At 43.8% G+C, this 288,358-nt stretch overlaps 1 protein-coding gene across 1 annotated transcript; it reads right to left on the reverse strand.

Moving 5' to 3' along the window:
• Nucleotides 1-5,626: 5,626 nt before the first annotated feature.
• Nucleotides 5,627-142,895, reverse strand: GRIK5 (glutamate ionotropic receptor kainate type subunit 5). Its single transcript, XM_069948870.1, has 19 exons — nt 142,805-142,895; nt 119,603-119,767; nt 95,260-95,357; nt 78,833-78,998; nt 65,087-65,265; nt 64,946-64,999; nt 64,143-64,304; nt 63,403-63,555; nt 60,773-60,877; nt 60,436-60,543; nt 59,910-60,113; nt 53,534-53,647; nt 39,787-39,896; nt 29,080-29,253; nt 28,748-28,913; nt 26,605-26,830; nt 16,272-16,400; nt 7,159-7,280; nt 5,627-6,764 (listed from the first exon to the last, which is right to left on the reverse strand). The coding sequence occupies exons 1-19, from the start codon at nt 142,893-142,895 to the stop codon at nt 6,309-6,311; spliced, it is 2,982 nt and encodes a 993-aa protein (XP_069804971.1). The 3' UTR covers nt 5,627-6,308.
• Nucleotides 142,896-288,358: the final 145,463 nt, after the last annotated feature.

Below are 288,358 nucleotides of genomic sequence, written 5' to 3' on the forward strand. Positions count from 1 at the left end.
TTCCTCTTCCGGCAAACCTTCCTCTTTAGAAGAGCTGAAAGTCTCCTTCTCTAGCCCAAGTCCTTATATTACATCTCCATGACCATATTAAAGGGGTATTATTAAAGGGGTTTTCCATCCGCAGACATTAAACACCTACGCTCTGGATAGATGATATTAGAAAAGTGGTGGTCAGACCCCTAGGAACTTTATTGACCATTAGATCTTCCCCAACCAGTGGCGATCCAGCAGTTTCTATGGAAGTGAAGGGGAGAGCCCATCATAGCTTATGCGCTTATATAGCTCTTATTCCTTTTACTGTTTGCCCTCCACCTCATTTATTCCCGATAGGGTGTCAGCAAAACTTTCCGTTTCCATGGAGAAAGCCATGATTGCGTATTACCAGCTGATATAACGTGATGATTCATTGTGCGATGATTCACAGAGTATATCCGTCAGGTGTGACTTTCCTTGGGAATATTCTATTCAGGGACACTATCGATTGGCTTAGGGCTTGGTAAATGTGAAGTGTAGGGTATTACTGTGAGGGCAGGAGGAATTGCTTCAAATTACATCCTAAACACAGATAGATATGGCTTTTATGCCTTCAGTATACTGTAAAAATAAGTAATTTTGGTTGCTGGTTTGGTAGATGTTGGGCATGCATTCATACATAGTAAGCAATGGCATCAGTAGGTATGGAGTGAATAAAGGAGTTACATGAAAATAAAAACAGTGCCAGTCTTCTCTAGTGGCTGTGAATTGTATTGCAGCCTAATTTTCTATTTGTTATTTGGTGCCCTTCTGGGATGAAAATACAAGATATTGTCCATGTACCAGTGGCTCTACTTACCTGGCAAAAATAATGTGAATTCAGACCAGAAACAAAATTGAGGTTTCTCCTTCCTTTGACTCCTGATGTTCTGGATGCTATACAGGTGTTGACCTTTCCTTGTCAGGCCCCATACAACATACAACCTCTTTTGTTGGCCGTTTGATATTTTTTTTGATCATCTGTCATTTTGTGGCCAAATAATGGCCATTATTTTAAAATAACAGGCATTATTTGGCTGCAAAATGACGTTTGTCCAAAAAACAGCCGTCAAATGACCAAAAAAAAGACATTGGGGATTTAGAAAACCTGGTGTAAAGTGAAACTGGCTCAGTTGCCCCTAGCAACCAATCAGATTCCACCTTTCATTTTCCAAAGAGTCTATAAGGAATGAAAGGTGGAATCTGATTGGTTGCCAGGGGCAACTGAGCCAGTTTCACTTTACACCATGTTTGATAAATCTCCCCCATTGTGTGGTTGTGGCCTTATAGCGACCTTTGCATTTCAGTCACTGGTCCATTGCACTGTATGATGTTTATGGGCTTTTATAGGAGTGCTCATTCCTGATAATCGGCCCATGTAATATGGTCAGCGATCATATTACATGGGGCGATTATCAGGAATGAGCACTCCTATAAAAGCCCATGTAATATGGTCAGCGATCAGCTGACTAACCAAACAATAACCCCTGTTTGTCAGCTGATCACATGTTTTTGTGCGGCTATCTAAATTTTTATGATAAGCCGCACATTTCCCTGTATAAACAGGCGATGTGTATCTGATAATGATGAAATTAATAGGCCACATAAATGATCAAGTGAAGGTTTATGAGGCCCGGCCTCCACCTGATTGAGCCATGTAAAGAGTCATTAATATATAGCTAATCGGCAAGACTGGCACTCGGCCCACGGCCCATGCAAAAGGGCACAAGATCCATCCTCTGCCACCCTTTACCCACCTGGCCCTCTATCAGAGCCATATGATGAAGAAGTGGACATGCATGCATAGGACCTTATTTATGGACGTTATGGAGATACCCAATCCAGGATTCAATGCATCTCTTCGTGTCTGAATAGGGTCACAAAACTCCTATCAACGGACTACTCTTTTTCCTGGTAGCTTGGGCACCCAGGTGTCAACAATATATACACTACCCATATAAACAGTAACTATCAGAGTCATAGCTAGAAAGTACAGGACACAATGGGTCAAAAGACCCTATAACCTAGATCCTTCAGGGAATGGGCCCCTAGAGCATATGTAGGAGTTAAACATGTACTAAGACTAACGTTCTGCCATACACTCTGATAAATGGAATTGTAAGACGGACATACACTTTACACATCCGTTAGCTGAAAGTTATCCCCACCCCTTCATACACTTGCACAACCAGCTTGGCCACGTATGCATGCATTCTGAATGGGGAGAAGAGAATAAGCCATTGTCCAAGATGATTGAAATCTACCTGCTGGAGTTGGGAGTTGTATAGATCCAGTTTAAAGGGTTACTCTAGGCAACAGTGAAAAATCCAGGAGGGGGTGTGGAAACATAATTAAAAATATCCCTACTTACCTGTGCCGTCGCAGCACAGCATCACCATTCTCAGTCCCCCGTCAAGCTTCCAAACTTCCCTAGTTCTGTTACGTCACAGTCCCAGCTCGGAAATGCCCGCTCAACCAATCAGTGACGGAGGCGGGACTCTGCTGCAGTCACTGACTGGCTGAGCAGGGATTCCTGTGGGTGAAAAAGCCAGGAGATTCAGAGGCCCAGATGGTGAAAAAGAGCTGCTGACTCTGCCTTATGGGGGCATGGGGATGGGTAAGTAGAACTTTTTTATTATGTTCCAACCCCCCCCCTCCCCCCCCCCTGGATTTTTCACTGTATACACTCAGTAATGCACTGAACATTATAACTAGTTGACTAAATTTGGTCTATTGAAATCAATAGATCGGGCAGGCATATGCTGCGGTAAATGTTGACTTAAAGTCCTCATACACCTTCAATAACTGATGGCGGAATGATCATTCATGTTGGTTATCTGTCCCGCCCAGACCTCGTCCTCTCCATATGCAGAGATGTTCAGCACGGCTGAACGTTCCTGTGTTCCCTATGGGGAGGATTAAGTGGTTTGTCTCTCCCAGAACAAGGGGGTTAGGTAGTGATTTTCCATGATGCCCGACCCCTGTCTCTGCTGACATCATCTGTCGGAGGTGTATGGGGAGCTCTAGTGTCTGGCTGTGTAGGTCACAATCTTAGACAATATATAAATGTGAATCTATCATCTAGGCCTTAGCACCATAGCAGTAATAGCTTTGGAACATACTAAATGCTTTATATATTTGGGACTGGGCAGTCTATTTCAGGGGCTTGATCTGAGCATTAATACCCTCTATGTCCATTATATCCCCAAAACAGGTTAAAAATAATCTCATTTAGACCAGTCAATCAGATACCTATTTCTTAGGTGTTTGCCATCAAAAATTTTCTTATCCATGCCCACAGTTCTAGGGTATGTGCACACTATGGAATCCGGGCAGATGACCCGCCATAGATTCCGCTGCTCAATCCTGTTTTCACACATCTCCGTCCGTCCCATAGACTCCATTCTATGGTCAGGCAGATTCCGCTGTCCGCCCGAAGAATGAACAGGTTCACTCTTTGGGCAGACGGCGGAATCTGCTTTACTATAGAATGGAGTCTATGGGACAGATGGACAGTGAAGCGGGAGCAAGCAGGGACAAGTGGCGGAATGGAAGTTCTCTGTGTGATTTCCTTAGTGTGGACAAACCTGTACAGTCCTTACAATCTTTTTTCCTAAACTTTTGTTTGGTTTAAAGTGACTCGGTATCCATCCACCCACCAAACCACTAGTACCATCCGTTTGATGAGAGTACTTACCTGCTGTGTCTTTTAAAATATACTCTGTGCCTTGGTTAGAACAAAAATTGATCTGTTAAACTTGCAGCGCTGCGTTATACTGGCGTGGTCTATAGTGTCTGTGCCCCAGGTCTGTGATGCCTCTCCTTCCTTCTTTCCTACCCTCCTCTTTATTAGGAAATGCCCCCAGGCAGGATTTCTTTTTATCGCTTGTCTAAACTGCATGTGTGTTGCTACAGCCCAGGTACAGTTTAGACAAGTTGTGAATAGGTAAAATCCTGCCGCAACAGTATGACGCAGCGCTGCAGATTAAAAGATCATTTTTTGCTCTAACCAAGGCACCAGACACAACCAATAGGGATTTTCTCTTATCAAACGGATGGTACTAGCAGTTTTGTGGAATGGGTTGGTGGATACAGCGTCGCTGTAAGGCACGTGGGCCAAAAAAGTCCCCCTCTAGCTGGGCAGCCAAAATTTTGCCTTTGGCTGTCAAGAAATGATGGGAGTTGTGGTTTACCAACAGCTGGAGGGCAGTAGGGTTGACACACGGGATACTCGGGTCATCTAGTTTTGGCTGCATCTGTTACCTTACTGTACACAAATATGCAAAATAATAAAATAAAAGGTAAGCATGACGCCAGAAGGCATGAAGACGCCTGGTTAACTCCTGTATGTCGGGGCCCAACAGACTAGATCTAGGGCCATAAGGTTTTTTTTTTTTAATGTCAGTTCTTGGAAATTGTGTGCACCCTATCATATAAAAAGTGGAAGCCCAGCACTCCTTGTACCTATGCCTGGTCTTATCTTTAAGTTATGTATATACTTTACAACCTTCTATCTTTATTTCTCCAATGCATCTAAAAGAAAAAGAAAAACAAAGGGTCTGGGTAAAGGTCTGAATATGAAAGGTCAAAAATATGTAAGTTAAGGCCATATTCCACGGAATGATTGGAATAGAAGGCAACGATCAGCTGACATCAGTCATGTCGACTGATCGTTGCAGTCGTTTGTGTTTCAACCATGTTGAAAGACAAGCAACTGTGATAGCAGCGATCTGCTGCCGTCACTCCGTGGAATAGGAGCGGTGACAGCAGACTGCCACTATCCTCTATGGGCTGCCCGGATCACCCGGGCAGCCCCCCCCCCCCCCCCCCCCGCAGCTCCCCACGGCCCCTCCCGCACTCACCTGCTCGCTGTTGCCGCGTGTAATGGCGGTGGCAGCAAGCGGGAAACAAGGAGCAACAGGAGCTGACAGCACTCGTTTGCTCCTTATAGTCGGCCCGTGGAATAGGGCCTTAAGCCGAGTTCTAACCGAGTAACTACCAAATTGTTCAATGGCCTAATAATTTTCCTGGTGAAACTGCAGTAGTACCAGAAAAATTGTGCGGCCATCGGCAGCTGTACGTGTACACAATTTTATCAAGTGTTTGATTATGCAGTCATGTTTTTGGTCAGGTTCTCAGACTACAAACAGGGGTTGGTCCACTAACAACCACTAACATTTATCCATGAGCTAGGTAATAAATGTAGGATCTTTAGGGATCTGAACGTTCAGACGCCATTGATCAAGAGAATGAAGGTCCCCAATAGCTTTTTGTAAACGGAGCAGTAGTGCACCTGCATGACAACTCATCCATTTGATTTCCACAGGACTAACATCGATAGCCAAGACTCTCCACTGATGGTGTATGGAGTGGTGCACTTCCGCCCCCTGCCAAATAGAAGAGCTGTATACAAAATTGTGGGATTTTTTTTAGTTGCATTGGAGTCATGTTATGGTTGCAAAACAAAAAAAAAATTCTCTAGGCAGAATTAGAAAAAAAAACGTGTAGTCACATAAAATAAGGCCTTTTCCAGGTTTGTGGTGGATCTTACCACTGTAATCATTTTAGAGGGAGCGATATAATAAGACAGACGCCAATGTACTCTCCACTCAATTCATTTGTATCAAAGCTGTACGTTGTATCAATCAATTTCCCAAACACTTATAATATCCCATGTCCTCTCACAGATTTGTGCATATAAAAATGGATAGACAGCAATACCTATATATTGCTGACATGTATATCAACAAATAAACACAACGCCCAGGTTAAGTACCTAAACCAGGCTCTGCATTCTAGATATGAGATTTTTTTTTCTCTCTTTTTGATTAAGTCAGCAATCTTGATGGTGGTTTGCCCCATCTGGTGACATATCGCTCTCCTCACCATGGCGCAAGTTGTCAAGTTAATGCATGTGGTGAAAACTTAGACCCTGAGCTGGGACAGACTACTCCAGTTTATCCCATCTACACATTCTGATCAATGCCAGGTCACCTTGAGAGGACAGGGCAGTAACAAATGGTCTAGTCGAAAACAGCACGTGGAGTGTTGGGAGGGGACAGTTTATTTCGCACGCACAGCGTACATTGTAAAAGACTGAGGCATCGCAGTGTTTCTGATGAATACAGAGGAGGCTTCATAAAGACCCCCCCCCACCCCAAAACAGATGTTGGGAAGAACAGGGGAAAGGACAGATGTCCAGGGTCCCGATACCCCCAATGTTCTCTGTCTTTAACACCTCTTCCTCTCCTCCACACTAAAGGTCCATACAAGCAGTCTTTGTATTAACCCCAACATCACTCTGGGGCACTGGCATCTAGAGGGTCTGCCAGTCTCCGGTGATGTGAGAGGGGTGTGAGGTCCTCTGGAGCAGGAGGCGGTGGAGGTTTCGGAGACTGCGGTGGTCTAGGTAGTGGTGGTGGGCCTCGTAGAGTCTGTATCCGCCGACATTCCTGGCAGATTCTGAAATGGGCACACCCTCCACGACCAGAGGAAGATGGCGCTTCCTCATGGAGCCGCTGGGCACCTGGGGCAGGGGGAGGGTGAGGAGGAGCCGGAGGGTGCTGGTGGGTCTGGTAAAGGCGGCCATTGCAGAGTCGTGTCTCTCTGGTAGCTCGAGGCGGTCGACTGAGAGAAAGCAGAGTCCTCCCATGAAGGTGACGCGGTGGTCGACGACGGTGACGAGAACGAGAAGTCTTTTTACAGGACACAGCGCTGCGGAGCTCACTCAACATCTCTTGACATACTGAAATCTGCTGAGAAGAGATGAGACAAAGCAAAATGAAAAATGAACATAAAAAATAAAGTCTTGGAAAGCAGGACACGGAAGCATAAAGAGGGAAAGCAATAATAGTTGTGTGGGATGAGGAGAGAGCAGAACAGCAGAACAAACAAGAGCAGCAGGGGAGAGGAGAGTGGGCGAAAAACTGTGCACCAACCCCTGGGGGACAACAAAGAAATGTAATGCAAAACTAGGGCAAAAACAGAAGAGGGGTGTCAAATAATAACGGACCCCTTAGGTGGGCAGCCGGCAGGGAGGAGGAGAAGGAAACATTTCATTTTATGTGGTAGAAGAACTACAAAGACTACAATAAAATACAGTAGTGCTTTTTAGCGATCAGACATTGTGCATGCAGCTTTCCTCACCTCCTCATTGTCCACTGAACGTCTCGTAGACCAGACGAACTCCATGATGGCCACAAACACTGCAATTATTAAGCCGCAGATGAGAACGACAAAGATACCGCCAATGTTCTCCATGCCCAGTCCTGTAAGTACATAGAAAGTTAAGGAAAGGTCATGAATAGTGTTGAGAGAACTTGCCAAACTGTTTGGGTTCGGCAACGTTTTTCGAACCCAAACATTGGCCTTTCATTCCTCGCTGCTAGAGAAGTTGGGTGCTGTCCTAGGGCTGCCTATGGCTGCATGTTTTCCAGGACTCCTTAGGGTGGCATCCAACTTCTCCAGCCGCGGGGAGTCAAATGCCAAGCATTCGGATTCAGAGAACGTTGCCGGACCTGAAAAGTTTGGCAGGTTTGCTCAACACTAGTCATGAAGGTCATTACAAAGTCATAGCTAGTTCGGCTACGACATGCCTTGTGTGGGGTAGGCATGCCAAATACACCATATTATACACTTAACAATTATTTCTAAACATTAGAAGCCACAAGTGGGGTCCTTTAACGTGTTTAGGTCAACCTGTCCCATTGGGCACTAGGCCTAATTACAAAACTACAAGTAGTATGTTTTGTTGTAGGGTGCAACGCAAAGTAGGTTCCAGTTCTGCTTTGTGTTCCTTACCTGAAGGGATAGCAGTAAAATTAAGGGGCATATTCCATGGAGCGATAATAATCGCTCCGTGGAATAGAGTCAACGATAAGCCGATGATCATGTCATCGTTTGATCGTTTATTTAGGTCCAAACCTAAAGTCATCGGGCACCCACCGCGGCCAGTGATTGGCTAAGTGGTCTGTCAGCTCAGACAGGCTGTTCCGAAGCTGCTTCTGCACGCGGGACCCGGGGAGAAGGAGCGCAGGAGAAGCCCTGCAGCATGGTTAGGTAAAGTATGCTGCTTAAACAAGGGCTGCAAGGACATCAGTAACGATGTCCCTGCAGCCCTCGCTAAACAATTATTGGGCCGTGGAATAGGCCCAGTAAACAAGCGCTGATCTAGCAAATCGGTGCTTGTTTACATTATCGATCGGGCCCCCATCGGCCCGTGGAATAGGACCCTAAGGAAATGAAAGGCCTCTGCTCATTCTGGGTCATACCTCATACCATTTGAAGGTAGAGAGGGCAGGTAGCATGGTATTAACACACTTCACTGCTACCCGAGCACCCACAGACCAATTTCTGCTCTATCATGTTATACTGGGTCCATGAAAAATAGGGATGATCTTCTGTCTGCGAGGGCCCAGGGTGTGTCCGTATGGCTAAATACTGTATGATTCTTCAGAAGCAACAAGTAATACTGAGTGGGTCCACTATTTCTCCTTTATTATTGGGAAAAAAAATGAAAAACTATATGTAATCTAAATCACAGTGTCTGTACTAGGTGAACCAATGGAAACCACACGTCATCCTGCAAAAAACAAACCCTCCCACTGCTCTATCGATGGAATTATAAATAATAAAAATGTTAATGGTTCGAAACAAAACTCAGCAGGTCATGGTGGATTAGATGTTGTTTTCCACCCCCTTAAATAAGAGTTAATAATTACATTATGTGTCCATAACTGATCCCGCAAAAAACAAGTCCCATACAGTTCATGTGAATGGAAGAATTAAAATTTGACAATGCAGAGATAAAAAACAAAAAAACAAAACACTGCTTCGAGCACAAAACTAAGCAGTATCTTTAAGGGGTTAAGCGCTTACCCGCAGCTCCGCTTGTAGTGATATAATTGCGGGTTGCTTGTGTTGGTGTAATTGCTGCCTGCTTTTGTGAGAGCACAATGTTAAGAAAATAGCGCCTGCAGATTTCACTATATTACAGCTCTGCCGCTTGCTGCTATGTGCGGGGATTAGGGGAGCATTGCTGAAAGTGTCAGCTCGCTGCAACCTTACCACATCAATGCACCTGCTCCAGCACTTATCTCCTCGCAACGCCCAACGAGCTGTCAGTATACAGGGGGAGAGACAAGCAGCCATGCAAAACCGCATTGTAATCTAGGGAGATGATTCCCATATATATATAGGCATATTAGTCTGTCCTGGGAATGTATATAATAACATAGCAGAGGTATAAACCCCCACTTACTCCATTTACAGCTATTCCTAAATACAGGGTTTACAGGGAAGTCATATAGAATATCCCATCTCATCTGTGGGTTGACTCCTGCTTGCATATGGATTTTGCGCTATGGTGCATTGGATGAATTCAATATAATTATAGACACTGTAAAAGCCCAGATTGGGAAATTAAAAGGGTTGTGGCGCTAAGCAAACTGGGTCTAAACTGATAAGTAAACAAATTTCCAAAGTACAAGTATTTCTGAAAATACTCTTTGAGAGATTCAGACTTACTAATCCCCCATGTGTCTGCATTGTTTTAATAACCTGCTGCCTTTGTTTCCAAGTTTGCAATCTCCAGAAGTACTGGCAGTTAGTCTCCACTGAGCCTGAGCAAGGAGGATTATGGGAAAGTGTTTGTACTGTTGCATGGCAACAGCAAGGTCACAGTTCACAGAGAAAACCAGGAAGTGATTAGACCCATGAGGGAGAAAAACAGTATATAAGTTATTGTATTGACTAGATTTTTTTACTAATTTTTTTTAATGTTTTCATTTTCTAGTTGAATTTTTTTTAATTTCACGTTTAATACAAGATTATGGAGACAGCCATCTTAAGCTGATGTAGAAGTATGTGTGGAGGACTCATCTATTTAAAGCAAGGGGGTGGGGGCACAGACCCAAAGGAGGGGGTCAGCTTTTCCTCAGGAAGGGGGGTCTTAAAATGTGAAACTATGTAAATTGGACTTGGCCTCCATGAATGGGTCTGTAATTCCATAGAAAACACACGTTAGGGTTTCAAGATTTTTTTGCCGCATGATGAGCCCAGCTATACATAAGGATTTGCATATTTGCTATAATGATGTGATATTCACTGTAGGACCTGTTTCTGGGAATCATTAGAACTCACAGGTTGATGAGGAAAGCCATTTGTGTGTCCAGCCATGTATATATAATATGTGCTTGGACCATCTGCAGTTGACGTCACTGAGCAATCACAGAACATAAAGCGAAATACATGAAACCCTATCAAGGACTAGACATCCTGCCTCTATATTTCTGCCTTTCTTTCATCACGGAAGCTTTCAACCAGACACACCACCTGGTTCCATCTGTACTACTCTATCAGAGTGCTGTATATAGCGCACAACTGCCGGTCGTATCATGAAACAGACAAGTACAGGCCGACCTCAGCCAAGGCTGCACAATCTGTAGCTGCATGTACCAAGCGTTTAGTCACTTTTATAATATCTCTATGCAGGCACATGTAGCAGAGCTGAGGTTGGAACAATTCATCGTAATGTGTTTTGTGTGATTTTATATAGGATGGTGGGTAAACTGCAGGGTTACTCAAGCCCCGGGCTCATCACTGGTATATGTGCATGCAGCACTAGTAATACTGATCCTCCCCCAATGTCTATTGTAATGCATTTAGGGAAGCTGTGTGTGTCAGTAATGTACAGTAACATATCTATCAGAAGTACTGTATGGCTCAGGAGATGACTTCTACTTTTGACGGAAGACTCAAATGACTTTTGAACAAAGCCTAAGGCTATGTTCCCATCACAACTGTGATGTCTGCTTATCGTGCCAAGTGTGTCCACAGGGTTTCACCCTGATATATGTTAGAATGCTACAAAAAATAAAGTAATGGAATAGCACAGTGTTTTACTCTGATCCATACAATAGCATCCAGTGGATGAGATATACCGGTGAAGCAGGCCAAATTACCCCCCACCCAGATTATACCCGGTATAGTTTGGCCTAGGCTAGAGTATACCCCGATGTGTAAAATAGCCGAGGCCAAATTATACCCCGGTGTGTAATATAGCCGAGGCCAAACTATTCCCATCCAGGCCAGAATATAGCCATCTAATATCAAATCTGGGTATAGTCTGGCCCAGACCATACTATACCTTGGGGGATAAATCTATACTTGGTGGTATAAAACTGCCTAGGCCAGACTATATCCCTCCGAGAGATATTTTTATCACTTCACTGGTTTTCTCACCTCTGGCCCAGGATACAGTATACCCCAGGGGATATATTTTCATACCCAGGGGTGTAGAATAGCGTAGGCCACAAAGTCATAAAGTTATCACTTCACTGGCTTTCTCACACTGTCTGCTCTGTCTCCTTTCTCTGCTCGGTTTATGACACATCATGTGCTGATCGGTGTATGACACGTCATGTGCCGGTTGGTGTAGGACACATCATGTACCGGTCGGTGTAGGACACATCATGTGCCGGTCGGTGTAGGATACATCATGTGCCGGTCGGTGTAGGACACGTCATGTGCCGGTCGGTGTAGGACACATCATGTGCTGATCGGTGTAGGACACGTCATGTGCCTGTCGGTATAGGACACGTCATGTGCCTGTCGGTGTAGGATACGTCATGTGCTGATCGGTGTAGGACACGTCATGTGCTGGTCGGTGTAGGACACATCATGTGCTGATCGGTGTAGGACACGTCATGTGCCGGTCGGTGTAGGACACATCATGTGCTGATCAGTGTAGGACACATCATGTGCCTGTCGGTGTAGGACACGTCATGTGCCTGTCGGTGTAGGACACGTCATGTGCTGATCGGTGTAGGACACGTCATGGGCCAGTCGGGGTAGGACACATCATGTGCCAGTCGGTGTAGGACACGTCATGTGCCAGTCGGTGTAGGACATATCATGTGCCGGTCGGTGTAGGACACGTCATGTTCCAGTCGGTGTAGGACACGTCATGTGCCAGTCGGTGTAGGACACGTCATGTGCTTGTTGGTGTAGGACACGTCATGTGCCTGTCGGTGTAGGACACGTCATGTGCTGATCGGTGTAGGACACGTCATGTGCCAGTCGGGGTAGGACACATCATGTGCCAGTCGGTGTAGGACACGTCATGTGCCAGTCGGTGTAGGACACATCATGTGCCGGTCGGTGTAGGACACGTCATGTTCCAGACGGTATAGGACACATCATGTGCCAGTCGGTGTAGGACACGTCATGTGCTTGTCGGTGTAGGACACGTCATGTGCTGATCGGTGTAGGACACGTCATGTGCTGATCGGTGAAGGACACGTCATGTGCTGATCGGTGTAGGACACATCATGTGCTCATCAGGTTTGCACATGACTTATTTGCAGCCCCTTTGGCAGTGATCACAGCCTCCAGTCATCTCAGGTATGATGCCACAAGGTTTATACACCTGGATTTGGGTTTCTGTCATTCTTCTCTTCAGATCCTCTCAAGCTCTGTCAGATTGGATGGAGACTATTGGTGGGGCCATTGTCAGGTTCAGAGATGTTGCATTAGATTCAGGTCAGGGCTCTAGTTGGGCCACTTAAGGTCATTCACAGGGTTGTGCCTAAACTGCTCTTGTGTTGTCTTGGCTGTGAACTTAGTGTTATTGTCATGTTGAAAGGTGAAGCTTCTGCTTGGTCTGAGGTCCCGAGCACTCTGGATCAGGTTTTCATTAAGAATATCTCTGCTTTGCTCCATGAAGGAAAGCCCCTGTAAAACATCCCTACAGAAAGATGCTAACACCACCAGCAGTGGATTATAATAGGTCCACTTTGGGCGGAAGCCTGGGGCCATGAGCTTCTGGGGGGCCCATGGCCTCCCAAACAGACTAATACTTTCAGTGGTGTATTTTCTCCTGACTAAAGTTCTGCCATGATTGGCAAAAACATCTATTCCGTATCTATGAGCACCATGCTAAAGGGCCTATTACACGGGTCGTGAGAGGAGCAGACGAGCGCGAATACGGACGATAATCGTTCCGTGGAATAGGGCCTTAATGCTGCCATAGTTACAGTTGGGGGCGCCCTGGCTTGGTGAACAGCCTAGGGCCTGTGGTAAAGTTAATCCACCCCTAACCACCACTATTCTTCACTGTAGGAATGGTATTAGGAAGGTAATGAGCAGGGCCTTGTTTCCTCCAGATATCACATTTAGAATTGAAGCCAAAGGGGGACATTTAGTAAGATTCACCCCTGGCGTACGCCACGGAAAATAAGCAGATGCGCCCCTTCTCCCTGGCGTACACCAGCTGTAACCCCCACTTGCCTGATGGGTGGGCAGGGGGAGCCCGGAAAGGCTGGGAGGAAGTGTGGCCTCTTCCCGCACCTCAATTATCTACCCCTGCTGAAAGATTTATTGCGCAAAGTCTGTGCCATGTGCAGGGCCGTCCAGCTTTGCTAAGAGGTGTATGCCTCTTATAAAATCTGGCCAGGAAACAGGGGCATGGCTTTATAAATGCCCCCCAAAAAGTTCAGTCTTGGTTTCTTACAGACTCATTAAGAAGCTTTTTGCCAAATTCCAGGCAGCTTTTGTGTGTATTTTACAGAGGAGAGGCTTCTTTCAGGTCTCTCTAAAGTAAAGCCTAGATTGGTGGGGGCTGCAGTGATGGTTGAACTTCTGGAAGTTTCTCCCACTTGCATACAGTATCTTTGGGGCTCAGCCAGAGTTCTTGGACACTTCTCACAAAGCTTGTTCCAAACTTTTTCCATTTAAGAATTATTTCAGTTCATCAGGTTTCTTGTCTTCTCCAGATCTGTTCCTCCACACAATCCCGTCTCTAAACTCTACAGGCAGTTCTTTCCTCCTCATGGCTTGCAAAACACAACAATCACTGAGCTCAAGGAAATAAGCAAAATGATCCAATGGGGTTCTCAATCAAGAGTCTCCATTGATAAATTTCCCCCTAAAAAATTAAATAAGCAAAAACAGGGTCCATGGAGCCTCATGGCTTGGTGTTTGCCTTGATACAAATTGTCAGCCATGACACCTTATATCCATAGGGGCGTGTCTTACAAAATTCTGTCCAATCAGCTGAATTTACTACAGGTGACTCCAATAAAGATGCAGAAACATCTCAGAGATGATCAAGAGAAATGGGAGGAGCCAGAGCTTTCATGTGTCATAGCAAGGGATGGGATGTGAATACTATCCATGTGAAATTTCAGTTTTTCTTGTTTAAAGGTTTTCTAAATAAAAAAAGAATATTCTGTACTCACTTTATAATTAAGCGTATAATGACAGGGGGTGGAGGGGATTTTTTTTATTTAACAAAATGTTAAAAATATGAAAGGGTGTTAAGACTTTTTGAACGCACTGTATACACTGTAAGCTTTTCCTGATAGATATATATATAGATATATATATATATATATATATATATATATATATATGGCTAAGAATTAGGTGAAGACAGCCTTACTTGTACTGACATATTCTATCAGGACAGAGAAGGGAGATGTGCTGCTAGGATTGCCCAGACTGGATGGGACTGTAATAAACCCTGCTGTGAGACGTATTAAGCCTGTACTGGGTTTTAGCATCTGGATATAAACAACAATGTTCCCATGCTCTGACAGTATACAGAAAGCGTGAAAATGGTGAGGAACACAAAGCATGTTAAAACGATGCAGCATGGCTCCGCTGCTCTGCTAAGCCCTAAAACATATCTGGAGTATTTCACAAAAGGTTTATAGAGGGAAATACCATTATTTGTTAGATTAGTTAGGCACAGGAGACAATTTGGCCAGAAAAGCATCGTTCTGCATGTTTTACAGGCCCAGGCAGATGCCAGGACCCAATAGACTTGGGGGTGCCCATGGAGATCTGCACTGATATACTGTATTATTGGGAAGCTGAGATTAGGGTGGACAAGGGGTTAAGTTCCCAATGGTCTATATATGCCTGGAACGGATCCTGAATAGCAAGTAGAATTCATCTGTACTTTCATGTGAAATATTTTGCTATCTTAAGTAGCGTTGAGCAGAGAGGCCAAATTGTTCAGGTTTTAAAACATTCTCAGAATATTATCCAGCATTTGGCTCCCCGCAGCTGGAGAACACAAGAAAGATGCAGCCCAAGGGAGTCCTGGAAAACATAGGTGCAGCCATAGGGGAGTCAAATGCTCCAAGCTCGGGTTTGGAGAACATTGCCAAGCCCAAACTGTTCAGCCTCTCCACTCAACACTTATCTCAAGGCATACATACCACATTGACAGCCCTTGCAGCTGCTATGGGTTCCTTGGAGAAAAGGGATCCAGCTCCGGTTGGCTCTATTCTAAAGACCCTATTACACAAAGTGATTACCTGTCGCACTTATTTGCTATTACCGACGATAAGCGCTTTGTGTAAATGAAAGGCAACGATCAGCCAACATGCGCAATGTCAGCTAATCGTTGTCTTTCAGTGTTTTCAAAATGTTAAAAGACCAACGATCCAAATAGCAATGATCTGCTGCCGACACTCCGTGTAATAGGAGCGGTGTCAGCAGGACTGCCGCTATCTTCTATGGGCTGCCCGAAAGACGTGTCGGCGTGTGTTATAGCACCAGCAGCGAGCGGGAAACGAGGAGCAAGTGAGCGCTGACCTAACAGGTCACCGCTGGCTTGCTCCTGCTGATCGCCACATGTAATAGGGGGCTTTTGAAACTACCCTCCGGAGGTACAATTACATTGCTTACAAACAAAAAGTTGGAGAAGGGCCAAAAAAATGGCATGGAGGTGAAGCAAAGACCTGGTCCCTCTGTTTTGGGTGATAAAATTCAGCATTGCAAGCAAGAGGACATTATGGAGACTCTTCTCAGCTACTTTTGAATATTTTTTCCACCTTCAAATCATAACCAAGCCATAAAAATGTACAAACATGACCCCCAATATCTCTATTGTGTCTCGTAACAATAGTAGTGATCAATTGCCTATTAAATGAGATGTAAGACATAGCAGAAAACATGAAGAATGTAGGTGGGAGATGTAACCCTCTAGATGGAGACATGGCAGATATATCAATGGAGATCATGGAAGGCACAATAAAAAGGAACAGTAAAGTACCAGACAATGGAAGGTGAGTTACCAGAATGAGACCGGATGAGATTGACAGATGTTCCCGATGTCTGCCTAGTCCACTCTTAGACAATGATATGAGAATGGAACCCAAGAGGATGTAAAGAGAGAACAGAAGATCACAAGGTGAGAAATCCATGGGTCATTGTGCAACGTGTTTTGATACGACCAAAGTAAAACTGACCTTTTGCACGGTGGTCTTCCTCCTTGGGACATTTTCCACCTTCCCACCATTTTCGTTTCAGAATTTCCAAGCGATTATTTTCTTGAAGTTGGAGAATGGCAAGAGTGATCTCATCTCTGTATGGAGATTCTAGGGAGAATAATGGTGAGATCAAATACAGGTATGATATTCTTTCTATTTCTTACAAGACTTATTGGATTTCGTAAAAAAAAAATGGGGTCATGAGGAGGCTGTTTAGAAAAAGACTCGCATGCGTTCTTCCAAAAGTGGATTTGTATAAATTGCAATATAAATGGACCTAAGCGACACTAGACGTGTGTCTCTTGGTGAGTGCCAAAACCCAACCGATCTCGCGCCCACCTCATTACACTGGGATTAAACCATTATTCCTATGTGAACATTTTCTCAACTGTGCCATGTGATGGCTCATAAAGAACCCAACAAGGTTGGAGGTCAGCAGCATGATCTTGACAGGTCAAATACCACAAGTGCAAATTTAGAACCTCCCAACATGAACAGGAGAACCCACAATGGGACAAAGAACGGCTGCATCTAGATCATTGTCATTAGGAAGGGGCTCAAAGCAATAAAGAACTCCATGGACATGGTGAGGAAAGGAGGCTCGGATGTATTTGGGGGTCTGTGAAGATGAGGGTGGGTGATTTTTCCTCGATTAACGACAAACAATCTCAAACGACCGCTATGACAAACAATCTTAAATTGTTCACCCTATTACACAGGCCGATGATCGTTACTTTCAGTGGTTCTTGCGCTCGTCCTTTCCTGGCTGATAGACCAGGAAATAACCAAACGATGTGTTATTACACCGAATGATGTGTTATTACACCAAACGATGTTTGAACAATTTGTGAACGATTATCGATGAGAATAGGTCCAGATTCTATCAAAAGATCAACGATTTTTTGTTGTTTAATTGTTGCCTGCTATTACATAACATGATTATAAAAATGATTATCATTTAAATCCGAACAATCTACCATTTTTTCGAACGATAATCATTCCTTGTAATATGGCCCTAAGTGTCTAAACTGACTTTTGTACAGTGTGAGGAGTTTTGGTAAATTCTTGAGGGAGAAGACCACTCAGACTGGTCTTTAGGATCTCCCTTTAGGGTCACTCACAGCAAAAATTTTGCATTGAAGGGATTGTCTGGTAGATGTAGGGTTTCAACTAGATCATGCATCATCAAGAAACTGAAAAGAGAACCAATACTACCCTATAAACACTTTTGTACCCCTTGCCTCGCCATGATCTTTAACATCTACTAAGGCAAAAATGATAAAAATGGCCTAGTCATTGGCCAATAAATGGCCGATGGAATACACTGGGCAAGTAGGTCTGCTGTGTTGTCCTTCTGATGTGTCTTTGTTTTTAATTTACTCATCTCTAGTCATCTCTACCCCACCAGAGTACTAAGGGATCTTCCAATGGGCCGAGCATCCCACACCATTTTGGCCCTCAAAGACTAGAGATGATCGAACATTGGGAAATCAAACTCGAACATTTTCAAACGTGCAACATTTGATTCCCAATGCCTTTCCGATCCGTGAGGAAGGAGGAGACAGCCAAAGTACCGCCTGAAATTCCGGGATATAGCCTAGGTAATAGGCTGTATCCCGGAATTCAAGGTGGTACTCGGGCTGTCTCCTCCTTCCCCACGGACCAGGAAGGCATCGGGAATCAAATGCTGCACGTTCGAAAATGTTCGAGTTCGATCGAACCTGAGATATCCCGATGTTCCATCATCTCTATTAAAGACGACAACCCCATTTGGAGGTGACTTTGTAGCCAATTGCTTATATGGGTCTATTTTGTTTTTCAAAAATAACGTATCAGATTTTAGTTATTATGTGTCCAGTGTGTATGATGGAAACAACACATGAGATGTAATGTGGATCCTGGAATTATCTCCTCTGGTTGTTCATGAAACCCGAGTCCAACACTCCAAAACAGTACATTCCTATGGTACAAGTCATCACGCGGCACCTCCTATAACTCTGCACAATTTTCTGTAATCTTACTGTTTTCTCAAGTTCTATGAAGTATATCTCAATTTATCAAATGACACAATGTGCCCTTCCTGTTTTTGAAGCCTTTAATGCAATAATGACATTAACCAGTTTCACAACAAGTCCTTCTATTAAGGATTGAAGTCTTCTTTCCACAAAGTAACTTCCAGGCTATTGGCATTCAACGCAATGTACTACCACCGGCTACTATTATACTTCTGTGCCGTGGACTTGGTCTACTCTCCATAGCGTCCCTGCTTGTGCTATTAATTACTGTATTTGATGGGGACATTGATGCGATATCAACCCAGATGGTCGAAAAAAGTTCCCAGTGAGGGTGGCCATCTGCCAGAAAGCAATTAAATCAAACAGTTTGGAAAGAACAGAGAAAAGAATTAATAAGCATCGGTAATAGACAATAACAAAGTACCCCTTACATTCCCCAAGTGGAAGAAAAAACAAAAACAACTTAAGCCTGCAAAAAGTTTCTAATCTTCAGTTTCTTCATCTACTTTAGAAGTCAACAGAGCTGATGTACTAGCGAAAAAGATCTTGAGATGCAATAAAGATCTTGAGAGGTCACCGAAACTCTTGAAGGGACATGGAGCCTCTTGAGGGGTCGTCTTCCATCAAGCTGTTAGAAAGTTGTTGTTTTTTTTTAAGTCAATTAGGTCTAGGTTATCTCAGGGTGACAACCAAATACTGTAGTTGTCCGTGCTTGGAACGTAGTTGGAATGACCATCAGTATAGCATGTGTAGGGCTCTCACAACTGTCCACTGACAGATTACGTAGAAGTAGTGCATGATGGAAAATCACCCTCCAACCCCTTTGTTCTGGGAGAGATAAGCTGCAGCCAGAAAAGTCTCAACCCTCCCCTAGGAGGAACAGGGGCAGGAAAGGAGAGATGACTGAATTATTATTTGGCCGTCAGTTATTGAAAGTGCATGGGCATCAGATTACTTCAGATGGCCATCAGATTACTGGGACCAAAGGGGTTATTATTCTCCTTGAGGAGGGGGGGGGGTCATAAAGACATACTGTATAGAGACTTACAGGCCATACATACTTCATTGGGAATCCTGAGATGGTAAGCTTCAGAACAAGACTGGGGACATATCCCAAGCCAGAGATCTCTTCCGAAGGAAAGAATACTAGACATGAGCAAACCTAAGAAAGGTTTGGGTTCGCACGAACCTGAACAAGTGCCATTTGAATCCTGATGCCTAAAGAAGGTCGATGCAGTCCGAGGACTTTGCCTTTGGCCTATTGCTATATCCATGTTTTCCAGGCGGTCCTTGGGCTGCATCCACCTTCTGGGATTCTAATGCGGATCGTTCAAGTTCATGCAACTTTCGGCAAGTTTGCTCGTCTCTAAAGAATACCCATCTGTAGACAGTTGTTTTCCGCCTCATTAGTACAGAGCAGGGTGCTGGAGGACTACGAGAGGCCTATCACTGTGGGACCAACGTGATAATAATTCTCCTTAAGCAGTTTAGCATCTCCATATGGCTTAGTGTCGCTCCCCTCAACAACAACAAAAAAATGATTCCCCCTTTGGTCCCATGACGATAGGCCTCTCGACAGCCGACACACAGCTCTGTACTGGCAAGAGGTAATAGTTCTGAAACAGCTGTCTGCAGATGGGTATTCTTCTCTTTTGAAGAGGCTTCTGACTTGCTATATATCCCCAGTCTTGTAGTTGGCATGTAACAGTAACTTGAAGGGAAAGCTATCTTGAGAAGGCGGTGTGAGAGCTGCTTTGCATATCCTTTCTATTGGAGCCGAGCTGAACTCCCGCCATCTGTTCCACCAGAGGGAGCTCGAGCTCTGCACACAAAAGCTGGCCGTACATTGCAGCAACTCCAATATTGTTTGTCGCCTCTCCTCTTGGCAGCCAGCTTTCCTATCACAAGGGTGGTAGGGTGGTGATTTGATTGAAAAGCCTGCCAAGCTCCGAAGAATAGCACTAGACAAAACGCATGGGTCATTTATCACCACCAAACTTGGGAAAATTTAATGCACAGGCCCAGAGTAAAGAAAGCAGCAAAGCATAGAGCAGGGGCTGAAGGGAAGCGTATTTCTGCACAGTGTGAGTCCAGGTGCATGGTGGTTATGCAGTGTCACAGTGCATTATGGGAGTGCAGCATTTCTGCAAAGGGATACCGATGACTGGTTCAGATCTATCACTATAGACTCTCCCATTAGACACAATGGTGTCTGAGCACGGCAGGCGACCCTGGTCAGATCTGCTTTTTGGAACTTTTTGTGCCCATGGCAGATGAGGAAGAATCCCGACCCCCTCCCTTCACTTAATGCAGCAGTCGGCTCCCGCGGGTTAATGCAAATTGTGACTCGATCAGACAGATGTACATCAAAATTAGAGAGAATGTCTCAGGAATAATTTAGACATTAACCCTGAGGAATTGCTTGATTTAAGCTATTGACAACGCAGATGTAGTCAATGCTTGAAATGGGTATACGGCTTAACCCCCAGCATGCCACAGCATGAGCTCTACTGCTCCGAGTACATGCAATGCAGTCACAAGCCAACCATTTGTGTAGAGCAGTAAAGCTGCAAGAAGGGAATATTTATTGATACACACATACGGTCTCGTGGGTTTAGGTGCAATGGCAGGGTAGGTTAGATATATAGAGAGTGTCTATTGAGAACTTCCTATGTTGTACAGTATAATGCTTTATACAAGGTACAATAACCATTCAGTGCCCAAATGACACTGCCAGAAACTAAAAAGTTACCCAATAAACTGTATCACAGGGTTCAAACTCTGGTTCGCGGACCTTCAGACCCAGTGGTGCTCTTAGGCCAACCCTAAGTATGATTGAAATTAAACAACCTTTATGGCAACTAGCCATATGGCTGATTTGGTTTAGATCTCTCTCTCCCAATCCCCATATTCACATGCACATGTGCCATGTGTTATTAGGGGAGAGGGGAGAATGCTGCTGCCAGAAACCTATGCTCCCAAGAACAAAAAGATCGGGCATGCTGGGCAAGATTGACCCTTTTACTTTCAAAAATCTAAGATCGAGGGCGAACAGGCCAGGTTGGTAGATCTGACAATATCATTTGGTTTTCTCAGGCTTTTACATTGATGACTTTTCCCCAGGATCCTCCATATACACAATGAACAATGCCAGAAGCAATCAGCCCCATTCATTGTGTATTGGTGGTGCTGGGTTAATGCAGCTCAGCTCCCGTTAACTTCAACAGGAGCTAGGCTGCAACATCCCGGAACAACCGCTCCACAATGGATTGAGCTGCTGTATTTTCTTCCAGTCTTGTTCACTGTATATATATATGCTTGATCGGCAGGGTGTTAGCAGTAAGCAGCACCCGACTGATCAGACATTGATGGCCTATCCTGCCAATAAGCCATCAACAGAAAAAATCCTGGAAAACTTCCTATTCTGAGGTGTATGGTCAGCATCACAGGCTTAAACAGTTCCAATTAACCAGCACAAGTCAGCAAAACATGATGCAGTAGGCATCATATAATACATATGTATAATATTGAATCCTCTACGTCTGCAGAAACACTATTGGAAGAACTACATCTAAAGCACAGCATATGATCTAAGGCTCAGTCAAGCGACACTGATTGACTCATCCTGGCTGACTTACCCCCTAGACACTGCGCTCGTGACAGCGGAGAGTCTACTTTATATGGATGTGGCACCCTTGATACGTCTTGATCTGTTTGTTACACTTAATCGCTGGCTGCATTAGAACTGAGGGTTTTTTATTTTATTTTACATATTATGAAATGTTCTGTTTTAAAGTGATACTGTCAGCTCCCCCACCCTATGTGCTGTTCTCTGCACCATCCACAAGCTTAGATGCTGCATGTTCTATATATACCCGTATAAAACTGTCTTTCATCGGTGGACAATGTCGCCTAGGCGGGGCCACAGTGCCAACCGATGGATTTCATTGGTGGACAGCTTCACAACAGTTGAGCCCCCTCTCCCAATCGGGGGCCAAATGCTGTGAAGCCCCAGCTAGGTGACACTGTCCACCGCATAGAATCGCACATAGAGTACGGGGGTGACAGTATCACTTTAAGGCTTAACATGCCTGTAAATAGTGTACTTATTGGTATAGAATGTATTGATCATATTACGTTCCTTTAATTTTGGAATAATAATAATTTGGGTAACGTTTACTATAAATGAGGCTGAGCTATAGTACCAGACATAGCCTACGGACATCAGAGGCGCTGTGTGATAGGTTCAAACATCGCCATGACAAGAAAAAAAGTTTAAACAAATCAATCAAAGGTCACAGGCTAGAACACTATAGTAGTCCAGTTGGGCCCTGGCCCTCCGCCAGGTCCCCAGTCTCAGTGTGCAGTCTAGAAGCAGACACAGGCACATGAAGCTAACCTTTTCTTCTCAAGTAACTCCACTCAACACTATGCAGTGTTAAACCCTTCACAAGAGAGGACTAGTCAGAGATCATCTCAACCCCCGCCGTGGACAAGGAGCGTCACAGTGCAGGAGAGTATCCACAAAGCAAGGCTAAGAACTGATCTGGATAGAGCAAAGCTGCTAGAAGCCTATGAACTCTATCTCGCAGCGCGAGTGTCAGCAGGGAACCCTCAGCATTCTGCTTATCCCAGGTAACAAGGTCTGGGGCTTGTGTCACCCACTAGGATTGGTCCCCTGACACTGGTAGGGCAATAGGTGGTGCGAAGACCCAAGAGTCAAAACACAGGCACAAGTATTCTCTCTCTCTTCTCAAGTATTCTCCTATTTCTTCCTCCAACATCCCGGCAGACCACAGTGCTACTTTGGTTGGTACTCTCACAATATCCTCCTCTCTGCTCTTCTGATTCTCTACTCTTAGAACGCAACTCAGTCCACACGACTGTACTACTCCCTATCCGTCTCACTACAGATCTGGATCACAAGGACAACAGCCCAAGGGACCCTGCAACAACCCGGCAGGTCACTGTCAACAGGAGAACAGGGTACAGCCGGCCCTTTAAACTAAAAGCAGGTGTGCCACCATACCTGTGTGCCCAACCGACACCGGCGTCACGACACAACATCATTGGGCCTGGCTGTGTCTTTACCAACCACCATAGAACTGGTGTCACACTTCACCACCTGGCAAGTGACCGGCCGTGCCGCCTCCACACCGGAGGTGTACCAGCACCAGCGCACCCGCAGTTGCCACACTACTCTCCGCAGTACATAGTGTCCCCATGGTAGGCCACTCCCTTGGTAGTATGATGACAGCTCAGCGGGCCCAGTGTACTACAGTGATGTGCCCCCTGATGCCGTGGGCCCTGGAGTAGCTGCTGTGGTGGTAGTTACGTTCCCCCATGTTGTCCAGCATGGTACTAGAGCCTCCTTTCTACTGTACAGTTTTCCCCCAATAAATGTATCCTTTTTCTCTAATGTTGGGATATATATATATATATATATATATATATATATATATATCTATCTTATTACATTCACACATAGAAAGTTTCATTCAATTCCAACAAATCCTTCTTGGTGCATTGATTGTTTTTTTTCTATGAATGAGTGTATTTTACTGTCTAGAATCACTGGGGAGAAAATCCACAGAGGAATACAGAAGCAGCAAAGTGGATGAGATATTAAGAAATTTCCTCCACATGCCGAGGAAAGTGACCTGCCGTGCCGTTTAGATCAGCAGTATGTGAATTTATATTGCCGAATCTTCACGGATTTGTTGAGGGTTGTCAGTGGGGAAGAGAGAATCAGAAGCAAAACCCATCTGTGTATTACATTCAGTAAGAATTTTATATATATATTTGTGTGTTTCTCCCAAAATAAGACAGGTCCTTATATTATTTTTCATCGAAAGAAAAGGGCTAGAGATTATTTTGGGGGATAGATCTTATTTTTTCCATGAAAAACAATCACACGTTATGTTCAATTCAGTTTTTGTACTCCGCAGAGTAGCTTTTCCTTTTTGAACTCATGTTGTCTGGGGGCAAAATGTACTGTTATCTATACAGTATACCAGTTTGAGATGAGCGAATCTATACAGAGATTCACCCCGAATGTGTGGACTCCAAAGTGGGACTCGGACACAGGTTAGGGCTTATTTTTGGAGTAGGGCTTATATTGTAAAGAAGTCCAGCCCTGTCAAAAATATTGCTTACCTCTCCCTGTGACTGCAATGAGCAGTATGGCCGGCCTCAGGACCCCGCCAGAAAAGAAGGCATTTTCCTCCGAGTTGTGATGTCACAACTCGGGGGAAAATGGCCATCCCAGCCAATCGGTGACTGGAGCCGCGTCCCGCCTTAGTCGCTGATTGGCTGAGCAGCCAGTCCATCAGCCGGATGGTAATGTTGACTCTCCTGGAGATTCCAGAACCAAGCGGTGGTTCCAGAGTGGCGATCCAGCACTGGAGAGGCACAGGGGGAGGTAAGTGAGTGTAGTTTTTATGTTCCCCCTGCCCCTATCCCCGAGGTAGGAAAATTTTTTCCCGTGGCTGGATTTAAGCCTACTTCAAAATCCCTGCAAAATCAAGCTAGGCCTTATTTTGCGGGTAGGGTTTATTTTTGAAGATACAGGGTACATTAACCCCTTAGCGACCCATGACGTATCTGATACGTCATGGTGGCGCGCGGGGTGTTCAGAGCACGGTCCCGCCGGGACCCCGCTCTGAACGGCGCTGATCCCGGCTGACATGTGCAGCCGGGCAGTGCCTCTATTAGCCTACGCGGGTCCCGTTGCTGTGCTGGCTAATTAAGCCTCTAAGTGCAGCTGTCAAACCTGACAGCTGCACTTAGAGGCTTTCCTCCGTGCATCCCTGGTGTCTAGTGGGACGGATCTCCCCGGGGGGGGGGGAACCGTTCTTCTGCCCGTGCCTCAGCGTCGGAATGACGCTGATCCCGGCTCGGCAATAGATTGCTATGGCCTGCAGCAGGCCAAAGCAATCTATGACCGATGTAATCGATCTTTGCTGTGTATATACACAGCATTGATCTCTATGAGAGATCAGTGCTGTCTATATACAAGTCCCCCAGGGGGGCTTCTAGTTAAAGTAAAAATAAAAGTAAAAATTTTTTTTATTAATAAAAAATCCCCTCCCCTAATAAAAGTCCAAATCACCCCCCTTTTCCCATTTTATAAATATAAATAAATAAATAAACAAATAAATAAACATATTTAGTATCGCCGCACGCGTAATCGCCCGAACTATTAATTAATCACATTCCTGATCTCGCACGGTAAACGGCGTAAGTGCAAAAAAATTCCAAAGTGCAAAATTGCGCATTTTTGGTTGCATCAAATCCAGAAAAAAATGTAATAAAAAGTGATCAAAAAGTCGCATATGCGCAATCAAGGTACCGATAGAAAGAACACATCATGGCGCAAAAAATGACACCTGACACAGCCCCATAGACCAAAGCATAAAAGCGCTGTAAGCCTGGGAATAGACCGATTTTAAGGAACATATATCTGTTAACAATAGTTTGAATTTTTTACAGGCCATCAGATACAATGAAAGTTATACATGTTATATGTGAGGAACATGCATAACCAGTCAGTTTTACCATAGGGCGAACGGCGTAAATGCAAAACTCCCCGAAATCAAAACAAATTCCCTTTTTTTTTTCAATTTGACAGCGCAAATGATTTTTTTCCGGTTTCGTCATTGCAAAGTACAATTGGTTTCGCAAAAAATAGGTGCTCATATTTACGTCTCTAGGTGAAAAAATGCAAGCGCTATGGACTTTTAAACATAAAGTGGAAAAAGCAAAAGTGCAAAAATGAAAATTGGCTTTGACCTTAAGGGGTTAGTCCTATACAACTATATCTCACTATCATAAGGAAATGAATATGCGCCTGCGATTAAGAGCTTATTTCTATCTTACAGACTCAGAGGTGTTAAATGATGCTCATAGAAGTCTATGGGGTCTTAGCGCACCTTCACCTCTTATGACCCTCCTCCTTTTCCATCAATCCCAAGTTGGAAGAAGAGGTATGGAGGGTGATCAAGTATGCATGCTGAAGATGGTATAGCAAAAGCCAATGAGAGCAATGGTGGTCCCAATGGTCGGATATATTACTCACATCTCACAACTCCATGGTTAGATAAAGAATGTTTATAGCTGGAATAACCCTTAAGGCTTGTAACCAATGAACATTGGTGAGCTATGAGGTGGATTATAACCTAGTTCTACCAGACAGGCCATAATTTCACCTGGTATCAAGTGGAAACAAAAGATGTCCTTACTTGCAGCCAAATGACAGATAGTCCCTGTGCACCTGGTATAGTGTCATGTTATCTTACCTAGCGGCATCCCAATGCCATAGCCCTTGGTATCGAGTAGGCCTCCTATTTGGGTGAGGTTGCAGTTGAGTCTGCGGTGGTACTCGTTCATGGTGGACTCCAGCAGGAAAGCATACCGGGAGTTCAGCACACGAGCTATCCCCTCCTCTGTGCTCTTCACAAACACACTAGGCTGCTTCGAGTTCATGTAATTCCACATGCGCTGATATGTCTGATACCGTGAGTTCTGTAGGAATAGAAGATGAAGCCTGAAATCCATGGTGGAATTAAATATAACTAGCAGTCTGCAAACAATCTACAGGAAAATCCACAAGATGGCAGATTTTGGTCTGGATTTGGTACAGATTTGCTGCTGCAGAATATCTTATGGGATTTGAAAAACTCTGAAATCTGCAGCAAAACCTACATCATTAAAGGGGTTATCCAGCGCTACGAAAACATGGTTATTTTCTTCCAGAGACGGCACCGCTCTTGTCTCCAGGTCAGATGGGGTTTGCAATTAAGCTCCATTCACTACAATGGAACTGAGTTACCAAAATTGCACCCAAACTGGAGAAAAGAGTGGTGCTGTCTCTGGAGGAAAGTGGCCATGTTTTTGTAGCGCTGGATAAACCCTTTAAATAGTAGCAGACTTGATGAACTGTTCAGGTTTAGCATTGTTCTCAGAATGGGAGCACTCGACATTAGACTGCCGGCATTTGGAGAAATTGAATGCCCTAGGCTGTATCCATGTTTTCCTGGTAACTCCATGGCAGCATTCGGGGTCAGAGACCCCAAGTCAAACAGTTCAGCAAGTCCACTCAACACTATTGGGGTATATGTACACTGAGTAATCCCTCACGGAATTCTCAGCTCGTGCCTGCTCCCGGACCGCGGAGGGTGCCTGCTTCTCCGCTCGTGTCATAGACTCCATTTTATGCATGGGTGGATTCTTTCATCCGTCCAAAGAATGATCAAGTTCAGTCTTTGGACTGAGGGCGGAATCCACCTGTGCATAGAATGAAGTCTATGACAAAGGCGGAGACGCGCGCACCACAGTCCGCAAGTGGGCGCGAGCTAAGAATTAGGCAACGGAGTTTCCGTCATAATTACTTACAGAGGTATTTCGTACAGTAACAATGGTTTGTATATTGCTGGGGCTGCAAATAAAGCTTTAGGGAATCCAAACCCTCACGATGGACTCATCTTGGCAGTGACACTTGTTCAGCCAATCACGAGCTGAGGCAGTGTCCCATCAGATTAGGCGAGTTGGCCATCAGTGCAAGGATGGGTGGAAAGTGCCAACCAGAGCATTTAGTTGGGGTCTAGAAGACAGTACAGGGGCACCTTAAGGGGGGGGGGGAGTGGTGGGTAAGTATGTATTTCTTTAAACTTTCTTTCATGTAACTTACTTACTTACTTTCTCTGCTTCAAAAAGTTTCCACAGTGGGTGGAAGACATTTGTATATTGACACAAAGTTTAGATAAAAATACAGCCGTATTTTTATAATTTCCCTTAAGCTATGTTCCCACAACATACTAAAGATCGCAAACAATGGTCATTGTTGTCAAACAACATCTGGAATTAGTGCTCATGAATATTGGCCGTTCTCTGTTATCATTAGTACGTGTGGGAACATAGCCTTGAATACTTGTAATGTGAAGGTGCCTATACAACTTTGATTAAAGTTGATGAAAGTGAACGATTTCCATGAACGATAGTTTTAGCCAACCAATGACAGATTGTTATGGTCTGAAAAGATGTCGGCCGTTTGGAAATTTTTACACAGTATTTGGACCGAAGATTGTTTGTTTAAGAAAGAATATTCTCAGAATGATCCCAGAAAGATGGTTGGTGCTTCATCCGATTTCATCGATCATGTATCAGCAGTTTGAACAACTTTTATGATCAATATAGACTAAAATGTGTATGGCTGTGTCTTTGAGAAGAACGTTCATCAGAGGATTGTTTGTTCAACCAGCAACCTACTTTTAACAAATGTGTATGGCGACCTTTACTCTCCAAGTCCCACCGTTTTTTCAGATCAAAGGTGGATATCATGAAAGTCCATGCATTCCAGATGCAATCATATGGACTTCACTGCAGACCTGATCTGTAAGGGGACACTTTACTGTAATAGCAAGTCCAGACTGGTATACCCACCTGGAAGAAGGTCATGGTTGATCCACCATGAATGGTTCCATATTCAATATTGGTCTGATCTGCAAGGTCATCGGCCGACTCAATCGGGACTTCCATTCTCTGCACAGTCAGAAAAGCAGCAAGGTTGGCAGTATAGGAAGAGATGATGATAAGAGTGAAGGCCCACCTAGAAAATAGAGAATATATGACCTCCTGGAAAGGGCATAGCTAGGGGCCTGTGCCCTGATTTCTGGTGCCAACATTGAACGGAATATTGAAATATCGGGCACAAGTAATTAACAGAATGTTTGTCCAGGGTACACCAACTCACTAGTCACTATGAATATACTTACCACACTCCACTAACACATCTTGTAGACAGTGCCCTGGGCATGACTTCTGACCCCTGTTGCATAAACCCTCCTACAGGAAACCATAGGCTGTTCCCCAGTGTGTACTGGTTCTCCAGGATATGATGCCTCTCCCGTAGACATGGGTGTGGGTTATACCATTCATATGGGCTCAATCTGAGGATACAAGAACACAACATTGAGGATTATCCCCCCAATGGGGATTGGCAATCATACTGTAAAAAATTGGGTACATGGTACAATATGTGTATAAAAGTGGCAAATATCAACCAGAAGGCCTATAGCGGTATGGACCTTGTTTGCAAATCATTGCTTACCTGTCCATCCTCCTTCGGTGTCACCAGTGTCCCCAGTGACTGCAGCGTCTCCAATTCCAAGATTAACTAGTATCAGGAGTAATAGTTAACTCAGCCAATCACTGGAGGCGGTGCTGTCCTGTCTTATTCAGTGACTGGAGGACACCAGGAGAACGCAGACAGGTAAGCACAGGCTCTTTTCTGTTTTCTTTATAATAGCAGCAATATATTAAACGTTGCCTAACGCCGGACAACCCCTTTAAAGATTCAGCTTTAAAGCGAATGTACCATCACCTATATCGCTGTGCATTTTTTACCTTGATGGATCAGTGCCGGCGTGGGGATGTGCTTTTTTGAATTGCCTGCTGCTTCCCGCACTTATCATCTGTCTTTTTCGGAGCACCATCCTCTCTGGAGCACTAGGGGCAGGTCCGCCTGCCCCCAGTGTGACAAAACCCCCTCCATTCTGTGAAGCCGCTCCATTAGACTCAATAGTGCTGCTTTACAGAGAGGAGGGGATATCGCCAAACTGGGGGCCAGCGGGCCTGTTCCCAGTGCTCCGGGGGTGGGACGGTGCTCCCAAAAAGACTGATGACAAGCTTTAAGGGACCTGACATTTTTCCAGAGGTTATCACTGTGTGTGACAGGGCATCGGCATGTAGCAGCGGTGTGTGTATTGATCCACCGATACAAACGCTGACCCTCTCACAGTGATCCTTTGCACACACCAGAGGGGGCCAAAGAGAGCAAGTGGTAGAAGCCTCTGCGTACAGAGATTTTTAAAAAAATGCATTAAAAAAATGAATTAAATTAAATAAACATCAATTTTAAATCAATTCTCAGGATTTAATTCTATAAATGTATTTATAGGATATATTTCCTATAAAATAACAATTGAAGCCTCCTTTCTATTGTTCCTCTCTTATTCTTCCTGGTAATGTATGAATAAAGTGGAACTGCTTCTCCCATCTCCCAAGATGTGTTCTTAGAAATTCTGAAACTGTCCACTCAATGCTTAGACGAGGGATGGAAAACCTTTGGCCCTCTAGCTGTTGGAAAACTACAATTCCCATCATGCCTAGACAGCCGAAGCGTCAGCTTTGGCTGTCCAGGCATGATGGGAATCAGTAGCGTAGCTACCATAGAGGCAGGGTAGGCAGTTGCTATGGGGCCCGTGCAGGAGGGGGGCCCGGGGGAGAAAGTAAGAGCTTGTGTCCTTCTGCTTAACCCCTTAGGTACTGCAGTGTGTAAGTAGCCCAATGTTTACTTACATGCTGCAACTCAAAAAAAATGGTTAACAAGCAGAAGACAGAGATCTCTGCTTCACTGCACTGATAACCTCTGACCTCTGTTCTCCAGCTGCTGCAATCAAGTATGAAAGGAAAATGTGCAGAGCTCTGTGCAGAGGTCCGGGGTCATCAGCAACAAAGTGCTTTGTGTTGTGCGTAGGGGAGGGGGGCCCCTTAAAACTTTTTGCTATGGGGCCCCGTGAATCCTAGCTACACCCTTGATGGGAGTTTTGCAATAGCTGGAGGGTTGAAGGTTCCTCATCCTTGGTTTAGGCAGCCCTACTGTGTAAGGTCAAAGCTTATTGGTACTGGTAACACCCAGCTCTCATGCATTTCCAGGAGGAATAACAGAGGGGCAGAGTTCAGGGAAGATATTCTCCTGCATTTGTAATATTATGGGGAATACAAGTGTTTTTATAAAACAGACTTTTCTGAATCGCTGACGGATGATCTTTAAATGTTACTGTGGTTTTTAGTATCTATCAGGAAATAGCTTAATCTGTGGCTAAAAGCTGTAAAACAGCAGCGGCATCCCTGACAACAGTACAATTGGATAAAAAGCTTCTGTAATAGAAAGAAGCACACACGAGCGCCTGTCTATATTTATCTGCACTATAACTATATAATCTAGTCCCTACAAAATCAGTAAAACCTGGAAATCTGTAATTTGCGCTATTTTGTCACCGCGCCGTAACTTGATTCCACACTGTATGAGGAATTCACTAAATGTCATCACGGCTTATGAAGGGGTTTATGCAAGTGATGTTTTCCTACAAATGTCACTGTTTTATCCTTTTGAATGTTACCCAAGAAAGGGCGCCACCCTTGGCCGTGTCTGGTACTGCTGTTTTGGCTTGAATCGGCTGAAGTGCAGACACAGCACATGATCATTTAGGCGATCTTCCCACATGGTATTTTTGCTCAGTATTTTTCAACTGGATTGAAAACACAGAAAGGCTATGTTCACACACTGTTGAAATTGAGTGGATGGCCGCCATTTAATGGCAAATAATTACCATCATTTTAAAACAACACTCATTGTTTTGAAATAATGGCCGTTATTTGATGTTAAATGGCAGCCATCAACTCAATTTTAATAGTGTGTGAACAGATCCTTTCTGTGTTTTCAATCCACTCCTGGCTTTGGTTGAAAAATACTGACCAAAATACTGTGTGTGAACATAGCCTTATCCTGCACCACCGTGTCTGGCAGCCTCTAAGCCAAGTATAAATTTTGAATTAATACGGTAGGGCTGACCCTAGGAGTCTGCAACCTGTGCGACAGCAAGAGACGTATCACACATCAAACAAAAGGGGGCTTCGGCACCCATCACACCCAGTCAAGTGCCGGGGATGCTGCCAGGTACTGTACCATCCCCTTTAACTACTGTATATTGATGTCTAATTGCAGTATCCCAGAGCAGGTGTGCCACTGCTGTATTTTGGATGTGTAGATCGGTGGGCACTGAAAAGAGCTATTATTAAATGCTGTGGGCCGAAGGTGTCATTCTGCACTCCCACCACTAGATGTCTCACTATATTATATGCACTGTATAGCACAGCTGAGGGAAAAGCTGCTAGAGGGTTCAATGTAAACATGTCCGATTGCATAGGTTTTTCTATGTTTATGCTGCTATCTGTAAGCTGACTGAGAAGCAATCCCTTACATGAGTACCTTCCAGTAGTCTCTCCTCTATTCTTCTAACCTATCAGAGGTTAGACAGAGAGTTTCTTTGTATCATTTACCCCAATCAGAAAGCTCCCTGAGACGTATATATAGTGTGGTAGAACAGATGGGGTGAGTTCTGGTTTAGTCACAGTGAGAGAAAGAACAAGACAGATGTGTTATTACTAAAAGTACTTCCCAGGGCCTGGCGGCCAGGATTCATCTGTGGGGATGCAAATAGATGCTTTATTATTTTCTAAAAGAGTTCCAAGGCTAGCCCTGCTGGGCTAGTAACACCTGCGGTGAGGCTACTAGGGACGGGGAGTAAGTCATCTACCCTGAGGGGCTATCGTTTCCTATTTCAAGAGCATCCTGATAACTTAGACAGGAGCCCAACAGTCAGCAGTCAGGAATGTGTAAATAAAGCTGAGAACTCTGCTGCAAATGTGCTGGGTCTTAAAGGAGAACTCCATCAGCTAGCTTTACCCACGTGGTGGGGCCTGTACTCCTTGATTTTGTGTCACTCAGTTCCCTTGACCAGCATTAGGCAGATCTTTATAGCTGTGAATACAAGTACTGTTTATAGGTGGTTAGAGCCCCTCCTGCTGAGAACCTAAGGGTCTAGAAAGGTCCACCCTTACTACAAGTAGCCTACTGTCTGCCAGGTCAAGCTTATTTCAAGTAACCAGAGACATTATCCAAACGTCTTAAAAGTATTCTCCTACAGCATACTTGGGTAAGGCAGGGATTTCAAGTATTACACATATCTTAAGTGTCAAGTATTATTTTCCAGTATACCTGTTAGAATAAGTGATCCAGAGTATTGCAAAGTATTGCAAGGGATCTCAGCCAGCAACCCTCAAACTACTGTATTCTTGCACCTTGACTAAAAGTACTGTGTACCGTGCCTTAAGAAGTTTTGTGGTAAACATTTTGCCTGTTTAAGTCCATTCAGGGCTGTGTTTCCTCTGCACAACTATAATGGGCGTGTCTGGGACCCGGGAAGGGCACACGCCACTCAGGCCCCAAGAGCTGATGAGGTACACCAACATCTGGCCTAGCTAATACCACCTGGCTGCCCTGGGTTACCACATATTGAATAGGGTGCCCTGATTGACAGCGCAAGAAACCATTGGCTCCTTGCACAGTCACTCTTATGACCACAGGGAGCATTATGCCTGCGGTCTCTGTACTTCTACGCTCAGCACACTCTGACTAACATCACTGTGCAAAGCAGCAGAGGGTCACAGAGTGAGGAAGACGATAAAACACCAGAGAAGCCAGCAGAAGCTAAGTGAGTATGTGTTTTTCTTATTTTACACGGGGGAGCTGATACCATATAGGGGCTGCAGGGGGCTAATATTAAATGGGGACTGTATGGGGGACTGATACTATTAGGGGGCTGCAGAGGGGGGGTCATTATGTGGGGTCAACGGGGGGGACTAATACTTAAAGGGGGTTGCACGGAGGGTCTTATACCATATGGGTGTTGCACAGGGGGGCTGATACTAGATGGGGATGCAGAGGGGTAGACTGATACTATATTAGGGCTACAAAGGGGCTGAATGATACTATATATAGGGACCGCACAATGAGGACTAATACTATATAGGGACCTTACTACTATATAAGGGCACATAGCTAATCCCACACAGGGTGCCATCTACCCATTGGACAGACCTCAATAACACATCCTGTTTTTCTGGTCACTGTGCTATTAATAGTAGACAATCAGATACTTCGGGACAGTAAACTTCTTTCCTGTTCCCCTTGAAGGCAGACGGTTGAAGTGGACACCTTCATAAATGCCATTTATTTTTCTAAATAAAACCCTCCCGAAGATCATCAACATGCAAATCCTCCGCTTTGCTCTCAAGACTTTGACGAATGGCTGTACATATACAAAATTTTACCGTATAGAGCATTTTTTAAAGGGACGTTTATTTAACAAAGCCGTACATAAAACATTACATGTCAAGAAAGAACGGTAATTACCAGATCTTATTACCATATAGAGCATTTTACATTTCGCTGACTTTCCAGTTTACAGCAATATTTTTCCAATCAAAAGTACTGGAACCTGTCAATGGGGTCTTCATAATTCACCACACCGGAAACTCATACCGACCAGCCGTAACATTAAAAATCACTAAGAGGTGAAGTGAATAATATGGTTTAACTAGTGACAATGGTGCCCATCAGAGTGACCCGTCAGTTCTTTAAAGGGGTACTCCAGCGAAAAGCTTTTTCCCTGTAATTGAAACACATTACAAAAGGTATATAACTTTGTAATATGTTTCAATCACCTATCTGCCCCCCTTCCCTATCTTTTGCCCCCCTAACCCCCCCACCAGGAAGTGAAGTAAACTCATTCTTACCTAATGACTGGTGACCCCAGGCTTTTCTGCGGCAGCCATTATGTGACAATGACATCATCAAGAGGGAGTTGGGTCTAAGCCCTGTTAAGCCCGCATCCCTTTGTCTGAACAAGATTTAAGCCATCTAACAGTTTTACAGAGTCAGTTAGACGTCACACAAGTGCATCATGGGAAAGCCCAAACCAGGAAGTAAAGAAAAAATGAAGCCACTAACTGGAGCTTCAGGGACCTGCAAACAGCGGGAAATTCAAACGGAGAATCTGGTCAAGTGTGACCTATTTGACTAGGTCAGTGTGTATCTCCATTACAGCAGGTCTTGTTGGGTGTTCCTGATGCACAGTGGTTACTACCTACTGAAAAGTTATCCAAGGAAGGATAACCAGTGACCAGCAACATGGTTATAGGTGCCCAAGGGTCATTGATGTTCATGAGGATTGAAGGCTAGCTTATCTGGTCTGATGACAAGGATGAGCTAATGTAGTACAAGGTGTTAGAAAAAGTTACTATTGGGTATGATAGAAGGATGTCGCAGCTTGTCATATATGGGACTCTTAGCTGTAGACTGCTGAGAGTGTCCATGCTGATCACTGTGGACCATGGAGCAATTTTTTTACATCATGTTTGTGATTTACCCTGGGAAGAGATGGCACCAGGATGCCAAGATGATGGGGGCAGACAAGATGGTGAAGGCAGTGTGATGGGCAATGTTCTGCTGGAAACCTTGTGTTCTGGAATCATGTGGATGTTATTGTGACATGTAACACCTATCTAACCATTGTACAGATCAAGTCGCCCCCTTTATGGCAGCGAGACCACCTAAGAGCCTCCATATTCCCCAGATCTGAATTTGATTGATCATCTCTGAGATGTTCTGGAAAAACAAGTCTGATCCATGGAGCGTACACCTCACAACTTCCAGGGTCTACTGCTAAAGCCTTAAAGTCCCCCGTTTATTTTTATTTTAAGATCCAGCAGGGGTAGGAGGGAACATCTTAAACAAGAACTACTTACCTCTCCCAGTGCTCAGGAATCGCCATGCCAGAAGGTCCGGGACCCCCGCTGGAAGGCATTTTTCTGATGATGTCATGACTCGGGGGAAATGCCTGACACGGCTGATGCACTGGCCGCTCAGCCAATCAGTGACTGGAGTGGCGTCCTGCCCCAATCATTGACTGGATGAGCGGGGCATCCATTAACCAGGTCGTGACGTGGAAGAGAGTAGACCTGGAGAGTGCCAATGGGTACTCCTGGGGCGGGACATGGTCCAACACGGGCACGGGGAGCGGTAAATATACTTTCTTTATTATGTTCCCCCAACCCTCTGCCCTAACTGAATATTTGTTGCCCCGCCGGACTTCCTTAATGCCCCCTACCACAGGACTCCTTCACAGGTCTTGTGCAGTCCATGCCTTCATAGAGTAGTTTTTACTTGTGAAATATTAAATCTATATTCCTTGTATTTTCTCAACGATCGACAACCTTTTGCAGTCTAGACTATATGTCCGTTGAAGCCTCCAGCTATATGAGTTATAAGGAAATACACAGGCGTCTAATTTACCTTCTTATTAGTGGTCTTTGTGTTTGTATGTATGGTTATAATGCATTCTGTGAAACTCCCCGCATCTAAATTCCAAAACTAACAACTGTGAAATGTAAAGGGAAATTAGCTGTGTTCTACGCCTCCGGGTTCTGCCATCCTGGCCACCTAACAAGTTTTAATTTAACAGATATGAATCGGAATAGGTCAAATATATTGTAAATCTGAAGAGAGATTCCATAAGCTGGAGCGCAATTTATACTTACACCTTCCCTTTACCAAACAGAACTCTCTGTCACCCCTCCAAGAGATTGCAAATTATATAGCAAAAGAAGTTCTAAATGAGGCGTCCTACGGCGGTGCAACTAACATAGACAAGAAACCACACCGCCAAAAAGGCTACAAAGATTGTCTTCTGATCAAACTTGATGAAACTTGCTGATCAGTCTGGGTCCCAGCAACAGGGCGACCTATGGTCATCTTAAAGGGGTATTCAACTGAAACATAACTTTTCATATCCATGGTGAGACTAACAATTCCTTCCATTCTTGTTATTATCTATTCAGTCTCCTTCTCCCAGTTCTGAGTTGCTGCTTTCTGCTGAAGACACAGAAAACTGTGGGTGAGCTTTTCTCTCTGTCTCCCCTCCCTTCTGAGACAGATGATGTAAACAAGTTCCTGGCAAGCTTCATCTGCAACTTTGTAGCTTCTTTGTTATGCTGGGGGGGTTACTCTGAGGTCAAGTTGCTAATTATTAATCCTTCCAGCATTACAAAGAAGCTACAACGTTGCAGATAAAGCCAGTCATAGACATGTTAACATCAGCTGCCTGGGAAGGGAGGGGGGGGGAGACAGAGAGAAAAGCTCACACACAGATTTTTGTTTCTTTAGCAGAAAACAGCAGCTGAGAACTGGGGGAAGGAGACTAAATAGATAAGAACAAGTATGGAATGAATTGTTAGTCTCACCATGGACAGCAACAAGTTACGTTTGAGTGGAAACTCCTTTTATACTTATAAATAAAGAACAATTGTCCAACACATGTGGTATTATAGATTGTAGACTATCCTGAGAGGTCATATACTGAGATATAATACTGTTTCTTATACACAGTGAATTGACCATGTCTAGACAAGTGAGGTAACAAGGTGTTCTTCAGAGAATCTATGTAAATAGAGGGAATGTAATCCATTGTGTCTGCTCTTCTCACAACAATTAACATTTTTTTCTCTAGGATATTTTTTTTGTGTGTCCTTGGTTTTACAGAGATTAAATTTCAGCATTGTGTTACTTTCAGTCACTCGATATAATGACAAATCACCGGTTCTTTTAGGTGTTAGTAGAGCAATTATTGCCTTCAGTCAGACAAAAGCAATCGATTTGCTGAATTTCTGTGTTTCCAGAGAAAAGGTCAATTGTATCCTTAAAAACCAGACTGTGAGATAATCAGGACAGATGGAAAAGAGAACAATCCCCGGGTACTATGGATAGGAAAACTGCAGCTCCTGTCTGCACACTGCAATACAATGGAGAAACCTCACAAACACTATAGCTGTGCAATACAGACAGAAGATCTGCAGGATATTACTATAAACCACACTCAGAAATATCTATTTCATCTATCCATCATCTATCTATCTATGATCTATCTATCTATCTATCTATCTATCTATCTACTATCTATCTATCTATCTATCTCCTATCTATCTATCTATCTATCTATCTATCTATCTATCTATCTATCTATCTCCTATCTATCTATCTATCTATCTATCTATCTATCTATCTATCTATCTATTATCTATCTATCTCCTATCTATCTATCTCCTATCTATCTATCTATCTCCTATCTATCTATCTATCTATCTATCTATCTATCTATCTATCTATCTATCTATTATCTATCTATCTATCTATCTCCTATCTATCTATCTATCTATCTATCTATCTATTATCTATCTATCTATCTATCTATTATCTATCTATCTATCTATCTATCTATCTATCTATCTATCTATCTATCTATCTCCTATCTATTATCTATCTATCTATCTATCTATCTATCTCCTATCTATCTATCTATCTATCTATCTATCTATCTATCTCCTATCTATTATCTATCTATCTATCATCTATCTATCTATCTATCTATCTATCTATCTCCTATCTATCTATCTATCTATCTATCTATCTATCTATTATCTATCTATCTATCTATCTATCTATCTATCTATCTATCTATTATCTATCTATCTATCTCCTATCTATCTATCTATCTATCTATCTATCTATTATCTATCTATCTATCTATCTATCATCTATCTATCTATCTATCTATCTCCTATCTATCTATCTATCTATCTATCTATCTCCTATCTATTATCTATCTATCTATCTATCTATCATCTATCTATCTATCTATCTATCTCCTATCTATCTATCTATCTATCTATCTATCTATCTATCTATCTCCTATCTATTATCTATCTATCTATCTATCATCTATCTATCTATCTATCTATCTATCTATCTATCTATCTATCTATCTATCTCCTATCTATCTATCTATCTATCTATCTATCTATCATCTATCTATCTATCTATCTATCTATCTATCTATCTATCTCTCTATCTAGCTCCTATCTATCTATCTATCTATCTATCTATCTATCTACCTATCTTATATCTAGCTGTCTACCCTCCCTCCCCCTTCCTCTCTACCATTTGCCGTCGCTCCCTGCGTCTTCAAGTTACAGTGGACATATATACTGTAATTCACATTCACTTCTGCTCTAGAGATTCAGCCCTGCAGTAATGTCTGGTGTATAATGACATCTGTGTATAAGGCATGCCACGTCAATGGGGTCTGCCGGGATCTCACTGTGTTCGTCATACAACAGATTCAGCGCTGCAGTTCCCATCATAAACAAAAATCACAACCGAGCCTAATAAAAGTTGCATGTGAAAACTGCAAGAACAACATCTCCACCAGCGAGGAATGAAAACTACAATTTGCACATCCAGAACTAAAATTTCATCATGAATTTTGGTTGCATTAACCATTGTAATTTCTATCCATGATGTGCACGCGTGACATGTACATACATTTGGTATACTGGTATATTCTACAATACAATAAATAACATTTTCTGCTATTTCTCCAAATTGCCTGATGATAGAATATTAAAGCTAATTATTTTTTTCAGGAACCGTAATGGGTGCGGCACCAAACCCTATACTTATAATGGTTATGATTTATCTGCATGATCTTCAGATTTGACAGAGGTTGGCAATTCTATAAATGTATAAGGATGCTCGGGGATCGGCACGTGCAATACTGTGCGGTGCTCAGCGTGAGAAGTATAACATCCAGGATGCAGATGGGTCATTCTCTACTTTGCAGGTGCACAAGGTTCAGTATTATGGAGCGGATTAGGTCCAACATTCGAGGCACACAGGGCTTATTACAGAGGATGTTATACAATTCAGTGCACAGGGAGGTCGGATAAACGGGGGTTATTACCTGGCTGCCAAGAACAGCACACAGCTGACTGCCAGATAAGCCAACAACATGAAGAGCCAGACAGCAGGAGAGAAAGGATCCAGAAAGGAGAAGTACCCAGGCTTCCGGCCCTGTGGGAGACATGGGAATATATACAGGAGGGAACATATGTATACAGGAGGTACAGTGAGCGGGTTCAGGTGCACAATACAGTGAAAATGGTGAACACAGCAATGGCAGTATTGGCGGGAAGTTAATAGCCGTCAGAAGAGATCACAGTATATCACATGCACCTATCATCAGTATTAATAATATTCTAAAAAGAGCACAAAATGGTATCTAATATAACGGGAAAAGGATACATTGTGAAATGGTGAGTATACAGAGATGAGCGGCATCACATAGGCGCCGCTTATCTATTCCTGGTACAATCCTTGGCTTCCTGGTGCAATCTAATGGCTGACTGATATATAGTAATATATAGGTTCTTTATCAGCTGTAGTATTATATTGGTTGTACAGTACTGCGTCCCAATGCTGCACACTTCAGCTGCTGCAGAACCTCCTAACCTAGCATTAATTGTGTGAGTGATGTGTGCCCTGAAAGTGAAGGAGGCGGGTCGTGGCAGTGTGCCCGGGCATAAGGAGGCAAAGACATGGTGGAGCAGAGGACAGGCCAATATACTCTTACAGAACATATGAGAGTCACGGCATGAATAAAGATGAGGAGGGGAAGTTAGAAGAGAGAGGACGCGTGTAGGACGGAGGACATGATGCGACGGAGAAGTGACAGCTCCTATTGATGGATGTGTCAATAAAGGACACAACATACAGCAGGGCCGCAGTTTGCTTTATAATAAAGGAGAAGCAATAATAAGAATGGACAATAAACCACATGGACATAATAGAAATCTAAGGGGTTTATGGGATTAGAAAATAGGGTCTGCCCCCCGCTTAGAAATAGCACCACCTTTGTCCTTAGGCTGTCTCTGGTATTGCAGCTCAGTCCAATTTCTTTTATTATTGATATAAAAGGCCATTATCAGGAGTTGTGCTAACTTGTATGACATCTTAGAAGAAATCTGTAAGTGCTACATCATGCTCTGGGCTGCAGACATAGACAGATAAAACAAATGTCGCCTATTAGCTGATGACTTTTTAAAAAGTTATATACCGTAAATCATTTTGTTAAAGGGGCCATGATGAGCTGCAGCATGCATGCCTCCTTCCTCCCCACCCATCCCTGCCCTCCATGATTTGTGTGCAGGGCTTGGCTGATAACAATGAGCCTTGTACAGTAATCTTACAGTGAAGGAAGAAGAGAGGAGGCCTGCATGCTGCAGTTCAACACCACTTCTTTGACACTTAAAGGGAATGTGTCATCAGAAAATGACTTTTTGGTGATGTTTTTTCTAATTGTTTTCAATTTTATTATATTTTAAAATAATCCTGAAATCTTGCAGTTTTAATTCTCACCATTGGGGCTAAAACTAAGCTGACACATCCTTCGAAGCTGCTGTAAATTATATCCAGTCAGTTTCCTTGTTGTCAGCTGTGCATGCTCTGCAGTCAGGAGGCTGCTCCAATGGGATTCTGGACCGGGCTCTGGTTCACTATAAGTCTTTCTCAGTATCCCAGATCATTGCTGGTTATTCAGTGTTGCTTCCCTGTCCTGCATTCCAGCTCTCCCTGCATCTATCTGTGTTACCTCTGGTTTCTGTCCCTTGCTTTGTATTCTGTCCATCCTTGCCTGCCGCCTGCCCTGACCATTTGCCTGACTTTTGACTTCTCTTCTGTTTGGTGATTCTGTACTTTGCTGCCCCGGACTGTCGACCCTGCAGTATTGTGTTTGTTTGTCTTGTTTTGTCTTTTTGTTTCACTAATATAGGCCAGGGACCGCCGCCCAGATGCCCGCTGCCACCTTAAGGGCAGATAGTGGCAAGTAGGCAGGGACAGTGGGCGGGGCCTAGCTTAGGGCTCACTGTCTCTGTGTGTTTGGTGCGACTGGTCCTGACAATAGACCTTCCCTTCCCCCTAGGTAGAAGCTTAAAGGGAATCTGTCACTAGGTTTATGTGGCATTAAATGAGGGCAGAATAAACTAGTGATAGAAATGCTGAACAGATCGGTGTATTACTTACATCATTCTGTTCATCCGTTCTCCTAATATGCAGGAGAATAAGATTGTTGCCACACCCCTCCCCCCCACCCTCCAGCTGCTGATTGACAGTTAACTGCCTATACACAGCATGGATAGATAACTGCCAATCAGCAGCTGGTGGGCGGGGTTTTCTGTGTCTCATGAATATCCAGGACTATTGGGCACACGCACATAATGGAAAGAACTACTTTATTAAGGGGGATATTGCTGAATCAGCTGCACAGAACAATGTAAGTGATACATCATTCTGTTCATCTTCTCTGTCACTAGTTTATGCTACCCTGAGATAGGACAGCATAACCCTACTGACAGAGTCTCTTTAAGAATATGGTGCATCCCCACCTATGCAAGACCAGGAGGCAAGGGAAGGGTGCAACACATGACTGTTAGATCAAACTATGGTGTTTGCTTGTAGCATGTAACTGTGTAGCTGCCTAGATCTGCATTGGAGCTGGGAAGAGTTTCAATCACGATTTATTTTAAAACGACTTATTATTACTGGATGTAATAGAATAATAAAAATCCAAGCTGCAATTTGCAAAATTCTATATACCCTTTAATTTGTTCTCTCTAAAAAAAAAAAAAGTGAGGTCAATGCAAAACTTTTAGCAGACGTCTTGGCCCGTTTCCTGAAATTCACGGCCCCATCGTCCTCTCTACAGAGCGGTGTCATGGTCCACCTATTTTCTGTATAAGTAAGTACTCCCTCGCCAGAGGATCATGACGCTGCTCTGGATAAATGATGAGGGAGTCATGACTTGAAGGAAGCCGGCGCATACAGTGAAAGGGTCATTACGAGTACAGGCCGTGTTTTATGACTTGTAAGTACAGCGCACGTCTCCGTCTATTCTCCAACCCTCAATAAAGGGAGTCTACAATTTGGAACGTGTGATCCTATAAAGCGGGAACTCTACGTACTTTATGTTCTAATAACACTAATTGGGTGCTTTATGTTTTTAGCAGTGCCATAGGTGACCATTGAAAGTGTAATACCCAAATGAACAAGTAGGCTAAAAAGTTTTTATTTTAAAAACTGTATACCCTTTCATCTTTGGACTAGGGCATATATTTCGTTGACTATGGTAATCTAGCAATAACCCGCCGTACTCACCCTGTAACTAGGAGGAAGCGAAAGAGTACTCTATCTTTTTTCTTTTAAATCAACTGGTGTCAGATATTTATACAGATTTCTAAATTACTTCTATTTAAAAAATCTCCCGTCTTCCAGTACTTATCAGCTACTGTATGCCCTGCAGGAAGTGGTGTATTCTTTCCAGTCTGACACAGTGCTCTCTGCTGCCACCTCTGTCCATGTCAGGAACTGTCCAGAGCAGCAGATGTTTTCTAAGGGGATTTGCAACTGGCAGCAGCAGACAGCACTGTGTCAGACTGGAAAGAATACACCACTTTTTGCAGCACATTCAGCAGTTAATAAGTAATGGAAGACTGCAGATTTTCAAATAGAAGTAAATTACAAATCTATATAACATTTTGACACCAGTTTCACTAAAGCACCACTTTAAGGCCAACCAAAGGCTCTCTCTTTTCAGAACACATGCACACTCACCCGAGCGGAGTGTGCATGTGTAGAGGGGACTGAGAAGAAATAGCTGTGGGCTTGGTTATCCAGACAACATGTATATAAATGGGAAACGGGTAAAGATGGTTACATAGGGTCGAGAAGCTACAGATAAATGGAAAGGGCAGGAATTATTGTGCTTATGGAGGTGAGGTTCTGTATGGAAATTATTAGGAAGTATGGCAGACTATACAAAGTGACGGTGCCATCTCACAGTAAGGTCCCTCTTTGTTGCCCATAGGAACCAGTGGCGGATTAAATGTACCATGGGCCCCGGGCTGTCCACCCAACCTGGCCCCCCCCCCCAGTCAATTCGCCCACATTATAATCTGCTATTGCGCCCCCCCCCCCCCGCCCCACTGTCCCCAATAAACACTGCCTGCCTCCCCTCCCTGCTGGCCCCAATAAACATAATGTTTGGTCCCTTGCTGCTACCCCCAGTAAGCATTGCCCACCCCACCTCCACTGCCCCCAATAAACATATTGCCACCTCACCTGGTCCCCTGATGTTGCCCCAAGGTTACAGCAGCACAGAGGATGTCAGGAGAGGAGGGTGCTGATCTTATAGGAGAGGTCACAGCAGCACAGAGGATGTCAGGAGAGGAGGGTGCTGATCTTATAGGAGAGGTCCGAGCAGCACAGAGGATGTCAGGGGAAGAGGGTGCTGATCTATAGGAGAGGTCCGAGCAGCACAAAGGATGTCAGGAGAGGAGGGTGCTGGTCTTATAGGGGAGGTTGCAGCGCCCAGCAGCACAGAGGATGTCAGGAGAGGAGGGTGCTGATCTATAGGGGAGGTCCCAGCAGCACAGAGGATGTCAGGAAAGGAGGGTGCTAATCCTATATCAGATTGTCCCCTTTATAGATGGTCTCCCTCTTTCCCCCTCTATAGATTGTCCCCCACTTTCGCCCCTTATAGATGGTCCCCCTCTTTCCCCCCTTATAGATGGTCCCCCTCTCCCCCCTCCCTTATAGATGGTCCCCCTCTCCCCACTCCCTTATAGATGGTCCCCCTCTCCCCCCTCCCTTATAGATGGTCCCCCTCTCCCCACTCCCTTATAGATGGTCCCCCTCTCCCCACTCCCTTATAGATGGTCCCCCTTTCCCCCCTCCATTATAGATGGTCCCCCTCTCCCCACTCCCTTATAGATGGTCCCCCTCTCCCCACTCCCTTATAGATGGTCCCCCTCTCCCCCCTCCCTTATAGATGGTCCCCCTCTCCCCCCTCCCTTATAGATGGTCCCCCTCTCCCCCCTCCCTTATTGATGGTCCCCCTCTGCCCCCCCTTATAGATGGTCGCCCTCTGCCCCCCCTTATAGATGGTCCCCCTCTGCCCCCCCTTATAGATGGTCGCCCTCTGCCCCCCCCTTATAGATGGTCCCCCTCTCCCCCCTCCCTTATAGATGGTCCCCCTCTCCCCCCTCCCTTATAGATGGTCCCCCTCTTTCCCCCCTTTATAGATGGTCCCCCTCTCCCCCCTCCCTTATAGATGGTCCCCCTCTCCCCCCTCCCTTATTGATGGTCCCCCTCTCCCCCCTCCCTTATTGATGGTCCCCCTCTCCCCCCTCCCTTATTGATGGTCCCCCTCTCCCCCCTTATTGATGGTCCCCCTCTGCCCCCCCTTATAGATTGTCCCTCTCTCCCCCCTCCCTTATTGATGGTCCCCCTCTGCCCCCCCTTATAGATGGTCCCCCTCTCCCCCCTCCCTTATAGATGGTCCCCCTCTCCCCCTCCCTTATTGATGGTCCCCCTCTGCCCCCCCTTATAGATGGTCGCCCTCTGCCCCCCCTTATAGATGGTCCCCCTCTGCCCCCCCTTATAGATGGTCGCCCTCTGCCCCCCCTTATAGATGGTCCCCCTCTCCCCCCTCCCTTATAGATGGTCCCCCTCTCCCCCCTCCCTTATAGATGGTCCCCCTCTTTCCCCCCTTTATAGATGGTCCCCCTCTCCCCCCTCCCTTATAGATGGTCCCCCTCTCCCCCCCTCCCTTATTGATGGTCCCCCTCTCCCCCCTCCCTTATTGATGGTCCCCCTCTCCCCCCTCCCTTATTGATGGTCCCCCTCTCCCCCCTTATTGATGGTCCCCCTCTGCCCCCCCTTATAGATTGTCCCTCTCTCCCCCCTCCCTTATTGATGGTCCCCCTCTGCCCCCCCTTATAGATTGTCCCCATCTCCCCCCTCCCTTATAGATGGTCCCCCTCTCCCCCCTCCCTTATAAATGGTCCCCCTCTCCCCCCTCCCTTGTAGATGGTCCCCATCTCCCCCCTCCCTTATAGATGGTCCCCCTCTCCCCCCTTCCTTATAGATGATCCCCCTCTTTCCCCCCTTTATAGATGGTCCCCCTCTTTCCCCCTCTTTATAGATGGTCCCCCTCTCCCCCCCTTCCTTATAGATGGTCCCCCTCTTTCCCCCCCTTTATAGATGGTCCCCCCAGTCAGTAAATAACACAAAAATAACAAAATACAACTGACCTACCCTGCGTTCCCCCGTCGATCCTCTCTCCTTCTGCAGTCTCCGGCTGAGCGCGGCTGCCGGGGGTGTCCCGTCCTCTCCCCGGCAGCGCGCGCATCACACAGCTCCTAGTGCCGCCTGGGCCCTGACTTCCGGTACGTGCGCTCCCAGTACCGGAAGTCAGGGCCCCAGGCGGCACTAGGAGCTGTGTGATGCGCGCGCTGCCGGGGAGAGGACAGGACACCCCCGGCAGCCGCGCATCAGCTGGAGGCAGCCGGAGACTCTTGTGACCGCAAGCGAAACAATGCTTGCGGTCACAAGAGTGCATTATAATGTGGGCGGCGTGGCATGGGCCCCCCCGGAGCCTCGGGCCCCGGGCGGCCGCCCAAACCTCCCACATTATAATCCGCCACTGATAGGAACCAATCACACCTCCCATAGCAACCAATCACAGCTCAGCTTTCATTTCTCACATTTCTCCTGTAAAATGAAAGCTAAGCTGTGATTGGCTGAAATGGGTAACACACAGGATCTCACTATAAAACATTGTTAGAAATCCCTCATTGTGTTGATGATTTAGGGGGGTCCTAACAAATCTGCTGAGACAAGCAGCAGGTATTTACTTAATAATGAAGTGATACTTACCCGTCCTGGTATGCCCGCAGCACTGCAGTCTCCTGTAACCCCATGATCCCATTCAGAAATGCCCGCTCAGCCAATCATTTACTGAGGCAAGACACCCCAGCGGTCACTGATTGTCTGAGTGGGTAGTTCCTGATGTGCCATGATGACACAAGAATGGGGAGACCAGCGGGTGACCATGAGCAGTGGCGCTGCAGCTGCCCGGGCACAGAGATGGGTAAGTATAACTTGATTATGTTCACATGCTGCCTGCCCTGTTTTATTTACATTTTGCTGGAGTTCCCCTTTAAGTTCTCACCCATTTGACTATTACCAGAAATGGCTTTAGAAGCAGCAGACTGACATTGGGCACTAAGAATAAAGGCCCTATTCCACGGAGCAATTATCGGCCGTTAATCGTCCCGTGGAATTGTTCATGTCGGCTGATTGTTGCAGTCGTTTGTTTTTCAACATGTTGAAAAACAAACTACTGATACAGCAACAATATTCTGCCGTCGCTCTGCGGAATAGGAGCGGCGGCAGCAGCTGCTGCTATATGCTAAGGGCTGCAGGACGATCTAGCAATCACTCGGGCAGCCCCCCGCAGCTCCCCCCGACCCTTCCCAGACTCACCCGGGGAGGGCTGGGGGGAGCTGCGGGGAGCTGCAGGGGGGATGCCCTGGTGATTGCTAGATCGTCCGGGCAGCCCTTAGCATACAGCAGCGTCTGCTGGCGCCGCTCCTATTCCGCAGAGCGACGGCAGAATATTGTTGCTGTATCAGTCGTTTGTTTTTCAACATGTTGAAAAACAAACGACTGCAACGTTCAGCCAACATGAACAGACGAATATGGCCTGGAGAAGTTTGATGCAGCGCTAGAGAGTTATGGATAATATATACACTGTATATATACTCCTAGGCCATGTTCACACATAGTAAGCTTCATATTAATCACAGCCGTTGTTGCCCATCTGTAACGGCCGTAATTAATATGAAACTTACATTGTGCTGCCGTCTATGGAATCACGGCTGGAGTGTATACACATAGTATACGCTCCGGCCGAGATCGCTAGCGGCCATGCAAAAAACTTACGTCAGTTTTGTGTGGCCGCTATTCATTGAATAGCGTCCGCAGAGAACCTCTCAGTTCACACAATGGAGCGTGCGGCTCCATTGCATCCGCATCCTAATTCAGCTGAAGTGAAGATCATCCAGCTGGTATTGCAGTACCGGCCGGGATGATCTTCAGTACCTGCCGGGTCACAGAACGGCCGGTTTTATATGATGTCTGAACATGACCATAGACTGTATCTTCGTTCTCCTATCAGCCCAAGGGCTGCATCCAACTTCTCCAGGCAGCAGATGCTAAATCCATAGCGTTTGGGTTTGACCAGACCCGAGTGTTCAGCATGCGCGCTCAACACTAGTATTCAGTAATGTGAAACAGGGGTCCTGAGGCAATCATTGCTTTTATGTATTAATGTATATAAGGTTGGTCTTTGTGGATCTGAAGGGACTTTTTATTCCTGCCATATCATGCCTCCCAACTTTTGCAAAGAGCAAAGAGGGACATGTGCGCCGCGGTCCCCATAGCCACGCCCCCATAGCAACCCTCCATAGCCACGCCCCCATAGCAACCCTCCATAGGCACTCCCCTACAGTCACCACATGCTGCAGACTGAATAGTACCCCATATAGTATCCAATCCCAATTATAGTGCCCTATACAGTATCCAATCCCCCATTATAGTGCCCCACATAGTATCCAATGCCAATTATAGTGCCCTTTACAGTATCCAATCCCCCCATTATAGTGCCCCACATAGTATCCAATCCCCCCATTATAGTGCCCCACATAGTATCCAATCCCCCATATAGTGTGCCTCACATAGTATCCAATCACCCCACATAGTGCCACACATAGTATCCAATGCCCCCATATAGTGCCCATATAGTATTCAATGCCCCCATATAGTGTGCCCCACATAGTAGCCAATGCCCCCATATAGTGCCCACACAGCATCCAATGCCCCCATATAGTGCCCACATAGTATCCAATGCCCCCATATAGTGCCCACATAGTATCCAATGCCCCCATATTGTGCCCACATAGCATCCAATGCCCCCATAAAGTGCCCACATAGTATCCAATGCCCCCATATAGTGCCAACATAGTATCCAATGCCCCCATATAGTGTGCCCCACATAGTAGCCAATGCCCCATATATGCCCCACATAGTAGCCAGTCCCCCATAAAGTGCCCCACATAGTATCCAATGCCCCTATATAGTGCCCACATAGTATCCAATGCCCCCATATAGTGCCCACATAGTAGCCAATTCCCCTCATATAGTGCCCGCATAGTAGCCAATGCCCCCATATATGCCCCACATAGTAGCCAATGCCCCCATATAGTGTGGTCCGACCAGAAAAACAAGAAACCAGCAACTCACCTGTCCGCCGGTCCCAGCAGCTCCTCTCCCGGCAGAACACGCACTCCCATCATCCTCCGGCACAGGCAGCGGGGTGCAGAGGCGCTGGAGGATGATGGGAGTGCGTGTTTTGCCGGGAGAGGAGCTGCTGGGACCAGCGGACAGGTGAGCCCCCCTGCCCCCCAGCCCAGCCCGCCACTGCTTTGGGGCCGGGCCCCACCAGAAGAGCAACAAAGCGGTAACTCACCTGTCCGCAGGTCCCAGCAGCTCCTCTCCGGGCAGAGCGCACACTCCTGTCATCCTCCGGCACAGGCAGCGGGGGACAGAGACGCAGCCTGCGCCAGATGTGTCCTGCAGCCTCTATCATGAACTATAGAGGCTGCAGGACACTTCCGGTACAGTCAGTATCTCTGTCCCCCGCTGCCTGTGCCGGAGGATGACGGGAGTGCGCGCTCTGCTGGGAGAGGAGCTGCTGGGACCGGCGGACAGGTGAGTTACCGCTTTGTTGTTTTTCTGATGGGGCCACATATAATGCGGGACACTGGGTGCCGTTCCGGGACCGCAGGACAGCACCCCGAAAACGGGACTGTCCCGCGGAATCCGGGACAGTTGGGAGCTATGCCATATCATACACCTAACACTCCCACTGATCAGCTGATCAAAGGGGCCACTGTGGCCATGTATTTTCAGCAGTCCCTTCACTTTCTACTTCCTGCATATGGTATCCTAGCTTTTCCCATTCATTTTAAAGGGGTTATCGAGCGCTATAAAAACATGGCCCCTTTTGCCCCGCTCTTGTCTTCAGTTCAATTAAGCTCCATTTACTTCAATGGAACTGAGTTTCAAACCCTACCCAATCTGGAGACAAGAGCGGCGCAAAAGTGTCCATGTTTTTGTATGCGCTGGATATCCCCTTTAATGAGATGAGCTTTAATGCGCAATACCAAGTACAACCACTACTGAGTGTATGGAGCTATGCTGGGTAGACAGTGAAGAGTCCTGTAGATTACAGAAATATTGTATGTTGCCCAGGGCCGTCTTACCCATTGGGCAGGGTAGGCGGCTGCCCGGGGGCCCTTGCGTCCTAGGGGGCCCCTGCCCTCTGGGACACACCTGTATTTTTTGCTTTATAAGACGCACTTATAAAACTAAGTGCGTCTTATAAAGCAAAGACGGCTCCCAAGCAGGGCTGAGCACCGCAAGGAAGCCGTCCCGCCCGCCCCCTCTATTGCCGCTCACTAAGCATATGCATAGTGAGCGGCCCTGAGCCACCCCCTCCGTCCGCCCCTTCTATCGCTTCTCAGCTGACAGCCGATCAGAAGCCCAGGAAAGTGCAATGAGCAGCACTTTCCTGGGCTTCTGATCGGCTCAGCTAAGTGGCGATAGAAGGGGCGGGCAGTCCAGGAACTCACCCGTCCGGCGGCCCCAGCAGCTGATGTCTCCCGGCAGCACGCTCCCGTCATCCTCCGGCACAGGCAGCGGGGTACAGAAACGCTGCCTGTGTCCTGGATGTGTCATGCAGCAGGTCACTTCCGGCACAGGCAGTCTCTCTGTACCCCGCCGCCTGTGCCGGAGGATGACGGGAGCGTGCTGCCGGGAGAGGAACTGCTGGGGCCGCCGGACAGGTGAGTAACTGGTTTGTTGTTTTGGGGGTCACTGGCTACTATGGGGGGCACTGGCTACTATGGGGGGCACTGGCTACTATGGGGGGCACTGGCTACGATGGGGGGCACTGGCTACGATGGGGGGCACTGGCTACTATGGGGGCACTGGCTACTATGGGGGGCACTGGCTACTATAGGGGTGCTGGCTACTATGGGGGGCACTGGCTACTATAGAGTACTGGCTACTATGGGGGGCACTGGGTACTATAGGGGTACTGGCTACTATGGGGGGCACTGGCTACTATAGGGGTACTGGCTACTATGGGGGGCACTGGCTACTATGGGGGGCACTGGCTACTATGGGGGGCACTGGGTACTATGGGGGGTACTGGCTACTATGGGGGGCACTGGCTACTATGGGGGGTACTGGCTACTATGGGGGGCACTATATGGGGGAATTGGCTACTATGGGGGGCACTATATGCAAAGATGGGGGGGGATTTGATGGCGGCGGTTGGGGGGGGCCCAATTCGCACCTCTGCCCAGGGGCCCATAATGCTGTTAAGACGGCCCTGATGTTGCCTCCTATTGACTACGAACAGATCTATACAAGACATTTCATGATCCTCGTAGGCTCAAAAACAATTCTGGCCAACACCAAGGCTTCTTTATTTCTGGGCCATTTGATGTTATAGGTTGGGGTATTGGTTCCCAGCACTATAACACCTTCACAGGCCAGACTATAAAGACTATAATTTCCCTTTCCATTACAGAAAAGGTAAATTCAGACAAAAGTTTTGCCAGACTTAAAAACTTTTTGAAATTTATGAAAAGTTCCTCCCTGATCATGAATTCTTATCCAAACCCCCAATCCATTCATTCCATACTTTTCACCTTTACTGGACCGTATTGCCCTGAGCTTTGTTTGTTCCCCAGAACCGAAAATGTGCCAGAAAGTAAGAATTGATGACATTTCAGGCATCCAAAGTAATGCTGAGGCCGAGCTAAGTCCCATCACTGTTGAAGACTTTTACCATTGCTTCCGAAAGTGGCAGGAACATTGGGACAAATGCATATCATCCGGGAGAGATTACTTTGAACGGGGACAGCACATAAAGATGATGCATGTCCGCCATTCTTTGCAATAAATGATGGGTCTTGGAATTTTTTGATCACATTTTGTACATTCGGAAGACTAGTTACACCGTTAGGGATCTACATATAAATAATGCAGGGCACCAAGTGGAATAAAAATGAAGCAGGACTCGGTGCAAAGCAAATATATCGTACAGAGGGGAGACAGGGCGCAGTGTATAAGCTGAGAATAGTGGACATGGAGGAGGACACGCCGTAATGTGTCATCTGAAGAGGGATGGGAAGGATGGAACGGCTCCGCGAACATATACCGCCTCTTTATCAAAAACATCTACGATTAAATAGGGGACGGCTGCATGACTAGGAGGTATAAAGTGAGGAAACCCTGCGCAATTAAATAGCACGATGTAAATGACATAATGTATAAATTGTATATAGGGTATACTGGCATGAGCAGGAAGAAGTGGGATCACATATACTGTATATAGCTAAGGCGTTTTTGCAATCCGTTTTTTTCGTCCGTTCTTTGCAAAAAACGGATGCATTGGTGTGCATCCGTTTTGATCCGTTTTTCCATTGAATGTAAAAAAAATTGTAAAAAAAAAGGGATCAAAACGGATCCTTTTTTTTTTTTTGACGGAAACAAAAACGTAGCTGACACTACTCTTGTGTCCGTTAAAAAAAACGGATCCATTTTGATCTGTTTTTTCTTTTTTTTTTACAATGGAAAAAGGGATCAAAACGGATGCACACAAATGCATCCGTTTTTTTCATCCGTTTTTTGCAAAAAACGGATGAAAAAAAACGGATTGCAAAAACGCAGTGTGAACCTAGCCTATGCTAATTGCTAATTTGGTCAGGGTACCATTACATGGCCCGATAAAGGCCCGATCAATAATATACAAGAGTGCTGATCTGCCAGATTGTTGCTCATTTACTGGGCCTATTAAACAACCCGATAATTATTTAGCAAGGGCTGCACGGACATTATTAGAGATGTCTGTGCAGCCCTTGCCCAAACAGTTAATACATTACCTGAGATTAGCTGAACGGCTTGTCGGAACAGACAGCGAGCTCTGAAGCTGCAGCCGCGGTGCCGGAACGCACAGGACAAGACCAGAAGCGTGGAGAGGTAATATATTAGCTGTTTGTTTAATCGTCAGCCATCGACCATGCATCACTATTACATGTAACGATGCGTGGTCGGTGACCGATTTTAGGTCCGGACCTAAAGAAACGATCAGCTGATGATCATTTCATCGGCTGAGCGTGTCTTTATTACATAAAAATTGACCGAATTGGCCCAATACGTCCGATTATCACTCTGTGTAATAGAATCCTAACTCTTCTGTGATCATCTATACAGTGATTCAGGAAAGTGGTAGATGCGGTACATGTGCATGATGTGGCGGGACGATCGGTTTAGTACTGTTGGCAGGAATGGCATTTTCCAGTACAGTTTAGAAAATCAAAGTTGCCATGTGCAACAAGAACCTTTTCTCGGCGACAGTTTTGATAGATGAGGCGTATGCATTTGCAGTACAGACGGGCAGATGCTTAATTCTTCCCTATAATAAGATTACGTTTCTCGGTGCGTTGGAGGGTTACACGCAGCGGGACCGTTTAGAGGGGCGCTCACTCATTATATTATACACCAGATGAGACAAGACATAGGTATATTAATAGGATGTGCTCTGTGGGGGGAAGTAATATTCCTGCGCTCTTCTGACTTCCTGTTCGGTGAAATGTGAGGTTCTTTCAGCACATGTAGCTACATGCAGAAAGGGGTGGGGGTGGTATGGCATTAGCACAGGGGTGCGGGTAGGTACCTACCATCTGAACCCGGTACAGAATACTGATCCCCAAGGTCATGAAGGGTTTGGAAAAGTCGATCACTTTCTCTCGCTCGGCTGTGATGGTGAAAGCCGCGACTGCCAGGTCTGCCTTCTGTAGGGAGAGATGTGAAGAAAAAAAATCTATGTTAATGAGAAATAATGGTTGTCATACTAAACTGGAGGCTATCCTCATTAGCTTTCATCCAAGATAGTCATCCTGCTCTTTGTAATATGCAACTGATGTCTTTGTCTGCGGTGACGGATACTGAAGCCGACTTAACTCCTCTCATCTTCCTGAAGCCACGGCCTGAATATGTGGGCAGGGGTGGGATGCCGTCTATTGATGGCAATGCAGATTACTCATCAGGTGTGAGCGTTTCATCATGGGTTGTATATGGGTAATGAGGCCTATGCCACAACTGACCGTATCATTTAACCCTCGCTCATTCCTCCACCCACCATCCTTATTACAGCTAACTCTATAAACCGCTATACCGTTAATCAGTTTAATGTTCCTCGCCCCCTTACCAACATGGCAACAAGAATAGACCTGATGATGTGCACGTCTACTGTTATACTAGCATTTAGTCACAGCGTGAGTCGTAAGAAGTTTCTTTCCTGTCTACAATGTCTATTCTGATTCTTTTTCTTCTATGATTGATGCGAAACTATTTCCTATCATGATGGGAGTTGTAGTTCTGCCACAGCTGGAAAGCCCTAAATTAGAGAATACTTTGAGGGCTTGTTCACACTTGAAGATGTGGAAAATCGGAATACCAATATATAATTTGTACGGATTTTAAAAGTTCCATTGATTTCAATGGGAGAATCTATTTAGAACATGGACTTACCCCTTTTTTCCACCCTACTGCACAGCTTTTCAGGGTGGTGTGAAATTTTTGTAGACAAAGTTTAATGTAAAACTGCATTGATATGGGTAAGGAAAATGACTGAATTTGCTCGAAAAGTTGTGCAGCCATTGGGCACTGCATATGGGTGAGGCTTTGCGAATGGCCACTGAGTTTTTCCTTAGGGCCCTATTCCACCGGACGATTATCGTTCAGATTATCGCTAAATCGTTCGAATCTAAACTATAATCGTTCGGTTGAAATGCAGTTAACGATTAACAACCGAACGAGAAATCGTTGATCGCTTTATAAGACCTGGACCTATTTTTATCATTGCTCGTTCACACAACGTTCGCAAATCGTTTGCATTGAATAAGACGTCGTTTGGTCGTTCCCAGTAGATACGAATGCAATAGCGAAGAAATAGCGAAGAAAAAGCGATCGCAAATACGATCATAAGTAACGATTATCGTTCCATGGAAATGAGTGAACGTTTTCAGGTCTTTCGCAATAGCGGTCGTTTGAGATCGTTAATCGTTAATGATTATGCGAACGATAATTGTCCGGTGGAATAGGGCCCTTATACTGTACTGTTATATACTGGGCACTGACAAAAGCAAAATGCCCTTCTACCTCATAGGGACTCAGCAAAGCCGTTAGGAATTTGTCAGCATGCTTGCTGACGGTTTCCATTGTCAGCAAACAGAACTGTCATGTGCTGGGAGTGGTAGTACTGAAACAGCTGGAAAACTAGTACGACCATGTTTCCCAGAAAATAAGACAGTGTCTTATATTCATTTTTGCTACCAAAGATGGGCTAGTTCTTATTATCAGGGGATGTCTTATTCACAATTCAGAATTCACATGTCACATGCACAGCAGGGACAGAGTGCACGGTATGGCGGTTTCCGGCCACCAGGGGGAGTTCACCACAGCACACTCGTACAGCACAGCAGGGACAGCGTACTGTATGGCAGCAAGCGACAGGATAATGGCAGACTGTGTGCAGCTCTACATCTGGAGGTAGGGGTGAGAGGGGATGGTGGCAGGCAACGGGCCTCTTGATGCCTTGTTACAGCTGCATGTCTGGTATTCTGTTTGGCGGGCATGCTTCCAAATAAAAACTTTACTAGGTCTTACTTTCAAGGGAGGCCTTATATTTAGCAATTCAGCAAAGCTTCTACTTAATCAAAAAGCTTATTGATTGTTTCTGTTGTGGTTGTTTGGGCATTCTGGGAGTTGTAGTTTGCACAACTGGAGAACTATAATTTAGAAACTACTACCCAAGTAACTACTATATATCGGAGACAACGGTAGAGTTGTTGGGGGAGATTTATCAAACATTGTGTAAAGTAGAACTGGCTCAGTTGCCCCTAGCAACCAATCAGATTCCACTTCTCATTCCTCACAGACTCTTTGGAAAATGAAAGGTGGAATCTGATTGGTTGCTAGGGGCAACTGAGCCAGTTTCACTTTACACCATGTTTGATAAATCTCCCCCAACAACTCTACAGCCCGGCTGCTTATATAGGGATTTATATACGAGAAATTTAGTCCTGTTTAATCCTTTTCAATTCAAGAGAAAATAAATTAGTGGCTTTAAATATTAAAAAAAAAAAAATTCTTCCAATTTTTAGTCATAAAAATATCCTTCAAATGTCTAATGACAAAAAGGCCAAAAGTGATTAAAGTGTTTGACTATATTAAAGTCAAGTGTCTCCATATTAACATTGCTCATTTTGCTCATTTCCTCATGCTGTCTATTATAGCTGAGTGGTTTGCCACCTGTGGCTCCCCAGCGGTATGTGAAACTCCAACTCCCAGAATGGGGCATGCTGGGAGTTGTAGTTCTAACTAGTCTATACAGTATTCCTATAAACAAATCTCCATCTAATGATTCCTATAGAACCTCACAAATCCTTCTCTGGCGAGGCGCTGTCTTTCATGACCGTCACCTTCCATCTCCGTCAGCACCGCTACACCAGCCATTTCCATCATTTGAGATAGATAATTTGATCCCAGTGCACCTCTGACAGATACAATTGTCCCTGTAATACCATCTATTAGTATAAAGACCTGAAAGAACCCTCAACAGCTTCATCATCCCCTCTATATTAAACTGCCTGGGCTCGAAATAAGCAAATCCCATTTTCCTCATGTTATAGCCAGCAGGCCTCAAGCCTTTCCAATCTCCGCTGCCACGGCCGGAGAGATGAGATCTCCACCTCCACCCACAGCAGGTTCATTAATAAAATCTTGTTTTCTGTCACCGTGCCAGGACGGACGGATATTAGCTGCTGATTAATGCCGGGAATTCTGATCGGATATCACCCTGCTCCGGAATGACCAAACTGCAAACATTGGAGTCTTTAATAAATAAGAATTACTCTGGATCCTCACAGTATGTTATAGAGGATATAAGCCACTCGTGCAACGCAAACAAAGGCTGGAGGGGATGCATGACATTACAACAGCGTGACAGCTTTCTTATGAGAACAGCACCACTTGTGCCTGTAGGCTGTGCCTGGTATTGCAGTATTGACTTGCATAGGGTGGTGCTGGAGTATTAAACAAAGCCAGAAGTCTTGCTGTTTCTGAAAAAAAAAAATTTATTCAAAGTCTTTAATAAAGCACATTAGATTGGAGAATCCGGGGTAGTCTTACGTGATTTTGATCGAGCAGATACTGTATTACTTCCAGCCTCTTACACTAAAGCCTTGTTCACACAAGGATGCTGGAGTTACATTCCGTCTTCCATAAATTGGAATGGATCTTGGACTTCTGAATAGGGTTACTAAGGCTCTTTTTCCACAATTTTTTTGGGTGAATTTTACCTAAAACATGTTGTAGTAACATAGCCTAGACTATATATAAGCTCCATACCAATTGCTCTCGTAAACCAACTGAAGATGAGGGCAGGTATAAAACACACCGTTTAACTCTTTGCTGGGTGATGGTCGGCCACAGCGTTTATCGATCAACCATAACTTGGAAACCAACTGGCACGAACTATGCTTACTCATACTCCTGAGGGTAGCCACGGTGTTCCGCCGGCAGACTCCTGCCGAGCACTTCCGACCTGCTCCCAAGAAAGAATACACTACTACGTATAGTCCCAGCACAGTGGTACATTCCAGCAGCTCTCATTGGCCAAAAACCCCAGGTGGGTCCTAGATGCTCTAGTTTTAACCCATTTCTGGTGGCACTGGGGCAATGATACTCCATGGAGACTACCATACATACAGTCATTGTGCGTGTGCACCCTGCTTATACAGACGGATGCCCTTTCAAAAGTTTCAATGTAATATACCCATCACATTTGGCTAGGCCAGTCAGGTTCCAACCAAGGTACGAAAAGATGACGACACCTACCACTGAAGAAGGCCAATAGAGTACCTACCACATGGAAATGCAAGTAGTGTACCTATCACAGAAGAAAGCAGGAATTGTACCTTCCATAGAGGATAGGCCAGGAAGGTACCTACCATAAGGACTGGTATACTGGGCTAGACAACTTGTTAGTCCATTGCCAAATCTGAATTGGTGTTTTGGTGAGGAGTTTGATGCTGTGATTGCCATCCTCCTCTTATGGGATTGGTATTGCTAGCGATTGGGTCCAGTGTTCAAAAGAAATAGGATGCAACCAGGGATGTAATGCACGTTGGGTCTACAAAGCCGCACATAGAGGAGAACTGGTTGTTCTGCTACAGGGGCTTGAATATATTCCCAATTTGAAATACATAAGCTATTACATCACTGCAGATCACTATGTGGAGATGACAGATGGGTGACTCTGCAACAAAGCACCTGCCAATCAAATAGGATCCAGATTTTACAAATGAAGAGATATCGATGAATAGTTTACTTGCTCCTGCCTCCAATTGGACGTGCTCACAATGGTGGTACCTTCATGCCCCATCGACAATTTGCCAGGACTGGAACATTTCAGGATCTGGGTATCTGTAGACACTTTAAGCTCACTATAAAATCATCCCACGAGTATACGGGAACCTTTCAAGCATATGTGCCAGTTCTTCCTTTGTTGAATATTCTATATACCGTATGTATAAACTTTAGAAGTGAAGCAAGTGATGTTTCCAGTCATTGAGCGGCTTCATGTAATCTCTGCTCATTTTCATCAATAATTATGGACCTTATGTGCATAACACTGATTGCATGATTAAACCAGCCAGCGATGCATGGACGCCAGCACATTCCTCACAACACCAAGGTTAACCTTATTACCTCCGCATTATAAAACACAAATCATTTATACAACGCTGCAGCCATGGAAGAAGATCCTATTTAAAGGGGGTGGTCTTATAAAGATAACCCCATTCCATATATCCTATTAGGACATGGGGATATCATAAGAGGAGCACTCTCTCTTGTAACCCCAATCCATCTACGAGCCAGAGAAGAGAGGCATGATGCAAGAGGTTCTTCCAGACTGGCGTGTCCATGTATTACATGGTTTTCTAGAAAGTTGAGCTACATTTCCATAGAATTTTTAACCCCTTGCCTCTGCCGCCTATTTTGGCCTTAATGACCAGACCATTTCTCATTTTTGCGTTTTTCTTTTTTCGTCCTCGCCTTTTAAGAGCCATAGCGGTTTTATTTTTTCCAGTTGGTTTTTAGTTTTTTCTGATAAATAATATGACAGAAAAAATTTGCAATCCTGGCTCTCTTTTTATCTTACGCAATTTACCGCACAGGAATAGTATTGTTATGTCTTAACGTATCGGAAAATTACACACGCTACCATGTATTATAGTTTTTTTGTTTCATTTGTGAAATGGGGGAAAGGGGGGGTATTTTAAACTTTTATTGGGGAGGGGCTATTTTCTTTTTTTTTTTCATTTAATTTTTTTTGTACACTTTTTATGTCTCCCTTGTAACCATTACAATGATTACACTGGTCAATGCAATGCCATTGCAAGGCATTGATCAGTGTAATCTGCAGTCTTCCCATAGAGTCTGTGGGAAGATTGCCGAGCTATTTGCATGGAGGTGAGTATTAGACCACTGGCACACAGGGAAGATGATCAGAGCCCTCTCAATCACACGGACGGCCAGTCTCTTACGCTCTGTGAACATAGCTTATAGCTGTATCCATGCTTTCCAGATAGCTTTAGGGCTGTATCCAACTTCGTCAGCTACTGGGTTGCTTGAGTTAACCTCATCTCTAGTAATAGAACATCCCTGTCCTAAAAAGGGGATTGTATTGATTTCATCCAGCACCAAACAGGTCCCACTCTGGGCAGGACCATTGCTGCAAGTAGGGCAAACCTTAGATTTATTAGTCCCCCATGCAGTACTCTCTCTCTTTATGCTCTACACCCATAGAGTATGTCAAGACCTACCAAATAATACAGTGATAAAGTGCACAAATAACTATAGTACTATATACAGTACCCAAATAAAATTGCCGTAAGGTTCCCCAAAAAATTCTAAATAACAATGCCCAAACAATAAAACGGAAAACATACAGTAGCTGAAAATTGGGTAATCCATGGAGTTACCTACCCGGTTAATAAGTTCCCCCACCATCCCTGTCCAAGATCCATTAGGCTCAGGAGCTCCATACAACCCGTCTTCAACAAGCTTTATTTTATAGTTGAACCTCAGGAGTGCAGCTAGCTCCATTAACATCTCAGCACAGAAGCCTTCATATTGGTCATTGCCAGATAGGGATCGGTAATTGGCTTTGCGCATCATGTATGGATTCTCCTGGAGGGAGATATAAGATAAAACAGTCAGGTGGATGGAGATGGAAAACTCGCCTGAATTTGTGATTACAGCAAGAGATGGGATAATAAGAACAAATCAAAATGCAGAGCTATAAAAAACACAAAGTAAATGAGCTGAAGAATGAGATTGTCAACTGTGTTATATAAACCTGCAAGTAGCCGAGACATAGCATCTAGAACAATCACGACAGATTTACAGAGCTGCTAAAATATTTATACAGACCCTGACCAAGATATACAAAGCATCATGAGGATTTGACATATGTAGGTGGATTTAGGAAGCTCCTCTATAAAGAACTTACGAGAATTGTGGTTACTACTAAAGTCTTGTTCTCCAACGTGTCTGAAATGTTTATATCCAGACTGGTGGCATTCATGGCCAAGGTACGGTTTGAATACCAAACACCAACCTGCAAAACAGAAATTCTATGGATAAACTGTGGTCTACATGGTTTAGAATTTTACCAAAATTTTCTCTGTAACATAAAGTGAACAGAAACAATACAAAGATGTCAACTACTGGGGTGTTCGCTGAAACATCATGACCACGACTTGTCCTAATAGCCACATAAGGACATATACAGCCAACGTCTAAGGAGTTTGCTGTCTGTAAACAACCTCAAAGTTGCCAATACTTGCCTCTCGGTGGCCATCTCCAGCCTTCTCCAGAATTCGTAGAGTGTAGTTTGTCCTTTGCCCTTTGCTGTTAAATTCTACTCGGCCAGTCAGTCCATCATACTCTACCTGGGAGGATTAAAAACAATAAGAGGAAAAATTATCCCAAGTGTTTAATGGTCATGGGGAACTTTATGGGTGAGGAACATCTATGGACAGCACCCTCTTTTATATAGAAAATAGGAATAACTAGTGATGTGGTAAGGTGAGAGGAGCCACCAATTTTTTTCCCTATAACTATAGAACTTTCTGCCACATGATATTGTCATGGCCCACTCAAAGTTCAAGGGAGGCCTGGATGCTATAAAAAAAATAAATATATATATAATATATATATTACAAGTTAAGGGCACTAGAGTTTTTTGCCTTCTTCTGGATCAACATAGTAGGGTATAGGTTAAACTTGTCTTTTTATCAACTATATTAAAGGGGTATTCTGAGAAACTTTAATTTTTCCCCTATCCATAGGAGATTGCGGGGGTCCAACCCCTGAAACCCCCAGCGATCTCCGTATCGAACACCGTTGGCTCTGTTATGAATAAAGACCGGGGTTGGCACTGCGGCTTTCACTGCTTCACTGCTATGGTGGTACTGAGGCTATCATTGTTTTAGGGTACTGTAGGCTTGTGCTATAACTGGGGCACCACTGTCTTATGGGTATGGTCAGGAATTGTGGGTATAAATAGTTTTTCAAGGGGAGGACCTTATATATAAAAAGTTAAGGCGGGCAGCAACATACAGTGCTGGGTAAGGGGCCATTGTGCCACCTCCCTGGTATAATATCTACCCTTTTTCTCTAATGCAATGATATGGAGGTGCAGTGTGTGACGGATAGCTCTCACTGACATTGCAATCATATATAGCAAGATGGTGATAATTGAAATGATTCCACTCAGGACACATTATCACAAGGGTCTATCTATGACTTGTATTTCTCCGAATGATCTCAAGTGCTTGGATATTATTGTATTCGGCAGTGTCAGCCTCATTATTCCGCACAGTAACTCTACATACTTATATATTCACATACATTACATCTCTAGAGCTGCACTTTACATAGCTCCGCGGATACATCTCCTCCTCCCTCCTTAGTAAATGCATTACCTACACCATCTATAGCAGACAGCCGCCATACACATAGACACTCACTAAATCTTTTCACATTTTTTTTTTAAATATATGGGAGAGCTTGAAGGGGTTTTCCAGGAATTTACATTGACAGCTGAAAGGTCGGATGGTTGTCACTCCTTTACTTTACATTCCTTAAAAGCTGCTAAAAGAACTCATCTGCCACCACAACAATAACTAGAACAGCCCTGAACTCTTCTTGACACATCGGCCATCACAAGTAACACCCCATTTTTTTCATGAAGCGTATGATGATAAATTTTATAACTTGTGCCATTCTAAAAAAAAAACTGTTTATTTGCTTTGGGGGTGTTGTAGAGTACTATAGGGGAATGGAAGTAGATTCAGGCTGGTAAGGGGGATCTGTGGCCTAAGTTGCTGAGTTGATGGGTATGTCATACCATCATACCATCTCAGAGGCCGACAAAACATCTGCAGACAGAAGTAGCCGCGATCGAAAGTCAAAGCTCGACGCAAGAGATAGAAGAGCATTTTTGTTTAATTGTGGACAAAGCTATGGCCCTCAGGTTACTGGAGAATTTAATGTAGATTTGGGGTATTAGTGAAAACCATGAAAACCTATCATACGATGATGTGCCCCTCTGTCCCTCAAGTCAAGCTTTTGACCACAGCTACTTCTATCTACAGATGTTTTTTTTTTTTTTTTTTTAGCAAACTGATGAGTGATCAAGGAAACAATAGACCTCAGTAAGGCCACCAACTGGGATAACAGACACCCCTACCAGGAACAGCACCATTCTTGTCCTCATTTACGTTGTGGTTTTACAAATCCGTTTCATTGAAGTGAATGTAACTAAATTGTAATATCACACTCAACCTGAGAACAGGGGTGGTGCTGTTTTTATAGGCTAACAATAAAAAAATGGGGGAGATTGTGTATGGAGATGGTGTAAAGGAGAATTGGCTCAGTTGCCCCTAGCAACCAATCAGATTCCACCTTTCACTTTCTAAAGAGTCTGTGAGGAATGAAAAGTGGAATCTGATTGGTTGCTAGGGGCAACTGGGACAATTCTTCTTTACACCATGTTTGATAAATCTCCCCCAATATGTTTAATTCTTGCTATATGGTAATAGTGAAGACTGCCTTTTCTCAAAATGTTGTCAAATGATTAACATGAACTAATTCAAAGAAGTTCCCTCCGTTTGGTTAACACAATGCTTCCACTTTAGGAAAACAATGACAAAAACATGGCCACTTTCTTCCAAAAACAGCAGCACCTCTATCCCCAGGTTGGTGTGAGTTGGGAATCTTCTCAGTCCCATTCACTCAAATGGAGCCAAAGCTGTAGCTGCACTACCTAACACACGCCATGGACAAGTGTCGCCCCCTTTTTGGAACCCCCCTACGCCTAGCACTCTCTGGTAGAAATGTGATGATTTTCCTCTTCTAACACATGTCCAACAACTATTTATTGTCATGTCTAGGTGAGATGGGTTCTCCATACCATTCGTAGATAGTTCATAAGGCTGGTCCCATGTTGCCAAATCTGTGACGTACTACAGGACAGCTGCTTTACACCAATTTCCTGACTCCGGTTCAACTCTCGTACGGCACTGACTACAACGTGTACAGCGTCAAACATAAGGGCTGCTGAGAGCTGAGGAGAAATATAAGCAAAATATAAGCAAACATAAATAGGCATAATACAAACATCATAATGGTATTACCATAAAACCAAACAGAGATGATATTCCATCTACTCCAACTGTGCCACATATTGTTCTTTAGAGTACAGTTGCTCCTCCTACTCCACTTGAACTAAAAAGTTATACAGTATACACTAAGCTCTTTATCTCCCCCTAGTGGTGGTTGCAGGTAGTCAGAGTTATACTATGTAACTCTGGGTTCATGCAGAAGTCATGGAGCTCTATCTATGATATAAAAAAACAAACATTCATTTTTAAGTTAAGTCTACATGGTAGAGCCTATGTGTCACGGTAAAATCATGGGATTACTACACTTTACGGGAGACACACAGGTGTTTTGCGCAAAAAAAAAAAACCTTGCTTGTTTTTTCCAATTGTTCTACCATGTTTATGACCTTCTTACCAATAGAAAATATTACATTTATCTTACTTTTTTTTTTTATCGCCTAGAACAGTAGCACTATCATTACTTTCTATGAACTGTAACCCTTTCAATGACTTGTGGGTCATGGTGCTCCATGATAATGGGTTGACTCACCGCCGGCCCCAGGTATGTGGTGAGCTCACAGTTTTCTCTCCAGGACATGTTGAGGCTTCGCAGGAACTCCAAATAAAAGGGATGGCTACTGTTATACATGGAAAATCCTAGGATATTGGAATGGTCACTTACTACCCCTTCCAAGGATAACAAGGGAAAATCCTGGAAAAAAAACAAATGTGGTCTAGTATATAGTATATACGCCCTTTACTGCTCCTACCTTTATCTACTGATGATATAGGCAAAAAGTAGGGGTTACTTAAAGACGCATTCCACTCCTCCCCCTCCTAGAAACTAACAATTCCTTCCATACTTGTCATTACCATTTCAGTCTCACTTCCCAAGTTCTGAGCTGCTGCTTTCTGCTGAAGACACAGAAAACTGTGAGCTGTTCTCTTCATCCCCCCCCCCTCCTCCCCCCTACCTTGACATGGCTCATATTAACAGTATCCCTGGATGGCTGTTTTTGCACTCTGTAATGCTGGGAGAGTTAATCTGAGATTAAGTTGCTGATGACCTGACTGTGATTAATCCTTCCTGTATTACATAGTGCAGAGATGGCCGGCCAGGGGTGCTACATAAGCCATCTCGGAAGGAAGGTGGAAGAAGGAGGACACATAGTTTTCAGTGTCTTCAGCAGAAAGCAGCAGCTCAGAACTGAGGGAAGGAGACAGAAAAGGTAATGACAAATATGGAACAGATTGTTAGTCTCCAGGAGGGGACATGATTGAGAGGAATACTCCTTTACCACATTCCTTTATCACTTCTATGCATGGTCCCCCCGCAATAACCACCGGTCTCACCATTGTTGTCAGAATATATTTGTAGTGAGCAGACGTCATCCCAAGCTCTGAAGCCTGTGAAGGAGAAAAGGAAATAAACTGATTGAAAACTGAAAAAAAAAGTCAAAAACATCCGTAAAGCAATAAAAAGAGAGGCCTGACCTTCTTAAGGATGAGATGGGACACCGTTGCGTTGGCATCGATAATAATGGTGGAAACCTTATCATCGCGGATTTCCTTTAATAAAGGTGTGGGATCATTCGTGTCATCTAACATCCGCACGGAAAGTGTATCTTTTGATATTAGGAACTGACGGACCAACTCCTCTAGCCGCAGTAAACCTGGAGAACAGATCAGAGGAGATGGCTGAGGAGTACAACGGGGAATTCACCGCTTAAGGCGGAATGAGAACATTGGAAGAGATTTAGAGAAGTCGAACATTAAAAAGTAACTCCTCCTGTGATGGATGCTGTAAATTACTAGAATAATCCTGTATTCTTCTGCATGAAACTGGTAGCCTAAAGCACATGCACACATTGGTGCCACTTGACATGTGAGCGCTCTAGCTGACGCTGAGCCTGTCCGTGACATGCGATTGTCTTCCCTAATAAAATAACAGCTCCGCAAGGTCGAGGAAACACATTTCGATTTTATTTGATGCTAAAAAGAGCTACTAGATTGTTAGTCTTGGGAAAAAAAACTGACATATAAGGATGGAAAATACACACAATCAGGTTGTGTTGCAGTTCGCGTTGTGGCTTGGACCTGCATCAGTCAGTTTCCGATAGTAAATATTGGAAAATTTTTATTGCAGCATTGGAAACTGCAACGTAACCTAGTCCAACCGAGGATTCTGCCAACCAGCAACTCAATTCTACTCTAAACTCTCCTTTACACGGGCCGATTATTGGGCAAAAACTGCTCATCAACTCTGTTAGGGGTGTCAGCAATCATCTAAGGACTGTGAAAACGCCCAATCATTGGCAAATTGTATCTTTTGTGCGGCAGAAAAATTTGTCGCTATTGGACGCACATCTTTGTTTGTAAACGGGATGTGCGGCCGATAGGAATATATTTAAATGGCCGCACAAACGATACAGTGATCGTTTGTGCTGCCTGGCCACATGGTTAGTTGCACCTTCTAAAGGCACTGCAAATGAGTGCCGATCTGGCTGTACAATGCTCGCTTGCATCCTTGCACAGCCCCATATTGGTTTGAATAAAAGAACCCTGAGTCTCATGTGACAAATACTGGGGTTAACTACACTCTTAAAGGGGTTATCCAGCACTACAAAAACATGGCCACTTTTTTCCAGAAACAGCACCACTATTGTCTCTCGTTTGGGTGTAGGTTTTGTAACTGCGTTCCATTGAAGTGAATAGATCGTAATGGTTAACCACACCTGAACTGGAGACAAAGAGTGGTGCTGTCTCTGGAAGAAAGTGGCCATATTTCTGTAGAGCTTGATAATCCCTTCAACTTTCCAGGTTTTGTGTGGAAGTAAACTTTGTGTGGTCAACATGCACCCAACCCATGACGATTGACCGGTTATGAGTTTGTATAAAGGTCCGATTATAATACATGGACTAGCCGTAAGGTCCTATTTCTAGAAGATCATATGAATGGGAGTTGTCTTCATGGAAAAATCCCTTTAAGGTCCAAGCTGAGACTTTTCACACTTGGATTGTATAGTTACTTAGGCTGAAAAAAGACACAACGTCCATCAAGTTAAACCTGTCTCAGATCAATTATACATCATTCAATGCTAAATTATTTATAACCCTCGGTGCCATTTGTCATTAGATCAGCATCTAGCACTTTTCTATGTACTTTTCCATCAGTTTTTTTTCTTCTCTCTTTCATAGACAGCCAGCTGCATGCCGCACTAATCAATCTAGTGAGAAAAATAACAGGAACCTGGCGGACGTATCAATCATCACGAGGAAAAGTGGAACATGATGGATCTATAAAATGGATTATGCTGGATCATTATGGATCTATATATCCATCCTGGATCTTGTAAAGGAGATCCAGTGCAAACAGAGCCTACCATTAGTCTTCTGGCTCTTCCATGCAGTGTCTGGTACTTGCAGCATATTGCGTTAACCCTATAGACCCTGGCCAATGGCATCAGTTGGGATCCATTAAAACAATCATAACACAACATAAAGGATCTATCATAAAGAGATAAACTTAGTTGGATTATACAAATATGTGTTCAATCACCCAAAAAGTGCACAAGGAGGCAGTCTCTTGCAGTTCTCTCTTTAAAATATGGGGCCCTACCAATAATTCCTATCCCCTCCAAGCCAGAAGGCCACTGAAAGGGCCCATGATTGATAACCTCCCTTCACCGAACATAACTTGTTCTTGGCTTCCACCAGGGTTGGAGAAGCAATCAGTAGGATTTTATAGGTTACACTTGATGGACCTATGCATTTTTTCAACCATATCAACTATATAACCATGCTATAATTGAGGTGGACAGGGAGGTACTAACTAATGTAGAGTTAGTGGTAAGAAGATTATCTATAGACAGCTGTTTCAAGGTCAGAGTCTCCTGCAATAGAAAGAGTCGAATATAATATATTTACAACTGTTTTTAGGTTCTTGATCCATTTTAGTACAGAGTAGCCAAAAAGCACTCTGCTGTGTACTGATGAGTAGCATGTGGGCTTGTTTTCAGTCCCAGTCCGGCCCTAGGCCTATGACCCCTGGCCCAGCCCAGCCCACTCCAGGCAGCATGACAGGCGGCCCACTGACTGGCCATCTGAGCGGCCCACTGGGCATTTGCCCGGTCTGCCAGATTGTCAGTCCAGGCCTTAGGGGCAAGAACCCTGAAAAAGCTGTCTACAGATAAGGATTTTGGAGGACATGCTGGTTTGACCAGTATGAGATCACTTCCTTCATTTTAAAGTAGAGCGGATTTGCTTAGCTATACTATACCAGATCATAAAAGATCCATTGTATTCAAAAATCACAATGCTAATTTGAACAGAGCTGTAGTAACGGGTTAATGCTACGAAATAATCCACATCTTCTTTGTATACCATCAGCACTGAGCGCTTCTCTAGATTCTTCCCAAAAACAATAAAAAGACTCTCAGACCATAAACAATACGATTCTATGCTGAATATAGCAATACAATTTACATGAATCAATAGATGTTGCAAAGAAAGATGTATTAGACTGAATAAGAAGTATGGGTGCGGGTAGAGAAGAAAGAGGCAATGTGCACATAACAGGCCGCCTCGGTATAACATCACTGTTCTATTTTAATTTCATTCTTAGCATCTGACTTAAATTTCACTTGACACGTAGCACACGCGGTTTGCAGCGGGAGCACTTCCTCAGCTCTCAACTGCTGAGAGAATGGAGGGGTTTTATACAATACAAAAGGAGCAGTTCCTACCGGGGCCCAAAATGTAGGTTAAAACTCACCATGTAAATGTTAGAATAGCACAAAGCCACATATTTAAAACAAACAATGCAAATGGGAATGGAGAAATTGTTTATAGCAACCAACCAATGGCCTGTAGGCCAGAACATCAAGTAAATGAGACTTGATTGGTTGGTACTGGCAACATTAGAGTTTTTTTTTTTTACACAACGTAACTCCATTGTCGTAAAGGAATGTTACACTTCCTTAAAGTGCCCGTAAATCTTAGACTGTACTTGAACGGATCTGCTGACTTTGCGGGTTCGACCAATTGTCTAAGGTATATGGCAGCCAGTGTTGAGCGGAGAGGCAGAAGTGTTCGAGTTCGGCAACACTGTTTGAACCCGATAGCTCGGTATTTGACTCCCCGCAGCTGCAGGGGTTGGCTGCTGCCCTAGGAAGTCCTGGAAAACAAGTTTTTCAGGACTTTTTAGGGCTCCATCTGCGGGGAGTCAAATACCAAGCATTGGGATTGGAGAACGTTGCCGAACCCAAACAGTTCAGCCTCTCTGCTCAGTACTAGCAGCCAGAGCAATTTGGCAGTGGTTTACGCCTCTCCATACAGAACACACAAATGTTTGGCTATGATGAACGCCCATGTGTATGGGGAGGACAGGAGAGATAACTGTCAGCCAAAATATTGCAGTTGCATAGTCAGTGATGCCAACCTCAAGGGCGCCATTTGTCCTAACTAAAGTGGACCCCAATACTCTCCAATGACTTCTTTTTAGAACTGTACATTTGTGCATATCAGATGCTAGAAATGAAAAGGTGGATGGTCTAGAAGTAAGAATTTGGAGGCCAAGTCGGCACCTTGAACTCTTTGCCATGTTCCACAACCTAGAACAATGTCTGCAGTTTGGTCAGGGCGTTATCCTGCTGAAAGAATCAAGGATTTCCAGCAGAACATTGACCAGAGCATCACACTGCCTCCACCTCCTTGTCTTTTTTCCCATTCGCCATCCTGGTGCCATCCTTCCCCAGGTAGGCATCATTGATCACATACCTTACATTACTCCATGGTTGAGTTTTGATGGTAATATAAGGGCTGTTACACAGCAAGCTGCAAAGCCCAATGTGATCTGACGCCTTCCATTCATACCAAGCAGTAACCTACAGTAACCCCCTCCGTGGGATCAGATCTAATGAATTAGTCTGCTCCACATGCACATTATTAAGCCTTGGGCATCCATGACCCCATTGCCAGTTCACTGGTTGTCTTCCCTTCGAGCACGTCTATCAGGCAGTAACCACTGCTCACAGTTACTGGATAGAAGAACCCGGCTCGTCTTATCCTCTTAGTTGATAAAACTGAAGCTTTTACTTTAATCCATTAAAAAGGACAACGTTAAGAACAAACACCCTGCAGGTATATGGTTGATCAGCGAGTTCTGTACCTGCAGGGTGTTAGTTTTTAACTTTGTCCTTTTAACGGATTCAAGTAAAAGCTTCAGTTTTATCAACTATCAAGATAACATGAGCCGTATTCTCCTACGTCTTACAGTCCCTTTTACACGGGCTGATTATCAGCAATGAGCATTCCTAGAGACGCTTTTGGCCCATATCGGCCTGTGTGCCAGCGATCACCCAACAGGCAGGAAAATGCTTGCTCATCAGCAGATTGGATTTTTAAAAATTTTTGACAGTAAAATTTATCGTTATTGTACCGATATCAATGTATGTTAATGGCCACTGTATTGTTCAAGGGGTCCGGCCACATAATTCATCGTGCCTTGTACAGACCCTGCAATCTTGCTGCAATCTTCTGTTGCTCAGCAGTGATAATAACTTAAAGGGATTGTATCACTAAGGGCCCTATTACACAGGGCGATTACTGGCGAAAAATCGTTATAGCGTTCAAATTTAACTGATAATCATTCTGTGTAATTGCAGGCAATGATCGAAAAAATTGTTCGTGTATCGTTGATCGTTGATTTAGATCTGAACCTAAAATCATCGTTAATCGTTCGCTGTAATCCCACATTCGCTCTAGTTCCGCATTTGTTCACTAATCGTTCAGTGTAATTGTGCATTGTTCATTGTTTTGCTGAGATCAGAAGGAATAAACGATCATAGTAACGATCGCAATAACGATCGTGGTAATGATCGTAACAAACGACTATCGTTCTGTGTAATATGGTGAACGATTTCAGGTTAACGATAAACAATCTCGTTTGCGATCGTTTATCGTTAGTCATTAACCGCTAAAAATCGCTCTGTGTAATAGGACCCTAAGTACATTGCTTTTTTAAAATTTAACATGAACAGAACGGCACCGTACCCCAGTGTGAAGATCTCACCTCCCCTCTGTGACACAGCTCCACTGATTCTAATAGAGCCTTGTCACAGAGGGGAGGGGGTTTGTCACATTGGGGGCCGGTGGGCCCACCCCCCATGCTTCATGCTGGGATGGTGCCCAGGAATAGACCAGTGATGTGCGCAGGAACCGGCGGCCGTTCAAAAAAAGTCCTGGTGCCGGCACCAGCCTACTGATGTATAAATCTTGCTGGTACATTCACTTTAAGCTGGTTTCACGTGAGAATGTCGCATCTGTTAGTACTGGTTATGAAATCTGCATTCAACCTGGGACTTGATCATGTACAACCAGTCTTGTTCTGTGTATTTACATCAAACCGATACACATTTTACATTAAACGTGCACCAGGCCGCAGTCAGCAGTACTACCACCCTGCAAGAATCCTAGGAAGGTAAGAGAAGGCTGCCATAGACATGGACTACTATACTGATAGCTGTTGAACATCATGGACTACTATACTGTAAGTTACTATACAAGGACTAGCTATCTAGGGTAACATTACACATATGGACAGTTACATCATCTGCAACATACAGTATCCCCCTGTATGCCTATACAGTGAGATGCTTTGTAACCTTTCACTGAAGATATAAGTTGGTAGCCCTTCCAATGTACACCTCTGATAGAAGGCTAAGTTACCCAATTTTTCCCAACCATATCATAGACAATAGGCACCAAGGGGGACATTTATTAAGACGGGTCTTAAATTAGGCCTCGCCCCCAATTACCCTTGCCACAGAAACTGTGCAAAAATTTACACCTGCCCCTGAGCAGGTGTAAATTTTTGGCTGGTTTACACCTATTTCCAGCCCTAAACCTTAATAAAAGAGGTGCAGGGAGAGGCCATGCCTCCTCCCTCCCTTACCACAGCGCCCATCAGGCGAGCGATATGGCTGACGTGGAGAATCTGCCAGGGGCGCATTTTGACTTACGCAACACTAAAGTGCTCATTACTTGAATAACGAACCCCATTAAAAACAACAGAAGACTTGAGCATTTAACCAGGTGCCCCCTGCTCGGTAGAGCGGCAAGGTGCCCGTTTCACCTTTAAGGGATGTGCAAATGAAATATACAAAAAAATAATAGTAAAGAAATGCAATATCTTACTGCAAGACACATTAGAACTCCAGCGGCTTTACCTGCCAGTGGTTTTCATGTTATGGCTGCCTGTGTTTTTTAGGATGACTTAGATGAGAGAACTGCTTTAACGTTACCTGTGGAATGAATAAAACAAAAAAAATTCCAAAACTCTAAAAAAAACAAAAAAAAAACCTTGTATGACATGACATTCGAAATTCTGAATTCCGTCTGAGGCTTCTTGGCAACAGACTCCAACGTGACAATGTTAATATCTCCTTACTACCAATGTGGCGGCATGCAGTCTGTTGCCAAGAAGCTTCTGACAGAATTTTTAAAGGCCCCTGTGGGAAATTTCTTGGAACAAAATAGGTTTCCATGTAGGAAACATAAAAGAGTCCTTAAATACTAGCCAAGGTAACACATAACCCCACTCCATTGTCTTGCCGTAAAAGACTGGGAGCTCCTACCATTGGCATATTGTATGAATGACTGTATTTCCATTAGGGCCGATGGCAGCACTAGGTCGGCCACATTCACTTTAAATCTCAATCTTTCTACTTATCTTGGTCATGCATTGGCTTTAATAGCAATTGGCGTGGCTTGGCTTGTTCTGTAAAATCCTTGGATTTACTTCAGTGTCCATAAAGACTATGAAAAAAACACTCGCGCTGTCAACTGAGATTATTCCGCTCATGCTTAACGTAAGTCAGCATTTCATAGCTACTGAGGTTATGAGGTTAAGAAAATAAGACATGTTCAACGAATTTCACAGATTTCATTTCAGCTGCTGTGTCTTGAGAAAAAGGCAAATAAAATCACACTTGAAGTACTACACAACTTTTATCTACAAGAATGCAAAAGCCGAGATAGCAAGGAAGTCATTCTCCGTTTCTATTTCGGGCATTAAAAGGTGTTTCTGAATGCAAAATTCCTTAACTGTGGGGAAAACTAGTGGCATATCATTCCCCTGCAGCGCCACCACAGGAGAAATAAGGTATTGCACAGTCCCCATCCAAGCTGATGGATTTTTGTAATGCAGGAGAGGAATGGTCCTCTAGAGCAGGCATGCTAAAGTCCCGCCCGCAGTGTCATTATTTTTGGCCCGCTGAGGACATCAATTGATTTCCTTGAACTGGCCATCCAATGTCACGGAGGATTATAATATGGGTAGTCCGATGGGCCGCTCAGACCACCTTTTTTTAAGACTGTGGACTAGAAGTGAGTGAGTTACATGCAGGCAGCATAGAGACCTCACCACACAGGTCCTGCCCAAGGTCTAACCCAATCTCCTGGTGGGGGAAGTAATTAACAACTATAGGGGGAACTACTGTTGGGGCTGGCTACTATGTGGAGCACTATTGTGGGGGCTGGCTACTATGTGGAGCAATATTGTGAGGGCTGGCTACTATGTGGAGCACGATTGTGAAGGCTGACTATCATATGGAGCACTATTGGGAGTGCTGATTAGTACATGGGGCACTATTAGAGGGTTTACTACTATATGGGGCACTATTAGAGGGTTTACTACTATATGGGGCACTATTGGAGGGTTTACTACTATATGGGCCACTATTGGAGGGTTTACTACTACATGGGGCACTATTGGAGGGTTTACTACTATATGGGGCACTATTGGAGGGTTTACTACTATATGGGGCTCTGTTGGAGGGTTTACTACTATAAGGGGCACTATCAGATGCTGACTACTATACAGGGCACTATTGGAGGCTGACTACTATATGGGGCACTATTGGAGACTGACTGGCTGGCTGGCTATGTGCGACACTATTGGGAAGGCTGCACTCCCCTCTGCATGCTCTTTAATAAATATCATGGTTGACCCTCAATTTTTGTCCAATTTTTCAATTTTGGCCCACTATGTATCTGAGTTTGACACCTCGGCTCTAGAGCAAGAAACCTTATTTGTTATTTGTCTCTGCCCTGGCCAAGAGATGAGGGTCCTGAATGAGTACTCCACCCCCCACCGCCCTAGTTTAACTTGAATTCCCTCATAGGGTATATGGAAAATGATTTACTAAACTACACAACCCCTTCAAAGGGATTATCCCAAAATTAAAGGGAGTCTTCAGCAGGTAGAGTTTACCTTACCTGCTGATAGATCCTTATAATATACATTCCACAGGAGCAGATGGTGCCTGTGTATGGTGCTCTGGTGAGTTGTTCTTAGTAACTTGCTATCCTTTAGCATTGATACAGCTGCCCACCTGCTCCTCTTACCACACCCCTAATGGAGTACGGAGCCACTCCGCCTAGACAGCAACTGTTACTGGAGAGGGGTGGCCTCCATATTAATTAGGGGTGTGGCCATAATAGTGCACCAAGGAGTAGAGATCCACATCGGTGCACCAAGCGACGTTATAACAGTACATTGATTAAAATTAAGCACTTTATTAATGGCACTATGTGGCTCTTTGTAGGGTATGCTAGAAAGATAAATTCCTTTTAAATGTTAAAGGGTACCTGTCTCTAACTGGTAATTATAGATACGCCCTCCCCCAGCGCATTCAGTGAATGAGCCCCCACTAGGGCTCATGCATAGAACTGACCAGGCAAAGGCAATTGCAAAGTTACCCAAACTTCCAGTGGCAGTAGTGACTAAACGCCAATTGGGTGAAGAAACATCACGACAGGTACCCTTTAACCTGCCTAATAAATGGAGCCATGGGTGAGCCTGTGCTCTGATGCTTCATTCACCCCAGTGACTATTGACCTCCACTCTCATGATCATACGTTGGACCCCTAAATATCAGGCCACTATCCCCTATCCTGTAAATAAAGGATAATTCTTGAGATATTTCCTTTAAGGTGTGCCTGGTTCTCATGGCGATGATTTATGAGACTATAGTGAATACTCTGAGGACAACTATGTCCTCACAACATTGTATGGAAGAAAGGTTTGACTATCCACAAATACAGTCAGTGGAACCCATTATATTGTCAGTACCAGGGGTCCCTCAACATACAATATTAATTGGTTCCAGGACAACCATTGTATGTTGAGACCATTGTATGTTAAGACCAAAACTCTATGGAAAACTGGTAATTGGTTCTGAAGCTCCCAAGATGCCATCCCGAAATGAGAAAAAATGGAAATGTATAGGAAAATAGGCAGCTGACTAATACGGATAACGCAAATCCTTATATACAAGTCAGAAAGAGCATCTGGAGACTGTAAGCTACTTTTTATGTAGCAGACTGGAGTGTTTTCAGGGCCCTGTAGAGATCACACAGAAAAGTACTGTAACATGAAGCCGCCCTCACCTGGTGCCCAAACAAGCAGCTCATCCTGGCCCAGGTAAATAGCAGTACAGGACATGTAGTATCACACTGTACTATAGAAAGGAGATACTAGAAACACACAGCAGTACAGGACGTGTAGTATCACACTGTACTATAGAGATGAGATACTAGAAACACATAGCAGTACAGGACATGTAGTATCACACTGTACTATAGAGAGGAGATACTAGAAACACACCGCAGTACAGGACATGTAGTATCACACTGTACTATAAGAAGGAGATACTAGAAACACATAGCAGTACAGGACATGTAGTATCACTGTACTATAAGAAGGAGATACTAGAAACACATAGCAGTACAGGACATGTAGTATCACTGTACTATAGAGAGGAGATACTACACACACAGCAGTACAGAACATGTAGTATCACACTATACTGTAGAGAGCAGATACTAGAAACACACAGCAGTACAGGACATGTAGTATCACACTGTACTATAGAAAGGAGATACTAGAAACACACAGCAGTACAGGACATGTAGTATCACACTGTACTATAGAAAGGAGATACTAGAAACACATAGCAGTACAGGACATGTAGTATCACACTGTACTATACAGAGGAGATACTAGACACACACAGCAGTACAGGCCATGTAGTATCACACTGTACTATAGAGAGGAGATACTAGAAACACATAGCAGTACAGGACATGTAGTATCACACTGTACTATAGAGAGGAGATACTAGAAACACACCGCAGTACAGGACATGTAGTATCACACTGTACTATAAGAAGGAGATACTAGAAACACATAGCAGTACAGGACATGTAGTATCACTGTACTATAAGAAGGAGATACTAGAAACACATAGCAGTACAGGACATGTAGTATCACTGTACTATAGAGAGGAGATACTACACACACAGCAGTACAGAACATGTAGTATCACACTATACTGTAGAGAGCACACAGCAGTACAGGACATGTAGTATCACACTGTACTATAGAGAGCAGATACTAGAAACACACAGCAGTACAGGACATGTAGTATCACACTATACCGTAGAGAGGAGATACTAGACACACACAGCAGTACAGGACATGTAGTATCACACTGTACTGTAGAGAGAAGATACTAGACACACAGCAGTACAGGACATGTAGTATCACACTGTATTATAGAGAGGAGATACTAGAAACACACCGCAGTACAGGACATGTAGTATCACACTATACTGTAGAGAGAAGATACTAGACACACACAGCAGTACAGGACATGTAGTATCACACTGTACTGTAGATAGGAGATACTAGACACACACAGCAGTACAGGACATGTAGTATCACACTGTACTGTAGAGAAACACTAGTAGAGAGCATGCACTTCAGTAACACTGGGATTTTATCAATAAAATGGCCACTTTCTTTGGTCGATCCTCTACTTTTTTACATGTTCCGCAGATCCTGACTGCCTGTAGCATTGTATGTTGAGTCTGGTCTCAAGTTACGATGGTCCAGAAAGGAACATTGTATGTTGAAAATATTGTATCAGGAGGCACTGTAAGTTGAGGGATCACTGTACATTGATTAATCATGTGAAACCATCTAGATACACACTTGTATATACATAACAAATGTATGTGTATCCCACAGGATTGGCTCATGGTATATAGAGGGTACCTTACTAGTACTAATAACAGTACTAGGCTATGTTCACACTGCGTATGAGTCCGGCCGCATTTCATACGCCGCCGTACATGTGCGGCTGAAACTACGGGTGTGGGAAAAGTAGACATGCGGCCGGATGCGTACGAACCGCGAACATACGCCCGTAGTACAGTTATGCTTCCCTAGCTTGTTTCGAAGCGATCTAAGGCAGGTCATTTACTTGGAAATCTTCGCCCAGCCCCGTAAACCACACAGAACCTTTTGGATCGAAAAATCAAGTTCAATTTGGCTGAAATAAGTACTCCGTACGGGACCGCATGGAAATCCACGGCCGTGAGTTTCAACATTTCCGTCCTCAAACAATGGTCTTGTTCATTTTTCACGGCGCTGTATACGATTCGGCCGTAAGCTCATACGTAGTGTGCATTGTGCAAGCGTATATCATATACTTTCTAGCGAACGCATCAACCTCAAAACTACGTGCGTATATTCGCGGTTCGCACTACGGCCAGAAACATACGCAGTGTGAACATAGCCCTATGCTGTATAGGGCCTAAATGAGAATGCAATATAGTGCCCTTATAATACACTGCCTAACCACCTAAATTATATATAGTTATATATATATATATATATATATATATATAATTTATTTATTTATTTACAGCTATGCATTTCTATGGTGACAGACTACAAACTGTGTAGTTTGGTGATGCTGCATTCCTATTCCCTCCTGTGTATGCCATATATATATATATATATATATATATATATATATATATATATATATATATATATTTAAATTACTTTAATCCAGTATTAACAGGACTTTCTAGGTGCTATTAGACATTTGGGATATTAGATAGACTTACATATGAAAATGTAAATAATTCTAAGAATACAAAAACTCTACATGGTATGAAGCCTGATATATTTGATGTATAACACAAGGAGACAAGGATGTGTGGATAACTTTTTTTTTTTTATCATTCTTCTATAAGGAGGTACAGACTTGGCTTAATGCAATCTCTCTAGTCACGACCTAAGGTGGCAACCAGAACTCAACAATAGGTAACTCAACAAGCTTCGGACTCAATTATCGAGAATATAGACGTGATTATAGACATTTCAATAGTTACAATTGCCTGTCTATCCAAAGCCGGCCTTAAGTAATTTTCAATACTGGCAGTCACAATACTTACAATATTCAATACTTACAGTCACTTAATTGACTCTTCCACCTTAGGTATTAATGTAAACTGTATGCCTGGACTATGAGCAGACCTCCCTAATGAGATGTGCTCGGATTTGTCTGATTTTACAAGCCGAGGTCAGTTCTTCCCGTGGATCAAATATTCATAAGTCGTCAATTAGTGAGATACTAGAGGCCTAAATCCTAAGGTACATCGTTATAAGACAGGTCGACATGTACTCACTTGTTGTCCTAAACACTTGAGTACGCTGTATACATAATTCAGTAACAGAAACTAAGGTACCATATGAAAAAATATTATCAAGTATTACTCTCAAATAATAGCTTTACAAGAAAATAATAAAGCTATACTTACCTCTCCACGCTCCCCAGTATCCTGGCTTTTCCGTGCTCACTGCAGCCCCCACACTTCTGAAGCAGTCTCTGAAGTGACAGGCTGCTCAGCCAATGACTGCCCGTGGCACAATCAGAGCCGTGTCAGAAGTGGCAGCGGCGGCTGTGTTAAGTGGGGAGAAGCCAGAGGGACACTGGGGAGTGTGGAGAGGTAAGTATTGCTATATTGTTTTCTACATATGCAGCAAGGGCTGCGCGGACATTGTTAACTATATATATATATATATATATATATATATATATATATATATACAGTATATACAGTATATAATTTTATTTTTTATCTTTTTTGCACAATCGTTGAGCCGTGTAATAGACTCTGAAAGGGAGCGCAGATCCCTACACAAACATGTATTTATATATCAACCAAATAAGTGTTCACCGGGTAGACTGATGGGATATATACATTCACAACATTTCAAGACCTTCGAGCTTCATCTGAATCCTGAAAACCAATGTGACCTCCAGCGCCCATTGTTACAGTACATGGTGTCATTATACACATGATATAAGGGGTCTAACTTACATTCGGCCTTGGCACAGATAAGGCTGGTGGAAGGGTTGTGAAAGGACTTCAGTATGTGTGACACGGCAAGACTTATGTCTTCATTACTTGGGTACAGGCTGACGGATGCAAACCGTAAATATTGTAGCTTGGGGGCTTCTTCTGGTCCCACCTTTATGTGAGGAATCTACAAGGGGAAAAATTATATAAAACATTAAAAAACAGTACAACCTATATTAGCAGGAATCAATTGCCTCTTGCTTTAGAGCATACTACAAATTCAAAAGATTGTCTATATTGCATGACCAAAGGGATTCTTTACTACTGAGAAGATGAAGGAGATGGAAGGGCAGAGTATGGAGAAAATGGAATGATGCACTTGTAGTGTCCCAGAGCAGGTGTGCCACTTGATCTTCTCCTGCACACCTGTCCTCAGGTACCATTGCTAAAGGTACACGCTGGGTGAAGGTCCTGTACTGCCAGTTTTCTGCCACTAGGTGTCACTGTGATGTATATTCGGTGTAGCACAACTGTATGTCAAAGGGTTAATAATGCACTTATTGATCTTATTAATGCCACTGCCTGATGATTTATGTCACTTACACCAATCCTTGAGCTAGGTACCTTAGAGGTCACTAACCTATCCTAGAGGGTCATCTTAGCCTTCTTAGAGACCCCCAGAAGAGTATATATTGGGGTTTAGAGAGCTCTCCTGAGATTGTGAGGATCCCTGATTCCAGAGACAGAGAGAAAGAGTTTTCCCGGGGAGGTTTATCCAGGGCCTGGCCTAGGGCCAGGACCCATCATTGAGACCATACATTGCAGTCTGTTTTCCACATATAAGCATGTTTCCTTTTTCTCCTCAAATATATATATATATATATATATATATATATATATATATATATATATATACACTGTATATACTACCATAGCTGGTAATAATATACCTTACATTGACGTTTCAATACCGTGAGAAAATCCCCCCTGATGTAGACAATTTTTTCCATTGATGGATTTTCAAGACCTTGATGATCATCTCTTTAGGAGGCCATTCTCTAAAACCTGGAGACTGTCAAGGATTACAAATATATAGCAGCTTTGTTTCAGAAATAAAGCCACTACTATCCAGAAATTGTGCTGGATAGTGTCGTTCAGCTCCATTATTGTAAATATAGCTGAGCTGCAATGCTACATACAACCTGCAGACCAGAATGGCACTTTTTTCATAAAAATCTTTTTTTTAATCCAGTGCAGTCCCTTTCAGGCTGTATTCACACAGTGCAGTTTTGCTACATTTTTTTCTGCAAATGCCACCTTTTTTTTTGTTTTCTTTTTTGCATTGATTCTAGAAAAAGTCTGCAAAACTGCATTTTGTAAACACAGCCTCAAGGAGTTCTCTTCAGCTAAAAAAGAAAAAAAAAAACCATAGCTGCTTTCTTTCAGAAACAGTGCCACACTTATTCTCAATTTGTGTGTGGTATTGCACCTCAGCTCCATTAAAGTGAAAGAAAAGGAGTTGTAATGCCACACACAGGACAGAGGTGGCGCTGTTTTTTTAAGTTTTTCTAATCCTGGATAACTCCTTTAACTTCACCCCTCACCCTGAGGTGGTTGGTACACCTTGATGTTCTGTAATGTTACAACATTCAGTAAACTCTAACAATCTGTATTGACTGTAAACGCCATGACGTAAAAGAGACTGCAAAAACCAATAGCAGAACCGCTCTATTTAAAAAGAATTTTCAAAAAATTTATAATTTATATGTACCCAAAACTGATCTAATAAAAAATTTGACTTGTTTTGTAAAATTTTTTTTTTTTAAAGTGCTACATCAATAAGAAAAAATAAAACAGTTATGTTTCTTGGAATGTAACGACGTCAGAATTTTTTTTCCTTCCATGAAATGTGCTGTTATTGTGCAAAAGTAGCAATGTAAAGCATAAAAAAAATTCTATATATATTTGGTATGACTGTAATCGTACCAACCCATATAATATAGTACACATGGTTTATTGCTGCTCAGTGAATGGTGTAAATGTACAACACAATGGTGGGGTTGAAAAGTTAAAAAAAAAAAAAAAAAAAAAAAAATGTCACATTCCAGCTCCTGGGATGTGACAATACAAAAAAAAATCCCGTCTCTGGGGGCTTCTTAGCAACATCTCGCACTATGATACACTTTAATCCATGCATATCTGACAACCCATCAGCTGGGACTCCACCTATCAGATCTGCTTGAATGCTTCTCTAACCCCTTCAGACCCGGCCTATTTTGGGTCTTAAAGGGAACCTGTGACATCGAAAAAGCTGTCCTAAGTGACCGTACCATATGTTATAGAGCAGGGGCAGTCGAGCAGATCTAGTTTTATGAAAAGATTATGTATAACTTGTAAATTATTGATCTAAACCTCAGCTCATTCTTAGATTTAGAGTCTTATTAGTAAATGACAGTCTTCCCCGTAAAAGTGTAAACACAGCGATAGCTGCCAATCATTGATTAGGACAGCCCAGAGGACATCTATGCCTATATATACAGGATCAATAAGTTTACAAGTGAATTATTTCCCATAACACTGTATATCAATATGCTCAGCATCTCCTGCTAGACAGGCTGCCTGGTGGCTTAGTGGGTAGCGCTGTAGTCTTGCAGTGTTGGGGTCCTGTGTTCAAATCCTTCCAAGGGCAAAGTGTTTGTATTTTCTCCCTCTGTGTTTGCTTGGGTTTCTGTCCACGCCCAAAAAAATACAGACAGGCCCTTAAACGGACAGGGACCAGGATTGATGAAACTATGTGAAGTGCTGCTGAATAAGTTGGCGCTATACAAAATAAAAAGCATAACATGGTGGGACCAGTTAGGGTTGCTTTTCAAGCGTCAAGGTAGGTTCCCTTTAAAGAAAATATATATTTTCTTTTTTTTTTATATATATGAGCTAAAACAAAAATCTATAAAAAGAATACTCACCTACCATGGTCCCCCACAGCTCCCACTGTGACATAATCCAGTCCCCTTCTCATCAGTCAGCACTGACTGAGGTGAGCACTGCTGTGGCCAGTGACTGGCTAAATGGGCGTCACTGCCCAGACAATTCCATCTCAGAAGTCGGAAGCAATGAGTGAGATACTGCATAATATCCCAGTGGGAGCTATGAGGGACCAAGAAGGGTAAGTATGCTTTTTTTTTTTTTTTGACCACAGCAACATATAACTATTTTATGCAGATAACCCATCAAGGTTCAAAACAGGCTGGGCCTCGAAATCCACAGGTCTGACCACTAGGTCCCCCACTGATTTTAAGACATAGGTCCTTATTATCCCTAAAGTAAATGGAGCAGCAGTATGCATGGGAGTCTCACTGCTGAGACCCCGACTGAACAGAAGAATAAGTGGGGAGCAGCACACCACATCACTCCCCTGCTGTCATTTATCTTCATCCAGGCCAGGCAGCCCCATAGACTTATATATAAGCAGCCTGGATGGACATTGCTGCGGATCGGGGAGTGAGATGTACTATCACACATTTCTCTGGTTCATTCTCCTGATCAGTGGGACTCCAACTGATCAAAGCTCTGACATGCTAAAAGTTTTTTTTATATGATAGCGCCCATTCAAGTCCCATAGACAATACGTTCAGTTGGGGGCCAAGCAAACACAGTACCGCTCCATTCTCTCCAGGGAAAAATTGATACAGTCTATGGCCTATGGCTGTATCCACATTTTCCAGGACTCCCTAGGGCTGCATCCAACCTCTTCAGCCACCAGTAATCAAATGCAGAGAGTTCAGATTCGGACAAACCAGAACATGCTCGACGTTCGCTCATCTCTAGTAGCTATATTTATGGTTGAGGAGCCCAACTGAGTTGCCCACCCGCCATATGTATGGTACTGGAGAAGAGAGTTGTGATTTCTATTTGTAGCAGCGGTGGAGTGGAAAAGGGATTTTGAGGCACTAGTCCAAATTTAGATTTGTTTGAGAGGGGAAAAAACTCCTCCATAGTTATGTAATGGTAGTGTGGGGGCTGGGGCGGAAACCAGCTTGAGTTAAAGTGTACCTGTCGTTATAACTTTAAAAATGTAAATCAACAGTAGATGTGATATAAAGTAAATTTGCATAGATTTACATAGATTTTTTTTTTTTTGTTATCAATGAAAACACGGCACTTCCTGTTTTCTGACTCTTTTTTTTTTTCTTAGAGTCAGAAAACAAGAAGTCCTGTGTATCCCAGGCCATCTAAGCGCTCACAGAGAGAAGGCAGTCATGTGACTGATGGACACATTGAGCCGTGAGTTAGTCTGGTTTTTTCCAACCAGCACAAGTCAGAAAATCTGCCTGCAGGAGACTGGACCTGGATTTCTGGTAAGTAAAGCTTTGTTTTACAGCATGATAAAAACAAGAAAATAATGAATGTATAGTGTAAACTTGCTGTATTTTACATCTACTCTTGATTTAGATTTTGAAAGTTAAGTACAGCGACACTTTAAGTTTCTGTGGCTAAGGTCACGGGGTGTAATGTCCCCAACAAGTGGTTCCCCTGGGTTAGGATCTTACATCTGGGGATCAAGTTGGGGGCCTTCTTATTATGGCAGATGGTGAGGTATTGAAGTAGCCTCCAGGTTCCCTTTCCATTGTTTTAGGAGAACTCAGTGATTTGTTACCATGGTTACGAGGTATTAAAAATGTTACTTGAATATTTATTGTTATAGATACTTGTGGCCGCTGTGGCCGTTGCACCAAACCCCATTGTGTCCTGGTTCTTCAAAGGGGCTGGGGATGGGGTGGTTGGTGGGGGAGGGGCCATAGCTATCTCTTAGTCATGTTCTTTTCCTGGGCCTAGTACTCCCCAAATCCGTCTTAAGTCCCTATTACACAGGGCAATGGAGAGGAGCACTGTCAGTGCTCACTTGCTCCTCATTTCCTGCCTGCTGCCGGTGCTATTACACGCGGCAGCAGCGAGAAGGTGAGTGGGGGGGGGGGGGGGAGGGGGGAGCGGGGAGCAGGGGGGGGCTGCCTGGGTGATTGAGAGATCGTTCGGGCAGCCCATAAAAGATAGTGGCAGTCTGCTGCTGCCACTCCTATTCCACCGAGCAACGACAGCACATCGTTGCTATCTTAGTCATTTGTCATACAGCGATCAGCCGACATCGTTCATGTTGGTTGATTGTTGTCTTCCATTACACCAGACGATTATCGGCCATAATGGCCAAATACGGCCGATTATTGCTTTGTATAATAGGGCCTTTAGTCCCCTTTAATAACATTTCTCTGTGTTCTCTCCCGGTTCCCGCATCCCCCTAGTCTGCCGCTGATCTGCCTGCGGAGTAATTATCTCCGGCGTGCCTGGAGAGACGGCGAGCTGATGGGTCCTCTCCGCTCTGTATGGGCGCACTGAATTTCCTCTGCCTCATTTCACTGCCTCTCTCTGCTGCTGTAAAGGAAAGCAATAATTACTTTTTAATAATCCTATTTACTTTTAAACGCTGCCTTAATTAATGTACTGTAGTGTATCTCTTTGTTCCATATGTGTGATGTCTCCATGAAATGGTAGTTTTGATCCTCAGAAAATCATGTCGCTTCTCCTCAATATGTTTTTGCCTAATGTAAGAAGGTGCCGGTCACATCCAGAGGGGTCTATTATAGAGACGCAGTGGCCAAGCCGGGGGTGTTATAACTTTTGTATGTGTAGCCGCTATAGCTGCCCCTCGCCCCTGGAGAATGATGGATCCCAAACTGTCCTTTTGTCCCATTTTAGAAAATTAGAATTTTAAATGATGTAGATACACAGGCCTGCTTATGATCTAGCCCAGGGGTATGATCTAGCCCAGGGGCTTTATTTATTTTTTATTTTTCGCAGAAATCAATAGCACAAGTGATTTTAAGACACTCTGTAATAGGTTTTATTAGACAAAGAAACTCTTTCTGTACTCAAAAAGTTGTTTTGCAGCCTCCCTCCACATCTGTTCATTATCAGGCAAAATCGTCTTCATTACAGAGAAGCAAAGTGAAGATGGATTCTGCTGTGTCCATTATATCCTATGGAGGGGGAGGGGATGAGTGAACAGGTAGAGGAGACAAACAGCCCTGCCGTTTGGAGACTGTCTGGGAGCATAAAATGCTGGATTCGGAGGTCAGAAAGGACAGTGCTAGGCTGGGAGCTTGGTGAGGGAAGATTGCAGGATGTAGTGTTTTGCAGGGCTGCCTTTTCTCCTCTCTGCGCTTCCTCATCTCTTTCAACCCCTCCCCTCTCCATAGAGCATAATGGACACAGAAATCCTGCTTCTTCTGGGGGAGGGGGGAGGCTGCTAAACAGCTCTTTGAGTACAGAAGGAAACGCTTTTGCCTTATAAAAACCTATTACACAGTTACTTACAATCGCTTAATCTATTGATACTTATTGATTTCTAAAAAATGGACATTTAAATGACAGTTACGCTTTAAGGGACACATCATCTAAAAAAATCCTATTTATAACCATTGTATTTGTTTCTATTTATTAATTAATTAATATTTTTATTAAAAACATTTTTTACATTATTATGGGGTCAGCCATCTTAGTTGAGTTTCTGCTTAGCTCTGTTCACAGCATTTAGAGGCAGAGACTGAACTGATTTCCATGGAATAGTTTTCTAGGTTGTCTATTGTCATCTATTGATCCCTGGTCATTGTAATCCTCTCTGTGAGAATAATGATGAAACTGCTGAAAAGTTTCCTCTGCAGCCTATTATTATTATTAGTGGCCAAAGTAAAAAAAAATCAAAATTTAAAGGGGTACTCCGGAGACTAAAAATACATTGCTTTAATAAAGATATATTATTATGTAACATGCAAATGTATAGCTTTTTATGTACTTTTGTTGACTGGCAGCAGTAAGGGGTGACACGGCCCCCTCTGCTGCCACCAATGTTTGTGTCGGGAACTACAAGCTTGTCTAAGCTCTGTAGTTCTGGATCCCCTGTTCTAATCATGAGCTGCTGCACTGCCCTATACAAGTCTTGTTTCCCACATGCACTGTATATTCTGAATCTGGCATTTTATCAGACATACTATTTTATGCAGTATTTTTAAAGGAACCAATGACTGAGGCGCCCAGTGGAGCATCTAAGACAAGTGTGAACCCTGCCTTAGAAGTAATGCATCTTTCTTCTACCACAAGTGAGTAATAATTGTCAGCGACTAGCTGTGTAGCAGTGTAGCCATGTGCCCTTTCCTTGTTTAATAATTTCTTTCCTTCGCTCGAGAGCAACTTGACCTCTAGTCTGACTGAAGACAAATATACATAATGTGTTCCCTACTGTGACTAATGTAGATGTGGTTTCATATGTTGTACAATAGAGAAATCAATGTGACTAATAAGTGATAGTTGGAATACATGTATAGCGCATATCTTCCAGTTGACTTCCTTCCTCCAACGCCTTCTCTCTCTGTTCCAGTTGTGCAGCCGAGGAATTAAAGGGTAGGTCGACTTTGCGATCGTCTCTTTTATGAAAAACAACTTTAAAGGGAAGCATCCATGTTGAAAATATCCAATTTGCAGGCAGCATGTTATACAGCAGGATGAGCCGAACAGATTGATATATAGTTTGATGGGAAAAGATTCAGCAGAACGTGTCATTTACTGTTCTAACCCTTTTCTTATTTTGGCTTTAGGAGTCCAGTGGGTGGTCCAATTGATTAGGACGGCCCACTGGACTCCTAGACTGAGGAAGGTTTAGATCTATAAATATGAGTTATACACTGAGTTTTTTCTCACAAAACTATATATCAATCTGCTCAGCTCCTCCTGCTCTATAACATGGTGCCTGTAGATTGGACTATTTTTGATACAACATTTTTTTTTAGGTTCTTAGCTACAGCTACAACTGGATCTGCAGCCAAAATCTCATCTGTTTATCCCATTTTTTTTTTTTGTGGATAAGCTCTAAAACGAAAGGGCCTGAGCCGCACTGTAAATGAGCACCGATAAAGTTTTGTTTATACGGCATAGGAGCTGTATACATAAAACGATAAGGTACCTTTTATGAAGAGTTTTGCTAAATTGCTTCATTTGTTATTTTTGATGCATAGAAGTAATATAACCATTGGTTGCAAACAGGACACGGCTTTTAAGCGTCTCTTGAGTATACTGATACCTTGTGTAAACTGCAATTATAATCTGGTTATAGTGCCATCCTTTTAAAGCTAATGGAATGTAATATATTAAATGATCACCCTGCTTACAGCTCTATTTAGTCATGCTCCGACTATGTTCATTTATAGAAAAATTAGGACACCTCCTCCCCCACGTGTCTTCTCTATCACTTGGCTTAATAGCCGTCGCTTGAAACATTCATGGCCCCAAACTAAACCCTATTCAGCTCCTTTCCTTTCATCAAATCAGAGAAAGATTTTGCACCTCTGAAGAACCCGCCAACCAAAAGCGTAAGATCTATAAAAAGAATCTAAAGACAAAGAGCTACAAAACAGCGAATGAATAATGGCGCAATAGAATCAGCCGTATGGCCCTAGAAGGCCAGGTGCGGGGAGCGTAATGAGCTCGTATGGTAAAGTCTACACATATGTAAATTGGCGAGCTGTAATGTGGCCTTGTTATAGGCTTCGATTGACCACCACAAGGGACGGGAGGCAATTACTGCGCTCCGAGAGAGGAAGACTTGGGAATTGTCGTGTTCATTTCATGTCTGCTCCCTTTCATTTTATAACCATGGTAGTTTTTATTAAACAATATATTACGTATTGTATTGCATTACATATGTATGAGATGGAAAAAAGGGTCTGCACCATTCCCGTCCTGTGTCTGCTATATCAAGTCCATCCCCATTCACTACCCAATAAAACTGTAATATTTGGGTGGTTTAAAAAATAACTATCATCTTTTTCTTGCTTGTGTGATTTTTGGGTCAGTTTTTTTTTTTTAATCATGATGGGGTTTTTTTTACCCAGTTTGTGGCTTTTTCTCCAATAGATTTGTCCTAATTAAAAATGGAGTTGCGTTTTTGAAGCATTTTTTCCTCTCGTTCTTCTTAAGAAATTTTAGAATTTTGCCAAAAAAAAAAAGGGGGGGGGGGGGGGAAGGGGCAACTAAAAAATACGCACACTTTTTTGGAAAAACTGCAAGATCTTTTTTTTTTTTATAAAAATCTTAAAGGGGTATTTAAGATTTTTTTTTTAAACTGACATCAATTATTAGACAAGGTGCAATAAACAGGTTGTAGTGGTACCACTAAAAGAAACACGACAAAGGCACCCCCACCTCACACTAGCAGGAGAGATTTTTTTCCCCTCCTTTCTACAATTTCCCAGAGCCTAAATAAGATATCTAGAAGTTGTCGTCCCATCCAGCATTAGCCAATGGATCCAGATTTGGTTAAATTTCTTGGGGCACTTCCAACTCTCTTTTAAAACTACATAAAGGGGAACGTACTTATAAACCATCTGTATCCAGTGAGAGAGCGATGGGATGAGTGATTGTAGATCACATGATAAGTAACCCCCGAAAGCAAAATGACAATTTTCTGGGCTATTTTAACAGCATTTAGATTCACAAGCCCCATGGACTATATGTGACAATAGACAGGATGCAGAGTAATGAGCAACAGCTATTGCATATGTTATCTCTGTTATCTATATACTGGTGTCATCTGTCACTGTACTCCTGTCTGTGTTATCTATATACTGGTGTCACCTGTCAATCTACTCCTGTTTGTGTTATCTATATACTGGTGTCACCTGTTACTGTACTACTGCCTGTGTTATGTATATACTGGTGCAACCTATCACAGTATTCCTGTCTGTGTTATCTATATACTGGTGTTACCTCTCACCGTACTCTTGTAGTGTCCCAGCACAGGGTGCTACCTAATGTACCTGTGTAAAGTTTTTGCTCAGGTTTTTGCACAGTGGGAGGTGTGGAAGTATATTATTGTGTTTTCCCCACTAGGTGTCACTACTGGTTTGTATGTAATTTCTTTGCACAGCTGAAGTCTGCCAATGGGTTAACTATTGTGTGTCACATGTTGTCTTCTGCCCACTAACAGGTGCAGGTGCTTTACCTCCTTTCTTCAGCCTATTCTCTACTTTCTTTCTCTCTGCACACACACACAGCCCCACCAATCACAGACAGGGCTGGATGGACTTAGCTCCTGGTGGGAGGAGTTAGTGGTTGTAGTCTGGATTTAGTGTGAGAGTAAGCAACACACACAAGTCTATGTTGACGCCAAGCCAGGTCCTATGACAGGGACACAACTAACCACTGTTCTTTTCCTTATAAGCAACAGAACCGCTATGTAGTGCTAGAACTCTACAGGGGGAGAGAAGCCGCACCAGGAACTTCCCTGCAAAGTGCAGGGCAGTTACCTCAACAGTCATAGGAAATGACCACAGTGGAACAAAGGTACGGAAAGTCTACGTATTCAACTGCACAGTGCCAGACAACCGGAAGTCGGCTTAGCCCAGATACCAAGGCCTGGGACTCATATTACCCACCTAGGACAGTTAGCCCGCAACTAAGGGGCAAAAAGCAGTCAGACTATAGGTCATACGTGAGTACGAGTATTCTCTGTGTTATCTATATACTGGTGTCACCTGTCACTGTACACCTGTCGGTGTTATCTATATGCTGGTGTCACCTCTCACTGTATTCCTGTGATGATAAGTAACTCTCAGCTTAGTTTTAAGCCTAGTGGTAAGAATGCAAACTACAAGATTTCAGTATTATTAATATTATTATTTGGGGAAAAAAAAAATCAAAAAAGTAAAAAAAATATATGTTTAACATAAAAACATATTAAAAAAAAAAAAAAAAAAAATATATATATATATATATATATATATATATATAAAAAAATTTAAACAATAGGTAATTTTCTATTAACACATTTCAAGTGTTATCATAGGGACAGCGATCTCATGGCAACCATTCCGAAAGAATCCAGCCTTCAATTCTTTACCACAAAATATATGGTATAATATATATTCCATTGGATAGCTATGACATCATAGGAGTGACGTAATGGGGGAGGTGAATACCACCTCGAGCTATCTTGGCCTCCATGTATAGATTTCATGTATTATAAGATGATGCCTTTCTGCAGTAGACTGACCCATAGTCCAATAAGACACCCCTTATAGCACCTATGGATTTCATAGCAAATGACAAACTCGTCCCTGCTACATCTGAGCGAGCCGTCGCTGTCCCTGCTGCATTTGCATTGTGTGGCATGCATCCAAATACCCACTTTTAAATGTAATGTAACCCTGATAGAAAATGATTGCAGATAAAACTCTGCCTGTTATGGAGACAAGGTCAGTGAACAGGAGCTCACCCTCCATCGGCTGCTCAGATAGACACATCTAATAGTGTCGCTTATTGCCGTAATCACATCTATCAAATGTCATGTGCAGGAACCACAGTGCACCGACACCCTCACAGAGACACCATCATCTCCACGTCTCAGGGTAAAATTATTGTTTTCAGGATTCGCAAATATTCACATCCAAAGTGCATGAAATGTGTTGGAATTACATAGGAAACAATGGTAAAGCAGACCCCCACCCACCTGTCACCCACCTCCATTCTCCTTGTTATTGTTCTCTGTCATTTTGTAAGGTGATTGACAGTCCTTACCAGCGTATATGGCTTATATACTATGTTTATTCACTCATCCTGATCGGGGTATTTTCTGCCATACTTAAAGGGATTGTCCAAGCTTAGAAAACATGTCTGCTTTCTTCTAGAAACAGCACCTCTCCTGTCCTCAGTTTGGGTGGGGGGTTTTGCAGCTCAGTTCCATTATAGTGAATGAAGCTGAATTGCAATACCACACACAACCTGAGGACAGGGGTGGCACTGGTTTTGCTGTGTTCTAAAAGGGTACGCTGGCAAAAAAATCTTCTTCTTTTTTTTTTTTTTAAATTAACTGGTTTCAGAAAGTTATATAGATTTGTAATTCACTTCTATTTAAAATCTTCCCATACTTATGAGCTGCTGTATACCCTGCAGGAAGTGGTGTTTTTTTCCGATCTGACACAGTGCTCTCTGCTGCCACCTCTGTCCAGAGCTGGAAAGGTTTTCTATGGTTATTTACTGCTGCTCTAAACAGTTCCTGACATGGACAGAGGTGGCAGCAGAGAGCACTGTGTCAGACTGGAAAGAATACACCATTTCCTGCAGGACATACAGCAGCTGATAAGTACAGGAAGACTGGATATATATTTTTTTATTTTTATTGAAGATGTAACATAAAACAGTTAAGAGCATGTCATAAATAATGAGGTCACGCATATATAACTTTCTGAACCCAGTTGATTGGGGGAGAAAAAAACAAACAAACAAAAAAAACACAGGCCCGTCACAATCTAACCACCAGTGCATAAAATAAACAGGAGGACAGAATTGTTATAAACTATTAATAGTTATGCTACCAAAGGAAAGCAAGCTGACCAGGCAGACATATACTGGAGGAAGTGATCCTGACTGAGGAGGACCCCTGGGATTTGCTGCAATTATCTGGTCACTGGTCTGACCTCTGCAGGTACTTGTACGGTTCATTTGCTGGGAACAGGAAAAAAAAGTCCCTTCATGTACAAAATTGTATCTGTGTCCTACAGATTTGTGAACCGGTCTGCAAAAGGGGTAAAAAGAGCACAACTCTGTAAATGTTTGGGGGCGTTCATGGGGCTTAAAGGGGAACTCTGGCAAAATTGTTTTTCCTTAAGCCAAATGGTGTCAGAAAGTTATATAGATTTGTAATTTACTTCTATTTTTAAAAATCTTAAGTCTTCCAGTACTTATCACCTGCTGTATGTCCTGCAGGAAGTGGTGTATTTTTTCCAATCTGACACAGTGCTCTAGAGAAGGAAAGGTTTTCCATGGGGATTTGCTACTGCTCTGGACAGTTCCTGTTATGGACAGAAGTGGCAGCAGAGAGCACTGTGTCTGGAAAGAATATACCCTTTACTGCAGGACATATGCCGTGGCCCAGGATGCTGGATATGGTGTGTAGGCAGCAGGTGGGCTCTGGTGTTTGTGGGGTTGGTACTTCTCTTGCCATAGTGGCCGCCTTCTACCTAACCAGCTCGGTGAACACCAGGTTAGGTAGCACAAGTCCCAAGTCTCTGTCTCTGGGTGTAGCTAACTTCTCAAGATTACCCAAGGTAATCGAGTGTTGTCAGTAGGATACTTCGGCCCTAGCAACTTTGCCCTACTGGGGATCAGTCCCTCTTTCTTTCTTTAGGGGTGACTTTCCTGACGATAAGAAGAACCCCAGATGTAGACAAGGGTTGCCCATGTCATGGTTACCCCACGTTTAGGGTTCTACCACTGGATACTAGTGGTCTCAGTCTCTACTCTGAAGTGAACTAAAACTAAAACTCTCAAACAGGAACCCCTCCCCTTTATGGTTATGGCAAAGGAAGGAACATAGAGAGGGGACCAGGGTAGAAAGTCTGCACCTGTGATTGGTCAACATAACACACATATAACCTTGTATGCACTGCAGCTGTGCACCTCACACAGGAAAGGAAAGTGGGACACCAAGTGGCAGGAGTGCTAAGTACAACGTCATCCCTGAGTGTCTGCCACCTGACAGAGAAACTTTACCTAGGTGGTATAAAACTTAGTGGACCACCAGTAGCGGGAAACTACACATACAGCAGATGATAAGTACTAGAAGAATTGAGATTTTTAAATAGAAGTAAATTACAATTCTATATAACTTTATGACACTCGATGATTTAAAAGGAAAAAAAATAGCCGGAGTTCTCCTTTAAATGTCCTAAACCTGCAATCACATCCTGATGACATATCCTTATGTTATGGCAGATATCTCAGGACGTGCGGAAGCAGAGAGCTCAGCATTAGCATCGATCTCCCATTTCTCATGGAGCTCTCTGTTTTCTGTTGTAATAGGCGGCTGAGGTTAATTTTTAAAGGGACAGTAACCTCATACATGAGAGCTGGATAGAATGGAGCCCACAAGCATTTCCTATCAGGGATAACTTTGCTGCTGAATTATAATATGAGAGCATGGCCATGTAATTGCTAGCTCCGAGGCCTAGCAGCACTGGGGTCATTGGTCTGGATCTGACTAGTTTCTATTTTCTCCTCTTCATTCCTGTGGGTTTCCTCCAGTTACTCCGCTTTTCTCCACAGGTTAAGTGGCTTCATATAAAATAGTCCCTGATGTGAGACTTTGAAATAGTGAAAATGAGATGGTGGCCCCACTGGGGACAAGAAGTGATGTGAGCACATTATCTGTACAACACATAACGGAGTAACACCATAAAACAACGACCTATGCCAGGCCTGTGCTCAGCTTCCCCATGTGATATATGTAACTCCGCTGACATAATATATGACTATATACCCCCTATAGTAAATGATTAGGTGCCCATGGCTATATAAAAGCCATATGAATAAGACTGTGTGCCAAGTGTATTCATACAAGTCAAGGAACTCCTTGGTGACTCATTCTTTTCTATATCTATAGTACGGGGGGATTATTCTTTATAATATATACCTTGGTTGTTGCAGAACCAGATTTTATCAAAGAAAGCTAATTTTATTAAAATAATTAAAAAAAATAAAGGCCTGCAGGAGCTGAAGTGTGTGTTATGATGTTCTGCAGCAGCTGGGGTGTGTGTTATGATGTTCTGCAGTAGCTGAGGTGTATTATGAGGATATTCAGCAGCTGAGGTGTGCATTATGATATTCTGCAGCAGCTGAGGTATGTATTATGATGCTCTTTAGAAGATGAGGTGTGTATTCTAATGTTCTGCAGCAGCCGAGGTGTATTCTAATGTTTCAAAGTAGCTGAGGTGCATTATGATGTTCTTTAGCAACTGAGGTGTGTATTATAATGTTCTTCAGTAGCTGAGGTGTATATTTTAATATTCTGCTGCAGCTGAGGTGTATATTATGAAGTTCTGCAGCAGCTGGGGTGTTTATTATAATGTTCTGCAGCAGCTGGGGTGTGTATTATGTTCTGTAGCAACTGGGGTGTGTATTATGTTCTGCTGCAGCTGGGGTGTGCATTATTTTCTGCTGCAGCTGGGGTGTGTATTATTTTCTGATGCAGCTGGGGGGGGGAATTATAATGTTCTGCAGCAGCTGGGGTGTGCATTATTTTCTGCTGCAGCTGGGGTGTGTATTATAATGTTCTGCAGCAGCTGGGGGGGAATTATAATGTTCTGCAGCAGCTGGGGTGTGTATTATAATGTTCTACAGCAGCTGGGGTGTGTATTATATAATGTTTTGCACCAGCTGGGGTGTGTATTATCATGTTCTTCAGCAGCTGGGGTGTCTATTATAATGTTCTGCAGCAGCTGGGGTGTATTATGTTCTGCTGCAGCTGGGTGTGTATTATAATGTTCTGCAGCAGCTGGGGTGTGTATTATAATGTTCTGCTGCAGCTGGGGTGTATTATGTTCTGCTGCAGCTGGGTGTGTATTATAATTTTCTGCAGCAGCTGGGGTGTGTATTATAATGTTCTGCAGCAGCTGGGGTGTGTAGTATAATGTTCTACAGCAGCTGGGGTGTATATTATATAATGTTTTGCAGCAGCTGGGGTGTGTATTATCATGTTCTTCAGCAGCTGGGGTGTGTATTATGTTCTGCAGCAGCTGGTGTGTGTATTATGTTCTGCTGCAGCTGCAGTAAGTATTATGTTCTGCAGCAGCTGGGGTGTGTATTATATTCTGCTGCAGCTGGGTGTGTATTATAATGTTCTGCAGCAGCTGGGGTGTGTATTATAATGTTCTGCAGCAGCTGGGGTGTGTATTATAATGTTCTGCAACAGCTGGGGTGTGTATTATAATGTTCTGCAACAGCTGGGGTGTGTATTATAATGCTCTACAGCAGCAGAGACGCAAATTTTAATCTTGTCAAGTAGATGCTCCACAGAACGGCAAAATACACGTTGATGAAGCTGCTGAAGAACCTGAAGATGCATTACTCGTCCCTAGGTGATAAAGAGAAGGAGCTTCCTGAAAGTGATCTGCCACTGACCCCTCCTGCACTCAGTAGTGCCTATGTAGCCCAGCTCACCTCCTTATAACGGCCAGGTTCTGACACCAGAAAGTAATGGTTATCTGTACATACTTTACAGATGGACAAGACGCCAAGATGTCCTGTTAAAGCTGTGGTGGAGCGCTCCATGTCATTGCATTGTATCTAATGATGACATTTTATATAACATCTACATACATCATATATTATACCCATTTCTCTAGAGCGGAAGGATAAAAACTACTTCTGGGTGGACCACGAATCTCCAGGCTGTAGGCGGCCATTGGTAATCTCTGCATTGGATAGAGGGAGACCAATCACTGGTTGGTGCCATCGCTTTGGGGGATCTGGCCCAGGGGTCATTGGGAAGAAAGTGTGACATAGAGGCCCACAGTTATATACTACATAGGAACACTCCAGTATACTACATAGGTCTGCATCCTTACCTCCTTCTCTCCACAGATATGGCTGACGGTAGATGCCGAGGCTGGGCTGGTCGAGGGTCCCAGTACAGAGACCACCCCTTTGGGTAAAATTTGACACACTGTAGAAACAAAAAACACATATATAAAATAAGCAAAATGAAGTCCAAAGCACGGTATCATTTGCCTCTTCTCCTTCCCTTTCTTCTTATGAGGTGGTACATAAACATCAATACAAGCGTCAATGACTCCTTCAGCATGTACATACAGATAGTGCCGGGAGAAGTCTCAGTCCTGGCGGTAATGTCTGTCTGTCGATTATATTCACCTCATTAAGTTCCTCTCGGTTTATAGTCCTTTCCCTCATAGGTTATTGAACATTCACTTCTAGCAGCCTTCGGGTTGACAATCTAGAGCGCGTTCCCTCTGATTAAATCCTGGGGTCCAGGTCAGGTTTGATAATTGCGTCCCATGCATTCTATCCTCGGCTCACCCATCTCCAACGTCTTATGTAACCCTTCAGGAACACAGACATTCGGCAAACACGGCTCAGGACAGAACACACTCATTAGGACTTAATTCACACAGTGAGGGACATTTACTTGGTCACTTATGAAAGGAGAAATGCTAATGATATATAAAAAAAAATGGAAAAAGTTGCTCCAGGCACCACACTTATAAATTCTGTAACCGCAGCATTTTAGAGAGGGTTTGGTTAGGGCAAACAGAGGGGAAAAAATTCTTGCCGCGGATCCCTTATTTCAGTATAATTGAATTGTTATAATAGTTAAATCGCTAATCGCTACCTTCCGAGTCAAGTCACGGCTCGGCACTCTATTGTTTCACACTGCAGATCATTCATGGGCTCGATAGCTCCTACAAGTAAGGGGAAGTTCCCGCGGGTCGGATTTACTGCGGATTTTCCATCTGGATATGCGGATGGGAAGGAGCAGCGACGGGGATGAGATTTGTAAAAATCTCATCTATAGGCTGCAGAAAATGTCTGTGTCATACGTGACCTGGGGTGCGGATTTTTTTTAAAAATATATATATATCTGTAGCATGTCAATTTATAGTGCAGAATAGTCAGGGGTTTGTTGCATATTTTCCCTATTTAGTTCGGGATGTCAAATGCACAACAAAGCCAATGTGCTGAGGATTTTAAAGTTTAAATTTAAAAAAATGATACTCACCAACCCTGGCGCCCCTGTGGGAGTGCTGCTCTAATCTCCAAACAGAGAAAAGCAGTGCAGTCTACAAAAAAATGCTGAACACTTCTTCCAACGCATTTTAGCAATTGGTGGATATGTCAGTAGATAGACCGCTTCCCTTGTTTCCGGGTGCTGGTATTAAGGTAAGGAAAACTTCTTTTACTGCGGCGGTGTGGTGTCAAAGAGGCAAAGCCTAGAGCATCTGCGCTCTAGGCCTGAAACACTTCTCTCTCTCTCTCTGCCTTTCTTCTTTGGAGGAACGCCCCTGGCCTGGATCTTCTTCTTCACCAGGTCTAGGGCATGGATGCTGTAGGCCCCGTCTCTTTGACACCACATTGACAGAATTAAAAGAAGTTTTTACATGAATACCGTCTGTTGAGCGATACAGATTCACTTTAATGCACATTGTTAGTGCCAATTTTTACTAGTTTACTGGTGGAGGTCTGGTTTTTGAGACGCCCCTTGATAGCTAAAACAAATGCAAATTCTGTTCGCACCTTTCAAGTCTGTTTGGCTCTGAATTGGGCTGAGCAGTGCAGATGAGAAGATGTACCGATTAGAAACAAATGTCAGCACTTCTTCCTACTTATTTTAGCAATTGATAGCGGGAGGTGTCTTTGGATCGCCATTGATGAAAAAATCATTCGGTCATGTCCTACATAACGTCATGTCCTACATCTAGCAAAGCGACAGGTACCCTTTAAGATCTCACTGCTCAGCCTCTCGGGTGCTCAATCACTTGTTTCTACCCTTTGCCCACTAAAAAACCTTGTGCCAGTACACTGCATACTCCCCCTATGGTGCCAATACACTCCCTTTTTAAGGACTCCTTTCTGCCCTTCTAGCAGTGTTGAGTTGCAGTGCTCAGTGCCACCATTAAATTTTTCCGAGACCCACGCTGATGCTGACACCTCCTCCTGCAAGCTGGCAGCCAGCAAACTATGTACTTTATATTTACTTTCCATTGACTTTTTGTATTCTATTCTATATATCATCCAATTCCCTCTTGCAGTCCAAAAAAACAAACCGGCGGGGAAGCTCGTCTTAGAATAAGGTAATGCACAATGAAAGGTGTTCTGTAAACACTGTTATATGGGAAATGTGGTAATAAAAAGACTGTCATCTATAATACATGGCTATCAGCAGGAACCAAAATGTGTGGAAGTGAACACAAAATGCATTTCTTTTATTTTCGAGAATTTGGGATTAGAAATTGCTTCTGGTCTGATCGAGATGTTTTACAGTATATAATGTACATTATTTAGCAGAACAAAAATAAGAAGCTTGTTTTATTCCGAGTTATAAAAAAAACAATAAACATAAAAAATTAAGCACACAGAGACATTTTGCTTAAATAAGCATTGTTGGCATTTTGCAAAATACAAATATCTGTTTATTTACAGGGAGAGTCAAATTTGTGGAATTTAAGCGTCCCCTCCCACTCCGCCCACCTTAACAATTTGTTGAGAGCGTAAAGTCTAAATACACACAAGAATCTGTGACCAATGGCACAAACTCTTTCATAAATACCCCCTTCCTCTCAGGAATCATAGAGTAATAGCAAGCCGAACCTGAGCATGCAGTATTTGATTATCGGTGGCTGAAGCAGTCGGATGCAGCCCTAGGGAGACCTGGAAACATGGATACAGCAAGGCTGCGTTCACACTATATATATTTCAGTCAGTATATTTCAGTCAGTATTGCAACCAAAACCAGGAGTGGATTAAAAACACAGAAAGGCTATGTTCACACAATGTTGAAATTGAGTGGATGGCCTCCATATAACAGTAAATAACGGCCATTATGTCAATATAACAGCCGTTGTTCTAAAATAACAGCAAATATTTGCCATTAAATGGCGGCCATCCACTCAATTTCAACATTGTGTGAACAGATCCTTTCTGTGTTTTTAATCCACTCCTGGTTTTGGTTGCAATACTGACTGAAATATACTGACTGAAATATACATATACTGACTGAAATATACGTAGTGTGAATGCAGCCATAGGCTGTATCTTTAAAAAGTTGTCGAGAGAAAATTAACTTGTCGATAGGGGACAAGTAAGAGATCACGGGGGGTTCTGACCTCCATATCCCCCACAATCTTCTTTGTTTTTAATAGAACCCCGGGTACGGCACGTGACCCGTGGCTCTATTCATTCCTATAAAGCTGCAGGCAAGAGCCGAGTTATCACTTTCCGGCTTACTCGTCTCTTTCCAGCTGCTCCATAAGAATGAATAGAGCCGCGGGTCAGATGCCATACCCCCACATCTATCCAAAACAAAGAAGCCGGGGGCCGATACAGAAATCACGGGGGGGGGGGGGGGGGGGTACGGAGGTCAGACCACCCTGCAATCTCTTATTTGTCCCCTATCCTGTGGATAGGGGACAAGTTAATTTTTCCTGGACAACCTCTTTAAAGTGACTGTACCACAAGGCCCAGGCTGAAGCACTGGAGGCGGGCCGACCCACCCTTAGTGGGAAGAAACCCCAGCCCCTCCATGCCATGACTCCATTAGAATCAATGGAACCCTATCATAGAGGGGCGGGGGTTTCCTCCCACTAAGGGTGGGTCGGCCCGCCTCCAGCGCTTCTGCCTGGGCCTCGTAGTACAGTCACTTTAAGGTGGCATCCAACTGCTTCAGCCCCCGGTAATCTAATGCTGCACACTTGGGTTTGGCGTGCTTGAGGATTGCTCATCTCTATACCCCACCACACTCCTGGCTAGACATCCCCTTACCAATGGCAATGATAATCCCTTACCCCTGTATTAGAATACCCTGACCAGAAGAAGAGTTGCTTTCTGTTTTCCTTTAACCATAAGGACCTGGTCCTTTCTTTTACACTAGTCCTGGTCACTTTTTAGTCTATAAACCACGTGGCTCACAATTTTAGAGTAGTTTCAGTCACAGGAGCGCTCAGAGGCAAGACAATACATTTACTAGTCTTTCCAGGACTGCAATTCCCAACAGCGGGGTGTAGCTCTATTCATTTTTTACTTGAAAGCCACACTGCCCCAGGCCTGGTTTGAAGCCCACCTCAGCCCTAGCCTGAAGCTATATGGCCCCTGCTCAACTGCTTCCCACAGGTGGAACTTCTCCTCTCTTCTCTCCACCTTCACACAGATTTTAGGGCAAGGCTTGGACTGTGTCCTGGACTGACTTTAGCAGAAGCGTCTTGCTTCCAGTTGTCCTCGACTACACTCCAGAGAAGCTGCTCTAAGATTTTCCTTCTCTCACTAGAGCTCAGTGAGCTCCCACTCGCCTTCTGGAAGGCTCCATGACAAGTGTAGGTTAAGCTCACAGCTGTGTCTAGTACATAAGATCACTATTTCAAGTGCATAAAAAATTATAAATCACATATAACATTAGTTATGTAAGAAACAACACCTAACCGTAGGCCATGAGGGGTCCCAGTGGGACACTGCATCTATTGATCCCGCATCAAGCACCACATGTTCTTAAAGGAAATTTTCTATTTGTTTACTATTATTCATGATTTACCACTAGTAAGATGAATACGCTTTGCTTTGTGAACAGAAACTAAACAGTTCAGTCATCTCTACACCTGAAATTTTCATTGATTGTCCGACAAGCGGCTGATAATGAAACCGCGAACTGCAGACGGCTGATCCCGGGACTGCTTATTGTTAATGGAAATTAATAGAAAATAGAAAAAGACAGAAGAGATTTATAATACCGTCCCATGTTTTTCTTTCCGTTTGTAATGTGGTGACAATATTTGCGGTAATCTGTAACAAGTGGCGGGCCGGCAATGCATAGACTCAGCACTTTTTAGTAATGTGAATTTGAGCTGCTATTCATCACATTATGGAGCGATGCGGCACCTGTAACCCGGCAAGCTATATAATCGTTAAGCGATAATCATAAAATCAATTTGACAAGATATTCCATTTAAATTTCTTATGCGGAGTCCATTCATCAGCTGATTTACTTTTCATCATGGTTAAATTGTGATCTACGCTCCGCTCCGACAAAGTATATATAGCTCTTGTGCACATACAGAATACGGCATTAGGCCTTGTGCCTGCAGCATAGCTGAGAATATACAGCCATTAAACGGAATTTGTAACACGAAAGAAAGCTGTTAGGACTGTAGAAGTCTATGGGCACAGCATACAGCATCCATACAACATGGGCATAACCTCTTACCATCTTTCAGTTAATAAACCCTATACAAATACCTGCTCCTCCTAATTTATCCCTACAACCCCCAAAACAAAGGCATAACTAGAGATGAGCGAACCGGTTCGGCCGGTATGAAAACCGGGTTGGATTTTCCCAAAGGTCTGAGTCCGGTCGGATTCGGATTTTTGGACGTCCGCTCCGAATTTTTTTTCTTTTCTTGCTTTCTAAAATGGCAGCCGCCATTATAGAAAGCAGGAAGTGTTCCAGGCGGGAAAAGCGCTTTCCCATGATGCCCGGAGCACTTCCAACCAGCAGGGATGTTGCACTAGCCCACCCCCTGTGTCACGTCGGTATAGCTTTAAGAGAAGCGGCCTCCTCCTGTACTGGCCTCAAATGACTATTGCTGGACCTCCACTGGCCTCCTCCTGCTGCTCCTTCACTGCATTTGTGAGCTTTTTCCTGCATAGACCCAGTAATGGTGAATTTCCTGCATAGACCCTGTAATGGTGAGTTTCCTGCATAGACCCTGTAATGGTGAGTTTCCTGCATAGACCCTGTAATGGTGAGTTTCCTGCATAGACCCTGTAATGGTGAGTTTCCTGCATAAACCCTGTAATGGTGAGTTTCCTGCATAGACCCTGTAATGGTGAATTTCCTGCATAGACCCTGTAATGGTGAATTTCCTGCATAGACCCTGTAATGGTGAGTTTCCTGCATAGACCCTGTAATGGTGAGTTTCCTGCATAGACCCTGTAATGGTGAATTTCCTGCATAGACCCTGTAATGGTGAATTTCCTGCATAGACCCTGTAATGGTGAGTTTCCTGCATAGACCCTGTAATGGTGAGTTTCCTGCATAGACCCTGTAATGGTGAGTTTCCTGTATAGACCCTGTAATGGTGAATTTCCTGCATAGACCCTGTAATGGTGAATTTCCTGCATAGACCCTGTAATGGTGAGTTTCCTGCATAGACCCTGTAATGGTGAGTTTCCTGCATAGACCCTGTAATGGTGAGTTTCCTGCATAGACCCTGTAATGGTGAGTTTCCTGCATAAACCCTGTAATGGTGAGTTTCCTGCATAGACCCTGTAATGGTGAGTTTCCTGCATAGACCCTGTAATGGTGAGTTTCCTGCATAGACCCTGTAATGATGAGTTTCCTGCATAGACCCTGTAATGGTGAGTTTCCTGCATAGACCCTGTAATGGTGAATTTCCTGCATAGACCCTGTAATGGTGAATTTCCTGCATAGACCCTGTAATGGTGAGTTTCCTGCATAGACCCTGTAATGGTGAGTTTCCTGCATAGACCCTGTAATGGTGAGTTTCCTGCATAGACCCTGTAATGGTGAGTTTCCTGCATAGACCCTGTAATGGTGAGTTTCCTGCATAGACCCTGTAATGGTGAATATTGTCTATATAAGTCTAAAAAAAAATTGACTTTGAGATACTGAAAAGATAACAAGATGTTACTGACATGTAAAGCCCTAAATTCAACCAAATACACTACCCCGTATCATATAGATGCTTTAAATTATGAAATCCGAAGAAATCCGAAATCCGGTCGAACCGAACTTTTAGAAAAAAATCTGGAAGTCCGGTCGGAACAAACTTTTGAAAAGTTTGCTCGTCTCTAGGCATAACTTGGCAGAAAGTATCCCACCTTTCTGACTAAATGAATCATCTATCTCATAAGATTAAGGCTGCGTTCACACTACGTATATTTCAGTCAGTATTGTGGTCCTCATATTGCAACCAAAACCAGGAGTGGGTTAAAAACACAGAAAGGCTCTGTTCACACAATGAACAATGAACACAATGAAATTGAGTTGATGGCCGCCGTATAACAGTAAATAACGGCCATTATTTCAATACAACAGCCGTTGTTTTAAAATAACAGCAAATATTTGCTGTTAAATGGCGGCCATCCACTCAATTTCAACATTGTGTGAACAGTGTTCACACAACACTGTGTTTTTAATCCACTCCTGGTTTTGGTTGCAATATGAGGACCACAATACTGACTGAAATATACGTAGTGTGAACCCAGATTGTACTAAATCGCTGTATGGAGGTCACCAATACTGTTAAAGGGGTATTCCACTCAAACATAATTTTCTTGCTGCCCATGATGAGACTAACAATTCCTTCCATCTTTGTTATTACCTATTCAGTCTCCTTCTCCCAGTTCTGAGCTGTTGCTTTCTTCTGAAAGCACAAAAATCTGTGTGTGAGCTTTTCTCTCTGTCTCCCCCTCCGGAGACAGCTGATGTAAACAAGTCATTGGCAGGCTTTATCTGCAACTTCGTAGCTTCTTTGTAATGCTGGGAGGGTTATTCTGAGGTCAAGTTTCAAAGCTACAAAGTTGCAGATAAAGTCAATGGATAGATGTAAATGAAGGCATTCAGAACATACCTTTGTTGCCTGAGTCTGTTTTTATTTTTATAAAAAAAAACAAAAAAAAACCCTTTGTTTGGGCTGTGAATGGTGTCAAAGAGGCGGGGCCTATTATTCTTTGGGACCTAGTGTCATTTTGCTTTACCGTGCTCTATGTCTGCCCCTTGCATAACACTACCTAACAATTTTACAGACAAAAAAAATGTTCCCAGGTGTTAAGTGTATTTTCCTAATTTGTGTCTAAAATAAATAGAAAATGGCTATTATTCCCCATAAACTTTGCTTTTGAGGTCAGCGCGGTGATGTATGTGTAGATTATGTATTTTTAACAATATTCACAAAATATTCAGTGCTGAGTATAGACTGTGAGAACTATGAAGACTCTTCCAGAATTTTCTAGAACCTTTAAGAACTGTCTGAGACTGCCCCACAAGTGCACATAGCAATATAAATACAGTTACCTCGAACCAAGAAATTAATTTGATATTCTGCAAAGTATACGTGAACTAGTGTACACACCTTAAGTTAAAGGGGAACTCCACATAAGAAATTTTTTCTATTAAAAGTACATTAAAAGTTATATAGATGTGTCTATACAATGTATTACCGTATCTGTGCGGTTCTGCCACACTGGTAGCTGATAGAAATCCAGGAAGTGAAAAAACTGGCCTCTGTGCCAATTCACATTGTCTCCTGCTCCTTCTACTCTCCAACCTTAGGAGACAAATCTTCCATGCCTCTGTCTCACATTGTGTGTGTTTGCTAAGGACAGGCTGATGATGCAGACAGGGGGCAGGGTGTGATGCCACAGGATGCTTGGCTGGATCCCCCAATCCCCTGAGTGATTCACCATCTTTGACCGGCCAGAAGCAGGTGCAGCACTAATTTTACTGATTGTGATGATCAGCTGAGGGAAAGCATTGCATTCTGGGAACTGCTCAACCAGGAAGTACATAAAGAACTATGCTGTCATGCAAAGTCCATATCCTAATGCCCATCTTAATAAATTCAAAGAGAACATGGGAGCTTATTCAGAGGAGCAAGGCGAGCGATTTCACCAGGACCCAACGAAATTTGACTAAGGCCGGTATAAGGAGAACATGATGGGAGACTATATTTGGGGGCTGATTCATAACAGTGATTTGCAGTATAGTCCTAAATCTAGGAAATTTACTAATTTTTGAGCCGTTCTACACAGCATTTATCGAATTCCATAATAGTTTTTAGTGAACTATTGATTGTTTCTGTGATAAATATTGGTGTTTTTTTAAATATAGAAGCAGTTGAAATATAACAGAACTTGGAAACAAAAATTGTGTTACATAGTTATCAGCCATGTATACTCTGCATACAGCACAGTGTGGCGGTTCGAAATAATAGGCCCCGCCTCTTTGACACCATTTACAGCCCAAATAAAGTTTTTTTTCATGAAATTAAAAACAGACACAGGCAACATAGGTATGTCCTGATTGTTTTCATTTACATCTATCCAGTGGTTCAACCAACTTGGTTAACGGTCAGATTCCCTTTAAGGTGTCACTGTCAATTACAAAAACTTATGATTGGTCAGGGTCTCGCTCCTCACTGCATAAGACAGACAGAGAGAAGTGCTTAGTTGAGTGCTTCTCCTGCCTTGTTCTAGTAGCCATTTAAAAGGAACCCTTAAAAAAAAACTCTCTTAGGCCACTTTTAGACAACCCTATTTTGGTCAATAATTTGCATAGAAAATTTTTTCACCTATTCCATGTTTTAAACCCCACTCCTAGTTCTTGTGATTGTAATACTTATGCTCAGTAAAAGGCCTGAGGGGCATGACTCAGGGATTCTCTCGTTGGTATTCTTCGAATCCTTGTGCCCCTCAGGCAAAGTAATAGAATTAAGAAGTGAATAATTTTTCGACTGTTTCCTTAAAGGGATTTTCTAAGATCATAAAAAAAATTGAGCAAAAGCAGGAAGTGTGATAAAATAATAAAACACTCATTAGACACCTGTTCAATCCCCCACCATCCCCGAGCCGCCACTCTAGTCATCCTGGTTTGTCTTTATTCGCCTGTCAGCAGTGGTGAAGTGCCTGTATATGATTGCTGTAGCCAATCATTAGTCTCAGAGAGTATGACGCAAGACCATTGAGGCCACTGATTGGCTGTGGTGTTCATATGTTACACAGCCATTGCAGCCAGGTAAACACCCAGCAGCAGGGATCACCAAAGTGGCGGCTGCACCGGGCAGTGGGTGATTACCAGCAACTTTTATCACCATTGGACACTTTGACAGGAAAAACAGATTCTGAGTTAAAAAGGTTGCTCTACATATTATTAGTGATAAACGAATAGTGAAATATTCGAATATTCGATATTCATTCAAATATCTCCCCGATATTCGAATATTCGATATTCATTCAAATATCTCCCCGATATTCGAATATTCAATCCCATTAAAGTCTATGGAAACAAGTATTCGTTTATTGAAAAACATCTATTCGACCACTTGGAGGAAAAAAACGGAAGTAGGGGGATTTGAACGCTTATCATTTATCGAATATTTGGCAAACTATTCGATAATATTCAATAGATCGAATACCTTACTATTCGCAAATCTGCCATTATCTGCATTCAAAAAGACTTTCCCCAGGTCTCCCCCTTCCTGCTCCCTCTCATTCACTGCTCATTATCAGGAAATCTCCAGTCTTTGTGTAACCTATGGAGAGGGGAGGGGGGAGGAGGGAGATTAGTCGGCAGCAGAGAGCAGAGAACAAAGGATTACACAGCGGGAGCTGTGTGAAAGCTGGTATTCAGAGGTCAGAGGGGTCAGTGCTGACTTCAGAGGAGATAGCCTGGTGATGTAGCTGTAAATTAACTTTTTGTTGTAGTCTTTTGGTGCCTCATCTCAGGGCCCCAGGCTACCGCCCAAAACGCACCTATTATGATCCGCTACTGTACCTTGAGCTATACAAGACTGTATGGATGTTGGATTTTTGCTTAGTTATGTTTACATTTATTTCACAGCATCCTAGTGTCAAAAGTCACTCGCTCACACTCTTTGTCACTGACACCGCTCATTGAAATAGAGTGTGTGTGGTTCACAGGACACGCTACACTAGCATTGCCTCCCTGCCATGTGACATAAACAACGCACTACTGCACCCAGCTAGCACAGCACTGCACCATCTGTTGCAATATTCTTTTCCATCCTGCTATCATTTCTGGCATAGGACCAGAAGCAACAGGACACTCTGCTAAGTGAAAGAGTTGCACAGACTCCACAGTATAAAAGTGGTAAGAAATTGTTAATAGAAAATTGCTTTATTTTGTATTTAGGGACAAATAAACAATAAAAAATCCAGAGCATCAATCTGGAATCTTGACCATGGCCAAACAATCTCCTCCTATGTGTGATGCTATGTGTAGAGGATAGAGATGAGCAAACTTTGAGTACTTTTGGGTTCATCTGAACCAGAACTATCGGCATTTGATCACCAGTGGCTGAAGAAGGTGGATGCAGCCCTGGGAGTCTGGGAAAACATGGATTTAGCCTATGGCTATCTATGTTCTCCAGGCAGCCTTAGGGCTGCATCCAACTTCTTTAGCCACTCGTGATCAAATGCAGAGAGTTCTGGCTCCAATAAACCCAAATTTATTCAAAGTTCGCTAAACTCTAGTAGGGCAAACAGATCACTGATCTCAGGGAGACCAGCCAAAGAAAACACGAGCTAAAGAGCTCAATACAGTGAAATCCTAGGTGCATTGCCCCCTGGGAAACATATATGCAAAAAAAGGAACTAGCCAGATATCCCTCCAGGGAAGGACTAAGCAAAGAGTTGGCTCCTGTACGAAGACCACCAAAACCACCATCATAAGTGTTCCTTTTAGTCAATATCCAACTCAATTATGACATGACAAGGGAAAATCAAGGCCAGGTATCCATCCACAGACAGCTGTTTCAGTCAGCTGATATTAACTGAAAGGACTACTTAAAGGGGTACTCCAGCAATTTTTTTTTTCTTCTTTCAAATCAACTGGTTTCAGAAAGTTATATAGATTTGTAATTTACCTCTATTTAAAAATCTCATGTCTTACTGGGAAAATACTGGGAGACTAAAGATTTTTTAAATAGACATAAATTACAAATCTATATAACTTTCTGAAACTAGCTGATTTGAAAGAAAAATATTTTTGCTGGAGTACCCCTTTAATATGGAGGTTTTGATGATCTCCGTACAGGAGCCACCCCCTGGCTAGGTCCTTCACTGGAGGGATATTTGGCTAGTCTTGTGTTTTGAAACTCATAACTGAAGCTCTGCAAACCTTTTTGCATATTGAAGTTTCCCAGGGAGCAATGCACCTAGGATTACACTGTATTGAAAGCTAACAGCCGACTGTATCTTCTTTGGCTGGTCTCCCTGAGATCAGTAATCTGACTATTGACTTATTATGGTGGTTTTGGTGGTCTCCATACAGGAGCCACCCCTTTGCTGGGTCCTTACCTGGAGGAATGTCTGGCTAGTCCCATGTTTTGAAACTCATAACTGAGGCTCCACTGACTATTTTCTATATTAATCTCTAGTAGAGAATAGAGCAGGGGTGGTATGGGTAGAGGACAGAGTAGGGATGTTACGGGTAGAGGGGTGGTACGGGTAGAGGACAGAGCAGGGGGGGGGACGGGTAGAGGACAGAGCAGGGGGGGTACGGGTAAAGGACAGAGCAGGAGTGTTACAGGTAGAGGAAAGAGCAGGGTTGGTACGGGTAGAAGACAGAGCAAGGATGGTGCGGGTAGAGGACAATGCAAGGATGGTATGGGTAGAGAACAGAGCAAGGATGGTACGGGTAGAGGACAATGCAAGGATGGTATGGGTAGAGAACAGAGCAAGGATGGTGCGGGTAGAGGACAATGCAAGGATGGTATGGGTAGAGAACAGAGCAAGGATGGTGCGGGTAGAGGACAATGCAAGGATGGTATGGGTAGAGAACAGAGCAAGGATGGTACGGGTAGAGGACAGAGCAAGGATGGTATGGGTAGAGAACAGAGCAAGGATGGTACGGGTAGAGGACAGAGCATGGTTGGTACGGGTAGAGGACAGAGCAGGGGTGGTACAGGTAGAAGACAGAGCAAGGATGGTACGGGTAGAGGACAGAGCAAGGATGGTACGGGTAGAGGACAGAGCAAGGATGGTACGGGTAGAGGACAGAGAAAGGATGGTATGGGTAGAAGACAGGGCAGGGGTAGTATGGGTAGAGGACAGAGCAAGGATAGTACAGGTAGAGGACAGAGCAGGGGTGGTATGGGTAGAGGACAGAGCAGGGGTGGTATGGGTAGAGGACAGAGCAGGGGTGGTATGGGTAGAGGACAGGGCAGGGGTGGTATGGGTAGAGGACAGGGCAGGGGTGGTATGGGTAGAGGACAGAGCAGGGGTGGTATGGATAGAGGGGTGGTATGGGTAGAGGACAGGGCAGGGGTGGTATGGGTAGAGGACAGAGTAGAGGTGATTTGGGTAGAGGACAGAGTAGAGGTGATATGGGTAGAGGACAGAGTAGAGGTGATATGGGTAGAGGACAGGGAAGAGGTGATATGGGTAGAGGACAGGGCAGGGGTGGTATGGGTAGAGGACAGAGTAGAGGTGATATGGGTAGAGGACAGAGTAGAGGTGATATGGGTAGAGGACAGAGTAGAGGTGATGTGGGTAGAGGACAGAGTAGAGGTGATATGGGTAGAGGACAGGGAAGAGGTGATATGGGTAGAGGACAGGGCAGGGGTGGTATGGGTAGAGGACAGAGTAGAGGTGATATGGGTAGAGGACAGGGCAGGGGTGGTATGGGTAGAGGACAGAGTAGAGGTGATATGGGTAGAGGACAGAGTAGAGGTGATATGGGTAGAGGACAGGGCAGAGGTGATATGGGTAGAGGACAGGGCAGGGGTGGTATGGGTAGGGGACCCATTATCTAGACATCAACCCCCACCAATCTAATAATTTTTTACCTATTCAGTGGATAGGTGGTCTGCTAGAATCCCCCTTTAAGTTGATAATTATTATCAGCAGTAAGCATTGCTGCCTCTGTGGCGGTTCCCATAATCAGAGTTATATTCGCCAGGAAGGGTTAACAGCAGCGTTGCCCTATATCATGCATTTTTCATCAGGGCCCTCGGTGACAGTCATCCTTGCATACACAGATGATCGTTCTCTTTTTCATTGCAATAAAGCATATTTGCCCATGGGAGGCTTTCCAGCAAATATTATAGAGCCTAACTCACGGCTTGGTCAGGCTGGGCTGCAATCCCCACATGAGGAATAAAATCACTATGTCACAGTGTCTGATTTCACAGCTGTTAACAAGCAGCCCCGAGCCCGTACCACCGATGTCACTATGGAAACCATTGGCGGATCTTAATAAGAGACTCAAAGCAAATTAAACTTTACACTGTATCTCCTCCAACCTGCAAAGAGCGCTAGGACAACCAGCAATAAACAGCTGCAAGGAGACAGCAGCTCCGGTCTATCATCATGTCAAGGAGCCTCAACATGAGAGCCATTAAGACACCTGCAAATCTTAAGTCATTCAAATCAGATTCTATTATTTCAGGTTACGATCTACTTGAATTGATTTCAAATCCATCTGCCGAACTCAAAAATTCTTATGACCTATTATATGTACATCAAAAGCAAGATACAGGTAGGACTTGGCACCTGTTGGCCATGGTGTACGTAAAAGAAAGATGGCGGCATAACAAGGATCCTAATGGGTCTACCATTATAGCATCTGATTTTGCCCCCTAGGAGAAACAGGTTTGGTGTTTCTTTTCCCTTATTCTCCATGACCTATAGGTTAATGTTCCCATGCCTTTGGTGGCAGACAATGCTGGGAAGAGGGATCCTGCATAGGTCCTTACTGGTAGTAAAAGAAAGCATTGGGCCCCCTCTCTCAAAGGTTCCCAAACCAGAGGCAGGATCTGTCTCTTTAGTATATACACACATCAATGGAAAATGTACCTTAAGCCCTTGGCTGTCCACCCAACCTGGGTAGCCATAGGTTGCATAACTACAACTCCAATCATGAACTGTCAGTAGGATATGATGAGGGTTGTAGTTCTGCAACCTGGAGAGCCACAGGTTGGAAACACAGTCACAGTCTGTATTTACCCCCCCCCCCCCCTCCCCCCATGATAATGCTCACCCTTTCAGGCTCCTGCTGTGCTCCAGTGCTCTAGCCTCTTCTGGTCAGGTCTGGATTCTGCTGGCATTACACTGAAGCGGCACAGGGCTCCCCTTCTCCAGCCACTTGGCTATTCAGTTGTATCAGTGATGTTTAATATAGTTGAATAGGGGGAGAGCTGCTCACTGTTCTTCCAAACTGGCTGTCATTTTTACAGCTGATTCTGCAGTGCAGCACATCACATCAGTGGTGGCCCCCTGAGAGACGTGCTGTACTGCAGTGCCATTTAACAGCAGTGTATGAGCTTGAGGAAGACGCCAGTTCCGTGTTGAAACGCGTTGCTCTGCATTTTTATGTAATTATCTGACTGAGGTTCTACATCTAAAGAATTAACTTCACTGGTTGGAATCTGCTCGTTCCTTCGGCGCCAAGGCCGAAAGCGTGATCCATCTTTCTGGTTGGGAATTGCTGCATAGAGCCCACACATTGTGACGGTTGCTGTTGGCTGGGACCACGGCCCGGGCTGCGAATGTTAGTGATGAGCGAATACTGTTCGATCGAATAGATATTCGATCGAATAGTGAGATATTCGAATATTCGTATTCGATAAATATTCGATAAGCATTCAAATCCCCCAGCTTCCGGTTTTACCCTCCAAATGGTCAAATAGATGTTTTTCACTAATGGAATACTTGTTCCCATAGACTTTAATGGAATCGAATATTAGATCGGATATTTGAATATTCGTGAGATATTCGTACGAATATCGAATATTCGAATATCTCACTATTCGCTCATCACTAATCTATATACACTCTCCAGCCTATGCTGGAGCACTACTCTAATAGGTTAGTTCACAAGTATTGAATCTAGCCTTGTTAGACTTGTTCTGACCTACTACACTATCATATAACGACCATGTATGTGTTTGTCTGTCTGAATCAGTGTATAGTTGGTTTAGACAGCCATGGGCCCCCCTGGAGCCCCGGGTGTCGGACGGCCACCCAAACCACCCATAATATAACCTGCCAAGACACTCATGAATCTAACTCTTGGAAATCCCCAGTGACATACCTTTCTTGTGCCGCAACTATGGAATATAAGAGAGACCAAATTAGCCAGAGCAGGGCCTGTTACCTAACCCGAAAAACTCCATCTTTAGACTATGTTCACACAATACGTAAAAGTACGACCGTTGTTGCCATTGGCACACATCGCATACGCTCCGGCCCGGGATCCCGTGTGGTGCCGCAAATAACTGACATGTCAGTTTTCTGTGGCCGCAATTCGATGAATTGCGGCCGTAGGAAACCCTGTCAGTTCACACAATGAAGCGAGCGGCTCACATTGTGAGCTGTGGGAGGTTCTGATGGGGGCGCGTGCGCTGATGCGCCTGCATCAGAACCCTGCAGCTGAAAGATCATATGGCCGGTACTTAAGTACCGGTCGGGCTGATCTGGGCAGAGACCGGCCATTCCGTGCCCCGGCCGGGTCACGGAACGGCCGGTCTAATACGTAGTGTGAACATAGCCTTATGCTGTCTATAGACCAAATGAGACATGTATTCTGGTCAAGAGGTTGAGGCAATCCTATTTTACTAGAACGGTCCCCAATGAGTACATGGTCTCGGCAGCCCTGCTGTTAACCTACATGTGCCACCCCATCCCCATTTTTTTTTTTTTTTATGAGAAAGAAGAGGATAGATAGAAAAAAAAAAACATTGGTTTCCTCGCTGCCAGAAGTAACGCAATGTGGTGGCATGATCAAATACTGCAGAAGGTGCCAATTTTTTTATACACGCCAGTGGCATAGGAAGAGAATGATGCACATTTATCAGGCACATGATATCGAGCTAATTTAAGTGTGTCGGCCATATCACATGCACTGACACGTTACACATTATGACAGCTTTGTGAACAATGTTAACACAATATATCACAGACACTTTCTTCCCACATTATAGAGTGGCCTTTTGTCACCTTAATATAATCACCAAGGAAGCATGAATCTTAAAGGGATATTAAATTGGAGGTGTGAAAAGAGAGTAACCGACGGTAATCAGAGTATTCTCGTCACCAAGGTGCTACTGTTTAGCTTCCAGACTGCATGAATTTGTCGCCTTTGATAAAAATTTATGGTTTACATAGGAGGTTATATACAGTTTACAATTAGTGCCATAACATTTAACACCTACATACAAAAGAGAGAAAAAAATGCCCAAAAATAACCTTACCTACAATGTTTAGATACTAACCTGTTCTTGTTGCCTTGCCTCCTGCCTCAGCTCTGAGCAGCCACCCCGATGCCAGTGTTGGATGGTGTCAATGTGACTGTCTGAGTCCCCCATGCTTATTATTGGCACTAGTATATTTTATTTTTGATTGGTAAACATGTTCCTTACAATAAAGTGAGAACACTCAGGTTGTTTATGCCCCCAGAAGAAGCATCGTGGCGAAACTTGCATTGGGCATTGGATTTTTAGAGGTGATTATTACGTTTTGGTCTTAGTACTGCAGGTTTCCTTTGTACTACTAAGGTTACACTGTAGAGTATTTATCTTAATTTTTATATTACTAATGAGCAGGTGATAAAATATTAGGGACCTTCTGTTGTTGCCATATTTCCTCTTTGTATGTATTTATGAACTGGTCATGGTTATTCAATAAAATATACTGTTATTATGAATTCATATAATAATTTAAATGCATCCCCAGATAGGCTCTAGGGAAGCAGCACTTGGCTGCCCAGCTTCTTCTTTAGTGCCCTCTTAGCCAATACAGGGGTAAATCTTTTGCTAACTTAGTAAAATTGCCTAATGTAAATGCCTAGGGGTCATTGATGGACCCTTGAGTAGGAAATAGACATGCTCAAGGAGCTTAGCGTACACTGCTGGGCCCTACTCAATTCCCATTCAGGCACTGCCCATTATAATGGCAGAATGATGTTGCTGAAAGAGAATCTCTGTTGGAGCGGTCATGGTGAGTCTGGGAAATGAGGTTGCGGTTTCAGTAGTTCTCCATGCCTGTGCCGCAATGGGTATTAATGGTGCCTGCACTGGATCTGAGCCGGGTTCTGCATATCCATCATACTGGAAGGGGGGCAGACACTTAAACCAAAGAGGCGCTTGAGGCCCAAGAGCATGGAAGACCCTAGGACCCACCTCTTTGCCACTTAAACTGGTGATATAAAAGCAATTTCAAAAACAATTCTAAGAACAGCAGGGATAATGCATAAGTATAGTGCTGCAGCCCCTTCACTGTTTTCCAGTACACATCATCCCTGGACACCTGCTAACTTGATTGAGTGAATGAGCCACTGCAGTTTCCTGTATAGCTAGAAGAGCCACAATTAGTGTCTGGGGCCCATCATAGGAAATGATCCTGGGGGCCAACAAATGAATAACTAGTGAGAAACGACATGCTAGTAGTCAATGTTACTGCAGGTTCTGAGCTGGTGGCCCACCGGAGGATCCTCCGATTCCCTGGTGGGCCAGTCCGACACTGGCAACAATATAGAAAACAAGGCAATTCTCCTCTCTAATGCATCTACTGTATTTTCCCAGAGGTCTCCACCAGTCAAAAGTAATAGAACATCATAGCGATATTGCATCGCTTTATGAGATGGAATATCCCTTTAAGCCTGGGATGATTTCTCCAGATTAAGGTAAAGTTATATAGTTAACTAATAAATGTGAATGTTTGCCTACAGCTTGTGCAGAAGTTAAATCGCCTCTGGGTCCTACAGTCTGAAAGGCCCAAATGTTAAGTAGGCCGACACCAGTACTCTGACATATGGTACAGATCTCTGTATCAGGACCTCGGAGCCTCAAGCAACACCTTTGCTTTTATTGCCAAATAAAACAAGAAGAGGCAACTATTTTTATGAGCGCAGTTCATTCATTATCCACATAGTGTGTTATAAAGTTAGAAATAATTATACAACTTTTTTTTTTTCTTGTTAAAGCGGCCCTTTATAGTTAATGAGCTTCTTTGATTTACTTTTATTGTAAAGCGCAATAGCTTTTTCCTGCTGCGTTATATTGGATCCATTCAGAATATATATCAAGAGGTTACAACTATGCAAATCACAGCGAAAGGTATTAAAAAAAAAAAAAACCTGGAGAACTTTTTAGGATAATTAAAACTAATTTTCTTCTGTGGCGGTTCCTACCGTTCCCTGATGAAGACGACATTGTGAAATAGGGTCATTGGGCAAATGTGGATGGTGCCTGGGCAGAACCAGTTGTATTACCGCCAAGAGTAACTGAGATCTTCATCCAAACCAATTCTCATTGTGACCATCACAGAATGGAAGATGCAGGCAACGGCCCTGAAAATGAAGACAGCTGCACTGGAAAAGATCCTAGATGACAGTAAACCTAAATCATGAGGTCTCCATAGCTCTCGACTCTCTTTTTAATGAGCATTTATCACTGTAAAAAGGAAGTTCTTGAGTTTTTGTCTTCTTCCATACAACTCCTACAGCTTTTGCTTTCGGATGGCCAAAGTCATAAAGAAGAAATCTATGAGATGCATAAGTTCTGTATCTGTTTGGTAGTGGTCTAACTGCTAGGACTCCAACCAATCATGAGAACAGGGGTCTCTTGTGCCCCAAGTGAATGAACCAGCAGCTTGACTGTCGATCTATTTACTCACTATGGCACTATATGGCGCCCACTCAGTGTTCACTCCAAGCCTGAATGTGCAATTTTGCATAGATCTGCCCATTGTGTTAGCAGTTTCCTCCAGGCTGCTTTGTGTAGCTGATGTATGGTTATAGCCAACCAGTTATCTCTGCAGTTACTGCATTGCGCTTCTGGTTGTTCATTGTCCGTAAAGTGCTGCATGCTGTTACACAGGGCACAGCCTCCTGTGCCTTGTACTATAATTTAGACATAAAGCATATCTGTTATCTCAGGTCCTTTTTAGGCCAAGCTCTTACTGGTGTGTATATACAGATTAGCTCTATTTCTGGCCATTATATAACATGCAAATGGCAGTTTTCCCCTCTTCCCCTACATCCCATCTCTAATTTTTTGTTTTCTCTGAGATAGAGGATGGAGCCAAGCCTATGGGATGTGTCCATATATTACAAATGCAAACAAATGAGATCCTACTCCCATATAGCTACCGTATATAGCACACCCTCAGAAGCAGCAGCAGCAGCAGCAGCAGCATGGAGGACTTTATAGAGCAGTACAGGGCCTAAGCTCTGTGGTAAGCTCTTATACTCGCATGTGAGCTCTTGTAGTCTCTTTGCTGCCTTTGATTGCTATTGACTCTCTCCAGTATCCACTCTCCCATCTCCTTCCTTGCTATAGCCCTCTCCATAGATTTCTGTAGGCAGCATGTAACCTGATCAATTAAATTGAGCTGTTTTTAGAGTAAAAAAAAGTTTGAGGGAGCATGAAATGAGCACAATAACAAGAGAAAGTGGCCATTCTCTCTAATAAGATATATATTTTGCATTCTCACACTCCTGGCCCTGGCCCTTCATGCATTGCTAATACTTAAAGGGATTATCCAGCGCTACAAAAACATGGCCACTTTGCCCCTACTGTTGTCTCCAGTTTGGGTGGGGTTTTGATTGAAACTCAGTTCCATTGAAGTAAATGGAGCTTAATTGCAAACTGCACCTGAACTGGAGACAACAGTAGGGGGAAAAGTGGCCATGTTTTTGTATAACCCCTTTAACTATTCGCCTGTACTGCCTGGGCCTTCCTACATACTCAAGTCGTGGGTGGTCTGGTCTTCCTTCTTCGGAGACCTGTACTACTTTGTTCACAGCCTGACTATTTCTCTGTGTAATAAAGACAACGATCAGCCGAAGAGCCGATCATTGGCTAATCGTTCAACATGATCAACACATAGAAAAATCATCGCTCGCCAATCGCAAATAGCAATGCAGGGCTGATGGCCGTGTAAAAAAAAAAAACTTTATACATACCTGTGCATGCTCTCCGGTGTTCTTCTAGCCTGGAGCGGCCACTGGAATCTCAGAGCCGGTCTCTGAAGTTTCAGGCTGGCTGCTCAGCCAATCACTGGCCATGACACTGTTCTGTCTCAGTCAGTGATTGGCTGAGCGGCCTGTTACTGAAGACAGGTGAAGAAGCTTTCACAACGGCTTCTGACAGCAGAGAAAAGCTAGAAGGACACCAGTTAGCGTGGAGAGGTGAGTAAAAATATTTCTGTATACGGCAAGGGCTGCAAGGACATAGCTAATGATAAAAATAGTCAATTATCGTCCGTATTCGGCCAATATCAGCCGTTACGGCTGATAATCGTCCCGTGGAATAGAAGGCAACGATCAGCCGATATCATTCATGTTGGCTGATTGTTGCTGTCGTTTGTCTTTCAACCATGTTGAAAGACAAACGACTGTGATAGCAACGATCTGCTGCCATCGCTCCGTGGAATAGGAGCGGTGGCAGCAGACCGCCAATATCCTCTATGGGCTGCCCGGACAATCTAGCAAACACCCCCCACCTTGCAGCTCCCCGTGGCCCCTCCTGCTCAGTCAGCCCGTGGAATAGGGCCTGTAGTTGGACCATGTAGTAGGGTCTGTAAGCTCTAGCAGATAGGAGCCCATTTATCTGGAATATCAGGCCGTATAATTACTCTGCACCGGAACAGGAAACTCTCTGGGTCACTTCCTGTCTGCTGAATTAAAGGGGCACACACATGCTTCTTGCATTCTCTGAGTCTCTGAGAATGTAGAGACCGCGGCCGTCGATTATGGTGTACAAGGATTGTTTTGAGAAAAGACCTCCAGCTCTTAGATTACCAGTCATTTATATTGTACTTTCATGTCTGCCTACAACTCCCTACAAAAGCAAGTCCACCCCAATATGGATGCCTATTAAATGAAGACCTTGGGGGAGATTTATCAAACATGGTGTAAAGTGAAACTGGCTCAGTTGCCCCTAGCAACCAATCAGATTCCACCTTTCATTCCTCACAGACTCTTTGGAAAATAAAAGGTGGAATCTGATTGGTTGCTAGGGGCAACTGAGCCAGTTTCACTTTACACCATGTTTGATAAATCTCCGCCAATGTCTCTTCTCATTACCGATTGCACCTAGACCAGCGAGCCCATGAACAGCCACTATTCACAAATTAAATGGTCCTAAGCTTTCAACCAGGCTGATATATTTTTAAGACATCAAGAACAATTCTTGTGTGAAAATTTAATGTCTACGACCGGCTTAAAACAATTTTTTTTCCCTTTGGTGTCAAAGATGCTTCCTCTAGTGTCTGGTTCTCAGCGGAGTACTTTAACAGACTCTGAAAAAGACAGTAAGAAGTGAATGAAACGTTGCTGCACTTAGCTCCTTCCCTGTTGGCAGCTGCAATGAATTGTCCTCCACTTCTTGTTTCTCTCTACAATAAATCAGTTTATTGCAAAGAAGCTCCTGGCGCCCTTTTTATCTCTCTTACATTTATAAGAAAAGATCTGCTAAAGTGACCTGCCTAGTGACTCCCAAAGGAGAAAATGACGGCCATTCCAGGATGCCCATAGAAGAGATGGTAGATGCGTGCCATCTCTATTAGCTGGGTCTGGAGTGTCATTGAGGGGCCTTCAGGGAATTCATGTGCTTCAAAAACATACAGGAACACCATCTGCTTCCCCTTATACTACTTCACAGTGAAATACATCACATCACCTCCGAGGGCTTTATACACGTAAAAGCATAAATACCAAATGTTGATTATAGATTCTGTTTATATTCAGCACATGTGCCGCCGACACTGAACCATTTCATGTTTTTGGCGAATACATTATTCTTCGGGAATTATGGAAGCAGTCGATCCACGGTGTATATTATTCATGGAGTCGGAATTTTACAATTATTAGAGGTTCTTGAACAAAAAAAAAAAAAAATTGTACATTATCATACCTTTTAATAGAGATGCGTTATGGGTGGCGGAGGCCCCTGAGCAAAAACGGGGAAAAAAAATGTCGAGGGCTTTTATGTCAGCTTTGGGACCTAGACCCTATGAAGTTTATGGGTTTTACAAAGACAACAGAGACAGTGATTCAGATTAGATCAGGTTTGTGTGACGGAACCTTTTCAATTTCAACCAACTTGTGTGTCTAGGGCCTTCTGATTTTTCTTCAATGACAAATGTGGAAGTTAAGAAGAGGTTGGAACTTGGATTATAACATGCCAGATTCTTAAAGGGGTTATTCCATTAGGGTAAACTTTTTATATATCGTTGCAAGAATATATATATATTGCCACACTGTCCTCCTATGGGTCTCCGGGTCCCCCGCTGAACCCTCCCACCACCAAAAGACGGGCAGCCCATTCAGCCAATCTCTGGGCACTGTGCTGTCCCGTCACAATCAGTAATTTTCTGAACGAGTTGTCACCGTCAAGGGCAGTCCATATTGGAAGTGGGGACGGGAGCGTTTGGCAGAGGGCCCAGAGACCCATAGAAGAACACCAGAGGAGCATAGCAAGCTAAGCATAGCCTCTCATTTTCTATATACTGTACTTACAACTAGAAGAACACCAGGGGAGCATGGCAAGCTAAGCATAGCCTCTCATTTTCTATATACTTACAACTCTCTATATAAAAAGTTTTCCCTAACCAAATAACGCCTTGAGGCCCCTGGGCTACAAAAAAAAAAACAAAACTATATGGCTTTTTATCCATTCTGGGGACCTGGACTCTATGGGGGACATTTACAAAAGTCCACCTGAAGCATACGCCAGGGAGAAGATGGCAATTTGCCCCTTCTCCCTGGCCGTACGCCTGCCATATCCCCCGCTTGCCTGATGGGTGGGCAAGTCGGGCTGGGGGGGCGCTGCAAAGCACTGTAAGGCATAAGTCATGATCCAAATCTACACCTGCTGAAAAAAGTGTAGAATTGGTATGACGGCGCAGAGGGCAATTCGGCCAGGGAAAAAAGAGGGCGGTGCCTAATTTAAGACTACGTCGGTCTTGATAAGTCCCTCCCCCCCCCATGAGTGTTACAAAGAAAGCCATGGTACATCTCTTGCACTTACTGGCCAATGGTAAGTATGGACGGAGGAATGGATGGAGGTTCACTATGTAGTGGGGGTATCTGAGCACATGCCCTCCTTACAGTTTAGCCCTGCTTTGCTAAAGAACTATTTAAAGTTTTAAAAAAGTGTTTAAAAAATATATTTTTCCATACAGTATTTTTAGGATGAATTGGGATAAAAAGCCCTGGGAGTACAACTCCAGTCATGTTTCTAGTAAGGATGAGTGACACCTATATTGGCCACAATGTCACCTTCCACTGGGGTGATCACTAATCTTTTTCAAACTCCCAAATAGCAAATCTGCTAATACACGGTCATAGTACGGGTTAAGATATTAGGAAGAGCCCGGCACTCACCAAGTAGATTATGCTTCTTTATTGTAGTGTAGCAAACATATGGTACATATAGTACGGGTTAAGGCTTAGGTTTTCTTTAAGTAATGTCAAGCACTCACTTGTATCTGTAGTCTCGTACTGGCTGTCCCTTTGCAACTCAAAGATCTCCACCTCTACACGACCACTGGATGATCCTTGCGTGTGGCTGTTAATGTGTTCCCGAGCAAGAGCCAACGCCAACCTCTCGCCTCGACCACAAACAGTCTGATCGTCAAGGATTGCAGCTGTAAAAGAAGAAATGCACTATTACTGATAGCGTATAAAGAGTATAGTAAGCAGTGTAGACAGCTGCCTGCATGAAACAAAGAAACTCTCCTGTATATGTTTTTTCTCTCAGGCCTTAACCTTGATGCCCTATTCTAAGTGGGGTCTGAATTAAGTCAGGGCGCATTATACACATATTTCTTTGTTCACATTGATCGTCTTTATTGTTTACAAAGATAAAGCGCCCCATTCATAAGGCTGGCTCTGACTGGTACTGCAGCTTATTCTATTTAGTCCCCAACAAGAGAATGGGGCAAGCTCTGGAACCATGCAAGACTACCCATAAGAACAAGCCCCGGTATTAGTATACACAATAAAGAACAAGCGCACAACAATCCCCCTTGTTCTAATGACTCCAGATTTCCAAAGTCAGGCCCTTCCCAGCTAAACACTCATGGTCCACCCCAACGATTTCCAGCTTGTGTCTCTCCAGCTTTTCTATTACATGTAATGACAAGAATTAAAGGGGTTTTCTGGTTATAACAGATTAATGGCTTATCCACAGGACTGGAAATCAATCACTGATCTGGGGGGGTACCAACACTTAAGAACAGGGTCAATGGTTCCCTTCACTGTTTACTGGTGAGGCCTGGTTCATGTGAATAGGAGCGGAGCTGCATTTACGGGCCACAGCCACTATACAGTGACCGCTGCTAACTGCTTCCAGCCCTGCTCACTGTGTAATGGGAGGCTGGGTGCGGGTGTCACCACCCTATTGATCAGTTATCAATCTATTCCCAGAAAACCCCTTTAATGCCAATCATACAGCACACTGCAATCTTATCTATGTTTGCAATGTAATTGGATAAAACTACCATCGGACCACTTTAAATCTTATAACTATAACCTAGATTTACAGCACTAGTCTCCATTTTTTAAATTAAAACCAAAGAATCTGCTTTTTTTCCCCAGACACAGCTCCGCTCTTGTGGCAGTAACAGGTATTGCAGCCGTGTCCTATTCTAAACAATTGGAACGAATTAAAATTCACCAAATGATAAAGATGAAACCATCACAGTCTTATTGAGGAGGCGCATGTTGTCATATAGTAGAGAATAAGGGACCGTCTCAGTTCACAGGAGTGAAAAATGAAGCGGGCGACTGTAGGAAGGCTGGGATGTCACATGAGACCTAAACGCGACCGTGTTCTTACATGAGCTAGAGAAAAAAGCGAGCTTCATTACATGGGACAGATGATGAGAATTCTATTACCAATGCATGACAGCATCAAAGAACCTGCAAATGTTGCCTTCGAAAGAGTTGATAAAGCATTGTCAACTAAGCAAAAACTTTCATTGTAAATAATGAATGTGAGCTAAGGATGTTATATCAACAGAATGGCAGAGACTCAAAAACAAGAACATTTAACGGAGGATTAAAAACAAGCATTATAACCAGGGACTAGAAATGAGAGTGTTACTACAAACAAGTGGGTGGATCGGAGAAGTGCGGCACAGCAGGAGAATTGTGCTTCAATTAAGACTATGAAGATCATCAAGGCAAAGGAGGACTGGAAAATCCAAAAACATCACAGCTAGAGGCAAAAAGTTCCAAAACTACTCGAGAGTTCTCATGACTAGTAAATTATATATTCCCTTATGCCGCTATCAAAAGCGCCTAATTTGTCGTATTGTTGTGCGATGTATGATTTATTGCACCCATTCAGTGGAGTGTAACTGTGCAACTTTAAAAAGTTTCAAAGAAAAAATATTTCTGTAAACTTTATTCCAGCTAAGTCCTGTCCTCAACATCTGCGAAGATGCAAAACTGGCAAATAAGGTGGAAAAATGGAAGAAAAAGTGTTGCAAATAACAGGGTTTTTATATCTGTAGAGAATGGGATTGATGGTGCTTAGTGACTCAGTGGGGTTTAGCGGAGGTGCTGAATAGTTCGGGTTCAGCAATGTTCTCCGAACCGGAACACTGAGCATTTGACTCCCTGCGGCGGCAGGAGTCGAATGCCGTATCCATGTATATCCAACTTTTGCAACTGTGGGGAGTCAAATTCCGAGTGTTCAGGTTCGGAGAACATTGCCGAACTGAAACCGTTTGGCATCTCCACACTAGTACGTAGTATAGAATAGAATTGGTATAACTGGTAACTAGCAAAAAATAGGATTGTTATGACTGGTGGCTAGTATAGAATGGGATTGGTATAACTGGTGACTAGTAGAAAATGGGATCGGTATAACTGGTGACTAGTAGAGAATGGGATTGGTATAACTGGTGACTAGTAGAGAATGGGATCGGTATAACTGGTGACCAGTAGAGAATGGGATTGGTATAACTGGTGACTAGTAGAGAATGGGATTGGTATAACTGGTGACTAGTAGAGAATGGGATCGGTATAACTGGTGACTAGTAGAGAATGGGATTGGTATAACTGGTGACCAGTAGAGAATGGGATTGGTATAACTGGTGACTAGTAGAGAATGGGATTGGTATAACTGGTGACTAGTAGAGAATGGGATTGGTATAACTGGTGACTAGTAGAGAATGGGATCGGTATAACTGGTGACTAGTAGAGAATGGGATTGGTATAACTGGTGACCAGTAGAGAATGGGATTGGTATAACTGGTGACTAGTAGAGAATGGGATTGGTATAACTGGTGACTAGTAGAGAATGGGATCGGTATAACTGGTGACTAGTAGAGAATGGGATTGGTATAACTGGTGGCTAGTAGAGAATGGGATTGGTATAACTGGTGACTAGTAGAGAATGGGATTGGTATGACTGGTGACAAGTAGAGAATGGGATTGGTATAACTGGTGACTAGGATAGAATGGGATTGGTATAACTGGTGGTTAGTAGAGAATGGGATTGGTATAACTGGTGACTAGTAGAGAATGGGATTGGTATAACTGGTGACTAGGATAGAATGGGATTGGTATAACTGGTGACTAGGATAGAATGGGATTGGTATAACTGATGACTAGTAGAGAATGGGATTGGTATAACTGGTGACTAGGATAGAATGGGATTGCTATAACTGGTGACTAGCAGAGAATGGGATTGGTATAACTGGTGACTAGGATAGAATGCAATTGGTATAACTGGTGAGAATGAGTTAATAAAATAAAAAAACGGTATCAAATAATATATCTAACAAGTGTGATATGACCACAGTGCAGCTCTCAAGCTTCTTTCCTGTAGCATGTGATAAGTTCAGCCCATGTAGGAGCGGTCTTATATCTGCACCAGGGCTGCTATTTGTGCATACACTGTCTAGGGTTTGATTTGCAGGGGTGGAGTTACACTTATGCAATATTCTATAGTTGGAAACCCTGGAACTTGTCCAAACATTGAGGAACTTTATGTTTCATTGGGTTAACACTCAGTGCGGCTAAGGCAGGACAAGGATAAAGAGTCAATCAAAAGAGGTTACATAGTAATGCGAAGGTGATAAGACATAAAAACTCGGGGCTCACTATCTAGCAGGAGTCAATATACATATTAGCATGGACATTGTCTCTCGGTAAGAGCCAGCATAAGCATACAGCAAAGCCAGTGCTCTGACTACAAAACAGGACAAGAAAACTGAACATCCAATTTCTATGCAGATCACCAGACCATGAAGGTAGAAGTCAGTGGTGCAATGTACAATTATGAGTTAAACAATAGTCCATTGACAAAGCAGAAGTGACTGTGGCTGTAAACAGGGGCTTTAAAGCTCGGAGGGTACCGTTATCAGGCAACTTGCTGAGATACCACACAAGGCTTAGATAGACTCTACCCAATACAAAGAGAGCGAAGAGATAAACTCAAGAAAGGGCTTCGAAAATTTTTAGAAAAAAAAAAAAATTGGTGTAACTGATGCACGGAGGGGAATAGGCGTCCATCTTCAATATTGCTAATATTTCCAGAAAGATGGTGTCTTGTCTTCCCCCTTTCTATCCATTGACACACGGTCAGATTCCCCGGCATTGTTTGCTGTCTCGGTGGATAGGGGAGGCCCTGCTCAGGTGCATACCAGTATGTGGGACCGACCTGCAATCTGCGCCCACATACTGACTCTCTTCAGATATGCTGATATCCATCCAATATAAGACGTCCAGATCGAACCTATACTCCTGAGAGGGTTACACGGACTCCACTGCATTTTTAACCCCCCCCCCCCCCCCCATGAACTAATTTACTATGAAGACCTGAGTTTACCCATTCATAAATATTGGTGAGGGACCCACTAAGCCAGTATTCACACCATCAGGGTCCTTCAGCGCTTTGAGACTTACCGTAGACTTCTTTTGGTTGTGCACAATGTAATATTGACACAATGGTCCCGATTTATTAAGGCTCTTGTGCCAAAATCTGGTGCATGTTTAAATGCCATAGTAGCCAAGTAGATGCGTCACAGCCTATGGCTGTATTTCTTTTTTTTTTCAGGCAGCCTTAGGGCTACATCCAACTTCTTCAGCCACCAGTATTCATATGCCGAACAATCAGAATCGAGCAAGTTGTGTTTATCATATTTAAATCATATTTAAATATGCTGGTGACACAGGGTTCCATTATAGATGCGTGGTGAGGGAGCAAAAGAGGTAAGTATGGCTTTCCTAGCTTCCCCCCCCCCCCCCCCACACACACACACACATACACCCCCCTATTACTGTTGTTCTTGCAAATATAACACAATCCTCCACCAAAAGACATTGAGCATACTACTGGTGCCAACTATCGGAGGCAGCATCCTTCTAGATAATACTTACCTCTTAAGGAGCTGTGAAACACGACTGGCAATAATAGCCAAGCCCGCATCTCTCCCAGAAGGAAGCATTTGTACAAGCTGTATCGCTCAACTTACTAGAGTTGAGCAGACTGAATCACGCTGGGGTTCATCGGAACCTGAGGGTGCAGCATTTGATCAGCGGTGGTGGCTAAAGTTGTATGCAGCCCTAGTGAGTTCTGGCCGTATCTATGTTTTCCGGGGCTCCCTATTGCTGCATCCAATTTCAGCAACCACCGCTAATCAAATACTGGATTGGTAGAACCCAAGCGTGCCTGAAGTTATTGCAGAACAGGGCACTGACTCAGTAGCAGTTCCTACTTTAGGGTATGTGGGGTTTTACAGGCCATGCAAGCTACATTCTGAACAACATACAAAACGTATGGATACTATCTCCAATAGGTGGCATTAGTGAGTAAGCTCCCTTCATTCTGGAGAGCTACATTGCATACTTCTTTTCCAGTGGGGCATTGCATTGTCTATAAGACTCCACATGTCTGTACTAAAAATTACACAGAAATTAGTAAAACAATTACAGGTTCACAACTGTTTGCAAGATCTAAGCTTGCTGTCAAAAAATGAAAACAAATTGTTATCCAGCCTTTAGCAGATACAAGTACCCAATATTATAAAGTAAATGGCACACAGGGGTGGAGGGGGGTCCTAGATTTTGCATTGGGATCCCTTACTATTAAAAAAAAAAAAAAAGTAAAGTTTTCCAATACTGCTGTATGTCCTGCAGGAAGTGGTGTACTCTTCCTAGTCTGACACAGTGCTCCCTGCTGCCACTTCTGTCCATGTCAGGAACTGTCCAGAGTAGCAAATCCCCATAGAAAACCTCTCCTGCTCTGGACAGTTCCTGACATGGACAGAGGTGGCAGCAGAGAGTACTGTGTCAGACTGCAAAGAAATAAAAATACCTCTTTACGTTTCTGAATTTCAATGAATCAGAGAAGGTAAGAGCTAAAAGCCTATTATATTATACATTAGCTTCATCTGCAGCAAAGGAAATCACTGTAACCTGGAAACGTCATGTAAGACAATATAACAACCAAAGTCACAATACTAAAAACATGACACAGGTACAATGAGCATCAAAGTGACCGGCGTACAGCTAACATGGCATGTAGACAATGCAGGGAATTGGCATGAAAGAGAAAACGGCTTATGACTTTAAGTCGATTATTTTTCTTCCCTTTTTGCCGGTTATTATATGTTCTGTCTCCACTTCTAGAATTCTAGTTAGTGATCGGGGACACAAAGCTGAGACCTTTAGCAAGTTGGCAACTTCTTTGTTTTGTTTTTTTTGTTTTTATTTTCTTTTAAATCTAAACAATAAAAGGTAAATTAGAGGAATGAGTCACGGATCAACACACCGAGGTCTCGCTGGCGTCTAGACGGAGCGAACATTACAGTAAGAAAAGAGTCTCTCCATGTTAAAAGGGCTGTATACCCTGTCTTGTTTAAATGCTAATCCCTACCTTAGCTGGAAAGCTCCGGAAGGATTTGCCCTTTTACCGTCCTCCTGACAGTCTTTAAACTTCATTATTTGTCCTCAGGCTCCCAGTCTGCAGATTACTCTGAAGAACCTGGAAGTCTCACTACAGTCCTCAGGAGAGTCAATCTCACCTTATACCAACAAGCCAAAAATGTCAGCTAGGCAGCTCTCTCACTCCGGCTTTCACTAATATTGTATTGCAGATAAATCACCTTCCTTCATAGTTACGATGGTGAGACAGCTAAGTGGGTCTAGGGTCACTTGGTCTACGGTTACTTGGGCACTTGTCACGGTAGGACCCACCCCGGACAGTTTGGCGGAATAGATAAGCTAGAGTCCAGTGCTTCAGTAAAATAGAAGTTTACTGGCAGTAACCATAGTGCAATACAAAAGAATACTGGTGGCAACAATATAGAACCAGTAGTTACAATCTTGTAATAACTAAGGTGCTTGTAGTTGAGGTAGAGACCAGGTGCTTGTAGTAAGAAGGTGCTTTGCAGTAGAGAGAGGAGAGGGATTGCCAGAGAGACCCTGCGCAATATATGGCTGGGTTCACACTACGTATATTTCAGTCAGTATTGCAACCAAAACCAGGAGTGGATTAAAAACACAGAAAGGATCTGTTCACACAATGTTGAAATTGAGTGGATGGCCGCCATATAATGGCAAATATTTGCTGTTATTTTAAAACAACGGCTGTTGTATTGAAATAATGGCCGTTATTTACTGTTATATGGCGGCCATACACTCAATTTCACCATTGTGTGACCAGATCCTTTCTGTGTTTTTAATCCACTCCTGGTTTTGGTTGCAATATGAGGACCACAATACTGACTGAAATATACGTAGTGTGAACCCAGCCCTAGAAGTGTACTCTGTCGGAACAGTAGAGGTATGTTGAAAAATAGAATAGAGAATGCTCTTACTCACAGATGACTTCTAGGCTTGACCGCCTAATGCCCCTTGGTTGCAAGCTACCCGTCCTAGGTGGGTAACACGAGCCCCAGGCCTTGTTACTGTGGTTTGCTTAGCTGCGTTCCTTTTAGACTGGGATCTGTCTAACCCTGGCTGTGATTGGTGGGCTGTGTGTGTGTGCAGAAAAGAGAGAAAAGGAGATAGGCTAGAGAAAGGTGGGAAACCTGCACCTGTGAGTGGTCAAAAAGGCAACACATGACACATAACGGTTAACCCCCAAAATACGTCAGCTGTGCATTAAACATGTTATATAGAAACAGTAGTGCCACCTAGTGGGAGAAAGGCTAGTTACAGCGGACACCTCATCCCACTTGTGGGAGCCCAACAGGGCCAGATGCAGCTAGAGACAACCAGTTTTTTCTGTATTCCTACTAGATCTACAATACAGTGCTAAACACTACAAAGGGAGAAGGTTCTAGGAACATCCTGACCCACGCGATGAACCAGTCTAACAGTAGTGCCACCTAGTGGGAAAAACGCTAGTTACAGCAGACATCTCATCCCAGTTGTGAGAGCCCGAGAGCCCGATGCAGCTAGAGACAACCAGTTCTTTCAGTATTCCTACTATATCTACTATGCAGTGCTAAACACTGCAAAGGGAGAAGGGTCTAAGAACATCCTGACCCACGCTGTGAACCAGTCTAAAAATGCAGGGCAGTATCCTGATACACAAGAGGAACTAGCCTGGATAGGACAAAGCTACCAAGGAAGGTCTACGTCTCTAATCTCGCAGTACAGGTAACTGGGACAGCCCCGAGAGCTTAGTTTCACCCAGACAACCAAGACTGGGGCTTGTATCACCCTATTAGGACAGGTCACTCGACACTGTAGGGCACAAGGTGGTAAGACCAAAGTCTATACACAAGTACAAGTAACTTCTCACTCTAAAGTATGCTCTACGTTCCGGGAGAGTACATTGCTATATTGGGTTAGGACTCCCTCAACAAACTCTTCTCCTCTACTCTACTGTCAACTCCTCAAGCACCTCTGCAACTACCTCTCTCCTCTACTCTACTTCTTCAAGCACCTCTGCAAGTACAACCAAGTGAAGCACTAAAAGTTTATGCAAAGATTTGTCTATTCTGTGTATGGTGTAAGTGCATGGTACTACTAAGAGACTGCACAATAAAGCTGTTATATTTTTATATCACTGGGACTCAAAGGGCCTGGTCCTCTGGAACAAGAGACCCTCTTTTGAAGCTTCTCTGCACATCTATCTATCTATCTATCTATCTATCTATCTATCTCCTATCTATCTATTATCTATCTATCTATCGCTTAGAATTCACCAAGCAGACTTCTGAACATCGGGTTAATGTCTGCCTCTCCCCTCGCAGACATATGACAAGACTCTACTTCTACTCTACTCTAATTACCAAAGTCGTATGACATGAGGGATTCGGTAGGAGTGAATCACGTCTCTCGCTGTACTTTTCAGACCCGGCTCAGGCCTCGGCTCTGTACGGAGAGAACAGCTACGGGTGATATGGGGGGGGAGGTTCGGCAGATCCTTTGAAGCTTTTCATCTCTTTTCTTTATTCAGGATTTATTACATTTCTTTCTTCTGGGTTTTTTGATATGTTAATTTTCACAAATTGTAGAGTATTAAATGTATGTCTTCTTATTACGGCTTTTATGAGGAGATCGGGAGAACACAAAACATACAAAAGACACCCCACTCTTGTAATAACCTCTGTGCACTGCCTCTGCCTATGACAACTGCTACAGCCCAATTACAGGAACATCTTCAAGGCACCTTCCCTGCACTCCTCTGGCGGGGACGCCCGGCAATGACACACTGGGGGCACACAGTATTATTGGACATGACCCTTCCCACAATAGGAAGAAACTGCCCTCACACTTAACCAGTTTTGGTCCTACTTCATTACTTCTAACTCAGATACTGTAACTTCCCGTTTCATCTACAGTGGATACAGCCGTGTTCTTATTTAAAGGGTTTGTCCATTTTATACAATCACTTTTTGTTAGGAAGGTCCCTTGAAAATAAGATGATAATATCCCAGTATAATCTGCTACAATCTGTAGGGAATAGAGATGAGCGAACCTGGAGCATGCTCGAGTCGATCCGAACCCGAACTTTCGGCATTTGATTAGCTGGGGCTGCTGAACTTGGATAAAGCTCTAAGGTTGTCTGGAAAACATGGATACAGCCAATGACTATATCCATGTTTTCCACATAGCCTTAGGGCTTTATCCAAGTTCAGCAGCCCCAGCTAATCAAATGCCGAAAGTTCGGGTTCGGATCGACTCGAGCATGCTCCAGGTTCGCTCATCTCTAGTAGGGAATCCAGCAGGGAGTGTTTACTTTCCCTGCAGCACTACCAGAGGAGAAATAAAACATTACATGGTGCCAATTAAAATCAACGGGCTGTCCACTAAATACATGGGTGGGCTGTGCCCCAGCTAAAAGATTAGGGTCACAAACAAGTGACTTCTCGCTATAAAATAATAATAGGGTAGTTAGAAATGTGTTTTCTTAACTACTGAAAACCTTAGAATAATTGAAGGGATAATAACCTAAGGTAGAATATATGTTAAATCATCCCCCTTCCCGGAGACCAACAATTCATTCCACGCTTGTTATTACTGCAGTCCCCCGAAGCTGCTGATTTCTGCCGAAGACACAGAAAACCGCGTAAGAGCTGTTCTCCCCCCCCCCCCCCCCCCCCCCCTCTGATTACCGCTCCTGGCATTGCATAGCGAAGAGACAGACGGCCAGGGAAGTTGTTTACATAAGCCGTTTTGGTGGGGGGGGGGGGGGGTGAAGAGAGCAGCTCTCATGCGGTTTTCTGTATTTTTAGCAGAAAGCAGCAACTCAGCACTGGTGGAAGGAGGCTGAAAATAAATTACAAGTATGGAACAATTTTGACCAGGTGGAACACCCCTTAAATAATTACAAGACGCAAAATAGGGATGGAAAATATTAGACAACATATTAGAATACCTCAAAACTATATTGAAGGGGTTATCCAGCGCTACAAAAACATGGCCACTTTTCCCCCTACTGTTGCCTCCAGTTCAGGTTTGATTTGCAATTAAGCTCCATTTACTTCAATGGAACTGAGTTTCAAAACCCCACCCAAACTGGAGACAACAGTAGAGGGAAAGTGGCCATGTTTTTGTAGCATTGGATAACCTCTTTAAAGGGGCACTCTGGCAAAAAATCTTTTTCTTACATACCAACTGGTGTCAGAAAGTTATACAGATTTGTAATTTACTTCTATTTAAAAATCTTAAATATTTTAGTATTTATCAGCTGCTGTATGTCCTGTAGGAAGTGGTGTATACTTCCCAGTCTGACACAGTGCTCTCTGCTGCCACCCCTGTCCGAGACAGGAACTGTCCAGAGCAGGCAAGGTTTTCTGTGAGGATTTGTTTCTGCTCTGGACAGTTCCTGACATGGACAGAGGTGGCAGCAGAGAGCACTGTGTCAGACTGGAGAGAATACACCACTTCCTGCAGGATATACAGCAGCTGATAAGTACTGGAAGACGAGATTTTGAAATAGAAGTAAATTACAAATCTAAATAACTTTCTGAAACCAGTTAATTTGTAAGAAAAAGATTTTTCCTGGAGTACCCCTTTAAAATAGTTTTGGGGGATTCTTATATTTTGTCCTAGCCCAATAGATAGATAGATAAATAGATAGATATAATAAAAATAATTATGGGAATTCAGTGAGAATCTAATCTTTACATTTTGTGACATTTTTGTAGGATTCTTCTAAATATAATCAAGTCCTCTGCTGTTATAAGTATAATTACTATGATATCATTGTGGGGAACGTTTCAGGTGGTAATGAATTCACCTCGTAAGCGTCTTCTACAAATCTTACCCTAACATTTTAGTAGTCTACAGTGGACGGGCGTGAAAGCTTTCTAAGTAAAACTCATCTAGAGGATGTAGGATTTTTCATAAGCGTTACCCAAGGAACAGCATTGTCCTCAGTCCAAAGGACTGTCATGGGGAAAAAGTATATTGTGTTGGAGCCAATATGGGATCCTAGAGAGTGCTTTTGGAATCGGGCCAGAAATGTTGCTCTGCAGAATGTATCGTGCTCAGTCCAAAAGCAATTTTAGAGAGAGTTCATTAAGTAAGGACAGAAAGCACTCCAAAGACGGGGCTAGTTATCACGACACTTCCATCATAGACGGGCTGTCTCTGCCAATAGGATGTCCGGGCTTACCTAGCATGACAATAAATGTCATTACGCTACCAAATATCTTATCAGCTACAGACAAGAATCGTGACTAGAATATACTGAGCATTAAAAGGACTTTATGTAAAAACAACTGTAGTATCAAATGTGCTCACAGGGCTGGATTATGACTGGTATAGGCCATGGGACCTGAACTGGTATAGGACATGGGACCTGAGATTGCTTAGGGGTTCGGACGTCCGAACCCCCCAGCGATTTCCATATCTGCCCTCGGCTTCTATGTTATAAATAGAGCCGCGGGTACGGCACGTGACCAGCAGCTCTTTTCATTCCTATGGAGCTGAGTAAGCATTCTTTTAGCTTACTTGTCTTTTTCCAGCGGCTCTATTCATTTCTATGGAACCGCCGGAGAGAGCTGAGTACAGCATTCTTCTGGCTTACTTGGCTTTTTTTCGGCATCTCCATAGGATTGAACAGAGCTGTGGGTTACATGCCTTACCCGCAGCTCTATTCATAACACAGAAGGGGGGGGGTAATACGGAGATGGGCGGGGGGTACGGAAGTCAGACCCCCCTGCAATCTCTTACTTTTCCCCAAGGAGAAAAGTTAATTTTGCCCAGAAAACCTCTTTGTGTAATTTGGCATATGTATTGAGAACCTTCTATGGAATATCGGAAGTACATAAAGTTTTTTTAGTCCTCTAAACCACAACAGTCCTATCTTACCAGTTAAAATGGTTACCTGTACAGGTCGTATTCATATACTAATCTGGCCAAGATTTGGACAGTAATAAATTAATTTAATATAATCATAAATAGCGCATGATATAAATATTCATCAACAAAAGATAAAAACATATATACGCATTCCTATAGTTATCAAAAATGAGGATTAATACATGGAACATTAAATAAATGCACATAAAGGTTCAATACACAGATAAATAAATAAATAGAAATAAAAATAAAAAATAAACAATAGAAAAATGAGTCAAAAAAAAAAAAAAAAAAAAAAAAGGTCTCTTTAAAATGAGCGGTACCGCTGGGTGCCGGCCGGTTGCGAAGTAATATTGCTTATACCTTTAATTGTAAGCTACTAATTCCACTCTAGTTGCAGTTCAGTTTAGAGGGTGGTCTTGGACTTGTAGTCCTTCCAGGTACATATCAAGACTCGGACTGATAGTCTTTTTTAACGTGTTTTACAGACACCCTTTTTAGACTAATAGTCCTCCCGAGTCATCAAAGTGTGGTCTGCTTTGTTAGATCAGTAATGATATTTTACGCAAACAGTGATATCAGACACAAACTTATGGCGTTTGTAGCGCCTCTCACCCGTCCAGAGGTGGCTGGTGGTATCGCTTCTTCCCTCTCTGCTATCAGCTCGCAACGGCCGGATGAGGTTAGCGGCTAGTGTAGCGATCCCGCAGCGCGTCCTCGTGGTTCTGAGGATACCTTCGCGGGCAATGGTACAGCCTCGATCTCGTCACAGATGACTCCGTCCGGGACAGGGTGGTAAAGATGGTTGTGGTATTCCAAATGGCAAGTGTCCAGATGGTACAATACAATCGGGGGGCCCCCCAGAGGGACAATGGGTCAAGAGTAGGTCCCAAAAAAAAAAAAAAAAAAAGAGGAAAAAATAATGTTCGGTTTAAAATCACAATAACTAATCTGATGTAGCATTAGTCTGTATAATTGCCATACGCGTTTCAAGGTTCTCAATGTTTAACCTCTTCGTCAGTGGCGATGATGCTAGCATCATCGCCACTGACGAAGAGGTTAAACATTGAGAACCTTGAAACGCGTATGGCAATTATACAGACTAATGCTACATCAGATTAGTTATTGTGATTTTAAACCGAACATTATTTTTTCCTCTTTTTTTTTTTTGGGACCTACTCTTGACCCATTGTCCCTCTGGGGGGCCCCCCGATTGTATTGTACCATCTGGACACTTGCCATTTGGAATACCACAACCATCTTTACCACCCTGTCCCGGACGGAGTCATCTGTGACGAGATCGAGGCTGTACCATCTCGCGCGAAGGTATCCTCAGAACCACGAGGACGCGCTGCGGGATCGCTACACTAGCCGCTCACCTCATCCGGCCGTTGCGAGCTGATAGCAGAGAGGGAAGAAGCGATACCACCAGCCACCTCGGGACGGGTGAGAGGCGCTACAAACGCCATAAGTTTGTGTCTGATATCACTGTTTGCGTAAAATATCATTACTGATCTAACAAAGCAGACCACACTTTGATGACTCGGGAGGACTATTAGTCTAAAAAGGGTGTCTGTAAAACACGTTAAAAAAGACTATCAGTCCGAGTCTTGATATGTACCTGGAAGGACTACAAGTCCAAGACCACCCTCTAAACTGAACTGCAACTAGAGTGGAATTAGTAGCTTACAATTAAAGGTATAAGCAATATTACTTCGCAACCGGCCGGCACCCAGCGGTACCGCTCATTTTAAAGAGACCTTTTTTTTTTTTTTTTTTTTTTTTTTTGACTCATTTTTCTATTGTTTATTTTTTATTTTTATTTCTATTTATTTATTTATCTGTGTATTGAACCTTTATGTGCATTTATTTAATGTTCCATGTATTAATCCTCATTTTTGATGACTATAGGAATGCGTATATATGTTTTTATCTTTTGTTGATGAATATTTATATCATGCGCTATTTATGATTATATTAAATTAATTTATTACTGTCCAAATCTTGGCCAGATTAGTATATGATTACGACCTGTACAGGTAACCATTTTAACTGGTAAGATAGGACTGTTGTGGTTTAGAGGACTAAAAAAACCTTATGTACTTCCGATTTCCTCACTCGCTCCTTTCTAGGTAAGGGCATTTTTTAGTTTAACCTCGACCTATACAGCGATAATTGTGAGCTGCACCAATATATTATACTATTCCTTCTATGGAATATGTCATAATGAGCCGTTAGGGAAACATATCACTGATCTCAGGGAGACCAGTCGAAGATAATGCAGTCAACTGCTGGTTAAAGAGCTCAATGCAGTGAAATCTTAGGCGCATTGCTCCCTGGGAAACATGAATATGCAAAAAAAAAGAGCCTGTGGAGTCTCATTTAAGAGTCTGGAAACACAGGACCAGCCAGGTATCTTTCCGGGAAGCACCCAGCCAAAGGGTGGCTGCTGTAGGGAAACCACCAAAATCACCACATTAAGTGGCCCTATCAGTCAATGTAATGATAAGGGAAAAAACATCCACAGAGAGCTGTTTCGGGGTGTTGCCCCTCATCAGTGTGGAGTAGGATTCTGGCTAGGTGGGAGCAATGCCTAGTAGAGCAATACGGGAAACAGATCACTGATCTCAGCAAGACCAGCTAAAACAGCAGGTGACAGTGCTATCTTTGGCTGATCTCCCTGAGATCACTGATCTGTTTCCGTTATGGCTCTACTAGGCATTGCTCCCACCTATCCAGAATCCTGCTCCACACTGATGAGGGACAACACCTCGAAACAGCTGTATGTGGATAGATACCTGGCCTTGGTTTTTCCCTTGTCATTACATTGACTTATAGGACCACTTAATATGATGATTTTGGTGGTTTCCCTAAAGGAGCCACTACTCGGCTGGGCCCTTCCCGGAGGGATATCTGGTTAGTCCTGTGTTTCAAAACTTTTAAATAAGGCTCCATGGGCTCTTTTTTGCATAATGAGCCATTAGGAATAGAATGCTTAAAGGGATATTCATATCCTCAACATTTAGGGCACATGTAGAAGTATCACAGACTGTGGGAAGAAAGGTTGGTTGTGACTAATACTCAATGATTCGTGCAGCCATTTTCCTTATGCCAAAATGGAGGGGGAGAGGACATTTCTTGGTGATAGATTGGAGTATTCCTTTAATTACTGTATTTTCCTATAATAATACATATTAAATAGAAGAATCTAGTAAAGGTTGTAGTTTGCATGGCCTTGTGAGTGACATTAAATACACGTCGCAGAAACCAACAGCAATATGGAAGCAAAGATAAATACACACAAAGCAATTAATCCTACATTACCCGAGCTCCATGAATGAGTTTATTGCCAGAGTCTGAGCTGCAACGAGAGCTCATTGCATCAGATGAGCGAGCATACACCGAAATGATGTACACAGCACGGGCCCTGCCTGCCCACAGATCTCTCACTAGCTGCTGCTCTTTAGGAAACAGCCAGAGGAAGACAAATAACCGAAATTAGGCCAGCTTCTCCAGTTTGTCATGAATCTCCAGGTGCTTTCGAGACCATTATCTCCTCCAGCACCCCCCCAAAAAAACCGAGCAGGAAAATAAAGCAAGGCCAATATGACACGACCAAGGGACGGATCACAAAAGATTAAGGACCAATCTGAATCATGGAAATGAATCAGAGTCAAATCGGAGCAGATTGCCGAGCGCAAGCAGATGGAGAATAGCTGCAGCCTTCAAAGGCTCCTAGCAGAACAGACCGTATAGGTCTCCCTATCTAGACACAGGAGCGTTAATCAATAGATTAGTCATTCTGATGGACAGTTCGGTTTGGTCCCCTAGGGCGCAAAATGTTCACTTCAGTGAAATCTTTGGCAACTTGACACCCCTCTGTGATTTCAGCCATTTTGTGGAATATTGAGCTTTATCAAAGCACTAGGACATCACCGAGACACGAGAAACATGGCACCAATTTTATATGACTGATTTATGGCCAATACACTGGATGCAGTGCCGTGACCCTAAAAGGAACAATGATTATATGACATATCGGTGCAGAGTAAGCTGTATATTTCGAGAAAACTATCATGATGGATCTGTTCGGTGTTAAAAGGCTTTAGGCTTTGATTGACCGAACCTACAGTTTATAATATCGCCCAAAAATTTGTAAGCTCTATAAGAATAGAACATGAGCTAGCGGCAACACCCACATATGCATAATTGGTATATGCCAAGTGTATTCTATTCTCATAGTAGAAACACAGCAACGTTCGGAATTTGACTCTCCAAAACCAAGATGGAATCAATCCTATACTAGAGAAGGATGTGTCGTCTTCAACCCTGATTCTACACCAAACCTCTCACCCTACCATAAGCCCTATTAACACAACTCCAGGAGGAGGGGTATCTTTCCCCTTCCTTTAAAGGGTTATCCAGCACTACAAAACCATGGCCACTTTCTTCCATAGACAGCCCCACTCTTGTCTCCAGGTTAGGTATGGTTTACAATTATGCTCCATTAACTTCAATGGAACTAAGTAGCAAACCTGCACCCAAACTGTAAGAAAGTGTAGTGCTTGATAACCCCTTTAAGGCCGTTTTACAATTTAGAAAAGTTGACCAAACTTAATGATTTTGGCACAACCAGCCAACTATCAAATGTGTATGAGGCCATCCCTACTCTCCAGAACAGCTGATGTCAGGAGAGAGAAGGATAGGGAATGTTGGATTTAAACTGCCCAAACCATTTGTTTTCCAAGTGATAATCCTCCGCCAGAGTTGACTGACTGGCTTACCTCTCATCTTCGCATGAACGATCAGCCAAGCCAACTCTTAATGTGTATTGGGTGAATGGAAAGGGAAGCTGTTGGCTGAATTTGGTTAACAGATACTAAAAGTGTTTAGAGGCCTGGAGGAATAGGATTTCCTCAGTAAGAAAGTTATGGATGTAGAGGTTTCCCATGTTCTGAAGAACCTTTAAAAAAAAGCCTCAGGTCCCGTTGGTCTATTGTCTACATATTAGAAAAAAAAATCTGTTCTACACTTGCCCCCTACATCAAGACATATAATAAATGACTTATAATAAAGTTATGAACCATGACCTCAGAATTCCTAGATGCTACGATTACTGTGATTCTCAACATGCTACATCGCGATGCCAAGATCATAGCTATCAGTTCCTTCCCAACCTGATCAACAGAGGTAGACTGGTTGCCCCACTGGGACGTCTCCTATACTTGTCTATATTTGTCTTCTCATGCAGAGGCAAAAAATTAGTTTAGAATGAGACATCTGTTTTCAGTCAGTCAAAACAAATCTGAATCAAAAGTGGCCCAGTTGCCCAAAATGTTTTTGAGTTACATTCCCGGGTCGTAGATGTCACTTTTTTAATATTTATCCTGGACAGCCAAGGCAAGGTGCCCAACAGCACCATTACAATATGAAATATCAAAGAAGAGAAGTAAGGCTACGTAGTAAGCCTTGGAAAAGAGAGATCTGTCAAATTTTAGGGAGAGTTTAAAAAGAATTGGACCAACCAAACTGATTTGTTCATCTTTAATAATAACCTTGTCATAAATCACATGGGAGACTTTATAGTCCTAAATAGTTTACACAGTTAATAAGACTGAAAAAAGAGTCCATCAAGCTCAACCCTTTTTTTTTCTACGACTACTGTTTGTCTTGTTTTGACTGCATTTTCGCGTTGGAAGGGAACGTCGACCAGTTGTCACCAACCACCTAGAATGCAATAGAAAAATAGGTAGGAACAAATGGGAGCCTAGCACTGGGGCTTACTGTCCTGTCTTCCCTACCTATCCACCCTAGATCTTAACAGGCAGGTGCCGATTGCCCCATCACAGGGAGAAAAATTCCTTCCCAATGCCCTATGAAATCCAGTGCCCATAATGTGTAATATTATATTTCATACATGTGGGTTGAGTCTTACCTAGCTGTCTCTAACATGAATATCTACAGAAATTACATTACTCTCTATTCACAGGACTCCTTTTTCATATACAGATGAATTTGCTATAAGGTTCCTCTGCCATCCAGCCTCTCACTGGTGATGCGTCTGTTTCACAGTCCCCCCGAGGGATGGAAATGTAAACTTTTGTCGGTAGAAGAATAAAAGACGTAACCACCTCCTATTAATAAAGGATAAGTTAATGGACATCTCCTATTTCATAAATAAACACTAACCGGCCTCAAGGGAGAGCTTTTGTTTCTGACAAATTTCATCAATTAATAATACATTGCCTCTCGGTAGGCCAGCGCCCATCCATAGCTCATCTGAGCGGATAATGGTATACTATTATAATTCAAATTGTCTTAAAAGTAAGTGAGGGAGGAGGGGGAAACATGTCAGGCCATGTGACCAACATAGCAGCCATTTTGAATGCTGCCATCTTGGATTCATCTGCCTTAATCTCTGTACTGTGAACTGCATCTCTTGTTTGAGACATCCATAAGGCAGACGAATCCTAGATGGCGGCATTCAAATTTGTTGCTATGTTGGTCACATGGCCTCGCCCCCTCACAACCTGTTTCCTTACCTTAGGGACACCCTGTCGATCAAAAAGGAATAACCACAATATCTGACATTTACAATAAAACTCTAAACTCCCTTGTATGATTTTATAGTTGAAGGATGAGGGTATCCCAATTATCCATGACAGAGGGCATAACTAAGAGAGGGTCCACAATCTCAAGAATAGAACCCCAAAATCTGAACAGAGGTCCATGCATGAGCTCCACTGTTCTATAAATTTTCTACTGAGCCACTGAAGATGCCAAGATCTCCATTGGTTCCATAGAGAATTAATGGATTGGCGGTGTGGATGTGTGACCTACCTCTCCATCCATCGGGAATCTAGCAGTCCCGTCAGAACTCGGTTGCCTGGTCAACTTTAAGCCTGCATGGGGCAACTCTGAGGATCTCTTTCGGTTTTGACCCCTGGCTAGTTATCTGACTTTGGCAGTGTATTCTGATTTGTGGCATTTACATACCCGTTTGTATCTGACCAGGACTGGTTGACCATGCTCACCTCCTGATGGCCCCAGCATGTTGCAAGGTAGCAACCGTCACCCAGTTGTCACTTGCCGCGTAGGGCAAGATCAGGAAGAAGGCAGGTACAGAGGCTGTGGGCGAGATCAGACCTCACCCTTAACCCCTTTCCCCATTCTCTAGATTGTTGGGGGCTTCACAAGTCGTACTTCCCCATAATCTCTTAGTTATGCCCTCTCCTGTAGATACTGTGTTTAGGTGTAGCATCCCACTACATGTTTTTTCTTCTTTCTTACACCTAGGTAAAAGTGTTTCTATTCAGTGTCACAGTTAGGAAAGTAAGCTGCTGTACCTTACTCCAACCACTAGGTGTCACATTCTCCCACAGCACAGCGGCAGACAAATCCAGGTTTAGCTACACACACACCTCCCTCTATAGTCTGCACTTCCTTTGGTTTTAGTTAGTGCCTGGCTTCAGGCCAGGCTGGACGTGCTACACCTGTTCTCCAGCTAGTGACCCAACCTTAATGGGTTGCTAGACAAGGGAGTCTCCCCACTTGCCTACGCCATGAATGTACTTAGACATAGGACAGTCAACCACCTAAAGAAGGGAGAGGTACACTAAGGCTGTACCTGCAGTAGAGCACAGTGCAAGTTAGCCGCTCTCTACTGATTTACGCTAGGCTGAGTAGGTAAGAAACTACTAGCTAACTCCACTCAGTTACAAAAGACCTGGGACTGGTACTACCTAATTAAGATGGAAACCCGACACTGAGGGGCAGAAGACGGTCATATATGCAGAGATCATATTTATATACGTGAGTATGAGGGTCACTACAGAACACCATAGAAACACTTCACCTCATCCTGGCAGAGTACTTACTAAATTAGGCAGCGGTCTCTCCTACCTGGTCCCTGACACGTTCCACTGTTTATTCTTCTATCAACTCACCTATTTGCCTGTTCCTATTGCTACTGTTGATTTTTGCCCTACCTGAGCACACTGTTATTATTGCACTGAAATACCTTCTTTAAGTAAAGTTTAGACCTTGTTTAAAGTGGGACTCTGTTATCTCTACCGCTGCACCTGCACCTGCACTCCACATCTCACCTCTGTCCTAACCAAGGTCTGATTGCTGTGTGTTCGGAGGTAGGTGTAACCACTCCTGGCCACTGTGACAAGTAGACCCCAAAACACCGGAGCCCAACACTAGTCCCAGCAACCCAGGCCACAGCATTGGGCATACATTGTCAAGACAGAAATACCCATTTAAAGGGTTATTCTAAGACTAAAGGTTATTTCCTATACACAGTATAGTGTTCTTTCCAGTCTGAAGAGCAGGAGAGGTTTTCTATGGGGATTTGCTGCTGCTCTGGACAGTTCCTGACATGGACAGAGGTGGCAGCAGAGAGAACTGTGTCAGACTGGAAGGAAAACACCACTTCCTGCAGGACTTACAGCAGCTGATAAGTACTGGAAGACTTGACATTTTTTAATTGAAGTACATTACAAATCTCTGACCCTTTCTGACACCAGTTAATTGGACAGGCATTTTATTTGTGGTGAACAACCCCTTTAAGGACACCAGCGTAAAACTATAAGGGCCTGGGGCATATGTATAATCTTGCAATATTTTTACCATAGACTATTCAATCATTTTTATAGTAGATGTATATATCACGCTCCATCAGAGACCCCGAGCTCAGGTTCTTTAGAGTTATATGGAGTTATATGGTTCTCTTCTGCCATTGCCTTATGGGTAATCCGGTCCTCGTAGCCTGACTGCGCTTTGACGTGTAAGAAATAGACTGCAGATAGCGCGGTAAAAGTTAATGAATTTGGCAGCATTACTGATGTATGGGACTTGTGTCCTCTGTGGAGGCAGCTAAAATAACATCTTTGAGGATAATCAATAGGGTAAATCAGACAGGAGAACAATTGTATAATAACTTTAACCCCTGGAAGGAATGAGAGAAGATGCAGATGTATCTCAGCCCCTCTCGGTATATACTCAGGAGGTCATTCAATGCAAATCCAGCATTTTTACAGCGTGCCCTAGCAACCTTTGGCAATCTGGCTGATGAGCATCTGACGGGTGCCAAAGACATAGCTGCCAAAACTGGGATATAATTTTCACAGACACGTTGCCACTATGCCAAAAGCAATTATACATCAGATATGGGTTGCACTCAGTGTAGGCACGGGTTATCATCACATTTTATTGTAACTCAGAAAATTGTGCATTGTCCACCCCCAGTGCACTAGAAGAGAAGGTAATGGCAACTGGGGCCAATTCATCACCCCCTGTGTGCCTACAATGCAGTTCCTATGAAGAGTGAAGAGCTTTACAGGTTCTCCCCGGGCACAAGGTCTACTGTGATAATCTGCTGCAGCTGAGGTGTGTGTTATAATGTTCTGCAGCAGCTGAGGGGTGTATAATGATGTTGTGCAGCAGCATAGGTGTGTATTATAATAATCTGTAGCAGCTGAGGTGTTTGTTATAATGTTCTGCAGCAGCTGAGGGGTGTATAATGATGTTGTGCAGCAGCATAGGTGTGTATTATAATAATCTGTAGCAGCTGAGGTGTTTGTTATAATGTTCTGCAGCAGCTGAGGTGAACATTATAATGTTCTGCAGCAGCTGAAGTGTGTGTTTTAATGTTTTGCAGCAGCTGAAGTGTGTATAATGATGTTGTGCAGCAGCATAGGTGTGTATTATAATAATCTGTAGCAGCTGAGGTGTTTGTTATAATGTTCTGCAGCAGCTGAGGTGAACATTATAATGTTCTGCAGCAGCTGAAGTGTGTGTTTTAATGTTTTGCAGCATCTGAAGTGTGTATAATGATGTTGTGCAGCAGCATAGGTGTGTATTATAATAATCTGTAGCAGCTGAGGTGTTTGTTATAATGTTCTGCAGCAGCTGAGGTGAACATTATAATGTTCTGCAGCAGCTGAAGTGTGTGTTTTAATGTTTTGCAGCAGCTGAAGTGTGTATAATGATGTTGTGCAGCAGCATAGGTGTGTATTATAATAATCTGTAGCAGCTGAGGTGTTTGTTATAATGTTCTGCAGCAGCTGAGGTGTACATTATAATGTTCTGCGGCATGTTCTGCGGATGTTATGTAGCAGATGAGGTGTATTATGAGTTTCAGCAGCAGCTGGGGTATGTATTATGAGTTTCAGCAGCAGCTGAGGTGTGTACTATGATGTTCTACAGCAGCTGAGGTGTATATTATGAGGTTTTGCAGCAGATGAGATGTATTATGAAGTTCTGCAGCAGCTGGAGTGTGTACTATGATTTTCTGCAGCAGCTGAAGTGCGTATTATGAGGTTCTGCAGCAGCTAAGGTTTGTACTATGAAGTTCGGAAGCAAATGTGACCCTGGGCCCTATAATACACACTGCAGCTGCTATAGCACCTCATTGAAGAGACAAGGAGACATACATGCCAGTCAATCAATGCTTGGCACAGAGAAGGAACTTCCTATGACAATCATCTATGACAGACGGCCTGTGCAGATTTACTTAACCAAATGGCAAAAATGCAGCGAGCGCGTGTTCTGCAGGAGGAGTATCTATGCACGGCCGCTCATCTCTATGATCATCACATCCCGCACCTCTCACGCCTCTGATAATTTTGTGCTAACTACTCTCCATTATTGAGCTGCATAGTGACATCCCGGGATTGTGCATTCTCCGGTGCAGTGTGTATACCTCCACAGGCCAGTCTTTTAGTTACACATTCATCATTATTATAGAACCTATTCATAGAAATGTCATTCTTCATCTTGTTGTGTAGTTGTGTAATATAAATGCGCTTTCCATTTGAAATCAATTTTCATTTTACCAATATGACACCTTATTTCTGCCAGAAGAGATGATAAGCAATGAGTATAAAAAAAGTGCTTACCAACACGCAGAGACGACAGCAATGAGGCACCGGGGGAGGTGAGACTCAGGAGCAGCAGGAGGAGCGGAGCTCCCAGCTCAGGTTGCAGCATCTTCTTCTACTCCTCATGGAGACGGATCGAGGCGCAGCCAGGCTGACACCACCTATTGGGACCAAGAATAGGGTGGCATTACTTATAGAGTCAAACATCAGGGTGTGACAACAAAGGTCAGTTTTTGGCAAATACAAGGATGACGCTGGATGACGCCATCTGCTACACAATCACATCCTGTAGTTGTAGTTTCCCTATTGGACACTTCTTGTAAGGACTTGGTTCAATAGGGCACCACTTATGGATAGCGTTGAGTGGACTTCGGCAATGTTCTCCGAACCTGAACGCTTAGCTTTTGACTCCCGGTGGCTGGAGAAGTTGGATGCCTAGGCTGCATCCATGTTTTCCTGGTAAAACTTGGGCAGCATCCAACTTCTCGGGTTCAGAGAACATTGCAAAACCTGAAGAGGTCGGCAAGTCTGCTCAACACTGCTTATGGACCATAGAGATGGTAAAGATAAATTCATCAGCTTTAAATACTTAAAGTGACTCTGTACCCACAATCTGACCCCAACCCCCCCGCCCCCAAACCGCTTGTACCATCGGATAGCTGCTTTTAACCCAAGATCTGTCCTGGGGTCTGTTCGGCAGATAATTCAGTTATTGTCCTAAAAAACAACTTTTAAACTTACAGCCCTGTGTCATATTGGCGCGGCCTAAAGTGTGTATGCCCTAGGAATGCACCACCCCTCCATCCCTCCTCTCCGCCCTCTTCATCACTAGGAAAGCCCCACGGCAGGATTTTTCCTATTCATCACCTGTACAGGTGCCTTAACTATCCAGCTCATGTGCAGTGTTCACACAGGTGATGAATAGGAGAAATTGTTCTAGGGGCATTCCTAATGATGAAGAGGGTGGGGAGAAGGGGCGGAGAGGCACTGCAAGCCTAGGGCATACACACTTTAGGCCACGCCAATTTGACACAGGGCTGCAAGTTGAAAAGTTGTTTTTTAGGACAATAACTGCATCACCTGCCGAACGGACCCCAGGACAGATCTTGGATTAAAAGCAGCTATCTGACGGTAGAAGGCACTTGGGGGGGCAGATTGTGGGTACAGAGTCATTTTAACATGCCTTTGTGGCATGACTGTCTTGTGATCTTCTGGTCAGGAAATTTTACTAATCGCAACATCCGCTGCATCCAAGTAGTCCTTGAGATATAAATAAAGTTGTCTTTGTATGGTTTCACATGAAGATGCCAAGACTTTTAGTACTTGGGGGCTTTAATAGGCACCAAAGCAGATATGGAAAAAAACATAAACAACCATCTAACCATCGAGAAAACCATCTAAAACTGTACTAGAAAATTATGATCCCCTCAAAAAAAGAGGGTCAACATACATAGGATATAAGGTAAAGGGAATGGTCTTAGCTACAGATTAGTGAATTGATTCAGAAGAAATCAGATTTAGAATTTAGGGGGAAAAAATTGATTTCTCAAAATCAGACCTATTGTTATTCACTTTGGGGGAATCTGTACAGGAGCAGGGACTCCTTTTAAAGAAAGAAGTTCATGCTCCTGTAGTAACTGAGTAGCAAGGTGTACACTGTATGCCAGTTCACATTCAATTGACTTTGTGTCGGGAAGAGGTAAGCAGCAATGTGGTAAGGATCACTGCTTACCCAAACTGCCCATTGAGTGTTCAGTAGGCAGCGAGGGATACAATGTTTCCATGGCACCTTAGTGTAGGGATTCCGCCATTGTTGCTCACTCTCTGACCCAAGGAGCTAAAAGGCTGTGTTGAGTGTTGAGCGAGCTTGTCAGTCAAGCATAGTGCTCGAGTAAAGATGGCAATACACCTTTAATAACTCTTATAGCTCCCTGCAGTAAACTATTTCAATTTTTTTTTTCATTAGATTTTTTGTTCTATTTCATCCCTTGAAGGAATGTTTAAACTTAATATACAAAACATAGAACGAAAAAATGCAATAGGTTTCTGCAAGACACATCAGAGCTCCCCTTCAAGGGAGAAAATCAAGAAAAATTTGAATGAAAAAAATGAACTAGGTTCACCAGGCACCTGCACCACTTTTGTCTCCGGTTTGGGTGCAGGTTTTGCAACTTGATTCCATTGAAGTGAATGGAGCTTAATTGCAAACCACATCTGAACTGGAGACAAAAGTGGTGCTGTCTCTGGAAGAAAGTGGCCATGGTTTTCTAATGCTGGATAACCCCTATAAATGCTTGAGTTTCCTATTGATTTCAATAGAGATCGCTACTTGGGTAACAAGCACTCAAGCATTTTAGTGCTTCCTCAACACTACCAGGCACTCAATTCAGTTTAGGGCCATGCATGTGATGCCCATTGAATCTGATATGAATTCGAGTATGACCCCATGAAACAAATTTCGGAGGTTCGCTCATCATTGGATCAAACGTGGTCTTCATAATTCGGTGGTCTTTTGATGAACTTTAAGGCTATGTTCACACGTCGTATGAGACCGGCCGTTCCGTGACCCCGGCTGGGTCACGGAACGGCCGGTCTCTGGTACCGGCCGGATGATGTTTCCGGCCGCAGAGCTCTGATGCGGGGGCATCAGCGCGCGCCCGCATCAGAGCTTCCCATAGCACACAGTGAAGCAAGCGGCCGGAGCCGCTTGCTTCACTGTGTGAACTGACAGGGCTTTCTGCGGACGGAATTCAGTGAATTCCGGCCGCAGAAAACTGACATGTCAGTTATTTGCGGCCCCGTATGAGATCCCGGCCGGAGCATATACAATGTGTATACGCTCCGGACGGGATCCCATTGAAAGTAAGGCATTGTTCCACCACCCCAAAAGTACGGCCGTTGTTGCCATCGGCAACAACGGGCGTACTTTTACGTAGTGTAAACATAGCCTAATTGTGTGTAGAAATAGTAGACATTGATGTGGTTCCCAGATGTTGCAAAAATTCTGCTACCGCTGTCATTGTGCTGGACGTTGTAGTACAGCCATAAACGCAGACTGGTTCAAGCTGAGTACAAGCAAAGGACAGCGTGAAGGTTCTACAGAAGAAAGTGTGTCACCACCTCCTATGTGGCACTCATGTGTCTGGCTGTGGTGACCTACATAGTCTGACGATACTTACGGACATAGAGGACAATGTAAGACATTCTTGTGATATGGGACGTCGAGATATCATTTGTGGGGACAAAGGACTACGTGACACGCCTGGTGGAGACAAGGCAACAGAAGATGCCGTCTACATGGAAAGGGGCTGTGTGACATGGTGACACCTCCGTGACAGGATGACAATCGCTCCTCTCCAGGATACATGTTGATGTGACATGATGAAACTACATGCGCTGGTAAAGGGAGGACTAAGACATGAAGGAAGAAAAGACAGGTTAATCACCGTCAGGGAGAATGTGGAGCCTACCACGCTGATACTATCTGTATTGGGAGAGACAGGGTGACATAGCGGCACGCCATGAAAGAGAAGGCCTGACTGACATGAGTGTATCTATAACAACAGCAAGCTTGGTAGAAAGGAGGAAGAGATAGATGCTGTCAGAGATTGGCGGGAAAAGGAAGGCGTCCACTCCTTACAATATATATATATGCAAAGTAACAAAGCAGCGGCACAAAGATACCGACACTGTGATCAGCGACCTTCAACGAATTAGGAATGGTACAGAATGTATATGGAACACCAATAATAGGTATATATAAAGCTCCAGAGAGGATGACTGAAATGTTCTTCAATAAAAATGACCGCCAGGGAGTTGTAGTATACAGAAACGCACTCAATAGAAATCAATGGAAATCGTCGACAGCCATGCAATAGTTACATCGACTTCTGCTGGAAAGAGACTCGAGAGAAAGTAGGTTGCAAGTCAAGTGTATTAGTCAGAAGATGTTTGTATAGCGGAGATTACCATGTAGCTTGGACTTACAGATGTAGCAGAGCCGAGCTTGGCACAAAACTCATCATTTTCTACAAAGGACGATTTACCCCGGATATCTAATCCGATGACTTGTGAAGATGCACATAAGGAACGGTTCAATAACATACGGCCGTCACAGTGTAACACAGACGTGTGGAGGCTATTCATGTTCTACTGGGAATTCTGGGGAAGAAAGGATATGCAAAACAGCTCTCTGATGCCACCCTTTTAGAGTTAGCTTTCCCTTCAAGTCAGTGTATCAATCCAGCGAGGAGTCTTAGAACATGACTGGGGATACATGACAAGCTAGAAAAAGGCTACCCATCTGCAGACAGCTGTTTTGGTAGAGAACAGGGGCAGACCTATCATTGTGGGACCAAAGGGGTAATGTTCCTTAAAGAAACTCTGTCAGTAGGTTTATGCTGTCCTTTCTAAGTAAAGAATACACTAGTAACAGAGAGCTTACATTGCATGCAATGCACGTGCACGCTTTGCGGGGGTGGCGGTCACTGACCGACGCGGTGTGGAGTTAGCGTAGGGACCCGTGTGAACCAGGAGACCTGCACGTTGGTACACGGGGCGATATGGCTTGATCAATTCATATTCCAACATCCTGAAGTTGGTTTTTTAAAATAGGCTTAGCAGCATTAGTATCAGCCATAGGTGTGATGTGCAGCCGCTCCTCTATCTCCATGTCAGAGAGATTACATTGCATACAGCTTACATTGCTCTGTGCAGCTGATTTAAAGAACTCCTTCTGAATAACATAGACAATAAGTAGTCATCTCCACTATGTAAGTGCGCTCAGTAGTCCTGGATATTCATGAGCAACAGCAGAATCTGGTAGTTGGTAGTTGTTTATCTATACTGTGTATAGGTAAACAGCTGTCAATCAGCAGCCAGGGGGAGGAGTTAGCGTCATGGCCTTAAAGGGGTTGTCCGGCGATAAAAAATTATTCACAGAATAACACACATTACAAAGTTATACAACTTTGTAATGTATGTTATGTCTGTGAATGGCCCCCTTCCCCGTGTCCCACCACCCCCACCCGTGTAACCGGAAGTGTGGTGCGCTATACATTACCTGTCACGTGCCGACCACGGTCTCCGATCCTCAGCAGTGACGTCTTCTTCGGGAGGCCAGCGGATCTTCCCGAGTGCCGGCCGCCCTCTGCAGCGTCATCCGAAGCTCAGCCGCGATTGGCTGAGCATAACTGTGCTCAGCCAATCGCGGCTGAGCAGCTGATGACGTGGCCGCGTCATCAGCCGCTCAGCCGCGATTGGCTGAGCACAGTTATGCTCAGCCAATCGCGGCTGAGCTTCGGATGACGCTGCAGAGGGCGGCCGGCACTCGGGAAGATCCGCTGGCCTCCCGAAGAAGACGTCACTGCTGACGATCGGAGACCGTGGACGACACGAGATGCGGTGAGTATAATGCACCACACTTCCGGGTCTAGCGTGGGTGGGGGGAAACACGGGGAAGGGGGCCATTCACAGACATAACATACATTACAAAGTTGTATAACTTTGTAATGTGTGTTATTCTGTGAATAATTTTTTATCGCCGGACAACCCCTTTAAGCCCATTCTTTTCCATTACTAAAGAATGTCTGAAGAGTAATACACAAATCTGTTCAGAATTTCTGTCACTATTTTATGCTGCCCTTATTTAAAGTGTCGCTGTTGTTATAACTTTCTAAATCTAATTCAAGAGGGGATGTGATATAAAGCAATTTTCATTCATTATTTTTCTTTTAGTTATCATGCTCTAAAACAAAGCTATACTTACTTTTATCCAGGTCGAGTCTCCTTAAGGTAGCTTTTTAGTCTTGAGCTGATTGAAAAAAAAAGGGACTGAACACAGGAACTCCAGGTCATCTGTGCTCACAGAGAAGGCAGGCATTGAGCCATGACTATCTGTACTGGCCGGGACTTCTTGCATTTAGTCCATTTTTTTCTAACCAGCACATGACTAAAAAGCTGCCTTCAGGAGATTGCACCTGGATACAGGTAAGTATAACTTTGTATTACAGCATGATAAATAAAAAATATATAATTAATGTAAATTACTAATTTGCTTTATATCACTATATATGCTGTTTATTTAGATTTTGAAAATTATAATGACAGTGAACCTTTAAGGCAGCATAAATCTAGTGACAGATTCCCTTTAAGGACAAACTCATAGGCCATTTTTTCCCCACTGGGAACTATGAGAAGGATATGCAAAGCAGCTCTCTGATGCCACCTTTTAGAGATGGTAATATCTCTGAAACATCTGTTTACAGATGGGTAGTCCTTGCTTCTGGAGAGATTTCTGGCTTGGAATATATATAGGGATCATACTCTAAAGCCCTAGTCTAGCCCTAGTCTAGCGGTCAGCGGGTGAGTGCAAGCAGGGCCGTGGGGGGGCTGCCCGGGTGATTGCCCATAGAGGGTAGCGGCGGTTTGCTGCTGCCGCTCCTATGCCGCAGAGCGATGGCAGCAAATCGCTGCTACCACAGTTGCTTGTTTTTCAACATGGTTGAAAAACAAATGATTGCAACGATCAACCGACATGAACAATGTCGGCTGATCTTTGCCCTCTATTCCACGGAACAATTATGGTCCGTAACGGCCGATATTGGCCGAATAGGGCCTTAAAGGGGTTGGCCACTTTATGGTAAAATAGTTCAGTGTATAGTATTAGTAAGTGTACTCACTGTATATACTGACAGCAGCTCCCTGTGTACCTTATAGAGCTAAAATCAGACTCTCCTCCTCCAGGCTGTGCTGTCCTGCTCTGTGGTGGTTTGGTCCATAAGATTGCTGACATGGAGGAGCATGTGACCATGCCCCGCCCCTCAGTGTCCACCACTGAGCCAGTATATGTCAATGGAGGGCACAGGGGGCGGGGCATGGTCACATGCTCCTCCATGTCGGCCATCTTATGGACAGACTCTCCACAGAGCAGGACAGCACAGCCTGGAGGAGGGGAGTCTGATTTTAGCTCTATGAGGTACACAGCTGCTGTCAGTATATACAGTGACTACACTTACTAATACTTTGTACTGATCTATTTTACTATAAAGTGGCCAACCCCTTTAAGGATAGCGCTAGCATGCAATCTCATGTGGGTAGTGCAGGCCTCAAATCAGTTGCCCTTTTGCCCTAGCCACAGATAGCAGGGAGGTGTTTGGTATCTGGTGCTTGCTTTTGATGCATACCAGGAAGAACCACAGGAGCAGCATTGCCATGCTGGGAGGCAAGTAGACCGAGGGCTGGACACAATTGCACAGTGCACCATGTCTCTTTCAACACCAAAAGAAGGATTTAGCCCTATAACTAGTGTCGAGCGGAGAAGATGAACAACCATAGTCTGTACTTATGTTTCACAGGACTCCCTAGGGCTGCATCCAACTTCTGCAGATCAGGGGAGTCACAACATTTGGGTCAGAGAACATTGCCGAACTTGTACAGTTTGACCTCTACGCTCAACACTACCCATAACCCCTTTGGTAGCTAAGAACAACCTATACTGACGGAGGAGAAGCTGCAAACAGGGTGAGATTCTTAGAGGCGGCGAGCACAGGTCCTGTTTAATAATACAGCACATAAGAAATGAAAAACAAGTAGAGCAATCGAGAGGAACTACAGGCAGCCATTAAAAGGCACAATGGGACAAGAGGGAGAAAAGCCTGACCAGTAAGAGGAGAGAACACGCTGGCAGCGTAATACGGGGAGTAACACAGGGGTTATTCATCAGATTTGTGGTCGTCGGAGAGAACATTACACTGTCTCCTTCTTCTCTAGATGTTTTTATAATGTACCAGATATATCAAAGGGCTTTCAGAGAAAAGAGGAAAAAAGAAATCCACCCTGTTCCCTATAATCGCACACTGAGCCCATTGATCAGCTACATTTTTTATCAGGTTTAGATGGGTAGGAGATAAGCCGACTGTCAGCGATGACCTGAGATATGAAGAGCAAGTGATGTGCAAATCTATCAGGTCCAACCAGCGCATATCAATGAGCACACCCACACTGTGTTCACAAGATACACCCCCACAATCGACAAGAACACCAAGGTATGGGAAGAGGAAGAGGAGCCTGGAGTGGTGCATTGTGCTAAACGGCAAACAAGACGGGAGAAATCTCCAACCTCCCACCGCCTTTGAATCATCTCTTGCATGTCATTAACAAAATTTATTTCCTAAAACGCAGCACTATTTAGTCTTCTCTAAATGTTTAATGAAGGTTCGGCGGTAAATGAATGGAGCTGTGCGCAATGCATGAAAAGCTGGGCCAGGTCTATATGGCTGCCCGTATGTGGATGTGGACCCATAGAGAAGGGGATAGGGCAAGGCAGCACATGGCTCTCCCCGGCCGTTAATCACATCCGACTGTTTTGCCTTGTTATAGCCTATGACGTGAAGGAGTCGGCTCTTCGTCTGGCCAAGGAATGGAGGGCATTGCTTCATTCTCTCCCATGGCTGGATCTAAGGATCCGTAACTTTTTAGTGATTACGTCCAAATTTTTTTTACATTAAACTACATTGCTTCAATCCTATGCACTCCGTGATGGATGGACGTGGTAATCCCGGCACAGTATAATTACTGATCTATAAATGGTATACGGGGGCAAAAATAGTGCACGAGAACATGACGGCACTCGCTACCACCAGGGTAAAATTAGGGAAATATTTAAAGGGAGTCTATCATCTTTGAGCCATCTTCGATGACAGCCCTATGCAAAGGTGAGAGAGGGAAGTAGAATGGCACATAATATCATGGTGGGTGCCCAGGAGGCGGGCTCTTCTCCTTGGGTGTCATGAACTCTCTGTACTTAGGGCTTACTTGGCCCCATCTCTTAACTATGATAGCCATCTCTAGTAGTCTTCTCTTAGGATGCTGGAGCTGTCAGCCATAGCTGAAAGAAGGGACAGGAGAAGTAGCACAGGGAACTCTATGTATAGAACCAGAAGGGCATGCCCCCTGGACTCTTGCCTTGGTGGCAGCTGGGAGAATAAACAAGGTTTTTCAAGTTACATGACCTAAACCCAGGTATCATTCCATTCTCCACCCTAACCTCTGTATAGGGCGGTGAGCAGTTTTGATGGATGAATTAATGCGTTAGGGAGGTAAGTATGAAATTGCCACAAAGCTGTGTCAAATACTAAAGAATACAAATATTAAAAAATCCTTAAAATCCCCCAAAATTACCCAGTTACTTTAAACATGGTGTCCTATCTGTTAGAGGAGCCAAGCAGGTGTATATAGATTTATGAAAAATGTTCAGTATAAGGCCCCCTTTACACTTCGAGAAAATCTGTCCAGATTTCTTATCGGGAAATCCAGGTAGATTTCCTGACCCATAGGGTTCAATGGGGCATTTTTCCTAAAGAGTGTCCGTGCTGTAGAGTAGGCGTGGAAATTATAGGACATATTCTATAATTGTCCGGAATTCAAGCATGAATACCCCATAAAACCCTATGGGGGCTGCTCTAGATGGGCACCCGGAAACTGGATGCTTTGCTTGGCAGCCCGGACCAGTGCCAGCACCCAGACAAGTACCGACGGGTGCTGAAGCTGGCCCTTTAACTGTACGCGCTCCTAATGAGGGCCCAAGATATTGGCTCACAACCTTGTCAATCACTTTTCTGGCAAGAGACAGCATTTTGGCTCCGGCAACAAGAGGCCACTCTCTTCCACCATCGTTGCAGTGCACAGAGAAGCTGGAGGAGGTCACTGTTGCAGCCTGTAGCAGGTAAGTATGTTTTTTTTCCCCCTACTTTGTTTTTAAGAACAGGAAACCCCAACGTTTTTCTAAAGCCTCCTGAAAGACTTCCTGATCGGTGCTTACTGACCGCAAAAACTGCCGCATGTGAAGGGGGCCTAACTTATAGATTTGCATCCCAAATCTTCCCTGGTCGAGTGGGCGGTCTTACTTTATGATTGACAGCGTTCCTTATGCTAGTATGCATACAGAGATAACTGTCAGTCAAAGTTATGCTAAGTTTTTAAGTTTAGCTCATCCTGTTCTCCAACATGCTGCCCACCGATGGGATGTGCATGCTATATATAGAGTCTATCATGGCTATCAGTTCTGGTCACATGTGCCATACATGCGGTTTTGCTTACTCAGCCTCTAAGGAGATCCTAATTCTTTGTTACTTTTTCCGCCAAAAAACTTTGCCCCTTTTCAGACAATCCCATTTGGCTCTGCAGAATAGGAAACCATGACACGGAGCAGATGGCTCTTGGTACATCAATAATAAACTAGGGATTGGAGCTACAGTCCTAATAACTGTTCGCTGGCAGCCCAGCTGCAAGGAGATGATGTGAGACCGCTGTAGCCATGACTAAGGATAATGCATTAGGATTATGTCACTACCAGACACTTGGTATAAGTATTATAAAGTCACAGTGGATATATTGGTCTACACTCTAAAATGATCAAGGATTTGTCAGTCCGTGCTGTAAAGATCAAGGAGACCTGCTGTGAAGATCCGGGAGATCCGTAAGTCCACACTGTAAAGATCAAGTAGATCTAAAGTCCTTGCTGTAACGTTGCCAGACAGCTCAGGTCCGTCTTATGTTGCATGTATATTGACATCTTAAATACAGCATTATGGCAGCACCATGCTGGGTCTTTGTTATTGCTATTACTGGATCAATTTATACTAGCTATGCCTCCATTCAGCAACAACACACGGGGAGGATATTTCCAAGAAATTCATCAGGCTACAGTATAAATGAATCAGCCAGCTTCATCTCTAATGTCATGAAAATAGATGGAAAAATGAATACATCATGAAAAAAACATAGGATTCAGGAGGGGAAGAGACCGCTACTGCAAGGATGAAGGTGAAGCCCACCCGAGAGTCCTCACTAATGTCTCTTACATAGATTCAAGTTAGTCAAAGAGGTGGGCATGAGGTTTACGAAGGGGGCTTCAATGATGAAGATTAAATCAGCCCCTAGTTATGGTGCGGGGTAGGTGGTCCAAACCTGCCGAGGTTCGGGTTCGTACGAACCCGGACTCTCGGCAATGATTCCCGCTGTCTTAAACCTCCGTGGAGAGGGTGGATAAAGCGGGAGGACCGCCTGGAAAACTGGGATACAGCCTATGGCTGTGGCTGTATCCCGGTTTTCCAGACGGTCCTCCCCCCGGTATCCACCCTCTCCACGGAGGTTTAAGACAGCGGAAATCATTGCTGAGAGTCCGGGTTCGTACGAACCCGAACCTCGGCAGGTTCGGACCATCCCTAGTGCAGAGAACTGCAAACAAACCGATGGAGCTGTGGACCTAAGGGTGGCCATACACCTTCAATGGCGATTGCCAAGCCCACAGGTATCTCTCTTGGCATGGCCAAACATTGCTGTGTTCAAAGTTGTCAGGCAGTGCAATTCCATCACACCCAACCCATATTGCCACCAATATCATCTATCAGTGGACATGTTATACTGTATGGGAAACCTAAGGGGAAAGGAATGTAAAGGCTGTATTACACAACACAATAATAAGGGGGAAACAAACGCCGAACTGTAAGCTCAGTGCTCGCTCCCCCCGCCCCCACCCCCTTCTCCCCAGTTTTTTTACACGCACAGACAGCAAGCAGTAAGCAGCAGTAGGGGCTGCCCAAATGATCCTTAGATCATTCGATCTGCCCATTGAAGTCAGCGGGGGTCTGCTGACGCCGCTCCTATTACAAGGAGCAACGCGTTTCAGACAGTCGTTGCACAAAACGTACTCTTTCAGCATGTTGAAAGACCACGATCAGCCAACATTGTGCATGTCAGCGGATCGTGACATTTTAACATATCCTATTACAAGAAACGATTATCAGCGATTATTAGCGATAATCATTTCATTTAAGAGGAAAATAAACACTAGATCTGTCTTTAATCTTAGAAATCAGAAATAGGAGGTCTATGGGCCGTATTAAAGGGCTTGACCCCATACTGCATATGAGCAACCAATGATTAGATCAGCACTCGCTTAATAAACATAAACACAGCTCAATAATTGTGCAGCCCTTGATTTATGTATAGAAAATAGTGAAGATTTAGTAATGCTTACCTCTCCACACTCCTCCAGTGTCTTCCTGCCTTCCCCCCCCCCCCCGCTGACCGCAGCCATTCCTGTCAATTCCGAGGCTGCTCAGCCAATCACAGACAGGGCCAGCCCCACAGCCTGTGATTGGCTGGGCAGGCTGTTACTGCAGAGATGGGTTCAGAAGTGTCAGCGGCAGTTGTGGTCAGTGGGGAGCACAGGGAAAAGGCAGAGGGACACTGAGGGAGTGTGAAGAGGTAAGTATAACTACATACTATTTTCTATACTCTGTTATCAACCATCGGCCAATTAATTTAAAACTTGTTGAAAAACAACGATCAGCAGACGAGAAAATGATGGCTCACTCCTTGGCTTTAGGGCCCTATTCCACCGGAAGATTATCGTTCGCATAATCGTTAACGATTAACGATCTCAAACGGACGCTATTGCGAAAGACCTGAAAACGTTCACTCATTTCCATGGAACGATAATCGTTACTTATGATCGTATTTGCGATCGTTTTTTCTTCGCTATTTCTTCGCTATTGCGTTCATATCTAGTGCAAACGACCGAACGACGTCTTATTCAATGCGGACAACTTGCGAACATTTTGCAAACGAGCAACGATAAAAATAGGTCCAGGTCTTATAAAGCGATCAACGATTTCTCGTTCAGTTGTTAATCGTTAACTGCATTTCAACCGAACGATTATCGTTTAGATTCGAACGATTTAACGATAATCTGAACGATAATAATCTGGTGGAATAGGGCCCTTATTTCACACTGCCCAATTGGCCTGAATTGGAAGATAATCACTCTGTGTAATAGAAGGTCTATGTTGACCCCTGCAATGGTACCTCCTTTCTTTTTAATAGCGAAGGAGACATGACCAACCAGGGCTGGGCCCCTATCTCCACGGGCTCTATAGCAGCTGCATATGTTGCCTCTATAGTATGTAAGCCAATAGAAATAGGACAGTCTAAACTTATCTTAATCTCACTAGTAGCCACAAGGTCACCGCTATAGTCTGCACACTCTTGATTTAAAGCGTTGAAAAAAAAAAGTAAGACGTCTATGAACCCTCAGCCATGTGTACTATGCTCAGTCCACGATTTCTCCCGGATGATTTCAGAGGCCCCTTTAAATGCACAGGACATGTTGAGTTTTTCCCGTTTTCATCACCTGTCAGTTTTACCTGCAAGGTCATGCTTCACGACAGCCAATATCCACCACACATTTCTTCATCTACCCATGGCCAGGCGCTCAATAGATTATCCACACTCCAATCTATAATGAAAGCTCCTAACAGACTCTTCTGCTCCACTCAATCCTCTTGTCATGCCGTTCCTCTTTGTCAGGCTCTACGCTGCTCCCCTTTATGTTTTGTCATTTAATTTAAACTCCTGGCATCTAAAAACCGAATTTCACAAATGTATTTGCAATCATTTACAATAATGTTGAAGTTCCGAAATTGCATGCTTCTTTTACCGCTAATGTTCTAATGGAAAATAGCCCTCTCAAGTATTGCCACTTCACTACTCCGATAGATGGGAGACCTCGGCTATGACGGATGTGTCCGAAGGCAGAGATTTTGCAAAAGTAGAGATTTAGCATGAAACAATGTGACAAATGGTATGAATATGATCCGTGTCTGAACATGCATTGCGATACGAGGTGACAGATTGTTACAAAGACTACATCAGGCTTGGGTAAAAAAGCACATTTTCTCATACTCAATACGTCTGAGGGCACCTGAAGGCGTCCCAAGGATTCCCATAGAAGTCGTGAAAAGTTACAAATTACAAATGGCTATACACCTTAAGTTACTGTTGGCCTAATGATCATTCGGCAGACGGTTATCTCTCCCGGCTTTCCCATACACGTAAATGTTCGGAATGGTCAAGCGTTCATGTATTCGCTATAGGGAGGAGTAAGTTCCAGACAGGCAGTTCTGGTGCTGGGTTACGCCTCAGAGAACAAAAGGGCCGGGCAGTGAATATCCATCACTTCAAGCCCCCATCTCCTCAGTGGAGAGCTGAGAGGCCCCCATATACCTTATACTGGCAGCCAAACACACTGCCAGCTGCAAATTTGACACTTTAGTACAAAATGTATGAGCAACTGAACAGTTAAACGTTACTAGTTAGTGCCTAAGTTTAGGCCCACCCTACCAGAGCTGACTATGGTGGCTTTTACTGTACTTAAAGGCGAACTCCAGTTAAGATTTAACCCTGTTCAATCCCCACCCATAATTTAAGATTATTTTTTAATAAGTTTCTATTACATGAATTGGTCCATTTGTCTGCAGCACATCCTGACTCACATCCTAAAACTGCTGAAAATCTTCACTTCCTGGTCCACTCTGTCTCCACTCCTCTGTGCTCCCCCTCCCTTATGAGACTGAGGTCACATGATCTCTGTTTCTTTTGTGGGCCACTGTGGGCCACCTACCACTGAAATCACAAAGTAATCACCTGGCCAAGGGCGGCGAAACTACAGTGTCATTTGTAAAGGTTTGAATCTGGGCCTATGAGCAGCCTAGACAAAGGGGAAAGGTGTAAAACAATCGATGGGGGATGGGTAAGTGCCCCTATATACTCCCTGTGCATATTTTTATAGGATCGTTGGAGTTCCCCTATAAAATGCCTATATAACTTCAATAAATATCAGTTATCTCAGCCAGCTTCCCCATAGACATGAATGTTCAGCATGGTCGAATAGTCATGTTTTTACTATAGGAAGAGGAAAAGTAAGCCACAGCCAGACTACTCTGAAGCCGGCTTAATTCTCTAAGAAAAGAGTCAGGCAGCATAGGGTTCACCAGTGCAGGGCTTGGTTGACTAGTATAAAGTATATGGGTATCTTAATGCATTATATGATGCTAGTATATGCCACTTGAGCTTGTCACTTTTTAAATTGTGCAACAATAGAGGAGCAACAATAAAAGATGGTGAAATTTTGGTATCATAGGTACCACGTGTTGGACATACTTCTGGCCTCCATGGAGTACTTTTCAGCAGATACTTCTGCAGCCACAAATTTAGCTGTACCCATAAGAGCATACACATAGAGAATGCCCTAATAGCTACTATGGCCCCCCGGAGAGAAGAAAAACCTATTCCATTTTTCTCCCCACTTAAATAGATGGAATAAACCTATAGAGGGATGTGGTCTCTGCGGGTGCAGCGACGTTAGCCAACAAATTGGAAAATGTACAAAGTCATCTAGAAGAGATTAGTAGTATGGTGGTGTCATGGAGGCACCCCTGTCCACCATGTTCACCATTGCTTATTACTCATAGACCCTTTCAGTTAATAAGTGCATTATGACTGGTTCCCTTTAAGATAGTGTCTGTGAAGACACAGTTTTTATTATGGTAAGAGTCCCATCTCCTTCAATTATAGATATGTTTGGTACAGCGCACCTCTTCAGACTTTCCCACACATCTCCGTTCCAGATACACAACAGATTTGTATAAACAACCTGCACACAGAGCTCTTGAATGCGCGGAGTCTTTGAGTGTTGTTTCGGGACACTGGGGATTCTTTACAAAGACAACTCGGAGTCTTATTGTGAAAATACAGTAAACATACCTTCTGCATTCAAGAGATTCTAATCCTTTTGAGCATGGAAGTTCACATATAGCTGAAGATTCATCATCCAGACACCTCGCGATGACAAGGTCTCATTTGCAATGTTTGTCATTCTTTCCATGTCTAATGAACTGTTTGTGAGTGGCATAACAATTGCCTTCCTACTGCATATTTACAAGTGTTTTTAATAGTCCTTTCACTCATAGAGTTGCCTTATGGAAAATAATATGCAGTTGCAATATGGCAGTGCCCTTGAGTATTCAAATTCACTGGCGGACCAGGGCACCTTACAGCAAAAGAGTTTTCTTTGGGAAATAAACTATTCCAGACCCCCTCCCCCCCCCCCCCCAACTACATCAGAGACCACTCTAAGAGTATAGACACTAAGAGACATGGCGTTCTGTTGTTGCGTTGCAACATAGGCCAACCAAAGAGCTATGTGGTAGGTCGATCGTACATAAGCAATAAGAGGGAGGATTAGAAAAATATCTCTATGTTTTCTTCCATAAACAGCGCCATTCAACCTAAGTTTGTGTGTGGTATCACAGCTTAGTTCCATCAAAGTGAATGGCAATGGGTTGTAATACCACACATACTGTTTTTGGAACAAATCAGCTGTGTTCTTCTAACCCCTTTTTCAGCAAATTAGGGCTAAATAAAACATGGCAGCTATTGGGATTTTTATTCCTTTTAGTTGCTCTGGTGTCCCATCTGGAGGTCGCATCGCTACAAGACAATATTAGTAACCAAGCCAGAATCCTATCCAAAGGAAAAGGTACCCATCTGTACCCAAGCCAGAATCTCTCCTAAAAAGAGAAAAGTACCCACATGTAGCCAAGCCAAAACCTCTTCAAAAAACGAAAGGTCCCCACATGTAGCCAAGCCAAAACCTCTTCCAAAAAGGAAGGGTACCCACATGTAGCCAAGCCAAAACCTCTTCCAAAAAGGAAAGGTACCCACATGTATGCAAAACAAGAGTCTGTGGCGCCTCGGTAGCAAGTCTCATAACACAGGAATAGCCAGATATCCCTAGCCTGTTGCCACGGGGTGCCTCTATGATGGGGAGAGCACCACACCACCCTGATAGGTAGCCCCTTAAGTCCCACTCAGTTGCGAGTATTGGAACATCAATAAGGAAACAACATGGCCCCTTTTGAGTCAAAGTCTAACTCAAGGTGCGAGTATTACGACATGACAAGGGCTTGCCAAGTCAGACTTCCATCCACAGACAGCCGTTTCAGGGTATTTGCCCCTTGTCAGTGTGGAGCGGGATTCTGGCTAGTTGGGGCAATGACAAATCAACCAACCAAACTCAACTCAAGGAGATTAGTGAAAAAATTTCCGATGAAGTACTCACATGTAGCCAAGCCAGAATCTCTCCCAAAAGGGAAAAATACTCATTTCAGATGGGTTACTTTTCCTTTTGGGAGAGATTCTTGTTGGTTACTATAATCTCCAGATATGTTCCAAGGTTCTCAAATGAGTCAAACATTAACTGGCTGGAATTCTACCCTAAAAAGGTGGCACCAGAAATGAAGCTCTTTTCTCTCCGGTAGAAAGCTACTTTGCATATCCTTTTTTCCCAAGATTCCCAGTGGAGCAGGAATAGCTTATAAGTCTCCATACGCCTTCTGGTACTCTCCTCAAGGAGAAACATTACCAGTCTCCGCTGTTCTGAATGCTGACTTTAGATCTGTGTATTATCCAAACCCAGAGGCATCTTTGATGGTTAGATTATTGCTAAATGGAACGTATTAAAGGGTAACTTAACCAACACTTGCTAAAAAAAAAATGCAGACTATGGCGCAGAAGAGTTATCAGAAACTCCAGTCATGTGGGCAAATTTCTTCTTCAGATTCAGAACAAGAAACATCTAGTTCAGTGCTTTGTAAAAGGATCAAAAAAGGCAGAAGTCTCTGGGGGCTCCACCATCTGAGGACTGCCACAGTCCCTGCATGGTTAGTAAAAAAAAAAAATTCATAATCGTGAATAAAGAAACCCTGATATTTCCACCTCCTCCTGCCTTGGAATGTATTATGTATGCATTAGATGTGAATATAATATAGGTGTACTATATGTACTATACTTTTATATATTAGCTTTTCCTGTATTTTCTATCTGGCTCGGGCCACCATGAAGACTTCCTCCAGCCATGTCTTGTGTGCAGCGTTTGCTGCCCAGACATCCCTGGCTCCTAAATTTTCCAGATCCCTCTCTACCCTCTCACCTACAAAACTCTGTATTTGCCCCTTTCTAGTATAGTAAATGTTTTCTCTCCTTTCTACCCCAAAGAGAAATAGTGATTGGTTTTCTCAGTGCCCCCTACAGGCCCCAAAGTAATTTCCTCTAAGCACTTTACTGCAATAATAATGCCCACCTTTGTGCCCACACATAGAAAAAATGATGACCACTGCACCCCCCTGGACAATAAAATGTGGGCATTTTATTGTGCGGCACAAATCGGAGTTACTGTATTGGAATAGAAAAGGGTTATTATTGACAGTACTCACTTGCTGTCCTAAAACAGTAATAAGAGCAACCTTTTAAAAGTAACAGCCCTTACGGTGGATAGGTAGTTTTATAGTGCCCTTCTCCGTATCCTAGAGTGAAAAGAGTAGCCGAGGCCTCTTCGGTGCCCTAGCACAGGCACCATGATGCTGATATGCCACCATGCCTTCTCTGACAGGATACTGACTGGCAACTTATAATCTGTGGCCAACAAGAGAGGGAATGCCAGGGCATGGAGCCCAAGGCTCCCTGGTCTGTCATAGGTTTCAAATTTAACCTGGCAATAAGTGAACTGTTGACAGTGTTTTCCCCTGGAGACCCAGGTCCTTGCAGGACCTTGAAGGGATGGGACATATGCCAGTCTGCCCCCTCTAAGGCCAGCCCTGATTGTGGTATTATTTGGTATTCTACATGATAGTTCTGATGGATTACCAATGACAATAGTGATAGGAAATAAAGGGCCTGTCCTCCATTTATACACAACTTGAGCATGTCCACTTTAAATTCCATTATAACACATATTGTTATCATAGATATAGAATCATTAAAATCTAACAGTGACAAGTCCGTGGCTTCACAACCACCTCCACCTTTGGCTGAACCTTTAGGCCCATTATTTTATTTTTCTAAGATCCTCTAAGGATCATTTCCCATTGAAGAGCATCAGATAGATGGGTGACAACCTCTATAGGCGCTGTTGCAGTATTTATTTAATTGAAAGTGAACTCTATTATTATTTTCGAGGGAATATACAGACAGGGTTACATTTCCCAACGCAACAAAGAAGTGTTTACAATCCCGTCTATCAAGCATCTGCGGTGTGAAGAAGACCGGGCTGTAAATGAATGGAAACAGCACTTGTTGAAACAAATGTGAAGAATTTCTCCTAAGTGGAGCTTTGTGTGAGGCACGCAACAATGCACATCCCCAAGGCGATCGGGGAATATTATTGTCACCTTTGTCCTTTCTGTACCGCTATTGTTATGTGTTCATTAATATTCTGAGATGGTTAGGGAAATGCGTATGCCTAGAATAAGTACCTACAATGACTATGACCCTACTATTACAGCAGGACATGGGAAAACACCTGCAAGTGCACTAGAACAGATAGGATTTTTTAAAGAGAAGGAGCAGAGAGGTGACCCAGTGAGGAACGCTCCGGCTCGGAGCTGTCACGCTGAGTGATGGTCTCCATTAGTGTCCCCAGGTCATTATAGGGAGATGGAGCTCTCTTATGATAAATGGGCCAGTGCTCAAAAGGGTCCTATATATCAGCACACCTCCCCCACTCAATGTATGTATATATATATATATATATATATATATATATACAGTATATGTCTAGGCAAACATATGCGATAGCAGGTTGTGCAGGCATATGCTTATACTATTCACTCTGGATGGTGTACAGATTGGTCTGTGTAGTTAATATGCGTGACCATACTCCTGTGTAGGTGTACGCAAGAGCAGCAATACTCTCTAAATGAAGCAGAATCGCATTTCCTTAAGATTTTGCAGAAAATTATATATTAGGACACATTTATATCGGAGAATAAAGTGTAATACAGAGTCTCTTCCCAAAACAACCAAATCACATTTCTAGTTTTAGCACACAAAATGTAATCGAGCAAACCCTGAGGGATGTCAGCTATTAACTATTTCTACTGAAGGGGGCGCCACTTGTCCTAGACAATGAGAGCTTACACCACTTGTCCCACACTTGGTGCCCAAACCTATAGTGTACAGGGGCACTATTGATGGGGCAGTATTGTTTGGGCGCTATGTGGTTGGATTATTTAAACACTATATAGAATACAATACAAAAGGATCATATTAACAAGAGGAATACACAGGTAAATTCAGGTCATCTGAAAGAAAGCAGATCTGGACATCACACTTACTTTGCTCTAGGTGCATTGAGTCACGTTGTTCTCTTTTTTAGCACTGTATCCCTGTCAGGGAAAATTACTTCAGTAGATCACCATGCTTAAAGGGGTTATCTGGTGAAAGTCTTTTTCTGTCAAATCAACTGGTTTCAGAAACTTATATAGATTTGTAAAATAGCTGCCGTATGTCCTGCAGGAAGTGGTGTTTTCTTTCCAGTCTGACACAGTGCTCTCTGCTGCCACCTCTGTCCATGTCAGGAACTGTCCAGAGCAGTAGCAAATCCCCATAGAAAACCTCTCCTGCTCTGGACAGTTCCTGACATGGACAGAGGTGGCAGCAAAGAGCACTGTGTCAGACTGGAAACACCACTTCCTGCAGGACATACAGTAGTTGGTAAGTACTGGAAGACTTTTAAATAGAGATTTTTAAATAGAAGTAAATTACAAATATATATAACTTTCTGAAACCAGGTGATTTGAGAGAAAAAGATTTTTGCTGGATAATTGCTTTAACTGCTTAGAAGTTATTTCTTATCCACACTGAAGCACTTGTGCCCCCTGAAATCTTTAGAATGGTGACCCCGGACTCGCTTTAGAATTGGAGCAAATATAACACCACTGTCTATGGAAGTTACCAGAAACAGCCAAACACTATACTCTACACCCATAGAGAATAGAGCGGCAGTGCACATACATGACACACCACTCTATTGTAGTTAGGATATATTCCCAAGGGTATAGGGTCTCAGGGTATAGGGTCCCCTTTAAAAGATGACGAATCACAGTTAGAGATGAGCGAACTTGCCGGATTTCTGGTTCGTATGAACCAGAAATCTCGGCGTCTGATTCCCACTGTCTGCTTGCTCCGTGCAGCGAGTGGAAACAGCGTAAGGAACGCCTACAAAACTGGGATACAGCCAACACCAATTGCGATGTCACTTCCCAGATAACATGGTGATGTCTCTTCCTGGATAAAATGATGATGTCACGACCCAACTCCCAGAGTTGTGCAGGTTGTGGCTGCTGGAGAGGATGATGGCAGAGGGATTGTCAGTCTCCCTCCAGTGCCCTGTGTCCCTCAGTGTCCCCCTTCCATCATCCTCTCCAGCAGCCACCACCCGCACAGCTCTGGGAGTCGGGTCGTGACATCATCATGTTATCCAGGAAGTGACATCACCATGTTATCCAGGAAGTGACATCAACATTTTATCCAGGAAGTGACATCACCATGTTAACCAGGAAGTGACATCACCATGTTATCCAGGAAGTGACATCACCATGTTATCCAGGAAGTGACATCACTATGTTATCCAGGAAGTGACCTCCCCATGTTATCCAGGAAGTGACATCACCATGTTATCCAGGAAGTGACATCACTATGTTATCCAGGAAGTGACATCACCATGTTATCCAGGAAGTGACATCACTATGTTATCCAGGAAGTGACATCACTATGTTATCCAGGAAGTGACATCACCATGTTATCCAGGAAGTGACATCACCATGTTATCCAGGAAGTGACATCACCATGTTATCCAGGAAGTGACATCACTATGTTATCCAGGAAGTGACATCGCCATGTTATCCAGGAAGTGACATCACTATGTTATCCAGGAAGTGATGCCTTGATGCAGTAGTAAGTGCAGGAAAAAAGCACTTTATAAGCATTTCCCGTAATAAGTGTATATTGGTGATTTGTATAACTTTTAGGGGCAATACAATACTTTAATAAAAATTTTCGCCAGACTTCTCCTTTAACAATCAACAAGTAATCCATGTCTACCGCTATCACTTAAAACTCTTATTGGAGTGCACTGAAGGGGGGCAATGATTGTGACCCTTTAAGTGCTGAAAGGTAGGGATGGCCTTTAGTTATGCTTATGGATTCAAGAGACGTACTAAACCTATTCAGGCTGTAGAGAGGCTGACTATAGTGTCCATAACAATTCATTCCCCTATGTTCACTGTTCTTTGCACATGACTACAGCCCTGAGAACCTCTAGTTACATGTACATTCATATGTATAAGGGTATAAGAAACCCAATGCACCACTTCTTCGGAAGGGTTAAAGATTGTTTATACTGCATCCTCATTAGATGTAATAGAAAGTCCACCAGCCTATTATTCTCTTTAATCTGCCATTTTCCTGTGCCCACAGTGGATGGGAATATAAAGAGAATACAAATGATGCTGCCCCAGCTCCCTTCCTGGCAGCCTGACTCCATCCATCCCTCCTTTGCATATCTTCTTTTTTCCCTACATCTTCACCCATATGCCTTTTCTTTCATCCTCCCTTGCTCTCGCCCTCTTTGTTTGATGTCTGCGCAAGGCTATCAATATGCACAGTGCCAGGGAGGTGGTGAGAGACACGGGGCAAGGCATCGAGTGCCAGCAAGAGATGATCCAAGCCATCTTGTTAAGAAGAAAAACTCAAGCATTGTAAAAAAAAAAAAAAAAGATCATGTCGAGGAAGAAGAAAATGTTCCTCTAGTGAGAGGGAGAGACATAGACAGAAACAAGCCCGACATGAGAACCAGCAGTGGTATAAGAAATACAGAGCCGCCATTGACAAACAGCTCCTCTAATGAGATGATGAGAATTTCATCACAGAAAGATGAGAAATAGCGCTGCACGGGAGAGACAGTCCTATCATTTACAGAGACAGCTCTATTAGTGGGAAGAACCAGGCTCCGACTGAGTCACCTGTGATTATGCAGAGGATCATTGCCTGCCCTGTGTCTGGAAGAAGGATAACAGGGTAACACTGGTGAATTGAAACATCTGCACAGCTGTGAGAGCGGCACCTTGGTCGCGGAGACATTGGCCCCTGTAATGAGGTCGTGCGATGAGAGATGCTGGCAGCCCTGCCCTTAGCGAAGAGATGGCGAGGACAGAACCCTGCAGTCTCTCTTCCACATACGCTACAACTTGGCTGCGCCGCTCGCTCTGTAATTCGGGTTTCATCCAGTTAAGGTTAATTAAAGTTAATTTTCACGCACTAGAGAGCCTGCAATTACAGCGGAGCGGGGACAGCGGAGCACTGCCCACAGTGACATGTCACCCTGCTGGCTGCCTGGCTGCTTGGCGTACTCACTTTTTTTTTTTTTCTTTCCTTGAACGCCTGAATGTGTCACTGTCACACATAGGAAGAATGACATATAGAAGAGGCTGCGGCAGTTCTCCCCGTATACGGGATGGGCTCCATTGTATCAGTGTCACGCGTTAGATGGGTCTCTTTAGCCTATTAGTGTCACACAAGGAACGGGACCCTTTGCAGCGCACAAGGGACTGGATGGTGTAGATGCGTATCAGGGATCTGATAATGGTACATGGGAAGCCCATTAGTTACACACATGGGATGTGTATCTCAGGTCATCGGTGTCACATACAGGCACGTGTATGTGTATTGGAATCCTATATCCATCAGTCTGTAGTTATATACAGTATATAAGTGTCCACACAAGATATATATGAACGGTTATATCAAATTCATCAATGTCATGACCAGGAATGAGTGTCCTCATCCCATCCGGAGGACAGCGGCTATCGGAGAGAACAATGGGGCGGTAGATGTGTGGACAGGTTTAAGCAGATTTCCTACATGAGGGCAGCGTGCAATAAAGACAGGGATACTGAACGCAGGGATAAAAGGGGGGCATTTATCAAGATTGGCGTACTCATACCCAGGTTTAGAAACCCTTTTTCCCAGCGGGATTTAATAAGAGGAGCACGACAGTCGCACAAATCTACACCTGCTCCTGAGAAGGTGTAGATTTCTGCCAAGATTTACACCAGCTAGTAGGCATAAATCATGGTAAATCAGGTGCGGGAGAAGGCCAAATCTCCTCCCCACCAGGCTATGACCCCCCTTGGCCATCCATGAGGCTGGTGTGTGCCAAGAAGATAGAAGTAAGAATCTGGGACGTTTCATAAATGTCCACCATTGTGTTTTCTATGGTTTGATTGGACATTTCAATGCTTCCCCACCCACTAATATAGAAAGCCTGTCAGTCCTGCCTCCTCCATCCCTTCATTGGGAAAGCCTATCAGTCCTGCCTCCTCCACCTCCTCATAGAGAAAGCCTGTGAGTCCTGCCTCCTCCATCCCCTCATAGAGAAAGCCTGTCAGTCTTGCCTCCTCCATCCACTCATAGAGAAAGCCTGTCAGTCCTGCCTCCTCCATCCCCTCATAGAGAAAGCCTGTCAGTCCTGCCTCCTCCACCTCCTCATAGAGAAAGCCTGTGAGTCCTGCCTCCTCCATCCCCTCATAGAGAAAGCCTGTGAGTCCTGCCTCCTCCATCCCCTCATAGAGAAAGCCTGTCAGTCCTGCCTCCTCTATCCCCTCATAGAGAAAGCCTGTCAGTCCTGCCTCCTCCATCCCCTCATAGAAAGCCTGTGAATCCTGCCTCCTCCATCTCCTCATAGAGAAAGCCTGTGTGTCCTGCCTCCTCCATCCCTTCATAGAGAAAGCCCTATCCATATACAGTACAGTGATTGCTTTTGCTGCAGGCATGGCAAGGTGATCAATGGAGTGTGGAAGCTGAATTCAGTCTTCCTCTATAAACAGAGTGAATGAAACAAGACTCATGGGCTTATGGGTAGGAAACGCGGAAGTCAGACGTTCTCTATGAGAAACTGGGGGCAATAGAACTTCCTGTTGTGGGTGCACCCCATTATTATTTTTGTTGAGCGAGCACTAAAAAGCTTGAGTGCTCGCTTTTTTAGGGTTAGGGTTAGGGTTAGTTTTTTAGTCTGGGTTCACACTACGTATATTTCAGTCAGTATTGTGGTCCTCATATTGCAACCAAAACCAGGAGTGGATTGAAAACACAGAAAGGATCTGTTCACACAATGTTGTAATTGAGTGGATGGCCGCCATATAATGGCAAATATTTACTGTTATTTTAAAACAACGGCTGTTGTATTGAAATAATGGCCGTTATTTACTGTTATATGGCGGCCATCCACTCAATTTGACCATTGTGTGAACAGATCCCTTCTGTGTTTTTAATCCACTCCTGGCTTTGGTTGCAATAGGAGGACCACAATACTGACTGAAATATACGTAGTGTGACCTATTGCATTTTTTCACTCTAATTTACATAGTATAACCTATTGCATTTTTTCACTCTAATTTTGTATATATCATCCCTAAGGCTGGGTTCACACTACGTATATTTGAGGCTGTATGTTTGAGGCTGTATAGCAACCAAAACAAGGAGTGGATTGAAAACACAGAAAGGATCTGTTCACATAATGTTGTAATTGAGTGGATGGCCGTCATTTAATGGCAAATATTTGCTGTTATTTTAAAACAACGGCTGTTATATTGAAATAATGGAAGTTATTTACCGTTATATGGCGGCCATCCACTCAATTTCAACATTGTGTGAACAGATCCTTTCTGGGTTTTCAATCCACTCCTGGTTTTGGTTGCTATGAGGACCTGACATGAGGACCAAATACAGCCTGAAATATACATAGTGTGAACCCAGCCTAAAAAGGGATATGTAAATAAAATATACAAAAATTTAAACTGAAAAAATGCAATAGGTTTCTGCAAGACAGATTAGAACTCCGGCAGTATTTCTGCAATTGCCAGCATCCCACCAGAGTTCTAATGTAATTTACAGGAATATATTGCATTTTTTTGTTCAAATTTTTGTATATTTTGTTTACATATCCCTTCTAGTGACAAAATATATGAAAATTAGAATAAAAAAATACAACAGGTTCCTGCGGGTGGCCAAACGATTGTTATTGAAGGTGTATGGCCAACTTCACAGTGCTCGATAAACACTAATCATTATGTAAGAGTACAAACCACAAGAGTCTTATTGGGTCTTGGCTTGTCCACCTCAGATCTCCTATCCTCTGCCGCGACAAATGTATCTACAATGTTATTATACACACGTCATAGACACAGGATGCATTAGTGTCTTCTATGACAAATTGCTATGTTCCGTGGTAGATGAAGAATATGAGCATCCTCAGCTTGTTAGGGTGACATATAGGAGACATGGAGCCTGTTAGCACCACATGCTACATACTGTATGTTCAACAAATGGCCATCACCCTCACACATAACAGTTTCGAGATACCTCTCTTGCGTATAGCAACTTGTCGCCTCACCATTGCTTCCAGTCATTTCATCTTGCATCATCTTTCCGTGTAAAACTTAAGTCAATGGGTGAGACACAATGACTTGGCTATGGAACAGAGCAGAATGTTGTCGACACGGCATCCCATCCCGCTGTGCCCCGGCATCATCTGTGCCAATCACAGACAGTAAATATATTTTTAGCATAGCAGTCTAACACCCACCTACTTAGTCTGTCATCTTCATACACAAAGAGAGTATATTCAATCCAACAGCGTTGCAGCTCCGCTACAGGTGCACAGCCAGGAGATGTTCAGCCTCAGTTTATCAGTGTCATATGCAAGACATATGCAGAATACACAAAAGAACAAGAAACTGCGTAAACAACATTAGTATAACATGACAACTGCTTTACCCATATGTCCTGAGATCCCTGTGAATCCCTCACAAATAGTGTTGATCTGTGAAACCGTTTCAGGTTTGGCAATGTTCTCCGAACCCAAACACTCAACATATGATTCCCTGCAGAAGTTGGATGCCAACCTAGAGAGTCCTAAAAAACATGGATACAGCCATAGGCTAATGACAAATATAAGTATTGTGTTATCCGTCTGACTGTAGCCAACCATGACCAGACCACCTAGACCTTACATGGTGGATGCCATCACATTTGGATGCCACCAATTTTTGGTGCAGGTTTTCCTTGGGCGGGGGGAGGGTTGTGCAAAAATTTGTAACTGCTGTAAACCAATGATACATTGGTTTACAGCAGTTGGAAATTTTTGCATACAATTTGGGTAAAATTTTGCAACTCGCATTTTCACTTTAGAAAGTTAGCAGGGCAAAAGGGGCATAGCCATGACAGCCCACCAGATTTACTATAATTAAGTGGCGTAAATCATAAATGATATGTACGCCAACTGGAAGCTGGCGTAGATTTTCCTGTATGGCGTTGTGCCAGCGTTGCACAGTGACAGATTTATCAAGGTTCTAGTGCCCTTTAATAAATCTGCCGAAATGATCGGAAGTAGGGAGTTTACTCATGACCGGCTTGTAATACACCAGTCGTAATGCATTTTTGCTGTGAAATCTGCAGCATTGCAGATTTATTACTGAAGGTAACTTCCCGATGAACATGTGCAATAAATCCACAGCGAATCCAACACCAACGTTTTGGGTAGATCACATTACTTTTTTCTGGATGAGAAAATTTCTGCCCTAGTATGCCTTTAGTAATGTTCACTATCCACACATCCTTCCTCCATCTACAGCAGCTGGAGGGCTGAAGGTAACCTATCCCTGATCTATCATGGTGGTTTTGGTGTTCTCCTCACAAAAGCCACCTTTTTGCTTGGCTTTTCTTCCCTGGTTGGTAGAAATGAGCAAATTGGGCCGAGGTTCGTGTTCGTACGAACCTGAACCATCTGCATTTAAATCCTGTTGTCTTCCCGTTACGCGGAGAAGGTGGCGACAACCCGATTGCCACCTAAAAAAACAGGGATATGACCTAGGCTGTATTCCTGTTTTCCAGGCTGGATTCAGGCTGCCTACACCTTCACCACGGAACGGGAAGACAGCAGGATTCAAATGCAGATGGTTCAGGTTCATACAAACCTGAACCTTGGCCTGGTTCGCTCATCTCTACTGGAGGCATATCTGGCTAGTACCATGTTTCCAAACTCCTAAATAAGGCTCTACGGACTCTTTTGCATATCTGAATTTCCCAGAGGACAATGTACTTAGGTTATAACTGTGTTGAGTGCTTTTTTTTTAGCAGCCTACAGTGTCTTTAGCTGGTCTCCAGGAGATCAGTGATTGTTTTACCATGGTGGTCTACTAGGCATTCCTCCCGCCTAGCCAGAATCCTACTCCCCACTGATGAGGGGCAACACCCCGAAACAGCTGTCTGTGGATGGACACCTGGCTATTGTATTTCTGTTGTCATATCTTTAGACTCGTAACCAAGTTGGTTATTGACTAAGGGCCACTTATCATGGTGGTTTTGGTTTTCCTCACAGGAGCCACCTTTTTGCTTGGTTTTCCTTCTCTGGAGGGATATTTGGCTTTTTTCAATGACGCTTTTGCATATTTGAACTCCAGAATTAGCATGCACATTTGGCCGGGGAGGACATGCATGCTACTGAGGGATAAGGTGGGATCACTCCAAGGCAAAAATTGGTCGAACAGCGACAGCAATGGCCTAAAAATGGGACAAATAGAGGGCACAGGAAAATATATTTTCCCAATCAATCCCATTATAGAGCACAGTGTCTCATCCCATTGTCATAATCGGTGTATAATCCTATAATCGAGGCTCTCTTCGGTATGGGCATTGTTGATATGAATGGGGCTCCTGGCTGAGAGCAGACTCCATCTTGAGCGAGCTTGCTTATTATTTACAGAAATGTCACATCAGCATTGACTGCAGTCTACTTGTCATAGTAACTAAGAGTTATAGCGAGCAATCAGAGCTGCTCCCTGTGCTCCCACCATTAGGTGCAGTTAGACAGCTGTGCTTAAGCAAGTCTGAGAACACCAATGGGAGGAGGCACGATTCAGCACCACGGACAAAACCTTATATAAAAACCCTTTAACAAGCTGCCTGGGCCAGCCATGGAAGAGTTAACATTACATCTTGCACACTGTTCTGTGCGGTATATACTCCCAACCTCCCACATGTCTGGCAGATTTTCACAGGAACCTGCTATTTCTCTACACATCTCCCAATAACAGCCCAGACATGCTCCCGCCTTCCCTATAGTCAGCTCATCGCCTTTACTATCCACACATACATTACCAATGATCCTCTCTGTTCTGGCGCATCCAAACATGGCTGGAGAAATTTAGATTCGACCATAAAAAAAGGATTTTGTCACTGATAAAACAGATGCTGATGATAGGGGGGATACTGTCAGCAAGTAGGGTACTACATACCGGCTGATGTCTACTCGCAGATTGCTTCCTTCTCTGCTGTATATACAAAGCATAAAATGCAGGGAGTCATATTGCACATGGTCACCAGTGAACTCCACCTCACTTAAAGTAATTCTCCAATTGGGATTGTATCGGAGCTCCGCGATGGAGCTCCAAGCAGCCATTTTAATAAGAAGGAGCTACTGTATATACATAATACCACTTGTCATCTTTGTGTCTCTATGTAGGAGCATGATCAGCCCCTTCTCCCTTGTTATTCCTGTATTATAAGCCTCCTATAATGATCACTGGCAGTAACGTATAATATCTGTACAGAAGACTCCAGGGTCTCATAGTACCTACACAATGGGGCCATATATGTGGAGCACACCACAAAGAAGTCATTATACCGCGAAGCACACAATGATGATAGTTTCACACACAGCGGGGCGAGGGGGGGGGGGGTTGTATACTTCCACCACAGTTCCTCCATCCAGAAGTGGATTCAAAGTAATGGGTAAAATAAAGGAAGGACTTATATGTCTCCTACCTGCTGCATCCACTCCTGTCTTTGGTGGCAGTGGCATAAAGCACACTTTATTTCCATACCATGGACGCCCTTCTAAGAATTTCCCATACCATGGAGCACACCGCACAGAATTCTACATACCATGGAGAACACCATAAAGAATTATCATACCATGGAACACACCAAACAAAGGTCCATACCATGGAAAACACCACAAAGGAGTCCTTAAACCATGAAACACACCCTAAAGAATTCCTCATATCATGGGGCACACCATAAAGCACTCCTCATACCATAGAGCACTCCAAAAAAGGTCCATACCATGGAACACACCACAACAGAGCGTCATACCTTGAAACACACCCTAAAGAATTCTTCACATCATGGGGCACACCATAAAGAAGTCCTCATACTATGAAGCACACCACAAAGATGTCCCCATATCATGGATCACACCATAAAGAATTCTCCATACCATGCAGCACACCACAAAGAAATCACACAGCATTGTCCGTCGAGTATATACACTGCTGCATATCCCTTTTATCATCCTGCGCCTCTATCAACTCTTCTAATAGGAAACTCTTCCTGTGCCAATCCGTGCAGTCACAGATCGGTAATGGAGAGGAAAATTTAGGCTGGAAAGTTCAGAGATGTCCTGCTATTATAGAGGACCTGAGGTGTCTTAAAGGAAAAAACATCATCCGTCATCATCGGTGCCTAGTCACTGCTCCGCTGCTTCATGTGCGACCTAGGAAAAAAATAGAAAACACATACCCAAGTGGAATGGCAAGGCGAGGCATGGATGACAACAGCTGACTTTTTCAAGATGCTACTGCTCTTTTTTAGGGGACTGGGGCGGGTCCCTAGCCTCGTTGTTAACTATCCCACCTATATAACCTAAACCAGACTTTATTCTTATTATCAGTACACAAAAGGTCACCTTTATCAATCTGCGCCTTGGAGTACGTCTCGGAAACCATGCGGTTTGCAGAGTCAAAATGTAATACTTGGATATAGACAACTCCACTCCAACCTAGTCAACCACCTACAAAGTGGCCATCACATAGATGTATGCACAAGCCTCTTTCATGAGTCCAATAGCCAGAAGAATGGAAGGACCCATTCCAAACCCAAAATGTCACAGTCATGGAGACACAATATGGCTCCATCCTAGTCAACCATATCCAAAGTGGTCTTCCTACAAATCCATTGCCATCATACAAAGCTCTATAATGCAAAGGAACCAGTTGACCAGGCAGATTCAATTCACCCTCGTCTTATCATAAGTGGTTCCTTATTGAACCCACTATTGGTGCGCTTACACGTAAGGATTATCGTGCGAATTTGCGCGATAACTATCAAATTCGAACAATAATCGTATGTGTAAACGCAGCGAACGATCAAACGACGAATGAGAAATCGTTCATTTTGATCTTACAACATCTTACAACATGTTATCAAATCGTTGTTCGCAAAAAATTCACAGATCGTTCCGTGTAAACAGTCGTTCGCCGATTTAACCAATGTGTGAGATAGGCTTAAGCGATCGCAAAACAAATTTTCCGTACGATGTATCGTTCCGTCTAAACGCTGATCGTTATGGAAAAAAAAACGTTACTCCAACATCGTTAATCGTACGATCGGGCCAATTATCGTTTTGTGTAAACGCAGCATATGTAATCCATATGTATCCAGCATATTTAGACCTTATGTACATGGCATGTACCCTGTACTGCAACACCCTACCGTATGGCTCCTCCGTGAGAATATCTCCATAATTTGCCACCATGTGGAGCATGTTGCATGTTTTTTTTTCCTCACATTGGAAAATTGAAGACATATATTATGGGCTCATAAATATGAATATTATGAATCTATACGACAAGGATCCATCATCCTTCTGTGTTTGTACGAGGCCTTGTGCTTGCTTACAGGATACGCACCAGCCTATTCGAAATGTGGAAGCGAGAAAGACGCTAATTAAACAACCCGCGTGCAGCAACAGCTGCCGCCATTTACCCCGCAGTGGATGTAATTTGCATGCTAACAAACGGGATGATATAATCGGTGCACAATCACATCATTAATCCTCCCGTACATCTGCAATGTACTTAGTGAATTACCTGAATATAGTTTACCGAGTAGGCCCTTATTTGGTATAATGTCCCTTTAAAGCGCCGATTGCGCGGCTTTCGTCTTTCCATGCCGCTACCATGCAAATGACTGATGTTTATTTCAAGTAAGGAAAGCAGGTAGAGATAGGCTTGTGTATTCTGTCATCCCCATGGTGAGCAGGAGCCTGGGGGACTTTTTACAGTGTTTAGCTAATCTCTCCGGCTGATTAGATGTATTGCCAGCCACATTGTTTTCACTGGCCTTTTATTTGCACAGTAAATCTCAACACGGCATCAGCCATAAGGACTGAAAATGTCTGACAGGAAGGAATTTAGAAAAGAAATGCTAAAAATAAATGTGACATGGTTATTTCCATCGCTCCTCGGGAAACAAAAACAAAAAAGTTCACGTTTATTAACTCATCGAGAACCGAGTAAATGAAAATATGTATACTGTATACCTATAGAAGGAGCTGTGCCATCCCAATGGTTGCAGAACTACAACTCCCAACATGCCTTAATGAGACGTCAGGAAATGCTGGGAGTTATGGGTCTTCAACTGGTGTAGCGCTACATTGGATTGTCACCAAACTTTATGCGTATTTTTTATATTATTATACCGTCATACAGTGTCCAACCTGTAATCTTTAGGGTATATGGACACTACTCAAATCCCACGGATAACTTCCAGCAGATTCCATCCCTCGATGGCCCACCCCACCACCCGCACTCCGGCTTGAAGTTCCGCCCGTCCCATAGGCTCCATTCTATGTGCAGGCAGATTCTGGCGTCCGCCCAAAGAATTGTCATGTCAATTCTTTGGGCGGATGGCGGAATCTGCCTGAGCATAGAATGGAGCCTATGGAGCGGGCGGAACTTCAAGTGGTAGTGGGCACCGAATCTGCTGGAAGTTATCTGAGTGATTTTCTGTAGTGTACCCTTAGGGCCAGTTCACACTTAGTAAACACGGCTTAATTCCGCAGCGGACCTCTCCGCCTCGGTGTGCTCAGTGTGCTGCTGTAAGTGAATGAGAGGGCGCACGCTCGTCCCCGCGGAGAGTGGCGGCAGCGGACGAGCGTGCGCCCTCTCATTCACTTACAGCAGCACACTGAGTACGGCGGGATTCCGAGGCAGAGAGGTCCGCCACGGAATTACGCCATGTTTACTCAGTGTGAACTGGCCCTTCCGTGCAAGACAATGCAAAAGCAAAAGCAAAATCAATATAAGTAAAAAACTAAAATACCACCATACAGTACTCAGATAATACAAACAATAACAGCCCCATACATGGCTGCATAGGAAAATTGTGAGGAAATTTGCAAAGACTGTATATATGGAAATAAATTCACAATCGCCTGGAGAGCCACAGGTTGGAGGCCAATGTTCTATGTGAGAAGGCAATGTCAAGGGGGACTTCACAAGAGATTTGAACAGATCCTATATAATAGGGGAAGAACCTATTATTACATGTCAGTGGGTGGCACAGTAGGGCTCCATATGTAAAACATAGTAATAAAGAGCCGGGGTATATACATTATTAAGTTACATATGAGTCATATTCAGGCCTAATAATACAAGCTGAGAAAGAAAAGTATTGATGGGGAAAAGATGTCAGTTTTCTCTTTGAAACAGTTACAGCACCATTCCTGTCCATGGATTGTGTCTGGTATTGCAGCTTAGCTCTATTAAAGTGAATACAATGAGCTGCAATACCCTACACGACCTGAAGACAGGTATGGCACTGTTTTGGATAGAAAGCCATTCATGCACAGATCCAATGAATGCCACCTTCCCACCCTTCTCTTCTGGAGTCATTGGACGCCATATTGTATATGTTCACATTGGGGAATTTATGAAGACCGGCATACTCGTATGCCGGTCTTAAATTAGGACCCATCCCCCTTTCCCCAGACAAAGTCACTAAGAGGCACAGGCCTATTAGTGCATCCAGCCATCCAGGCCCCAGACCTGTGCCCGGCATACTAAATCTACACCAAATTAGGCGTGGGAGGAGGCCACCCCTCCTCCCCATCTTGCCGCAAACCACCCCTACCACCCCCGCACCCCCCCCCCCCCTACCCACCCATCAGGTGAGCGCGGGATACGGCAGTCATACTACAAGGAGAAGGGGTGTACGCCTCAGGCGGACTTTCCATAAATTTCCCCATTGTGTTCTTCCATGTCTCTGTTTTCTGGGTAACAAGAGGAAACATTTTAACTAAATTTGGCCATAGACATAAAACAAATTGATCATTTGGCCATTGATTCCTTTCCCTGATTCCTCGGTTAACATGGCTATTCAACTTGGATGAATGGACTTGTCAATTTTATTGACAGATGAAGATAAGCGTTCACCAGAGACCACTGGCGCTACTTTATCTCCGGCAATATGAAGGATAAGACAGATAAGAGAAGCCAACCTGCTCGATTTTTGTTTCCCCAGAGGGCAGACATCAGGGGACCATCTGGCTTTAAATGAGAAGCAAATCTCGATGAAAACTTTACCATCTACCAACTGTTATCTGAAATTTGTCGTAAATAATACTTAAAGGGATAGTCCCATTTCATTAACCATAGTAGGACTCAAATTAAATAAACATTCATTTAGCAAACTTGTATCCTTCTCCTATTGTTGACAGCTCGTTGTCTAGGTTACCGACCACCACTCTGGTCTAAAAGCAGTGGTCTGGTTGTATAAAATAAATATATATGTGTGTGTGTGTGTGTGTGTACCATATCAATATATACACCAGCCAGACCACTGCTTTTAGAGCAGAATGTTGGTTGGTAACCTAGACAACGAGCTGTCAGTAATATGAGGGGAAGAGCAGCATATCAGGAGAAGGAGGCAAGTTTGCTAAATGTATGTATATTTTATGACTCCTACAAGTATATAAGTTGCGATGGGAAGGCTAGGTCTTTTTTTAGTAAAGTAACGGCCGTTGTTTTCAGTCTTCAATAATTTCTATTGAAGTCTATGGAGACAACGTTTGTTAAATCACACAATGGCTGTTGTTTGCAGCGGCCATCAAACTAAAGTTCAGGACATTTATTGTGTTTAGCGAACAACAGCCGTTATTTTCACTTGTTCACACACAGATTTTGGCCGTCCTTTCACCTTCTTTCCAACAAAATTCAACGGACCTTTAAAAATAGCTCCACCCAAAAGGATGTTGAACACGGCCATCATTCCACCTAAACTTATATAAACATCCTTCATTGCAATGACAGCTACCAAAGTATGTCGTTATTAACGTTTAAACAATGTCGTTATTTGATACTTAAAATAACGGCCGTTATTTTAAGTACCAAATAACGTCCGGTCAAAATCATCTAGTGTTGAGAAAACATGGCCATTTTCTTCCAGAGACAGAACCACTCTTGTCTCCAGTTCAGGTGTAGTTTACAATTAAGCTCCTTTGACTTCAATAAAATTGAGTGGTGCTGTCTGTGGAAGAAAGTGGCCATGTTTTCTTAATGCTGGATAACCCCTTTAATCATTATTTTGTGCTACTTTTATTGGAAACATTGGGGGAGATTTATCAAACATGGTGTAAAGTGAAACTGTCTCAGTTGCCCCTAGCAACCAATCAGATTCCACCTTTCATTTTCCAAAGAGTCTGTGAGGAATGAAAGGTGGAATCTGATTGGTTGCTAGGGGCAACTGAGCCAGTTTCACTTTACACCATGTTTGATAAATCTCACCCATTGGCTGTATGTAATGTGCAACTGGTTGGAAAAAAATTGTTATGCAAGTGTGCCACAATAAACATATATGTGTGTGTGTGTGTGTGTGTGTGTGTGTGTGTGTGCGTGTGTGTACATACATCAGTGTGAATGAGTCATATTGTGTGTCGCAGTCTGTAGATTTCTATATATATATGTGCATGCATGTGTCACAGTGTGTAAATGTCAGGGAATGCACCCAAAGAGATGAGCAGCTCTGATATAGCGCATACCCTTCACACCGAATTCATGTAAATAATTCATACTAGATACATTTAAAATAATATTGTCTCTCCCCTTATATTCTCTACATGTAAGTAAATGTATGTATATATGTATGACTGTTAGGCTGCGTTCACACTGAATCTTTGCAGTCCGTTTTTTTCATCCGTTTTATGCAAAAAAATAAAACGGAAGCATTTGTGTGCATCCATTTAGATCTATTTTTCCATTGTAAAAAAAAAAAAGGATTAAAAACCAGATCAAAATACATCTGTTTTTGTTGCGTAAACTAAAATGTGGTTGACCTGGTCCACCACTTTTGCATCTCAAAGAATCTATAACATCTCCAGCCTTGGAAGTTAGCGGGAGAGGTTGAACATATCGGCTGCAAGCGAATAGGTATTGGCATACCTACTATAAAGACCAGGGGCGTAGCTAGGATTCACTGGCCCCATAGCAAAAAATTTTAAGGGCCCCCCCTCCCCTAAGCACAACACAAAGCACTGCGTATATATATATATATATATATATATATATATATATATATATATATATATATATATATATATGCTTTACTGCTGGTGTACTGATAACCCCTGACCTCTGCAGGGAGCTTTGCACATTTTCCTTTCCTACTTGATTACCAGTTGGAAAACAGAGGTCAGCGGTTATCAGAGCAGTGAAACAGAGATCTCTGTCTTCTGCTTGTTAACCCTTTTTTTGTGTTGCAGCATGTAAGTAAACATTGGGTCACTTACACACTGCAATACATAAGTGGTTAAGCAGAAGGACATGTCAATTCTTCGAGCACAGAGAGGAGGCTTCGTTTGAAATTTCCGCCTCTTTTGCTCAGTGTGCATGGTAATAGTAATCCCCAAGGAAAAACAAGATCACAAAGGTCTTCTACTCTGCTGCCCTTTATGGTGGATCCATCTTTTTTCCCGAGGTCTACGGTATACATTGTGGAAATTGCAGAATTGTACTCTTTTTGATATTTTTTACTATTTTTTTTATCACATCAGGATGCCAAACTGTAACTTTTTTTCCTTTAGCTACAAAGTACACTTCATTAAATCAGGTTGCTAATCCCTTCGCATCTTCCCTTACCCAAAATGACACCAATTCTCGAACGCCTAGAGACAAACAAGACATTTCCGCTGCACTAAAACAAAAGGATGGACTTGTAAGATCCGTCACCTGCTTGTTTTAAACATGCTTCAATCTCTGTGTTTCACTCACTCTGTCTACTCAACTCAGCGGTGGCTCTCAGGATGAATTCCGCTTGTCATTCTACTTGGTGATTTATTTTTTTCCCGTAGTATCTCTAGCCCACAATGTAAATCCCGGCCTCTATCTTCTATAGTCAGAAGACTCTGATATCCCTTGCTCTACGATAGCTAACATAGCTAGGTCCTCACGGTCAATGTACTTTGCAATGTCTAGTTATGTATATGTACAATGAAAGTAGATGAGATATGGGTGGCACACCTCCAGTAAAGTGTTCTGGTGCCATAGACATAGCCCAAGTGGCTATGTTTCCCAGATGGGAACAATAACTGGATTGACCACATCGGCCATTTGAAGCTATGCAGGGCTTAGACTACACAAGAGACCTACCTGAGGATCAACCAGTTGAGTTCTAGTTTCTCCTTTCCTGGGGTATGTAGAAATTAACCATTGCCTAAAAGGGGGCATCATATGTGCTATATGGTCTTCTCTATACTATTGTAACAACACCCTCTATAGCAGTCACCTGTCAGATCCTTACAGTGGTTTTCAGATAACTCCAGAAATTCCAGTAGGGCCAAATTACGTAACATTCCGTCGTCAGAACACATATATGAAAGCATGTATCAGTGCAGGGAGGTAGCAAATAACAAAAATAGGAATTCACCAATGCATATCAGAACCAGATGATGATGGGAATGGATGAGAGCACAAACAAATGGTGAAGATGGTAGTCAGGAATGGATGGAAATAATGAGCAAAAAATTACAAAAACTGACCCTAATTCCCCTTCCCTATCCCTGAACATTGACCCTAACAGCAGACGCCACTGACCCTCACTGTCCCCGGAAGTGTCCTACAACACTGACCCTAATATAAGCAAGAAAAAACTATAGGGTCAAGAGACAAATAAAACTAATGCTGCGTTTACATGGAACGATTATTGTGCGAATTGGCACGATAACGATCAAATTCGAACAATAATCGTACGTGTAAACGCAGCGAACAATCAAGCGACGAGCGAGTAATTGTTCATTTTGATCTTTGAACATGTTCTCAAATCGTTGTTGGTCGTTCGCAAAAAATTCACAGATTGTTCCTTGTAAACAGTCGTTACCAATTTAACTTATGTGCGAGATAGGCTTGAGCGATCGCAAAACGTTTTTTTCCTACGATTTATTGTTCTGTCTAAACGCTGATCGTTATAAAAAAAAATTGTTACTTCGAAATCGTTAATCGTACGATCGGGCGAATTGTCGCTCCGTGTAAACGCAGCATATGACTGAGTACTACTGGACAAAGGCAGAAAATGCAACCTGTGAAAAAATTGCATTAGAATGAGCCAAGAACCAAGTGTCTTTGCCTATTGACATCTGCCTGTTGCCTGTTGAGATCACTGTGGTCCTTTGCCCATAAAATATTGCTGAGACTGCAATTTTGGCCATAATTCAGTGCCTGAATTGTATGTTTCCTTTTCACCAGTCTGAACTCTGTCTTAGCAGGCTTCAACCACACCCATCTGAATTTCTCCAAATGGTATAGACCATGGGTCTCCAAACTGCGGCCCTCCAGCTGTTGCGAAACTACAACTCCCATCATGCCTGGACAGCTAAAGCTTTGGATTTGGCTGTCCAGGCATGATGGGAGTTGTAGTTTCGCAACAGCTGGAGGGACGCAGTTTGGAGACCCATGGTTTAGACTGAGTAGTGATGGACAATTACCTTTGCCACTCATGTCTGTTCCTTGTCATTCTTTGTTCTGTGTAGTCTGGATGTCAGAGGACCGGTCCAATCACGCTCTGGACTGAGACCCTGACATTTCATAAAAAGTCCACTTGTGCATTGGGACCTTGCTTGCTATAGTCTCTTGTAGCTGGCGTTAATATTGTATTACTTGGAATTATGACCTCTTTTCCGGTCCTTCTGACCTCCGTTTTTGCCTGCTGTTGTTCTATCGTTCTGCTATCTCCGGTTTGACCTTTATCTGCCTGACTTTTCCTTATTGTGTTTGTCCCTCTTGTCTCGTACTGTGTTTCACTTACCCAGCCTAGAGAATGACTCCTTGTTGTCACTTGTGGCCTAGCGCAAGTCGGGCAAGTAGGCAGGTACAATACTCAGGGGCCTAGAGCTAGGTCTCGTCTAACTGTCCCTGTCTTTGATCAAAGTCCTAGGGTACCTTACACTAAGTGAACTTAGAACAAAACTAGACTAGAACAAGATGTCACTGGGTTTAAAGTGACTGTACCACCAAGCCCAGGCTGAAGCACAGGAGGCGGGCCAACCCACCCTTAGTGGGAAGAAACTCCAGCCCCTCCATGACGTGACTCCATTAAAATCAATGGAACCTTATCATAGAGGGGCTGGGGTTTCCTCCTACCAAGGGTGGGTCGGCCGTCTCCAGTGCTTCAGCCTGGGCCTGGTGGTACAGTCACTTTAAATGCACAGAGCATAATAACAAGCCGGAGATGTTGTACTGATCATTCTACTGATCGCTGAAGACAAAAACTTTTGACATATCTACCCGACATGACAAAAGTTTTTTTTACTGACAGGTACTTTTTTTAAAAGACATCTAACTAGAGATGAGCGAACCTGGAGCATGCTCGAGTTCATCCAAACCCGAGCGTTCAGCATTTGATTAGCAGTGCCTGCTGAAGTTGGATAAAGCCCTAAGGCTATGTGGAAATCATGGATATAGTCATTGGCTGTATTCATGTTTTCCAGACAACCTTAGAGCTTTATCCAACTTCAGCAGCCCCAGCTAATCAAATGCCGAACGATCGGGTTCGGATGAACTCGAACATGCCCGAGGTTTGCTCATCTCTACATCTAACCAATCCGAAAGACCTTCTCCAAAGCATTCATGAGTTGGGTAGTAAAATCAGCTGATCCGGACTCATCGTTCAGATGCGAGACATATACGTATCGATTGCCCCAATCACTCTAATAATCTGGAGAAGATGAAATATATCGGCTTCACTGTGTACGGAGCTGGCATAGGTCATGCTATTAGAGGTTGAATAGCCATATGTGATGCTAAATCTGATCCTAATCCATCATGTACACAGCATGACGTGTATAAAGCCAGATCTATTTCGGTGGGTTACAATGAAGGTTGACTTTCCGCCTTTAGAAAGAAATGAGTTGACTTTTCCCAGGATATTCCTATATTTACATGAGTTGTTAGTGCCATGACAATGGTGCAGGCAGGCGGCTCAGCTGGTCCTTACATTGAATCTTTTATATCCAGGCATGTGATATACTAGCCTAAAGAGCTGCGTGATTCCAGACGCCATAAATAAATACATTCTGTGTTTCCAGAACCTTGCAAAGCCCTTGATACATCTTTGGACACAGCCACCAACGCCTTTGCCGCAGTCAGGATAAATCTCAGGGCTAAAAGGATAAGTTTGTGAAAAGCATCACACATGAAGTGCTGCCACTGTTAGGAAAAGATCACCTCCATTTACTATCTCAGCGGAGATGGCTGATAGTCGCCGAATATATATTTGGTTCTACTGACCCTTCGAAACAGTAACAACAAATATCAAAGAAATTTCCAAAAAGGCTACAGGAAAAGAAAAGGTCTCTGTGTGTTAATCTATGTTACTGAACCCAAACACTCAAAATTTGACTGCCGATGGCTGGAGAAGTTGGATGGAGCCCTAGAGAGTCCTGGTTCGCTCATCATTAGTTATTTGGGGAACATCACATAGGAACAGAACAGAACATGATGGCAAGTATTTGGCTTTATATCAACAAATCGGGATGTGTCTGGTATCTCGGACTCTTTGTTGTTTTGATCCTGGGTTCTCCGGTCCGTGAGTTGTACCCTGAATGGAGTCATACCAGTGCCATGTCACGATATAGGCAAAAAAGGCAATAGATTTTGGTGTGTTTAAGTAGGTGTGACCAGAGTTGGGCTTTTTGCCAGTAGTACACACACAGGACTTCTTTTCTCTTACTTCTCTGGCCAATCACTGCACAGCACATAATCCTCTCTGTTATGCCTAGACATAGTGTTGGAGTGCACTGCACAGAACAGGTTGGCTCTGTGCTGGGCAGATTATTTATACAGTACACTACTAAAGATGGCATGCAGGGGGAGAAGTAGTTATTGATACACTAGGATGGCAAAGTACTATGTGACCACAGCAAGGAAGGTGTTTGACTAAGTACTGAACTGCTGCTGTTGAGCTAAATGAAGGTGGGGTCACACTGCAACACAGTGGACATACAGCAGTAGGTATTTACACAAGGGACATGTGTCCTGAACTTTATGGGTAATGAGAAATAAGAGGGAACCCTTGATTTAACTTTCAGGCGCAGTGTGGATCATCTTAGCAGGGAGATTGCAGATTGCAGGGAGATTGCACATAGCATTATCCCCTCCTGAGTTCTGTCCTGATGTAGCTGTTGCAAGAGACAGACTTAACCTAACAACAGGCAGTGAGCAGCAGACTGACGAAAAGTAAGATACCTATTGGCCAAGACTTCTGGCATCTGTTTTCTGAAGTAAGGAATCATTTTTGGTAAATTACGTCATTTACAAATATATTAGGAATCAAATAGAGGGAAGATGTTTAAAATAATAGTGACCATTTAAAGACTGACATGTTATAAATGTCTTAAAGGTGGAGGTCCCTTCTCTAGATAGTGGTAATTTAAAGAGGAGAAGGAGGAGAAAAGAGAAACATGCCACCCTGAATTGCTGAATTGAGATTACACATAGGGTTCAGTAGTGGGATACCCACCTATTTGGCTTGGTAGTTACCATATTTGACCATTTTTCCATCTATATTCTTTGCCTTCCACTGTTTTTTTCCTTCCCAGTAACTAGCTCTAGCATATCTATAGGTGTCCTGTTAGATTATATTGTAAACTCAACTGGGAATGGAGGCTGATATAATTGTGCGCCTTCTGCTTAGCATATATCTGTCCCATACACATAATGGGTAATGAAGGAATAATAGACCCACCAATGCTTTGTAATCCAATACGATGACACCTGCTCGTAACCTGCCATCTGACCGGTTAACTAGATCAGGCAACGGAATACAACACCTTGTTCTCACTTTACATTAAATCCCTACAAGTCCCTCCTGTAATAGATGACACGGGCTCATTCCTGGTGCCCATTCCCAAAGACATTGAATTTTTATTTGCAGGTAAATAAATCAGGCCGCCGTGTCAGACACATTGCGGGGAACAGATTGAGTTTTCAGTGACTGTTAGCACGGTTTATATTTCCAAAGTAGAAACCTTTTCCTTCCATATTAGCGACGTCGCCCTTCATCTGCTTCTAATACATCACATCTCTTGCTCTGCTTTAACACTTGAGTCCATAGCGTCCTCCAACAACATTGCTTAGCCAATTGCGCCATCCCCATCGCAACCTTCCTGCCCTTGAAGCAGGCCGGAGAATTCCCACCTCTGGTCAGCGCTCGCAGTATCCACTCTAGCAAATTAGTTTCTTGCAAGCAGCCAAGTCTAGCGGTAGTACGGCACCCTGAGGTATCTCCATAAACGCCGGCTCAGATGTGATGTTATTAGGAAGATTCGGCACATTATGTATTTTATTTCTGGGCCATAATAACCTATTACTTTTTATTCTCCCTGCTCTGTCATTTTTGGGTTATTTTTTTATCAGCCGCTGGTGTCTGGGTCCGGACCTTATGTGCCTGCGGGGAAAGCTTGTCGCAGGGTCCGAAGCAAAACAGACATTTGTATAAATAACATGTATCCACACACGGGGACGCGTCGTAACGCGGAGACTCAATATCTATTGCATTTGTATATTATGGAATTGGGTTACAGCAGAAGTGTCGGCTCGGAGTCTATTAACTGTGCAGATATGTGAAATGTTTTTGGTGTTTTTTTATTTTTCCCTCGGATTAGTATAACCAAGGGGTTTAGGCAATAAAAGGCGCACATTTTCTTGAATCCATAGCAACCAATCAAATAAGAGACGATTAAAGCCGGGAAGAGCGGCTCAGGATTATTTTGCAGACGTTTTTTCCCGACTTGATCAATAATGAGGTTAAGTTAAGCGTGGGGGGTTGTGGTTCTCTCCGCTTGGTCCACGAGGCAAACACAGTATGGGGAGCAGATGTCCAAAGCAAGGGGGTGAGTCTGGTCATTTGAGCCCTGGGAGCAAAATGTAGATGCAAATTGGAGGCGTGTAAGTGAAAATCACGACAAGAAAGGTCAACCGAAAAAACGGTTACATCCTTGTAGTAGGACATCACCTGCAATGTGTCAGTCACGCTGCAATCTGCGTATGATATGATAACCGTATGTGTCAGCACACGGGGAAGTAACTCAATTGGATGTCACAGAAAAATCCAATACGGAAAGGATTTGTGTGATCAATAAGTCACGACGCATGACGTTCTATTATATGCACACGCGATGTCATGCTTTAACATTGCAGTACGATTCATTGCACCCCAAAATCAGTGCAAAACTCTTCGCTCTGTGGCTGGAAACCAAGGTAACGTGGCAATTGTAATATCGCATGTAATTTATTGCTGTGGGATCACAACACCACAAAAGCACTTGGGTTATCCATTTCAATACCCTTCTGCTATCTAAAAATATCCCATTGTACGGGATCACATTGCAGCCCATACCGTGAGATACGTCGCCATGGGTCCTTAGTCTTGGTTGTATATTTTTGTGCAAATTAAACTTTGATTGGAATTGATGGAATGATGAAATCTACATAAAGCTATTCTATCGGATTCAGATCTCTCGGGAAGCCAAAAATAGCTAAACTCTTCATTGGTTGCCAGTGGTTACTGTCCTATGGTATCGCGTGGCCGTTCCTTCCAAATCTGACGACTGCTGCAATTACCTGCATCACAGACTCATTACCACGATAAGGATTATAGAGGAGCCGAGGCCAGCGCATGAGATTTTATACATATGCGGCAAAGACTAGAAAGAGAATCTGCCAACAGTATGTAAAGCCGTAGCCTACTCAATATACTGAAAAACAGGCAAAAAGACAAAAAAAAAAGTGGCAAAAAATAATCCCATATAATACTACCTATAATGTGGTGTAGTGTAATGGAATTACGATTTTATTGAAGTATTGTATGAAAAGAATCTAGCCTGCTGATATCCCCCAATAGTGCACGGGGCGCTGAGGATGAAGGTAAGATTCTTACCTTTATCCTCTACTCTGTTTCTGTGCAGGACTACCGGCCTCGGGGCACCAATCCGCCCCAAGCCAGTCCAACCAAGTGGGTCAGATTGTGCGCTGGGGGCAATAGTCCCGCCCCCAGTGCACCAAAATGTCTAATTAGCATATGGATATGCTGCCACCTCTGTCCAAGTCAGGAACTGTTCTGAGCAGTAACAAATCCCCATGGAAAACCTTACCTGCTCTGGACAGTTCCTGTTACAGACAGAGGTGGCGGCAGAGAGCAGTGTGTCAGACTGAAAAGAAAAGAAACACCACTTCCTGCAGGACATACAGCAGCTGATAAGTACTGGAAGACGTGAGATTTTAAAATAGATGTAAATTACAAATCTATATAACTTTTTGATACCAAGTGATTAGAAAGAAAAAGATTTTCACTGGAGTACCCCTTTAAGCAGTAAAGCATACATCTCTATAGATATGGTGCCACTGAAATAATAAAGCTAATATGGCAACTGGGGTGGAGCGTCAGGGTGCGGAGCAGCGCTGACTGGCAGCCAACTTGATGAGCGGAGCGCTGATCAAACAAAGTACTTCACTTGGTTTAGATGAGCAATTCCCTGATCTCTACTTTAAGGCTATGTTCACACAATGTAAATTTTCTATTAATCACAGCTGTTGTTGCTGATTTTCAACAACGGCCGTGATTAATAGAAAAATTATGTTGCACTGCAGTCAATGGAATCACGGCCGGAGTGTATACACTAAGGGGGACATGTATCATCCGGCATACGGATGATTTTTAGCGGAAAGTGCCGATTTGCATATTATTTTATTCGCTAATGGCCGATTGGCGAATAAAATATTCGCAAATCGGCACTTTCCGCCAAGTACGCCGGGGGGCGGGGAGGGGGTGTGAAGGGGGCAGAACGGAGGGCGCGGACTCAGAGTTCGCGCAATTCACCATCCGTTCCGCCAAAAGATATGCCGAAAACCTACTCCAGTCCTCAGCTGGCGTAGGTTTTCGGCCGAGCGCACGGGATTTATGTAGAGGCAGTCCGCCTCTACATAAATCCCCGTAGCGCTGGAGATGCGGGGACATTTTTAAGTCCGGTGTAAAAAACGCCGGACTTAATAAATGTCCCCCTTAGTATACACTCCGGCCAGGATCCCTAGCGGCATGTCATGTCAGTTTTTTGCGGCTGCTATTCATTGAATAGCGGACGCACAACACTGATAGCTCCAGCCGCACTTTCCATTGTGTGCTATAGTGAATTGGCATACGGGCATACACGGATGCGCCCTCATCCAAATTCAGCAGTACCAGCCAGGATGATCTTAACGGACACCGGCCGTTCTGTGACATCCAGCCTTGAGTCAATATGTAAAAGGCCTAAATAAGGTTCAGGAGGGAAGTGTTTTAATAAAAAAACTAAACTCAAGAGCAAGAGGACATAAACTAAGGTAAGTTGGGGGAAAGGTTATGTGAGAAAATATTACTTTACTGAAAGAGTAGTAGATGCTTGGAACAAACTTCCAGCAGATGTGGAATCCACAATAACCTGCCTGGTGTATACATATATCTATCCTAAGATAATAAGAGGTGGTCTTTTTCAGCCAACAATCTTCTATGTTCCCTTATTGCATTTCCTTTTTGTCGATCAGAGTTTTCTCCGCTGTGTGACTACGATATGGCTCCAAACCATAATGTATGTTATGTGATGCATAGAAATACATTGTATAAGATATATATTCCCAGCCTTAGGCTAAGGCTGCCCTGTACACAGCCTTATATACCATTTAATTCTAGCCTATGGGAACGTATGACACTGCGTCCATGTAATGCCATCGCCATTGCTCAGGTCCACAACACTCCAGCAAGGGGGGTGGGGGTTGCGTTAGATTTTTGCAGTTATTGCAGAAATCCCACTACAGGCCCCATGGATGTTCACAATTGCAACTGATATGCTGCATGAGGTCGCATGGCATGCGATATATCACCATGGAGATTCTCCAAGGAAGGCTGGGTGATCTATGGCCCCTGTATACTGCATCAGCCCCTGTGCCGTCAGCGTTCACTGCATAGGAATAACAGGCAACAATGGGCAGCCCCACAGCACGACCTTATCTGCCGTCTCCGCACTGCATTCCCCTTCTCATCCTCCATTACATCTTTATAGAATGACTTGCTTGCGCAGGCACTTTTTTTTTTTTCCCCAGCCTCCCTGCAGGTGACGGAGCGATTATATCAATCTGATATTTTAATGACTAACTTGTTGGTTTTACAGAATTTAAGATGTTGGATTTTACGTAACAGGATGATTGGTTTAATATTGAAATCCAGAATTTTTTCTATTTTATTTTTTTTAGATATTTTCTCCTTCGTTTGCCATGATTAATCAGGTTGGGTTTGTCGTCTGTGAAGCCTAAAACACAAATGAGCACTCACAAATCATTTTCATTGGGAGCCAATTAACCTAACAGTGGGGATTTTTGAGGTGGTGGGTGGAAATTCACAGAACCTGGATGCAATCCACACACATCGGCAACGCCGACAAACTCCATACAGCTATTCCTATGGGGACAAATGAGGCTCCAGCACTGCACGGTTGGAAGGTCAGTCCCTGCACCGCTGAGCAGCTACTTGTACATAATTGCATTGTGCGTAATTACATCAAATGCATAAGATGTACATATGATTGTTCTCTCTGGAAGCCGCCGCTTACTACAGTCAGGTTCGCAAAATCTAATGAGATTAGAAAAACAAAGCTGCTTTTTTTTTTTTTTTTTTTGGCAGTAACAGCGCCACCTGTAGCCACAGGTTGAATCTGGTACTGCACCTTAGCTCCATTCAAGAGAATACTAGACACAGTTCATGGTATTGCTTCTCAAAAAAATACTGTTATCTAATCATGTACAAGCCCTTTAAGGTCTGATTTTACAAGTATCGTATACCATGTTCTAATCAAGGTAAATCACAGTGTGATGTCTCATGTGATCACCGGTAATGTTAACCTATGGAGCATGCGATTGTTACATAGACGATGTTTTCTGTAGACGAGTGTTTCTTTTTAACCCATTGTGTTCTTCATTGAATTTAATTGACATAATCAGCACTGAAAAACGCTACAGAAAATCTGCACACATTTGGTAATAGATTTTTTGCTATGGATTTTGGTGTCGATATGTTGCCTGTGGCTACATATATATATATATATATATATATATATATATATATATACATATATATGTAGCCACAGGCAACATATATATATATTTTTTTTTTTATTTTTTTTTTTTAACATGTATTGGATTTCCTAAAAATCCTCATTCGTATTGCTGCCACCATAATAGGCAGAGTATGTCATAGTTTCAGATGTGTGTCATACAGCTCAACTAGAACTGGCGACAACTCTGCTACATCTGCGCAATAAATTCATATTTAAAAGGGAAATTGTCAGTAAAGGCCATCTGTATCTGTAGTCTATGGGGCCTCAAGGAAAGTTATATGGGGTCATAAACACTCATCCTCACTTTTCACATCCCTGTGTATATGGGTAGTCATACGTAGGGGGACATTTATTAAGTCCGGCGTTTTCAGCTCCGACAGTACGGAGATTTATGTAGAGACGGACTGCCTCTACCTAAATTCCATGCGTAACAGTGCGCACGCCAGGAAATCTATGCCAGCTCAGAGCTGGAGTAGGTTTCCTAACTATTTTTTGGCGAAAATAATGATGAATAGCGCGGACTCTGAGTCCGCACCCCCCCTTCCGCCCCCTTCAGACCCCTTCCCCGCCCCCCTGGCATACCGGGCGGAAAGGGGCCGGATGTGAATATTTTATAGGCAAAACGGCCATTTGCGAATAATTTAATTCACATCTGGCCCCTTTCCGCCGAAAAATACGCATTTTTATATTGATAAATGTCCCCCGTAGACTTTACATTCACTGGGGCTTCATAAAGGATATTGAATGGGCCTATGATAAAAACCTATGTGGGGTTAGACATAGGTATAGATGTATGAACGTTGGGGGAAGGATATACAAAAACTGTCAAAAAGAAAAACTCTGTGTTGCCCATAGCAACCAATCGCTGCACAGCTTTCATTATTCAAGAACAGTGTAAGAAATGGAGCCTGTTGCCATGGGCAACAAAAGCAGGGTACATGGTGCACATGAGGTAAAAATTGCAGGCCCAATCCAAGACTTTTGGGCAGAAAACATGGACAACATGTACGATATCAGCAAAGTGGATGAGATTCTATACTGCTCTGTGGACATTGACATGAATGCAGATCAGCGTGTCAATTATGTCAGCTTTGTCGGATAGGATTTAAGGCGGATTTTAATCCCTGACTTCAGTAAGGAAGTTAATACGACTCGGGCTGTATGGTGGTTTTGGCCGCACTGCAGTGGTCACTGGTCCAGCGCAGATAGACCCCATTTAATTCCCTTGGATGCAATACAACTACACAGTGGCTACGCTCAAAGATCAAGTAGCTTTACGAGACCCAATGGAAAATCTGCAATAGCGCCCCCTATCATCTATGTGTGTTTAAAGGGATTACCCATCAGTAAAGGCATTACGCGAAGCTCTTTGTTGGCTCGGCAGTCAGCTTATCAGCCAGCTGCCTTTGAACTTCATGCTGCTCTGTGCCACTGTACCTCACAGGGCACCTGGAAAAGCTGGATCCAGTCCTTGCAATCTTCTCCCAGTGTCCCAGGACTGTATCCAGCTTTTCCCAGCACCCGAAGCAGCACCGAGCTCAAAAGGCAGAGATAAACCATCAACCTTAGATCAGTGGAGGTCTGATGACTGGAACCCTTGTCAGACAGCGCGTTATACACAGTTAGCTGGGTTCACACAACGTATATTTCAGTGAGTATTGTGGTCCTCATATTGCAACCAAATCCAGGAGTGGATTAAAAACACAGAAAGGATCTGTTCACACAATGTTGAAATTGAGTGGATGGCCGCCATATAACAGTAAATAACGGCCATTATTTCAATATAACAGCCGTTGTTTTAAAATAACAGCAAATATTTGCCAATAAATGGCGGCCATCCACTCAATTTCAACATTGTGTGAACAGATCCTTTCTGTGTTTTCAATCCACTCCTGGTTTTGGTTGCAATATGAGGACCACAATACTGACTGAAATATACGTAGTGTGAACCCAGTGCAAGTTAATGACAATTTGCAATGACAAATCAGTATGCAGCCAATGCAGACACTGAAGAGTTTGCAACACACAAGTACAATGGCCCCTTCATACAGCTGATTGGAGGGGATACCAGAAATCACCCCTCCCCTGCAATCTAACTTTGCTCTTCTGATCTAAATACACACCATCAACATCAACTTGTCATGAGAATCTGTCAGCAGTGCTGAGTTGCAGCATGCATGCCTTCTCCCTCCCCCACCCCGCCTTACATTACATAATTGATTTTCAGGACTCAGCATCTAGCACTATACACATATCAGCCATAGTAGAGGTGGGGGAGGGAAGGAGCATGTATGCTGTGGCTCTGCAATGCCTCAATGACACTTGAGCATTGAGGAAAAAATTGTTTAAATTAGGCACCTTTAGTGCACCAAAACACCGGCCTGCCCACCCGCTGCCACCTCATGGATATTGAGACGCCGCTCTGCAGTTACGTCACTCCGGCTTCTCATCATTGTAGAGGTGAGGGGCAAATTGGTGCACTATGGGCTGTAGTCCCACCCCCAAGGCACCAAACCCCCTAATTAACATATCGATAAAGTGGAAGATTTACCAACAACAGACCTGAAGATAAAGGTCAGAATATAAAATTAATTCTCAGTGTCCCCTGCTCTCTGTAACAGCAGGTCAGAGACTTTCTTTTTAAAGGGTTTACAGGCTTAGAAAAAGTGAATGGAGCTAAATTGTAATACCACCCACAACCTAAGGTGGGGCTGTTTTTGCAAGTAAGTAGCCTTGTTTTCTAAATGTGAATAACCCCTTTAAATACTGTTAAAAGTAATGCTGCGTCTACACGGAACGATTATCGTTCGAATGTTCGCATAAACGCTCGCATTTGAGCGATAATCGTTCCGTGTAAACACAGTAAACGATCAAATGGCAAGCGAGAAATCGTTCATTTTGATCTTTCAACATGTTCTTAAATCGTTGTTCGCTGAAAATTCGCAGATCGCTTCGTGTAAACAGTTTTTCACCGATTTACCCTATGTAAAAGATGGGCTGAAGCGATCTTAAAAAACATCGCAATAACGATTTTTCTTACAAATTTTCTAACGATTTTTCTAACGATTTATTTGTCTAAACGCTGATCGTTATAAAAGCCAAATCGTTGCTTCAAAATCGTTAAACGATCGATTGGGCGAATTATCGCTCCGTGTAAACGTAGCATGAGAGAATCCAAGAGCACATGGAACTTACATGTAGGGTGATTGCTTACACTGAGTCATTATGCTTGTATAACTGCTCTATTAGCTCTATTATACTGTTTTAATAGTATATTACAATATTGTTTCTTCCTTTCTTGCTGTCATATGTCTTACCCCAGCCACATCTTTATTCTCTGTGCTTTGTGACGCTGTCAGGGAACCCTGCCCCCCCATCACCTCCTGTTTTTCAGGAAATCTACCAAAACTGAGTCGTCTGCGCAATGAAAAATTTCCCAACGACGTTCGATATATCTGAAATATAATCAAAACACATCATTTCGCACTCCATTCCCGGCAACACTAATTAGCTTCTACTTCACTGGAAGACGACTTGTCAAAGCCGCTCCGTCTCCTCTAAATACCTCCCCATCACCTATATAGTCACAGCAGTTATGTCTTCATTATCTCATCCTGCTAGACCAACCTCGAATTTGGCTCAGTGGAACGACGTCCCTCCGATCATCACATCTTATTATCCAGCGCTAGTAGTATTACGCACTACTACTTCCACCCAACTGCAGGTGGATTTTCCATTTTAGTTTGGGTTTGAATGTAGTATTTTTTTTATATCTAATACAATGAATAGTAGCTTGATCGTGCTCCCTGGCACCAAGGACTGGGGGGCATGTGCTGCCAGACTCCCCTCTGAGTTGACCCCCTCTATCCCACCTTCTCTTTAAAGGAGAAGTCCCACCAAATAAAAAAAAAAAAAAATTCATGAAGCAGGGGGGAATAACAAACAATCTAAACTTACTAATCCTCATTCCTGTAGCACCATTCCTGGATTGCGTTGACAGCTCTCCTAGCTGCAAAGTCACGTACCCAGCTGAGTGATTGCACCCTCAGCCAATCAGTGACTGGGGCGGGGCAATCACTCAGTCGGGCAGTGATGTTGCAGCTGGAAGAGCCAGGTACCTGGTTTCCAGACTAAAATGATTTCTGGCGGTGGTCAGCGGGACTCAAGAGCAGCGCAACAGTGGCACAGGTGAATTTAGTTTTTTTATTATTTTCATATACCCCCCTGCCTGCCATTTTAAAATTTGGTGAGGCTTCTCCTTTAAAGGTGATTTTTAAGATTCATCATCCGTCAGGGAGGAATTTGATTAGAAGTATAAACTTACCTCTCCCTGTGCTCGCGGTGAGTGTCGGGACCAGCCCCAGAACCCCCGTCGAAAACCATTTTCCCCCAGGTTGTGATAGACTGGTCAGCCAATCAGTGACTGGAGCGGTGTGTCCCCCCCCCCCCCCCCCCAGTCACTGACTAGCTGAGAGGCCAGTCCATCAGCTGGGTCGTGACGTGTCAGAGACAGAGATCGAGCCAAGTGGGGGTCCCAAGGCCGGTCCCACCGCTCACTGTGGGCACAGGGAGAGGTAAGTTTGTCTTTGTCCCCCCATGCCGGCTGCCATATTTTATAAATGGCCAGATTTCTCCTTTAATTGCCTTGCTGGTTACGTTCACACTTGCCCTCTTCGGAGAGCACCTTATTGACTACATCAAATGTCGATGAATTTCTTTATATACTTCTTCTCCAAAGAAATCTTTCTGTGCTCTGAAAACATCCTGAAAGTTTAATGGGCTTCCTATGAATCTGGCTTTAGTGTATACGTCTTTGGTAGGAACATTCAGTCGCAAGGGTAATATTTAATGATGTCTGAAGGAGGGCTGCGACGGAAAACACCAGTATTTCTCTAATTACTACTGTGACTGGCTGCTGCTGCGGCTGGACTAAGATAGGAAGAATTACACATTACAATGCATAGGAAATAGAGATGAGCAAACTGGGTATGGGTTTGAGTCGAACCAAACCCGAACTTTCGGGATTTGATTAGCGGGGGCTGCTGAACTTGGATAAAGCTCTAAGGTTGTCTGGAAAACATGGATACTGCCAATGACTATATCCATGTTTTCCACATAGCCTTAGGGCTTTATCCAAGTTCAGCAGCCACCGCTAATCAAATGCCGAAAGTTCGGGTTCGGATGGACTCCAGCATGCTCCAGGTTCGCTCATCTCTAATAGGAAACATCAACACTAAAGGAATAAAATAAAATAAAAAAAATCACAGGTTTCTAAGAATTGTGTTTCCTCTTGTCCTTTTTACCAGCAGATCTCTGTAAGGCACAGTTGTCAGGCCCTCTAGATGTTGGTAAACTTAAATTCACAATATTCCTGGACAGCCAAAGCTTTGGCTGTCCAGGCATGATGGGAATTGTAGTTTAAAAAACTATAAGACTGCAGGTTTAAAACCTGCCTGTAGAGGGAGCCCTGCCCCACTAGACTGCTTCCAATGGGCCATTAAGATAAATCCCACCTCTTGGGTACAGGTCATAATATTGCGAGGACCAATCAATCATATAACAAGTTGATCTACGCACATTCACTCTCTTGGGCTGAAAAAACGTCCATTTTAAGCCTTTAAAAATGTTCCAAAAACGGCTGTTGCAGTCTGTTGAACTTAAAGGGGAACTTGGTTAAAAATCTTTTCCTTTCAAATCAACTGGTTTTAGAAAGTTATATAGATTTGCAATTTACTTCTATTTAAAAAAAAATCTCAAGTCTTCCAGTATTTATCAGCTGCTGTATGTCCTGCAGGAAGTGGTGTATTCTTTCCTGTCTGGCACAGTGCTCTCTGCTGCTGCCACCTCTGTCCATGTCAGAAACTGTCCACAGCAGGAGAGGTTTCTATGGGGATTTGCTGCTGCTCTGGACAGTTCCTGACATGGACAGAGGTGGCAGCAGAGAGCACTGTGTCAAACTGGAAAGAAAACAACATTTCCTGCAGGACATACAGCAACTGATAAGTACTAGAAGATTCAAGTTTTAAATAGAAGTAAATTACAAATCTATATAACTTTCTAAGACCAACTGATCTGAAAGAAAAAGATTTTTGCCGGCATTCCCCTTTAATGGCAGAGAAGCAGCAAATCCTCATAGAGAACCTCTCCTGCTCTTCAGACTGGAAAATAAATACACCACTCCCTGAAGAACATACAGCAGTTGATAAGTACTGGAGGACCAGAGATTTTTAAACAGAAGTAAATTACAAATTTCTGGCACCAGTTGACTTTAAAGAAATAATTTAGCACCAAAAGAAGTCAACATAAGGGCAATAAAAATCTAAGTTTATTGATTAGAAGTAGAAAAAGAAACCAAGATCAAAAAATTGTTTAAAAACTACAGGTACTAAATCAATAGGAACCTAAATACAGAAGAGGAAGGACATGATAACCAAGCAGGTTCAATTCTTATAGCAGGTATCATTGTATAGAATTGTATAGGAAATGAATAATATGTAAATCCAGTCAGATATCACTACTAGGCACAAAAGACCACAAAGGTCAGGTATACTGGTATGGCAGCAAGTGTTCTTACATAGCAGCACCATTGTAAACGCATACACTTATTGCACCAAGCAGACGCTATAGCAGCAGCAGCATGCTATAGAGTATAAGGCTATGTTCACACTATGTAAGTTCCGCAGAAATCACGGCCGTTGTAACAACGGCAGTGATGTCTGCGGTACTTACGTAGTGCTGCAGGCTGAGGGAATCCCGGCTGGAGTCCGGCCGGATGCCTAGCAGCGTTGTAGAAAAATGACATGTCAGTTTTCTGCGGCTGCTATTCAGTGAATAGCGGACGCAAAAAACCCTGTCAGGTCACACAACCGAGCGAGCGGCTCTGGCTGCTCGCTCCATTGTGTGCTGTGTGGAGTTCTGATGCCGACGTGCATGGCAGAACTCAGCAGCACTAAAGATCATCGGGATGATCTTTTCTGAGACTGGCTGTTCTGTGACCCGGCCGGCTCACGGAACGGCCAGTTTCATACCAAATGTGACCATAGCCTAAGGGTAGGTTCACACCATGTAAAAACAACGGCCATTGTTAGGAAATGCAGCCGTTGTTTTTACATAGTGTGAACCTAGCCTAATAATAATATGTAAAATTATACTAATATAATAAAGTGCAAAAGACAGAGATAAATGTACAAGGCCTGGATATCAAGACAGGGAAGAGAGAGAGCGAGTGGGGTTCTCTCTCTTTTCCTCTCTTGTGTCTGGTCCCCATAGTGTATACATGATCTTTTGATTGGATTGTTTATTTATTTTATTTTATTTTTTTCTCTGTAGTCTATAAATTATTCCCAGTTTCTGAGAGTTCAGTGACCCTGAATCTCCAGAAACCAGACCCCAGTGTCAGTGGAGGAGGCGGCGGCTGTTTATCAGGCTGTTTATGCTTTGTTTATAGTCCGCCATGTGATTTAGTGAAGGGTATTATTACATTTTAGGATGTTAGGAAACTGGATGTTCATTAAATCGCGCAGTAATTAATGAATCAATAGTGCGCCAATTAATCACTGCCCGCCGTCCAGACCTGCGGATTCTTAATAATAACCGGTGATATAATCAAAGCCGAATACAATGTATTACGCTGGAAACAAGTGGTGGAACAGGCTGAGGAGCTACAGATTGGAGCCCATTGTGCTGAAGGGAATGGATCACCTAAGTTGCTTCTTTTTTATTAATTAAAACCAGAGTCTTCTTATCTATTCAAATGTTTTGAATGTTGATTTTTTTTTTTTATTCTATTATTGGCACCTGATTATGGGGGCAGCCATCTTGCCTAAGCTAATTTAACTCTTCACGCCACTGAAATTTTAATTTAGTGCGTTGGGTTTAGCAAATAATGATATAAATGAATTGGAAACTATTGATGTATAAAGAATTTTTGTACTTTGTTTTTATTTTTTATTTTTTCACACATGTTATTATAATGAGAACTGTGATGTCAGTCATGGGTGGAGACTTGAGTTTAAAGCGAAAGTACCAGTAGGGAAATCGGTGCTGCGGACCTTTTTTTTGTATATACTATGGGAGGGATTTATCAAACATGGTGTAAAGTGAAACTGGCTCAGTTGCCCCTAGCAACCAATCAGATTCCACCTTTCATTCCTCACAGACTCTTTGGAAAATGAAAGGTGGAATCTGATTGGTTGCCGTGAGCAACTGAGCCAGTTTCACTCTACACCATGTTTGATAAATCTCCCCTTATAACCACATTGTAAATGATGATTATGATGAGACTAATATACTTATACACTCTATGACCACATTGTATATGATGATTATGATGAGAAGGCTGTAAAGTGTACAGAACAGGAACTGTTGGCCTATTGTTAGGCTTAGTGGCCAAACTAAAAATAAAAACAAAGCTATGTGCTCATCTACTTGTAGTTTTGGTTCTCAAATTGAGGTATATAACTCCACTGTGTACTTAATAAAACGCCCCCAAAAAAAAACATTTTTCCCATTCAATTGCATTGAATTGAGTAACGAAACGTCTGTCAGTTCACATGTAGTTTGTTTTTATGGCTGTAATTATAAAAAGCCATAAAATTAAGCACAAGGAACTTCTTCTGGGCTGTTTATGTTCCAAAAAATGGCTGATGTCGCTGTAGCCCCTCCCAGATGGGTGTTAAATTGGGCAGCAGTCTAATTAGCAAATAACAGATGGCGGAAAAAAACTGCTCAAAAACCATCCAAATGCAAAAAAAAAAAAAAAAAAACAACTGAAAATTTGAGACTCATTTGGCTTGTAAAATCCTTTAAAATGAGCCTCACAATACTCTGTGTAAACAAGGCTTAATATTTAAGGATTATTAAAAAGAAAATAAGTATTTAGGTGGAATGTAAAAAAAAAAATCACAAATTTTTTTAATATAAAACAATAGGTAATTTTTTGATGGCGCCACCCGACCAGCTTCACAACCATATATAGCATACAGGAAGACCATATGGCTGCTATAGGGTCCTTTGATAGAGGGGGGATAGCCCTAAATGATATTAACCCCCTTTTAAACTGGATGGCACAGACTCATACAGAGCTCTTCCTAGAGAATATAAGAGAAATCAATGTCCCAACCAACACCCATTTTATAGACATTGGGGGAGATTTATCAAACATGGTGTAAAGTGAAACTGGCTCAGTTGCCCCTAGCAACTAATCAGATTCCACCTTTCATACCTCACAGACTCTTTGGAAAATGAAAGGTGGAATCTGATTGGTTGCTAGGGGCGACTGAGCCAATTTCACTTTACACCATGTTTGATAAATCTCCCCCATTGTTTTTTTCTTTGCTATGGAGCTTCTTTTATAGGGTCAACATATTGTATACATCAATGGTGATGGGTCAGAGGGATTCTGGGACTTGAAGTGATGGTATATACCAATGATGAGCCGGTAAATGTGGCTCATGGACAATCTATTTTTTAATTAAGCTCCAGTCCCCCGATGAGGTCACGGCTCAGCGGCTGTATTGTAATGGTGTGTGACCACCATGTCATAGAGCTATCTACACTGACAGCTCTGACCGTCCATGGAAAATCTGACAATTAGCAGCAGCTCCAGCATTGCATGAACACATTGGTACAGGTCATCAAGAGAAATCGTTAATATCGTATGTGTCCAACCCCTTTCACCGAAATATACATCATGTCCAGTATCCCATTCTTATTTGCAGACAGTCTTTTTTTACACTCAAAATTAATTTTTGGGTGAATACTCAAAACAGGCAGATTAAAAAAAAGTTGCATCTAAAAAATATTCACCCATTGAATACTGGTTGAAAAATAAAATGGACGAAAAATCCAATTATTCACCTAACAATTAGGTGCAAACTGCAAAGCCCTTTAAAAAATTTCCCCCAATGTGTTAAGAGAAAGAAATATTGGAACTGAACTTTAATGTGTTTTTTCCCCTTTTTTTCCAATCAGCAGGATTAGGGGAGGGGGAGGGATGATTATTGGTTATGGGTATTGAATATGGACCATATAGTTGTTATTAGATCTGATTAATTGTAAAATCAATCCAGTATCTATATCATAATACCGTGTATGATGGTGCGTTTACACGAAACAATAATTGGCCCGATCGTACGATTAACGATGTCGGAGTAACAATTCTTTTTTCATAACGATCAGCGTTTAGATGTATGATATATCGTACAGAAAAATCGTTTTGCGATCGTGCCCGCAGCCCAGCCTGCCCGCAGCCCAGCCCCCTGCTCATCCGCAGCCCGGCCCCACGATCAACTGCAGCCCCCTGCGCCGCCCCGATCGCCACCCCGCCGCCGCTCTGATCGCCACCCCCGCCGTTATTACATAGAATTACAGGAATTTAATTTCACATTTTGTCACTGTTCACTGTGTGTATAAAGCCCCTCCCCGGGTGTGACGTATTCGACCTGGCTAGAGGGAGGGAGGAGTCCCGAAATAGCTATCCCAGGTGATGCGCCTGCACCTCCACTGATCCACCATCCCCTCCCTGCAATCCGTTCTATGTAATAAAAGTTTGGAAGACGCTGATCGGTGAGTGCTGGAATTTCTCCTGTTACAGTATACTACATCTACCTTTTCGTCTAAGCACCCCATTGTCTCCGTTTACATACTACATACGCCTTTATATTTATCCACTAAGGGACTGTTTTGGCAGCAGTGCGGGCTAGCTATACCTGCCTTACACTATAGCCAATATTATACCGCTATAAACAGCCTGCATAATACCACTATATAGCCAATATTATACTGCTATATACAGCCTACATTATACCACTATATAGCCAATATTATACCGCTTTATACAGCCTACATTATACCACTATATAGCCAATATTATACCGCTATATACAGCCTACATTATACCACTATATAGCCAATATTATACTGTTATATACAGCCTACATAATATCACTATACAGCCAATATTATACTGCTATATACAGCCTACATAATACCACTATATCGCCAATATTATACTGCTATATACAGCCTGCATAATACCACTATATAGCCAATATTATACTGCTATATACAGCCTACATGATACCACTATATAGCCAATATTATACCGCTATATACAGCCTACATTATACCACTATCTAGCCAATATTATACTGCTATATACAGCCTACATAATGCCTCTATACAGCCAATATTATACTGCTATATACAGCCTACATTATACCACTATACAGCCAATATTATACCGCTATATACAGCCTACATTATACCACTATATAGCCAATATTATACTGTTATATACAGCCTACATAATATCACTATACAGCCAATATTATACTGCTATATACAGCCTACATTATACCACTATATAGCCAATATTATACCGCTATATACAGCCTACATTATACCACTATCTAGCCAATATTATACTGTTATATACAGCCTACATAATGCCTCTATACAGCCAATATTATACTGCTATATACAGCCTACATTACACCACTATCTAGCCAATATTGAACTGCTGTATACAGCCTACATGATACCACTATATAGCCAATATTATACTGCTATATACAGCCTACATAATACCACTATATAGCTAATATTTTACTGCTATATACAGCTTACATTACACCACTATACAGCCAATATTATACTGCTATATACAGCTTACATTACACCACTATACAGCCAATATTATACTGCTATATACAGCCTACATTATAGTGTCCATAATATGAAGTATCCAAATAATACCGCCTTATAAAAAAAATAATTATACTACCATATAGTCCCCAAATAATACATAAACCTAAATAACAGTGGGTGATTTCCGGTTGCTTTTAGGGTTCCCTTCCTTAGGAATAGAGAGCAATATAACGTCTACTGCTAGAAAATACCGCCATACAATACCAAATAACAGAGGTTTCTTATCTTACGGAATAGAGGGGGTTTAAACGCCTTCCACCTGCCCCACACAGCCTGTAACATAGAAGGTTTAGTCACGTGCCAGTAATTGAGCATTCAGTAATCCAGAAAGTCCGATAATCCAGCCCTAATGTGCAGCTTGGAGCCACAATTAAATCTAGTATTCCAGTTCAGGCGAAGCTCGTATTCCCACCTGCACAGCGAATGGCTTAGAAAACATGTCCTGGGCCTTTGTGCCCTGTCCTTTACACCAGCTCCGGGGACTTAGGAGCTCGCAAGAAAATATTGGATTTATACACAAATAATAATTACATTGCTAACACCAGAGCTGCACTCTGCGAATCTCATCAAATCCCTCTCTATCTGCGCTGCATCGCCATCAATCCCGCATGAGATGCCCATCTACCGCTCTATGTGGCTGCTGCTGCCGCTATAGGACGGAGCATGCAGAGGTCTATCAATATTTGCTCTGCTATGAATAGAGCTCTATCAGGTTAATGGTTATGCAATAAATTCCTAATATGTCAACACTGTTCCTTAATAACTGGCCCCTGGATTCCCCATACAATGCAATGGGACGGGCAACCAAGCGGCACACAGTTGCCTCCGTAATTTACATAGACTTAAAGAGGAACTCCGGCGATTTTTTTCAGTGTCAGAAACCTATATAGATTTGTAATTTACTTCTATTTAAAAATCTCAAGTCTTCCCATACTTATCAGCTGCTGTATGTCCTGCAGGAAGTGATGTATTCTTTCCAGTCTGACACAGTGCTCTCTGCTGCCACCTCTGTCCATGTCAGGAACTGTCCAGAGCAGATGCAGGTTAAAGGTCACAAGAAAGGAAAACAAGAGTGGTCCTTTAACAATTACTGAAACACAGTTTCGAATAGCATCTTTCTTAGACAGACAGGAAATCTGTATATTTTTTCCCTCTTACTAGTCATGGTACTAAAGAACACCGCTGCCCTACCTGTCAGTACAAAGCTCCTTAAAGGATTACTCCGGTGAATAAAAAAAAAATTATTTTAAATCAACTGGTGTCAGAGAGTTATACAGGTTTGTCATTTGAAAATCTCATGTCTTCCAGTACTTATCAGCTGCTGTATGTTATGCAGCAAGTGGTGTATTCTCTCCAGTCTAATATGGTGCTCCCTGCTGCCACTGCTGACCATGTCAGGAACTGTCCAGAGCAGTAGCAAATCCCCCTAGAAAACCGTTCTTGCTTTGGACAGTTCCTGACATGGACAGAGGTGGCAGCAGAGAGTCAGACTGGAGAGAATACATCACTTCCTAAAGCACATACAACAGCTGTTAAGTATGGGAAGACAAGATTTTTAAAGTGACTCTGTACCTACACTCTAGCCCCCCCCCCCCCCCCGACCGCTTGTACCTTTGGATAGCTGTTTACACCAAGATCTGTCCTGAGGTCCGTTTGGCAGGTGAGGCAGTTATTGTCCTAAAAAACAACTTTTAAACTTGCAGCCCTGTGTCAAACTGGCGTGGCCTAAAATGTCTATGCATTAGGCTGACATAACCTCTCTGTCCCTCCTCCCCGCCCTCCTCATCATTAGGAATGCTCCAGGAACATTGTCTACTATTCATCACCTGTGTCAGCACGGCACATGGGCTGAATCGTTAAGGCACCTGTGCAATGTTCAGCATAGAGAAAATGTTCTAGGGGCATTCCCAATGATGAAGAGGGCGGGGAGGAGTGACATAGGGGTGGTGCAAAGTTAGGGCACAGATATTCTAGGCCACGGTCGTTTGACACAGGGCTGCAAGTTTAAAAGTTGTTTTTTAGGGCAATAACTGCATCACCTGCCGAACGGACCCGAGGACAGATCTTGGATTAAAAGCAGCTATCCGAAGGTACAAGTGATTTGGGGGGGGGGGGGGCAGATTGTGGGTACAGAGTCATTTTAAATAAAAGTAAATTACAAAACTATTTAACTTTCTGAAACCAGTTGATTTGAAAGAAAAAGATTTTTTGCTGAAGCACCCCTTTTACATAGGATTATCCATATAAGGGTGCCTTCAAGTGTAACTTCAAATGCAAGTTTGCAGCCAAATCTGCTGCGGATCCTGGTATAGTGAAGGTCTATGGGGTCACATACCCGTCAGTCCCCATCAGCCAATCAGTGCACGGCAGCACTGATTGGCTGATGCTGAGCGAGGGGAGCAAGGAGCCTCACATACATCGCGGCGCCGAGCAGGTAATGTATGCTCCAGCTGGGGCTGCGGGCGGCCGAGGGTTAAAGGGGCTGGGTCACATATCTGCAGCGGAATAAAAAATAGAACTTCACTATACCAGGATCCACAGCGGATTTCGCTGTAAAAGCGTGAAATCTGCTGCAGATTCGGTACGTGTGAAGCTACCCTGACATAGGATTATGGAGTAGATGATTTCACTAGCTATAAATCACTGCTTCAGTGTACTCCATCAAGGTTATCCCATTGGTGATCAGTTGATTGTTACGGGTTGAAGAACTAAAACTTATATTGATTGGCGGCCACTACAGGAGAAATGCGGTATTACATGGTACCCGCTAGAAAAGGCTTGTAAACAGGTAGTAGCCCATTTCTATGCCCATAAGAATAAACTCAATGACTCAATTCTTCCTGGGTTAAAGTAAAAGGCTTCACATATTTGTTTATAATTCTCCAATATACACCTATTAGTCAAACCATTGCTTTTATGATGGGGGGGAGGGGGGGAGCCCATTCACTGCAGTTTTCGGACACATTAGAGACCTTCGCCTAACGTTAAGAAGAAAATGGCAAAGCTTTCAGCTCTAATGTTTCTAAATCCATCAAGCACAGCTCTTCTTTGAACTTTCAGAAAATTATAATGTTAGAAGTAAACGGACCCAGGAAATAACTCCAGACCTTTAAAGTAAATGTTATTATTGCATCCAAGGGTCCGAAATCTCTTAATGTATCTCTAGGTTTCTTCCGGAGCTGAACTCCGACTCCCCGACATACACAATGCAGTCACAGAGCCTTTCCCAAACTTCACTTTCTTTACTTCTACTTATGTTGAGGTGATGTACTAAAAAAAATAAAAGATTATTTTTTATTTTTTTTTAATTTCTACTCTTGCCCCATTATTCTGCGCTCAATACCCAGAATGAGAACATGAAAAGAGAATTTTAGAAATGTTTGCAAGTTTATTAACCCCTTAGAGGACCCGGCCAATTTCCATTTTTGCCCTTTCGTTTTTTCTTCCTTGTGCTTAAAAGGCCATAGCACTTGCATTTTTTTCGCTTAGAAACCCACATGAGCCCTTATTTTTTGCGTCACTAATTGTACTTTGCAATGACAGGCTGAATTTCTGCATAAAGTACACTGCGAAACCAGGAAAAAATTCAATGTGTGGTGAAATTGAAAAACAAAAACACATTTTTTTTTAATTTGGGGAGGTTTCATGTTTACGCTGTTCGCCCTGGGGTAAAACTGACTTGTTATATATGTTCCACAAGTTGTTACGATGACAATGATATATAACATGTATAACTTTTATTTTATTTGATGGCTTTTAAAAAATTAAAACCTTTTTTAAAAACATATGTTCCTTAAAATCGCTCCATTCCCCAGGCTTATAGCGCTTTTATCCTTTGGTCTATGGGGCTGTGTGAGGTGTCATTTTTTGCGCCATGATGTGTTCTTTCTATCGGTACCTTGATTGCGCATATGCGACTTTTTGATCGCTTTTTATTATAATTTTTCTGGATTTGATGCAACCAAAAATGCGCAATTTTGCACTTTGGAATTTTTTTGCGCTTACGCCATTTACCGTGCGAGATCAGGAATGTGATTAATTAATAGTTCGGGCGATTACGCATGCGGCGATGCATAACATGTTAATTTATTTTTATTTATAAAATGGGGAAAAGGGGGTGTTTCAAACTTTTATCATGGAAGGGGGGGTTTATTAATAAAAAAAATGTTTTTATTTTTTTTACACACTAACTAGAAGCCCCCCTGGGGTTAGGGTTGGGGGACTTCTAGTATTACTAGTCTGATCTCTCATAGAGATCTATGCAGTATAGATGGGGAAAAGAAACATTTTAAATGTAGCTGTCAACTTTGACAGCTGAATTTAAAAGGCTAATTAGCGGACACCAGTTGATTTAAAAGTAAAAAAAAACTGAATACCCCTTCCTTGAAAATAGAGTTTTTCTATGTTTTCTGAGAAAAAAAAATGCTTAATGGTGCGTTCACACCTACAGGATCTGCTGCAGATTTCATTTAAATAACTGAACACAGCATCAAATCTGCTGCAGATCCTGTAGGTGTGAACGCACCATTAAGCATTTTTTTTTCTCAGAAAACATAGAAAAACTCTATTTTCAAGGAAGGAGAACAAACAAGGTCCTCAAACAAGCCAAGCAACATATTTCCGAGTAGTTTCTTGATGCGTTTTTCCTATATATCAACACAAGGAGAAAAAAACAAATGTTACTTACCAGAACTGTTCCAGGAAAATCCCTGTCCTAATATAAAATGGGCCAAACAGTATTGTATGAATTGTTGAAACATCATATTTTCTTACTACTTATTAATTATTACTAAAGTATTCTGAATTTCTTAAAGGGATTTTCCGGGATGGCCAGGATAGGCTTTCAATGTCTGCAAGTTCTGCGCTAAGTTTTGTGTATGGTGGCCGGGGTTATTACAGCTCGCCACTACAGCACTGGCTTCCAGCCCCATTTGCTGTATATGGGTGCCAATGCATTCAGAGCGGGGTCACTCTGAACTGCCTTAAAGGGGAACTCCGGATAAGAAAAACTTGTTTTCTATTAAAAGTACATTAAAAGTTATATAGATGTGTCTATGCAATGTATTATGGTATCTGTACGGTTCTGCCACACTGGTAGCTGATAGAAATTCAGGAAGTGAAGAAAACTGGCCCCTGTGCAAATCTACATTGTCTCCTGCTCCCTCTGCTCTCCCCCTTAACAACGCAAGAGCGTACATTTACGCCCTTGGTCGTTAAGGGGTTAAAAAGGGAAAACAAACTTAAGTATTCAGACACTTTATGATGACAATTAAAGGGGTAGCTCAGCAAAAAAAAAACATCTTTCACATCAACTGGAACCAAAAAGGGCCAGAGATTTGTAATTGACTTGTATTAAAAGTCTCAAGTCTTCCAGTACTTATCAGCTGCTGTATGTCCTGTAGGAAGTGATGTATTCTTTCCAGTGCTCTCTGCTGCCACCTCTGTCCATGTTAGGAACTATCCACGCCAGGGGTGCAGGGACAGCCTCTCTTTTCAGCAGCCGTGTTACAGGTTGCTATTACTACTAGTCTTCGTGCTGCAGCTCCCTCTAGTGGCCATCATTGGGAAATATGAAAAATTAGCTGGGATAATTATTCATATTTCATTACATGTAAGAAAAAAAAGACTTTTTTTTTAATACAAATAAATGTTTAACACAAACATTCTTTTAATTATGTGACACTTTCCCTTTAAAACCTGTTGGCTTTAAAAGGTCAGCTTACAATACCCAGGACCCTTTGCAGCTTCCACTAGTTCCTCCGTATTATCTGCCCCTTTAACATATATATCATTTAGATGTAAACACATGACCAGTCTATTCATATGTAAATATGGCCTTTAGCAGGCATCCTAGGAGCTCAGCTATGTCTGTTGACCGTTTCCATTGACAACCAGCAGAATAATGAGTTCAGCTCTGCAGTATAGTACAGGATATAACTCAGGATTGGCACAAGATAAGTAAAGGTAAACATATCCTTTAAAGGGGTACTCCAGAGGAAAAAAATGTTCATAAATAAACTGGTGTCAGAAAGTTATACACATTTGTGATTTACCTTTTTTTAAAAATCTCCAGTCTTCCAGTACTTATCATCTGCTGTATGTCCTGCAGGAAGTGATGTATTCTTTTCAGTCTGACACAGTGCTCTCTGCTGCCACCTCTGTCTATGTCCAGGACTGTCCAGAGCAGCAGAAAATCCCCATAGTAAACCGCTCCTACTTTGGACAGTTCCTGACATGGACAGAGGTGGCAGAAGAGAGCACTGCACCAGACTAGAAATAATACACTACTTCCTGCAGGACATACAGCAGCTGATAAGTACTGAAAGATTTGAGATTTTGAAATAGAAGTAAATTACAGAATTTTTTTTTCACCGGAGTTCCCCTTTAACCAAATAATCCCATCCTACTTTCTAAACTTTTTCCGTATCGTTTATCGGGTCTAATAAGTGGAAACAGAATGGGGGAAAAAAAACAGAAACTCTAAGAGGTTCATAAATTACGTCAAACTTTATGAGGAGGAAAACACAACAAGCGGCCTCCCCGTGAACAAGTGCTTCCTGTTAATTGATTTTTACGTATATAAAAGTAACGCGCGGCAGGAATTTCATACGTTTCCCGGTAAGTAAGTGCGCCATATATCCGCGCCGTCCGGTAATGCACTTCAGCGCTTTGTTTCACACGGCTGGTAGGTCGCATAAAACTGTATGTTTTTTAACGGCTTCAATTTTGGAACATCGGTTTTCCCACCTTATCACAATCACTAATCTGATGCGCTCCTCCCCCCGCAGTAAATCGAGACGGTCCATTTCAGCCGCAGTAAATTAGCGCTGTAAAACAGTAGTAGTCCGTGGTAGGCCATTAGAAAGGGGCCGTATAGCAGCGCCATAAAGCGCTATCTCTCCATGGTGCTTTTAGCAGGGGAAAACAAGCAGAAGGTTAGAATACAGATGTGGCTGTGCGGTGAGCAACCATATTGATCAGCACAACCGCGTTAATTCCAGCGGGGAAGGCAATTGTCAATACTTTGTTCTGCTCCGAACCTGCATCAATATAAAATATTAATCGGGAAACCCACCGAGAATGGAAATCAGGTTTGGTTTCGTGAAAATTCCTTGCAGTGATTTTCAGGTAACATCTTCTTAAGAAATACAGGATAAGCTAAGAAGATACAAGCAACGCGTTTCGGGTAATATCCTCTTTAGATATATAGAAGTCGGCACAGGGCTTCTTATAGAAAAAAATATATTTTAACTAGTGTCAGGAAATTATACAGATTTGTTATTTACTTCTACTAAAAAAGATCAAGTATTTCAGTACGTATCAGCTGCTGTATGTCCTGCAGGAAGTGGTGTATTCTTTCTAGTCTGACATAGTGCTCTATGCTGCCACCCGTGTCCATGTCAGGAACTGTCCAGAGCAGCAGCAAATCCCATGAAAAGTTCCTGTCATGGACAGAAGTGTCAGCTGAGAGCACTGTGTCAGACTAGAAAGAATACACCACTTCCTGCAGGACATACAGCAGCCTATAAGTACTGGATGACTGGAGATTTTGAAATAGAAGTAAATTACAAATCTATATAACTTTCTGACACCAGTTCATTTAAAAGGAAAAAAAATCGAGTACCCCTTTAAGCAATTTTTTTCTCATATTTTCAAGGCGAGAACTACGGCCGTAGTTTTACGTAGTGTGAACATAGCCTTAATTGGAATACTTACCACAACTCTTCCAGGAAAATCCTTCTCCTAATAGAAAATGGGCCAAACAGTCTTGTATGAATTGTAATAGGATCATATGTTCCTACTTATTACTATTTTCAATTTCTTAAAGGGATTTTCCAGGATGGCCAGGATAGGCCTTTAATGTGCGCCATGTATTGTGTATGGTGGCCTGGGTTATTGCAGATCAGCACTACAGAGATGGCACATGGCTTGCAGTGTGTGGGTGCCGATGCCTTGGCGCCCCCGCCTATCCTATGGATAAGAAATCTATGCTAGAAACCCAAGAAGCCCCTTTAAAGGGGTTATCCAGCGGGGGGGGGCGGGGGGGGAATTCTTTCAAATCAACTGGTGTCAGAAAGTCATATAGATTTGTAATTTACCACTATTTAGAAATCTCAAGTCTTCCCATACTTATTAGCTGCTGTATGTTCTGCAGGAAGTGATGGATTCATTCCAGTGTCACACAACGCTCTCTGCTGTCTCCACGGCAGCAACAAATCACCATATAAAACCTTTCCTGCTCTGGGTAGTACCTGTCTCAGACAAAGGTGGCAGCAGAGAGCACTGTGTCAGACTGAAAAGAATACACCACTACATACAACAGCTGATAAGTACTGGAAGACTGGAGATTTTTAAATAGGAGTAAATTACAAATCTATATAACTTCCTCAAACCAGTTGATTTGAAAGAAAAAGATTTTCGCTGGACAACCCCTTAAAACTCTAGCCTTCTGCCGGTGACATTTGTTCTTACCTCCGTTACCTTTAATAGAAAAATCTTTCATTTGAGGGTCTGATACCTTATGGATTCACTTACTAGATGCTATCATCATCATCATTTCATCTTTAGTTAGACCCCTAGGTTCTTTAAAAGACAAAGCTACTTTTTTTGAGGACGTCAGTAAATATTGAACATGGAAGGATTAAAGGTATTCTGCCCCTTTAAGCAATTTGTTTTTATTTCCATTTAAAAGGCTTATCCACTTTGAAATCCAATTTCATGTAGAAGTTTCCCCGGACAATAGGCTGATCACAGGGTTTCTGCAGCTGGTAGCAGAGTTGTAGAGAGACCTGGAGGCAAGTGATCAATTTCTCTGCAGCGACACCGCAGGAGACATGAGGAATTGCACAGTTCTCCATAATATTATAATGGTCTCCCGGGTCCTCCAAAGACGCCTTCTTGGAGAACAATGGAAAACCTTTTATCCTTGTGTTCTGCAATGAATCCACAATAAATTCATGTATATGGTGCCATATCAAAGCATAAAATGACTTCATTTCTCCCTCCACCAACATATTTTATACATGAGATGGTAAAGACCACCGTATAACTTGATTTAAAGGTGTAGCGTCTATATTTTTAGACATGCTTAATGGATGTTGTGCCCTATAAATTAGATTATTTTTGCATGGAGCCCTCTGAGACTGCAGATCTAGAGTCCTTTATCTATTATCTTTACATGATGTACATTGCATATCAGATTTTACATAATGGCCTCCGGCCAAGTTCTTGTCACTTCTATATGGGTATACAGAGCTTAGGGTTGTACATACAAATGCCTGTAAATGCTTGTAAATGAGGTCTACAGTGATACACAGGGCCCTTTAAAGGGGTACTCTGGCCTGGGAGCTTTTTTTTTTTATATGGCCGGGGAGGAGGTGGCTGAGGGCAACGACGTCCACTCACCTCCCCAGTTCCAGCAGCGGGTCCCGTATGGCCAGCCTGTCAGTGACGGAGGCGGGATCCCGCCTTTGTTACTGACAGGCTGAGCGGACTTGAAACGTCACAGCCCGGGGCCTATGGTAAAGTTAATTCAACCCTGCGTATGAAAGGGGTACTCTGGCGAAAATATTTTTCTTTCAAATCAACAGGTTTCAGAAAGTTATACAGATTTATAATTTACTTCTATTTAAAAAGGGGTAGTTCACCAGAATTTTTTTTATTTCAAATCAACTAGTGCCAAAGATTTGTCATTTACTTCTATTAAAAAATCTCCAGTCTTCCAGCACTTCCAGCGCTCTCTGCTGCCACCTCTGTCCATGTCAGGAACTGTCCAGAGCAGCAGCAAATCCCCATAGAAAACCTCTCCTGCTCTGGACAGTTCCTGACATGGACAGAGAAGGCAGTAGAGGAGGGAAATCCTCTACTCGGCACGACATATCGAGCGTGCGGGCTGCACAAACAATCCTTGTATCATTCGTGCAGCCATGGAAACTGACAGCACAAATATGTATATGTCCATGCTGTCAGTTTCCAGATTTACATGGTACTAGTACTATCACTGCTACTAGTTAAAAGGCTAAGAGGTAAGAAGAGGACCCCAACATGGCATACTGTCTCACATCTGGGTGTAATACCCTTCAGTACAGCACTGTACCATCCCCACACATTCAGATTATATTAATGACACTGTAGTCCCCTCCTGTACTAAAAGGTCTCTGGCCTATCTGTCCGGACCACAGAACACACTACTAACTGCACAGGAATGACATAGAGGAGGAAGGTAACAGACATATCTTCCTCCTCTGCGGCTCCTGAGCAGTAGGGACATATAGTTCTCCTTTAAGGGTAAACTCTTTCTCCCCCTATTTTTTAGCTATTCTATTGCAGGCGACTGCACCTCTATTACACTGGAAGAATTGTTCACCAAGTTGCTCAGTAAAGCACTGCGACCTATTCCATCTATCTCTGTGTCTGGCTGGTTGCCTACACACTTAACTTCATAGGCTCCCCGCTATAGAGACTGCGCCTTCAGGGAACTCGTACCATTAACACCAACTGTGCAGCCTGCCCGCCGCTGTGTCAGTCCATGGACTGTGCAATAACCTTGCTGAAGCCCCCGTTCCATCCTGATCACCAGTGTGACAAGTTACAGAACTGTTCCACCCAGTCATCCAACAGGTCCTTCCCTCGAAGCCGCCGCATACAGAAAACAACAGCAAGAAACAGTAAAATAACAATAAAACACTCGGCTGTCTATAAAGGAGGGGACAGTAGGTGAAATGGGGATTCTTGAACAGTTCAAGTGTCCCCCTTCTTGTAGTTTGCTTTCTCACATCCCATGTTGTATCGAGTCATGAGATTTCCTTATATTCAGAGACACTTGTGCTTCCTCTTAAGCAAAGGACTTCTGATTTAAGAATTCGAGAACGTACAATTCAAGTATCACTGTAGCAGTCGCTGACATCGATATAAACTGAGGGCTGGCTATCATAACCTGCGCTGACACTATGTTTTATTGTTAATGTGTTTACAAACCGACTGTGCGGGATCGATAAATTAACCCCCCCCCCCCCCAAGTACATATATCCCATTATGCATCAGGCATGATGGAAATTGTAGTTTTGCAACAGCTGGAGAGCCAATCCCTGTCGTAGATCGATGACCCTTCATGAGGCTATGGGCACGTGCCATTTTTGATGCCCAGGTTGAGCCCCAAAAATTTGTAGTTTTTCGGGTTCCAAAACATTTGAACAATTATGGTCATTTTTTTACCATCATTCTTATATACAATATATAAAATTATAACGAAAATATACAAATATGAATATGTGAACCGTTTTCCCATTAGATACTAATGATAGAACACCGACTTTTGGGGCATTTTCTGAGCTGTGATTATGTGATACTATGTGGCTGTATGAGGTGAAGGGGTTAATGAGAACACTCCTGTACAGGTGCATTTGCAGCACAGCAGGGGACATTTTTCTTAGCGTGAATCTTTAATTAACAAAGAAAAAAAATGGGTATCCCATTTTTTTTGCATTTGTGTGGTCACAAGTGTTTGTTTTGTAACAAATCACACGGACCCCGCTGTCGTTGCCTGTCAGTGTGTTTTTTTTCATATTTTTTTAAACAATAAATAGAGAACATTCATATTTTCCTTATAAACGCTTCCCTTTTGTTTGTGTATATTAGCATGAATCCTATTGATAAGTCTCTGACAATCATGTTTGAAAAGGGCCTAAAATACTTGGAAACGTCTCCTGTTTATTGGATTACATATGTAAATAAATGTACAAGCACAACAGGCTTCACCATGCGGTGTGCTCCTTTATGTAACTCATATATACAGGGACAGGTATGATGTCACTAACGCTCATATATACAGTCAGAGACAGGCATTACTAACACTCATATATACAGTCAGAGACAGGCATTACTAACACTCATATATACAGTCAGAGACAGGCATTACTAACACTCATATATACAGTCAGAGACAGATATGACATCACTAACACTCTTATATACAGTCAGAGACAGATATGACATCACTAACAATCATATATACAGTCAGAGACAGGTATGATGTCACTAACACTCATATACACAGTCAGAGACAGATATGACATCATTAACACTCATATATACAGTCAGAGACAGGCATGATGTCACTAACACTCATATATACAGCCAGATTCAGGTATGACATCACTAACACTCATATATACAGTCAGAGACAGATATGACATCACTAACAATAATATATACAGTCAGATTCAGGTATGACATCACTAACACTCATGTATTCAGTCAGATACAGGCATGACATCACTAACACTCATATATACAGTCAGAGACAGGCATGACATCACTAACACTCATATATACAGTCAGAGACAGGCATGATGTCACTAACACTCATATATACAGCCAGATTCAGGTATGACATCACTAACACTCATATACACAGTCAGAGACAGGCATGATGTCACTAACACTCATATATACAGTCAGGGAGAGGCATGATGTCATAACACTTACTGTATATATACAGTCAGAGACAGATATGACATCACTAACACTCATATATACAAAGACAGGCATCACTAACACTTATATATACAGTTAGGGACAGGCACGATGTCACTAACACTCATATATACAGTTAGGGACAGGCACGATGTCACTAACACTTATATATACAGTCAGAGACAGATATGACATCACTGACACTTATATATACAGTCAGAGACAGATATGACATCACTAACAATCATATATACAGTCAGAGACAGGTATGATGTCACTAACACTCATATACACAGTCAGAGACAGATATGACATCATTAACACTCATATATACAGTCAGAGACAGGCATGATGTCACTAACACTCATATATACAGCCAGATTCAGGTATGACATCACTAACACTCATATATACAGTCAGAGACAGATATGACATCACTAACAATAATATATACAGTCAGATTCAGGTATGACATCACTAACACTCATGTATTCAGTCAGATACAGGCATGACATCACTAACACTCATATATACAGTCAGAGACAGGCATGACATCACTAACACTCATATATACAGTCAGAGACAGGCATGATGTCACTAACACTCATATATACAGCCAGATTCAGGTATGACATCACTAACACTCATATATACAGTCAGAGACAGGCATGATGTCACTAACACTCATATATACAGTCAGGGAGAGGCATGATGTCATAACACTTACTGTATATATACAGTCAGAGACAGATATGACATCACTAACACTCATATATACAAAGACAGGCATCACTAACACTCATATATACAGTTAGGGACAGGCACGATGTCACTAACACTCATATATACAGTTAGGGACAGGCACGATGTCACTAACACTTATATATACAGTCAGAGACAGATATGACATCACTGACACTTATATATACAGTCAGAGACAGATATGACATCACTGACACTCATATATACAGTCAGAGACAGATATGACATCACTAACACTCATATATACAGTCAGGGACAGGCATCACTAACACTCATATATACAGTCAGAGACAGATATGACATCACTGACACTCATATATACAGTCAGAGACAGATATGGCATCACTAACACTCATATATACAGTCAGGGACAGGTTTACGGTCACAACAAGCTTATATACTCCACTGGAAGGGGATGATAGATCCTATAGATCCCCTTGGGGTCCTGGGCCCACATCCTGCCACACTCTCTGCACCTCCTATAGTGATGACCCTGATAAGGTCACTATCACAGACTATATCCATAACTTGTAACCATAGAACTCTCAGGTATCAAGTAACCAGGCTGTTCTCAGCACCCCAGTTTACTCCCCAAGTTACGTATTATGTGTGTCCTTCTCATTAGCGGTGACTTATACCGTAGCCATGTCATTCTCCATAGATTACAGCCGTGTTATTCTCAGGCGACATGTAACCAGGCCCTTCTCAGCACCCTGTGGTGCACTATGTGACATCTTTACTCCCCAGTTATGTTCTATGTCCTTCCATTAGCGGTGACATATACCATAGCCATGTCATTCTCCATAGATTACACCCGTGTTATTCTCAGGCGCCATGTTATAAGCAGGAGCAGTATTATAGATGGCAGTGTTATAGCCGGAATCATATCCTAATGTCATTCCCATGTTATAGATGACACCATAAATCCATGTGCCGCTCAGGGACCCCTGTCACAGGTAACAACATATTCAGATCATTTCCTGTGTCCTTCTCATCTCCTACATCAACAATTCTATTGTGTAAGGAGACCTTGGGTTCCCACATTACATGATATATCACATGTGCTACGCTACCAATGTACCTCCTATTGTTATACTGTATATGGAATTAGGAAAGCAACCCAGAAACACGTAAAATATTCAACATATCAGGCAATAGTTATGGTGAAGGTTTATTATCAATCCAGGGATAGCTCAAGAATTTAAAGAGACAGTACCACGTAAAATCTGCGTCCGCTAATTTTGGGGTCATTTTCATGACAGTAAAATTCTATTTAGCATTAAAGGGATTGTTCACCCCCCCAAAAATTCTTTTAAATCAACCAGAGATTTGTAATTTACTTTTATTAAAAAAAAAGTCTTCCAGTACTTATCAGATGCTGTATATCCTGCAGGAAGTAGTGTATTCTCTCCAGTCAGGAGAGCAGGAGAGGCTTTCTATGGGAATATGTGGGGAATATGTGTGGGAATGGGTGTATTCTCTCCATTCTGGGAGATTCTATGGGAATTATGGGAGTTCTGGACAGTTCATGACATGGACAGAGGTGGCAGCAGAGAGTACTGTGTAAGACTGGAAAGAATATACCACCTCCTGCAGGACATACAGCAGTTGATAAGTACTGGAAGACTTGAGATTTTTTTAATAAAAGTAAATTACAAATCTCTGTCACTTTCTGTCACTAGTTGACTTGAAAGACAAAAAATTTGGATGAAAAACCCCTTTAAGTACCCCATCTAAGGATTCGATAGATGAATTCCTGGAACATAACAGCCGGTGTGATAAATGGAAGCTGTTATTTTCTGTCTGTGTTTTTTTTTTTTCCAATATAGTTTTTCTCCAATGAGCTAAATATATTCCTAACATTGCTCTTCTTCCCAGACAGATGTACAGATACTCTCCAGGCACATGTACGGCTTCATTAATACAAATTCACAGAGCCTCTGTATCCACCAGACGATATTTAGGAATGCTGCGGCCTAAGCATTAGGAAAGCCGGTGTTTGACATGAGTATATATTGAACAATTTGTGTTACTGAGCTGCGAATATACATCGGAGAATTTATGTATTCGCTACTTGAGTCCGTCATGTACGGCACAGCGGCAGGTTGTCTTGTTAGTATGGAGGTTTTCCTCTGAGCTAATCGGTAGCCATTCCTGGTTTTATAGTCACTCTGCTCAAACACGTCCTATGATGACTAGCCTAGGGATATAGGGGGGCGCCATTGGTATTATAGCTAAAAGGTGTATTCTGGGATTCCATCACTACATGTCCAGTGTTGTCTCAAATCAGATAACTGAATGCCACGGGTACCGATACAGCTAAACAATCACCGATCGGCACATTTAACTGTGCCCTAAGATAGGTAATTGAGGACAGACTACACAAAAGACCCAATGAGCCCACTGGTATATTTAAATATATATCTCTATATATATATATATATATATATATATATATATATATATATATATATATATATATATACAGCATATGTGATAAAGGATCTCCACCAGATTCTATGACTAAATACACGAAGCTTCACTGTATAGTGTATCAGCTCGGCATATTTCTAATATTTGTATACTGTCTGTAAAATGGAGCTTTGCCCCTGACCCCTCAAGGTGTTACATTTTCCCCCAAAATATGAATTTGTGCTTGTAATCCAAATCACTCTTAAACCAAAGGAAATTTTCCCATAAGAAATCATTGAGATGCCGACAATTGGTTCCACACCCCAAAAAATAATGATGTTTTATTCTGAATATCATGTAAAACAAATGAAAAAAAATATTAGAAACAGCTGAATATGTCATATTATGTTATACAGTATAGCAATAAGCATGTGGAGTATAATATATAGTATGTGCATAAACCTGAAAGAACAGCAGAAGTTTGTAGATACAGGATGGAGCTGCAAACCCCCATAATGAAGTAGCGTAGTACAACAGGCTAGAATAGAGAAGCAGGGCTGCTGTCAGAGGTCTGTGTGATCACATGACAGCAATGGGGAAGGGGTGTGTGCTCAGCATGGACCAATCAGGAAGTGAGAATCACAGAGTTGTACAGGAAGACAATGACATAAACTTTTCTTTACAGCAGTGTGTATAGCTGAGTCTAAGTGCAGGCAGATTATAGCAGCAGTGTGTATAGCTGAGTCTAAGTGCAGGCAGATTATAGCAGCAGTGTGTATAGCTGAGTGTGAGTGCAGGCCCATTATAGCAGCAGTGTGTATAGCTGAGTGTAAGTGCAGGCCCATTATAGCAGCAGTGTGTATAGCTGAGTGTGAGTGCAGGCAGATTATAGCAGCAGTCTGTATAGCTGAGTGTGAGTGCAGGCCCATTATAGCAGCAGTGTGTATAGCTGAGTGTGAGTGCAGGCCCATTATAGCAGCAGTGTGTATAGCTGAGTGTGAGTGCAGGCACATTATAGCAGCAGTGTGTATAGCTGAGTGTAAGTGCAGGCCCATTATAGCAGCAGTGTGTATAGCTGAGTGTGAGTGCAGGCCCATTATAGCAGCAGTGTGTATAGCTGAGTGTGAGTGCAGGCCCATTATAGCAGCAGTGTGTATAGCTGAGTGTCAGTGCAGGCAGATTATAGCAGCAGTGTGTATAGCTGAGTGTAAGTGCAGGCACATTATAGCTGCAGTGTGTATAGCTGAGTGTGAGTGCAGGCACATTAGAGCAGCAGTGTATATAGCTGAGTGTGAGTGCAGGCCCATTATAGCAGCAGTGTGTATAGCTGAGTGTAAGTGCAGGCACATTATAGCTGCAGTGTGTATAGCTGAGTGTGAGTGCAGGCACATTATAGCAGCAGTGTATATAGCTGAGTATAAGTGCAGGCACATTATAGCAGCAGTGTGTATAGCTAAGTGTAAGTGCAGGCACATAGCAGGAATAGAGAGGATGGGAAACAAAAGGGCTGAAAGAGACTACAGGGAGCATGAAGGAATGAGCAGGACATATGGGGGAACATAAATGCAGCGCTCTCTGTCCGGGCAGAGAGGGGTTGCAGATATGAAGAGAATTCCTCCACAATCCTGTCCCCTGATGTAAGCCCCAGCCTAAAGGGGATCTGCTGTCATTTGGAAGGTGAGGAAGACTTCTTGGTTTAGAGTACAGGGCTGTAGGCCCTGCTAGGCAGACCATGCCCCTCCTCCACTCCCCTCCCACCCAGTACAGGGAGCTCTTAAACCAAAGCAATGCTCTTACACCAAGTTACAATTTTAAAAAACTGTGAGCTCTTCTTGCAAAACACTCTCAACCCAAGTTACTCTTCAAGGTATTAAGGTAGCACTGTATTTCTCAGGAGATATGTGATATAGGTGGCACCATATAACCAAGTATTTCTCAGGAGATATGTTATTGGGAGCACTATATAACTGTTAGCAGGGGTTATACCGTTTTCTCAAAAAGAAAAAAAAAACCGCTAGGTCTAACAAATGAAACACTTTCTCAACTTTCCCTCAGGTGGTATCATAAGGCCGATGACCTACCAAGCGGGAAGGACGGCTAACACATATTCCCCTGCATGTTATACCTGAACGAGCCCTTAGTGGTCCTGGAAACAAAAACTGTCACGGAAATTTGAGGAATTAACAAACTAAAACCATAAAACTATTACCAGCAAATTGAATATGAAGCATTTTTCTGTTGGCGCGGAGTTAAGTCGCGTCGGCTGCCTCTCAATCTGCCCGTCATTAGGCTACTTTGGGCGATTTGATGTTTGTGGTTCACTTGGGTGAATCAAAGCAAATAATCTGCAAATTGATTTGCCCGTGTATTCCATTCACTGGCGGATCAGTGGGTCAGTGGATCAGCAAATCAGGCGAACCAGCTCACTCATCTCCTGTTATATTGTGTTTTTATTACAAAAAATATTAAATTGCTCGAGGTTTTTTTTTCTTACCTGAGCGGTAACACCAGACCTGGTGAATATGAAATCATTCCCACTCACCCCTCCTCCTTCCTCTTCTTCCCCAAGGTTAATCCATGTTTTTTTTTTTCAGATCTAAAAGAAATGTTAAGTGAACCTCTAAGGCGATCGATAACGTAAGAACATTATCCTGTTTATTGGTTGATTTTTTTTGATCAGCCATATTATTGAACATTAACTGGAAGCGATGTGGTCACGGTACATATGTCATCGATGGCTATTCTGTGAGCAGGACCTGCAGTCACATGGGTCGTATAACTGTAACTACAGAAGGTGGACACCACTGGCCCTGCTGGTCTGGATACCAAGAGCTTGCACTCCCGATCTGACATTTTGGGACTATGCGGAAAATTTATCAAACATGGTGTAAAGTGAAACTGGCTCAGTCGCCCCTAGCAACCAATCAGATTCCACCTTTCATTCCTCACCGACTCTTTGGAAAATGAAAGGTGGAATCTGATTGGTTGCTAGGGGCGACTGAGCCAGTTTCACCTTACTCCATGTTTAATAAATCTCCCCCTATAAAGTCAAGTATCCGGGCCCCAAGAACAGTTGTGGATGTATGTGGGCCCTTTCTGCCAATCAGCCGTGGCCATATCAGCCCAATCAGCCAATGAACGAGCAGCATTTGCTGATGGCTTCCTCTATTGTACAGGGCAATAGCAATCTTTTTAGCCAATAACCATCCCATGTAATAGGGGCGTAGCTAGGATTCATGGGGCCCCATGAATCCCGTACAAATACCCCCCACACACACATACTCACCCAGCCTGGCGCAGTCCCTTGGAATTCCGTCGTTCCCCCAACACCCCAGCAGACAAGTCATGTGCACCGGGGAGCTAGGAGAATGAACGCTGGGGGAATGTACTTGGCCAGGTGAGTATGTGTATGGAGGGGGGGGGGGGCTGGTCTCTTGAGATGCAATGCTGCCTCCAGAGACCGGCAGGCGGGCAATGGCTTCTTGCTCTGTCAGTCAGACGCATCAGCATTTAATTGTGAGCTTTCATCACAAACTCTCACAGTTAAAGGGCTAGGGGCCTGCAAGCCCACTAAGTGCATGGGCCCCGTTGCAGTGGCGTGGTCTGCCTGTATGGTAGCTACAACAACTACACAGGATACTGAGATGGCAGATGGAGCCATACCCTGGTTCCTCTGCTATATCAGAAGACACCAATATTATAAATGGTAGGTGGAGACCCTGGGCCCAAGGGCTTCTAGTTACACCTCTTGTTATAGAAGAAAGAACAGCTCTGAAGCACATTCTCTTTTCCCCTTGATACTTTTTAGGGTACATTTATGAACAGTGCACCTGAGGCGTACGCCAGGGAGAAGGTGCAGACTTGCCCCTCCTCCCTGGTGTTCGCCTGTCGCATGCCCTGCTCGCCCCATGGGCGGGCTGGGGGAGCTTGAAGGGGGGCGTGACAAGGCAGGGAGGAGGAGGCGTGGCCTCCTTCCACGCCTCATGTATTATGATTTACGCCTGCTCGCAGGCGTAAATCATGATCCAAATCAAATCTGCTGGAAGCAGGTGTAGATTTAGTACGCCGGGCGCAGGTTCGGGTGTTCAGCCGTCCGGATTCACTAAGGGGCGTGCGCCTCTTAGTGAATCCTGCTGGAGAAAGGGGGCGGGGCCTAATATAAGACCAGCGCACTTGTACCCGGTCTTCATGAATCCCCCCCTTTGTCTTTCTGTAATATTCCATACACACACTGTTCACAATTTAGAGTCATTCATCTCTCTGGCTGTAATAGGTTTGCATTCGTTTCCTTTTATTTAACTTAGAATAAGTCAGGGCCATGCAGCTAAATAGAAAAGAAATCATAATATAATATAATTGTATACTTTATTGTAGTCCAGAGCTGCATTTCGAATTCTGCTGGCCTGATTGTATATGTAACTGGATGAAATAAGGAAAAATAAAAACATCACAGGTTAGCTCGGCTCCTATATTACAAAGTGGCTGTAAGTGCTTTTCTACAGATAAGAAAATTCTGTGAACTCTGAAGTGACATGCATGGTCTTTTGAGAGATTTCAGCTCTGAAACCTTCAAAATTGTGAATGCAGCTGTGGAATATAATACAGGATGTAACTACAGATTACTAGGAGATAAGTAATGTAACGTATGCACACAATTACTCCACCAGCAGAATAGTGAGTGCAGCTCTGGAGTATAACACAGGATGTAACTCAGGATCAGTATACGACAAGTAATGTATGTACACAGTGACCCCACCAGCAGAATAGTGAGTGCAGCTCTGGAGTATAATACAGGGTGAAACTCAGGGTCAGTACAGGATAAGTAATGTAATGTATATATACAGTGACCTCACCAGCAGAATAGTGAGTGCAGCTCTGGAGTATAATACAGGGTGTAACTCAGGGTCAGTACAGGATCAGTATAGTAATGTATGTACACAGCGACCCCACCAGAAGAACAGTGAGTGCAGCTCTGGAGTATAATACAGGATGTAACTCAGGATCAGTACAGGATTACTACGGTAATGTAATGTATGTACACAGTGAATCACCAGCAGAATAGTGATTTCAGCTCTGGAGTATAAGGGTATGTGCACACTACAGAATATCAGTGGAGACTTCAAGCGGATTCCGCTTGAAGTTCCGCCTGTCGCATAGACTCAATGATATTTGCCAGCGAATTCCGCTGTCCGCCCAAAGAATTGACATGTTATATGGTCCTGGAAACAAAAACTGTCACAGAAACTTGACAATTAACAAACTGGGGCCTGCCTAATGCACTGAGGAGCTAAAGTCATATCTGAAGGCTTCACTGGGAGAGTTGGATACTAGAAGAGGAGGGGTCCCATACTATATAGATACTGCACAAGCACAGAGGGGCTTATACTATATAGGGACTTTACTACTACAGAATATAGGGGCACAATGCATACCTAACTATTATGTGGAGGCACAGGGGGCCTCAAAGCTATATGGGGGCATAGAGGGGCCTAACTACTAAACAGGGGCACATGGGACCTAACTACTATATAGGATACATAATGGTATGTACTGTATTGGTCAGCCTTATCAAACACTGTGCAACAGAAATCATTGTAAACTGCCAACAGTACCTAATCACAGCTCAGCTTTTATTTTACCAGAGCTTAAAGGGAACCTGTGTCACCCCCGTGCCGGGGTGACGGGCTCCCAACCCCCCCCCCCCCCCCCCCCGCTAGAGCCCCCTATACTTACCTGATCGCGCCGGGTCCCGCTTCTTGATCCGGTCCCGTGACGGAGATTTCAGCGCCTGAAGCCCGACGCGCGCGCTCACCATTCATTCTCTATGGGCGTCGGCTCATCTCAGTAGCGGGCGCTGGGCTTCGGGCACTGAAATCTCCGTCACCCGACCGGATTAAGAAGCGGGACCCGGCGCGATCAGGTAAGTATAGGGGTCTCTAGCAGGGGGGTTGGGAGCCTGTCACCCTGGCACGGGGGGCGACAGGTCCTCTTTAAAACTGACATGTGATTGGTTGCCATGGGCAGTTACCACAAGTTATAAATATGGGCCAATGACTCCACGCGCAGAACAGTGAGTGCAGCTCTTGAGTATAATACAGGCTCACCATAATGCGTGACTTATTTTCCTATATAAATAAATGCTATATACTGTAGCTAGTGTACTTCAGAAGTAAACCTTCAACTATTCATCCATTAGTCATTATTCCTGTCGGTTCTATCCAATGGAAATCTCTTCAATCAGTTTTCAATCAGAATTTTTCATGCTATTCTTATCATAGCACTCGAAAAAAAATTCTCCACGGAAGGTCACCCGCTCCCTACACGGTAAATATCTGTACGTGTAGGCACTTTTTTGACGCCTACTCTTCCCTTCTATGGCCCGTCTAGGTCAAGGTCTCACATGTAAAGGATGGAGCTATTGGCTCTGAATCTATTTCAAGGATTATCAAGGAGAGTAAATATTATGGCGTGAAATTTATACCACGGCTCCGGTCCTGACCTTGTGTAATTAAACCTAGCCTAGAGTCATTCATAATGTTATTTTTATACAACTTTCAGATTGCCCTTCCTCTTCCCACACAATGCCTACACCGGCTGGAGCCTCCTCATTGGGGGGGGGGAACAGGAAGAGAGTGTAATAATACCCCCCCAGGGTTTACACCCTTTATAGCCGGAGAACGTTCTGTACATTGGTATTCTTTATTTTTCCGAGAGCGCTTTTTATTTTTTATGACCTTTTTATGTTTTAATTACTGTTTTATTTTATAGCATGGTAAATCAATTGCCTAGCCTTCCTCTATTTCACTGCCTTATTTATTTCATAGCATTTCTCCATCTTTAATGCCAGTTTCCAGTTATTTGTTCCAAATTTGTTATGGAGATGTGCCTGGGGGTAGGTTACTAAAATACTTCTTTTTTTCTTTCTAATTGCATGTCTAAATAGATTTATTTAGCTGAGCTCTCCTGGGCTGAGTCGGCTCCAAGTAGACCTTTGGGACTCATTGATTTGGCCAGGGCCCATGGACACCAGCCACGGGACCCTCTGTGATCCATCGCTGATGGGACCACATACTGGGCTTCATAATCTCTTTCTGGCAGCTTGTTGTAAAGTAATAGCCTCCATTATGGTGTTATTAAAGGAGAAGTCCGGCCATTTTTCAAATCCGGCAGCCAGTAGCGAGTAGGAACTTACCTCTTCCCGCCCCCATGGTGAGCGGCGGCATCGGCCTCAGGTCCCCCGCCAGAAGGCATTTTTCCGCTGGGAGAACATGCCTGTTCCAGCTGATGGACAGCCCACTCAGCCAATCAGTGACTGTAGTGGCGTACCACCCCAGTCACTGACTGGCTGAGCAGCCAGTCTGTCATTCGGGTTATGACGTGTAAACCCTGGAGATCTCAGAACAGGTATGTTCCTACTAGTTATCAAATTACCCCTGACGGCTGACAGATTTTAAAAATGGCCGTACTTCTCCTTTAAAGTGACTCTGTACCCACAATCTGCCCCCTACACAAACCGCTTGTACCTTCTTATAGATGCTTTTAATCCAAGTTCTGTCCTGGGGTCCGCTCGGCAGGTGATGCAGTTATTGTCCTAAAAAACTACTTTTAAACTTGGTGGTCTAGAGTGTCTGTGCATTAGACGTGCACCAGCCCTTCGTCTCTCCTCCCCGCCCCCTTTTTATCAATAGGAATGCCCCAGGCAGGTTTTCTCCTATTCATCACCAGTAAGAACACTGCACATGTGTTGGATCATTAAGGCACCTGTGCAGTGTTCCGACGAGTGATGAATAGAAAAAAACCTGTCCAGGGGTATTCCTAATGGTGAAGATGGTAGGGAGGAGGGACGGAGAGGTGGTGCAACCCTGGGCACAGACAATTTGACACAGGGCTGCGAGTTTAAAAGTACTTTTTTAGGACAATAACTGCATCACCTGCCGAGCGGACCTCAGGACAGAACTTGGATTAAAGGCAGCTATCTGACGGTACAAACGGTTTGGAGGGGGTCAGATTGTGGGTACAGAGTCGCTTTAAAGGGGTAGTGCGGCGTTTAACATTTATTCACTAAATAACACACATTACAAAGATATACGACTTTGTAATGTGTGTTATTTAAGTGAATGCCCCCCCTTCCCCGTGTTCCCCCACCTCCAGAAGTGGGGTGCAGTATACTTAGGGCCCTATTCCACCGGACGATTATCGTTCAGATTATCGTTAAATCGTTCGAATCTAAACGATAATCGTTCGATTGAAATGCAGTTAACGATTAACGACCGAACGAGAAATCGTTGATCGCTTTATAAGACCTGGACCTATTTTTATCGTTGCTTGTTCGCAAAACGTTCGCAAATCGTTCGCATTGAATAAGACATCGTTCGGTCGTTCGCAATAGATCCGAACGCAATAGCGAATAAATAGCGAAGAAAAAACAATCGCAATTACGATCATAAGTAACGATTATCGTTCCATGGAAATGAGTGAACGTTTTCAGGTCTTTCGCAATAGCGGTCGTTTGAGATCGTTAATCGTTAACGATTATGCAAACGATAATCGTCCAGTGGAATAGGGCTCTTACTCAAATGCTCCAGCCGTCCCTCATGCCGGTCCCGCTCATGCCGCGTCATCAGCTGCTCAGCTGCGATTGGCTGAGCATAGTTATGCCTCCCGAAGGTGACATTGTCGACCCAAGATGGCGGCCGGGGTCGACAACAATTGAGTAAGTATGCTGCACCACACTTCTGGGGGTGGGGGGAACACGGGGAAGGGGGCCATTCATTTAAATAACACACATTACAAAGTTCTATAACTTTGTAATGTGTGTTATTTAGTGAATAAATGTTAAACGCCGCACTACCCCTAAGGCTCCACATGGCAGTGATATTTCAGTTCAGAAGGCACCAAAGACATGTGCATTCCATGATGAATGGCACTATATAACACTATTATTATTGTCAGTATTAGGTACATGAGGCTCCCCCAACCATCCACCGACAGATGAGGTCAGTGGAGAGGATGGAAAATCACTTCCCGACCCCTTTGTTTTGGGAGAGATAAGCTGCAGCCAGTAAGGTCCCCTCCAGAGAGGGAAGGGGAGGTCTCTGGTCCCTGGTCTGACCCACAGCCTCTGTCCCTGTCTACTTGCCAGTGTAGTGTTAGGCTGCAAGCGCGAACTGGGCGACAAACCCTACACTGAATAAGTGCACAGCAAAGATGGAGGATGAACAACACTGAAGACAAACAGACAGCAACCAGGTGAAGAGAATAGTTAGACACATAAGAAAAGATCTAAGACAACCAGAAGTACAATATACAGAGGGATCGCTAGTGAGCCACAGTATGACAACAAGAGTGCTCAGCTGTGCCGAACGTTCTTGTGTATGGGGAGGATGGTCACCAGACAGGAGAGATAGTTTGGCTGTCAGTTATTGAAGGTGTATGGCCATCTTTAAAGGGGTATTCCACTCATAACTTTTGATATGTTTCTGCCCATGGTGAGACTAACAACCCCTTCCATACTTGTTATTATCTATTCAGTCTCCTTCCCCCAGTTCTGAGCTGCTGCTTTCTGAAGAAAACACAAAAATCTGTGTGTGAGCTTTTCTCTCTGTCTTCCCCTCCTCCCCCCTCCCTTCTGAGACAGCTGATGTAAACAAGTCCCTGTTGGCTTTATCTGCAACATTGTAGCTTCTTTGTAATGCTGGGAGGGTTATTCTGAGGTCAAGTTTCTTATGAACTCACTGTGATTATCCCTCCCAGCATTACAAAGAAGCTACAATGTTGCAGATACAGCCAGTCAGGGACTTGTTTACATCAGCTGTCTCGGAAGGGAGGGAGGAGGAGGGAGAGACAGAGAGAAAGACTCACACACAATTTTATGCGTCTTCAGCAGAAAGCAGCAGCTCAGAACGGGGGAAGGAGACTGAAAAGATAATAACAAGTATGGAATGAATTGATAGTCTCACAATGGGCAGCAACATATCAAAAGTTATGTTTGAGCGGAATACCCCTTTAATAAGTCCGTTCCTAATAATAGTATAACTATTAGCCGTCAGGTACCTCCCCAACATGTTTTATTGCATCAATAGCGTCATCAGGGATATCAAGGCCTCAATGTGGTTTTAATGTAGTGCAAGTAGTGTTAATACATAAGCATAGTGCAGATGGCTAATGATGATACTATTCCAATCAGAAAGGTACTTACTTCTGTATATACTGAAGGACCATGGGGGAGATTAATCAGACAGTCTTAGGGGCCTATTCCACTGAGCGATAATCGGCCGAATCGATTATCGCTCCGTGTAATAGAGAGAACGATCAGCCGATGATCGTTCATTTAGGTTCAAACCTAAAATCATCGGTCGCCACCCATGCATCGCTACGTGGAATAGCAGGCGTGGCGGGCAACCAACGATTTCACAAACATCATACATTACCTGTCCATGCTGCAGGTCTTCTCCTTCTCCCGGTCCCGCGCCGCAGCTGCTTCGGAGCTGGGCTGTCTGAGCTGACAGACCGCTCAGCCAATAACTGGCCAGGACTGCCGCGGCCAGTGATTGGCTGAGTGGTCTGTCAGTTAAGACAGCCCCAATCCGAAGCTGATGCTGCGCGCGGGAACGGAAGAAAGAGAAGACCTGTAGCCTGGACAAGTAATGTATGTAACAAGGGTTGCAAGGACATCGGTATTGATGTCCCCGCAGCCCTCGCTAACGATTGTCAGGCCGTGAAATAGGCCCAGTAAACGAACGCCGATCTAGCAGATCGGCGCTCGTTCACATCGTTGATCAACAAAAAAACAATTCTTCTAAATAAACTGGTGCCGGAAAGTACTAGATATTTGTACTTTATTTCTATTTTAAAAATCACAAGTCTTCCAGTACTTATCAGCTGCTGTATGTCCTGCAGGAAGTGGTGTATTCTTTCCAGTCTGACACCGTGCTCTCTTCTGCCACCTCTGGCCATGTCAGGAACTGTCCAAACCTCTCCTGGTCTCCAGACTAGAATGAATACATAACTTCCTGCAGGACATACAGCAGCTGATAAGTACTGAACGACTTAAGGTTTTTTTTAATAGATGTAAATTACAAATCTCTTTCTGGCACCAGATGATTTGAAAGATTGAAATGGCCTTAAGGACCGGGCCAATTGTCACTTTTGCGTTTTTATTTTTTCCTCCTTGGCTTCTAAGACCCTTTCATTTTTTCACCTACAGGGCCATGTGAGGGCTCGTTCTTTTCAGGAGCAGGTGTTCTTTGTAATGGCGTCTTTCAATCTGCCAAAAAATGAATGACAGAACCCCCAAAATATCATTTATATGGTGAATTTGGGTCAAAAAATACAATTTTGCACATTTGGGGGGGGGGGGGGGGGGGGTTCCATGTTTACGTAATGCACTTTACGGTAAAATTGGCATTTTTTTTCTTTATTCTATAGGTCGGTCTGAACACAACGATATGCATGTTTTCTAGTTTTTCTAACGTTTTACCATTTTTATTAGCAGTAAAAGTTTTTTTTTGCAAATAGGCATATTTAAAATGGCCTTATTGTAACTCCTATAGCGCTTTTATTTTTTCACCTATGGGGTCGTATGGGGTGTCATTTTTTTGCTTCATGATCTCTAGTTTTTAGTGGTAACATTTTTTTCTAGATCAAACGTATTGATCTCTTTTTGTAAATTTTTTTTATACATAAAATGTCATTTAAAAAAAGCAATCCTTGCGTTTTTCTACTGCTTTTTGTTCACACCATGCAGGAACAATATTGTTTTACTTTAATAGATCGGACAATTACTCACGCTACGGTATATTATATGTTAATTAACTTCATTATTTTTATGTGTTTTATGTATAAAATGGGAAGGGGGGTGATTTTCCCCTTTTTTGGGGGAGGCGCTTTGGGGCATTTTTAAAAAAAAAAAACTTTTATTGTTTTTTTGTTTTGTTTTTTTACTTTTGTAGTCCCTTTAGGGGACTATTACATACATACATTAGATTTAATACACTGATTACTGCTATGCCATAGCATAGCAGGGATCAGTGTTATCTGTGATCTGTGGCCTGTGGCAGACTGAATCAGAAGATTGAAGACCTGACTGCACGGAGGAAGGTAAGAGACCTCCGGCAGTCAGGCCATGCGATCGGAGATGCTCCGGTCACTTATACTTAAATCGCTACGGCCCGCCATTGAGGGTGAGGGTGCAGGTAGCAGCCGGTCCTCACCCGCTATGGAGCAAGCTCAGCTCGTAAGCCTGGTCCATAGCCCAGGGCCCAGGAAGGGCGTACATTTACGCCCTCCTGCGTATATGTCCTCCTGTAAATGTACACCCACGGTCGTTAAGGGGTTAATGAAAACAGTGCCCAGGATGAACGTAAAAAAAACAACTTCTTCTTTAGGGTCCAATGCACTATGGGAAAATAACATACTGTAGGTCAGAGCAGGGGTAGGGAACCTTGGCTCTCAAGTTGTTGCAAAACTACAACTTCCATCATCCCTGGACAGCCTAAGCTTTAGCTTTGGCTGTCCAGGCATGATGGGAGTTGTAGTTGTGCAACAGCTGGAGAGCCAAGGTTCCCTACCCCTGGGTCTTCCAATTTCCCTTTAAGTGAACCTTTTGCAGGCTAATATTAGGTCTTTGTTGAACCCCTTGATCAATGCAATTTCTCTTGTGTTCACACCCGTATCCTCCTCCCACCACACATATTAGTTTTTATGTGACGGTTGATTCTTTGATTTTCAAAACAAATAATTGCATTTACTATAGCAACTGTGTTACTGTGAGCGTACATCCTTATATTTTTGACAAGGAATTGTATTCGTAGGTGTATAATTGTTGGTAGTAGCTTTTCTTTTCCCTCGCTGGTATTAGCACTGTATGTGAACCCTTGTAGGTGTACTTATTAGCAAAAAAAAATGCACGAATATCTGGAACAACGGCCATATTAACCCCTTAGTGCTGCAGCTAGTTTGGTCCTTAATGACCAGGCTCATTTTTCAAATCTGACCTGTCTCACTTTATGTGCTTATAGCTCAGTGATGCTTTAACGTATGCTAGCAATTCTGAGATTGTTTTTTCGTAACATATGGCACTTTTTGTTAGCGGCAAAATTTGGTCACTGTTTTGTGTGTTTTTTGTGAAAAACATTAAAATATGAAAAATTAGCATTTTATGAACTTTGAAATTCTCTGCTTCTAAAAAAAGGAAGTTGTATCACATAAATTAGTTACTAAGTCACATTACCAATATGTCTTCTTTATTCTGGCATAATTTGGTAAACATATTTAACTTTTCTAGGGTGTTACAGGGTTTAGAAATTTATCAGCAAATTATCAGATTTTTGTGAAAGTTTCCAAAACTGATTTTTTTAGGGACCAGTTCTTTTTTTAAATAAATTTAGGAGGCTTGTATCCGGAAAACCCCCATAAGTGACCCCATTTTGGAAACTAGACACCTTAAAGAATTAATCTAGGGGAATAATGAGCATTTTGACCCTACAGGGGCTGGAGGAAAGTATTCACCAATAGTCCGTAAAAAAAATGGAAAATTTAAATTTTCCAATAACATATCCGTTTAGATTTAAGTTTGTCATTTTGAAAAGGAACATGAGAGAAAAAGCACCCCAAAATTTGTAAAGCACATTCTCCTGAATAAAAAGGTACCCCATATGTGGGCGTAAACCACTGTATGGGCACACTGCAGGGCTCAGAAGGAAAGGAGCGCCAATTAGCTTTTTTAATGCAGATTTTTCTGAAGAAGTTTCTGAGCGCCAGGTGTGTTTGCAGCGCCCCTGTAGTGTCCGCAGAGAGAAAAACCCCCATAAGTCACCCCATTTTGGAAAGTACACCCCTCAAAAAACTCATCTTGGGGTGCGGTGAGCATTTTGACCCCACAGGTATTAGAGGAAAGCATTCAAAATTAGAAAGTAAAAATGGAAAACTCGAATTTTTCCAATAATATGTTTGTTTAGTTTGAAATGTCTCAATTTCACGAGGAACAGGAGAAAAAATTCACCCCAAAGTCTGTAACGCAGGTTCTCCTGAATACAACAGTATCCAATATGTGGGTATAAACCACTGTATGGGCACACAGGAGGGCTCAGAAGGGAAGGAGAGCCAATTAGCATTTTCAGTGCAGATTTTGCTGAAGAAGTTTCTGAGCGCCAGGTGCGTTTGCAGTGCCCCTGTAGTGCCAGCGGAGTAAAATCCCCCTATAAGTCACCCCATTTTGTAAAGTAAACCCCTCAAAGAATTCATCTTGGGGTTATCTCTGCCATCGCCGTAAAAAGCTGATGGCAGCAGAATAAGGCCCATTAGTGACTGCCGTAAAAAGCCGTATCTGCGGTCACTAAGGGGTTAAAGTGTCGCTGTCGTTATAACTTTCAAAACCTATATCAACAGTAGATGTCATATAAAGCAAGTTTACAATTTACAATCATTATTATTATTTTTTTTAGTTATCATGAAAAACATGGCACTTCCTGTTTTCTGACACTTTTTTCCCTCAAAAAACAGGAAGTCCTGTGTATCCCAGGCCATCTGAGCGCTCACAGAGAGAAGGCAGTCATGTGATTGATGGACACATTGAGCCGTGACTCTCTGTACTGGCCGGAATTCCTGTGTTTAGTCTCTTTTTTACAACTAGCACAAATCAGAAAATCTGCCTACAGGGGACTGGACCTGGATTTCTGGTAAGTACACCTTTGTATTACAGCATAACAACAAAAATAATGAATGTATATTGCAAATTTGCTTTATATCATATAAACTGTTAATTTAGATTTTGAAAGTTATAACGACAGTGACACTGTCATGAAAGCGCCGGACCGAGGTCGGGAACAGGACAAGACAGTGAGCCCTAACCACTAGAACCCACCTTCTGTTCCTACCTACTTGCCTCAGCGGCCCTAAACAGCTGGGGACAACCACAGTGACGGTCCTTGTCCCACACCAGGTGATACACAAAACAAAGACAGACGAAACAAGCACAATAAAGAAGAGTCTTCTGTCTGATCGGCATTTGCGGTCAGTGGGGTACAAAAACATAAGGCAGAAGGAGAGTTGGGGACAGGCAAATAGGTCAGGGCATGCAGCAGACAAAGCAGGTCGGAGATAAAGCAATGGGTCCGGCACAGAAGTAATAGAACCAGGAGAGGTGAAGCGCTTAGCTGAGGAACACTCAACAACCACTGTCAGAGTGTAACAGGCAATGAGGGTGTGGCTGGGAAGCTAAGACAGCATTCAGACAGAACAAAAAACAACCAGAGGCTCAGCGCTTCCTCGGCCGCCCAGAGCGGACTGAGGAGCGCAAAGTCACACTGCTGACAGACACTTTAAAGGGAACCTGTAACCCCTGCACTCAGGGAGGAAGCAACCTAAAACTCCGATAGAGCTCCCCATACTTACCCCCTCCTGCCGGTCCCGCCACTCTTTGCCACTCATTACTCTGCGCACCCAATATGCAAATGAGAAGAGATGAGTCCTCATGTCTTCTTATTTGCATATTGGGCACACAGAGTATGCGGCAGGACTGGCATTGGGAGCAGGATCGGTAGGAGAGGGTAAGTATAGGGAGGGCTCTATCAAGGGGTCGGGTGGGTTCTGCCCCGGGTGCAGGGGTGACATGTTGCCTTTAAATCTTGTGCAAGAAGTTGATACGGACACTTGCAGATTGGCAGCTTAAACATAATTTTGATCACATAACTATAGTGTTTCTCCAAAAATAAGAACTAGCATCATTTAGCAGGCTTTTTGGAATAGGCCTGAAATATAAGCCCTGCTCCAACTATAGTTACAGTCCTAGTTACAGTCAGCTGACTAGATTCCTGACATTGGGTGCTGAGCATCAACCAATCAGGGCCAGGCTTGTTATGTTCCGCTCCCACCTGCTCAACACAAGCTGCAGGGGACATTGAATGTGAGAGGATGGAGGGTACATGGGCAACTACATGGGGGGTATACGGTTTAGGGGAAGAACTACAGAGGGGGAAGGTATACAGTATGGGAACTACCTACATAGGGGGATGTATGCAGTATGGGGGAACAAGTGCAGAGGGGGGGTGTATACAGTATGGGGGCTAGCTGCAGAGGGGGTGTATACAGTATGGGGACTAGCTGCAGAGGGGGTGTATACAGTATGGGGACTAGCTGCAGAGGGGGTGTATAGAGTATGGGGACTAGCTGCAGAGGGGGTGTATACAGTATGGGGGCCTTACTGCATGGAGCTATGATGGAGCTATACACTATGGGGGGGGGAGGTATATAGCAAGGGTCTCCAAACTGCAGCCCTCCAGCTGTTGCAATACTACTCATTTCCCATCATGCCTGGACAGCCAAATCCAAAGCTGTAGCTGTCTGGGCATGATGGGAATTATGGTTTTGCAACAGCTGGAGGGCCGCAGTTTGGAGATCCATGATATACGGTATAGGGACTACCTGCAGTTTGGGGGTGTATACAGTATAGGGGGCATTACTCCCAACAAGGGATGTACACAGTATGGGGGAAGAACTACAGAGAGGGAGGTATACAGTATGGAGGCCTAACTACAGGGGAACTGACAGTATAGGTATACCTCCCAAGTGTCCCTCTTTTGGAGGGACAGTCCCTATTTTTGACCCACGTCGCTCTGTCCCTCTTTGCCCCTTACATGTCCCTCTTTTTGACCTAGAAATGAGATTGGCATTAATAACTTTCTATGTTGCTGTAGAAAGTGTTTGGTTTCTTACAGTATAATAGACCCAAACATGCATATTATTCCATCATGTGGTGCACGGTGGATCCTAAACATTGTTATATACAGACAGGTGATATTATGGCCCCTTTCTCACATGCAGACTCATTGATTTCTTTGGGCCCCATACACACATCAATAGGTATTATGGTTCCGTTTTAGGGCCATGATCCATTCCACAAAAAAATGATTAAGCCATTGCGCGGTCCATGTAATCTATTTGACAGTGGATCCATTGTTCCGCAATTACAGACAGGGTTAGCGTTAGGATGTGTGATCTAAGGCTGCAGTCACACATACAGAATCTGCTGCAGATTTGCAGATATCAATGTAACTAAATGCATCAGTCTACGGCAGATCCTGGATGTGTGATTGCATTACTAAATTAAAAAAAGAAAGAAATGTCTTTTTGGCTGTCCAAAAAGTTGGGAGGTGTGGTATAGGAGCTGAACAACAGTGGGACATACAGTATGGTGACTAACTACAGTATGGAGTGAAGCTATGGTGCAGGGGTATACTATGGGTACTATTAGACGGGCCGATAGGGGCCCGATAACAACTGTAAACTGTTTACTTGGCCTATTCCACGGCCCGATAATCGTTTAACAAGGGCTGCAAGGACATCGTTACCGATGTCCTTGCAGCCCTTGCTTAGATGGTATACATTACCTATCCACGTTCCAGGGCTACTGCTGCGCTCTGCTTCTCCCCTGGTCCCGCACGCTCTAGCTTCAGAGCGGCCTGTCAGCTGACAGGCCGCTCAGCCAATCACAGGCCGCTCTGAAGCTAGAGCGCGCGGGACCCAGGGAGAAGTGGACCGCAGGAGCAGCCCTGGAGCCTGGATAGGTAATGTAGATCGTCAGGCGCCGGCCGCGCACCGCTATTACACGTAGCAGTGTGCGGTCGGCGCCCGACAATTATAGGTTCTAGCCTATATTAACGTCATCGGCTGATCATTGTCTTTATTCCACGGAGCGATTTGGCTGATTATCGTTCTGTGTAATAGTACCCTATGTTTCTCCATAAGTAAGACCTACCCCAAAATTTAGCCCTAGTCCTATTTTCAGAGGAAAAAAATAACATAAGACCCTGTTTTATTTACAGATAGACATGGTAGTAGCTGGTAGACCAAGTTAGAGCAGGGATGAGGAACCTTCAGGCCTCCAGCTGTTGCAAAATTACAATTGCCATCATGCCTGGACAGCTAAAGCTTTGGCTGTCCAGGCATGATGGGAACTGTAGTTTCGTAACAGCAGGAAGCCCGAAGGTTCCTCATCTCTCCTTTAAACCAGCATAACAAAGTCACTCCCGATACCTCCCCCCCCCCCCCCAGCGTTTAACAGAGAGACAGACATTTAATGCATCGCTTTACCCAGCAGTATTGATCCCACCTCTGAACCTGCTCCAGCTCTGCTATGTCTACTATACACAATATTCCCAGTGTGTTCTATCTACACCCTTTATCATACATCTCATTATTTTATAGGCCTCGGGCAGCAGCTTCCCTGAGTTAGTTTTACCATACGGTTTCCCTATCCGTTTTACCCAGTATATCACCCATGTTCACACATAGCATTGTGGTCAGTATTTCTTTTAGTATATCGGTCGCTATTTTTAACCAAAACACAGAAAAAGGTGTAAATCTTTCTATTATGGTTTTTCTCTGTCGATTGAACATAATGACCACAATACTAAGTGTGAACATAGCCTTAATACATGGTGGGGGGGGGGGGACTGTATTGTCTGGTCTGGTGCATAGCCTTATGTGATATCTACCAATACCGAGTAACATGTATGTACTGAAATAGTCTTTATCCACTTATCTCACTATAAAGAATATAATACCGTTGTATGAGTTTGGGAATGGTATGTGTAAGCATTGCTATCCCCCGGGGACGACTTGTGGCCCCCGTGTCGCTGCCTCTTTTGTTAATAGGCTATTGATCCCCGGCCTCCCCTCCCCCTCCAATCGGCTCATTAACATGAATAATACACCGGCCGCAATTGCTGACAAATTCCTCATTTCCTTTTCCCTTATGTACCATTTGCGCAGACGACCTGACGGACGCGTTCTCCCTCTTTCTAACCCGAATTTCTGAATTTCTCTCTCCCCTGCCGGTATAATTACATAAGACTGCCATGTGTGACAGTGAAGGACACATTATAATAGAATGGAGAATATCGTGACTGCCTCTGATCCATTCTGACAGGGTGTATCAAGAGATCATTTAGTGTGACAGGAAATGGTGGTTGGAGGTGCGGTGAAGTATATTCTTCATTATATAGAAAAAGATGGTCGTTTTGTGGTTTGGTTGTCATGGGAGATGGCGGTAAATGTAATATAACGTTGGGCGATTATTCAAACGCCATCAATAAGGCGCATTTCTTGCGCCTGTATTACGGCCGCAAGGGGGTGGCCATAATATAGCAAAGATATGAAAGGGGACCATGTAATACCACGTTTCACCTACAGTGGCAGTACAGAGCTGATCCTAGGAAACAGCTGATCACCAGATCATTATCAGACCACAGTGATCAGGTGATCACTAAGACAACCGGGGTTGTCAGATATAATAACACGTTTCAAAGAAGTGTGTGGTCAGTAAAGGTCCCCATACACCTTATACCTTAGTCTATGGGTCTCCAAACTGCGGCCCTCCAGCTGTTGCAAAACCCCAATTCTCATCATGCCCGGACAGCTAAAGCTTTGGATTCAGCTGTCCAGGCATGATGGGAAATGCAGTATTGCAACAGCTGGAGGGCCGCAGTTTGGAGACCCAGGCCTTAGTCAGCCATAGTCACCACTCACAGTGGGGTCTGCCATCGGTAAAAGGCAGGGAAAGGGAACCTTTGGCCCTCCAGCTGTTGCAAAATTACAATTGCCATGATGTCTAGACAGCCAAAGTTTTAGCTACTACTATTCCAGGCATGGTGGAAGTGTAGTTTTGAAGCTGGAGGGTTCCACCTCCCGTGTATAGAATATAAACTAACCACTGACAGATGATATTGATGAACGTAGGGGTCAGGTTTGATGGCAAATCACTGCCCGAGCCCTTTGTTCTGGGAGAGATAAGCTGCAGCCAGAGCTTTCTGACTGCGGCTTAACCCCTAAGGCTCGAACTGGCCCACCAAGGATTCGAGCAATCCTCTGGTGGGGCCTGAGCAGAAAGCGGGCCTCCCTGTTTAGAAGCTCCAGGATATACATATTTCTGCAGGACACCCCTTTAAGAAATTGTATAAAGGAATCATTGTATTAGTGACTGGCAGTGTGCTAGCATCGCTGGTCACATACCCAGCTGTACTAACAGGAAAGGTTTGGCGCTGGTTATATCTGTGTATGTATAGTGGGCCCCGAGAATCAATTTCCCTGGTGGGCCCAAAGTATCCCGTTATGACACTATCCCTTCTCCCCATAAAGAACACAGGGGGAGATTTAACAAACTGGTGTAAAGTAGAATTGTCTTAGTTGCCCCTAGTAACCAATCAGATTCCACCTTTCATTCCTCACAGACTCTTTAGAAAATGAAAGGTGGAATCTGATTGGTTGCTAGGGGCAACTAAGACAATTCTACTTTACACCAGTTTGATCAATCTCCCCCATAGTGTTGTTGGGCCATCAGTTATTGAAGGTGCATAGGGACCTTAAAAGTCCTGTTGAATTTGCTGCCTCCGCCACTACTGCTTGAGTGAGCTATAATCCCAGACATAATGCTTGTCATAACTTTGCCAAAATCACCTGAAATCATCCTGTATGATCTGTAATTAGTTTTGCCGTAGATTGTGCCGTCTGATTTTGACATCTCGTCTTCCTGTTATCTCGATGAAACGCAGGTTATCTGTTACAAGAACGCGGCCAATGTGTTTCTGCGACGCTATGCATCACTGAGGTGATTTAATTAAACACAGAGGAACTCCTTTAACGTCTACCTTAACTTTCAGGTATAAGCTGTCATATGTGTGAGTGTGAGGAGTAGCGCTATTCATGGCCAATCTATAACTTATATGTGGGATTATTCACCAGTTTTTCCCCTCTGTAAGCTCTATCAGTAATTTTTAGTTGACCCTGAGTTGGTGGGTAAAGCCTAACCTCTATGATATCTCCTATACACTGCAGTGGATCATGCTCCCCTATATCTCTTTAACATACCCTCAAAAGTAGCAGCAGCATAGATGACATTAGAGGGCAGCGCTGAGCAGTATAAACAGTGAATAAAGCACTGGGGTGAGTGCTTTAACCTGTTTCTCTGTGTCTTTTTCTGCCGCTTTCTTTCTTCACACGTTATGTACATTTGTCTGTAATTGCGGATCCGTACAAATTTAGAGCCTATTGATTTCGATTGGGTTACTTACACTATCCGTAATTTTACGGATTCGCACATCCGGACCGTAAATGCGGGACAATTAGCCAATATAATTTTATGGGATATGCCTTTTTTGCGGACGTTACGCATGTTGCATTTGTAGCGTCCACAAAAAATACGGATCTCCATCATTTAAACTATTACCTTCCCATTTTTTGGCGGATCCACCAAAAATACGGTTAGCTGATGCAGTATGGATACGCCATGATTGCGGACATAACATATCAGATTCAGTATATTTTCAAGGATGAAATTTGTGATCTGCATTTTATTTTCTCCAAAATCTGTAGTGCCTCCATACTAAGCTCCGTATTTTGAAGATCCGTGAAAAAAAAATGGGATGGTATGAAATGATGTCACTAGCTGTCCTAACCAGCCAGGAAAAGGTTAAAGCGACTCTGTACCCACAATCTGACCCCCCCCCCCCCCCCACAAAACCGCTTGTACTTTCGGATAGCTGTTTTTAATCCAAGATCTGTCCTGGGGTCCGTTCGGCAGGTGATGCGGTTATTGTCCTAAAAAAAAACTTTTAAACTTGCTGCCCTGAGTCAAATTGGCGTGGCTTAGAGTGTGTGTGCCCAAGCCTTGCACCGCCTCTCCGTCCCTCTTCCCCACCCTACTCATCATAAGCAACGCCCCTGGGCAATATTTTTCCTATTCATCACTTGTCTGAACACTGCACAGGTACCTTAACGATCCAACACATGTGCAGTGTTCACACAGGTGATGAATAGGAAAAATCCTGCATGGGGCATTCCTAATGATGAAGAGGGTGGGGAGGAGGGTGGAAAGGCGGTGCAATCCTGGGGCACAGACACTCTAGGTCACGTCAATTTAACACAGGGCTTCAAGTTTAAAAGTTGTTTTTTCGGACAATAACTGCATCACCTGCCGAACGGACCCCAGGACAGATCTTGTATTAAAAGTAGCTATAAGATGGTACAAGCGGTTTGGGTGGGTCAGATTGTGGATACAGAATCGCTTTAAATGGTGATGATGTCACAGAATTGTGGAACGCAATTGCGGATGGGTTTTGCAGGGTGCTGAGGTGGTCTCCATGAAATGCGGAGGTCCCCATAGACTTTTGGAGTGTCCGTACCGCATTTGCAGATACTCAAAAATAGAGTATGTGTGAATTACCCCATAAAAATTATTGGGCTGCAAAGCAGTCCCGCAAATACTGAGAACATATGTGGACATGTGAATAAGGCCGAACACTTTAGATGCTTCTTCTTCCCCCTCCCCTGTTCATAGACTCCTGTAGGCAGCAAGTAACCTTAGGTCTATCAAGATGGACATTTAAAAGATTTTCAGGGTATTGATGCACTTAAGAAAGAAGAAAGATAGGAGCCTAATAAGTGGAGAAAGAGGCATTTTTCTCTTATAAGATATATTTTTTTATTGATTTAGGCAAAGTTGGTTAAAAAATGTGGTCATCATTTAATAGAGTTACCCCAAGATTAAAAGTTATCCCCTATCTACTAGGATAGAGGATAACTAGCCACTCAGTGGGGGTCCAGCTGCTAAGAATGAGAATGGAGGTCAACTGTCCACCAGTGGATGAAGCATCAGTGGCTATGCATGTGTGCCGATGCTCCATTTACTTAGAGGACTATTGACCTCCGTTCTGGTGATCATTAGGAGTCCAATCGGTCTGACCCTAACTGACCAACTAGTGATTCCCATTTCACCTTTAATTCAGCATCTGATAATCCAGAAGGTATAAAAACGTGAATTATAACGTGAAATTTCACAAGTCTGAGAAGATGAAACAGAGAGAACCAATGAGAAAATTCCACTGAATATAAATAAATAAATGATAGCAGCATTTAGCAGTAATGTTTTCTCTCAAAAGCGAGATTTAGATACTTTTTAATGATCAAAAAAAAATTTAAAAAATCTAAAATTATCCAATCAAAACAATTACCAATACAAAGAGAAATTTTGAAACAGGTTTCATGTACGGTCCTAGACCCCCTACCCCCTAATAGTAGGGTCCGGTCATAACTGCCACCTGTAAGGACCACGACCACCCACTACCAGCTCCAATATCAGCACAGCACCTCAATTTCCGACACCTCCCTGCACCCCGGGTCTCAAAATGTGGGCATGAACCGCAGAGTCGAGGAACGTCTTCTTAATGAATGTTCTTATTAGTGGTTTGTTTGTTATTGCTTATGATTAATACAAGGGAAATAAGAGATCCGATTAAAACAGCATTAAGCTATAAAGCCGCCTCAGCTCCCGTAGCAGCGCAGGGTCCTGGCGATGCCTTCAGAATCCTTAATGTTTTTTCCTTAATATTTTATAATTTGTGTAAAATAGAATCATAAAGCGAATAACGTTAGCGTCCTTTAATTATTCAGTACATTCATTAGCGCTTACACGGATACCTTTTAGTGAACGGCAGTGGCTATTGAATGGTCGCCTTGCAGTACCGATTTTCTCCTGCAGTGGCCGCTGTAGGAGAATAGTGCCCCTGTCAACCGCACTTGGATTGTCACACTTTACAGATGGGCTTCACTCTACATCACTACCTTTGGGGACTTTTTCTCCTCTAGTGTACTAGGCATAAAATATAAAATTTTGACACCTACGAGAGACATGATGGGTAAGGATCTGGGTGTTCAGACCCCCACAGATCACTAGAACCAGCGGGAAAAAGGGTGGAGCTGAAGTTTATTATTGGAGTTTATTTCTCCATCTCGTTGCAGGAGATGGTCCCATAGACTACTATAGATTTTTGATTTGTGCCACGAGGAGGAAAAAGAGGAGGGCATGAATTAGCGAGGGCATTACCTCTACAGGTTCTAGCGATGGGGAGGGGGGGGGGGTCTGATGTCCACAGGTCCTATTAAGGTATATGGGCAACAACTGTCCTCCTGATACCAACTCCGTAAGCATGAAGTAAAAAAGGTACAGTATGACAACGTGATCTGACTACACATGTGCTTGTTTGTAGTCTGTAACCATAGCAACTGCATACAGCTTCAATTCGCAAAATGAGAGTTTAGAACTGTATTACGAATGGGAGCAATAAAAGTGGGTGCAGCCTTTAGATGGTTCCTGCCACGACTGAAGAAGAAATGTCACATTGCTCAGACATGAGAACTACATGACTTGGGAAGAACGATGGACAATTACCAAGTCTTCCAATCTGCCAGACATTACAGTGGCTAATCTTGGGTGATTGCAGTCTTTACGCTGACAATGGTTCATAGACAGTCCGTCATCTGGGGTAATGTTGTTTTTCATTATTTTTTTTATCATGAAATATATTAAAGCAGGGATAGCTGAGCGGCGGCGGCGGCGGCTCCGGGCCGGCACACATCACCCAACCTCCCATTCCATTATGTTAAATTGGAAAGCCCAATCTTTTCTTCCTGTAGATATGACTTATGTAATAAAGTGCTCAGCATCACTTATCATACAAAATAACCGGCTGTTCTCTACCAATCCACAACGCTTGAACTGACCTGACAAAAACTCTTTGGTGAATTGCTTAATATTCTCTTCTATTCAGCTGCCTCTTCGTCTCCTACACAGGTAACAGATTTACCCATTGTGGCGTATAGAGAGGATGTCACTCAGCTTTCCATAGACCCTAAAGGGAATATAAATCCCACTCTCTCCTGCTCCGGGTGTCAGTCTTCACAGCAGTCAGAGCATTCTATTCATAACCCCTAATATAGTATATATAGAGACTGTCTGATACTGTCATACAATGTAACCGTGCAGGATGGAGAGAAGAAGGGAAGAACACTAAGCCATTCCGCCATTGGTTGTAATAATTCTTATCTTATATAAATAGTAGTATAAAGAGTTGAATAACTTGGTAGGTAGATTAGTTTGTATTGGTCCTGAGTGTAGCCTCCATTATACTCCAGAGCTGCACTCACTATTCTGCTGGTGGGGTCACTGTGTACATACATTACATTACTGATCCTGAGTTACATCCTGTATTATACTGCAGAGCTGTAATCACTATTCTGCTGCTGGGGTCACTGTGTACATACATTACATTACTGATCCTGAGTTACATCCTGTATTATACTCCAGAGCTGCACTCACTATTCTGCTGGTGGGGTCACTGTGTACATACATTACATTACTGATCCTGTACTGATCATGAATAAAAATAACTTTCAACACGTCTTACTGGTTCACATCTGCTGATTTCTATTTTAGGACGTGTCACCTTTCACTTTACAATAATTTTATGTAGGGAAAATTAATTGACCCCAGTATGAGAAAGAATTCAGCTGTAAGGAATATATCATCAGCAGTCTGAAGCAGTGGTTTCAGAAACAAGCAGCAGAATAGTGATGGCAGCTCTGAAGCATAATACTAGCTGTAATATAATGCATGTACACAGTGACTCAACCAGCAGAATAGTGAGGGCAGCTCTGGAGTATAATTCAGGATCAGTACAGGATAAGTAATGTAATGTATGTACACAGTGACCCCACCAGCATAATAGTGAGCGCAGCTCTGAAGTATAATAAGGGATGTAGCTCAGGATCAGTAATGTAATGTATATACGCGGTGACCCCCACCAGCACAATAGTGAGTGCAGCTCTGGAGTATAATACAGGAAGTAACTCAGGATCAGTACAGGATCAGGAATGTAATGTATGTACACAGTGACCCCACCAGCAGAATAGTGAGTGCAGCTCTGGAGTATAATACAGGATGTAACTCAGGATCAGTACAGGATGAGTAATGTAATGTATGTACACAGTGACCTCACCAGCAGAATAGTGAGTACAGCTCTGGAGTATAATACAGGATATAACTCAGGATCAGTAATGTAATATATATGCACGGTGACCCCACCAGCATATATATGGTCAGGACAATAAAGGGAATATACATGTACTACTACTAATATAAGCGGCATGATTAGCAGATGTCTATAGGAGACCATAATCTCTTGTAATAATACAAACCATAAAGGGATCCATTGCAATGAGCAGCTCATCCGAGAGCAATACAACCATGATATTAGAGGGAGCAGACATTTTGCTCAATCACAGAGCTCAGATGAGGTCAATGGAGGATTGAATAGATGGGGATGTCAATATATTGCTTTAATCAGACCAGGAATAAATCGTATTCGACGTCAGCTTCTATGACATGAAGGCGATGAGGATCTCTCTCCATCAGAACTCCATCTGGTCGCTGCATGCAGAGAGTTGCCATGAGCAGGCGGCATCCATGCAGTGCCATGCGTGCTGGTGACACCGCTCTCCATAGGAGACTGTACACACTCCTGCACAAGACACATATACATAGTTTTCTACGCACGCCAAGATGGTGCACAAAACTGCAGAAAGTTGTGTTAACAGTGGTGTCAGTATGCCAGTCACTGCGTCTGAGTGTGTGCTGGAGCAGACGGCTGCATTGTCTTGTATATACAGATAGGACGTGTATACTGGAGGTAAATAGACACTCTGCAACATGTATACCAATGGGGATATATCACAGGATACGAGCATCTCATACATACATCTATATACTTTACTCATCAAGTGGTAATGTAACCCCTCAGATGCCTCAGGGCTCAATCACATGGTGTACACTGACCAGGCCTAAAGGATACAGATTGTTGGGGAGCTGCTTGAGAATTTGCCCCCCACCCCATCCCCCCTACATGACCATTACATCTTCATTCATTGTCAGGGCCCGCTGCTGCGATGAATAAATAATAAAGGGGGGGGCAGTTCTTATTAATATCCCCCCCCCCTATACATTTGCAGCTGTACCCCCTCCTTCTTCTACCCTTTGTCTACAGACCCAAACCTGTGTTGCTCAATGGTTCCCCTGCACCGCCATTTTTAAAGGGCCCCCCAATCAGTTTTCCAGTCACCTTTTTTTGCCCACTCCAACATAAATGCCCCCCATCGCTATTCTCCAGCCTCCCCCCCCCCCCCCCCCCCCCCCGACCAAGGAAAGAGTGGAAAGATGCACTCACAGATAGATGAGGATGCAGCCAGAGCAGCTCAGGATGGGGAGCCCTCTCCTCTCTGATCCTTGGGTCCTCAGTAGCTGGCACCGGAGGGATGCAGGGAAGCTGGAGGGAAATACGATGTGGACAGAGGAAGGGGTGGATCACACTCCTTTCCAAGACCCCCCCAAGACAAACCACAAGGAATCCATTCCCTCTTCTACACAATTCTGCTCTCCCTCCTCAATTCCTTCTTCGTCTCCCGGAGACAGCGCGCGGAGGGGGGGGGGGGATTCCGTCTCATCTGCAGGGGGGCAATCACGTTCTTTTTTGGGGGGGTTGTGGGGGTATCTGACACTCTCTATCCCCCCAGCCAGCCGATGCAAGACACGGGTAATGTCATTAAGGCACAGAGTCCCACAGGAGAGGGGGCTTCCGCTGACGTGACGGTAACAGAAAGAGAGACTAAACAAACCTTGAAGCCCCCCCGTAGACTTATCCGGAGATCACGAAGATCCCCCTATGATAGTAGAGATTTGGGAAAACAAGGATAAAAGTCTAAAAGGGGGGAATTGAGAACAGGCCATGCCGAAACCCACCCAGCTAAGAAAGAGTCCTGACAGATGGGAGGTTGACGTCCATGGGGAAGGAGCTGTCCACAGGGGCCGTGAAATACAGATGTGTAGACTTCCTAGAGGTGGGGAGGGGGGATGGAGAGGTAGATCAAGGTTCTCACTGCAGGAAGACTGGATGTAGCATAGAATTTGTAGGTACCGTGAAAATCCTGAGGAATGGGAGATTTGCCACAAAGGACTGGGAAGCAGATACGGGATTGGGGTCCAAAGTCAATGGGTTGAGGGTCTTTGGCTCACCTTCTTCCAACAGAGAGGGCTCTTCTCCATCACAAGACGGGAGGGTGGGATGCAGACTATAGGCCTTCTCCAGAAGACTAGGGCTGTGCTCCGGCCATCCAGCTGTGTGTGCAGAACGGAGCGGAATCGGCATGTAAAGTGGCTGTCAGTGCAGAGAAATGAACAGCGGGGCTAAAGCCAGAGGATGGCGGGGATGCGAGGCGAGAAAGCTATGAATGCAGAGCACTGATGCCATGGTGGAGAGGATGCAGCAGAGCTGACAGTGTAGAGTTAGACATGGTGCGCAGGAGGGTGCTGAGCAGGTGCAGCCGGCGGAGGGAGAATTCCAGATTTGCAGTCTCCCTCTCTATTCCCATTTCCTAGTCACTTCCTTTGCTATCACCCTCCCTTTGCAGGAGTCTCTCACACTTCTCTCCGTATCAGTACACCACGCCTCCATCCATCCTCCTTCTCTTTGATCCTTTTTTTTTCTTTTTTTTTCTATCTGGTCCTGGATAAGACACTCGGCTCTCCCTCCTTGCCCTGTTCCTCAGTCTCAGGGATCTGTTCCCTATAGACTTTCAAGTGTCACTTAGTTTTGGGGGGGTTTATCCCTGTCCCCTACCCTGGTGCTGAGGTAGTCTCCATACCATGATAACGTTGTGCTCTTCTCCCACATCTCAACCCTCCCCCTCCACCTCCTCCTCATCCTCATTCATTCAAGGGTTGCTAGAGGGGAAGCTATGCAGCAGTCATGAAGGATACTCGTCACATCACATTGTGTCAGGGTTCATATGTGTCTCTGCCGTGTGTCATATCTGACTTCTAGACACAATGTCATTGAGTTATTCTTACACCCCCCCCCCCCCCTCCTCGTAAGCCCAAAACCCCAGAGACCCCCCTAGATCATTTTCCATGCAGATCTGCCTTACTATAGACCCTCTATTCCACACACATAGACCCCTATTGTTCTGGTGCTGCAGTCAGTCCAATAAATCCATGCATGGAAACCTTGATTTATTCATATAGCCATCCAGGCATGGAGGCCGCCTGTCAGTAGATTTACTGACGGGCATGAAGGAAAGGGGAAAAAAAACTAAAATTTGGAAAATAAAATAGTCAGTGACACAGTTTCCTAGTGATCAGCCCGAGGGCCTGGGGGGGGGCGCACATATTGTCATCTGCATCTGAAAGCCACAGTCCTGCAGGGTTGTGTATAGGGGGTCTGGGTAGTTGGATAATGTATTATTACCAGTTATATAGATTTGTAAATTACTTCTTTTTAAAAATCTCCAGTCTTCCAGTACTTATCAGCTGCTGTATGTCCTGCAGGAAGTGGTATATTCTTTCCAGGCTGAGACAGTGCTCTCTGCTGCCACCTCTCTCCATGTCAGGAACTGTCCAAAGCAGCAGCAAATCCCCATAGATTAGAAAACCTCTACTGCTCTGGACAGTTCCTGACATGGACAGAGGTGGCAGCAGAGAGCAGTCAGGGCATAGAGGGAACAGGGAGGCCAGTCTAGGTTAGATTTACTGTACATCACTGTTCATCCTGATCTTCCTGGTTCTCTTACAGGACAGTAGTAGAGAGGGAACAGGGTATTATTCTGTTTGGGCAATGTTCATCCTGATCCTCTGGTTCATCTACAGATATTTATTTGGTCTGGGGGTAGTAGGGAAGAAACAGAGGTGATGTAAGGGGCATATCTAATAATAATTCCACACTTTATATAGTGCCAATTTATTCCGCAGTGCTGTATATAGCTTGTCATCACTCAGCCCATGCCCCCATTAGGGCTCATCCTGAGCCTTCTGATTCACCTCTAGAATATCAGAACACTCTGCAGACAGATAATCATCCTGGTTCATGAATAGAATATCAGACTTATGGAGAAGATGACTGATATCTGACAGAATAGGACATGGGGAATGTAAGCCCAGCCTGGGTAATAATAAAGAATAAATAGGTAACTAGGTTTAGTGTATATATAGTCATCATTGTTCATCCTGAACCTCCTGGTGCACTTACAGAATACTGTGAAGACAGATACTTGTACAGTCAGGGCTGTAGCTGATGGGGGAATAGGTGGGATATAACATCTATGCTGTATTTATATATAAATATTATTTATTTAGTTATTTTTTTAGGTAGATGAACCTGGGCGATCAGGATAAACAGTAATCTAAAGCTTAACTGCACTTTTATTCCCTCTCTGACTGTATAAGACTGCTTGGGCAGCTCCCATCACTGTTCATCCTGAGCCTGCTGGTTCACCTACAGAGATATACTCAGAACATAACCATCTGTCTTCACAGAATTCTGGCATTCTGTAAGTGAACCAGGAGGATCTGGATGAACAATGATGTAAATCTTGTAAACATGCTTATATTCTCTATTCATCTCTCCTATGGTCCTGACTCTGTACATTCTGTACATGAAGCAGGAGGATCAGGATGAACACTGCCCTAGCTGACTTACATCCCTCATGTTCCCTCTCTCCTATTTCGTCAGTGTCACCCAGTATCAGACTGGCCCACCAGAGTACCGGAGAATCCTCCAGTGGGCCTCCATCTTTAGAACCTGCACTAACACTGACATGTCTTTTCTTACTGGTTCTTCATTGATGGGCCCCAGATACCCCAGTCCGACACTGGTCTCATCTTCTTAAAAGTTCTGATATTCTCTTAGTGAACCAGGAGGATTAGGCTGAACATTGATATCAGCCTTCCATTCCCCTAGCTCTTTTTCAGTATCAGCCTTCACATTTGTTCTCCCCTTCTCTACCTGAACCAAGAATGGCGGGATGAACGGAGATGAATATTGTAAGATTAATATATTTTTACCAAGCAGAGCGCAGGATTATTTTTATTCCAGCAAACAATAGAAACCTGAGTGACAGCGGCAATTCCTGGAATGGCTTTAATTATGTTTCATGTACGCAGCATGCGGCGCCTATAGAGGATGTAGGAATCCACGCGGGTCACTGACCCCGCCGAGGCGTAAATGTTATATTTGTCTTCTGCTTTTGCTGCCCTTTCTGAATTCTCTCTGATTGATCGATTGATCAGGATGATTCCTTGCAAGTAGAAGGAGCTCACAGACAGGGTTTATCTGAATGTGGACAATCTCTTGAAGATTGGGTGATGTAAAAACTGGTGTAACCCAGGGGACCAGGACCGACACTGATCAGTCCCATGGGGGATCATTGTGGAGAGTTCCAAAACTACAAATCCCATAATGCCCTGACCGCCATTGGCTGGGGAACACCCAGAGCAGGGAGGGGGAACCTTCGTCCCTCCAGCTGTTGCCAAACTACAATTCCCATCATGCCTTAAGGGTGCCTTCACACACAACGTATCCGCAGCGGATTTCTCACTGCAAATTCGCAGCAAAATCCGCTGTGGATACTTGCCCATTCACTTTAATGAGCCTGGTCGCAAGCATCATGGGAATTGTAGTTTCGCAACAGCTGAAGGGCCGAAGGTTCCTCATCCTTGACCTACACCATAGGGCTGACCTATACTGTATTTTTTAATACACCATTAGTGTTAGACCTTTGGAGGTTTAAGCGCTGTGACCCCACTGACTGCTGGAAGTGGCAATGGCTACTTAGTCTGCTCTTGGCTTCCTTCAGCTCTCCCCAGGGGCCTCCCTGGTATAGTCAAAGGCGAACCATATACCTTCTAAGAAATGTTGAGTGGAGTCAGCAGGAAACAACGTGACACAACAATTTCATAGAGCTACCGCCACTTAAAGGGGTATTCTCCTCTCAGCTAACATAGTTATTTGTCAAGTTAAAGGCGAAAATCTTTTTCTTTCTAATCAACTGGTTTCACAAAGTTATATAGATTGGTAAATTACTTCTATTTAAAAAATCTCCAGTCTTCAAGTACTTATCAGCTGCTGTAAGTCCTGCAGAAAGTGGTGCATTCTTTCCAGTCTGACACAGTGCTCTCTGCTGCCACCTCTGTCCATGTCAGGAACTGTGGCCTGCCTGATATATATGTAGCTATATTATATATATTTAAATATATTATACAGTATGTGTACACCATGGGGAAGATTTACCAAACATGGTATAAAACGAAACTGGCTCAGTCGCCCCTAGCAACCAATCAGATTCCACCTTTCATTTTCCAAAGAGCCTATGAGGAATGAAAGGTGGAATCTGATTGGTTGCTAGGGGCAACTGAGCCAGTTTCACTTTACACCATGTTTGATAAATCTCCCCCTATATCTCAATACATAGAGATATAGGGGTCCTCTGTATAATGGTGCCTACATATTAGTTCTCTGTATAATAGTGCCTATATATTGGTCCCCTGTATAATAGTGCCTATATATTTGCCCTCTGTATAATAGTGCCTATATATTGGTCCCCTGTATAATAGTGCCTATATATTTACCCTCTGTATAATAGTGCCTATATATTTGCCCTCTATATAATAGTGCCTATATATTGGTCCTCTATGTAATGGTGCCTATATATTGGAGCTCTATATAATAGTGCCTATATATTGGAGCTCTATATAATAGTGCCTATATATTTGCCCTCTGTATAATAGTGCCTATATATTTGCCCTCTATATAATAGTGCCTATATATTGGTCCTCTATGTAATGGTGCCTATATATTGGAGCTCTATATAATAGTGCCTATATATTGGAGCTCTATATAATAGTGCCTATATATTGGTCCCCTGTGTAATAGTGCCTATATATTGGTCCTCCATGTAATAGTGCCTATATATTGGTCCTCCATGTAATGGTGCCTATATATTGCAACGCCACAGCCTACCTGAGTATTGTTGCTGACCATGTCCATTCCTTTATGACCACAATGTACCCAACATCTGATGGCTACTTTCAGCAGGATAATGCGCCATGTCATAAAGCTAGAATCATCTCAGACTGGTTTATTGAACATGACAATGAGTTTACTGTACTCCAATGGCCTCCACAGTCACCAGATCTCAATCCAATAGAGCATCTTTGGGATGTGGTGGAACGGGAGATTCGCATCATGGATGTGCAGCTGACAAATCTGCGGCAACTGTGTGATGCCATCATGTCAATATGGACCAAAACCTCTGAGGAAGCTTCCAGCACCTTGTTGTATCTATGCCACCAAGAATTGAGGCAGTACTGAAGGCAAAAGGGGGTCCAACCCGTTACTAGCATGGTGTACCTAATAAAGTGGCCGGTGAGTGTATGAAAGGTACCATGTGCTTCCCTGACCTAACAGCTATCTAACAGTCTCAGCAGTTTGGTACCTGAATTATAGCTGACGGATTCCCTTTAAGATGGGCCCCAGATCCACTATTGGACCCTAGGCTCCCTCGAGCATGATCCAGCAAGGTAAACAATGAATGTCTTAATTCCCTTACAGCAAGCAGGTGTAGAATAGAAGCACACACATGCACCTATCTGGCATCCTTCTAGCACACAGCCGGCAATAATTCACAGTTTTCCTCAGCAGCAGATTTTTGATGAAAGATGAAGACCAGCTGGCTTATTAAATACATCTTAGTGCCCAATATACCAACTAAGGTGCCCGGCGCCCCCTAAATCCGGTAATCGATCATGATTATATACACAGACCTTTCAATTATGTGCACATGATGCCAAGCAATTGCATCTTATGTAAATATGAACTGGGACACAATGCCCTCCCCCCCATGGGCACAGTGCCCGGGCACCGAACACTACAGTGTCTTGCCTCCGGCGCCAGTTGCAGGCAGATATCTACATCCCAGCCATTTTCTCACTCAGGGGACCTGCTTTATCAGCAGCCACAATTTCAGGATAGTAAGCAGTCTTTATAAGCATCCATGTCATGGAAAAATAAGAATAATCCACTATATAAAGGAGCTTTTATATGAGCGACATTTCCCATTACAAAATCCATCATGCTGTTTATCGGTTATATCACTTACTGGGATGGGTGAGTGACAAACAGTATGGCTGCCATTGCTGAGACTCTCTTACAATTCACACACTGCTGAATCTGATCCTTCTTGTAGCCTTGTATAACTATTACTAAGAATGACGGGTTACAGCTCCTGTGGCAGTGGTCGAGGTAGCTGCCAAAAAGAGGTGAATATGATTTTTATATCTTTATATATTTTAATATCTTAGCAGTTCCTTGTTTTTCCAGTGGACGTGACCCTCTCCGGTAGCACTACCCTATGCTGCACTTCCTGCCCTTACTTCCCATACTTACTATGACTATAGCCCACATATGAGTATTCATTTTACTTGGGCTTGACAATTGCTATAATTGACTCTGTGTGTTCTAGATAGAATGCAGATTATTTTCTGTATGTGGTGTGTCCCAGAGCGGGGTCCACTGTTCTTTCTAACAAGTATCGGTACAAGGTCGGTACCATATGTAAGTGTAAGCTCTGAGACTGAAGTATGCGACTCCCGCCACCAGATGTCACTGTTCTATTGTACGGCTGATGGTCCAAATTTTTATAAGGGTTAACTGATGTCACTATTGATTATGTATATTCATGCCAATGTCTAATGATCTTTTCCCTGTCCAATCCCTGAGCTACCTACCTCGGGAGCTATTGCCCTATCACAGAGGGTTGTTTCACTTGCCACCCATCAGATTCCCTTATATATATAGTGGGGTGGGACTGATCGGAGTAGTCTGTAGTCTGTTCTAGTAGTCTGTCAGTGTATGAGGGAGTGTGTACAGACAGAACCTGCTGAGAGTATTCTTCCAGGCCCTGACCTGTTGCCAGGAGCCTTGTGTAAAGAGCCTTGTCTAAAGAGAGCCTAGCAATGTCCGGCTAGAGCACTGCATGGGGGGACCGTGGTGAAGGACGGGACAAACCTGTTCACGCTGGGGAGCTGGTCTTCTTCTGCTACCTCTGAAGTCTATACAATGTATTTAGGTATCGTACTAGTCAGTCGTCTATATAAGTCTCTATGCCGAGTCTCTACTGCAAGTTGCTAGTGTGTCCTTAGAGGGTCTCCTATGTAGAGTGACAGATAACAGCACATACTGGAGTCTAGGTAAATATTAGAGATGAGTAAACCTTAACAATGCTTGGCTGTACAGTGATCCCTAAACTTACAATGGCCTCGGATACAATATTTTCAACATACAATCTTCCTTTCTGCACCATCGTAACTAGAGACCAGACTCAACATACAATGCTACAGACAGTCAGGATCTGAGGCACATGTAAATAACTAGATGATTGACCAATGAAACTGGCCATTTTGCTGGTAAAACCCCAGTATTAGTGAAATGCCTGCATTGGTTGGCTGTCTAGTAGTGATTCTCTGAGTATAGTGTGGTCATCCTGGAACCAATTAATATCGTATGGGGACCACAGCAGGGAGAGACCAAAAATCTTCTTGTCACCACTCTGAAGGGTTAAAGATTTTTTTTTTCTTTGAATCAAATACTACCAGAAGGCTATTTCAGGTCTTCCAGTACTTATCAGCTGCAATATGTCCTGAAAGAAATGGTGTATTTTTTCCAGTCTGACACAGTGCTCTCTGCTACCACCTCTGTCCATGTCAGGAACTGCCCAGAGTATTAAAGGTTTTCTATGGGATTTTCTACTACACTGGACACTTCCTGTCTCAGACCACAGAAATGCACATTTTAATGCTAAACGGGGAAAATGTCTTCCTGGGGAGAGGGCCAGAAGGTGTATGGAGTCTTATAGACCATGTAATGTTCCTCTGGGGAAAAATGTAAACAGTAAAAAGAGAGCTTTCTCTGTGGTGCTAGTCCTTGCAAGTGGTTGGTACTTTAAAGCCTCTCTGAAAACAACTACTTCTTGCATCTTCCTTAAAGGGGTACTCCAGCGGGGGGGGGGGGGACTTTTGTGCTGGGACCGGGGAGGAGGTGGCCTAGGGACAAGACGTCCACTCATCTCCCCGGTTCCAGCGGTGGGGTCCCGCATCGCTTCCGGGTGTGTGACGTGATGTCTCAGGTCCGCTCAGCCACTCAGTGAAGGAGGCAGGATCTGAGCGGACTTGAAACGGATCCCGCCTACTTCACTGAGTGGCTGAGCGGACCTGAGACGGCACGTCTCGGGCGCGCATCAGACACCTGGGACCCGCCGCTGGAACCGGGGAGGTGAGTGGACGTCTTTTCCCTCGGCCACCTCCTCCCCGTTCCCAGCACAAAAGTGCCCCCCCCCCCTGCTTGAGTACCCCTTTAATTGCCTCAGCGGTATACCATCTTGCCCAGCTAAACACAACACCTAGCAATACTAGGTGACTGCAATTGGCTGAGAGGGCTGTAACCCTCATACGAGTCCGTTTCGGAAGCTGAGGTGGGATCATCATCAGCCGGGGACCGAAGATGACGTAGGAGGACACCAGGGGATCACCCAAACTAAGAATAGGCTGCTTGTTATGTTCTGCCTCCGGGCAGCTATATATTAAAAGTTAATTCTGAGCAGAATACCCCTTTAAGGGACTCAAATTTCAGAAATGAAGACACTAATTCCCAATAGATTCCTTTGATACCCTTCACAGGAGAATAGGCTGGGGGTCACCTTAAAAACCTTAGACATCTGTCCTCAAGAGGCACTATGTTTGACTGTCATTATATGTGCATTACTACCATACATGTGAACCCCCTCCTGTAGAGATTACAGCAGACATATCATTACCATTCCTAAAACTTTACTACACATTTGATGGACTGAGGATAAGACTTTTTAGAAATCGCCATCTGGTGAAGTCTTTATGGAAGATGTGAAGCAGATGAGGCCTATAAAAATGAGACAATAAGGTAAAGAATATGTTTGCCATTGAATGGGATGTCACGTGGCCTTTTGTCACTTCTATGACCCGTCATTTAGTATGTTGGTTAGGGGTCCTACCGCCGCTGCATCTGATCATGATACTTTGTTTTTAGGAAATCAACAGGGGTTGTGATCACAAGCGGTTTTGCAATACCCTGTTTCTCCAAAAATAAGACAATGGCTTATATTAATTTTTGTTCTCAAAGATGCGATATGTCTTATTTTCACGGGATGTCTCATATTTCCACGAAGAAGAATTCACATCCCACACCCCACCCCACCCTGTCCTTTCTCACCCCTCACTGTCCCATCAGTCCCGTCTCTCCCCTCACTGTCCCATCAGTCCCGTCTCTCCCCTCACTGTCCCATCAGTCCCGTCTCTCCCCTCACTGTCCCATCAGTCCTTTCTCACCCCTCACTGTCCCATCAGTCCCGTCTCTCCCCTCACTGTCCCATCAGTCCCGTCTCTCCCCTCACTGTCCCATCAGTCCTGTCTCTCCCCTCACTGTCCCATCAGTCCTGTCTCTCCCCTCACTGTCCCATCAGTCCTGTCTCTTCCCTCACTGTCCCATCGCTCCTGTCTCTCCCCTCACTGTCCTATCAGTCCCGTCTCTCCCCTCACTGTCCCATCAGTCCTGTCTCTCTCCTCACTGTCCCATCAGTCCTGTCTCTTCCCTCACTGTCCCATCAGTCCTTTCTCACCCCTCACTGTCCCATCAGTCCTGTCTCTCCCCTCACTGTCCCATCAGTCCTGTCTCTCCCCTCACTGTCCCATCAGTCCTGTCTCTCCCCTCACTGTCCTATCAGTCCCATCTCTCCCCTCACTGTCCCATCAGTCCTGTCTCTCCCCTCACTGTCCCATCAGTCCTGTCTCACACCTCACTGTCCCATCAGTCCTGTCTCTTCCCTCACTGTCCCATCAGTCCCGTCTCTCCCCTCACTGTCCCATCAGTCCTGTCTCTCCTCTCACTGTCCCATCAGTCCCGTCTCTCCTCTCACTGTCCCATCAGTCCTGTCTCTTCCCTCACTGTCCCATCAGTCCTGTCTCTCCCCTCACTGTCCCATCAGTCCCGTCTCTCCCCTCACTGTCCCATCAGTCCCATCTCTCCCCTCACTGTCCCATCAATCCTGTCTCTCCCCTCACTGTCCCATCAGTCCCGTCTCTCCTCTCACTGTCCCATCAGTCATGTCTCTCCCCTCACTGTCCCATCAGTCCCGTCTCTCCCCTCACTGTCCCATCAGTCCTGTCTCTCCCCTCACTGTCCCATCAGTCCTGTCTCTCCCCTCACTGTCCCATCAGTCCCATCTCTCCTCTCACTGTCCCATCAGTCCCATCTCTCCCCTCACTGTCCCATCAGTCCTGTGTCTCCTCACACTGTCCCATCAGTCCCATCTCTCCCCTCACTGTCCCATCAGTCCCGTTTCTCCCCTCACTGTCCCATCAGTCCCGTCTCTCCCCTCACTGTCCCATCAGTCCTGTCTCTCCCCTCACTGTCCTATCAGTCCTGTCTCTCCCCTCACTGTCCCATCAGTCCCGTCTCTCCCCTTACTGTTCCATCAGTCCCGTCTCTCCCCTCACTGTCCCATCAGTCCCGTCTCTCCCCTCACTGTCCCATCAGTCCCGTCTCTCCTCTCACTGTCCCATCAGTCCTGTCTCTCCCCTCACTGTCCCATCGGTCCTGTCTCCCCCCTCACTGTCCCATCAGTCCTGTCTCTCCCCTCACTGTCCCATCACTCCTGACTCTCTCCCCTCACTGTCCCATCGGTCCTGTCTCTCTCCTCACTGTCCCATCAGTCCCGTCTCTCCCCTTACTGTTCCATCAGTCCCGTCTCTCCCCTCACTGTCCCATCAGTCCCGTCTCTCCTCTCACTGTCCCATCAGTCCTGTCTCTCCCCTCACTGTCCCATCGGTCCTGTCTCTCCCCTCACTGTCCCATCAGTCCCGTCTCTCCCCTCACTGTCCCATCAGTCCCATCTCTCCTCTCACTGTCCCATCAGTCCTGTCTCTCCCCTCACTGTCCCATCGGTCCTGTCTCTCCCCTCACTGTCCCATCAGTCCTGTCTCTCCTCTCACTGTCCCATCAGTCCCGTCTCTCCCCTCACTGTCCCATCGGTCCCGTCTCTCCCCTCACTGTCCTATCAGTCCTGTCTCTCCCCTCACTGTCCCATCAGTCCTGTCTCTCCCCCCCTCACTGTCCCATCAGTCCTGTCTCTCCCCTCACTGTCCCATCACTCCTGACTCTCTCCCCTCACTGTCCCATCGGTCCTGTCTCTCTCCTCACTGTCCCATCTCTCCCCTCACTGTCCCATCAGTCCTGTCTCTCCCCTCACTGTCCCATCAGTCCTGTCTCTCCCCCCCCCTCACTGTCCCATCAGTCCTGTCTCTCCCCTCACTGTCCCATCAGTCCTGTCTCTCCCCTCACTGTCCCATCGGTCCTGTCTCTCCCCTCACTGTCCCATCAGTCCTGTCTCTCTCCTCACTGTCCCATCAGTCCTGTCTCTCCTCTCACTGTCCCATCAGTCCTGTCTCTCCCCTCACTGTCCCATCAGTCCCGTCTCTCCTCTCACTGTCCCATCAGTCCTGTCTCTCCCCTCACTGTCCCATCAGTCCCGTCTCTCCCCTCACTGTCCCATCAGTCCTGTCTCTCCTCACTGTCCCATCAATCCTGTCTCTCCTCTCACTGTCCCATCAGTCCCGTCTCTCCCCTCACTGTCCCATCAGTCCCGTCTCTCCCCTCACTGTCCCATCAGTCCCGTCTCTCCCCTCACTGTCCCATCAGTCCCGTCTCTCCCCTCACTGTCCCATCAGTCCTGTCTCTCCCCTCACTGTCCCATCGGTCCTGTCTCTCCCCTCACTGTCCCATCAGTCCTGTCTCTCTCCTCACTGTCCCATCAGTCCTGACCAGGGGCGTAGGATTATCATAACAACTTTATGATTGCATTTGTAAACATATAACCATAGCAACAATATGGGGAGGTAACGGACAGCCCAACCAAGCAGTACAAATGTAAACTATAATCCCCAGTCGCACCGCGCCAGCTCGGGGATGGCAAATATGCCATGTACTGCTGTCCCCCTGGTTCCTATGGAACCTCAGAATAACTGCTGAAGCGGTAACCACCTGCACCGAATCCAAAACCGCACTCCAGATAACAAAAACAGGGGTTCCCCATCACTTTAAATGGGCCCCCGAACCAACTTACTCAGGGCCATCCGTGACGATGAGCAGGAACAAGCCACCACTCCACCGGCCAGGTAAAAGCAAAAGGGCGGGCGGGCTGTCTCGGGTCCAGACGCAGAAGACTGAGGTAAGCCCTCCCTCCCAGCCTATTTCTACCCCCCAGTTAAAACACTCCCCCCACGCTCCTAACACTACCCCCATTGGCTCTTACATAGAGCAAAAAACTCCCTGAATGGCTGCTGCTCCCTACCACAGCAACCATGCTGGCAGCCAGGTCCTTAACTTAACCCCTTCCTGCCCACCCTGTCATGTACTATACTGCGCCCGTTTCGCCCTCCCTAGTGGGAGACCATGGTGGGAGCACAAGCAGCGACTGCAAGACCTCTAGGTGGAGACAGTGTAATGGCTGTAGCTACCAACTGTACATCCCCAGCACGCCGCCCCGCCTCTTCACAGAGTGGCCCATAGACATTATCATGCTAGTGGCCTGTGCCTTCCCCTACTAAGGCGCCGCCTCTTCCCCTCACAGTGCATACCGCATAGACGTCATCTCGCTGGGTTGCAGGATGTGACCTCGGGTGTGCGGCGGGATGTACGGCATGTAGACCAGTGGTATACCTGCTGCGTCAGCCGCAAGGGGCTGGTGGTGGAGGGTGGCAGAGGGTAGCAGTTCTCTGTTTAAAAAAAGGAAAAACACCTGTTCATCATACAGGTTGTATATCAACTGAAGGCAATTAACTTAGACTAATTATACTATTAACTTTTGCTAATTATATTATCAGCTCTGCAGCTTACCAGCCAGTATAATGTCACTGTGTGGTTATGGAAGTTTTGGTGCTGTGTGACAGGAGAGCTGACCATACAATGCAAGCACTCCTAGGATTTCCAGCTACTGAATATGGACAGCTGTGCACATGCGCAGTAAAGACTTGTCCCGCGCTGTGCACCCTCAGGAATGGCTGTCAATCAATCCTAAACCATATCCTAAAGGACTAGGACTTCCTATGTTTGTTTGTTTTTTTACAGAGAAAATACCAAATATCAGCATGCTGTGGAATCTGAATAGTATGTAGCAAAACTGCTTGCCATCACAACCCCTGTTAATTTGAAATAAATTAAGACCCTTTTACGCAGGTGGATTATCAGGCAAATGAGTGTCCATAGGACACATTAACGGTCAATGCTCGCGAAACCCAACCGATCAATTACTCCATCAGTGTAAAGGCTCCGTAAGCGAGCGCCAATCACAAGGATCAGCACTTATTATCAGGAGTCGATATATTCTATGTAAATGACCCTTGGGCTATGATCAGATGGTCAGTATTAGTAGCCAAAACCAGGAGTGGGTCCAAAACATAGAAAAAGGTTCAGATCTTTCCATTATAGTTGGTTCCGCTCCTGGTTTTGGCTACCAGGATTTGCTGTGGTCCTAGATATAGGCTATTTTATGACAGCCTGTTCTATAAGCTGGATACAGGCTGCAATAAACAGCATATTCCTGTCCATGCTATATCCTCTTATAGCTGATAAGTTCTCGGTTGTTCTTCACACCCATACATTTTTCATTTTCTTTGCAGAGTAACATTCACCTTTCCCCCCCGCACCGCAGCCCTTGCCATCGGTAACAGAGGTCCTGTGTCTGTATGTGAGTAGAACATACCTAGCTCCGTGTTCTTGCCTCAACCTCTAACCCAGTCTATGTATGCCGAGTGTCAAGAACAAATTGTCGAAATGGCAGAAGAGTGCTGGGTGCAGAGGTTCACCTAGCGGGCAAGGAATAATTATCCATAATCCCAGTGTCCGTGTGATAACATTACCATAAATATTAGGCATGCTCCGGTGCAATGTGTCTGTGGCCGGATGTCGTAGCACTTAGTATCTGTCAATGCAATCACTGGTGTGGGGAATCTATCGTGGCCTCCAGTTACATATTTATACATCGTCCTTCACGTATAGAAGGCAATGAAGTCGTGGATTCCTGAAGTTGCAGATTTAATGTGTTCATGCGGCATCTATTCTTTTTTTCTCCCACTCTTCTCTCGCTGGGTATTGTCTCGACCGGAAGAAAACAACCTGTGGCCCTCCAGCTGTAAGCTCAGCTACAAGTCCCCGCAGACATGTTTTAGGCCAGGTTTATATAGAGATGTTAAAAAGACGCTAAGGATAGAGAATGTGCAGCTGAAAACACCTGCCGTGGGGGTGCCGAGGGGAATTCGTAAAGTCCAATCCAATGACTTGTAATCCTCTGGTACTGCTTTTTTACAATATTTGTTAAGGAGATGCCTGGTCCGGGCAACTCAAGGGTTGTTCTATCTAAAAAACACCTTGCGATATATTCGACAAGAGAACATTAGAGGTCTAGGTATAAGGACTATGCAGGTAGCACATAAGAAGAAACTAGTATTATTAATAGTACAGGGTATGCTACCAACATGGACCTGATGGACCATCTCTTGTAGATGAATCACTGCAGGGATATAGCTACCTCCTGGTCATTTGGGATCACTGTGCCAGGTTTGTAAGACGTGTGCAACCCGAGCCCTGTGGAAGAACTTCACATTGGCATCAGATCAATGGATTTGTTTTGAAGTTATAGTGATTGAGGAATTGTATGGATTCTGCCAAATTGGGAAAGTCCAACACTTCATCTATAAGAAGAAGGTGTCTACAAGGACCTGGAGCGTGTATGGCCTCAGTGATTGCGGACATTAAGGGCACATGAGAAAAACTAGCCAAATTGTGCAGCAATGCAGGGCGGGTGTACAACAAGCTTTTCTGATCTTTGGAAAAATTTGATCATGTCCACATGCACCAAAGAGGAAGAACGGATGCCCTCAACCTGGATGGAGGGTCACTATACAGGAAATTAACAGAACATACACGTAACTCATAGTCCACGTACTCCAGGACCTAATCGGAATATCCAGTTATATGAAACCTACAGATGATGTGAGACTCCATGTTGTACTATAGCTACTCCAAGGATACCTGTGGCTCAGGAACAGTGGGAAGGATACCTGTGGGCCAGGTACAGGGGGAAGGATACCTGTGGGCCAGATATAGAGGGAGGCACAGCTGTGGCTCAGGTAGAGCCCTTGTAAAAGAGGTTAAATTTATGAGTGGAAATTCTGCCTGTCTTCTTTAATGGAATTTCTCTTGCGCCTCTCCTCTCCGCTGAAAGGGTGGGTTCACACTGAGGAATCAGCATGGAGAAGTCCTGCCAGATTCTGCCACTCGCGGCGGCACGTATTTCCGCCTGCCCCATAGACTCCATTCTATGGTTGGGTGGATTCCGCCGTCTGCCGAAAGAATTGACCTGTCAATTCTTTCGGAGGATTGCGGAATCCACCCAACCATAGAATGGAGTCTATGGGGCAGGCGGAAATACGTGCGGTGGTGGGAACTTCTCTGCGCGGATTCCTCAGTGTGAACCCACTCAAAGAATGATGGTGGAATCTATGATTGATATACAATGTTATAGAAGCCTCTCACTTTTGAGAACATTGGGGCCATAAAAAAATCTAGTTACAGAATCAATAGGGCTGCCCTCAGCTTAGAAGCTACATTCCCACATCAATCACATGTGGCTAAATATTGCTTCTAAAGGTTGAGCCCCTAGGTCGGCCAGTCATGGTCTATTTCAAAGACTTAGCCATAGAGATCACAACTTGCTTGGGGCTTTGCCGTTTTCAAGCATTTTTATCAGAAAGTGAATCCTAAAGGGATGTAAAATTTAAAGGGAGTTCCACAGATTTGCCAGAAAATGAATCAAAAAACATCATTATCGTCCTTTAGCCTCCTGGCAAATCTCCAAAGTCGTATTGTTGCCTTCACTTTTCAGTTTCTCCTTCATCTGGCTTCTAAGAAAAAAAATATATATATTGGCATTCGTGTTCAAACGTATTAGTGCAAGCAAAATGAGCGATGAAACTGTGTGCGAGATGTTAAAGGGATTGTACACTTCAGAAGATCCTTTAGATGTTAGAAAGGTCCCCTGATGATAAGCCAATCACTTGGTGTCCCTCAGCAGGAAACCTCTCTGCAAGTGCTCAGTTTCCTTGCAGCTCCATCTACAGGGGAAAAGAAGTATTACACAATTTCTACTAAAATCAATTGGATGTCTATATAATACATGGACATATTAGGTCCTCCAGCGTGAGGGACACTCTTTGTAGCCACTCTATACTCTGGCATATAGAAGTGATGGATGCAGCGTGTATAGGTCCTGATAGACAAGCACTGAAGGTGGTCACCCAGAACTTTTGAGCTTTTGCTCGACCACAGCCATATTTAATTTCCATTGACTTATACGAGATTAGACCGGCATCCGTGGAGCCCTAACCTAAAACATACAATTTTATTTTAGCAAAAAGCTATCTGAAAATCTCCAGCTACAAGAAGACCTTGTAATTTAGCACTTCTGAAGAAATCTTCCCTTCCTGATATAATCAAAGAATTCTGAAATTAGAGCAGGCTTTGCCTGGATATACAATCTCAGTCTGCTGGGACAGAAGGGTAAGAAATAATTAACCCTTACTTTCTGTTGCAGTCGCTGTGCCCGACGGTCACATAAGATATTCCCCAATGTACTACCACATCCCTCTAATAGGGCAGCATCATTTTTTAGTCATTGTGATGATTATTTGCTATGAATGAGGTCCTGGTCCTAGACACTCAATACATACACATTACATTGCCTTCTGGTGGTTCAGTATATTTTATATATACCAGGTGGTCGCTGCTATGTTTACAGCAGGATTCTATAATCCATGATCCCTTCCTTTAATGTGGGACCCCTATGGTTTGCAACCTGCCAGCATGTCCTGGTATAAAGAGCATAAAGAATAAAGAGTCGTCGTCTTCTGTCAAGGTGTAAAAAATTCCATTCAGTCACCTTATAGTCGTATATGATTCAGGGAAAGCTGATGGGCAACCAATATGGCACAGTGGTTGCTGCCCAGCTGTGCTGTACTGTAAATCTTCTTCCCTCTCATATGCCATGTTGCCAAATATCAGCCACAATGCCCTCCAGCCACCAATGATACGGACCAGTCTTCCAGTACTTATCAGCTCATGTATGTCCTGCAGGAAGTGGTGTATTCTTTACAGTATGACACAGTGCTCTCTGCTGCCACCTCTGTCCATGTCAGGAACTGTCCAGAGCAGGAGAGGTTTTCTATGGGGATTTGCTACTGCTGTGTACAGTTCCTGTCACAGACAGAGGTGGCAACAGAGAGCACCTTGTCAGACTGGAAAGAATACATTGCTTCCTGCAGGACATACAGCAGCTGATAAGTACTGGAAGGCTTGAGATTTTTAAATAGAATCCGCCGGTTATTAGTCACGGCTCGCTGCCTGTCAGCGCGCAGTGCGGGGATGATTGACAGGCAGAGAGGCTACTAACGGGTCTGTCTATCTGTCAATCATCCACACACTGCACACAGACAGAGAGCCATGACTAGCCACGGGCAGCTCCCTGTCCAGATGACTAGTTGCCACCTCTCTCCCGACCTCGTGCACTGGCATAAAACTACTTTTTTTCCCATGCAAAGATACCACCGCAGACATGGCTGGTAGCCTTGGGGAGCTGCACAGTAGGCCTATACTCTACAGCTGGGAACCATATCAGCACAATCTTGGTGATTGGTTCCCTTTATGGTACGTTTACACAGGGAGATTTATCTGACAGATTTTGGAAGCCAAAGCCAGGAATGGATTTGAAAAAAGGAGCAATCTCAGTCTTTCCTTTATGACCCGTTTCCTGTTTATGGTCTGTTCCTGGCTTTGGCTTCAAAAATCTGTCAGATAAATGTGCCTGTGTAAACGCACCATTAATCGTCTATGTGACTCTGCACATGTCTGCCACCTGCTGAGATTTGTCTTGTCAACCAATCCTTGCAGAAATCACCCAAAAAGGATACCTTTCTGTCTCCCTGGGTTCCTCTCCATCAATAGCAAGGTTCCCCAAAGGTTATAAGTAAAGGTGGAGCGTGCTATGTGCTCGGGAGACTTGTACCAGTCAGTATCCTGTGTGTACTCCCCACCTGCAGGGTCCCACAAGTGTATCCTGATCCTGGTTTCATGTATTTCTGATTGCTAGCTATGTCTGGCTAGTACAGCTCAGGTGCGGCTACTGCTAAAAAGAGAAACACAACCTATCCACGCTGAGGGGCTATCCTGATCTCTGTGAGCTCTGCATTTTCTAGGAGCTTCAGTCTCAAACGAATGGATTGGGGAAGAACAACTACACTGAGGTACCCCACTGCAACTGGCCGGTCCTAAGGATTATATAGATGGCTGGCTTACCCTTAACTACCACTCTGAGCCCTGTGACAAGTGCCACAGACGTACCGCAACATCAGCCCTTGCTAACAATACTTAGCACCCCTGGGTTGCCACACTACAGCAGCTGGGACACAGGTACCAGGACACTGCATTATGATGCTCTGCAGCAGCTGAAGTATGTATTATAAGGTTCTGCAGCAGCTGAGGTGTGTATTATGTTTTGCAGCAGCTGATATATGTACTATGTTTTGCAGCGGCTGAGGTGTGTATTATGTTTTGCAGCCGCTGAGGTGTGTATTATGTTTTGCAGAGGCTGAGGTGTGTATTATGATGTTCTGCAGCAGCTGAGGTATGTATTATGATTTTCTGCAGCAGTTGAGGGGTACATGATAAAGTTCTGGGACATAGTACTGTATAATACACACTGAAGCTGCTTAGGTACGTATATTTTTGGGAGCAGGAGACGTCAGTCATGGTGTGAGATATGTGAAGGCATCACAGCAAGTACAGAACAATGCACAGTGGTGATATGGAAACATGTACTATTGAAATATGCATTACTTCTAAGTAGTCAGTGACAAAACCTCTGCTCATGTGGAATCTGAGCAGCCATAGCTGTAGGTGCAGATATTATTCATGAAGAACAAAATGGAGTTTATTTCAGTAGGTTGGCGCGGCGTCCTATTGTCTCAGAGGGAGCGACCTCTGGAGCTCGGCCTTCAGGCTGTGCAGTAACTAAACACAAGTGAAAGGTGTAGAATCCACGTAAGTAATGGCAGGCCGCAGACTGCTGGCATCAGGTAATGCTTCAAGGGAAAATGCCAGGCTGCAAAATAATGAGATACCTGGGCAGCAGGCAGAGCGGGCCCATCGCCACCGGTAACGGGGCACCAGGGGTGAGGGGCAAGTAGATAGCTCAGCCACTGAGTGTTATGTCTCTAGTGAGCCTGCCAATCTTGCGGACAATATTGATGAATGGCCTCAGTGATTATGAAGTACAACTTTTGCCACTTTTTTTGTCAAATCATCAGATTATAAAATGAAAGGATATAAATATAAAACGTATGGTGCCAAATGCCCATCCCTTTACTGCAGCAGCATATGCGAAGATGGAGACGAAGAAAAGTCATAGATAAAAGGGCAACGTCACAGATTCGAATGGACTCTAAGGTACTAAGTGGGCGCCATGACGAGTGCTATACTGATACTGCGCCAGCTGATATAAGGGTACTATGGCAAGTAGATATACAGTATGGGCAGAGTAGCAGATGGGCATTATGAGAGGTACTACTATTTGGGGACTGGGGCAGTTGCTGTAGGGTCAATTGTGGCAGCCACTATATGAGGACTGTGGAAGATACTATAAGAGCACTATGACAGTATATGGGCACTGTTGCAGCTACTACTATATGGGGACTGTGGAAGATACTATAGGAGCAGTATGACAGTATATGGGCACTGTTGCAGCTACTACTATATGGGGACTGTGGAAGATACTATAGGAGTACTAGGACAGTATATGGGCACTGTTGCAGCTACTACTATATGAGGACTGTGGAAGATACTATAGGAGCAGTATGACAATATATGGGCACTGTTGCAGCTACTACTATATGAGGACTGTGGAAGATACTATAGGAGCAGTATGACAGTATATGGGCACTGTTGCAGCTACTACTATATGGGGACTGTGGAAGACACTATAGGAGCACTATGACAGTATATGGGCACTGTTGCAGCTACTACTATATGGGGACTGTGGAAGATACTATAAGAGCACTACGACAATATATGGGCACTGTTGCAGCTACTACTATATGAGGACTGTGGAAGACACTAAAGGAGCACTATGACAGTACATGGACACTGTGGCAACTACTACTATATGGGGACTGTGGAAGACACTAAAGGAGCACTATGACAGTACATGGGCACTGTTGTTGTTGCAGCTAATACTATATGGGGGCTGTGGAAGATACTATAGGAGAACTATGACAGTATATGGGCACTGTTGCAGCTACTACTATATGAGGACTGTGGAAGATACTATAGGAGCAGTATGACAGTATATGGGCACTGTTGCAGCTACTACTATATGGGGACTGTGGAAGACACTAAAGGAGCACTATGACAGTACATGGGCACTGTTGTTGTTGCAGCTAATACTATATGGGGGCTGTGGAAGATACTATAGGAGAACTATGACAGTATATGGGCACTGTTGCAGCTACTACTATATGAGGACTGTGGAAGATACCAAAGAAGCACTATGACAGTATATGGACACTGTGGCAACTACTACTATATGGGGACTGTGGAAGATACTATAGGAGCACTATGACAGTATATGGACACTGTGGAAGGTATTACTATATGGGGACTGTGGAAGATACTATAGAAGCACTATGACAGTATATGGACACTATGGAAGGTACTATATAGGCACTGTGACATGTACTACTTAATGGGCACTGTTAGGGTGCGTTCACACCTACAGGATCTGCAGCAGATCTGCAGCAGATTTAATGCTGTGTTCAGTTATTTAAATGAAATCTGCTGCAGAAAATCAGCTGCAGATCCTGTAGGTGTGAACGCACCATTACCCTTGCTAAATGGGCATTATGAGAGGTACTACTATATAGGGAATGTGGCAGTTGCTGTAGGGTCACTGTGGCCGCTAATATAGAAGCACTATTACAGTATATACGCGCTGTGACATGTACTACTGTTGCCACTGCTAAATGGGCATTATAAGAGGTACTACCATATTGGCACTGTGGCGGGCACTATAGGAACACTCTAACAAATACTACTATGTGGGCACTGGCAGAAGCTACTATGATAGTTCTATGGGCATTATGGCAAGAGCTAAATAAGTACTCTGACTTGTTTTACTGTATGGGCACTGTGGCAATTGCTGTTAGAGCACTATAACAGGTATTACTATATCAGCATTATAAGTACTAATATATGAGGACTGTGGCAGACTTTATAGGGGCACTAGGGAAGTATATAGGGGCTGTGGTATGCACTATAACAAGTATTACTGTCCTATGACAAGTACCACTATAAGGGCACTGTGCAGACATAGCAGAGCTGACTTTGTCATATGCTTAGTATATAAAACATGTCACGTGTAGTACAACCTCCTACATCTTATATTCACACACGTTACAACCTGTTACACAGGGATATTGCGCGGCCACGGAGGTGATGACCTAGCTGATGGGATGTGGTTGTATCAGACCTCTATGGGCTTTGCTGTGACCATGTATGACACAATGAGTTTGTCACCTGGTCCATCTCCCGGTGAGATCAGCGCCTTATCTGTGCTTGTTCTGCAGATAAACCTGCTGCGTGATCTGAGCTCAGAGAGTTACGACGCAGAGACATTGCAGCCCAGAATCACAGCACAAATCCGGCTCTGCTACATCTGCCGTCACCCCACACTGAACACCCTAACCGCTGATATTAGAGCAGTCTTCCATGCTTCCTAGCGTCATCCATCTCTGAAGTCTACTATATATCACTCTCTTCCTATCCTTCTCGCTCCCCCCCCCCCCATCTCTCGTTCCCTCCTTCCGTGTTCTGAATACAGATAGAACCTTTCAATATTCTCCTCGTACAAGAGCTAACAGCATCAATGGGGAGAGAGGGAGAATGGAGGAGGGTGGGTGGATGGAGGGAGTGGTGATACAGACACTGGCCATAGAGGAAGAGACAGGCAGATGGACTCCTAATGAAGAATAGGAGCAAGAGGATCATCAGGCGGACACTGATCCTGAGCCCCATGGCTGCCGCTCACCCCCTATGTGCTGACCCCCATATAATGTCACCACCATATACAGTAGCCATGTACCTGCTGATGAAATCATTCCTGCCTCCACTTTCCAGTTGAGAAGTGCCTCACCTCATTTTACTTCACTGTCACGTAGCTTATCCGCCATGTGTCACGCTCCGTCTTCTTGGGGTCTTCTTTTGGAGGGACTCTGGGGACAGTGCACAGAATATATCATCGTAACCTGCGTATACTCTATTACATGCAGCCACTTTCTGATCACACACACGGACACAACTTACCCTTCTAGTTTACGGTGGAGGAAACAAATTCTTTGCCCAAGCAGAAGATGCCACGGACTGCTAATTATTCTGCTGTTACGGATGAGGGAATAGATTGTAAGCTCTTCGGAACAGGCAGGGGAAGAGGGGGAGGGGAGTAATTGTAGTTCTGTTCTGAGTAGTGCAAACAATAGGTGGTCCTTAAAGGGGCTCAGGCAGTAGCGTCGACGTGTTTTTAACTACTGGATTAGATGATGATGTCACAATAAAGTTTGGAATTTTTAAGAAGCTGGAGACCGAAATCCCCTTTTTTTTAAGTAGCAGATTATAATAGGTCTGTTTTAGGCAGTAGCCCGGGGCCCTGAGCTCCTGAGGGGCCCATGGCCCCCCAAACAGGCTTATGTTCAGCCATGATTTGCATAAAAATATGATTTTTACCGCAATTTTGCACAAATCAGGGCAAAACTGCAGCCAGGAGACAATGCAGTAACCTTAGAGAATATATTGAAGGACCTTATCATGTGACAATGATGTCACCACAGGTCCTTTACAGGCTGCATTATAGAGGAAAAAAGACTTAAGTTAGTGCCGCCATAGTTACAGTGGGTTGGGGGGGGCAAGCTTGGTGAACAGCCCGGGGCCTATAGTAAAGTTAATCCGCCCCTGAGTTCAGGCAACCTGAACTGGTGCAGATTTAAAAGGTATATTGTGTTAGTTAAGAATTGTGCAGATGAAGGCGCTCTATTGTTCCCTGATAGCAGCCAAGAGGGTTGGAGAGGGGTTCATATCTCCTGCAGCTACTTCTAAACATTTAAAATTGCTCAGGTAACAGACGTGAATAATACACCATGTACTCATCCTCCCCTGATCCCCTGCCAGTGCCGTTCTCATGGTTTTGGTCCCAGTGCTAAGAGCTTCCTCTTCTCTGCCCTGTCACACAGGAAGTGACCAATCACAAGCAGAGGTGGGGCAATACTGCAGAAAGTGATTGGTTGGGTGTGAGAACATGAAGCTCTTAACAGACAGGCCAGAACCATCATGGCTGCCCACTAGTAAGCAGACTGGGGCCACAAAAGAGGAGAGTGCTTTAAAAAATAAAATGAATAGGTCTGGGATCCCTCTGAAGAATGGAAGACAGTGACACAGAACGTCCGCCTTGCATACTTTTCCACATTGCAGTTTGGTCTTCATCTGTAGTGTAATCCTATGACTGCTTGGGTGTCTGATACTTTACCAAGATGTATGTGGTAGTTCTTATCTCCCTTGAGTGTTTAAAGGGAATCTTATGTCTATGGCGAGCTTAAAGCGGTTAGAAAAAAAATGCAGTTTTTTTTCCCCCTGAAAATAGCACCACACCTAAACCCAGGTTATATGTGGTATTACAACTTGGCTCTATTCACTTCATAGGGATTGAGCTTCAGTATCATACCAAAACTCAGGAGAAGAATGGTGCTGTGTCTAGAAGAAAGCAGCCATGTTTTTGTAGTCTTGGATAACCCCTTTAATATTGAACAGCAGCTTGTTATGCATGCGGGCCAAGATGTGGAAGGTTATCCTTACCTGACCAGCAGATTCTTTCCTGTGTTCCTGTATCGACTGCAGAACAGAATATTAATATTAGAAAAGGCCATTCATTATTTAAGCCATTCAATATGGAGTATATACAACATCATCTGCTCGGAGAACATGGAGCAAGGTAGACAAGTATATATATATATATATATATATATATATATATATATATATATATATATATATATATATGGGGGGGTAGATTTACTTATGTGTTTGCCCCTATACCTTGTTATATAATGGTGCATTTCTGGGGTAAAAGGTTGCATCATGTTTTCTTTGTTAAAGGGGTACTCCGGTGAAAAATATATAAAAAATTTTTCAAATTACCTGTTAACAGAAAGTTATATAGATTTGTAAATGAATTCTATTTAAAAAATCTCCAGTCTTCCAGTGCTTATCAGATGCTGTATGCCCTGCAGGAAGTGTATTCTTTTCCATTGTGACACAGTGCTCTCTGCTGCCACCTCTGTCCATGTCAGGAACTGTCCAGAGCAGTAGCATACCCCATAGAACACCTCTCCTGCTTTGGACAGTTCCTGACATGGACAGAGCTGGCGGCAGAGAGACCTGTGTCAGACTGCAAAGAATACACCACTTTCTGCAGCAGGGCATACAACAGCTGATAAGTACCGGAATACTTAAGATTTTTAAATAGAAGTACAAATCTATATACATTTCTGACACCAGATTAGACAACAAATAATTTTTCGCCAGAGTACCCCTTTAAGCGAGTGCATCAAAAACAATAATAGACTTTTCCCAGCTTGCCTCAGTTTCTCACCTCAACAAATCTAACACATTGCTGATGGTAAATCTCAGGATACTGCCCATCTTTAATGTAACGTGTATTTCCGGCATTAGTCACCTAACCTACACCTATAGCTTTCCTTGTAGGGCCAGTTAGTTTCCTGTTGACCATCCGGAGGTAGAGGTGGCCCCCCAGCCACTGGGCCCCCATAGCAGCTGGTAGTTATGCCCTTGCCCACAGCTGGTTGAGTACACCAGACCTTGTTGCTGTCATGGTTGGGCTACAAAACAAGGCAGCAATCAGCCAGCAAATCCTGATTTATAAGAAATGCGCACAGGGAACGATGTATAAGCAGCAGAATAAACAGCAGAAGAGCAATGCAAAGCGTGTGCATCCACGGGGAGTATGTGTATCAGGAGCTGCTGACGATCACTGCACAGCATGTGAAATCACATTCATACATAAGGATGTGTCGCCTCTCTCCTAAGACGCTCAGCCGCACGCCATCCCTGCTTCCGCAGAGCTGCCGAGGTGACAGAACTGGAGACCCAATCAGGTTTCATGAATATAGAAGCTAATTACAATTCTCAAACAGATTTTACTGAATCACTAAAATCAGGGTCCGATATACCGTCCCCCAAACCCACAGCTTACGCTTAGAGATGGCTACATCAACGTTAGATGGTAATAAAAATAAATAAATAAATAAACTCTTCTCGACATTTTACGTTGTGAGCACTGGTTGCCGGTCTCTTGCCATCAGTGTCTGATCCTGGGCATTTAACCCTCTAGATGCCTCAGTCATTATTGTCCGCAGCATCTAGGCAGTTAAATCGTCCACACTGATCTTGTCTGACCTCAGATCCCCTCACATGACACCCCATCACCCAAAGATATACCTTACTAATATAGTGATATCACTTATAGTACTGGCTTCAGAATATTTTAAATTTAAAAACACCTGACAGGAAGTTGCGTTGTCCTTATATCTTCAATGTGGTTTTGTTTCCAGCTCCCCCATTCCTCGTTCCCTCCATAGATGGCACATTATCCTTTGGTGTCTCAGGAAGCTTGACTGGATATAAGTCCAAACCACAGTACCGTGAAACCTTGGATTACAAGTAACTTGGTCTGATAGCGCTTTGCAGGACAAGCTAAAAAAAATTTTAAAAAAATGTTACCTCAGTAACAAGCAAGATTTGGTAATACGAGCAACCTGTGTCTCATCCTGATACTGTGCTGGGTAAAGAGCCTCTCATTTTAACCCATCCACATGAGGACCCTGTAGAACTGTGAAGATCCTCCTGTGGAAGCGAGCAGTTCGGTCTCATCTCTTCTCCCTGCTGCAGGAGGACTGGGAGTGAGGCTATGGCACCCAGGACCTCGTCCGGACATTTCCTGCCACTACTACGCACGCATGTGGCACTGGATGGTATATAACCGCTGCTTCCCTCTGACCCCTGAATTAACCACTTCACCAATAGCTGCTCCAGCAAGCTGGCATTAGTACCATTAGGTCTGCAGCCACCTGGGTGTTGTGTGTGGAGAGAGAGTTAACTGATTAACCCCTTCTTTACTGATACACTGTTCTTTCTTGATACAGAACACCTCACCTACCTTATTTTGGGATTGTGAAATAAATTGTCTGTGTTCTAATTATTTCTTTTGGGAAAGTTTGTTTTAATATAAAAGTGATTTGGATTACAAGCACATCCCTGGAACGAATTATACTCGTAATCCAACATTTTACTATTCCTAGATGACGCTTTACTGGGCGTACAATAAGGACTCACGACACTTCTCTTCTGTTGTACATTTTCATTTCTTTCTTTATTCCAAACAAAGTAGCCATGTAAGGCATAGTCAGACTGTGTTTCCAAACCTCCAAGCTGATCTCCTGACGCGACGTTTCGAGGGCATGCCCTCTTAATCATGCGTGCCCTCGAAATGTCGCGTCCGGAAGGAGTTCAGCTTGGAGGTTTGGAAACACAGTCTGGCTATGAATTACATTGCTACTGGAAACAGGGAATAAAGAAAGAAATGAAAATTTGCAACAGAAGAAAGTGTCGTACGTATTGTATGCCCAGTAAAGTGTGTTACCTAGTACTTTTTTTGTGTTTTTGTGTGTTTACAATTTCAGCCATAGCAACATCCTCCTAATATAGGAGTGTCCTATTCTGGGTTAGCTGCTATGCGGTGTTGTGGCTGCTGTGTGGGTGTAGAGCCACTTGGGCACTTGTCACAGTGTTGGAACCCACCCCTGGACACATGGGGTACCCGTACTTATGTTTAGATATTGTGCTATCTGATAGCCTTCTGCCCAACTAGTTTAGTGAGAGCCAAGCTGGGTAGTACGAGCCCCAGGCCTTAACAACTGGTTGTAGCAGACATTTCAAGGATTCCGAGAAGATCTGTGGGTTAGTCAGTAGGATACGTCAGCTTCAGCTATTTGTCCTACTGGGGGTCAGTACCTAGCTGTGGTTACTGTCTTGAGAATACAGGAGAGGGATGCCAGGCATAGATAAGGTTTCCTTAGAGGACAGGTACCCCTCCTTAGGGTTTAGCACTGCATACTGGAACAGGTTACTTGCCCAGAAAAATTCTCTCTGGCTGTGTCGTAGTCCCTCCACACCAACTGAAAAAAGACCACTGACTAAAGACCTTCCACCAGGAACTGACCTCCCTTTTATAGGGGCAAAACTAACCTTTCCTGTGATTGGTGGGGTTGTAGGAGAGAGAAGAAGTGTAACTGGTAGATAAGTGAGGGGAAAGCACCTGCACCTGTGATAGGAGAAAAGGCAACATGTGACATAAAACAATTAACCCATGGTTTTACTTCAGCTGTGCTTTAGACAATACAGATAATAAATAAGACAGTGACACCTAGTGGGGAAAACACATATGACATCTTCTTCATCTCCTTTAGTACGATACCTGACAGTGGCACTTTACTTAGGTGATATAAAACTTAGTGAACCACCAGTACCAGGACACTACAAGTGCATGATAGAGCCTCTGCTATGGGACTAGTTTGTTTATATCTATGACCATTACCAGTGTAGCTACTGTTTACAGCATGCTGCTTTGTGAGGAATTATGCCAGATAATGAATGCTGCAGAGTTGGGGCCCTAACGTTCGCATAATCGTTAACGATAAATGATTTCAAACGACCGCTATTGCGAACGGCCCTAAATCGTTCTCCCATGTACATGGAAAGATAATTGTTACTTATTATCGTTCTTGCGGTCGTCTTGTCTTCGCTATTGCGTTTGTTGCTACTGTGAACGACAGAACGACGTCTTATTCAATACGAACGATTTGTGAACGAGCAACGATAAAAATAGGTCCAGGTCTTATTAAACGATCAACAATTTCTCGTTCGACGTTTAATCGCTAACTGCTATCCAACCAAACGATTATCGCTTAGATCCGAACAATGTAACGATAATTCAAACGATAATCGTCCAGTGGAATAGGGCCCTTACTGACTGCAGAACAACAGAGTACTGAGATATTCTACAACTGCTCAAGGTAGTGAACTGGCAGGAGTGCTGGGGGAGGGGAGTAGGCAGGGTGGGGGGGCTATGATAGAGAGCTGAGGGAAAGCAATGCCTTCTGGGAACTGTAGTACTGATCAGCTGCTAAACCACGAAGTAGTGAGAGGACATGGTAGGGGAGAGAGTTACATACCCACAAAACAACATTATTTTATTATTCCTTTTAAGTGCCATAGAAAAACAAAACTGATCTGTGGAGTGACCTTTTTTTTGCAGAAGTTTTATTAATTTTTTTTTTTACAGTTTTATTATATATACATAATGCATTATGCTACCCCTGAATGCAGATACATTATCCTCTATACTATTACCACCCTAGCTGCTATTAGGGCAACTCATTTACATCTTGTTTCACTCAGGTGTCAGGGGTATACTTCACAATACCTTGGCTAATGTCTACCATGCCATATTCACAGTGGGATCATTGAGTTCAATGGACCGAGTATAGTTGACTAGTGACTACATTCACTCCATTTCCGGAATGTATACACTTTTTATTTTTTTTGGCGCGTCTCAAAAGTGCACTTTTGGGAACATTTTCACTAATAGACTTCATTCAGTCTATTGAACTCAATGGGCCTGCCATGGGAGGCTGCGGTATGTGACAGAATACCCCTTTGAATGCAGTCTGGTGTTTACTATGCAGACAGCTCTGGGGCACTTTCTATGTATAGGGGGAATGACTTCTCTTTGATCAGAGAGTTAGGATGTTACAGGGCACCCACGTTAGGGTCACAAAGGACACCCAGGCAGCACTTGCTCTACATCACTATAGAATATGACCACCATAAAAAAAAAGCTATATTGGAAGTCATCTGTGGTGACCCCCAGTGTGAGGGTACTGCCAGTCATTTGCCAGATGGTTAAGCACGACGCTGGTCCTGTGGTGGTTGGCCGAGATATAGACTTGCCCAGTGGTATTTTGTCATGACGCCAGTGCTGGTTTGGCACACAGGTATGGTGGCACACCTCCTTTTATTTTAATGGGCCGACTATACCTTGTTTCCCTGTGGATAGTGACCTGCCGGGCTGTTACGGGGTCCCTCGGGTACTTATCACGGTGGTCCGGAGTGGAGTAGTGACCCACCCGGACGATTGGCGCTGCCACCCACAGAAAGTTGAGATGACCCAAGGAAGGTGTGTGTGTTGTGTCGGTGCTTGACAAAGAATCAGAGAGTCTCTTTAGCATAAATATAATCTTGGTTACTCTAAAGATACTTGAGGTAGGCAGCTTTGCCTTGATACAATACTTTACACTTGATAAGTTACTTAATACTTTGTAGTCCAGATCTGTACTGAGAGTAGAAGGAGTGATACAGGCGTGCTTACTGAGTTGCGTGATGAGAGGTAGAAGAAAGGATCAGAAGAGTAGAGAGGAGGATGTTAAGAGAGTCCCAACTCAAGTAGTATTGTGCTCTGCCGGAACTTCGGAGGGAGACATAGAAGAATACTTGAGAATACTTGTGCCTGTGTTTTGACTCTTTGGTCTTTGCACCACCTATTGCCCACCAGTGTCGAGTGACCCGTCCTAGAGGGTGACTCAAGCCCCAGACCTTGTTACCTGGGATGAGTGGTATGCTGGGGGTTCCCTGCTTACACCCGCGCTGCGAGATAGAGTTCATAGGCTTCTAGCAACTTTGCTCTATCCGGATCAGTTCTTTACTTCTTTATGGATACTGTCCTGCACTGTGTTCCTCCTTGTCCACAGCGTGGGTTAGGATGATCTCTGACTTGTCCTCTCTAGTTGTAGCTTAACACTGCATAGTGTGTCATGAGGTTGCTTGAGGAGAAACTGTAGGGAGTGTCCTACCTCTACAGAGTCTAAAGGCAAAAGACCCTACACTTCCTCTACCCATGTGACTTCCTTCCTACAGCACATTTAAGGTGTACTGTGAGTGGGTGAGGAGTGCGTATGTAAAAGTGAAGAGAGAAATGAAAGGTGAGAAGAAGAAAGAACTTTCATTGGTGTACAGACCCATGTGGTTCATAAGCAAAACAATAACCCTTTGGGCACTACAGCTGTGCAATATCTGGATATACATAGTTATAACAGCGACATCTTGTGGCGAAACTCTGGTACTACTACATTACCACTTACTCTGAAAAGTACAGGCTATTATGAAGGGTGTCCCAACAGCAACACCCGTGGTGGGACACCACCCATCAAGAGGTTAAGTACCTACAGGACCTATTGTACTGTTTATGCTAAGCCTCTTACAGGGCATAATGGAATGACTAGTTTGGGGATCACACATACACACATATAAATATATTACCTATTGCTATTGCTGTAACAGTGACACCAGCAGAGCACTGCAGCAGGATCTGGTAACTGTGCAGAGCAAAAATCCACAAACCAACATTACATGGGGACTTGCAGTTTTGTACAGGTTTCACCTTTCGCCCTACAACAAATACAGATAATTTACCACATAATGAAAATCTGCAGCATATGCTCAAATCCACAATGGAAAAATCTGCTACTTGTGTACAGGGAGTTTGTAAGCCCAAGTCACATGCATGTTACTTTGCTGGGAGTGACTGGTATTACTGGTATCAGTGCTGGGAGTAACTTAGGCTGAGGTGACTGGTATCAGAATCACTGGACAGAGGGAAGCAGGATGTGCTCTGTGCAAATGTGCAGTTAGATGCCATACAAAACCTGTATCCTCCATGCCCAAGCGTATCTCATCCTGTATCCAGGCTAGAGGTTATCCAATAAAGTACTAGAGCAGTGATGGACAGGCTTTTGAGCTTGGTGTGTCATCATTTGGCAAAAAAACTGAGATAACTCGGATAGTGTCTCACTTCAAGAAAAAACACCATATTTTCGCAATATTTATAGTTTAAATAACAAAATTATGTAATTGTAATATATAACTGTACTTAATAAACCAAAAATAATTATTGTGTGAAGTAAACTACAAACCACACACACTACCCCACCTGACCCCCATCCCTCCCCATACACTACCCTACCTGACCCTTACACACACACACACTACCCCACCTGACCCCCATCCCTCCCCATACACTACCCTACTTGACCCTTCCACACACACACAACCCCACCTGACCCCCATCCCTTCCCATACACTACCCCACCTAACCCTTCCATACAAACACATACACATACCCCACCTGACCCCTATCCCCCCATACTACCTTACCTGACCCCCCTCCCCACACACACTACCCCACCTGACCCCCTTACCTACATACACATTACCCCATCTGACCCCATGCTCCCACACACACTACCCCACCTGACTCATCCCCCGACCCCCATCCCTCCCCACACACATTTACAATACTGCTGCGGTCCAGGATGTGGGCTGTGGCCACTATAGACCGGAGCAAGACGGTGCCGGAGCGTGGCACAGATGCGGCCAGCCGTACGCAGCTACTGTGCTGGGTGACGTCACAGTAGCTGCGTCCGAATGGTACGTGGTGGGGTCAGGCCACACTGTAAAGCCGTGAGGCTGTTTTGGAGGCTGGCAGTGACTATGGCTACCCGAGTCATAGGTTCGCCATCACGGTACTAGAGCCTCCCATCAATTGCACAGTTTTTAACAATAAATGTATCCTTTTGCTCCGATATTATAATGACTTATATATCACATATGAAGTTTCAATTGGTTCCAACATCTCCTTCTTGGCCCATTAATAACCAGATGGTAAGAGTCACGAGAGCAGCAGTGAAATTCATGGGTACAGATCGCAGTTCTATGTTCTGTGATGTAACATCCATTCATAGCTATAAATTATCACAAAAGACTAAGTTATACTATGTAAGTTATTGGATGCCTCCATAGTTTCGGCCTGGTTATAATCCGCTAGGTGACCCAGGAATTCCATTGTTGCGGCTGTAAAACCTAATATTCGGTTATTATTGTGCCTTTTATGTAAAACCAAGCAATATTATTGTGGTGTAGTGCACCTCCGGTGTGGAGGCGACACGGCCGGTCACTTGCTAGATGGTAAAGTGTGACGCCAGTTCTATGGTGGTTGGCCGAGATACAGCCGGGCCCAGTGATTTTATGTTGTGACGCCAGTTCCGGTTGGGCACACAGGTATGGTGGCACACCTGCTTTTATTTTAAAGGGCCAGTTATACCTTGTTCCCATGTGAACAGTGACCTGCCGGGTTGTTGCGGGGTCCCTTGGGCTGTTGTTACTGTGGTCCGGAGTGGAATGATGACCCATCCGGACTATTGGTACTGCCACCCACAGAAAGGGGAGATGACCCAAGGAGCATGTGTGTGTTGTGTTGGTGCTTGATGAGGAATCACAGAGTCTCTTAGAGTATCATAAATAAAATCTGTTTTACTCTGGAGATACTTGTATGCAGCAGATCATACAGCTTTGCCTTGATACAAAACGTTCCACTTCATAAGACACTTGATAGCTTAGGATCCAGGTATGTAGTGATAGTATAGAGAGTGGTACAGTCGTGCTGACTGGGTTGCGTGTTGAGAGGTACAAAGAAGAATCAGAGGAGTAGAGAGGAGAATGTTGTAGGAGTCCCAACCCAAGTAGTACTGTGTTCTGCCGGGATGTTGGGAGGTAGAAATAGAAGAATACTTAAGAAGAGAGAGAGAGAATACTTGTGCCTGTGTTGTGACTCTTTGGTCTTTGCACCACCTATTGCCCTACCAGTGTCAGGGGACCCGTCCTAGTGGGTGACACAAGCCCCAGACCTTGTTACCTGGGATGAGCAGAATGCTGAGGGTTCCCTGCATACACCCGCGCTGCGAGATAGAGTTCATAGGCTTTTAGCAACTTTGCTCTATCCGGATCAGTTCCTTTACTTTTCTTTACAGATACTGTCCTGCACTGTGTCTCTCCTTGTCCACAGCCTGCGTTGAGATTATCTCTGACTTGTCCTCTCTAGTGAAGGTTTAAGGCTGGGCTCACACTACGTATATTTCAGTCAGTATTGTGGTCCTCATAATGCAACCAAAACCAGGAGTGGATTAAAAACACAGAAAGGCTCTGTTCACACAATGTTGAAATTGAGTGGATGGCCACCATATAACAGTAAATAACGCCCATTATTTCAATATAACAGCCGTTGATTTAAAATAACAGCAAATATTTGCCATTAAATGTCGGCCATCCACTCAATTTCAACATTGTGTGAACAGATCCTTTCTGTGTTTTTAATCCACTCCTGGTTTTGGTTGCAATATGAGGACCACAATACTGACTGAAATATACGTAGTGTGAACCCAGCCTAACACTGCATAGTGTTGAGTGGAGTTACTTGAGAAGAATCTGTAGGTTGCATCTGCCTAGGTCTGCTTCTAGACTGCACACTGAGACTGGGGACCTGGCAGAGGGCCAGGGCCCAACTGGACTGCTGTAGAGAGCATTCTGGCTTGTGTCCTTCCTTTACAGAGTCTAGCAACAAAAGACCCTACACTTCCTCTACCCATGTGACTTCCTATCTACAGCCCCTGTAAGGTGTGTTGTAAACGGGTGAAGAGTGCGTATGTGAGAAGTAAAGAGAGAAATGATAGGATAGAAGAAGAAAGTACTCTCATTGGTCTACAGATCAATGTGACATACAAATAAACAATAACCCTTTCAATACTACAGCTGTGCAATAACTAAATACACATACTTACAACAGCGACATCTTGTGGCGAAACTTTAACACTACTACATCACCACTTACGTCCAAAAAGTAGAGGCTTTTACGAAGGGTGTAACTACTAGCAACACCCGTGGTGGGACACCACACTATTACATGTTCATGCATCTTTTTATATCTGTTCTTGCATATTAGTTTGTGACTTTAAGTCTTTTTTCATCATGGAACGTTTCATCCTGATTTTTTGTGAAGTTGTTACACTTTCTCCTGGTAAATTGATATATCTTTGGAACGCTTCTTTCTAGTAATGTGTTTTTAACCAACTATCTATTGATTTTTATATTTTTATTGAGAGCTTGTATGACTTGACCTTTGAACTCCTGGTTTCCTGGTTTCGGGAGGATACATATTGTACTCCTGCTGTTTCCAATTGCATTGCCTGACAAAGAGGTTATATCTTAAAACGCGTTGTCCTAATAAAGACTTGTTCGTACTTTACCGGTGTGCAATGCTTCTGTATAGAGTTCAATAATCCTTCTAGTATGCGCCCTGCTATGTCTACACAACTGGAGGGGGGATAAGGAGGGGCATCCAAGTTGTTGTTTTTTACTAAGTTCCTCCCACTCTCATTTTTTTACCACCTGCTGTCCTGCAGCTGTGGCGGTGATGGACCCCTGCTGATCAGCTATTGATGAGCCATCGATGACTTTTAAGGGGTCCAATCCCTGGAGCACAATATAAAGCTTCTGTGCAGCTCGTAGCACGTACCGGCCGCGACTGCAGCAGCTGCTTTATAACTAAGAAAATGAAGTTTAATCTTCCCGTGCGCGATAGTCTGGTCAAAACCCATCGCCACAGAATATGACGGACACACATCTTAAGCTCTGCACTTTTATAACGCTACCTAGCCACCTCTATACAAGCTGCCCATCCATAGTGCCCCAAATAATAACAATTCCCAATTCTGTAGCCCATGTAGTATTAATTCCCTTAACAGTACCCCTTAATAGTGCCCCATACAGAAGTTACCCCATAATAGTGCCCCCACAGAGTAATTATCCCTTAGAGTACCCCCACACAGTAGTTATCCCTACTAGTGCCACCACACAGTAGTTACCCCATTATTTCCACCATGCAGCAGGTAATCCTATAATAGTATCTCAAATAGTAGTTAATTCCTCAGTAGTGCCCGATATAGTAGGCAATCCCTCCCAATACTTCCCTATATACTACTTAATTCCCCCAAATATGCCCCATATTTTAATTGCCCCCAATAGTGTACCATATAGTTTTAATCCCCTCCTTAGTGCCCAATATAGTAGCTAACTCCTACCAGTACTGCCCCATATACTAGTTACTCCCCCCAATAGTGCCCCATATAGTAGTTAGGCCCCAATAGTGCCCCATATACTAGTTACTCCCCCCAATAGCGCCCCATATAGTAGTTAGGCCCCAATAGTGACCCATATGGTAGCCAATCCCCAATAGTGTCCCATATAGTATCCAATCCCCCATAGTGCCCTATATAGTATCCAATCCCCCCATAGTTCCCTATATATCGAAATTCCCCCCCCCAATAATGCCCCATATAGTAGCCAATTCCCCTCAATATTTCGCCATATAGTAGCCAGTCCCCCCAATAGTGCCCATATAGTGGCCAATACCCCAAATAGTGTCCCATATAATAGCCAGTACCCCACAATAGTGCCCTATATAGTATCCAATCCCCCCAATAGTGCTCCATATAGTAGCCAATTCCCCCAATAGTGTCCCATATAGTATCCAATCCCCCCAATAGTACCCCATAAAGTAGCCATTACCCTCCAATAGCTCCCCATATAGCATCCAAACCATCCCAATAGTGCCCCAGCTCCTACCCACTGTGCAATGCGCCCACCAACCTGCCCTCATCAGAAGAAAACAAAAACAACAGCAACTCACCTTTACCCATTCCAGCAGCTCCCCTCCTGTCATCTTCCGGCGCAGGCTGCGTGTTACAGAGACACTGCCTGCGCTGGATGTGTCCTGTAGCCTCTATCATGAATGCGAGAGGCAGCAGGGACATCCGACATAGGCAATGTCCCTGTACTGTGCTGCCTGCGCCGGAGAATGACAGGAGAACGTGCGCTGCCGGGAGAGGAGCTTCTGAGAATGAGTTACAGGTGGGATTTTTTTTCTTCCCCCAGGCTGGTTAATGGAGAGGGCCTTGGATAAGATGGATGCATCTTCTCCAGCCATCTTCTCCAGCCACCGAAACTGAGCATATGCGGTTTCGCGAACACGAACTTACTGTAAATTCACTCAACTCTGACCCAGGCCGAAGGTCAGCCTTCCCGTTCCTAATACAGTGACTGTATACAGCTGACAGAACAAATACATACCCAAAAAAAAAATTCAACCTATAAATATAAAATAACTTGCTGTTACTCTCTAGTTAACGGAAAATAAATACTTAAAAATAGAGCCTGTTCCCCGCTCCGGCCGCCGCCCACCATTATTTTCCACTTTCCAGGAGATCATTGAAAATCTAATTGTGTGTGCAGCAATGGAATATCTGATAATGCGCCTGGTAAAGGGCAGTTCTCCTTACGTGCCGCTGTCTACCTTACTGGCGTATTTACAGCTATTGACTGCGTGACTTGTGTCTGTAAATTACTATCCGCTCCATTACCAGTATATAAAGTCCAATGGCTATATGGATGTGTCTATTATCAGTATATAACGTATGTGTCTGTTATCAGCATATAACTTACTCTATATGTATATGTATCTATTATTAGTATATACCAATAAGCCATAACATTACTTTGTGTATCCGGGGTCCATTGAGGCCTGGACTGTACAGGCTATCTAACACCAAGACTTTATCAGCAGATACTTTAAAGGGGTACTCCAGAAGAAAACAAAAATCTTTTAAGTCAGATGATGTCAGAAAGTTATATAGATTTGTAAATTACTTCTATTTAAAAATTTCAAGTCTTCAAGTACTTATCAGCTGCTGTATATCCTGCAGAAAGTGGTGTATTCTCTCCAGTGTGATACAGTGCTCTCTGCTGCCACCTCTGTCCATGTCAGGTACTGTCCAAAGCAGGAGAGGTTTTCTATCGGGATACTACTGCTCTGGACAGTTCCTGACATGGACAGAGGTGGCAGCAGAGAGCGCTGTGTCAGATTGGAAAGAGTACACCCCTTACTGCAGGACATACAGCAGCTGACAAGTATGGGAAGACATTAGATTTTTAAACAGAAGTAATTTACAAATCTATATCAACTTTGACACCAGTTGATTTGAAAACTTTTTTTTCTCTTTAAGTCCACTAAGGTGCAGTCTCTATGGGTTGGACTTGTTTTTCTATACCGTACAATAATTATTAGTCAGCAGAACCGGCACCACAAATCCACCATGTCTGACCATTCTCCAACTACGCTGACCTTTAAGAGACACAAAGAAATCACACGAAAACTGCAATCTGCAGCTTTATTGATGCCTCACCCAACACAAAAGAAGTAGCCATGTAGACATAAGACATAACGAAAAAATAGTTTCATAAAGGTTTAGGACATATCGATATAGCTAATAGGATATTTGTGAATCAGAATATAAGCAATAGACTAATGGCAAGCCATTGGCCAAGCTCAGCTCCAAAGACGGGGGTCTTCTTGTATTAGAGCCTGGTTATGGTGAATGGTCTTGGGTACAGTCACATATACAGGTAAAGGGTTAATTTTCTAGATCGTTTTTGCTGAAAGAAAAAAAAAATCTCTTCTCATTGACAAATCCTGCCATTGCAGGTATCTATAGAGCCCTCATATGTGACAGCTCACTGCCCCTATTGCTTTAGTGAGAGAGAACAAGCCTTCTGTTCTCTATGGCTGAGCAGAGAATTCTATGTACAGGAGCACAGCTGTCAATCACTGTCCTGGGAAAGACAGTCGCCTGCTATGTGGTTGGCTTCATCTTGTCTCCGGGCTGTCAGATGGCCATTAATGGAAGAGACCCCTGGTGCCCATATCCTGCACTCATAAGGGTAACAAGCCTAGAACAGCTGTATGTGAGCTGCAATAATCTGCCCCATATGTTAAGACTGTACCTGAGGTGGACATCAGGGCCGGACTGCCCATCTGGCAAGTTGGGCAAATGCCAGATGGGCCGGTGTGCTAATTTGGCCAGTCCATGAACAGCTTAGTCTCGTTTTACCCAGCACAGAAACCTTCCCTGCACTTCACGACATAGTATAAGAATGGTTATAGAAACTATATAGTTCAGACAGCACTGTGCAGGAGAGAAGCCAGTCGTCTGATTGGAGTCCTGTATCCAGCCAGCCCTAAATCCTTTATCTACTACTTGCCAGCAGGCCCAACCTCCTCGGGGTTGCTGCAGGTCTGACCTCGGAGGAAAAGGAGACTCCTTATCAGTACTGGTCAAGGCCAGGGGTGACAATCGGAAGAGCAATTTAGTTCAAAACCCAAGGGGATTAATGCAAAGGTAGGTGGGTGGGTGACTGGGTGTGTGTAGAGGGGGGCTTAACAAAGGGGTGAGGCTTAGCAGAAATGCTTGTGTTACCCCGGCCAGCTGAGCTCATTGGATCACCAAGGCACGCAAGCTCCCTCACCACCTCAAGGTGAGGGCACAATGAGGGAGCCCCTCAACCCTAACCGATTACCCATCCCAACCCTGGTGGACATTACTGGGCTCTAGCTTCGCAAATATACAAGCGCCTTGTTTGTGAATTTGGCAAATGCCCTTTTACTGTAAGGATTTGTCAAGTTGCTGATGACATACAAACGCCTAGTGCAGTGTACTGTCTGTATAAACCACAGGGTGTGTGCTTTATGGCAACTGGAGACTTAAACAGACAACAGGAATAAGTCTACAGTCCAGCCTCTCCACATTGCGTTATGTATATGTACAGTATTGCTATACTGCGTTATTTAAACCTCGAGCAGTAGAACTGATGACGAGATGACTCTGCAGACTCTTTCCCATTCTACACTGTAAAGCTGAAACTGTAAGCTACAGAAAACAGACAAAATTGCCTGTTATTTAAAATAAAGAGATGCCTGGATTGGTTAGAATAACCATCGAGAGTGGTGACAATGTGATGTTAGTGCTCCTATTAGTAAGACCCTGAGAGCCCCCTCCATGGTACACAGCCATTTCTTATTCACTTTATTATAGGTGTAACAGGCAGTGAGTATGGACCAATTGTACTGCTCATTCGATTTGGCTTTGGGTCTAAGTGCACTCTAGGCCATCACCATTCATCCTGCTCCAGGATTAGGAAACTGCAGCTAAAGGGCACCAGGTCGCTCCATAAGTGTCAGCCAGGTCTTTAGCAGGAGAGTCAGACAGGCAAAGGGTCCGCGCAGGCAATTTCATAGGCAGTTAAGACAATTCCAGCAACAGTAGAGGCAAACAGTACAGACAGGCATCAACCAGAATGCATAATCCAAAGAACAGGCATGCATCAGGATACACAGAAAATCATCAGGATCACAGAAACACACTTTAGCTTAGAATTCACAAATGCAACAACACTCAGGCAGGGGAGGGTCTGCTGGGGCTAGTTTAAATAGGAGTAGGTGGCTCTGGATTGACAGATGCCAGTAGCAGATAGGGCAAGCTGCCTCTATAAATCCAGAGCAGTTGGCCGCCTGTGCGCCCTAGTGGCCAGAGGTTTCATTGCAGCAGAATGAGGAATAAGATGCCGGAAGACACAAACAGACCCAGAACGAGCAAGGAGAACAGCAGAGGAGCGGACAGGATGGTAATGCCCACCTGGCAGTGTCACATTAGGGAGTAGGATCAGAACTGGACTGTCTCCTATGGTACACATACAGTTACTTCCTCCCTTACCTGTCTGGCCAAAGAAAGCACAATGCTTACTCCTTCCTGCTAAAGTCCGGGACTAAAACACTGAATTGCCGAGATGAGATTTACCTCTCAGGTAGAGGTTGGATACTTCTTGAGGAGAAGGACAGGCTCACATATTGCACAACCCAGGCTGCACAGTAGCTAAGCCTTAACCTGCACCCATTTCCTTTGTTTTGTCTTGCTGTGTCTGTATCTAGAGACAGAACTCCTCTAACAACAGGAAGTGAAGGGATGTAAAGAAAGGAGACACCTAGTGGCCAAGACTGTAGAGTATTTCTTTCTGGGGTAAGAAATAAATTTTGGTAAATTAATTACAGAACGCACATCCCTTAAAGGGGTTATGCAGCACTACAAAAACATGGCCACTTTCTTCCAGAGACAGCACCGCTCTTGTCTCCAGTTTGGATTCAGGTTTTGCAACTCAGTTTCATTGAAGTGAATGGAGCTTAATTGCAAACTTCCCTGACCTGGAGACAAGAGTTGCGCTGTCTCTGGAAGAAAGTGGCCATGTTTTTGTAGTGCTGAATAACCCCTTTAAAGATTTAGGCTGTAGGGCTTACTTATACGGATCTTCGGTTCTTACATGCACGGCTTGGTGCTCCACCTCATGATGAGACTTGGGTCTCAATGGTCGGCACCCTCTGTGATCGGATGCTTATGCCCTACGCTCCTACGCTCTGAGTAAGGAATTCATGTTTTTAAGATGGAATCCCCCTTTAACCTCTATGTATATGGGATGATGACCAAAAGGTCAGCAAGGTTACTGTCCTGCAGTGGAGACGACTCAGCAATGACATAGAGGAACTCTACCAAGACCAGCATTGCACGTGCGGCTACCCCTCCTACTGGTTATGAAATATTAAGGACCACAATATTTATATGAATGTTGTTCTGCAGTGTTACATTTATAAAGGTTATTAGCATCTGATGTCTTTATAACGCTTGTATTTAATGGTGTGTTATTTAATAAAGAGGCCGCTGTGCCCTTTCCAGGAAATAACGGAGTCAGTGTTTTACGTAAGTGGTTGAGGAGTCTCGGAAGCGAAGCCCAATGTATCTAGAGTAGTCACGTATTTGGGAGCTCCATATCTATGGCCATATGAGGTGCTTGCTGTGCTGGCAGCTTTAGGTAATTGTCCACCTACATTAAAGGGGTACATAAGAATGAAGTGATACTTACCTGTCCCGGTGCTCACGTAGCAAAACCGCTCACTGTCACCCTCTCCTGAATCTCCTGGGTTACTGTGTCACCACAACACCACAGAAACTTCTTGCTCAGTCAGGGGTCACACCTCCCTCACTGACTGACTGCACAGGCAGTTCTGAGCAGGGCCGTGACATCACAGGACCAGTAAGAAGTGGAGACCAATGGGTGAACGGCACTGCGCTGCGGGGGCTCTGGGACAGGTAAGTATCACTTCATTATTACGTCTTTTTTTTCTACTTGTGCCCAGAGTTATGGATTAATAATGGTTAGAGATGAGCTCATTTTGAGCACACTTGGGTTTGTCCTGGTGGCTAGAGAAGTTGGATGTAGCCCCTGAGAAAGATAAAGGGAAATGGACAGCAGAGATCAGGGGCGTAGCTAGGATTCATGGGGCCCCATAGCAAAAATATTTAAGGGCCCCCCCTCCACTACGCACAACGCAAAGCACTGCACAAACACATATATATATATATATATATATATATATATATACTGCTGGTGCACTGATAACCCCTGACCTCTGCACGGAGCTCTGCACATTTTCCTACTTGATTGCGGCAGCCACAGTTCGGGGTTATCAGTCAGTGAAGCAGAGATCTCTGTCTTCGGCTTTTTAACCCTTTTTTTGTGTTGCAGCATGTAAGTAAACATTGGGTCACTAACACACTACAGTACATAAGGGGTTAAGCAGAAGGACAGACGCTCTTACCTTCTCCCCCCACGCCCCCTCCTGCAAGGGTCCCATAGCAACTGCCTACCCTGCCTCTATGGTAGCTACGCCGCTGGCACAGATATGTATATAGGATATACTGTACATATAGGATATGTGTAGATCTGTGCAGTCAGTTTCCAGATCACAAGCAGTAGTCTATACTTACCAGCCACGCTACTTGTGATCCAGTATTGGCACCTCCAGTGCCCCGATATCCTCTCCCCATGTCATCCAGGGGGGGAGGGATATAGGTGCACTGGGGTTACTGGGCCCACCTCCAGTGCACTGAGCGAGCTAATTTGCATATTTAGAAACCGCCACAGATCGCAGGACCCAGGCAGCGGATTGGAAAAAGTGCCACACCAACAGAATCAGCGCAGCGGGGCCCATAAGGTCGTGGTATGAACTGGTACATTTGCTTTAATAGTGAATAAGACTTCTTAGTGTCCATCAGCTGATGCAGAAGCAAAACGCTAACATTTGCTGGCTGGATTGGGGGGGGGGGTGAAGCGAATTCTGAACCTTGAATTTTGCGTTAATGGCCGCACAGATCAGCTCCAGGGGAATGAAATGTAGGTGCACGTTAGTCAATGAGAGGACTCGGCGTGCTCGGTGCTTATTATCCCATAGCACCACATAAACCTGATAAAGGAAGATGATTTTGCCTATGAGGAAAGATAGGAAGTAAATTGGCATTATCATTCCGGCAGAATGCTGCTCCCTGTACAAACTGGCGGCGTCATCTGGAATAGTTCACTCTGGAGTCAGCTTCTTCACACGCAGCGTTCTGCAAACCTCCCTGATGTTTTGAGCCGCTATTGATTTGCATGGAATCGTATAGATTTACTCTTCAATGTAATTAGAAGTTTTATTGATAAAAAAAAGAAAGTGGCTGATGGGAAAAAAAAAGAAGAAGAAAACAAATTCACAGAAAACAAGTCCTATTCTCCCTGCATGTGGCTGTTCCATAGATTGTATTGTGGGGGGTGCAGCACATGGCGGGGATCGCAGAGGAGGAGAGACGTGTCTCATAGGCAGATGGGGAGTGTGCCCAAGCGTGCACACTACTGCAGTCATTCATAATCTTACAGGAGAACAGGTTGGAGATTTTTATAATGAAGAGACCCCTGCAGTCTGAAATGTATATGCAATTTTTTTTACATAATTTTTTTGTAGCCCAGGGTCCCATCATGCTAGCTCAGTACAGTGTATTGCCTTAAAGGGGTTGTTCACCATAAAATTTAAACTGGTGCTGTAAAGTGCTAAAGATTTGTAGTTTAGTGTAGTGTAGTGTAAAAAAAAAAATCTCGTCTTCCAGTATTTATCAGCTGCTGTACGTCCTGCAGGAAATGGTAATTTTTTCCAGTCTGAAGAGCAAGAGAGATTTTCTATGGGGATTTGCTACTGCTACGGACAGTTCCTGACATGGACAGAGGTGGCAGCAGAGAGTACTTTGTCAGGCTGGAAAGAATACCACTTCCTGCAGGACATACAGCAGATGATAAGTACTGGAATACTGGAGATTTTTTTAATAGAAGTAAATTAGAAAT

The sequence above is a fragment of the Dendropsophus ebraccatus genome, chromosome 12 (assembly GCF_027789765.1).
Source record: "Dendropsophus ebraccatus isolate aDenEbr1 chromosome 12, aDenEbr1.pat, whole genome shotgun sequence".
NCBI classification, from domain to species: Eukaryota; Metazoa; Chordata; class Amphibia; order Anura; family Hylidae; genus Dendropsophus; species Dendropsophus ebraccatus.

What these genes read in the sequence shown, in the direction of transcription:
- GRIK5 (XM_069948870.1), bottom strand. Translation starts at nt 142,895, where the DNA reads ATGCTGCAACCTGAGCTGGGAGCTCCGCTCCTCCTGCTGCTCCTGAGT. An exon ending in AATATATTCTGACAACAATG is followed by an intron (nt 64,305 to 64,945) that starts GTGAGACCGGTG and finishes TTTTTTTTCCAG; the next exon opens with GATTTTCCCTTGTTATCCTT. An exon ending in GTTCAGTGGACAATGAGGAG is followed by an intron (nt 6,765 to 7,158) that starts GTGAGGAAAGCT and finishes TCTTCTCAGCAG; the next exon opens with ATTTCAGTATGTCAAGAGAT.